At 35.9% G+C, this 205,854-nt stretch overlaps 11 protein-coding genes across 49 annotated transcripts; 5 read left to right on the top strand and 6 right to left on the bottom strand.

Moving 5' to 3' along the window:
* The first annotated feature begins 3,972 nt into the window (after positions 1-3,972).
* Positions 3,973-13,809, top strand: LOC106172786 (ras-related and estrogen-regulated growth inhibitor). Of its 3 annotated transcripts, none has more exons than XM_087000130.1 (5): positions 3,973-3,993; positions 4,431-4,928; positions 9,767-9,823; positions 10,467-10,540; positions 11,043-13,809. In XM_087000130.1, exons 2-5 carry the CDS (start codon positions 4,817-4,819, stop codon positions 11,448-11,450), a joined length of 651 nt encoding a protein of 216 aa, XP_086856256.1. In that variant the 5' UTR covers positions 3,973-3,993; positions 4,431-4,816; the 3' UTR covers positions 11,451-13,809. The 3 variants fall into 3 exon arrangements, with proteins under 3 accessions (XP_086856256.1, XP_013409141.1, XP_086856255.1); XM_013553687.3 differs by lacking the exon at positions 3,973-3,993 and adding an exon at positions 3,995-4,059; XM_087000129.1 differs by lacking the exon at positions 3,973-3,993 and adding an exon at positions 4,052-4,177.
* Positions 13,810-14,109: 300 nt separating this feature from the next.
* On the bottom strand, positions 14,110-17,716 carry LOC106172785 (snaclec agglucetin subunit alpha-1). The gene is made up of 5 exons (XM_013553686.2): positions 17,047-17,716; positions 16,686-16,848; positions 16,063-16,205; positions 15,022-15,114; positions 14,110-14,492 (listed from the first exon to the last, which is right to left on the bottom strand). Exons 1-5 carry the CDS (start codon positions 17,123-17,125, stop codon positions 14,239-14,241), a joined length of 732 nt encoding a protein of 243 aa, XP_013409140.2. The 5' UTR covers positions 17,126-17,716; the 3' UTR covers positions 14,110-14,238.
* Positions 17,717-18,771: 1,055 nt separating this feature from the next.
* Positions 18,772-21,987, bottom strand: LOC106172750 (uncharacterized). The gene is made up of 4 exons (XM_087000128.1): positions 21,306-21,987; positions 20,475-20,713; positions 20,027-20,206; positions 18,772-19,366 (listed from the first exon to the last, which is right to left on the bottom strand). The coding sequence occupies exons 1-4, from the start codon at positions 21,358-21,360 to the stop codon at positions 18,893-18,895; spliced, it is 948 nt and encodes a 315-aa protein (XP_086856254.1). The 5' UTR covers positions 21,361-21,987; the 3' UTR covers positions 18,772-18,892.
* Positions 21,988-25,544: 3,557 nt separating this feature from the next.
* On the top strand, positions 25,545-44,716 carry LOC106172772 (hillarin). Of its 4 annotated transcripts, XM_013553653.2 has the most exons (10): positions 25,545-26,423; positions 34,598-34,828; positions 35,100-35,171; positions 35,379-35,462; positions 36,339-36,563; positions 37,377-37,574; positions 37,900-37,982; positions 38,269-38,412; positions 39,405-39,560; positions 41,126-44,716. In XM_013553653.2, exons 1-10 carry the CDS (start codon positions 25,815-25,817, stop codon positions 42,534-42,536), a joined length of 3,213 nt encoding a protein of 1,070 aa, XP_013409107.1. In that variant the 5' UTR covers positions 25,545-25,814; the 3' UTR covers positions 42,537-44,716. The 4 variants fall into 4 exon arrangements, with proteins under 4 accessions (XP_013409107.1, XP_013409108.1, XP_086873472.1 ...); XM_013553654.2 differs by lacking the exon at positions 35,100-35,171; XM_087017346.1 differs by lacking the exon at positions 35,379-35,462.
* A 4,010-nt stretch (positions 44,717-48,726) lies between these two features.
* On the bottom strand, positions 48,727-63,871 carry LOC106172784 (MOB kinase activator 2). 3 transcript variants are annotated; one of them, XM_013553684.2, is made up of 5 exons: positions 63,715-63,871; positions 54,144-54,310; positions 52,608-52,704; positions 50,960-51,084; positions 48,727-50,566 (listed from the first exon to the last, which is right to left on the bottom strand). In XM_013553684.2, exons 1-5 carry the CDS (start codon positions 63,729-63,731, stop codon positions 50,256-50,258), a joined length of 717 nt encoding a protein of 238 aa, XP_013409138.1. In that variant the 5' UTR covers positions 63,732-63,871; the 3' UTR covers positions 48,727-50,255. The 3 variants fall into 3 exon arrangements, with proteins under 3 accessions (XP_013409138.1, XP_013409137.1, XP_013409136.1); XM_013553683.2 differs by lacking the exon at positions 63,715-63,871 and adding an exon at positions 60,331-60,419; XM_013553682.2 differs by lacking the exon at positions 63,715-63,871 and adding an exon at positions 55,655-56,188.
* Positions 63,872-65,232: 1,361 nt separating this feature from the next.
* Positions 65,233-66,843, bottom strand: LOC106172751 (uncharacterized). The gene is made up of 3 exons (XM_013553588.3): positions 66,686-66,843; positions 66,023-66,211; positions 65,233-65,710 (listed from the first exon to the last, which is right to left on the bottom strand). Exons 2-3 carry the CDS (start codon positions 66,202-66,204, stop codon positions 65,506-65,508), a joined length of 387 nt encoding a protein of 128 aa, XP_013409042.2. The 5' UTR covers positions 66,205-66,211; positions 66,686-66,843; the 3' UTR covers positions 65,233-65,505.
* A 1,853-nt stretch (positions 66,844-68,696) lies between these two features.
* LOC106172743 (DNA-directed RNA polymerase I subunit RPA1) lies at positions 68,697-84,678 on the top strand. 2 transcript variants are annotated; one of them, XM_087001994.1, is made up of 35 exons: positions 68,697-68,821; positions 69,015-69,198; positions 69,467-69,594; positions 69,872-70,106; positions 70,444-70,672; positions 70,888-70,970; positions 71,154-71,362; positions 71,581-71,733; positions 72,120-72,260; positions 72,642-72,862; positions 73,286-73,418; positions 73,646-73,729; positions 73,868-74,006; positions 74,171-74,285; positions 74,633-74,741; positions 74,916-74,999; positions 75,308-75,478; positions 75,710-75,826; positions 76,001-76,212; positions 76,342-76,426; positions 76,825-77,025; positions 77,469-77,597; positions 78,123-78,287; positions 78,662-78,985; positions 79,352-79,486; positions 79,647-79,871; positions 80,052-80,101; positions 80,324-80,491; positions 80,861-81,081; positions 81,368-81,540; positions 82,052-82,132; positions 82,610-82,774; positions 83,013-83,123; positions 83,328-83,520; positions 83,806-84,678. In XM_087001994.1, exons 2-35 carry the CDS (start codon positions 69,036-69,038, stop codon positions 83,910-83,912), a joined length of 5,259 nt encoding a protein of 1,752 aa, XP_086858120.1. In that variant the 5' UTR covers positions 68,697-68,821; positions 69,015-69,035; the 3' UTR covers positions 83,913-84,678. The 2 variants fall into 2 exon arrangements, with proteins under 2 accessions (XP_086858120.1, XP_086858121.1); XM_087001995.1 differs by lacking the exons at positions 82,052-82,132; positions 82,610-82,774; positions 83,013-83,123; positions 83,328-83,520; positions 83,806-84,678 and adding an exon at positions 81,690-81,749.
* Positions 84,679-84,680: 2 nt separating this feature from the next.
* LOC106172759 (cytosolic carboxypeptidase 6) lies at positions 84,681-102,464 on the bottom strand. Of its 3 annotated transcripts, none has more exons than XM_013553605.2 (12): positions 102,351-102,464; positions 101,344-101,469; positions 100,831-100,955; positions 100,364-100,458; positions 99,941-100,157; positions 99,587-99,716; positions 99,074-99,188; positions 98,707-98,818; positions 95,389-95,591; positions 88,232-88,341; positions 86,671-86,868; positions 84,681-86,344 (listed from the first exon to the last, which is right to left on the bottom strand). In XM_013553605.2, the coding sequence occupies exons 1-11, from the start codon at positions 102,373-102,375 to the stop codon at positions 86,687-86,689; spliced, it is 1,440 nt and encodes a 479-aa protein (XP_013409059.1). In that variant the 5' UTR covers positions 102,376-102,464; the 3' UTR covers positions 84,681-86,344; positions 86,671-86,686. The 3 variants fall into 3 exon arrangements, with proteins under 3 accessions (XP_013409059.1, XP_013409060.1, XP_013409058.1); XM_013553606.2 differs by having other exon boundaries at positions 86,675-86,868; XM_013553604.2 differs by having other exon boundaries at positions 86,691-86,868.
* LOC106172760 (ELAV-like protein 3) lies at positions 90,413-135,040 on the top strand. Of its 14 annotated transcripts, XM_013553609.3 has the most exons (10): positions 90,413-90,576; positions 91,062-91,133; positions 91,733-91,792; positions 92,224-92,250; positions 95,838-95,873; positions 119,866-120,106; positions 126,680-126,783; positions 129,385-129,538; positions 132,193-132,430; positions 133,956-135,040. In XM_013553609.3, exons 2-10 carry the CDS (start codon positions 91,077-91,079, stop codon positions 134,317-134,319), a joined length of 1,281 nt encoding a protein of 426 aa, XP_013409063.1. In that variant the 5' UTR covers positions 90,413-90,576; positions 91,062-91,076; the 3' UTR covers positions 134,320-135,040. The 14 variants fall into 14 exon arrangements, with proteins under 14 accessions (XP_013409063.1, XP_086858123.1, XP_086858125.1 ...); XM_087001997.1 differs by lacking the exon at positions 95,838-95,873 and having other exon boundaries at positions 90,418-90,576; XM_013553615.2 differs by lacking the exons at positions 90,413-90,576; positions 91,062-91,133 and adding an exon at positions 91,306-91,428.
* Positions 135,041-155,034: 19,994 nt separating this feature from the next.
* Positions 155,035-189,312, bottom strand: LOC147764892 (uncharacterized). Of its 5 annotated transcripts, none has more exons than XM_087000832.1 (9): positions 189,194-189,312; positions 169,900-169,999; positions 169,354-169,509; positions 167,581-167,751; positions 162,250-162,334; positions 161,792-161,866; positions 161,019-161,097; positions 159,372-159,456; positions 155,035-156,236 (listed from the first exon to the last, which is right to left on the bottom strand). In XM_087000832.1, the coding sequence occupies exons 3-9, from the start codon at positions 169,486-169,488 to the stop codon at positions 155,811-155,813; spliced, it is 1,056 nt and encodes a 351-aa protein (XP_086856958.1). In that variant the 5' UTR covers positions 169,489-169,509; positions 169,900-169,999; positions 189,194-189,312; the 3' UTR covers positions 155,035-155,810. The 5 variants fall into 5 exon arrangements, with proteins under 5 accessions (XP_086856958.1, XP_086856964.1, XP_086856960.1 ...); XM_087000838.1 differs by having other exon boundaries at positions 169,900-169,996; positions 189,194-189,256; XM_087000834.1 differs by lacking the exon at positions 189,194-189,312 and adding an exon at positions 170,579-170,656.
* On the top strand, positions 171,028-199,830 carry LOC106172777 (uncharacterized). 12 transcript variants are annotated; one of them, XR_015331907.1, is made up of 6 exons: positions 171,028-171,104; positions 171,304-171,374; positions 171,716-171,776; positions 176,343-176,787; positions 181,091-181,148; positions 182,484-183,721. XR_015331907.1 is itself a non-coding variant. In XM_013553664.2 (4 exons), the coding sequence occupies exon 4, from the start codon at positions 192,147-192,149 to the stop codon at positions 196,281-196,283; it is 4,137 nt and encodes a 1,378-aa protein (XP_013409118.2). In that variant the 5' UTR covers positions 171,304-171,374; positions 171,716-171,776; positions 176,343-176,787; positions 192,053-192,146; the 3' UTR covers positions 196,284-199,830. The 12 variants fall into 12 exon arrangements, 10 of the variants coding, with proteins under 10 accessions (XP_013409118.2, XP_086856927.1, XP_013409120.2 ...); XR_015331906.1 differs by lacking the exon at positions 181,091-181,148; XM_013553664.2 differs by lacking the exons at positions 171,028-171,104; positions 181,091-181,148; positions 182,484-183,721 and adding an exon at positions 192,053-199,830.
* Positions 199,831-205,854: the final 6,024 nt, after the last annotated feature.

Genomic DNA, 205,854 nt, shown 5'->3' with positions numbered 1-205,854 from the left:
CGTCTTCTCTTTGGAATGAGTGCTGTTATTGCAATACAAATGTATAAAATATAGGATTCAGATCACGTAATGAAAAAAAATTCTGAATCCCCCCGTCCAATTAAACAAAAACTAAACCTTTTATTGATAATTTCCGATGTTGGCGGGTACGCTTAATTTTACCAAAACACAAAGTTTAATAAGGAATTGCGGGTACCAAGGATTTCATGTAAAATTGTCATTTTTAACACTTTTAACACGACTTTTTTTCATTTGTCCTCAAAACATTGCGCTTAGCATGCACTCTGCGCAAAGTATAGTTTCTGGTAAGCACGCAGATAACCTCTTAATTCGCAGGTCTACTAAGTTTGGTTACCACGTCTGATTCTTTCTGAAGTGTAAACTTTTCCTGGAATGTGTCCTAAATGCCTGTCATTTATTGCGTCAGAGTATTCCACTGTTTGAATAAAAATTACACCGTTATATTCAGCAATGAATAAAATTCTTTGATCACTCTAATGTATCTGTTCGTGTGAGTTTTACCATGCGAGTTTTGATGAGAAGTTAATACCTCATGGGGTCTGGTGGGGTCTCTTTAAGTTCTGAGAGGGCGCGACCTCAGTGGAAATTGCAGACATATGGTTTTATCGTTTTTGGTTACCTGGTCGCAAGGGGCACGGGGTTCCCGTAGAGTACACAAGTGAATTTTGAGAAATTCCTATACCGAGCGTTGTGGTATCAATTCAAGTAAAAATATAACATATGATAAGTAAGCATTCTTTTCGGTTGGAGTCAGACGAGGGGCATTAAGTTGCTATGAGACCCGAAAAAGCAAAGTAAAGCAATTAAAATGAACAGTATTGTTTTTAATTATACTATGGCAATCCCGTGCCTTATTCAAATACATGCATGAAATGATCCGCGCTAATTAAGATTACCTTAACTTTTATAAACGATTTTGAATGCAACATATTTCTCCCTTCTCTGGTGTTCTTTTCTGAGAAGGCTTTAAGCCATGTGATTTAACCACATTGTCCAATTAAGCAGAAATATTTAAGGACTGCACTTCTCGGTTCTTCTTTAATGATAAACAAAATAAGGAAATAATGTTCTTGTTATTTTATGCAAGCGTAGTTATTTTAGAACCGAGAAGGACCGGGATATATACCGCCCATCCAGACGAAGCACTAAAACAAACACTTCAAATTTGATTCTTCGTAAACGTGGAAAATCATAAGAATGGTTTTCGATTCGAAACGTAAATATTAAACTTCAAAATGCCAAGTGCAAATTATTCAAAAGGAAAGTTCACTAATTAAATGTATTGACACGTGCATCAAGGTATATCTTTGTGGTGCCAGTGCACTGGTATCTATACCGCGCACCTAAACACACACACTGTCCTCTCCAAGTTCATGCAAAATATTACAAGATCAATATGGTCGCAGTCTGTGGACTGATTTAGGGAGGATTCACTTCCTTGAAGTTAAAGGCTAAGCTTCCTTTCTTCTTTTTTCCAAAGGGAAACCGGACGCTTAAATCTTTTATAAAATGTGCGAGCCTCAAGCAGACCTAGCCACATTGCCCGTAGATCATCTCGTTATAGTTTATTTTCTATTCCCTCCTTATTCATGTTCTTAACAGGGATACTTAATGTCAATTCCATTGACTGCGTGAGACTAGGCAACGTATGTCTCCCTGACTTATTTCTCATCTTAAATCAACTGAGGTTCAAGTGAACATTCGTAACAGAATAACACGCCCGTGTGAGGATGCTCTCATGCTTTTGGTTATCTCTTATTCCTAAAATATTGGAGTATTCTGGTTTGTAGATTGCGGGCACATTGCGTGTACTCTGATTACCAATCATCGCCAATGTGTGTTTAGCATCATATGTCTTAAAACTACTGGAATGAAGCATCCGCCCTGCATTTTTCAACACCGTGTACCAGGTCTTCACTAATTGCATTAACATAAGCAGACATCGAAAGTAAATAAAATCCTATCTATTTTCTCTCTATGAGAAGAGCAGGCATTCTACAAAGATCGCCTTTTTGAGTACTTATAATTTCGTCAGTATTTTTGACCAAATTTCTTTCTTACAACTCATTGGTTACGATTACGTTCAGTCCTAATAGTCATAGATATACTTCACCAAGAAGTTACGCAACTTCTCCAATTTTTCTTCGCAATAAAAAGGTGACCGAATGGCCTATCAAAAATGTAATCTTGGAAAACTGAGGGCACCGTAGCTGCCATCGGTCCTTTAGAATAGATTTATGTGACATAAATGGTAGATAACTGATGTCATTATGACGTAAAGAAAACATCGACAACTTGATAACGAGGAAATGTGCAAATATCTAGTTTTATGCGTCTGTCACACACAACGAAAGTATTATTTGCATAACATCGCAACTCAGTCGTTCCTCAACAGATTTGGTAAGTTGTCCCTCAGTAGATCTACTGATATTGTCAAGTCCTCCCATACTGACAGTACATATATAATCCCTGTATTTGCTGTAGTAGAAATAGTCATGTTAGTTCACGTAGACGTCATATCATAGGTCGTTGCATTTTATGTGTGCGGAGACGAGGGCGGGCGGGGGGCACCCATTCAATATTTGTCAAATGGCCCATTTCAGACTGATGGATTTTTGTCTCCGCAGACTAAGATTTATATCTCAAACACAGAAGACTCCAACACTGAAAGAAACTGGAGTCGTTTGACGGAAGAAACGTCTGTCCTTGCGCTATTAGTTCGGAGAAAACATTACAGGTCTTGTTTTATATCATCCAAAAAATGTCAGTGGCTCGAATTTCTGCGATTAGATAGAGTGCCCGAACTCAAAAGTAATACCAAACATATGATATCTGTTTTACCTTTAACTCGTTGGATTTAACTTTCAAAACCTTTAGAGGACATTATTGGATATCAAGTTTGAAAGTGAATGCTATCTATTTCTTTTATTCGGGGGTGGGGGGGGGGGGGTGGGGGGGTGGATAACGGGAATCATGGTAAAACCCGCACCTTAAAAGAACTTACGAAAAATTTCTGTTTATTCCTGAAATGAAGATGCTAACTTGAAACAATGAGCTTGTCAGATATTTGAAGCCATTTTTGTGGCCATGCCCCCGATCGCACCCTAGCAAACTTACTAATGTGTTGATCTTTAATATCATCTTACGTAGCAAGTGCCATCACAAAAAAAAAAAGAAATCCCATTAAACGTGATACCGCACTAACCACATACCAAGGCATACAAGAAAGACTAAATACCCATGTGAAGGCCCCCTTTGAACGCCTCAATTTAGACAGTGCAATGTGTTGACTTTGAAACAGAGAGCGTTGCAGGATAACGAAGATTTGAAGGCTTGTAAATAAACCATAATAACTTCACCCCAAATCCATCATCCAAATCTTCTGTTAATTGAAGCATCACTGACAAACTAGTACAAAACACTCTAAAATAATCTTAGTGCATATAAACGACAAAGTTTTTTTTTACTTGATTTTTATAGGAATTTAACTGAACTTTTGGTAAGAGCATTAAATAAATACGATATATGTTTGCCAGTTATGATAGTGCCTTCTTGTTTCCTGTTTGCAAGGTAAAGTTCGGGCTGTTATCAGGTCATGTAATTAAGAATTCATCAAAAAAAAAAAAAAAGAGCTAATGATAAAGAATGATGGCAATGGAATCAGACCCCTCCAGGTTTGATACCAGGAGAGTGAAAATTACAGTGTATGTAGATGAACCTCATTAAATCATTCGATAATTATTGGACGTAAATTTTAGCGACTTAGGTTGTTCAGAGGGAGGTTATATTATTTCACTCAGTGACACTGAATATTTATAAGTCAGGCAGTAATGAGGTAACATATCTTACAAACGTATTCGTAACTCACCACAGCCGGTAAGCGGTTTATTATCAAGTCTGATTCTGTTAACTTGGCGAGCCCCCTGTTTCTGTCATTCACAAGCTGACAGCACTCAAATGAATTGAGCGAAGGTAAACATGCTGTTTTATGCCCACTTCCTACCTGATAAAGGATAGCGTTAATTCGAGCTAGCAGTGGTAGGTGTGCACGATATTAAAGTGAAGTAACAGAGAGCCGAGGAGGTAGTTCGCTAAACACTGGGAAAGAATAAGGTGTTTAGCAGATTACTCTGATGTATGACTCGCTATTAAAAAGGCAAGTGCACTGAAAAAAACAAGAGAAAGAAATATTCAGTATACATCTGTAAAATACGCCAACTTGAACTGAAAAGTGAACTTTTACGGAGGTGGCTGAACAATATACGGGACCACGCATCTGAACTTGCCCTTCTTTTTTGAGTCAACGTAGGCTAGTTCACTTGTTGTGTACAGGAATAGCAAAAAAGAGTGTTTTCACTTTACCAGTCGAGTCTGTACTATTAAATCACTGTTTGCTTCTTTCATTTTAGGCACATGTAGCAGTTCGAGCTCTGACAGCTACCCGGATGAACACTGGTTTGCATATTCTGTGTAAAAGTTAAAATTGTGGAAAAGAATAACAGGAGGCTGTTGTATACATAAAGCACTTATCGATGCACCTGACACGACAGTTGGATCAAAACTGAGACAAAACAAGAGGGATAAGACCTACGTTTAAATAAACCAGAGGAAGTCGATCTAGCAAACGTTTAACACGGAGGTGCAACATTCCACAAGGAAAGCCACAACAAGTGCTTGCGAAGCACTGAAGTTTTCGATCTCCACTGTAACGTCAAGGGACCCCGCTGACGCAGAGCATACTCCTCTCTCCCACAGGGTGGCTGGCAGTGACTCCAGCGGTGCCCAGCCCGCACCCATGCCTGTGCACTTGGCACCCCCGCTACCGGCGTACATGATGACGACCAAGAACGGCAAGACCGCGGAGGCCAAGCTGGTGGTGGTCGGGGCCCCTGGAGTCGGGAAATCTGGTAGGGTAATAATCAGTGTAACTTAAATGTGTAGTCATGTTTAGTTAGGCCTACGCTGTTTTTAATGTTGTCAGGATAAGATTCATACTTTAATAGGGAATTAACAGTAAAAATTTATTAGAAAACTGGCAAATAAGTGGCAGTACTGGATTTAATTGGCATTTTATCAACAAGCAAGGCCCATGCTGAAAACTAAGTTCATTATGACAAATCAAAACAAAACTTAGAGAGTGAAGGAAAGTTAGGAACTGAAATGTGCAAATATGGGATTGGGGTTGTTTTCACTATATAGGAGCTCTTTTTGCACCTTTTTGTAAAACAGGTGCGGGCTCGTTCCCAGTATAGGCCTACACATGCGATAGTTCCTATATACTACAGATCTATGATATTGTATACATGTGGTCAGCACCCTTCTTCATGCTGATCCCAGAGTATCTCAATGATCTCGAGCTGTTCATCATGATATATTTATACTGCATCGTTTACGTGGATGTTTATTTGTTTCTCTGGTTGTTACTCTATCGGTTAGTGCGGTAAGTTCTGCTGTATATTGAACATGACTGGCTAACATCGTAGGCCACAGGTTAATTTGTTTTAAAGATCTGTCGATTCATCTTCCTGGCCTGCACTGTATACAGTTCTGAGTGCCGTGCATGCAGCCCATCCATCACCTATATCTTTCTTTTCCCCCAAACAGCTGCTCATTGAGTTCTCAAAACGTTCGATTCAATTAGTCAACGATCTCAGCCACGGCACGGGCGATAAGAACCAACAAAACAAGCTATCTATAGCGCCGCAGTTCAACCTTTCTGGACCTTTTTTTCTGAGAAAATTCTCCTGGAAGATATAACGAAGACATGGAAAAGAGATTTGTGTGATGTGCGGAAGTCGTATTTCTTTCTCAACTATCTTTACACGGCCTGTTTTCAGATGCTTGCCTCGGAGGTGTCGAGTCATGAGTCCGGAAGAGCGTGTGTATTTTTAACCAAGAAAGATTTTTGTGTCCGAATGTTAGTAATTATAATATATTTGGATCTATCGTCCGATTTTTTCCTGTTACATTTTTCAGCATTGTGGGGACATGTTTTTAATGAATACCTCAATGTTTATAGAAATTAAAAAGGCTTAAAAAGGCATGGAAAATTCACAGTGCAAATGTATAGGTTTTCACGGTGCACTATGAAGTAGCAATTGTAAATGAATGACTATACAAGAACGAAAAAAGTTAAAATGCTTTAAATATATTAATATGAGTAGAGTACGTCTTTGGCCGCTGGTCAAATGGAAGAAATCTCCTGGATTTATACGTAGTTGTGAAATCTACATAAGCAGAGCCCAGTACCCCTTTCACACAAGATAAATGATAAAATAGATAATTGAATAATGGTCTTGAAATTATAAAGTAGGCCTAAAATTGTTGAAAGGTCAAATCGCTTGACTATCGCTCATATATAACGATTAAGCAACCGATTTTTCATACTCAGTATTAAGTGGCACGTCACTTTAGCATTATTAGGGCGAACCTTTCACCGCATAAAAACTTCTTTGTTCCAACCTCTTTGTCGAGGTATTCCACCTCAATTATTTTCCTCAGGTTTCAATTTGCTTCCAAATCGCTATAAATTCTGATGACATAAACATAAAAAGTGGGCCTGCCTGTGACCGTTGAAATATCTTAAGCTATCGTTCCCTCTTTTTTCTGTCTGCTTAAAGACTCGACGACGCCGTTAAGGTTAACTACAATGCCAGTGTCCAGTTCATAGCTCAGATGCTTTTTTGTGCTGTGATTGGAATCTCTGTAATTGACAATCAAGAATCAAGGAAGGGCAGCTCCCACTGGCTTGAGTGGTGGTGGTGGTGAGAGGGGGGGGGGGTAATCAGAAATGTGAGCAAAATTAAAGCCCAGAGTTCTTTAAAATATTGCAACCTTTCAAAAAATTTCTGTATACCCAAAACACAACCATGAACTCCAGTGCCACGAATATGGACAATGTGTCTGGTGAAAGAAATTACGTCAAGCTTAAACAACGGGAAATAAATATCTACAGTCATGCAGTGCTTTTTTTTCAGTCTTACCACTACATATAAATAGATCTCTGTGCACAAATAGCTCGACATCAAAAGTATCCTTATTCATTTATTTATTTATTTATTTATTTATTTTTGTGACCCTTTACTCTGACATGGACGTCTGCAAAATAAATAGATAGTTCCTCATGTTCAATCGTCCGTCTTGCCAAGCTCATACTATCTGTACGTATCTGGCACACTTCCAGCAGTTAATCATGGGCCAACAAGTAAATCTACCACTACCAGGACTCTTACACAGCCAATTCATACACGAATTCTAACTAAAAATTGCTTGGTTTCAAAAAAAGATACTCAACCCGCGACCTACGTGACTTTGGACCTGCATTTGGATACCCCAGGGTGAATGGGGACGCTAATTAGATATATTTAAGCATGGAACTACCGTATCACATTTAGCACCCTCGACTGTGCGTTTTTACCTAACAGCGCATAAGTATTAAAGAGTTCGATATAGACGTAAACTCTCCCAGGGCCCAGTGACAGCGCTCTGATTTAGGTCGAAAATAACACGATCCTACTGCGCCAGTAGCAATAGGAAAAAACTGCTCATAGAACAAGCTTTCATAACTAAGGTCTCAGCTGATAGTTGAACGTTCAAGGTTGTGCTGCGGAATGTCTTTATTTTACGGGATGTAAAACCAAGGAGATACAACAGATCTGTTTTAACTCCTTGGTAAAACCGAACGATAAAGAAAGTTCGAACTTCATCTCTCCTTGTTATAGGAATACAGGCGCGCAGACCAGGGTTTTCCCGTTTCATTGAAGTCGTCCGATGAGATAAATATATTTGGATATGTCTTATGACATTTTGTTAGGGGATACCGAAATATAGGTTAACAGTGGCATGTAAGACATTGATAACAGCTTAAGCTTAGTCACTGTGCCACTCTCGTAGGATATCCAGGAATCCGGAAAGAAGCAGGCATCGATATACTGTAAATTATTGGTCCTTTTTCTCACCGCCTTTGTTTTCGATGGTAATTTCATTCCGGGTTTTATTTGTTGAACCTATTTTGTTTGTCCTGCGGCAATGCCATATTTACACCATGTACCATTGTGGTGGTAGCACGTTTCACACTTTTTTCTTTTCTTTCTTTTTTTTTTATTCAAACATTGATACCGTTTTCTGTCAATGGTTTAGTACGGTGACTGCGGAAATGAAAGAGTGATTGGGGTGTAGTCTGGTTTGCGTACTGAGAACAACTACCATTGCTTGCTGCCAAATCTTAAGTTTTTTACCGATACATCTCTCATTACATAAGTTATGAAACGTAAATATTTGAAGAAGTGTCGTGCGCATAGTGTCGTAGCAGTGGTGTGTGGGGGTGGGGACACAGTCAAGTGTAAACTCTTTGTGAACGTGAGGGTACAGAATAGGTCACATTATCCAGCTGATACATGTAGCTTGCTTTTCTTTCAAAACTCTTGTACAGGTTTGAAGCCACTCTGGTTTGTGTTTTAAATCAAAATACAAGAATTTATTGTGTCAACTTCAAAAGAGAGATAGCATTTTGTACGAATGAACAGGATCTAAGTATTGAAATCCACGAGAAGAAAGATGTGGCTGACACACTTTGATAATAGGCAGCTTTCATACAGGTTCATATCTGCGAGTTTTCTTCCTAGTCGCGTGAGCTAGGGTGCACTTTCCAAGCAAAAAAAAGGCTAAAGCAATAAACTCACTTATTTCAGCGTGTGATTTCTAAAAAGATAACTCACAGTTGTAATTACTTGATTTTTTGCCAGTATTACGTTCAATACTGCTCCTAAACTGTACTTCCCAAAATTTTTTCAAGAAGGAATAAAAAGGATTCTTAGATATTGTATAACCTTTTTGGCACCACTATTTTTAAACGGAAAGATGAACTGCCAATGATCACAGCAGAGACTAGCAAAAATGCATATCCCTAAAAATCAGCCGAGGTTGTTAGAGCCTATTACAAGGAAGCATGCGTCTTCGGCATTTCACGGTAGCGTGTCAGTTCCATCTGACAGTCTTCAAGTAGAAAGTAAGCGATGATTACGCTTATAAAAAGTTAGATGAAGTGCTATAAGTGGATAATTAGATTATTCTAAGTGTAAGATAATGGGAAGCTGCAGCGCTTATAAAACGCACATATTATATATAAATAACTTGACCATTTAACCACATGTCCCCGCTCTTCGTCGTTAACACCTTTTGACAAACCACGTTACTATACACGGGCTTAAAAGCCGTGGGCCAAAAACTGCCATCACCGACTTTATTTGCCTCAGCCTTCCGTCAGTACACCTTCATATGTTCCTTTTCAGCCACGAGATGCTCCATATGTTTTATTTTTTTCCTCTTTACCGGACGTTTAACTTTCTCATGAGCCTTGCCAATTTCTGTTGTTATACGCATGACAGAAGTCAAGACGCCTAAATATTACTGCCGAAATGTATGTGGTTATTCTCAATTTGTTGTAAGCTGTTTCCGCAGAGGTTCATTATTGCTGTATAATCATGACTGGTGCTGCTGTCTGCGTATTTTATAACATCCGTAAATGCGAGTTTTCAGCGAAATATTTGGACATTTATATAATAGTTCTGGATTCGATAGTGACTTCAGTTTGTTTAGCATTACCAATAAAGTGACGAAAGTAAAAAATCCGTTTATGTTATTTTTATCTTAAGAAGTTGGTTCTAAATCAAGTCGAAGAGGCAATCACTAAATTATTTTGCTATTTATGTTCCCTAAGTAACAAAGACATTGTTATCTTTTGCAGCACTTATCGTCCGGTTTCTGACCAAGCGCTTCATCTGGGATTATGACCCAACACTGGGTGAGTAAATCTAGCGATTATATGTAGTAATGATGATACCTGGGTGTGACAGTGTGTTAGTTGTGACATAACTGGGTTAAGATGGGTGTTGTAATTCGTTTGTTGTTGCGATGTGCGGAGTCTTGCTGGGTGTTGAATATGAGGGCATAGCGTGTCAAATGATGACGATTATATCATATCGGAATAATGTATTGGTTTGAGAGCGGATTGTTTAAGTGAAATTTGAAGTAAGAGAGTTCCACTGTGATCCCAGAGGTGTGCCTACAATACAGTTGCGGTTTTTATTCACGTCCATGCAGCAAATTGATTGCATTTTAAACTTCACTAACGTGGCAGGTTATTTAAAACAACTTGATTTCGTTTTTTATGTATAAAAGGTTTCCAGGCGCTTTATTCGAATTTCTAGGAATCCTTTCATGTAATCCTTTCAAATAGTCACGTAATAAAGTTTTAATGAGTACAAAGATAACGATAAAAACAATATACATCCACTGTACTTGGGTCGACTTAGATATTCTTAATTCATGACTCTTCCAGAATGTCAACCTATATTGCAAAATTTTAAACATAAGCAGTTGTTTAGTGAACTGTGCAGTTTCTTTTGGAAAATGCCCGTGGTGACAGATATTTTTATCACTTGCAGAGTGCACGTATAAACACCAAACAACAATAGATGATGAAAACGTGGCTTTGGAGATATTGGACACCGCTGGATTGGTAAGTGTTCACTTTTCATCATTGTTATCGAAGCATTTACTAAAGTTAACTATTGTCACCTCCGCCAAGCAAGGAGGTTGAGTTTTCATATCCGTTTTTTTAATGCTCGTTCTTCACTTGCCTAACTCAAAAAGTTACGGGTAGAATTTGATCAAATTTTCAGGATAAGTTAGAATGGGTGATTAGGTTTTGGTGGTGATCTGTGACTCGGATCATCTTCTGGATCCAAAATTTTAAAAAGGATTCTTTAGCATTACGAGATATGACCAATGACCTTGACATGTCGCACAATAAATGTGGTCACACCAAACACAATTTATCAATGTCAAGTCCTTGGCGGAGGTTCTAGTCTTATCTGTGTTAGTTACTTAAAAATCTGCCTGTCCTGACAAGCATTTGTAACAAGTTAATTGTGTTTCCCCTGGTGGGTGAAAATTGTTTGAATATTATCTTTTTGAAATTTTTAAATTTTTTTTTTTAATTTAAACATTTCACGTTTCAGGACGACCCCATAAACAAGGAAGGACACATCCGGTGGGGAGATGGTTTCATCGTAGTGTATAGTGTAACAGACAGGTCGAGCTTCGACGAAGTCAGCTCATTAAAACAATACTTTGACGAAGTGAAAAAGGCTAGAAACGTTAGCTGTGTAATTATTGGTAACAAAATTGATTTGGAACGCCAGAGACAGGTGACAACTGAGGAAGGCGAAAGACTTGCGTCAGAACTCGCTTGTGCATTTTTTGAAACCTCTGCGTGTGAGGGGGGTGAGGACATACTGGAAGCTTTCCATGAGGTCTATAGAGAGGTTAAAAGGAGAAAATCGATAGAAAACAGACGTCGAAGAAGTTCTGCACAACAAGTTAGGCAAGTGTTTAACAAAATGCTGAACAGGTTCATGGACAGCTGATGCACAGCGGATGTTTTGTTTCCACAAATGTTTCTCAAATTTCTTGGCCTGGCTACCATGGACATCGATATGAAACGCAGAGCCGACATCGACATTCCTGCATTGCGCGTGTGCACGTGAATGTCCCCGTGTGTGATCAAGCGCTAGATCTCAACTTTCGTCTCGGTTTTTGCGAAATGTCATGCGAATGCATCGTTTGTTTAAGCATTACAGCTGAGTTTAGATAAGCAGACCTAATATAATTTGATCTGGACTAGATCTGATTAAGATGTTCTCAGTTGGCAATGATCAGAACACAGTGCCTCGAGATAAAATCATAATGGTAGGCCTACCTGTATTTATGTTTAAATATTCAAATTGATTCGAGTGGAAATAATTGGCAGTGTCAAATCATGTATGATTAAGCTAGAATACAGATTATACACCTTTTTCAAAATACAGCGCATAAGAGAGGTTAGCTTTCCGTGCCAACATGGTTCATTGTAATACTATCAAAATTCCAATGGTCATTGGCTTTGTCTTACTTCGTGTAATTGCTTATCAATATTTAATTTTGACTGTTCGTTATGTTTAACCTCACTTACTTTGACTAAGGTTTTTGGATGAACACTAGAAGGATCTATGGACAGTATTCAACTTACTGAACTTAGGTGCACTTCTTTCGAACACGTGTGCACACCGTTAACAAGTGGTATAGATTTCTAAACGGTGTAAGAATACCAATAGTTCTTGTCGCTAGAAGGTAGCCGCGAGCTATTTCTATTTCTATATCTATTGAAAGAGTCGGAAACATCATTACAGACAGACATAACGTGTAAAATAAAGATTGGCTATTACCATTTCTTAAGATAGCGCATTAAGATGACTTGTTTAAACTACGGAAACTGCAATCTAATTTTGTAACGACGGCGACGCTTTGAAATGACACCGGAGTGAACTTAGGACATTGACTTAAGGTCTTTGACCTTGAACATGTTTTCAATTCAGTTGTACTTCTTTAATTTGGGAACGAAATGTGTTTCTGACATGTGCCGAAGTAGTGCTGTGCAACTGTAGACGTGTTGGTACTGATGTTCTTAAGCACACAGAGACTGTTGACCGACGCGTGCACCGTGTTTGAATTAGACTGTATGTCTTAAAGTGAACGTTTGATGGCGTGGTTTCTCTCAGAGGCGGTCATTTACTTCGCACACAAACAAAGTGCAGAACACCTTTTACGTAGCTGTAGAAAATGGGGGAAGTATTTTATTACAATTTTTACTTGTGATTTGAAGTGCGCAGGTACTTTTAGGTATTATATTTCTGAAAGTTAGTCGGCTAGAAAGGGGAGATTCCATTTCATATACAATATCCCACCCTGTCCTTAATACTCCTTAATGCTTTTCCCAAGAAACAACCGTCCTTTTGATTAGTATTTGGAAGTTTGTCGCCACAATTTTGAACAAAATAATTCCCGTTCACTAAGCACACCATGTGATCACGTGGCTACCACGTGGCTACATCAGCAGCGATCTAAAAGCCACGTGGTTTCAACCTGGTGGGTTTATGGCTCCAACCTTGGAGCAAATGCCCTCTCACTTATTCTTCAAAAAACTTTCTGAAATCTGAAAACATAGCATCAGGTAATTGACCGCAGGGCACGAACTTTGATAAACATCTTACTCAAGTGGTGCACTGCTGCGTGCACACTTTTCTCAATATGCTAGGAAAAACCTGATTTGCCAATGTAGTTCTTATTTGTTTATTTTGTCACTTTCAAAGGTATATCTTCGGTGCACAGACAGATAAATGTTTGACATGGGAACTACGCATGCATACGTGAACTTAATTCCAATGTCGTCATTTCGAGGCCAATTAAATGATTGCTCGGTCCGCAAGGGTGAAATAATAGCTTGAAAAAACATTTCTCTTTTTCTTTAGGTGATGCACCCAGACGTTCGCATTTCATACGCTGTATTCGTTATTTGCCAAATTGAGCGTTGAATGATACATTATGGATAAGGTTCTACTTTCAGTTGATAAAAATAGCCTACTTTTATAGTCTGGACGAAAAAAAAAATAAAACAACTTTTGAATTTACCCCTATTTGACACTCTGTGAACCCCTGAAAGAATGCCCGTTGGCGTGGTGTTTCATGTGCTACTATGTTTAGAAATGTGTTGTTTCGGCGCCAGGTTTAAGATAGAATACACTGGCAGATATTGCAACTCACCTGCTGAACATGCAAAATCTGTGGTTTTAGTCTGTTAGCATGCAACTCCACCTTATTTGACATCCCTCCAAACAACATAGATTTTTTCTAGTTAAATGACAATAAATTTTAACCAGATTGTAAATAAAGGCGATTTAACTTATTAAATGCTTGTCCAATTATCTGCCTTCTCGATTACCGCAGACTAAAATGCAGTAAAACTTTATATATCAGATGTATTCCTGCACGTGTTACTCAAGTGCTTATTTCAATGTGCGTTTTCTCTTTCTAACTGCACTGATTGTAAAGAAAAGGCATACCAAAAAACAATATCCATATGTTGGTTTGTGATACAAGTAAATGCCAGAAAATTAATTGCAGTGCTGACGGCAGGGATTATTATGGAACATTTCTGTTCATATTTGGTGCATGCTATGTAGTTTTTATCACTGAGGTGACAAAAAGATGCAAAAAATTCAGACAGTTTTATTAAAAATTGAAGCTTACTGTATCTATGCGTACTCTTATTGTGTTTGAAAACAAGGTATACCAATAAAGTTTTAAAGTATGAAAAATAAAAATAAATGTTCAATAAAATTATTGAACAAACTCATAGAAATTCCAGTCATCGTTATCAGTGTACAGGTTATCGTCTTTGCCATAATTATCAAACATAACACATTCGTGTCTCCCCAGTACACTTGGCCCAATGTTGAAGGCAATGCAAGAAGGTTCGCCCAGGCACTTTATGGCGCACTCGGTCAGGGTACTTGCATACTCCGTTTTGGTAGAAAGGTTCGAGTCGGCCTGTTTGGATGTTCTTGTTTTTCGCCACAATCCATCATTATTACCTGAAGAAATAAAATGTTAACATTCGTGTATGTGGACCCAAGTAAGCTATATCTCAGCACTTCTAGATATCTTCAGTAATATGTTGTAATGCTAGGTGTGCATCAGCAGAATTAATATCGCATCGACAGAAATGCTTACATGTTGCTCTCGTTTTAAACTGCGGTAGTTGAGAGACATACATCAAATAAACTAAAAATGAAATCAGTATCAGGGAATTACAATGAATGCAACACATGGTCCAAAATAAAAATCCAACTTTGCTGGATTGCAATTAACACATTATCTTTATAGATTTTTGACAACGGACGAACCAATAATATGGGGCGGTGCAATTACCCTTGATGTCGGGTTTTATCTCAGGTTTTTACATTTTTATGTCGCACGCGCAATAATGCAGTTTTGCGTGTATTTTCAGTGAGTAACTATTGGCAGACATTTTTTGCTTTAAATGTAGTTTCAATGTATATACCCATTTCATCTTTTTTTTGTTTTGAAATGACAATCTGTACATATGAGTAAATATCTTACCTAGCGGCTTTTGACACATGTATGCAAACTGTGATGTGCATGAATTTCTAACCCAGTCGTTCCCTTGCGTTCCATCTTGACTTATACATGGGCCTAAAAGTACAGTAAAAAAGAACAACGCCCTTTAAAAATTCTAACCAAAAGTTTCAGTGCAGTGTCAAATACATAGTGTTAATATTCAACATGGGATATTACATTTAAAGCGACTGTAGATATTCAATGAATTAATTAATTTCGATGCTGTCAATACTCGGCTTATCATGTTTGCTTCTTACAGTCTCATTTTCATACCAAGTGCATTGCTTCAATCCTTGGAACATTGTAAAATTTGAGGGATTCCGGATTTTTGGAATGTTCTAAATTGTGAAAAATTGTTTGTCAAGTGTAGCTGGGAAATTTTATCAACACTCATGTTTAACGTTGCACAGAGCTTCCAGGGGTAATTGTTGACCTCACGCAGCTGATGAAGGATATGTTACAAAAGTAATAAACCAAGAAAAAAAATCTTAAAATGAATTATCCTGCTGTTGCGAATAGTTTCAATAAATGTCAGAAACAGTGATGGTATTAAAGGTCAATGCCACCAGTGCCACCCAAGGAAAGTTCAAACTGACAATTTTTCGCTTTTTCGTCATCATGATTACAGTAGCATATCATGCTAAAACCTTGATATAGACACATCAGTAGCACAGTTCAGACAGCAGTCGAAGAACAAATGTTTACAAGTGGTAAGAAAGCTGCTTTTATTTCTTTAAAAAAATCAATTAACTGGAATGATGTGAAAAAAGAACACTTTAATTCTTTCGTAGTAAATCTAAGCCGTGTATCAATTATTGACTTCAAAACATTTAAAAGTTATTGGGATAAGAGGGATTCATGTCGTGCGCTAGCTTTTACACTCTTAGAGAAGAGCCGCACTGTTCATTGAAGAGAATGCCCTGAACATCAGTTCAAATGCCATATACAAGTTTGTGTTCTTTTTCTAAAAAGCCTTGCATCTTACAGAGAAAAATAACGGGTAATAGTTATATTTGTACTCACCGCCTAACTGGGATGCCGCCCAAGTCTGCCAATTTAATGGTCCACGTGAACCGTCTGCCCACTGCCAGTCTCCGGCCGGGCCCATCGTCATTGCATTCCCTGTTAAATCCTTCAGCCCTATCCACATGTCCCCTCCTGAGGGTCTGCAATACCCAACAACACGGCTTGGATAACAATGGTCACTAATATGTTGTACCATTATAAAAATGAAATCTATGAAATCAATGCAATATTGGAGTAGATGAATGTTGGACGCCCCAAAATTAGAAAATTAATTTTTATTAAAATACGCACACAGAAACCATAAATTTTTTAAACATGACTTCTGCTCATGCATTTTCCACAATTATATAAAAGACGTTTTGTTTCTCCGTCTGACCGGCAAAACAGAGCCGCGTTTTGATACGAAGCACTTGGCATCAATTTACATATCTGAGTTGTTTTCAGTTTGTTGACGATCCAAAAGGTGCCGATGGTAATCTACACAGAGTAAAACTTTTTATTCATAAATTTTAATATTTAGTCATAATTTTCATCAGGTCAATATAATGAAAATCCGTTTTTAGGATTAAAATTTCCGTCAGTATTTTTAGCACTTCATTTTGAACTAGGATATGTATTACCTTAGTGCCATTACAAAATTGTGAACATCCCCTGTCTTTGTTGTCACCAAGTGGCCGCCCTCAGCCGCGCAGTTAGCATTGGCGTCATCATAGTTCGCAACTGATGCATAATATCTGTAACAATTTCGTCCATATCGCTCCCATGGCACGTCACAAGTTCCAACTAAAAAAATTGTGAAAATTCAATCGACTTTCATTTTTTTCTGTTGTCTTAAGCTAACTTTTAATATCAAAACCATGCCTACGAGCCAATACTAATACGTACTAAAGATATCATAAACAAACACTAGTCCTTTTATATTCCAAAAGCAATGAAACTTTAAAGAAAAAAGTCTAAGCTTTTTTAATTCGATAAACTTACCTTCCTGGCAAAATAATCCGAGGAGCCACACCAGAAAGCAAAACGATTTTGCTGTTAAAGTTGACGAAGTATTATTCATACTGTAGTTCCGCAATCTTTCAATCAGACTCCAATGTCTGACTTCGTGCTTTATTGCAATTTACGACAGATGTCGAAACTTTGAAATAAAAAGAGTCCGTGTGGGCGACAAACCAAGAAATGCTAGCTTGTGCAGGATGATGGATGCGGTTATTCCTTGTTCAAATGCAATATGATGTCATCGACTGTATCGATCCCCTCCCGGTTTAAGAGCAGTCCTCAGATCATTACCTCAAATTCTGTCAAGCACCTTCGATTATCCCCAGAAGAAGTACTTCAAGTGCAGTATAATGCAATATATTGTAAGGTAGTATCTATCTATTCTGGAAATGTTTTAGTGAAAACGTTTTTTCCAAGCCGGTGGCAGCAATCTCTTATGTTATTTCTGCTAAAACAATTCCTATCCATTGCACATGAGCACAAAGACATTAGGACGCCGATCTTAAATCTCTGAATCAAATGTATTTGTCAAGGGACGACATAAGCAACGGAGCCGTAAGAAAAAGACTATATGGGGGAAGTGTGTCGGAAACTATCATTTCTCATAAGTACAAGCGACTAGGCATCAAAAGGAAAAGGTTGACTTATTTGATTGATATCTTGCTGTGTCAGCACTCCCAGCTATTGTATGGACTTATATCCGCGATGCCAGGATAATGCAAAAAGGGAAATCGACTCAATGAACAAAGGGCATTGTTTGATCGATGATGATTGCAGTAAATAGCGCAAGAAGGCGTGATTTTTGTGTGGTTATCTCATTTTCCAATAACAGTTATGTTATAGAGACCGACTGGTTTCAATAAGAAAGAGGAATAACTGGGTTTGCTAAAATATCAACATGGAATATCAGCATTTTGCCGGTGTCAAAGAGGACTTTTTTAAGAAAGGGAAATACTATTTTCTTTACCTTCAATATTTATTCATTTTAATCACATGTTGGACACAACATAACAGAAAATACTGTAAATGACTTAAAAATTATGAAATGCTATCGGCAACTTCAACAGCACAGGCTATTGGAGCACCACTTAGACACCAGGAGACGGCTCTGGCCTCCTGCTGTATTGACACCATACCAATACCACACACTCAGTGGTTCGATCAACGGATTTTATAATTATCGATAACCTTCCCGTTTCAAGTGTAGAATTTGCTGGTCAATGGATACTGTGACTGATGCCAGTTTGTAATTAAATTTCACTCTCCAGAATAAACTTTTTTATTGGCATTTTTAGTGCCCATTAATTTTTTCTTTAGAAATAATTTAATGCGTTTAATGCTTTCTTCACTTTAGTCGGTCACACTTACCATCTTCAAAAAATAAACGGAAAAAAATTGGAACATTTATAAAAACAGACAATATCTGCATGCTTTTCACATTAAAAATTTAGTTATACCCCCTTTACACTGGACGGCGTCCTTTCTGCCTCCTTTCTGCGACCATGAAATTGGCATCGCCGTGGTCGTAAAAAGGAGGCACGAGCATTGACTTTGTAGCAGAATGAATGCTCAATGATCGGCCAGTTGTTGGCACGTAAAGTATTATTATTTTTTCACTCTCAAACGGGGCCGTACTGCTGGACGCAGAAAGGACGCCGTCCAGTGTAAAGGGGGCTTTAGTCTATTAAATCAATATACCAAAAACCATTTTTATTTTAATACTGTTTTACTCAGATTGTTCCTTCTCATCAAAGATACTAATATGTAGTGTGGTGAAAGTAGCTAAAACTTGTTTGTGCCTTAAGTTGTAGAGAGGAACTGTCCATGACTAATATGGGATGTATTTCAATTTCCTTTCAAGGACGTTTGTTGGTTGAACTGCCAACGTCGCACCGTACATAAATGAGCCCACATATGTGTGCACGCTGTCATCATACTCCCCTCCCCAGCCAACTACGGTCACATACAGAGTGGTCAAATCCCCAGTGGTAGTGGACACTGAGACACTGTTCAGGGGCAGCTGGTATGGATTGCTGGCAATAACATCCTGATGGTCATCACACGGGATCATTTTGCACACGTACTGGGCGAAGGAGTCGTCGCTGCCCATCCCAAACACCGTACTGTCTATATGGTATTTATTGGTGGTCTGGGTATTGGGGCAGAAGGTGACTTCGAGGGTGAGAGACTGGCCGTAGATCACTTTGAAAGGGACCGCCAGGTGAACCACTTGGTCAAGGTACACGGGTCCTGCTGCCAGGTGCTCCTTAAGGTTGACAGTCTTCGGAGTGTAAGTGAACACCTGAAAGAATGTAAAAGAATGAATGCTTTCACACGAAAGTATGGTGTAGCACATTACCGCTACATTGAAAAGGGTGAATCTCATCAACAAATTTCAATTATGTCGCATCTCTCCAGACAAGTTAAGCATTCAGTTTGCTGGACAATTCTAAACACAACTCAGACCTGACGTTCTTTTGGAAATGTGCAGGAAGACACGGTGTTCATTTAGAACTAAGCCATTGAATAACAAATTGAATAGATCACCGAATCCAAGACCCCATTCCCATAAATTTTAGATTGATCTATCCCTGGGGGAATCTCACTAGATTACTGTCAGCTTAGCCGGCTTAAGCGTCTGTCCCGCCTATTAAAAGCTGTAAGGAGGTAATTAACTATGGCGCGCGCTCGGCTGACTGCAATTTAGCGTGAACCCCCATGGAGTTAGGTCGATCTAAATCTAAATCTCTGGATCGATCTTAATCTCTGGGAATGCACCCCAAGTGCAGGGACGGGCCGAGTAATGATTCGTGAGCAGAAAATTTTCCCTTTTAGCAAAGAAAATTCATTTTTCCGGGTAAAAACCGTTTAGAGTACCTTTAATAAAGGGAAATCTTAGCAATGTATTCAAACCATAATGTCATCATAAACAATCAAGAATGGGGGGGGGGGGATAACCAACCTTAGCAGACTCTTCGGGCGTGGCAAAGTCGACAATAGCGGAGAATGAAACATCCCCGACATTTGACGCAATAGTGTTCAGATAGAGGTCGCTTGAGGCGTTCCAGCCTTTGACAGTGCAGTTAGGAGAAGGGTTGGGTTGGTCAGCCGGCCAGTTCTGGCATAATACCGTCGCTTCCAGCTAGAAGAAACGTTGGGAATTACGCGTTTAATAATTTTTTTTGCATTGGACAAATTGAAAGAAATATATTGCAAAAACGTTAAAAATAACAGTAATAAAATTAGGAAAAACATCAGTAATGCTGTTCAGTTACGTATATGCAATTGCAATCTAAACATTTCTACCAATACAAATTACAAAAAGTCAGCTAAATATATTTTAATTTGAAATGTCTGATAAAAATATTTGACTTTGAAGAGAAAATGAAAATTTGGGGGAAAAAACCCACAGAGCCTGACACTGGAGCAGCCGTCACAGTAAAGTTGACCACACCGAGGGCCACAGTCCACCACGGGTTTCTCTCCAACACTATGCTGACCACGACATCTTTCCCGGCAAATGAATTACACAGACTAGCGATGTAGGACCCCTTCCCGCCCGGCACAGGTGCCTGGAGCTCGCGGGTAACATACCGGGTCCCGGCCTCAATAGGGGTGACCCGCCCTGTGTAGCGGGGTGCCGAGAAAACTATAACGAATATAAGGCTTTTTTTTACTTGTTTCTTAAACATTTTTATTTCTCCAGAGTTCGGAGTTGAGGAGTTCATTTCCTTTCAAAATAATGTCTTTTTGTCACTTTTATAAAAGTAAAACGAGACTAAAAGCTTTTGATTTCAACACACTTTAACATCATTTTGAAATATAAAAGCAATGACTCTTATAACCTGGACTTTTTTGTCTGAAATACACGATGATAAATAATGATTTTGTCAGTTTAACAAAAAAATTCATAACGATAGAACTTAATGGGCGTTATAAGAAAGATCACATGGACTTCACCAGAAATCCCAAGAGGCTGTTGTCTATAGAGCTCTTAAATGGGCATCCTTTCAGGACACAAATTTTATCAAAGTTTCACTAATATTCTGAACATCCGTTTAAACTTGCTGCTGAACACACCAGTAACACCTAGCTGTAAAAGTATCAATGACTTGCGGAAGTGACTCTTCCTCAAATGTTTTTTACCAATACCATTGATCCCGTCTACTTCGAATACAACACATTACATATCCCAGTTGTCTGTGTATTGAGTTTTAACTCAATTAAAATCTCAGCCTTACCTCCTGCTACAAGACAAGCCAAGAGAAGGAGGCAGATTTGGAAATGTCTTGCCATAATAAAGATACGCTTTTCTGCGCCAAGTTATATCAATCTTATTCTAAGCACGTGGCGATGAATGGACGTCTGAATGCCTTATACCTGTTACACAGCTTGTGGACTGTGATATGACTATCAGCGTCTGACACTAAAAGCAAACATTTATTGATAACAAAGTGTAACAACAATTATATGACCCATATCAAGAATGCACGTGTATAAAGTTTAAACTCTAGAACTTGCATTGTAAAATTTATCGACAAGCTACATTGCCGTCTCGTCCTGAGACTTTTCACTGGGTAATAACCAGGACGGGTCACAGCGGTTTTTTTTTTTTTTTTTGTCGTATGTCTAGGAATTTTACCACGTAAATTACACGTGTTTATTCTTGATTGTAATGCAACTGGGTGACTAGGTACGTTTACTCACCAGTAATGTACATGTACCTTACATGACCACGCTTGGTGGATGTAGAAGAGGGACACTTGTCATTTTAATGATGAGGCTGACCCAGCAGAGTGGCCAAGATTGCTCCCAGTACCCTCTACCAGTGTCACAGATTGATTTTTCCACTCTCTATTCACTGATGTGTCTCTGGCTAATTCATGACATATATCTGCTGCGTGTGTGGCGCTACGGAAATTTCATGGAAATTTTATTTTATTAATCTGTAACCCTGGTAGAGGGTACACCCACTGCAGCTGTGGTTTGCTTCGTCACTTCCCAACCTCTGGGTGCGAGACTGCCGTGAAGGATTGTGCCGTTAACATGGGGCACGATACCTTGGCTGTGTTAGATGAGATTACTTGGATAAGAAGTGTGTTCGTCCAAACACATCTAAACCAATCGGAGCAAATCTGAGTAGGATGTGCCAACAAAACTGACGTAAATGGTACTTATTACCATTGAGCGATGATGTGCTTTTAAATCAAAACGAAAAAATAAGCTGATGAAATTTGACATGTCAGAAGGAAAATATTCTGAAAATATTCTTGAAACCGCAAGATTTAATTTGATTTTAAGAAAGTTTCCGTTAAAAGCGAACCACAATTATGTCGAAATACCTAGCTGTCACATCAAGCTCTAATGTCACATTCATAAAGTTTCACCTGTACAAAGATGGTAATCATAATATATGCATCCGGGAAAGTGTGAAATGTTTAACACAACGTGATAAGGCAACTTATGAATACCACATTAATATGGTTGAAGGTAAAATTTCAGTTCTCTAGGCTCCTATTGCCTTTGGCAAACATTGTTTTATCCTTGAGCAAAAAACATGGTTCGGTGCTTTATTAGAAGGGCATGTTCCCTACACAAAAATGTTAATTTATATGACGAAGTGAGTTACATGGCTGCACTGAAGGATTTTTCCAATTATCTATTTGCCGACTTGACCCTCTACCTCGAGTGAACTGCCTCTCTGGAGAAAAGGTCACAAAAACCCTGCCCCTGTTTGACATTGTGTTCAACACATGAGGCGTGGATGACTTCTGGGCTGAAAATACTCCCTAAATAAATCACCACATATCTGACTTATAATCGCCCTGACTTAAAGAAATATCGACCAACGGCATTATATATTTATCCCATCGTCTTTATAAATATACTGAAAAGCCGCTAAGATAACTCAAAGTCCACCTTGAAAGCTCTTTGGATATTTTGTCTGAAAAAAAAAAATAACAACTAAAATATATTGTAAAGAACTTGAGTATGCTCAATATGGCTGTTATATATGTTTATCGGAAATAAAGAGTGTAATTCAGGCTTCAGGCAACGATAAAAGCAAAGCAAGCGATTTTTGTGGTCAATATGTGTTTTATCTTCATGTATGCCCGAGGCAATCTGACTAAAGGCAGAGCGTTCGTATTAAAAATGTAATTGTTTTAAAATACAACTAACACCACTTACACATTCGCTAAAATTCACATGCACTTTATTTTGCGAAGCTGAAAATTAGCATAAAGTTTGTACAAAGACAAAATATCGTTTGGGTTACACAGAAGAACAATGGGTATGCTGTTCCGGCGTGGGTGAGGGTCGGAGTGATGCACGCTCAACACGTGTTGCTTAGAAGAACGCCTTGGTCCCACGAAGAGTTTTATTCAAATGATTCGTCCAAGACTCCAAAATTTTCTGCGTGCGAGTGTATGAGCTGACAAAAACGGAGACATATTTTACAGCGGAAGATAAAAATCTGATAAAGACAACATGGGGATTCTTTGAAGAAAGTTTTTGTCTCACGGAGCGTTCCGTTAACATGATTCGTCCAAAACTCCTATATTTTCTGTGTATGAGTATATGAACTGACAAAATTGGGACATATTTTATAGCCGAAGATAAAAATCTGATAAAGACATTCCGGGAATTCTTCAAAGGACGCTTTGATGGCGCGGAGGGTTTTGTTTAGCCTATATGATTCGTCAAAAACTCCTACATTTTCTGCGTGCAAGTAAATGAACTGACAAAAAATGGAGAAAAGTTTTATAACCTAATTTATCTCTTTATTTTCAGTGCATTTTGATAAAAAATAACAGGAGTAGTAAAGTCTTGCCGACCTGCTCAGCAGTTGTAATGACGACAAAGTACTTCGAAACTTGTTTGGGGCATTTTATGTTTGAAGCAATATATAAATAAATGAATGAATGAATGAATGAATGAATACAAAACCGAGTTCAAAACAACGAGTCAGGGAAAGCTATAAGGTCTGTTTGTTTGTCTTTCGTTAATCTCAAATTAATTTCTATGCATTTTCATTTTGTTGTGGCTGAGTCCTTTAGATAAATGAAATTGCAGAATTATCGTTAAATTAATTATGAGATGTGCACTGTGTTCAAGATGCATCCATCTTATTACACATGTTACTAAATTAGAAAGGCGCTCATGCACCATTAAGTTAATACTGGCGGAATGTAATGGTGAGACCACATTCAGCCAAAACAGGGTGGGCGCTTCCCTTTCTAAATTACTTTTTCGACTTTTCCGTCTATGTATCCAATGTGACTTCGTTCTTAATAGCAACCTGAGCGCGTATGAAAAAAACATCTTTTTTATTTGCTTCCTGAATGAATACACCACTTGTTATATACCAGTACGTGATCGTGTGAAGAGTGACACCGTACACGTTATGCTGGTAGCCGGGTTCACCGCATATGTTAAATATACGCGTGAGAAACACCTTGAACTAAATCTCACAGCGATTTGGAGAGGTTCCCATATTTGTTGACTTTGTTTAGAAACTTTAGAATCATTGTGACAAGACAGCCTACACTCTGAAGACTAAAATAGGGTTTTTGTTTGCGGATTGTCAAGGCAGAATTTGAAAAATGCTAATGAACTGAGATAGCTTTGGATGTACATCATACCCGAAATAGACTTTTTCAGTCGAATGACAGCGTCACATTTGTCTCGCACCAATAAGAATAAATAAGTATTACAAAAGTGGGGAACTTAGAGAATAGACGACAAACATAATGAATGATAAAACGAAACTTGAAAATAGACCTGTAAATCGAAATCACTCACAGTTGACACAGTAAAAAATCATCAAGGTAACCACCAAAGAATATAAAGTTAGCAAAATCTAGTGGTTATATGATTATAGGTCCGTAATATAAGTGTTTTGTAATGAAGCTTATTCTATCCTCTACAGTAATCTGAATAGATATCAAACCCAAAGCCGCCACACCCTAAAAACCTCGATCCTATCGCTGTGCCAGAGCAGGGTCACACTCTGTCCACGTGTGGATTGGTCCCACACCCCGAGAGGCCGATCGATCCTATATGATCAGCCAATCAATGGGATATTACCCCCCGATAAACTTCCTTAATACAGCGCACGTCCCTAGTCCGGCGCACGCCCGGCCCGAACATTTCCACATTCTTATCGTCAGCTCAGAATTTGGTTGGATATAATGTAAATACGGTGGGGGACTCATCGTTTTTGTGTGTTCGGTAAACAGAAGGGCGGGTCAAAGAGGGCCCGTGATCAGCTCCCCGATCTGGGTGTGGTTAAGTACGTCGACTTCATTAACCTGCGTGCTACAGGTGTTTTCTTCGAATGTTTTTAGTTTTACTTCTCGTTTACCGATGATAATTAATTTATGCACCTTTTCATGACCTGCAGGCGCGCATCACTGTCCAAGAAGGAAAGACACACCTGAGCATACCTTCCACCCCCGTTTAGCATAATAAACTCATCCAGGTGTGTTCATTGCTTATTCAACACACAAATGACTCTACCTTGTGCAGTGAGTGAAAGTCGTTTGAAGTGTGTCATCTTAACGCTAAAGTGCACAGCCATATGAGATTGAATCTGTGAAAAAAGTATCCTTCTTGAGGTTGAAATAAGACGAAGAGACAGTGAGAGGTTAACCAAAAGTGAATGAATCACGAGCGGGGTGTATGGAGTAGACCCACTGAGGCGTGGACACGTCCGACCACTTGAGGGGTTATTGTAGCAAATATGCAACATGGCGACCACAGAAGGCAGCAGTAATGGACAACATTCTCTCTCTCCTTCTGAACAGAGAGGAAAGTCGCGTCTGGCGTCCTTGTTTGAGTCGCCGTCAAATTTACAGAAATGTCACAGGTGTGAAGCGACCGTATACCAAGCCGAGAAAATCGGCCCAGTGAAAGGAGTGGTGTTTCACAAACAATGCTTTCGCTGTAATCAGTGTGGCCAGCATCTTACACTGAAGAACTACACCACCAACCAAGTGGATGTCAGCGACAAGAATGTCTACTGTCAGGTCCACGCCCCGAAAACCGTGGCCAAGGGGTTGGGAAATGAAGCCATTGGGATCAGAGGCGCTCTGGCCCAACAGAAAATGCAAAGTGATTTGGGCAAAAAGGGGAACATCGGACAGGCCCCCCTGATCGATGCCCAGTCTTTGGCAATCAAGGGGGCTCTACACGCTCCAAAGGCTGGAGGAAGAGTGAACGAACAGATTCACCAAGGCGCTACGGCGGGACATATAGATGCCAATGCGCTACATATCCGAGGGGCGCTTAATACCCAGGCCCAGTACCAAAAGGGAGGCAAGATGCCACACGGGGCACATCAGTACCCAGCCTACGTGGTAACGTTGCTCCTTTATTTGTCTGTATTATCTTATCAGATCTACTAATTGCTGTCCAGTATCGCCCTCTCCCCATTTTCTTATATCTGAAATCACGACAGGGTCGGTATTTTATCTTAATAAGTGTGAAATGCTTTGATAGAAAGATCTTTTGGCGTAAAAGTTGTTGACTAAATAATCCTTTGTCAAATATCTTTGACACAGAATCTAAATTAAAAAAAAATCATAATGTTTTTAGGAATTAAAAATTCAAGAGAATAAATATGGGTCATTAGGTTAAAATGGGGGCCCGACTGAATGGAAAGAAGCGCGCTGAGTTTGAAGTTGAAGAAACCTCGTTCTGGTTAAGACTGAATAACAATGGTAATGTTTATCTTTTGTATTGGTCTTGTTTATTGTGCGCATAACTCTATCGATTTGGTGAAAGGTGCATAACGGCATCCCCTTTAGGTGAACTAATACCGGTAGCACTTCGCAATGGGACCGACCATTCTCCCTTGGTTCTTTAGAAGTATGATCACTCCAAATTATATGCCAGCCTACATTCCAATAATGACAGCCATGCTGCTGTAGGGTTTCTCACACAAAAAGTTGACACCTTGTGGTTGTGTGTTAAAAACGATAACGCACTAATCTGGTGATATGCTCCAGCACAGTAGCAGACTTGATTCCCACATTGTTCCACAAGTGTTGTGCCCAGCCTTCCATTTCCACCTTGATGACAAGATATGTAGAACACAGGGCGGTTATCTGGAGGTAGCATCTACAGGGGATGGGTAACATGCGTCTCCTATTTATCACGTGTTTGTTATAGCTCTTCCCAACCACGCTATCCATCACAGCTCTAATGTGCCCTACCAGTACAGGAAAACAGCCCTCAAATATGCATATTATTAGCACGGCTTATGGCTATGCAGCACAGCCCTTTAGATGTCATTTCTTTTACACGAGCGATGCGCCTTCTGGACATGGGTAATAACCTGAAATGCATGCTGTGTTACCCATCAGCCACAGATATATATAATATACTCTTGGCTATGACAGATTTTTATCTCACTTGTGATGGGGCTTCATTTCGTTTTTCTAAATCTCGAATGGACAACCTGTTCAAAATTTCTTTTGGGATTTGTCGTTTCAGTGGTTCTCGTCTGTAATAAATACCCCATTGCTAAATCTGGGAAAGAAAACTGACCCGTATTTTGGTATGAAATAAAAGCAAAGTCCAGATATAGTAATAACCATTAATCATTCAAGTAACGATCATTAAAAGTCACCAGGCGCTCTAGCTATCTCTTGCTTCAGATTTCATGCTATGCGTCATGCTGCACAACCTTTTTTTATACATAACTAGACCATCATGTGTGCTTTATTAGTCGCATTTTAGAAGCCGTTATTACTTCTGGAAAGGTTGATGACTGTTCATTTGTTTGGAATTATAAAAAAACCTAACCAATCCCTCCAGTTGTAACTGAAAAAAAATACTGCTTTGTAATCTCCAAATGTCGTGCATAATTCATAAAGTAATCAAGGCCTACTATGCATATTGAAAAGGATCAAATCTAAATGTTTTCATGCCCGCATCTTCCTTGTGCAATATTGGGCCACAGTATAAATGATGTGGTCTACACTTATAAATCAATACGATAGGGCCTGTACAAAATAGTATTATTGATTGGGTTTTGGTTAATTCACGATCAAATATAACATGGTGAAATTCTTGCGTAGGTGTGGTATGGGATATTTAAACTTTTCAATTAAACTCTACATCAAACGAGGACGTGAGGAGGGCACGTGAGATGTGAGATTTGAAAACTAAATGTTTTCTTAAGACGAATATCACGTATGCGATACGATTTAGAAATAGAGAGGTAAAGGTTTTTCATAATCAATATTACGCCACGCCTCGTGAGTGCTTTGTCTTGGCAATGTCACTGTGTTGAATGTGGGAGCTGACCTATTATTGTACATGGCATGCCTACATTTTTCCATGATGAATCAGCTGTTGCTGTGCATTTGTTAGCGCTCATAATTCCTCTGTGTGTGTGTGTGTGTGTGTGCGTGTGTGTGTGTGTGCGTGCGTGTGTGTCGGTGTGTTCGTGTATGTTACAATCCAACGCACGACGAGACAAACTCATTTGAGAGCCTTTTTTAATATGGTGTAAGCACCAACAGTGTATTTCGTGTCAATGACAGGAAGCATATCTAACATCATAATTTCAAAATGTCATTTTTGTTTTAGTTAGGCCAGACGACCAGCGACTTAATCGCTGATTACCTTGACCTTGTTTCCCCTTTTAATTATTGTTTGTAGCTTGGGAAACATACTCTTGCTCGTTATTTCGTTAATTGCATATAAAGTAACAGTCGACAGATGTTATATGAAATGAGGTATGTTAGAGAAGTAGGCCACGACATTCAATGGGCCAGAGACCATGGTTATTTAATTACAGATCTAATGGACAGATATACTCAATCTTAAGTTGGCGTTGTTTTAGATCCTGGTACCAAATAAGGTATTTAAATGGGGAAAGACTGAGAACGTTTTACAAACAGTCTTCCGATGGATAAATTGGCCATTGTAATAAAGCTTTTACCCGTTTTGGGCCCAGCTATTTCACGAGTTCAACCACATCCTTTGTAATTCTGTATTCCATAAAGGGTATTGGTGCCGGTAGGACTTTCTATGTTTAGAGATGGCAAACGGTAACAGTATTCCCTTGGGCGACCAAAATTACAAGTAGCTGCCAATTCTCATGAGACAAATGCAGACAAATTGACCAACTATTAAACTTGTCACGAGAAGCAGGTACTCGGTGGCTGGCAGTGGACACTCACCTTTTGACCCCTCCTCTTTGGGCCTCTCCTCTCTCTTTTCTCCTCTTGAGAACCGACTTATAACTAACTTATTTAAATTTCAAAGTACTTCAATTGACATTCCTTACAGGTGCTTACATCGATATACCTTTAATTATTACATGATTTCAAATAGACTAGACGGTTGTTAATTCATTACATGTAATGAAAAAGGCTTAAAAAGCAGTCTGCGACCAACTGCCAGCATCCGATTGCCTAAATCTCCAACTATTGTCGAACCCTCAAGCTCCCATATCACGTATTTGGTGTTTGAGTTACGGTGGGCTCTATCATAATTAATGCATGCATGACAGCACTGTGGAAAACTTAATGTGTCACCAAGGGTCACTATGACGGTGCATCATCTGCTTTTAGAAAATACCAACTGAGGTGATGTGGCTGACATCCAAATTGGCACATTGCACAGTAGTAAAGTTGCCAAAACGGGGTATGTAATGTGTATGTTAAACAGATCGTGCTTCCCTCGCAATACGTACGTATTGGTAAATCGTCTATACTTGGAACCAGATGGAAATTCCTCTTGTCTCCTTAAAATAATACAGATGGTATAACTAGCCTCAAAGAATGTTTCGTAACTTATTCAGGTTTTTGAAATGCATTGGCATCCAAATTTGGAACTATTTCAAAAACCAGAACTGTGTTTGTCATCCAGGGTGTCCCGCCACTTTCTCTCTTTAAGTCTGAGGACAGGTATTGTTCGAATCGCCCTTATTCACTCTTTGATTGAAAAGAAAGGGGGTAAATAATAAAGTGTCCCGAGATGACCTAAAAAGAGAAAAAGTATGGAAATTCTAGCTTCTTTGAAAACAACACTGAATACGTCATTGAAAACACATCGATCTGCTTTGTATTAAACTTATCAAATGTGATTTCGCTATAAAAAGCTAAGACCTACTGTGTATCTTGATATTTGACCGAATGCCGGTTTTAAGATGGGGAGATCAAGCTTTTCAACGGATCCTGTCGTGTGCCATTTAGATTTGGTAGGTCTCTGAGGCAACAGTTTTATGGTTGTGGTGTCTTTGTTATTGCTACAGGTATGTGAGGAGCAAACGACATATGGATGTCATGTTTAACAAAGAACGCGTCGTTTCCAAGTGATATCACGTCATTGCCAAACAGTAAAATGTGCTTTACAACTAAAATTACTGTTAAATAATTTAAAAGTGATTTTTCTCTGGTAATTTTCGTATCCTGTCTTTATGGGTAACAAAACAACTCCATTTTAGTGCAGCACTGCACAAAAGAAAAATGTCATTTAGCTGCCTGCGTGACGGAAAGAAATGAAGCCTCTATATGTATTGTAATAAACTGAGGCTGATTCATTCTTCCAACAGATGGGTTAACAATGAATATAGTTAAGTTTGAACAGATGAGCTTTGAAACAATTTTTGCAAGTTATAATTTTATAACAAACTAGTCTTACACCTGGTTCCAAACATCGCGTGTGAATAATACCCCGAAACCAATGCTGCAGTTGGAATTGCCAAAATTAAATGGACGCCTTTTACATAGACGGTGACTGCATTTGCACTCTGTCCACATAAGTGATTTTCATCATAACCAGTCCAGTATGCAATATAAGATCGTCAATTATACTCTTTCACTATCTATATAATGGTGCCAATACACCTCCGCACTTCAACAAGACATTCGTTTCACCTTTCAATCACTTTGACGTCGGGTCAGCGCCTTACTTATGTTAACTTAAATGGGGATGTGCGGCGAGACGTGTTGTTTTGGAAGGCGCTTCTTTGTGTAGCAGATGTCGGTGAGGTTGATTCGAACATTATTCTACGTGCTGGGAAAATGATGGGTTAGGTGTTCTAATGCCCTAGGTGACCTGATTCATCATTTTACAGGAGACATAATGAACACTTGCAAGCGAAACAGCTCTGAGCCGTAGGATGGAATGCACCCCTGTCTCCTGGCCGATTGTATCCCGCAATTATGATGAGATTAATAAAAAGCCAGAAAGAAATTAATCTACTTAAAACTTCTTATCTCTAATATGGCAAAATTAAACTGAGGTGCTGAGTTATTTAAGAGGTGATGGGCGCCAATAGTCTAGAAAATGCCCTCTATCAGTGCTCTAATTACCAATGGGTATAGGTTTAAATAACTGGTCGTGGAGAAAACCACTAGCTGAGGTGCTCCTCAAATGAGCATCTCGGCGTTGACAATTTCGTTTTGCATTTATAATATGGTTGTTATTACTTTCATAGTCGGTCGGTCAAGGCTCTGTCAACGAAAAAGCTTGTAAACGGATTACTTTGCATTTTCAACTTAAGTTCCATTTTTCAATATATTAGACAAGGTAATCTAACCAGAAACAGAATCTTGGTGCAAAAAAACACATATGACAAAATTTCCTGGCGCACCTTATGAAATTTAAGCATCAACCGATCATCACTTTATTTCCAAACCCACGTTTTTTTTTCGCATGACTTCAGCCGCGTGAACGACTACAAGCATTCCTCACAATACCACTTCGAGAAAAAATCCAATCCTTTCTTTGGGATAGTAAAGTGATCACTCAAACGGTGTTCAAGGTGTCTTTAATGCCGGTAGCTAAAGGGAAATGGGAGCATTACATATTAGGTTATCTTATATACCCTTTTTCTTTTATTCTTAGAATCTTTTTTATGCATTTATATTATAAACTTTGTGCTAAAAATTAAAAAGTAGCATTTAGGTAGATATTGCTCTGTGTTTGCATATGTGTTTCATATTTGCCTGATAGTAGTGACCCTCTATAGATAAACAGATTGGCATTGGCACATGTGACTTAACTAATCCACACCGTTATTTTTGATTCTTGTGTAATATTAGTCTTGTCAGCTCATATACTTATGTATATCTACCTTAAATAGCAGAAAAAGGGTTTGTGGGTTATTTGTCAACTTCCGGCATCAGGATAGTTTAAAAGGTAGTTTACAGTGTTCGCCAAGTGACGCAGTGACTTGGTTGACTCATTTCTGTATAAAGCCGCTTCACACGTATTCATTTTGCAATATGAATGTTCTGTTTCTGTGAGAGCCAACGGACTCGGTACCTTACCAAAACAACATACTTAAGTGACTTTACAATTTAAGTACTGCATATCAGCAAGATAAGTACGACAGTATTTCGGCAACGTTCAGAAGACACAAAATTGTTTCATAATAAGATCTACTGACTTGCATCAAATGCTTAGACTTGAACCTTTAACCTGCGTTTTTGAACAAGTCATGAAGATTTTGGGCCATTTTATAATAGTGCGCTTGCCTGTTCGGAGGCCTACTCATCTGCAATTTGCATGTGGCAGCCATTCAATGTATAGGGTTGGTCATATAAAATGCAATGTGAATAGGCATGATATGAGTGGTGCATGTTGTAAAATACTGTAGGCATGCCGTCTGGCGCTCATGGCATATTGGTGGATGGATAGTATTAGAGTGCACACATGTAATTAGGTTAATTAAATCTGATCATATCTCCTACGACAGCATAGATACTTTTTGTTGTGGAACGTACCCCTATTGAACGTACTTTTTTCACAGAAACAAGACAAAGAAGCAACAGTCTGTGATCATAGGCTTTAGCCTAGGAATGTTGATACAAAGTATTGGGTGTTTGGCACCGTAGTTTACAACAAACTTTAAACAAAGATTTTACAATTTAGACAAACATCGGATTTATTTTCAATTTTATTTTGCTTCTAGCAGGCAATGGGTAAGAAAGCTGTCTGAACAGCCACGTTTTTTAAAAAAGTACATTCGATCGATTGAGCGCACATATGAAAGGTCGTTTAGTGTATCTTTAATGCAACTGTCACAAAAACGGGAAGTTATAGATCTAGAGACTAGGCACAGTTTTAACCAATTTCTCGTTTTAAATAATTCAAGCGACATATGGAGGCCTCCTTTGAAACCCACCGAAAGCAAGGTGTGTGAATATCACAGAAAAGCTCTGATATCACTTCTCCATCTCTGTCGTATGCAGTGAAGTCGCCTTTACTTTCCACCTCTGTAGGGGGCTCTCGTGACTACCTGATGTCTTCTGTCGTGCAAGATGTATGGCTCCTTTCATGTCCTGGCCTGCTTGATTTACTTTCACTCGTCATCACGTTAAAGTTTGGGTATTTATCACAAGGAAGTGTCATTTAAGTTATACGAGAGGGGTTTTATTCCACATCTGAAAGATCTATCTAATGATTTGCCTTGAATTCGTGCCTTACGATCATATTTTGCTTTTCCTCCCCAATTACCCCACTCTCACATTTTCGAGTCTGACAGTCTTGGAGCTGGTAGCCCTAGTAACGGAGCGTTTTTGTAATATTCAAAAGTTGCAAACACAACCATTAAGTTCTGTAACTTGTAATGCCTCTAACTACATTATGCTGCAAGAGAAACGTCGGCTCTGATGCCTATTATAATTACATGTCCCATCTTTTTCTACGAATCATTAATGTCACCGTGGCGTTTTAAAGTATAGTAAAAACGTCTTTGCGGTCAACGACACAACATTGTCACTCGTATTCGCTTCTACCTCTTCCTTTTTTGTATGAAGGACAGAAACTGCACTATTTTTGTTCAAACTTGTTTTAATACGCACAATAAACATTAAAAAAACGCATGCAATAACCTGAAGAAATAATGTGTTTCGATTTTGAAAGGTCTGTAGTCGTTATTGTGCTTATTACGTTGGGGGGAGGGAGGCATATAGTTTTCGGTATTGCATCAGTAGTTTTCTCGTTCCCACTAGTATTTACCTATACGACACATGTCACACGGACATTAAAATCCATCCATATGGTGGATGAGGTCTAATATGGCTAGCGTTATACAGGGAATCGGAAAAATGATATTAGAAATAATAATGTTTTAGTGGAAATAAAGGTGTACCCTTGTTAAATTTGTTTGATTGTATCAAATAATATATATATCAGATTATCATATCCTTGTTTCACGTATGACTTTTTACGTAGCCAACGTAAAGAATACTCGCTGGTAAACCCCCAAGAGACCTTCATTGAAATTAATCATAATGCAGAAGTATGGCTTTCGGACATTTTCTCGACAGTGACAAAACGAGGTCAATAAAATGTGCTGAGATTAATTTGTATCACAACTAACTAATCAGTCTTTGCGCTGTAATCAAGATCATGGTTACATTCCGTTACTGAACTGAAAAATCTCACCCTGTAAGATTGCAAATTTGCCGAAAATTGTTGTTTGTAAATGCAACTTAATTTGCCAATTTTTGAATTCAAAGAACGTCATTTTGCCATATTTCATCGTTCTTAATATTTCTTATAGATTGAGAAGAAAGGCAAGATTATTGAAGCCCAAAAAGTACTTGAAGAGCGTCAGCGTCTGGAGGAAGATGCCTTGTACAAAACGTTCCGCGCAGAGAGAGAGGACGAAAAGAGAAAGTTATCACAGGAGCTTGACCAAGAGTGGGAAATTAAACTCAAAGATCTCACAGAGAAGTTTGAGAAAGAGTTTGGTAAAAAGGCTCCGAAGAAAGGGAAAGAGGGCGATTTCAAGGTAAGAGCGTAGGAGTGTCGTGTTTCTGGTAAAAATATCTTATTTGTGCTGCACACCACTTTTTCTTGAACCATTTTTATTTATAGCAGACATTCTTAAGATTATTTTTTCTTGTATATGCATTTCTCCTTACGTTTGTCTAATATTTTGTTTTTTATCCTTACAATATGTGCACGCTTTTCTTTTACTTCAACACCCTTTCCTACAGTGTTTAAGCTTGCTTTCACTTCACTTTGCTTCGCTTGCTTTCATAAATATAAATGGTGTTTAGGAAAACAAGCCCGGGGTATTCTCGGAGCATCTTGAAAGGACCATGTCTCCGGATGAGCTCGCTCGAATAAGCGTGAGTCCTGGTTGCTTAGCAACCTTTTTATGTACGCTATCTTCCTTAAATCTCTCTATCATTTTCAGAATAAATTTGACCCCTGTGTTACGTGAAATCTTGTACATTTCTGTTACCTGAACTATTCTGTTACTCTGTTTCTGTTTTTTTATCTTGCTTTTACCTTGCTTTGCTTGCTTTCAATATGTGAATGGTGTGTATATGTAGGTCAACAAATCAGCCGACAAATCTGTGGCTTTCACTGATGATCTTGAGAAGACTTTGTCTCCAGATGAGCTTGCACGTGTCAGCGTAAGTCCTGGTTGCTTAGCAACCCCTGGTTAAAGTCACTTACATTATGGGTCTTAGAATTGGATTCTACAAGCTCAGAGTTGGTGAAGGGTGAAGTGGCGGTGTAGACTTGAGTATTCCTGTGTATTATACAGGAAATGCATGAGCGGGCACCTGCATGCCTCGGAGTGGCGGTGACGGCAGGGAATGTAGATATTTTATATGTATTCCAATGTTATTTTTATTACATTATATGCATTCTAGTGTTATTTTGTTATCTTGATATTTGTCTGCCAAAGCGGGCGAAGAATTGTTCCGAACCCTACCAGAGTGTACGACTTGAAACTAGAAGTTTATATAGCATGCAGTTGGTAATGGGGAATAAAGCTACTGTACGCTCGTACACGTCGTTTGAAATTTTTACTATAATTTTCCCTTTTTAGAAATATGGTAGCAAACTCGCAATAAGACTTTATTATATTATGACAAATAAAAAATAACTTTTGGGAAACACTGCTTAATTGTGGCAAATATTCTACAACATAACCTAAGTATTCAACAACTCGTGAAATCTAATCCAAATCAGTTAGTTTTAAGGAACGTTTGAAACCATGCCTTTTTCGACTTTGCTATCGTAATGAAGGTTTGGAAATGTACTTATCAATTTTACATAGATATTAATGAATTGATTTTCTAAATATCAAAACTGTCTCATTTGTAATCTTTTTAAGCAAATCCCAATGACATTTTTTTGTTAGTTTATTGATATTCCCTTGCATATCTGGACATTGTTAGGCTTACTATGAATACTACGAAAGCATTAGTAATATCGAGTCAAAGAAAATACGTAACATCATCACTGGTGATACTTTGAAAAATGTACTACCTTTTCTTCAGCATCTAACGATGCAGTTCGAGCAACAGAAGAAAGAGCTTGAGAACAGCATGACTGCCAAAAGAGATAACAAGAAGAAGTACATGACACTGAAACTGGTGCAGAAGGAGCAGCAGTTGGCGGGCGATTTAGTGGCAAAACACAGTCAAGAAATGTTGGAACTGATTGCCATTAAACAAAAAGAAATCAAGCAGGAACTTCAGCAAGAGATAGAAATGGCAAAGCAGGTACAATTTCAAAATTTATTGATCATAAAATGACTTTACGACTCTAAGTACATCGCTGGATGGCTGGTTACATTTTGACATTTCCAACGGCCTTGGCGGGCTAAAGTTCGAATAAATGTATATATTTTGGACCATGCATTATAAAAATCCATTCTTTAACACCCAATTTGCATGGCGAAGTTACGTACCATATTGCCAAAGGTGTCTTTGTTGTTAGCATAAATAGCCCTGCAATGATTCAATAGTCATATAAACTTAACGAATTAGCATTTTCTTTCCAAATAGAACATAAACAGCAAAACTGCTCTTAAATAACAGTTTGATTAGCATAAATGCGTTCTGAAATGTGAAAAAATCTCTGCTTTACGAGTACAATTTGTCAGCAGATAGACTCAAATCGCGTGCCTCAATATAAATCCTGTCTATGTATGACTGTTTGGTGTAAAAGACCCATGTAAGTTATATAAATACTTAAGGCTGCTCTTCTTGAAAAAGATCAAGTGTAAATAGAAATGCACTGCGAACATTGCATCGGATGTCGGACTCTATTAAAGAAACGTACTTAAGTCTAACAAAGACGGGAGGGTTGACATCTTTTACAGCCATTAGTTGTCTGAAAAAGCAGTGGATGTTTCTGACATAACGAAGAAAATTCACTCAAGTTTCTGATTGATCCCGCAATTTTTTTATTCAAAAGGAAATGATATTCAATTATCCAAAAAAAAAAAAAAAAAAAAATCAGTGCAACCGTGGTTACTTGGTTTTGAAACGTCTTTTTTTCTCGCTATTCATATTTCTACATCTCCTTTCTAGGAAAGCGTGACTTTGGAGAATGGTCAGGTCAATGGCGGGGAGGTGGCCATGGACGACCTCATCATGCAGGCCGAGGAAGCCCTTAAAGCAATGTCCACAATGGACGAGTTGCCCCCTCCCAGACCAGCAGCTTGTAAGAAACGTGAACTCTATGAGGACCCCAGCGTATTCACCGACTTGGACGAATACGTGTTTAAGGTAAATGTATCAAAATACGGTGTGTGTGTGTGTGCGTGTGTGTGTGTGTGTGTGTGTGTGAAGGTTTTATTGCATGGTAACAAAGTTTGAAAATATCTAAAGATTTTATATGTCGTTTTATATAGTGTAACTCAGATTTAGCTAATTTTATTCACATCACAACGGTCTTTTTGCAAACCGTTGTAGAAAACACTTCTTGTCGCCTTTGTGATTCAAAAATTAAACTGTGAACTGCAACATTTGTGTAAAAATGGAGTAAAATACATTTTCTAAGTACTTTCTGAATAAATACAGAAAAGAGAGTGATTTTATACTTCCGTTATAGATTGCCGATAGTGAACACTCTACATGGACTGATTTGGTCCAGCAACTGACAGCACCTTGTCTCAGCGACCTGGAGAAAGTCAGGTATGTAGAAGCTGGTATCAATTATGTATGTCTACTGGGACAAGAAGTCATGGACCACGTATGCACTTAATGTAATTGCAGAGAAAAACTGATTTCTAGCACATATCTGAAAATCCTTTTCACAAATTGAATATCTGCAAAATACCATTTAATTTTTGATGTCATTAAGAAAGGTCAAAGTAAGATCGTTTTTAACATTAAGAATGGCAAACATGAATGTTTCGTTAATTTTTGAAATTTGTCACATTTTGCAAAGCTTTTAACTCTTGGTGTCTGATTATTTTAGGGCAATATTTCGCTGGATCACGGTGAAGGACTTGAATGTGATCGAGTTTGATGAGACGGTGGTGGAGGACACCCCACTGGGTCTGCTCCGCGGAATAAAGTACGGTACAGAAACCTACCACGTGTTGTTCATGAGACTTTGCAGGTAAGACCCGACACCCAACAGTTACTCATGAGTGTCCCCAGATTCAGAGGCAACTTTTGATAATCTTGGTATTTTACCCAAGGATGACGCCTATATTTTGGTTTACTCTAGTGCACTTTTTTCCGTTAATCCCAAAACGTGAAAGTCTTAGAAGAAAGCTGCTTATTTTGACTCCAGTTTTGAATCCAGTTTTGGCCTCTATTATTACAAAAAAACTCCTTGCAGATACTTCAACTCAACTCGCGAAAAAAAAAAAGAGAAATCTTTCTGCGATATAGCAAATTATATGTTGGAGATGAGAAATGTGGGTGAAATGGATTCATTAATGCGTCAGTTGGAACAAAAAAATGATGACTATTCTTTGTTGTGCAGCCACGGAGTCATTTAATCACGGATGATGCATATGTAATTGTTGTTGTTGTTGTTTTATTGTGGTTGTTATCTAGGTGGTATTGGTTAAATAAATACTGCCCCACCCTTAATCTTTGCATGTATCTATTGTCACAAAAAATGAAATGAGTATAATTTGTTGTCAAGGAGAGACCAAACAAATTTGCAATGGCAACTTAATTTGTATATCAACTCAAGACCATGTTTTAGGGCGGTCCTCGTAGATTTGTTCCCAACAAATAGCTGTCACTTAGTTGTCATTAATAACAAAGACATGGCTTTTTATAAAGAACAGTGTATAGGTTTGTTCAGTAGCAGTTTTCATAGGTTAAACGGTTTATGATTTCCCTGGTACATGTATTCTAGCATGAAAATTTATTAATGTGTTTTATACATCACTTAATTTTTAGGGATGATGGATTTGGACTGTATGTACATTTGTTTTATTTATATGTTTTACCACACAGAGTGGAATGTCTGCACTATGAAAACCAAGTGTTCTGTCAATCTAAATAATTCATTCACCAAAGCACAAACACTGATAGATATTTCATAAAAATCAATAGCCAATCAAATAATTTTATTCAACTTATTAATTTCAGTTACGCAGGTCTGCATTGTGTTGAAATTAAAGGCAAATCCAAGAGCGTTGGCTACGAACCAGGCATGAAGTTCCGTGACGATATGTTTAACAATACTTGGAATGCAGTCCTCGTGGACAGGCAGTGGAGGCTGGTGCAGTGCAACTGGGGAGCAAGGTAAAAAAAATGCTCTGACTAATGCTCTGATTGCCCTATTAGGTGGAATTTCTACTGAGTGTTGAGAAGTGAAAATGATGCTATGTACTTTTTAATAAAAATCACATAAAGTAATTTATAACAATTTTATTTTAATTTAATTCTGTGAATATTTTATTACATGGCAATAAAGCTCGGATAGCCTACACGTAGATAGAAGGTCATAAGTTCATAACTCTAAAATATAAAATCTGGGCATATAGCAGACCACCTGATCGTTAATTTGGATCTCTCCCTTTGTATTCAACACCCACTGAATTCATTAAGCAAATTTATTTTATGTTCCCCTTCTGTGTATCCACATACGTTTTATTGCATCCTTCTGTAGAACACGGCATGGTCGTCTTTGGGAGAAGTTTTGGATTCAATGGTCATTAAAGAAATGGCTTCAGTCACGCACGGCTGTATTTAATCTGTAGTTTGGGTTGATCGACACTTGCAAATATGGCGGCTCCCATTTCTGTCCCAACTTATGCATAAAAAAAAAGACATGTAGTTTATTCTTTCTGTCGTGAGATCAAATGCAAATGATAGGACAAATATCTTCAATCGGGACAATAACTATCGTCTTAGTGTTATAATTTGTGTAGAAAATGACAGAGCATTAAATATCTAATGACAGTTAAAATGCTTGTATTTAGAACTGTATTTACTTTCATTTTCTCATATTATAAGGGCGAGGAGCAAGAGTGCGATGCATGGCCATATGTTATCTCTTGTCACTTTGCCTCTCCAAGTCTGTACCAGTTTCCCCAAACAGCTTGTTTTCCGGTCCTGTTATTTCATAAAACATAAATAAAGATTCAGATCGGTGTAGGCCCTGAACAGAATACAAATCAGATACTATTTGCGTAAAATAATTCATAAATTAGGCAAAGGAAGTCGCTTTCCTTAGGTCAAGAATGATTAGATGAAGATTATTTTGAATTCATCTCATGAACGCCACGGTGTAATTTACCCAGGTCACGTGATTGACTTACCACAGGACAACATGGTTATATGGCAGTAAACTATCGAAGGTCAATGAAATATATGTTTACTCCTTCACGTCAAGACGCTTTAATAGATTAACATTCCACTGTGTGCAGGCATGCGTGTCACCTGAATTTAGATGTAGCAAGTTAAGATGGACTTTTGACAGGCCTTATGAAAGCTGGTATTCTGAATCATAAAAAAGATGGCTACAGCATTTGGTATTTACAGATAATCTAACATTAAAGAGGAAACTGTATACAAAGTCAATCCATAAACATGTAATTCATGGATGTAATTTTCGACATAAAGTGACATAATGCAAAATAAATATTGTATCATCCAAGAATAATAAGTTTATTACTTTAATTGAGCAAATCTTCATATCATCCCTGTATTCTTTTATCAAGAATTGTGTTCCAAAACAAAGACGCCTGAGAACCTACCCTTTTCCAATTTAACAACCGTCGTAGATTATATCAACTGAAATAGTATCTGACAATTAATTATCTGAAGTATGCCATTACGTTAATCATAGGTATTATTTTTTTCAGACATCTTGTGTTAAACAAGGATAACGAAGCCGCGCCGGCTGTGGAAAAGTCTGAAAAGAGAAGAGACAAAATTCGCTACCAGTATGATGAGCATTACTTCCTGACAGACCCAGAGGAGTTCATCATGGAGTTTATGGCAGACGACCCTGATTGGCAACTCTTGCCCACACCAATCACTATCAAAGAATTTGAGGAACTTCCCTTCGTTCGGTCGGTCTTTTTCCACTTTGGGATGAACTTTTTGGATAATCCAAAATCTGTCATCTATACTAATACTCGCGGCGGTGCCGAGGTGAAAATACGGGTTTCCGCCGACATCGTGCGCGACGTCGTCTTCCATTATCAACTCAGATTCGCGCAGAAGGAAAAGAAGCACGAAACTGATTATAAAGGAGCAAAATTGGACCGCTTTGTCTTCCAGTCCATGATGAACGACCACGTGATCTACAGCGTTCACGTGCCCACTACCGGAGATTATTTCCTTGAGATTTTTGCAAACAAAATCGACGATTCTCACAAAATTGGCGAGGACCCTAACGCCCCGATGATGCCTTTTCGACTCAAATGTGCTTGCAAATTCCGCGTTGTCTGTGAAACATTGACTAACAAAATGCACCCACTTCCAAATTGCGCCGCTGGGGAATGGGGCCCTGAGAAGAGCGTCCGCCACTTTAACCTCATCCCGCTCACACACAAGTCTGGCGTTGTTACCACGTCTGACAGCATGGAGATGCAGTTCCGTATGCCGCGAAAATTGCATTTTGTGACCAAATTGCGCATGAACGGCATCGACGATCATTTTTTGGATCGCTTTGTGAAGCAGAGCATTTCTGGTGATGTTGTAACCCTGTCCGTACAATTCCCGCAGACTGGACAATTTGGACTGGATATTTACGCTCGCCCAGTGGAAGCCTCTGATAACCATACTCTTGCACACGCCTGCAAATATCTCATCAACGTGGACAAGGTTAGCAACCCTGTAGAGCTGGAGCTCACGCGCCCCGAGAATGCCTCAACTCACATGAGCAAGGAAAAGTGGGGACCCACCTCGCTGTTTGATAAATTTGGCATGAAATGTATCAATTATCGAGATCCTAAAATCAAGCTCAACTCTACCAACCAAATCGTCGTAGAATTTAGCGTCCCTGAAACTTTACAAGTGTCTTACCATTTCCTTCGCGAGCCAGATGAGGACCACAGAGACAATGTCACCATTGTGAGGGAAGACAGCAACAAAATCGCTAAATTTTTCATCAACATGATTCGTCCTGGGAACTATTTGCTGGCAGTCTATGCAAAGTTTGAAAGCGATCCCGGCAAAAAGATGGCCAATGTATATAATTACATGATCAAATATGCCCCGGACGATGGAAGTTTGGGCAAAAAGAAGTCGGGTTTATTCAGAAAATGATGCCATTGACAACGATAAACCTGTTTTTGCCTTTCAGGGCCGAAAGTGATAAGAAGGAAGGAAGCCATAAAGACGGACTGTAGTTATTAAGTCCTTTAAGTCCATTCCTACGAAGACGTTTCTCTTTCGAGGGGCGTTGTTAGATTCGGTGCTACCGGGTTCAAGTCTACCACACCTGGGTGTGGGTGTATCGACTTTAATTGGAAAAGTATTGAAAGATCGTGTTAGGCATCCATTTGATGCTGTTTGAAGCACGCCGCAACACAAATCTCGTAGTAAATATGCTAAAGGCATTCCCACGGGAAAGTGTCTTATCCTGATTAAAAGAATATGTAAATCAATTATTTAAGGTGTACATATTTACCTATATTTAGTCACAAGTTTGTTATGCTAATTAAAGGGGAAATTATATCTTACACTTCTGGAGTGGTAACTGCATATTAATTAAAAATCCAATGATTCTAGTAATTGGTATATTACGAATGGGGCTTAGCCAGAAAAGTATGTCCTTTATATGATGTAGGTGATAAGTTGAGCTAATTCTTAATACTTTCAAATTTAGTCCCAGCCATTAAGAATTCTTGGTTCCAATTTAATAGTAAAATAACTATTTGGTTAAAGAACCAGTGGCAAGGTAATTCTCTAGATGGCCTTTTCTTTACCAATACACAATAAACCCTTCCACACAAATGAAATAGATTTAAGGGAGCCAAATTGCAACAATATTAATCTATTTATTATTAATAGTTTTAAAAGACTAAATTTTAAACTTGTGGCCTTGGCCTGGGACAGCATAACCTTGACCTTGTACACCTCGGCCTTGACCTGGGTAACTGATCACTATGAATTGATTCAGACAACATGGCATGTTATATTATGTTCATATAAGGTAGTCGGAACAACGGCAACGTATTATATTCTTGTTTAACGTACCTTGTTATTTTTTAATTACGTTACATTGGAATATCAGAGTCATGAATTCATGTTACCTTTGTTACATTGAACCTTATTTATGTTTTTTATCTAAAATTCATCATAAGCAATTTTCACCAGGCTTCGGCAGAATCTAACATAGCTTCATATACGAAGACGGGGACAAAACAATAAGTGTATGGTTCTTGAGACGAAAGTCCGCACTAAGTTTATGATAATGATGACAACAGCAATAATTATAGTAATTAATAGTTTATTATGATTAATTTTCCGTTAATAGGAGTATACATGTATATTAGTTCTGTGAGTTTGGTTATGAGTTTTCAAGTAAATCCTATCCTAACCGACGGATAATAGATTACAGATGATGCTATTCTGCTTTTTACTAACCGACGGATAAAAACTAAATGTCGTTATATTTTGTTCATAATTTTTACAGGCATGGTCACCCCTAGAACTGTACAAATTGTAAGTAGCACTCATACAACATGATCAGGGACACACACTGTGGGGACTGCTGCTGATATTGTGTTACACTGTGATTCCTTATTGTATTAATCTGTTAATGTTATTCCATTCTTACATAGCTATGCAAAAACTGGAATCGGCACCATTTTTTAGACTGTTTCTCTACCCTCGTAGCCTTTGAATATTTCGAACATTTTCAACTGAAACATGTTTAACTCACCACACGCATTTCTAAAATGGTCTTGCCTCTTTCCGTGATTGAAATAAAAATAATAGCCTTTAGTTATGCAATATTTTCATTTTTAAATGAGGGTAGTAGACGTAAAAAAACGGGAAAAGTGGGCGGTCAATAGGAATAGTCCAACCATGGCGTATATAACAACAGGATATGATCCACAACGCCAAATGCACGTGTATCATTATTACACGACGAGTTCAAGCAAATCCTAACAATAGTGCTTATCATTTCTTTTTGCATAATTTCTACATTACATGACCAACTATAGCCATCACGTTGTGTTTAGAGCAGCAACGCTCATATGATGCTGTCTTGTAATGTGTGTGTACCCGACCACGGATGAGCAAGGGCGTGCGGACCAGAACGGTTCGCAGGGAGATTGTCGAGATATTGACACACCTTTCTCATTTTCTTGAGAAGATGTCGAGCGTGGACGATTTCGGTGTCATATTAAGGTCATGTGGTGTTTCTCAGTAAACCTGTACAGGATGTACCCTTCATATGTACAATGCTATATTTCTCAATAAAAAATTGGCTTTCATATTCGTGTTCTTTTCAATACATACGTTGGCTTCAATTGTTTTAAATGTATTTTTGCTTACAGTGATCATAAAACGCGAAAAAAAAACAAAAACAAAAAAAAAAAAACGCGACTGATTTTGGCGAAATTGATCAAACGATATCACAACGTCATATATGATATATAGTATAATACGGCAATGTATAGATCTTTATCCCAACTCGTTGAAAAGACTGTTCAACCCTTCTAATGGACAACCGGGGTATGGGGACTTGAGTAAACGGTCTCCAGTTTGCTATCTGGCACCTTAAAAACCCTTTTCCAAAAACTAAGGAGCGCTGGTGTTGGAATGTAGCTGTCATCTCTTTTCTTTCCTTTTGAGGACATATTTTGAAATAAAAGCAAACGTCTAGAGTAACCCAGTGTGAACTGCAAGTAAAACCTCTTTCACCAGGTGCATCCCTTGACGAATGGAATTGTGTCACCTGTGGACTAAATTGGCCTTTGCAACCCACAGATCAACAGCCGGGTCCATCGCTGTACTCGTGCTGGCACACGCTAAGGTTACGTAATAGCAAGGAACTGGGTATCTTTTCTAATTCCTTGACACCAGTAAGTGTATAATCTAGAGAGACTTGTTTATTTAAAGTAATAAAAGTAATAAAAATAAAAGTTATAAACACTTCAATATTTTCTACTTCAAATTTTGTTCACAATCCTAACCTTTGATCTAAACAGCGTCATTTGACAAATGTTAAACTCTTGCTCCCACTGGGCAACGCTTTACAAGTGTGTACTTTTATAGCATTCACATGGAAATTAATTTCCCATTACGATTTGTTTTCTACTGTCAGAGTTGCTCCCTGGTACAGACAGCGGTTCGATGTCAACTGTGGCAGTGATAAGTGGTGTTCTCGTGAAAGTGACACCGTGTCCCCAACGCACCATTGGGCTTGAGGTCAACATTTGGTGGTTATGGGGACGGTTTTACAACAGCCTCCAAACTGGTCTACTTCAGCTCAAGATAAATCCATAGTAGTCCACTAAAAATCAAGCTAGAACTGGTCTGAAACACGATCCGTGCCTCTCTTATTGTAAAACGGGTGTAGCATTTCATTCGATTGGACTGATATATCGATTTGTCTTGGGTCAAAGTTGACAAAAGTTTTGGTCTAAAAGTTTTGACCAGATTTCAGGCTACAGCTCCTATGAAACCAGCTCAGTGTGCCGCGTGCCTTACAGTGCGACCCGATGTGTCAGGTGAGACGGATTGCGTATCAGTTGATACTGTGATGATTTATCATTATCACCGTGTTGATTTGGTTTAAGAAACAAATAAATTAAACTAAAAACGCGTCTATAAAAATCGAGGTCCTCGAAGAAGACGTGTCGAAAGCTGGGGTGTTTTATACCAAGTTTAAGTTTATCTCTACAGGTGCGTCTTTACCTTAGGTGATACTGTGATACGATCTGTCGTTCAGTTATACGTACCCAGATAAAACAAATTATCCAAATTTTCAAAATTATCCAAATTTTCAAATAAGTGCTCAAAACATTCTTAAATATTAAGCCAATTTGCGATGCAAGAATTGTGCAAAGGTCATGTACTATTGCCAATAATTTCCAAACTTTACCTTTGGACCAAACCGGGTCCGAGCTTTACCCTTTCATGCACACCTTACCAGTTTTATTTGAATAGTTGAACGTGAAAAAAATTATATAATCTTTTGACATGTACTGGAAAGTTATCAGAATATAAACATTAACTTATGAAAAAGAATGAATCATCCGATGGAACTTGCACAATATAAAAGACTAAAGGAGATATTGGATATAACGTGCATGTTACCAAATGAAGTAAATGATCAGTACGTGATAAAAATTCTAGACACATCTGCGCACTGCAATGAATAGCAAACTAGACTTTCTTTGCAAAGCTTTTCCTTACTAAATAACGACCCTTGGCCCACGGCGCCCCTCCTTTTTTCACTGCAAGTAACTTAATATGGAATACAACAAAGTGCTTTGGGTTCTATTTTTCTATTTAACCATTACTATTTTTTAATTCTTTTGAATAACATGACGTACTCCTAATCTTCGAATGCGTCATAAATGCTTGTATATCAAGGATTTATATTATAGATTTATAGTCATTTAAAGTCAAACGCCACGTGTCTACTTTTATGCTTTTTCTATTCATTCATTCGAAACATTGTATATATATCCCAATGCATTTTTCGATTAAAAAACCCTCAGCGCTAGCGTGACTTCAAATTTTAATTTTTTATGAAGATTAAATATTGCAAAATTAGCATGTTTACATCATATAATGGACATCAATCACAAAAATCGGTTTATTATGATACAAAATTCGACCCCATGCCTTAAAAGTCGTTTACCCTTTTAACGGTTGTAACAAGATATGGGTGTCGCAATTTTAAAGAACTCCAAGTCAAAAACCAATGGAAAATGCCTACGCGAGGTAAAGAGCTGGGTGTGGAACTATTACGCTATAAATAACCACATTATCAACAAGGCTGTACCTTCAAAATTGGAAAAAACCGCCGGTTCTTATACAGTTTGAACGAATGACATTCACTTCATTCCCTACCATTCAAATATTATTTACTAACCTAGCATCATACCTTCATATTTGGTCACTTACATTAAACACAAGTTTTGCAACAGGTAAGCAAAGTTCACGTCTATTTTTCTCTCGTTTCATTCAAATCGTCTACTCTGGGCTATGCACATTCAACGTAAAAGACTGAGGCATGTGCAAATTCTGTCAACGAGACCAATTTCAAACAACCTTTGGGAAGAACAAAAACGTCCGAGTCTTTCACGCGTGCAATGTACCTACGGCATGTAAATAAAATCCCGCCTTCGTTTAGAAAAAACAGAACTCGAAAAATGTGCCAGTTATAGTGCCAAGTGGCAATTCTTGACATGCTAGGTACAAAAAGAAGTTCGACTCATTGTGTCCAGAAATGTGAAATAAAGCTTTCCACACAAGATTTACTTATTATCAAAATGTGAGTGTCAATTGGACTATGCACTAAAAGTGCATCTCGCCTCTGCTACTGACATTTAAATGCAAAATTCAAATAATAACATAAGCAACTTTCACCGTTTAATCTCTTTATTATCCTGCATCGCCGCAACACAACACGACTTTAACATATGGCATGGTCTCTGAACATATACCACACGTGAATGGAAAACGAAAGTTTCAACTTTTTGTGAAGCCACCTTGCCCTCATCCATGTATAAACCCTAGATATAACTTCTTTGGAGAACTTCCATCATCCCAACAAAGGCTAAAAATCTGTGCTACTGCAAAATTTGCCATTAAAACGTTGCAATAGACTTATTAACACCATTTGGCTATGTATGTTAAGTTTACCAATTTCAAAGGCAGATCTGTTTTTATTCTTAATAATCTTGCATGAATTGATTTGAAAATACTACTCAAAGGAGAATATTGGTGATTTACATTAAACAACTTTCGCAGCAGATAAGCAAAATCCACGTCTCTTCTCTCATTTCATTCATATCGTCTATCCAAAGCGCTCTCTAAAGAATATTTTTCATGAACAAAATATTCATGTTAACAGAACAATTTCAGTATGACCTTTTGGTCATGCCTCAATAGAAATTTAATTTATTCAATTGGGAAGGCAGTTTTATTTTGCTATGGAGTAAAAGAGATTGTTACAATTGATTTAAGTGAGTGATGAATACTGGATACATGTGATGGTTGCCAATGGATATGTGGGGGAAATGGATACTGGATACACGTGGTTGTTGTCAATGGATATAAAGGGTATACAGGCATGTAGCAGCGTTTTCAGAGGGGGCCATTTTTCTCAAAAAGTGGACATCTTTACTCCCTTAGTTGACTTGAGGAAGTACATAGATCCTAGATCAAATTTCAATTCATAGGGCTTTTTTTCCAACCAAAATGATGGTTCTTTTAAGCCCCCTCCCTGAAATAAGACATGCTTTATAAGAAACAGTGACTAACAAAATGGCTGTATGCTGTAATTTATTATAGTCTTCTATTAAGAGAAAAAACAACTTATGGCACAATTCTGATTAGTATACATCATACACTGTAAACATTAACTGACAAATAAATTAAACATAATATAAGTTGTGCACTCTTTAAATAAAGCATGTGCAACCAGTAATCAGAGCAGTGTATGTCAATAACAATATGACATGTACTGAAGTGGTTTCAGTTGATAACACTGAAACCAATGCACAAAGCCTATATCTTTTAAAGAATATATTAGCTCCAATATCATTACAAATAGTTGAACAAAATTCACCCCCCCCCCCCTTTTCCCGGATAGTACATAATACCCTAGTATATATGAAAACCATCACAACCTAAACCTGGGTTTGTATGCAGAAAATTTGGATACTATGACTTCACCTGTCTACTGTTTGTACAAATACACCATTAAATTGGCACAACATAGCCAATAAAATACTAGCAAGTTCGTGACTCCTTATCTTTGGCCTCTCATTTTGGATTTATTTTAGTGCATTTGGTTTCTGTTGCACAAATAAAAGCAGCACTTTCAAAGCTTTGGTTTGTAGCTTAGTGAACAAACAACAGCATGAACCAATGTTTCACAACTTATACAAGAAAGCCAGTTGCTAGAATTAAAGCCAATGGGAACTAGTATAACTGGGTTTTAATTAGTATGCCATTTTAAGATCAACAAGGAATAGAAGTAGCTTGGAGGCAGTATTTTAAGGGCCGTGATATTTCGGAAAAAAAATAATCAGACATTTATGAGAGCTTTGGCAAACCTTCACCAGAAACATACTACAGTAATCATAATCTTAATTTAAAAGTGCAGATAACAATCAAGCAAAAGAGTCTGATCTACTTCCCAACAACAAAATGAAATGCTGCATTTAATAACAAGATTTCCCTAACTAGAGTGTTAAGTGTTTTCGGCAAAGCACAATAAATATGGATATCTCTTTTGGATTGTATACATACAAACCCTTTAATATAGATGCATACTGAAGACATGACTATGCCACTGCATGTTGATGTTATCTGGATATATCAACAATACAACATTTATATGTCAGATAGAACTTTCCGAGGCAGTTCCCTATAAACATTTACATAAGTGCAATAACATTATTTGGGCGATTTGCTCACAATACAGCTATCAAGAGCTATCATCATTCAATATGTATCATATAACAAGATAACACAAAACAATAAAAGACCGGTTTCAATGCAGCACCTTATGCAGCCATGATAACAAATGCAGTTATTACCACAGTATGTATGCTACAGCAGCTATTCCAGCCATTGTGACACAGCATTCTGATCACAACAAAATAGATGCAGTTTTACTACATTTAGTCTTCTCAAAGCAAAATCAATGCTTTTGCCAAGCCTGGTCAGACCAAAAACATAAGCTGCTGCTCTGTGTTCCTGCAATGACATAACTGCAGTGGCTGCTGCATTAGGACACATCCTGAAGATACAGATAGATACATGGCAACTTCACGACATGTGCGATTACTAAGATACAGCAGTTGCGGCAGTAGCACCTTGGATATTTTCCTTGTCTTCTGTCTGGTCTCTGTCAGCTAATTTCTCTGTTACTTCCAGTGATCGACACAAACTGTCTAAAATATCGGTCTCTTTCTCATCAATAAGTTTGAATTCTTTATTCATAGTCATGAAGTGTTTGAACACTGTATTCAGATGTCCATGTATTCCAAACGTCACCATTTCTTTATAATGTGCATGATATATATGCGCCAAGACATGGAACAAGTATCTGTGTATCTTCTTCACCAGTACTTCAAATGATGAGGGAAACGGATTGCCTGAAAGAGAAAATAGGTCTTCATCAAGAAATTATTTTAAAATGACACCCCTCTTGAGTGTAATACTTCTCAGGGCATAAAATATTCCAATGAGTACTGAGAAACTATCATTAATTAATTATATAAATGAGAAGCAAATGAGTATGCAATTCTCTGTAACGTCTCACAAAATTGTTCTGGACTTTCTGAGAGCAATTATGAACAAAAAATTCATATTCAGTACATCAAACCATCACAAATACACAATCATAAAAAAAAAACGATGACTCAAATTGAATATGTAACCAGTGACCTTTACATAAGATATGACAGTCATAAAAAGAGCTATTGAACTGGATAGTGCCATACTATTGGGAATAACAGTGTGTATAGCTACATGAACAAGGTACTTACCATATTTTGTGGGGAAGACCGATTCTTCACTGATTGTTTTCTGTATAAATGTCATCACAAAGTCCACATACTGTGGAGCAGCACATTTGCACTTCTTCCCTTTCTCATCAAACCACAAATATTGCCTAAAATCACAAAGAGCACTTTAATGTCCCACAAATATCACCTTTGGTGATTCACAGTTTTTTTTGTGCTTAAAATAGTGTCCTTTAAATGAAAAAGAATGAAAAAGAAACTAGACTAACATAACCATCTAGTTATGTTTCTTCCAAACATTTTATTTACATTTTATAGGGTACATCAAATTAACATGGGTGAAAGTTGTAAATACTGAAAATTCTGAAAATGTAGCTTGCAATTTCTTATTGCATTTAGAGCATGTTAAAAAAAAAAAAAAAGATCAATATGAAGACTACAAATCCTGAAATCAGGCACAATCCTGAAAACTTTCACTCTGCACTGAAAACTTTCATCCACGCATTAAAAATAAGAAATTCTTCAGACATAAAGGACCACTATCTGTCATTAGCAAACTTTCCACATGTTTAATCTTCAACTGATCAAGCTGCTTCTTTCATCCACAATTATATCTCAAAACTTTCCACCATATATGTTTGTTCTAAAATATTTCTAGTATTCAAATACAGAGTAAAACCAAATTATTTAATTTGTTGAATACTTTTAACTGTAAATCAAGTAAACATTCAGTTATTTTATGGATGACACAGGTATGTTTGATTTATTGGTTAATATTATGATCCAAATTTACCGAAAACAAAAATTCTAAAAGTCAGTTGCAAAAATGCATATCAGTGTTAAATACACCAAGTTACTGAATTTCTTCATTTTATTTTTTAAATCAGAGCAAGGTTTCCCTGATTTCACCCCCAGGCAGGTATCAGGTACACAAGAAGATACATTTAAACTGTATAGCACTGAACAGGTAAGTTAAAACCCTGGGTGAGGTGCAATCTCCATCTCATTTGATGCTGAATCCAATAATCTATGTTCAAATTATCTTCAGTCTGAGTCAGGCCAGATGACATTTCATAGGACCAACTGAAACATGCTGCAAAACAACCACTATAGTGTTTCAAAATAAATAGGTTATCATTCCCTGTTTGCATTGTGGCTGCTGGTGTTGGTTGGGTTTGATAAGCAATATGCTGAAAATGGTATATGGCTGGTCCTTTAGTGACAGGTTATCAGGTTTGCTACATGGATCTTTCACACATGATGGAGTGTTTCAAAGACAGCGTCCCAAATTGACAGAAGACAGTCACACATGTATTCACCATTACATGTACGCTGGCAGATCCAGGGTATCAAGAAGGAAAGGGGCATTTTCCTTTGACCCTCCACCTCAACAGTCTTCTACTGACATCAGACCAGTCTTTCCTCACCTTTTGGTAAGAAATGAGATCTAAATCTCTGCCATTTTAGAAAGGGGTCCCCTCATTCCCTCCCCCCCCCCCTTCTGCAGCATACAACAAAGCCTTTACATGCCTCACTACTATAACACACATACAGACACATTTTTACCACCACAAAGACAGTGGACACTAACTGTCATGGCAGCTGACTAATTCTCACATTCAAGTGCGCACTATCATGAACCAATTATTGTACAAATCCATGCTGTACTTACGTGCCACCAGGACCTGTCATGGAGTTGCACCCAGCCGGTGTACAGTACTCAGATATTGTACCATACATGAGATTGATATGTTCAAAGAATGATATTGCTGTAAAAGAAAGAAAAAGGACCATAAATACAATATGGAATGATTGCATGTAAAGAAAAGCTATATTATTATTATTATTATAGAAACTAACTTTATTTATCCTTAATAAATATCTGAAAACCATTCCAGTCATTGTGAAACTGTCAGTCCTACCAAACCATGATCTATAACATTTTCAAGGGTCAGTAGAAAAATGAAATCAATCAGTGAGAGGGACCAGCAACAAATTTAAGAACATCCATTTTTTAAAAAGTTTTCATTATATCTGCCATACTGCAGATGGATGCCATATTGGTTATTTACAATACGCAATGGGCACAGAAAAAGTTATCTTTCACTTAAAAGTTTATCAACAAAAAACTCAAACAACCAGAAATCCACAATTAAATCTACCAGCCACACCCGATTGCTTCACTGTGAAATATTGCCTAATCTGAAGTACTAAAAGGCAGTCAGTGGATAATTCAACATTGTAAGAAAACTGGTTCTTTTCACTTGACTTCACAGCTTGAACACCCTTGCTGCCATCTAAGAAGAGGCCAGTGTCACAAGGATTGCATGGTGTCTGCACTCTGTCCAGGTACACGCAAAAACAACACCTGAAAACTGTCTACTCAGCTGATCATATGATGTATAGCATACACCACAGGGCCACAGTGTTAAAGAGGTGCTGCAACTGGACACCTGTGGCATAAAAGTCCCCCAAGGGTAGGAATTGTTGTTACACTGTTTATTGACCATAACAATAATCAGTGTTACAATGTATCATGTTGCATTATTGCATTACCTGGCACAGTTTGCTCAAGCCTCATTTACGTAAGGTAGAAAATTCAAAGCTGATGCAAGAATAAAGCAGTACCTCCTATTCAAATATACTTAAATTGTACTGCATGCTGACTTCTTGTGATCCAAGAGTATTAAACCTACACTGAACTATGGTTGCTAATGATAGAAGCTTCCTGCTAATGCACACGTACACACACTGGAAAAAGCTCTGTCAATATTAGCATATGTATCTGACTATGATGCTTGGTATTATTTGACTGAAAAAAAAAAGTCCCCCACCCCAAAGATTACACAGCCTCCCCTCTACCATTTGTCCATCTTCTCAGCTGGTAGTTATCTGGGGCAATTCCACATAGATGATTTATCTAAAGAGGATGTTGTACTCACGTAGTATTATCCCACAGCTTTCCATTCTAAGAAAATTATCTGAATATAGCAGGTCATTACTGTTGTTATGCCTCTTAGAAGCTGATTATCATATGCAGCAGCTGGTTTCAAAACCACCCAGTTTATTCTGCTGTATAAGCTGCACTTCCAATATAAGAAATGAATAATTGATTGAAGAGCACATTCATTCTTAACACACACACACACACACACACACACACACACACACACACACACACACACACACATCTTCAATAAAAACTTACTGTTTGTAGCCAGCCATTCATTTCGGTCTATATTTACAGGGATTCGGACCAATTTTTCAAAGTCTACTTTGGCAGCAATGGACTCCGCTACTAGTGTGTCTTCTAGATATTGCCTTGGCTCCTCCTGGACTGGTGTAGGGGAGTCTTTGTCCTTCCTACGACTTTTCCTAAAATATCAATAAAAAGGAGATTGACGAACAAGTTTAAACATATGGCAAAAAAATTACACCACCACTAACTTCACCAAGAACACAATAAAAATTTCCTCTTTTTCAATTATAGATCATATATTTGTTTTGACAATCAGTGTCTCCAGGTAAAACACACTGGTATAAAATAACAATAAATGCAAATATCCCGATATAAGTCAAAAGTTCCACACACTATTTTGATAATGCACACTTAACCCAATATGCTTTCAATAATAAAATCCCAACTGAAAAATCTGAATTTTTTATATATGATAAATAATACATTTATAATATAATAAATATCTCAGATACCCTGCTTCAACTTTGTAGTACCTTAGACAAATTTATAAAGTTCATATTTATAACAGAGTAACTTAAATTTTCACCAAAAACAAAGTTATATCAGTAAAAATGCTATACTTTCATGAATACTGTACAATGTGGGTGTGGTGGCACAATTTCTTGCTCAACTGTTTAAAAACCCAACACATCTATAAATATGATGAAATACAACAGTATAGCATGCACATTCACCTACCAACGAACACACGGACACAACACAGTTGCTGGAATGATGACAATTTCTGCTAAGGTTCCAGCATGAAGATTTGGTTTTTTACACTCCTACCCTACAGCACTGGACTACTTAGCCTGATCATCTAGCCATGACATATTATCTCTGACGGCACAATATGAGAAAATATTACTATCTGTGCACTCAGGATAAAATCAATACAAAGAAATTATGGCTAAGTCAATAGCGCATTAGTCCTTGTACTCTGCCTTTTGCCAAGCTGTTGTCTAGCATCATTTACATCAATAAACAACTGTGATGATTATTACTGTTCAAAGCCTGACGTGTGGTAGGATATGGTTAGATCGGCAAGGTGCTGTTCCCTGATACTGGTTCCGCTCCCTTGTTTGCATGGTGTGCACAGTAAGACCAAGATAACACAAACTGTGTACATACTCCAATAAAAGAGTTTGCAGAGAAATCCTGCTAAGTTAAGAAGTCAGTGTGCAAACCTGGAGCCACATCTCTTTCTAGACAATAGTGCACAAGTATATACCGTATATATTAATCCTCCTTTCACAGCTGAATAATACAGGTCTTATATTACTGTATACAAAGTCACAGTTACCAATCTACCTGCATGATCCAGGTATCTTTATACTGGTGAATATAGAGGTTAACTCTATTATCACATATCACAATTGCCAAGCTGTGTAATGGGCAATATCTACACCAAACATTACTGACAAAAAAATAAAAAACAAGAAACAAAAAACAAAAAACATTCCCGTACACTACATTCTTACCATAAACTCAGCATAAACATCTTAAAGTTCCACTCTCCATCCTGTGTGTATTGGCCCATTCACTGCCTGCCTACCATACATTCACCTTCAACTGTGCCCTTATCAATAGGTTGCCAATATCAGCAGCTGACTGGGCTGAGCACCAGTGACATCATTGCTAACTTTAACTCTACAACTAAGTCAATCAGGAGCAGTGTGTGATGTGTGTGGAGGAAGTGAGGAAATGAAGAGATCACCTGCAGTGCCAGCCACAGAGAGCTGCCAGTTCACTGTCCACATCAGGTGATCTCAGCTGGCCAATGCCTGGAGAACTGCCATCTTTTGTGAGACGTTTATTCAAATTTACAAAGTGAAACTGGTTGGGGCTTTTTCTGTAAACAGAGTAATCTAACCGATGACATGACTAAATCTGTGTATGTAAATACAGGATTTCCTTTCTTGGAAGTAGAATATCTAAAATGGGAGTGAATAAGGCTTCATTTGGAGTGAGATGAGATGTTACCTGACACCAACACTGTCAAGTGTCACATAAAGAGCATCCATGTTAACCAAAGAAATGACACCAGCCCCACAATTCAATAGGGTCAAGCACAAGTGCATTAAGCTTGTGTATGATGCCCAGCCCAATATTTTACAGCTACCATAAAATGCTGTAAATTTGTAATAAACCAGAACATCTCCCAAGGCATCATTTTATTTCATTTACGTTTACCCCCCACTTCACATTGAACTTTTTCAAAAGCCCAATCCCTATGTAAGGATTATGTTATCCACATTTCAAATCCACAAAAATAAATGCATAAAAAAATTAAAATCAGTCAATAAAATTATATAAAGAATAAAATAAACTGCCTCAGAAATTTGGTAATTGACTAGAAATTATCTGGCTAGTGATCACAGAGGCCTTCATAGACAGGTCTAAGCAAGTTACAGTTGGAATGAATGGTGTAGTCAGTTTAGCTTGTGCCACTGTCAGTGCAACTGTCAGACAAGTTACACAACCTATGAAACCTGATCAGCAGAAACTGTCACCTACTATCTGACCCATGCAGGGCACATGTACATCCCATTACATGTGACAGAGGCAGGACACCCGAGATAACTACCTTTATACACTATTTTTGCAATGGTGTTAAGTGATTTATGATGGGCAGAATTTAACTTTGGAGACAACATATATTTTCCAACTGTTTTTTAGACATGCTCTAGTTGGTGTGAACAAGTTTTCTTACCCTAAACAGGTAAAGTTGGAAGATATGACCTCAGCTGGCCCATTTTAAAGCAATCTTTTAACCCTAAATAATATACTGAAAGAGTCAATTTAATTATATGCTGGTAGAGAGGATAAAGTGCATGTGAAGTAACAGTTTAAGACACCTTGATGATTTTTGACCTGAAGCACAACACATTTCTCCAAAAATAACACAATTTCAATGTAGCTCCTTTCTAGTTTTCACCACCATTATTGTGACATACAAACAGGAGAACAAAACCTTTCGACATTTTGACGCCATGCCTCAATAGAATATATACAGCGCACAAACTGTACTTTCATACAAAGTAAAATTTTGTACCTCAAAACATGTTTAATTCTTTTATAATATATTCCTCTCATGTATATGATGTCTCGTAATTTAATACCGGAACAGAAACAGCCTTACTTATAACCACCTGAAGTTCAAAACAGTATTAAGGTGTTTAGCTATGCATGGAAGGAACTAATCAAATATATATCAGCAGCATCAAGTAAGCCTCTCCCCATTTATCTTCCCAATGTTCCACTACTGCTACAACAGCAACCCAAATATATTTTTATCATACATACGGAAACCACTGCAGGGATGTAGTTTTTGTGTTTCATTACAACTGTCAGCACAACAGATAAGTTCTTTAAATGTATTACCTTACATCATTCTAGGCACCCTAATCACATTACAGTGACAGTTGTGTCACAATTATGACGCAAGCAGCTTAAAGCTGGAACGTAAAGCATTGATGCCTGGGATAAGATAGATCAATACTATAGAGGTTGATTCAATGGTTTATATACACCATCACTCAGGTAACACAAACCCAATGTAAATATAATCTTAAGAGTCAAAATGGGTGCATAATAACGTTAATGAAGGTGTAACATTTTGTAAGGGGGGGGGGAGACAGAATTTCATTGCCGTTCTTTCAGTAGCAATATGATTGAATGTAAGCAGTGGTGAACAGTAAAAAAAGATAAATATCTGTGTTGCCATTCACCCCCATAGGAATGTAAATATGCATTTAAAAAAATAATAAGAATAATCACTTAATTCATCTCATCAAAACATGAATTTAAATTGCTAAAATTCTGTTAAAAGTCATTGTAACATGTTTATTCAAGTGGTTCTTCAGTAAGTGTAAATGTCATGACAGGGCAAACTGAGTTCAAGATGTCCATATGACATCTGTTGTTCCACATACTTACCGGACCCCAAACACACACATGCACACACTACAGTAATACAAATTTGTCAATTTTTAAAATTTTTGTTTTAATGGTAGAACACAGACTCAAATAGTATCCCCATCCTTTAAAAAGATGGTTTATCCTGATACATTCCCATCATACTTAGGCCAACAATCTATTACAAGCACAGCTTGCCATAATAGTGATCAAATGTCCTGAAATTGTAAGTACACGCAAAGTTTCCATAATTCAAGACATTATTGGAAAAAACGCCTGCTGATTCCAAGTGTTTAAAACATTTCAGACTTTCACAGAGAAACCATTATCAAACCAATAATCAATGACAGTTTCCCTTGCTAGCAAATATTATACATATGGCAATTCTGAAATATAGTTTTAAAGGCATGTAATTTTTCATGTTATACCCTATTTTGGGGAACTTCTTGGTTTTGGAGGATTTTCAAAAGTAGCCCAGAATAGTATGGATAAGAATGGATGTCTGGAATCTGCCCAGGACTAGATCATTATCTTCCCTATGCAAATAAAATGGAGGCAACCAGACATAAACAATTGCACTTGTATGAAGACCACAGTGTAAATGAGGAAATGCAACAAAAATCTTCAATTACCATATTTTCCTAGAATCATCAAGTGTCAACAGTTCACAGTGATCAACAGTATTTTCTACATTTATTTTAAGAAAACAAGGCAGCAAAGCTGTGAAATAAACAGACATTAATTGAAGAAAAACCTGTTTGTGAACTCGGGATGTAATTAAGGTCCTTGAATCATTCTTGTAAACGTGAGAATTTTAAGTAACATGATTTTTCTTTATGGGGTTTACGGGTTTCTAGGAAATTGCAGGACAATGGTGGTGATAGCGACAATGGGATGTAGGTGATGGCTATATGTCAAGGCACAGTGTCTGTCCATAAAATTCTTCATTCTTCCTTAAAATATAGTCTACAAATGTCTATTCATGGGGGAAAATGACCAGCACTGTTCAACCCTGATAGACCTGGATAGTGATCTACTAATAGACTGTCAAATACCAGGTGTCTTTTGCCATGGAGACAACATCACTCCAGGCCTGTACTCCTGTGTGGTTCATGACACCATTCTTCCATCCTAGGCCTGCCTATTAGGCTTGTTTAGCTGAATGGACATACACCCCCAAATATCCCCAATAATGGTACACAGAGTTTTGTTTTGATAAGGTGTGTGCTGCATTTGTAGGCCATTACTTAAGAAAAGTATTACAAGATGTGGCATTATCAGCTACCTGACTAGCTGTGAAAGTAGATGCATTACTGAGATAGTGAAATAATGGAATACAAAATTTGCGAAAGCTGTAGAAGAAATAGGATTTTTAGAAAGAGAAAAAAAATCTTGCTTTATAATACTTAGCCTGTGTTTTAGAAATTTCGGAGACTATGGTAATATGGAAGTAATTAGTTGATATAAGTGAATCATTTCACTAATGCAGTGCGGAATTTTTTAAGGAATACAATAATGATGACATACTCTGAGAGTAAATTGGAAATAAATTGGCAAGATTTAGAAAATCCTGAAGACGCCCTTGTTATCGCTAGGTGGAACTGCTATTTAAACGTATATCCACATCACCAGAATTGGATTACTCTTCTCCACAAGAAAACATCTGCAGCTAATTTGAGAAAACAACTTAACGCCCAGCTGTTGGATGCAATGTTGCAGCAACAAAGTAGCATATATATAAGTTAATGTTAAAAAAACAACATCCATAGGGACATGTTTATGTATTCATTCAAATGGCCCTTTCCTTCAGAATAACAATCAGGGGTGTTAGGGGAGGGACCCGAGTTTGAGGGATGGAGGGGGGAGGGGCTGGGGACAGAGGACATATGTACACATATACATGTATAATGAATTCATATTATGAAAATACTAATAATAACACTTAAGCATTTTAAAATCATATCAAATCTTCTTTAGCCATCCAGACAAAATTGAGATTTAATGTGCATTTACTTGCCAAACTAGCTATTGGGGGCAAAGAGTACCATCTTAATGATTTCATGGGCTTCTAAATATCTTTTTTTTTTTAATTCTGATTACGTAACTGTACTGTTATTGGATGGATAGTCAGCAAATTATTTTCTCACAATCACAACAACCTTCATTTCAAATCCCCTGAATCAGAGAACCCACTCAACATCTCAATTAATATTGACCACAAATCATAAGATGTACATACCCTTTCCAGAGAATATTCAAGCTGTTAAGCATGATGGCTTCCTCCACTGTGAACTAACTAGCTAGAGGCTACCCTTGCCTTGAGGATAACTGGAATAAGTACCAGGTAGTTTATTTCTGACTGATGGATGACATATGTAGGCAACTACCCATGTAGCAGGTGTTATAGATCAAGCTGGCCTCCATGTTGGATCATAGATTGAGCTCGACTCTTATTGGAGCTTGCTCAAATGTGTCTCACATTAAGTAGTGCAGGCAGCACTTAACTGGTCCTCAGGTAAGGCAAGACCCCCCCCCTTCCTCCCCTAGTGCCCAGTTTCTGGTGGAACTCTATTTGTAGACCATATATATTAGGCTCGCCTATTAAAGGACAATGGTTTTATGAATGGCTGTTCTATTTGCTACCTTGGAAATCACATCTTTTCTCAGGCATTCAACATACACATCATCTCACTCAATATCTTTTCCCCCAAACACGGAAAGCAAATTTACAATATAGGTATTTACAAACAACCGAGCTATGAAAATTTGTGCCTCAATCATTAAATCATGCTGTCTTACAACTCAATATGGCCCTTTTCACTCCTTGCTTGCCCCTCAGCCTCAAATGTTTACATGTGCGCAATCAGTCATTCCTCATTAAAAAAGTTTTGACAACATCATACAAACTATTTAGAAGTATGATGTGGGCTGAGATGTTATATGGCTGTTACCATGACAAACTAACCAACACTGAAGGCATGCTGACCCCAGTTCACCAAATGGTTGCAAAAATGGGATATATAAATAATAAATTCAAGGAATTGGATGCTTGTTACACTTCAAATATGAGTTCTTGTCTCCTTATCCCTAAGAATATGCTGGCAATTTCAAACACCCCAGTGATTCTCCCAACAGCAAACCTTGCCCAAATATGAAAACAAAATCTGTTACATATTTAGATACTGTCCCACTGCTTTAAAACAAGTCACTAAATCTAAACTTCAAGCATACCTTTAAGTTTATTTCACATACAGATATGCCATTTTTATTTAGCATATATGCTGAACAAAATTTTAACAAATAATGATCTTCTGAATTATATATATATATATATATATATATATATATATATATATATATATATATATATATATATATATCTTAAATTTTTGGACTTAAAAGTAGCTGAAACAATAAACAGAGCATACTGATATATGTAAGTGAATCATATGTAGCTTGGTTGAATCCCCAAGAATATCAATAAATCTATTTCATGTCCAAGACTAGAGTTGAAATCAATGCTTCAAGTCTCTGCTGAATGAAGTACACTCAAACTGGATTAGACCACTGGTACACACATTCATCAATAGCCAGCAAACATATTTATAGGACTAAAGTAAACCTTTCCTTGGCTAAAGATATGGATGGTAATGGAGTGCCCTAATTGAATCTAAATTACGTACCAATTATTTTCCTATAACAGAAACTGCAAAGAAATTGCTTTTGAAAAACGTTATAAGGTGCTTTTTTTAACTTCACCTTTTTCTTAGAGGCATTAAATTACGATGTAATCAAGCCTGCTTCAACTGCATTCTTTCAGATTGAAATATCATTCAGGTCAGCTTACAATGATTTACATTAACATTTCTCATTTAACAATATATTTCAAGTGAATAAGATCAATAACTGTACCTGATTTCATTAACTGTTCAATAGAACACTTGAAAACCAGGCAATGTACATGTAGTGCTGCTTTACTGAATTCTGAGATTCAGTGATATCTGTGTTTATTGAATAAACTTCATTTTTGTAATGCCAGAAGGTACATAATGAGTATAATCTTGATTCATTTCAATGTGCAATGTGGGATAGATCTAAGTATACTTTAAACTTGAATTCCATAACACAAAGACCTAAATAAGAATATAGTTGTTATTATAGAATAGTAATTGTATATTACATTTTATTTCAAACAATTTAAAAGAGGGAGGGAGTGGCCATTATCCTTTAACACCTTTAACCTTTATCCTTTAACAGCCATAACCATTTGGGTATTTCAAGAGTAATAAATGGAGTTTTAACTACAAGACTGGGTTCAAATTTTGTTTCTATCCCCCCCCCCAAGAATATAAAAGATAGACCTCTGTACATATGTACATATACAGAGAGAGAGAGAGATTTAGCAGTGCATGTAATGGGCTGGACAGAGGTAAGGGCTCACATGGTAAAGACCTGTCACATTGCACTATGAACAAGATCAGGTATTTTTTTCTACTAATGAGCACCTTAAGACTTCAGACTCTAGCACAGCGTTGGACATACCCTAGTAAACATATATACATTCAGAAAAAAGGAGCACAAGAGACTGATTACTCAGACTAGCATAGCATGTAAATATTTTGGGCACGCCACAAGATGTGTATGGCTGCCAAAATTTGGCAAATGAGTTCCTCAGCAATACATGAGCATGAACTAGTTGGCAAGTACTTTTAAAATATCTGTCTTAGTACAGAATTTTGCACCAGAGTAAAAGATGAAGGCAAAATGCTTTTGGCAAAAAAATAATAATAATAAAATAAATAAATAAATAAAAATAAATAAATAAAATAAACAAAAAATAAATAAAATAAAAAAGGTAAGTGGAAGTCTTTATAAAAAGTTGAGTTTGCAATAAAGTATATGCTGGAAGCAAGCAAAAGGGTCGATGGAATATTTTTACTATGTAAAATTAATGTCAAAATATTGTCAAACATATTGCAATCACCATTCTATACTACACTAGTTCAGTAAAGGAGGGGGGGGGGTACAAATATTCCCATTAGAGATGTATTTCATCATGATTGTCTGCATTTCTCTCTTGGCTTTGCTTGGTTTCCCATTTATGATAGCAATCCACAGATAATGCTGACAAAGAAGAATAATACTTTGATATATGTTAAAAACTATCCAGGCAGTGAAATGACTCAGCAGTCTTATATAGCAACAGTATGCATGGTCACTTTCTCAACATGCATCACAAATATAACACTCAAACAGTTTATAGTGTCAGTAATCATTATATTAGATTATATTCTAGCGCGTACATACATACTGGCAATATAACAGACGAGACTAGGGGCCAGGATGTATGCCTTGGCTGCACTTACAATGTACCAATCAAACCCTAAATATTCTGAGACAGTGACACAACTAGAAACTGATTATTGAGAGTTTGAGCATGGATCATATAGGCAAGATTTTACTGATCAGATTTGTACAGATTGTGGAGTAAGATACATCGGGTGTCTCGCGTGATTTTAACTGTCATGGGATGATGGGTCCTGAAGAAAACCATGCGTCTGCTTGTGTCTGTCAACTCGCAGGTAAACAATGCACGTTTTAAGGCACCCTTGGAGAATCTTACCCCATAAACCAGTCCATAGTGTCCCGAAAATATTCCGGTAACCTATCCAGATTGGCAATCTTCTTTTTTCTGTAAAGGTATGCAACTTCACGTTAACAATTGAAAACTCTGAGAGTCCTAGGCAATCTCCAATGACAATATGGCCGTCTGCGCAACAAGGATGCGCACAAAGTTTCTTATTTCCCAGGATGCAGCTGTTTATTGGGTTGCGCGTACAGTTAGGTTTTTTTTCTTTCAATGATTTCCTTTGTTGATACAAAAGAAGCAAAATGAATTGATGACTGTATAGAAGGGACCTTTCACTTAATTATTTCTATCAAATCAACGTAATTTGAATGAAATTAGTCGATTAAATGCTAGGAGAGGTACAGTGTGTCGAGGACTCAGAGGACTCGCGACAAGGTGTTGAGTCATATTTATCACGATAAATACATTATGAATAAGTATTGATGTAAAATTATAAGGAAATGACCTTAAAGTCACGTTTATTACCAAAAACAAGAAATATAATTAAAGCTTTGTTTAATTTTCTATTCTTAATGAAGACCAATAACTGAGTTGAGCACAAATAAAATTTCTCTTATTCTGAATTTTAGAATTACAGTCCCTTTAAACAACCTGTGCATGTCTAGTGATTTCAGCCCTTGTAGAATACCGTAGAGCAAACAACCTGTCTGATATTGAATTTATGTAAACAAGGGGTATACCATTGAATATTTCCTTGGCTTTCGTGTTTCCTAGCGCAACATACATGTAAGTGTTTCTGTGCTCGGTAGCACATTGGAGGAGACGGCTGTATTGGAAAGTCCTGAACATTCAGCAGAAAGACTTCAATTGAGCGAGTCCACTGATAAAACTTTTGGTCATTTTTTTTGTAGAAAAATAAATTATTTTTTCTTTTTTCATTTCATTATTTTATTTCATTTTACTTTTTTACGGAAAAGGTGTTGTTAAGGAGAAAGGGAGAGAGGGATAGACACCCCCACCATTGAATCAACAAGCTAGGAGTGCAGCATGAAGCAGCGTGTAACAAGGACAAACAAATAAGAAAAACTGCTCGTCTGTTCAGGTAAACTTACCGATATTGATACATCGGTACGGGTGGTGTGACAACGAATAAACCTTAAACACAACCAGTTAAATAACTTGTAAAATTATTTAAGATGCGCTGTTCAATAAAGCCCAAAATAAGAATTTGGCGAGGTACTGAAATGTCAAAGAATCAAGAACTCTCGTTCAGTGTGAATGGTACGTCTTTAAAAATTATTTTTTATTCTTAAAAGAGCTGTCATAGTTACTTAAAATAACTTATCAATCCACGCCTGCAATTACCCATAATCCACGCAATCCTGATTCTGTAGTCATGCAGCGTTGAATGTAATTGGAATAACTAATGTTGCGTTAGTTGAGAAACGACACTCCGGTAGTCACTTTGCCCAGGCAGGCTCATTAAAGATTGTATGCGTAGAAATATATTTTTTCGATCGTACGATTTATACAATAAAAAAAAACAGTCAATGGATTAAGTTATCATTTATTCACTTCCTACGCTCTGTAGTACATGTTCAAGTAACAAAATGCTATAACTTACAAATGAGATTTAAATACTATAGTATGGTTAATACGTTATTAATTATCATATGTAGAACCATATAGCGCTAAAAATGATTCATGAAAGTAACATCACTATGAAAACGAACAGCACTGCTCTTAATAAACCTGTTGTGTAAACACTTTTGAGATTGCTTCTTATTGTCATTGTTCAAATCACACTACACGTTTTTGTGTCTTCTAGAAGTGTTGATTACAGTAGTCGTACACCAACACGATGGCAAACACAATGACAAACTTGTGGAAGACATGGAAGGTGAAGTTCCTCAGAGAATGCCCATTGTGAACGACGTGGGGCGCTTCTAAACAAGCGTACAGAGCGGCGGTGAGTCCCGCGAGCCAGGCAGCGGACTCCCAATCACGATAGGACACACTGTAATACTTCCTAGAGTGAAAATAAGTTATTTGAAATGTAGACCTATTAAAATTCAAAAGTTTAAAATAACTTTACTGTAAATTGGTAGGATCATATATAGTTATTTTGTTTTCAAAAGAATTAGTGAAACCTAAGCATGTGTAATCTATGATACGTATTTATCAGCCAGCATAATGAAAAGGTAAAAATCCATTCTCAACTCACTCTTCCCATCAATATTGGGAATAAAAAAGGTCTTGGTTCATTAATTTTCACAGTGTATGTTTTATTTCACTTCACGCGAATCACACGTTTCTACTCGACGTGTTTTGGAATACTTACTTGGTCAAGAAAGACATGATTAAAACCAGACCTACGTCTGATATCAGGGCAGCCGCGAAGAACCTCGCTCCGTGCCAACTGTGCCATGGGGTACGGTCATTGTACCAAAGTGTACTAATCAACTCGGCGACAATGACACACACAACCACGCCGATACTAACGCTCACATTGATATCTGCCATTATGTACCTGCAACATCAGAGAATAATCAGAATAATCATCAGCCATTATAATATAACGATCCACATATATATATATATATATATATATATATATATATATATATATATATATATATATGTGTGTGTGTGTGTGTGTGTGTGTATATATGTAATATATCGTGCGGTATTATCCATCACATGTTCACTATTATAGACCTGACAGACATGAAACCACAAATTTGACAAGCATCGCTGATAGTCTTTATCGCTGATTGGTTCGGGTTGGAGTTTGATCTTTACGAATTATACATGAAGCGTGTAGTTCTGGCGTTTTTGAGGCTACTTAAAAGAGGTCAATAATAGTAGAAAAACCCATGTCTTGTGCATCCGTAAATATCCTCCGAGATGCTTTGATATCACATAGTAATAGTGGTTCTAAATCATCATAATTGTCACTATGAAAAAACTTCAGGGTGGAAAATACATATGCGCAAAAACTCACCAGTTGTCTATACACAAGTTCAGCGCCTTACGGTGGAGGTACAAGAGAGTTCGCTCAGTTAACTTGCAAGCTTGCTAGGGGACGCGGCTTTGACCTACAAAACCTGAGGGTTTGAAGAGCGTCTATCCACTACAGCGTGTATATTATGTTTATATTGTTTGTTGACATGACATACCTGGAGTAGGAATTTGATATCTGGGTGACCTAACAATGTTCTAAAGTAAGCGGCTTAGATATAATTTGATAGCATATTTACTTTATAACTTAAGACAGGCGATAATAATTAGCGTTTCGATTACGTGGAAATGGCATCAGCGGGCTGCAACCATTATAACTAAGAGATGGGCTTCAGAGTTTTAATTCAAAATGTGCTGGGCGTATACATGTCAGGTCAAGAGGTGTGGCCATTAACCAACACAGAATTTAAAAAAATATGAGTATAATATGAGTATAAATAGACAGAAATAGGTTAATTGAAATTACAAATAAATACAAGAATGAGAGTAAAAGAGTGAATCTACATTATAAAGATAAAAAAAGCTAAACGAAATAATCTTAAAATATCATTAAATCGCCTGCTCATTGCTAATAAACAGCTACCGGAGGCACACTACCTGACAGAGTGTGCCTTCGCTTGTTTGTTTGTTTGTTTTTGTTTTATGTCACGTAACTAACACACCCGTCTCCAATATCGACCCGATACAGATCCCAATGGATGGACATTATGTGTTGATTGTAGCCTGTCTTCAAGGTGAAAAGTTCAAATCATAATTTGTCCAAAAAGTCGATTCACAGGCAACATTCATTTATTTATTTATGTGTTTATTTAATTCCGTTGCATACATGTCTTTTTATTGCTGACATTGTTTTGTGGTCACGCAGGTTGTAAATATATCATAAAGTCGGTGCATGCAGTGCAATCAGGGGTTAGTGGGTTATTTCATTTTTACGACCTTGAATTTTGCATCTTTGAATGAGGCAAGGGGGTGAGGTCGCTATTATGAATTGATGGCATGTATCAAACTGTCTTAGTAAATTGTTTTTAAACTGATAGCCTATGGGGAAAGAGATAGAGATATGGAAAAAGACCAGCACAGTTTATTGTACACTATTCCAAATACCAGATTTGCGTTCAGTTGAACATGCAGGGTTACCATTGCATCTTTCGCAATCATTTTCTCTGTACTTGTGTGGCCATCGTATTTCATTCAGCATCCTATGTGCATTTCGCATACAACGTAGACTTACTGTATTTCAGACTTCCCGACGTCTTTCTACAGAATCCCCTCCCCACCCTACCCCTGTCTGACAGTAAAATAAGTGTCCTGAATTGTCAAGAGGGATTCATGGTTTTTAAGGTCTAAAGCGGAAAGGATAAGTAGCTTTGCAGGTTATTAAGGTACAAATACATGTATTATGACTTTTTTACCGTAAAGAAGTCAGTTTTGCATGGGTTACATTGTACATACAGTAGTTTCTTTCTTGAAGAAATTTCTTGGCGTCCTTAGCAATGTCATTGACTTTAATACTGCCGTTTTGAAAATCTGTGGAAATTTTCTGGGGAAAGTAATATTTCTGGACTGCATTATCTTATTAGAGATTATAAATATAAAAGCCAATATTTATCCCACATTTAATTACAATAACGGAAAACGCTTCACCGTGATTCCAAACCTTTAAAAATTGTGTACTGTTATATCATAAATATCGTAACTTTGTGCATCTTTGCATATGCCACAGTGTACATGATTGCGCCTTGCATGTAAAGGTCTGAAAATTCAATTAATATGTAAAATTCTAAAACCGCTACAAAACCAGCTCTTTCCTTTGCCTAGATCAATCCAAAACGAAGTATTTTTTTCTTTGCAGGCATAAGCACATGCCATTCACAAAGGATATAAAAAAATAAGTCACCCTAAGATCTAAGAAACGGTATATTAGATCTTAGAGTCACCAAAAAGTCCTTGCGTGATCTTTGGAACGTTAAGATAACTAGGACTGTCTTGAATGTTTAACTCTTCAATGGGAGAAGATCCATTACAATGTTGGTGCTGCACGTGTGGAAGGGAGAATGTTTGTGAGAACTAAGTCTGGTGTTATATGGTAAACACAGTGCAATATTTGAAAATATAAGAGGTAGGACGGCCTTTAGAGTGTACATTATTATTTTAGTTATATACATATACATTTGATATAAATATTGACGTACCTCGATCTTCAACAAGCAGGGTTTTGCAGTGTTAGTACTGTAAATGGTGGAAGTTCGTGTGTATTTGGGTAAATAAGTTGTCGATATTTAATGTATGTTTATACATGCTGTACTTTGCAGTTTTGCTAAAAAGCATACCTAATGGAACCAAAAGACTTCTCTCCCTTCCTACCACATGGTATCACGTTTGGCACCTACACTGATGACGAGATTTTAGGTCTGAGTGTGAAGGAGTTGACCAACCCCCAGTCATTTGATTCCCTGCAACACCCTACCAGTGGCGGACTGTACGATCCAGCTCTCGGTATGTATGTATATGCAGTCAGGGTTTAAAAAAAGAGTGCACTTTAGCATTGTACACTTCTGATGTGTTATTTAAGAATTGTTACTTGTCTTACAACTTTATTTTTACATTAAAATTCCAGATGTGTAATATGCACACATTTTGCAATTATCACATGTACAGGCAAAGCCAAAAGAATCCTTTGGGACTAAAGATGTCAGTTGTAATGTGAATTTTTGCACCATTGTTACAACATCCTTTGGGTAAAACAAGATGTTTTCACTCTCAGGTCCACAAGACAGAGATGACCAGTGTGAGACCTGTGGTCAGATGAGCCAGTGGTGTCCAGGCCACATGGGACATATATCCTTGCCATTACCTGTGTATAACCCTGTGTTCTTTAAGAACCTATTCCAGGTAGGCAAATGAGTAAATATAATCTGATAGTTTCATTAGATGTGGTTTAGTTATGTTAGTGAAAATTGAATTAAACTTGAACTTAAGAAGTGTGGAAAATATTCAGTACCTTATAGTCCATATATATTTGTTTTAGTTATTTTGTTAGGTCAAACAGCATCAAAGGCTGACCGAAATTAGTGTGTCTGTCTGCTTTTTGTTTTGTAAAGAGGAAGCATGGCATTTTTAAGTATATGCTTGGCTTGTATGTTTTTCTGTCCAATTCTTTTTCTTTCAGATTCTGAAAGGCACATGCTTTTCTTGTAACAGATTGCTTGCCAGGGGTGCCCAATGTTCTCTTATCACCCACCAGCTGACTGCTTTAGATCATGGGTTACTACACATTGTAGGGGAGATGCAGGACTTGTATTCTAATGTACTGAATGAACAGGGAACAGATATAGGCATGGAGGATACAATACAGAGACAGCTGGAAGAGTGCCTCCAGTCAGCACTCGGAGTGAACATAGAAAGTAAGCACATCAAATAATGCACTTTGAATTAGTACAGAGAGATGATAATCACTGGTAAAAGTATACTTTCAACGAACTCCAGGAGTGATGCATTTTGAACTTTTGTGTAATTTATTTATGGAGCCTAAGTCATTCCTGACTTAAAGATTACATACTTTGTAATTCTCAGACTTAACTGTTTTTGTGAAAATGATTTTGAAAACAGACTAATAAAAAGCTACAATTTTTAATAAAATTGACCAATTGATATATTTTCTGCAAATGTTGTAAAACATCAAGAAATTACAATAGGGATAGTGCACTGTACTTATTTTTATTTTATTTTTGTTTTTTCAAGATGGTAACTCCTATCAAGTGAAACACATCACTGAAATGAAGCAGCAACTAATCAAACAATTTCTCAAGGACCACCTTATACCAAAAGGCAAAATATGTGGACACTGCAAGATGCCAGTGAAGCCTATGCGATCAGAACACAACACAAAAATCTTTTTCCAGAAAGGACTAGATAGAAAAAGTGCCAGGGAAATGATTGAGAAGAAAAACAGACAGAAACAGCAAAGAAAGCAAGTGTTATTAATGTTGTTTTGAAATATGATAAACTGTGTATACTCTACATTTACCTGACTAAATGATAGGGAACACATTCTGAATGATTTATATGCTTTTTGAATTTCAAAATTAAAATTATTCATTTTTGTGTAAAAGTGAAGATGTTGGTAATATATTCCAGAAAATGAGTTCTGATCTGTAAGTATGAATATTTTTTTTTGTTTTCTAGGCAAGCCCTGCAGGAGGGTAATTCTGAATACTTGGAAGATGAAGTAGTTGAAATGGAAGATGAAAAGAATGAGCCTTCAGAAGGTAAAAATAGATATGGAGAAGAACAAAGATTTCTTAAAACTAAATTTAAACATCTCCATAGCAAGCAGGCATAAAATAGAGCCAGTGCTGAGAGTAAAATCAATGATTTAGAAAATGCTTCATCTAAACTTTTATATACAGATTATTGACATGTTGAGTAAGGAGAGGTCATCTTATTTCCAGATTTAAATGAAAAGGAAGTGTCTGCAATCAGCGAACAGCTGTACTTGACACCTATGGAGGCACGCAGTCACATACGAAAAGTGTGGAGTAATGATAAGGCAGTTTTCATGAAACTGTTTGGGGCTTTAATTATGAAAAACTCACACAAATACCCAACAGATATCTTCTTCTTGGATGTTGTGTCTGTAGCACCAAACAGATTTAGACCGGTAAAAATGTTGTCTTAGAATACTAATATAACTGTTTCAGTTGAAATACACATTATGCTATAATGTAAGTACCATAAAAGAGAAAATTGTGACATTTTTTTTTTGAAATCCAAGCATTACAGTAGCTTTTTTAAGAGAAAAAAGTTCCAAATATTGTTTGATTCATTTGGAGAAGATTATATGTGTGATTGAACAGACATTTATCTTTCGTAATGTAGATGGCTGTGATGAAAGAGAGAAAATATGAACATCCCCAGTCAGGGAATCTTAGTAAAGTTCTCCTAGATGCCATTACTATACGTCAAATATTGGCAGATATTCAGAGATCAGAGAAAGAAGGTGCTGATATAACACGCTCTGAAGAAGAAACGGTGAGTGGGCTGTAGTTTTATTAATTGTGTTTAGTTGTACAAGTTACAAATAAATGCCCACGTTTTAACAAATTTTGAATATCATCATAGCGAGAAATAAAGAAAAGGCTGGACTAAGTGATATTGGTGCATAGTAGATGAGGAAACAAACAGAAACCTGTTAAATGATGGTCAAATAATTAGTAACCAGAAGGATAATTGTAAACAAGATATATATATATATATATATATATATATATATATATATATATATATATATATATATATATATATATATATATATATATAAACAAATCACATTGGGTTTATGTAAAAAACAATTGTTCAGCCAAATTATTTAGTCTACATGGATTATTTAAAGTATATTGTATATTTATCTCTTTCAGACTCTTCTTGAAAGTGTTCCTGGGAAAAGTCTGACAGAAAAGCTACAGAATGTCTGGGTCAGGATGCAAACCCAAGTGAACTGTGTAGTGGACAGTGAATTAGATAAAATGTCCACTGATAAACACCCAGGAATAAAACAGGTTAGAGTCAGGAAAAACCAACGGAGGATTATCTAGTTTAATTGTTTTTGGATAAAATTCTTATTTACAGGAGGTGCACTATTTTCCCAAAACAAAATGCATATTCAGTCCATTTTTCTAAAAAAAATGGTGAGGTAAAAATTTGAAATCATTTCCCTTATAATTGTTCTATGGCCCATTGAAAAAAAAAATTAAATGCCTTGGACTTGATATTTAGATTTGCTAAGATTATTGTCACGATGTTGTTTTTTAGAGTGAACTAAATGTTTAGATTGATTATCAGACTTTGGTTGTATGAAGCACAGATCCCCTTGTTATTTGACAGATCTTCATCTAGATGTTAAGCTGCCAGCTTATATGAATCATAAACGATATTTCTAGTTACTTGAGAAGAAGGAGGGTCTGTTTAGGAAGCACATGATGGGGAAGAGGGTGAACTATGCTGCTAGATCCGTCATCTCACCAGACCCTTATATTAACACTGATGAGATAGGGATACCGATGGTGTTTGCTCTTAAACTGACCTATCCTCAGCCGGTCACTCCTTGGAATGTCCAAGAGCTGAGGCAAGCTGTCATCAATGGACCAAGGCAACATCCTGGGTAAGGAACTGCAGTTGAATGGAGCTGCAGATGATGCTGAATTCCATACAGTTATGAAGTGAAATACTTCTGAATTGTGATTTCAACCAATGGGCCATTTTTTTTTTCACTTAAAATTTCATTTCAAATTGTTTTAAACTGTTATAATTGTTAGGCCTATGAAAGGAAATATATGGATGAATATATATTAAAAAACGTGATGGAATGCATTCAAAGTTGCTTTATTACATATCATATATTATCTATCAGCTGATATGATCTGGTGTTGTAGTGCTGTATTTGCTGAAAATGAAACTTATAATTGTTAGGCCTATTAAAGGAAATGTATTGATTGAAAATATTTAAAAAACATGACAGAATGGATTTAAAATCATTACATTTCATAATCATTTATCTATAAGCTCATATGATCTGGTGTTGTAGTGCTGTATTTGTTGAGAATGAAGATGGTACCAGGATCATGTTGAACCCCACAGATGTCAGACAGAGGGAAGCCATAGCCAAGGAATTGCTGACACCAAGCACATTTTATCATGGACCCCCAGAGAGCAAGAAGGTAAACTGGGCAACAGCCACAAGTCTTGTGTCAGTATTGTATTTGGATCAATTACTGAAATAATTCTCATGCCAGGAAATGATAACACATTTTGTTTGGGGGGCTGGCAATTAATAGTTCTGTAATTTAGGACAGGCGTGTCAGCAGCAAACTGATTTGTTGAAAATGATGCTTTGGAAATTAATTTTAATATATTTAATGTATCAAATGAAAATTTATTATTACAGGTGCTACGACATTTAAAGAATGGAGATGTTCTGTTGTTAAACAGGCAGCCAACTCTTCATAGACCAAGTATACAGGCACACAAGGTATGTAAGTCAAAACAGATAATCAGGAGTGTTATTTTTTTAAATAATAGTTATGTTATGTTAGGTTTGGTAACTCAGAAAAATATACAATCACTTTTACATAAAGATCTTGGTGTCATACATGCATGTTATTTCCAGGCCCGTGTGTTGCCAGCGGAGAAAACATTACGTCTTCATTATGCCAACTGTAAGGCCTACAATGCTGACTTTGATGGAGATGAAATGAATGCTCACTTTGTCCAAGATGAGATAGCCAGGGCTGAGGCTTACACAATAGGTAATCTCACACACATCCTCTTGTTTGTATTTTTGTATTTTTTGTGTCATCATAACATATAACACATTTTTATTACACTTTGATTATGGCTATCTGTAAACATTATTTAGAATATTTGATATGTTTCCGAAAGTTTTTCCATACATAGTTTCCTTGTATTTTAGCCAGCACCAACTTCCAGTACTTGGTCCCCAAAGACGGGACACCACTTGCTGGCTTGATTCAAGACCACATGGTCTCTGGTGTGATGCTTACTATGAGAGGGCGGTTCTTTAACAGGTGAGTGACGGGTCACATAGTCTTTGGAATGATGCTTACAATGAGAGGGAAGTTCTTTAGCAGGTGAGTGACAGGTCAGGTACAAGATCATATGGTCTTTGGCATGATGCTCACTGTTAGAGAGTGGTTCTTTAGTAGGTGAACAGCAGGTCAGGTACAAGATCACTTTGTCTTAGATGAGGCACTGGATCATTCCCATCCATAGTGACCAATTTTTATTTAATATAAAGAAATCATTTATTCATAACTGTCAACCTGATACGGAGGATTGTAAATTTTGTACAGCTTTTGTTTAAAGCACATGAAATAATCAGTTTACCAGACTTATTATGATATCTTTATTTCAGAGGAGACTACCAGCAGCTTGTATATGCAGCACTTACAGATAAATATGGACCAGTGAAAATGCTGAGACCAGGCATGATTAAGCCAGTGAAATTATGGTCAGGAAAACAAGTAAGTCATCACCATCTCTCACCATGATAGATATTTCAAATACTTAAATATGTAACATATAATCTGGGATTAACTATAGATTAAAAAATTGCCTTTATTAAAAAACTTAAATGGTTTTCTGCTGGAAGAAGTAGTTTTTAATGTAGCTTATTCAAAGAATTATTTATTTCCCAGGTCCTTTCTACTGTGCTGCTGAACCTGATTCCTGAAGGCAAACCAGCTTTGAACCTGCATGGCAAAGCAAAGATAGCTGCCAAGGTGAGAATTTCCCCTATTTGCATTTCCTTTTTCTCTTGAAAGCAGTTACCTCTGTTAACCATACCATGCATTACTTGTAATTCATTTAAGAGGGGAAGCATACAAAATCTAATATTTTAGCATTAAAATGCAGTCAACTGTGCCATTTGTTTTACGACAACTTACCTGTAAAAGGTGTGTGACCATTATGAAAAACAGTCCTGCTTTTCAACTCATTATTTTTTTATTTGATTAACAAAATAACTTAATTTGTAATATAAGTACCTACTAGTCATTTCATGTAATATGAACCAAACTGATTTCTGCAGAACTGGTTAGCTGGTCAGCCGAGGGCATGGTTGGCCGGAGGACAAGCCCTGAAGGATGAGTCCATGAGTGAATCTGAGGTGGTCATCCGGTCAGGAGAACTGCTGTGTGGGGTACTGGACAAGGGGCACTATGGACCCACGCCGTATGGTTTAGTGCACTGTTGCTATGAGGCAAGTATGGATGGGACTGCATAATAGCATTGCGGGATTAATGTCATCAAATAGTTGTCCATTTTGTGCATGTTGGAATGTTTTGTTACTTGAATAATGTAACTTTCTCATCTTAGTACAGTCTTCTTGCTACAAACATGTAACATGATAATGCACAGGGACGTTCTTGTAATGTCTTCCCGCAGATAAGTACAATACTAATATAGAATGACATGTCTTTTCTTTTTGTAGCTATATGGAGGAGTAGTGGCCTGCAAACTGTTGACAAGTTTAGCCAAACTCTTTACAACCTTTCTTCAGCAACATGGGTTCACTTTAGGCCCTGAGGATATTTTGGTGACCCCACAGGTAAACAAGTTGAATCAAGGTGTTGTGTCTAAGAAGATATTAATGTTGCTCTATCCTTATTCTTTTTACTTTAAGTGCTGTCAACTGATTACTGCTGTGAATATATTTGAAGATAAAGTATTGTATTTAAAAAAAGATAAATATTCAAGACTTTTCTCTTCTCCTCTCCCGTAGGCTGACGTGAAGAGAAAGAAGAATGTGGATGCCTCTCGGCTGTGTGGGGATGAGGCGGCAGCCAAAGCCATGGGTGTAAATTCCCCAGATGACACTAAAACCCTGCTGCAGAAGTTAGAGAAAGCACATTATAACAAAGATGGACGCCATATGATGGAGCTAGACCTGGCCATGAAGCAGAAAACAGATGAATATCAGAATAACATAGCAAAGTAAGATTGTGTTATAGTGACTCTTTGCATAAATTTGTAATATTATATTTTATAAAGTAAATATGATAGACAGTATATTTTGTTATTTTTTTCACATAACTTTGACTTGCTTATTTCTTGTTGTTCTAGAGTTTGTATGCCACATGGGCTACAGAAAATATTTCCAAATAATAATTTACAGTTAATGGTCCAGTCTGGTGCTAAAGGGTCATCAGTAAGTACATGTTTCATAACACTTTTATCACATAGGAATTCTGTTTAACACGTGATATAAACTCATGTATCTCGAAAAAAATGTTTAGTCGGAGCATAGATGGAGCAGTTGCCTTCAGCTTAGTGCTATTATGTACCCACTTGCCAACCAGAGTCTGTTCTTTATTGTGGCATTAATCAAGGACTTCTTTTCTGATCCCTATGCCTGTTGGAAAAAATATGGCTTTGAATCCCTGATTATGAGTGTTTGTATGTGTTTCAAAGACAAATACATTTTTTCATTTTCATAATGTTCTCTTTAACGAAGCATTAGCTTTTTAGTGTGGCAATTCTCTACATTATTCAGTATAATACACATTTGATCTTACGCTTGGATTATATGTATATTTTTACTCCTAGGTGAACTGTATGCAGATCTCATGCCTTCTAGGTCAGATAGAGTTAGAAGGTCGTCGACCCCCTCTCATGCTCAGTGGGAGATCATTGCCCTCTTTTCTCCCCTATGACACATCCCCCAGGGCGGGAGGGTTTGTGGACGGCAGGTTTCTTACTGGGATTAGACCTCAGGAATATTTCTATCATTGTATGGCAGGCAGAGAGGTATGACTAGCCATTGTGACACATATTTCTGCTGTTTATAATTAATAATAACTTATTCAGTTATATATGTATGTAAACTTTACACCAGAAATTCTGATCTCTTCACATGGATAACAAAGTGAAACAATAATAATGATAATAATGATTAAAAAAATCATCAGTTTTCGTCCATTTAGATGTGAAAATAAAATGAGATCTGGAGATAGATGCATAAATATGAAAAGATTGAAACTTAAAGTGATTAGTTATTAGAAATAGATGCAAATTTCGAATGTAACATTTATTTTCACCAATGTCCAGACTCGGCATAAATTTGCCTTGCTGTACATGTAGGCACTGTCTTATATTTAACCATTTGTTGAATTAGTTTGTAACCTTTTTGCACAGTGTGAAGTCTGTTTGGCAGAAGCAAAGATCCCTCATTAGAGACTTCATAATTGCAGGGTTTGATAGACACAGCTGTGAAGACCAGTAGAAGTGGCTACTTACAGAGATGTATCATCAAACATCTGGAGGGTATTATGGTCAACTATGACATGTCAGTGAGGGACAGTGACGGTAGCGTGGTCCAGGTAATGGGGGAAATGATGTGTTGCCATGAAAAGTATTACAATTGTATAGTTAATGTAATGTGAATCATTTGAATCAGGGGTAGATTTAGGGTGTCTTCTGGTCTTCCGGAAGACGGTCAGACTTTCAAGTTTACATTGGCCGGTATCTAATTTTTTCTGTCGGAAGACAGTCAGAAATGGAGGATGGATCAACAGGGATAAATTGGAAGACTGTCAGAAAAAAACTCTGGATCCGCCCCTGTGAATGTTAGCTTATGTAAACTTTTATTAAATGAAGTATTATACTAAATATTACCCAATTTTAATATTTTTTTCTATATGTGTGGTTGTTTTAGAGATACAAAGGCCAAAATCAAAAACAAAAGCAAAAATTAAGTATTGCTTTTATTTACCCGATTTAGCAGTCTCAGAAAGCTGATGGGATAGTCATTAGCACTGCTTGCAGTAAAAGAATAAAGAAAAATGAAATGCTTCTCTCCAGGTTGTTAAATTATAGATTAAGTCTAATTTGATTTTCTTTTTCAGTTTCAATATGGTGAAGACAGCTTGGACATTCTGAAAACACCATTCTTAAACAAGAAACAGTTTCCCTTCCTAATAAGCAACCAGAATGTTGTCCTTAATGAGACAGAGTTGAAGAGAACAGAAAGCATTGTGGACACTACCACAGCTGGAACACTGCACAAAAAGGTGAAATAGATTTTCAGGAAGAAAAGGGCGGGTGTTTGGTTAACCACATAATTTTTATACATGTATACATAATTTAAAGCAGAAAATATGTATCACATTGTTTTACAATAATTGTAGAAAAGGATATATATTCCATTATTTCGTAAAATTTTTTTAGAATTTGACATCTTGCTTACTAAGTGCAATTTCTGACAAACTCAGGATTTGATTTTGTAAGAATTTTTTTTGAATTGTATCACATTGAGATTTTTTTATGCTGTATTTTCAGAAATGAAAATGTGTTTATGTCTCTAAGCATAAGTGCATGCTATATGTCTTTTTCAAAGTTTTAAACAACACAGTTGTTAAATTGATATTCATTTTGCCTTTGTTAGCTCAAAAAGTGGCACAAAAAGAACCCCAGTTCATCCAAGACAAGGACATCTGGATTCCTCAGCTACAGTCAGAAGGTGTGGGGTTCTATCACTGAGCAGCACCCAGACACTGAGCTGGGAAGTCATGGGAGAAGTAAAGCCACTGAGGCTGTATGTGCAGCATGGAGGCAGCTTGAGGAGAAAAAGAAAAGAAAGTTAGAGAAACGCCACTCTCGCTGCCCAGACCCTGTGGCAGCTGACCTTAGCCCTGCACGATATTTTGGATCTCTTTCTGAAAGCATGCTTGAAATGATGGATGAATATATCAAGAAAAATCCTGATAATGTATGTATCATTGTTTATGTTGGTCAAATTAAGTTAGAAATAGAGCGACTTTCACAAATAATTTAAGAAGTCTAATAGCACAAATTCTATTTCTTTTTTTTTTGTTTTTATTATTGGATGCCTTTACTTTCTGCACATGTTGATAATATTCACAACAGTACAGCCTTTATGTTAGTTAGAGTATTGTAAAAGGATTAGAAATAAGCAACTGCATGATGTTAGTTAGAGTATTGTAAAAAGATTAGAAATAAGCAACTGCATGACTTCTTAATTGTGGTTGTTACTTGCTTCATGGCTGCATATTTTAATGAGTTCAGTTCCGCTTGTGGGTAGCATTTTCATAGAAGTAAATATATTCTATTTCAGTTGTTGGTAGATGACACTGAGACTCCGGTCACTCCTGGGCACATCTCTACTGACCGGTTCAAGACAATGCTCTTCTCAAGAACTATGAACTGTCTAGCTGAGCCGGGGGAAGCTGTAGGGTTACTTGCTGCTCAGGTAAGTTCATTCTTATCTTACATTTCTCAAATTTTTTGAAATTAATGTTTGGGCAAGTATACATGACTTTGCATCATTTTAAAAATCTATTTTGTTTTTATCAAAAAATAATGTATTTATATTTATTTATATATTTATATGTATGGCATAAATATTTCAGTCTATTGGAGAACCCTCCACACAGATGACACTGAATACTTTTCACTTTGCTGGGCGTGGTGAAATGAACGTAACTCTGGGTATTCCTCGACTGCGTGAAATCCTCATGGTCGCTAGTGCCAATATAAAGACCCCAAACATGGACATCCCCATTCTCAACACTGAGTATGCTAAAAAGAAAGCCAAACCACTGCAGCTCAAGTTGAACAAGGTTGTTTTGGCCCAGGTGAGTTTGTTTTGTTTGGTTGAGTGACACATGAGTGTGATAGTTGAGATTAAGTGGAAGGCCAGGTTATTGTGTTAGTTGGATCAACAATTCATGAAGATATTTTAACAAACTAGTATCTGTAAACTTTCACCATGTGTTGTTATTTCAAAATTGTTAACTATTCTGCTGTATTTTCAGGTGCTTGAAGATGTAAAAGTGTGTGAATATTTGGCTGTGAAAAATAAGGTGTAAGTTTTTTTATGACATTTCACTTCACTGCTGATCCTTCAGATATTTGGAATCATAATCATTGGATGTGGAAAAACTGGAAGTATTTAAGATTGCGTTTGCTCAGAGTAAATGGTTGATTAATGAATGCTTGGTAATTGATACGTGCACAAACAAAAAACTTCTTCAGAATTAAAATTCATCTCAATTTTAATTTATAGCATAGATATTTTTTCTTTCAGAGATAAAAGCAGGATGTACAGACTGACTTTTAAGTTTCTACCATATGAAACCTACAAGAAGGACTTCTGTGTCACCCCGAGCAAGGTGCTGTCTTACATGGAAAAGAAATTCATCAGACATCTGTGTGATGCTGTGAAAAAGAGAATCTTGGAACTGTCGAAGGCAAAGTAAGTAGCTACTGTAGGGTCATATGTAAGTTTTGATTTTAATGATATATTTTCTATGGTATGTGATATGTATATGTTGCAGCTGAATATTCACTGTGTTGCTTATGATGGGTACAGCTCAGTAGATCTAATACTTCCAGACATCTGCATTCCTAATTGAGATTTTAAACTTGTCATTCCCCACTTAATGACTTGACAGTATTACTTAAATCAATATTAAAATTAATAACTCAAGATTGAGTCAAGAATTACGATCAAGTCTGATCATTATTCTTGTCACTATGCATATCTTCATGTGCTTATTTCATAAGTACAGGGCTGAGACATTTTTGACTTATTCTCTATCAATTTCTCACCTGCACTTTTCAGAATGGTAAGCACTGCCACAGTAGTAGAGAGAAAAAGACCTCAGACAGAAAATGAGCCTGCTAACAATACTGCCAATGAGGAGGATGACCTGGCATCTGATGATGACTTGAATGATGGGGATGCTGCTGCAGTGAAGGAAAGGGAGAGACAGATGCAGGAGAGAGATTATCAGGGAGAAGAGGAGGAGAAGGAAGAGGTTGGGGAAGAGGAGGAAGAATCAGGTTTTGTATTCATTGTGGTACAGCATATAATAGAGAGAGTTACCATGAAAAGAGGATGATAACATTTTTTATTATGACGTAGGAGAGGGATGTATGTGATAGACAAGCATATTTTCAGAGCAAATTAAATGTAAATTCTTTGACTTTTAGTTGCACAGTGTGAAGGTTTTAAAGTGAAAAGTATAAAGTACAAAATTTTTTTCATTTTGTTTTGGAGTGGTAAGATATTGTATTGATGATTTATCTATATCTTTGTTTCTTTGATTTAATATATATCATATTGCAGATGATGACCTTGAAGAGGAGGACTGGTCTATAGATGGCAGTAGTATCGGTCAGTCAGAGTCAGACATGTCCAGGCCGGTGACTCCAGAACCTGGACTTGCCTCTTCCAAAGTATCAAAGAAAAAGAGTAAAAAGAAGAAAAGGAAAGTGGAAATGGATGAAATTAGAGTGAATGTAAGTTCTTGTTGACATCAAATTGTCATATTGCTTGATTGTAAACTTTGTTTCTTTTAAAAAAGCTGAATTATATATTGCACTGTTCCAGGCTGTGCCTTATAGTCCCCAGTGGGTACACTGTTATACGATATAATATGCTGTTCCAGGCTGTGTTATGCAGTCACCAGTGGGTACACAGTTATACTATATAATATACTGTTTCAGGCCATGTTATGCAGTCACCAGTGGGTACACAGTTATATTTTATAATACTAGTATACTGTTTCAGGCTATGTTATGCAGTCACCAGTGGGTACACAGTTATACTATATAATATACTGTTTCAGGCTATGTTATGCAGTCACCAGTGGATACATATAGCTATACTATATAATATACTGTTTCAGGCTGTGTTATGCAGTCACCAGTGGGTACACAGTTATACTATATAATATACTGTTTCAGGCTATGTTATGCAGTCATCAGTGAGTACACAGTTATATTTTATAATACTAGTATGCTGTTTCAGGCTGTGTTATGCAGTCACCAGTGGGTACACAGTTATACCTATGATGCAGACAGTGAAGAGAAGTGTCAGGTCACACTCAAGGTAAGAAGACAAAAACCAGATTATTCTTTCACAACTAAGGTTTTTGTGCTTCACTTCTCTCTAGTATTAAAGATGATTTAAAACAAAAATATCTTCACATTCGAAAAGCAACTTGTGATAATACTAAAATATAGTTTGCATAATAGACTAAATTTTAATTCTAGGAATAGATTTTTAAAATTCCCTTATACGTCTGTCTGTTCATGTTGCCAGAGTTGAAGTCAAAATGAGAGCTGTGCACATTTCTCCTTATTTTTTTTTACATTCTGATTTTATATGTAAAAAATTCTGGCCATTTTAAATGATTATATCCAAATCAATGCAGTCTTGATACAGGCACTGTGTGGCACATTAGTTTCATGTACATGTAAATCTCTCTTGTTTGTTAAATTTTATTTAAGATTAGATAAAAAATATCTATACAGTTCTTGTTTGTCCATGAGTAACTTCAGAAAGACATATATTCTCTTGTTCCAGCTTGCCCTCTCAGACACCAGGTTTGACATGGCCTCTCTGATAGAGAGTGAGGCCAGGCGAGCAGTGGTTCACCAGGTTCAGGGGATCACCAGGGCAATCCTGGGGGAGGTGAAAACACCAGGGCAAGAAGGAACACACCTCAGGACAGAGGGGGTTAATATTGTGGTAAGATCATGTTTGATAAGTGCCCAGTGCAGTGGACACAATGTGCTATTGAGTTCGTTTTTCTCAAGCTAGAGTGGGTGGGGAGGTACTTGAAATTTTTACACATGTACATCTTTTTTATCACAAGTCCAGAACTAGATTATTTTCATACTTGTAAGTGAGCAAAAGACTGGTTCGACTAAGTTTATCAAATTGATTGATGTTACTAAAAATCATCATTGTTGGTCTTTGATTTTAGGAAATGTACCAGTATGACCGTGTCCTTGACCTTGACAGACTGTACACCAATGATATCCATGCTATAGCAGAGACGTATGGTATAGAAGCTGCAGCCAGGGCTATTTTAAAGGTGATACTGATATTCAATTCATTGGCTCTTTAAAAAGTTGGCAAATAAAAAGTAAGTAACTTAACATAAGGAACTTACATTAACATCCTCCTCTCAAAATCTGGGTTTTTGGTGAGCTGAAAAATATATAGAGTAGGCCATTGTGAAAAACTATTTAACTCCAGTTACATGTATAGTAAGCAAAATTTTAAAAATGCTTTCCAGGAATGCAGAGATGTGTTTGCTGCCTATGGCATTCAGGTTGACTATCGACACCTCTCCCTTATAGCAGACTATATGACCTTTGAAGGAAGTTATAAGCCTTTCAATAGAATGGGAATTGAATCCAACTCCTCGCCATTGCAGAAAATGAGCTTCGAAACCACCATGCATTTTCTCAAACAAACCACCATCTCAGGTAAGGTTTTGTGGGAGTCTTGAAGGGGGCCTGATATATTTCTGCTGTGGGCTTATGGGTGCAGTGGTCTTAACGTGAAATAGATATTTCAAGATTCTTTTTAGCAGAACGTGCTTTATCACAAATTTTGATTGTCAGATTATTGCACTAACAAACTTTCTTTCTAACTTTCTCACTTTCATTTTGAAGTATAAATGCAAGCATTGGTATAAAGTCCAATATTTGTTTTGTTATTTGTCTTTTAGAATGGTATTTCAAATTTAATTGCTTTACTTGTGTTTACAGGTTCCAAGGATGATTTGAAGTCTCCGTCTGCCCGTCTGGTAGTAGGCAGAGTGGTGGATGTGGGTACAGGAAGCTTTGGACTGAGACAACCACTCATAGTATCATAACATGCATGATGAACATGATTGGTACTAATGTATAAAATAGGCATTTGTTTCATTTCATTAAAGATATTTAAGAACAGTCTTTGAAAGGGCAATGGATGACGAATGTGAAACTTGTGACTTTGAATATGTTAACTGAGTGATCACTGGTTGTGGTGAAGACAACCTTGGACAATATTTCTCAGCATAACAGTCCACCAGGTATTGGCTCAACAGTATGGAATGAGACTAAAACAAGTCAGAATCAAGAACAATTAGTCATTGAAATTTTCCCATCTCCATTGAATGCCTACTAGTAGGGAGAAACAGACCCTGAGGTTAATCTTTGGAGGACATATTTATGTAAATGTTTAAGCACAGGAAGGATGGGACATGGCATTAGGTGCTGGTTCATTACCTAAGGGGATGTGCAGAGTGGAGTGGTTTTGGCTGGAGTTAAAAAGTGAACTTGTACAACAGGTGAACTGCTATGGAATCCATCCAAAAACAACATCTTCATGCTGTGACTTAGTGGTTGCATTAGACCTGTTTGAAGTACAAAGAGAATATCACATTTACAGGAATTCAGAATGGGTAGTGCTTGGTGTACATCATGTACTTTATTGTGATAATTGAAGACAAATGTAATGGACACTTATTTTTGTTAAGATAAAAAGGTGCAAGTGCAAATTATTTTACTGAGTAACTGTTTTTCATTAAAATGAGATGTATAACTTTCGTAAAATGTCTTTTGTTATTTAAACAAAATAGAATAAAAAAATGAACATGCCATTTTTTTTCAGTAGTTTTATTTGTTATATTTATTTACATGAGAGAAAGGTACATCTATCAACAACATTGATACAAAGTGATTGTACAGTGCAATTTATTTTCCTGAGAAATTTGACATCTATTTAGACAGTTTTGATTTTCAAGCTATTTATGAATCTGTATGAAATGAGAAAACTTTGCCAGTGATCACATAGAAACGTCTAGTTACCTGCTTGCTTAATGTATTTACCAATTTATTTTGGAATGTTTTTTTTTTTTTTTTGTTTCTGCTAAAATGCAACTCTTCATTTACATTTACCAGTGTGACATGGCTCTCCTGCACATGTGACACTTGATCTTGGACATTTGTGTCACCATTACCAAATTTCTCATCAAACTGAATGTAACGCTACCCAAGTTAAACCACAGGGCGCATGTCAAACTTTCTTCATGCTATATGACCAATCTTTAACACACAAACACCTCCTTCAACCTCACTCTGCTTTAGTATCGGCAAGGAGACGGCTTCATATAGCTAAGGTCCTGTGAATCCACCTTTTGCATTTGTTTTCTCACTATGGCAAATTGAACTGGAATGTTCGCAGCTGTGACAGCTCAATCCTGGGTAATGTGCAGTAACAATGTAACAGCTAGCCCAGACAGGAATGTTTTAATTTTAACTCTTAATGCTGCCTATTTTAGAAGACTGCACAAGATTTTTTTTCCGCGGAAAATGGAACTTCTATCAAACTTAAAGCTAATTTAATGTTGCATGCCTTAATAAGTCCCTTTTACCCATGGGTCATTTCCCCCAGTACCAGATAAGGTGTCTGCATACAGTTGGTTTATCACGCAATACATGTATATCATCTTAGCATACAAGACGTGGCTGAGTGCCAAGTTACAAATTACTGATATCCGTAATATACCCATTACACATTATCAGATTGCAAAAATGGGGCAATGGCCGTTACAGAGACAAAGATGAACTTGGTGTCTCTTAACATTGTAAGGCATCAATTTACGCAAAAAAAAAAATTTAATTACTGCTGTTTACAATATGGTTTATTATTATGTTGCCAGTGACAGGTGCCAAAAGAGTCATATAGGTATATGACACTGCACCTGCCATTTCAAAGGTGGACGACTTTCTCTTCATCCTGCACCTTGATGCTGTTGTTAAGAGTCAACATCTTTTTGATGAAATTTTTGTTTTAGTTTGGTACTTTAAAAGGTGAAGGTTATACACAGAATACTATGTTTCAGTTATCTATTTTGTCTTCTTTGCTGAGAATAGCAACTTCTTGATGAAAATTTGATAAATGGCTCATTATTTAAGGGGAAAAAAAATCCACAGCAGAGGTACCTGACCCTGAGATAATAGCTCTTAAGTTAATTATAGCTGACTGTCTGATCTTTTGTTTCAGCCAATGAAAAGGGATCTTTTTCCAATTGGTGAACACTCAGTTTGCATTAGGTCCATGACCTCACTGTATTGCAGACAGATTCCAAGAAAGAGGGAATGTTCCTTCCAGGCAGAGGCAGCAATGTCTTTAAATATACCAGCTTGCATTAACTTGTACCGTCAGTTGTGTCTACTGTGGCGTTGTGAAGCTGGGGATTCGTACTCATTGCTGGTCCCTTTACTGGCTGTGTAATAAGCACCCCTCTCCTGTTGCTCATAACTAAAAGTAGGAATGACAGACAGATAGATGATTTAGTTCAGACCTCGAAACAAGATGTTATCTTCTAAGGAAATGTCTGAAGACAAATCTAGCAATAAATCTTCAGTTTCATTATTTTTGAATGGAAGATTACCATCAAGTTTTTTAAAAATAATGCTTGAGTAGGTTTGTCAAATGATTGAATTTTGCCAAGAGGATGTAAATATATCTTTTAACAAATGAGCATTGCATTCAGAGCACTATTAAGTCAAAATACAGGTTTTTTATCAAGTCGCATATGACCTGCTATTCACATAAAATTTTAATCTTTGGAAGATTATATGTACCTGCCTGAGAAAATATCTACCTTTCTTCTTGTGAGTACCTCAAGGGTTCTGAGGCTGCTCTCTCTGCCTTGTTTCTGTCCTTGGCACTATGGCGGCCAGGTTTGGGCACTATACTACTGCTGGGCTTGGCACTGATAAAACCAGTCAGTTTATAGTAATCTAGGAATGTCCGGGCAAGATTACGCCCAAGTTTCATATCTTGAATGGGGTTAAGGGGAAACAATCACTTCACTATGATGGTGTTGTGTTGGATTGTTTATAAATGTTCTAAAGAAAACAGCAACTCATTATGGGAGTTCATGTAGAAATTCACCTCTACACATTTTTTGGGGTCATGGTCAATATAATTTGCAGAAAAAATAATCATTCTATTTTTATCTTAGTACAGCTAAGGCTGGTGATAGTAGGTGCTGTAACTTGCTACTAGGTGAAGGAAAACCAAATCAAATCCTAGCAATGAAAAAAAATTAATTTTGCTCATTCTACAAAAATTTACAGACCTCAAACAATTATTGCTGTTTGCTATGACCTGCCTCAGATTTGAGAGCACGAATGCCCAAATTAACAACTCTAACCAAGATTTCAGTGCACAAACATGTAATTACTAGCCAGCCCAGGACTATTTTTAATATGGAGAAACATACAAGAAAAAGCACCTTAAAGCTTTCAGAGATTCCTTGTCAAAAAACAGTGGCATCTTCTCCTCTTTCTTCTTCTTTGACGAAAGACAAAGAATAAACAAAAAGTCTCAACACATATCAAACCAACATACTTAAATAATCTACTATCCAAATTAATATGGCATAAATGCACTCTCGACAATCTCCAGCACGTAGATGTACCGAACAGGTAAGTGGACCTGCCGTTCGTGTTTTGTAGCGCAGTGTTTGTGGCTGCAAATTTTACATTTGTGCTACGAAATCCTTTGTGCAATGGAGATGTTAATTTGGGCATTCATAATCACAAATCTGGGGCAAAAGTTTCCAAATGCTAGGACCTGAATTAATTCCACAACATCCAACTTTTAGTTCTCAGGAGACCCCCATAAACCGTTTCCTTCCCATCTTTCCCTTGAGCAATATATGTCATAACGGTAGGTTTTATGGTTATGGGAAATACATGGGAAAATAAAATACATATTTTATGATTGTCTGACAATATTTGGAATGCCTTTGTTTCAGCTACAAAGGGTTTATTTGAGCATATTCCAAATGGTGTAGAACATACTGCTTGCTCTGAATAAACACTTAAAAATGCTTGTTAATTCAAAATGGAGTTAATAGTGTAACTGTGTAAAAAAAAAATCCAAAACTATTTCAACAAGAACTGATCATAGTCATGTCACTTTTTTTTTTAGCTTTCTGAATATGTAGAAAGGTGCAATTTATATTGGAAACTGGTTGATATTTTAATTTTAGAACATGAGATACTGATGGGATGGATGATAGTCCATGTTCTTGAATTCACACACACACACACATTTGCACAGATGTGTGCACATCCACACACTAAACAATACACTATATACAAATACTCTGGCAATGAGACAGTAGAAGGATACAAGCCTCCTCAGTGTAAGGCAATGCTGTACTGGCCCCATTAGTCAGGTAGCTGAAGAAGGACACTTCCAATGTGTAGCAATGGGACTCATCTAGACAGCCACCCAGGGTCCTGGAACATATGACTTTATATTAAGACTCCATGATACTAGTAACTAATCATACTTAAAAATACAGACTCACTTTAGAAATGAATGTTAAAATAAAATTTTCAATACCTGTACAACTGGAGACATATACTTAGTTTTATTCATTTATTTTTTTACCTTTAGATTAATGATACAAATATACTCAGAATCACAATGGCAATGGATGATGGTATGTTTGTTATGTGGACTGATTAAAATATTGATTGTTTGTACAATATACTGTTGAGGAGATGCATTTTCCATTTCTTGTGGTATTATGTCAATAATAGTCAATCCTGTGGAAAAATGGCAGCATTGGAATAGGCAGTGTGGAGGAGAAATCCTATTATATTTCTGACAAAATTTTGAAATATAAATATAAATGAAATAGAAATATAAATGTATCTGTCAGAAAATCAATTTATCAATGATCAGAAAAGAGTTATGGGAAATAAGACAACAGACTTAACATGAAAAAGCATGATTATAATATGACAACTCATAATGCATTTAATTGATAAATCCTTCCAAAGTACAGTTGTTGTCTGGTTGAAATGAAAGCTATATATATATGCATGCTGGTGAAATAATGGCAGGGAATGGCTAACAGGTTGTTTTATAACTTTGCACAACTTAAAAGCCAGCAGTTTATACTCAGAGCATGAGAGAAAACACCACCCACAGAACATTACACCATTTAGTTTACATGCTACCACAAGCATTCTCAACAGTTCCTCCGCCCACTCGTATGGCCAGCTACTTGAGTACTTGATTCTGTCAAGTTAAAAAGGCCAAGACTGCTATACTAAGGTTTGTGGAAGTAAAATGAGACAAGCAATATAAGAACAAAGACAAATGGTAAGACTTTTTGCTCTAAGAAATTTCATGTGTATCTTTTTGTTATGTTTTCACATCTATATTTGTACTCATTGCAGTGGTTAACTAACAGATGTTAGATGTTAGACTGGGAATTGGTAGAGGAAGGAAAGTGAAGTCAGGATTGTATTATTAAAAATCCTTTTATTTTATAATTGGTTTTGACAAGAACTAAGGCAAAGACCTGAGTCAGTGATAAAAACAAACACTTGCCATTGATTTGGTTTACACTAATATTTAGTATTGGGAGGGTAATGAAGAAGATGGGTTGACCAGCAATAAGCACAGTTGTATCACTGTGTTCTAGGCTTTTTTTCTTAACTCCATACCTGACAGAGAACAGTTATCCCTGCACTTTTGTGACAAACGTCAGGAATAATTTCTATTGTTGCTAGTTATTAAAAAAAGAATAGAAAAGAAAAACAGCATTTTCCCCTAGTGACAGCCAACACAAGCAGACAACTGCTCCATTGACTAAGACATTGGACACTGCACCTCTCCTGCACTTTGACTTCCAGGCTAAAACAACAAGACAATCAGCCAGTGAGGAAATGAAAGCCACTTGATTGAAGGTGGGATACAAACCTCAACCACAGCCATACAAATGTCTCATAAAATTACCGTCTGATGAAATCACTGAAATGTGACATGAGCTGTATTACACACAACACTAGACTTGCATTACATTCATTCATTTATTCATTTATAAAAAAAAATGAGCCCTGACATTTATCTGATATATAGAATCTGATATTAATCATTTAAATCCTACCAAGTGGTCTCATAAAAGGTTAAAACAATACAAAACTATCTGCCCTAATATCAGAAAAAATATAGCATGTTGGTTCATACATAAAACATTTGGTTTCAATATAGGATAATATCAATTTCTTTTTTTTATTTTCATTTTTCTTATACAATCCCTGATAGCTTGACCTAAAATACTGTGTAAACAATTTTTTCATCTAAAGAAGATAGTTACTACAGATTAATCACTTAAAAAAGCAAGTTGGGTAAAGTTTTTTTTTTAAAGATGCTTGAAAAATCTGTCCCTCTTTTCAGCAAACAGTTTCTCATACCATAGTAACAGCTTGAAACATCAGAGCTCTGTTGTGTATATACAGAGATACACATATAAATCACTTATGACTAACATGATACCAGTGGCCTAAACATTCACACACTGGGACTGATAGACTAAGAGAAAGGGGAAGAGGAAGACATTTAGATATAAAAAAAACACTACTGGTGTCCTTACCTGATTGAGAAAGCAGTTTTTACACAGGCAGATAAGCACGGGTAATATACATACATATCTTGCCTTTTACAAGATGACACTTAAGGTAAGATTATTTATGTTTTATTGTATAAGGCGTAGGGTTTTGGGGCTTGGGCTTAAAGCAGATAACTCCAACATCAAAAAATAGATGTGGTAATGATAAAGAGAGAGTGACTTTTAAACTATCTCTTAACATGACAGTTATCAACTAGAAGTTAATGCATTCAGAAGCCAGGTGTCTTATTAATAATGTATGCATCATTCTGTGGTTTCAACTGTAAAGACTGAGTAATATGTACTGGGGATATCATGACATACCTAGCATTTAACCATAATATTATGAACACAAAAGGTCTGTATTTTGAAATGGAAACAGAAGTTTCACCTTGGTTCATAGTAAAAGTGATACAGAAAGGTCTGGTATGATGATGTGAGTATTTAAGTACTTAATCGGTGAACTCTTTATTTTCCTCTGTAGAATTTTCTTCTGTTATCATACAATATTTATGTTTTTAAGATAAACCTCAATATCAGAACTTCTACTTACAGCTATTGTGGACCTGAATGCTTTCATTCTGCCGCCTGCCCATACCTGAATGTGCTGACACTCAATTTAGACAGGTAATTATACACAGTACTTAAACAGCAGTACATCCTCATTTCTCTGTGTAGGTTTAAATAAGCATCATATGCCTTCATTACAGGAAAAATGAATCATGACTAATAGAATTCAGAGTGTGCAGCATTGTGTGTAAGAACATCAAAGATTCACCACAGCCCTGGCCATTGAAACCAAAACATACTTTCCCCCTACTCATTTGGTAATTACCCACAAAGAAGCTGACATGCTTGTGAATTGAGGCATAAGATATGAAAACAGGAGAAGGAAAACCCAAGAACAACATTCTAGTCTCAGGTAAAGAGCTTAAATCCCCTTTGAGAGATCATAAAAAGTAACAGTGCCGTTGTTTAGAAGTTGCTTTAGCTGGTTGACCCAGTGTAAACACATGAATGGCCGGAGGTCACGGAGACTGGATCAGCCAATAGGAAAGCAGTACGGTCAGGTTTGACAGTCTCACACACAGGTAGTGCCACTTGTAGAGTGAAAGCCTGGAGCAAGACAGTGAACGTTTTATGAGAACATTTGCATGGGTTGGCAGACTAGTTAGTTGTGTGGTGTATTGTTTTTTTTACAGCTGCTTTTTTCTGTTCCGTTTTAGTTTTGTTTTCTCCACTTCTCGTCTCCCACCATGCCCAAAGTGAAAAGCTTCTTCATTAAGGTAATCTTTGGTTGTTTATTTTTGGTTTTATGTATGTAGTCATGCTTTAGTTTCAGTTTTTAAATCACAGTTCTCACTTATTTACTTAGATGTATGTTACTGGCATTTTTGTAATGCGTACTTACCACTAAGTTAGCTGATAATCTAGTCTCAGTTAGACACGTGAATGCTGTAGACAGTGAATGTTAGGTATTAGTTGTATCCATGTGCAGAAAGTGCTCAGTTGATCACTGTGTAAATGAGTTATTATTTTTGTTAATACATTTATATACATTTTAAGTTCGCTTTTGTTTTCCTTTTTGTCCTTTCTTTGTCCACTCCAAACATCACTGCTGGCCTTGCTACCTGTCTGTGTGCAATGACTTCTCCACTGTGTGGCTCTCCACACCACAACATGTGGATTACCTACTACGGGAAACTTCTTGCTCCAGGATCAACTCAAGTACCAAACATTAAAGGTAAGCTTTTGATATACGCTCTATTTCTGTCTATAATGTGATTATTAAAGAAAAACAGTACAGGTATGTCAGACACACTACAGCCCCCAAAAATATTAGAAATTCAAGTGACTCAAGATGTGAAGATAAACACATCAGTGGTAACTTCTGCCCTCCCTACAATAAATCACATCCTGCAAGTGTTTTTTCAAGTGTCAAACTGTGTCAGCCTCACTCAGTTAAACTGCATGCTGTTGAGGCAAATGTAAGGCAAAGATTTTCCCTCCCTGGCAATTAAAGCTACAATTTAATCAAAATGAAATGTTTCGAGCCACTCAGTTTGATAGAACTTTGTTCTGACTCAGCTGTTAGTAAGGTAGTATGCAGGGGGAAAGGCTGTTGTTGTTGTTAAGATAATATTTAACTGTGTATTGTCATCGTTTTAAGTCAATACTCTGCTTAAAGAAGTCAGAAAATTGTTCCATGCACTGATGAGCAAGCAGAGCTAGCTTTTACACTCTACATAAAAACCATGCACTGTAATTACTACACGCAACCTTTATCATATCCTCCTCAAGGGGCACAATATATACATATGACCATGGGGGCCAGAGGGCTTGGTCAGCTGAGTATTGTCCAGGCATGGTCATTAATATGGGGTTGAGGGGCAGGGTGATTTAGTGGGCTTCAAGGTGTTGTTATCAGATCCTAATTGACACCTTTATTCAAGACACAGTTACTGTATCTTTATCATACACACAGGAGCTTCCAAGACCCAATTAAACTGGTGCCTGCCATACGTCTATGTGCAAGATTTATTTTCTATATCACACAAGAAAAGCGCATGTTCCTGAGCTAAATGTCAGTGATGAAAAATCTAAAAAAAAGGAACTTGAGCTTCTAGATCTTCTATAGACTGCAAGCAAAATGCTTGGAGGGAAAAGAACTGAAGGCTATATATTATCACCTTTCCTTTATGGGTCAGAGAATCGAAATAAAAGGTGTGCAATTTGCCTGACAGTCTATACCCACCCCTCCGGCTAAGTTGCAGTCTTATTTAATGACAGTACTTTCCCTTCTTCCCTTTCCAAAAATACATAGACTGCCGTACATGGAGCGGCAGTATAAAATAACATTGAAAAAAAGTGTCTATGCGCAAGATGCATAAACTTGGCAGCGGAATGAAACATTCTTCACTCGTTTCTTTAACTCTTTTAATCAAAGTCATGCAATATTACTCCCATAAGTTTAATGTTTAGAAATTGGAAACACTGTGTTTCAACAGTGGTTGAGGTTAATCAGCGCTAAAATTTGACTTCCTCATAACAAACAAGCCAAAGGGGAGATATCCGGAATGTGTAGAGTGGTATAGGGTTGTTTCTATCCTATAGTTTATCCCTAACGAAACCTGTTGCTTTGCTCCTTACATCTATATCTTTGTGCCAACTAAGAAAAATAAACCTGAAGAAAATTCAACTGAGCTGTTGTAATGTTGACATTAGCAAGTTGGAATTCTATGCTACCTACCAACATCTAAGACATGTTTAGTTAAGGTGAAATGGGCATAATTTGCTTCTTGAGTGCATAAAAATATTTAATCTTCGAACTTCAACTGAAAGGGATATCTGCGCTAATAAGCCGACCTGGTAAAGGGGTTACATTAACTTTTCAGGAGTATCATTATACGACTGTTTGTAGGAATAATATCACAAGTAGCAGCAGATCCAGACTTTTGTACCCCATGGTTCAGATGTTTACTTTCAAAACTCCTCCCCAATATTCCATGAATATAATTCATTTATCCACATCTATTATCTTTACCTAGATCAACATATTCAAAGGAAAATATAACTTTTCTCACACATTAAAGGACTATTATAAATTGAGAAACTGAACCAGACTGAATTCTAAAGAATTTAATAGTTTTGCTCTTTAGGGTCTCATTTAGGCTTTATTTCTACATACTTATTGAAGCACATTACACACGGTCGGTGAACAGCTGCATGCCACCATGACTGCCTGCCTGAGTTGCTGTATTATTCATTTCTATATCAAACTTGCAATGAAATATTGATCTGATAAGATCTGTAACATAGGATATGAGGATAGAAACCAGATATTTTAACCATTATTTTTTTAACCCCTTGGGATTATTTATGATGCTGAACAAACTGGGTAAATCTTAACTGGCAGTGTGCATTAATGCACTAGCTGTTTTATAAACTGATCATTATGATAGTCTAACATCACTGAATGTCCTGACATCTAGAAAAAACTGCTCTCAAATTTAACTATGTCAACCGCATGAGACTGCACTGTCGTTTTTTTTTTTCTTTTTTTTTCATTGCCTGCAAGTGTGTGCATATGTTTGTGTATGTGCATGCTATAAATAGGGTGGGTGTACAGCTATGTACAGTGTACCATTTCCCTTGAGTGCTATGAGAAATAAATCTTAGGAGGAAACAGTTTTTTTCTTTATTTCCTCTTTTCTTGATAAAACCTTCATTGTCATTTCTCACAACATATTTAGCTTTCTACTTCTATACAAGGGCATTTTAAAATAAGTGAGAGATGAAAAGAACAATACTTCAACAAAGAAAAACCTGTCATTATTTACCTAAAAAGTAATTGTCAGAAACAATTCTGCTTAATTTTTTTTTCTTTTAGTTTAAGCTTTAAATATCCACATGAAAAGTAAAGAGGTGTGACTCTAGGATAAAATCTTTTCGGTAGCAATACCTTTTTAGGAATAATCAAATTATTCAACAAGGGGGGGGGGGCAATCAAAATTTCACTGGGGGAGGGGCAAAAAGATTATCAAATTATCCACAGAGGGAGGGGCAAAGGGATTATCAAATTATCCACTGGGGGGTGGAAGCAATTTTCAAATAATCCACTGGGAGGGACAAAAGGGATTATCAAACAAGTAATTTACTAGATTAACTTAATGACACACTATGTAATTAACAGTTTTTGAGTGTTGTCACTCAAAATTCCAGTATTTCTTAACTGCACAAATACCTTTAATAATCCATGTGTGTGTGTGTGTGTGTGCGTGAGAGAGAGAGAGAGAGAGAGAGAAAGAAAGAGAGAAAGAGAGAGAGGGCCCGGGGGGGGGGGGGGGAGGGGGGGGGGAGGGAGAGAGAGTTTTGTCCTCACCTTCGACCTGTCCCTGCTTTGACACTGTCTCTATTGAAATTAGTGTTGTTCAATGAGAAATCTTCGGCATTTTGGTCTAGCAATTTTGGGAATATTGCATGTTTTTCAAATTTTCCCGAATCATCATACACGTTGCCATACATGAACCCATTCATCAAAGTGGAATGTGCATGGATATCAATGTAGAAATCAACCTCCACATTCTGAAATCAAGCAATAAAGACCCATTTCATTGTGCAAGTTAATTTTCAAGATACAATATATTGTGTAATTGATGAACAAACTGCAATAAAACATAAATCATTCACATAAGACCAACTAGTCTTTTTGATCAAACATTTATATTCTTCAATAAACCAAACAAATAAAAATATCCATTTAACCAAATATCAACAAAATTAACTTTCATATCAATTTTGTCATTCTTTTGTATTTTAAATTTTATCCAGGAACAGTGGAGCCTGATAAACTGCCATGTGGAACAAGTAAGTAAAAGTGTGTGAGTGCACTAACCTGGTATTAGTAAAATGGTATAAATTACTAATTTTCTATTTCCCCCTCATTTCCATGTATGGCACCTTAGTACATAAATAATTCTTTGAGGACTATGGAGAAAGTGGCAAGACCCTCAAAATACTTCAGAAACAATTGAAAGGGAAGAATTTTGTGCCAAAAACCAACTCTTACTTCATAAGTAGGTGTTATACACTTATTTCTCTCCTACTTTTGTGTATGGTACTTGTTTGTTAAGAACCTTTTAGAACATGTTCATTGTTTTGACATTGGTGGGAACCTTTTTATTTTCACAGCGTTTCTACAACAGTTTTTTTAAGCAAATGAATAATGTGATCTAAGTAGAAAGGCAAGCAACTGTGAATTCATCAGAACTCCAGCATCCAGTAAAAAACCCAATAAGGCAACATCAATAAGGGCTCATTCCCCATGAAACTATTGTACTAGGTAAAATAATCAAACTCCTTGGGGACTCTTGCTGAATGCAATCAGTTTAACAGATTAACATGCCTCCTCTTGTTTCCAATGTAGGTATATATCAAGGGCAGATCCAGAGAAACTGTCTGACAGTCTTCCAAATTATCTTTGTTAATCCATCCACCGTTTTTGACTGTCTTCTGACAGAAAAAATAGATACCCGTCAATGTAAACTTGAAAATCTGACCATCTTCCGGAAGACCCAGAAGATGGCCTAAATCCGCCCCTGTATTATCACTAGTCCCCCCAGAGTTGGGTTGACCCACACGGTACGTAGAACAATAGTTTCACTAGGAATAAGCTCCAAGTTTGCAGACAATCAGATAAAACACTGCAAGGGCAATCAAACTTGGCTTAACATAATAAATCACCAGAAGATAGGTGTATAGTTTTATCTGATAGAGTCCCATAGGGAGGCTCAACAGAAAGAGCCAAAAGATGGGTGACACTGATGACCTTAGGAAATAACTGAATGGACATGATTTATTTCAGACCATACTTCCATCCTTGTTGCACTGATTTACATCAAAGCAGGCCCAGAACTTATATTAGATGCTGAAAAACACAAACCTCTCTCTCTCTCTCATGTGCTTACACACATCCAACAATACATGCACACACATGCCTGCGCACTTAAAACCCGATGGAACTTAAGTATGTGAGTGCTTAAGGGTAACAAAGGAAAGTTTTATTGGTTTTGGAGTGATCAAGTATAATAATTTGGCATATAAAATGAACGTGGGAAGTCACAAGTGGGAATATCATGGATATGAGTCAAAATAATAGGACCGTTTCATGCTGCTGTTAGTTGCCTGCAGGGGCAACATCTGTTTGTCATATTCATAATACTTCGAGCCACTACAGCTGCAACTAAAAACTGTCATATTTTTAAGTCAAACATAATATATCCTATTAGAGCCACACATACAATTTTTAGGGTTCACACAACTGAATGATTTCATAAAAAGAGGTTAATTTACATACTGCGTGTATCCTCTAAGAACCAACTGATCTGGGACTTACCTTTAAGGCTAGGATATGACATTTTACTAGAGGCAATGTGTTTGACTATTCCAATGTAGGACGCAATATTAACCAGTATTACATGCTCTCAAACTTTGGATGACTTTAGTGATTTAAATTTTTAGGTGAGTGTTGTATTGTGTATTATCTGAAAGCAGGGCCATCAATGAGACATATGCATTGTGTATTACCTGTGAGAAGGGCCATCAGTGAGTTGCATGCATCTTATGATAGTCTTAAAAGACCAGCCTTTAGAAAGACAACTATACTCATTCTATAAAGTGTTCACTGGGAGCCTTCTCCTAGACCACCAGCTCTTATTCTATTTTGAGTTTAATTTTGATGTCAGCAGAAAAATGGAATGTGAAATGTGGACTATAATGTTTAAGCAAAACTATCAAATTCACAAACCATTATTTATACATCTATTTGTAGTAATTATTTTTTGCATGTTTTAAGACATCAAAGTATTATCTTTTAACTGTATATAGTTTTTGTGTTTGTGAGGACATAAACCTTCATGCATATGAATTATGTAAAAAGATAACAAACAAACTGAATAGTACCTAAAGTCTATGCATATAATTGCTCACAGGGATCAACAGTATATCCTTAGACTACAGTTAGTAAAACATTTGGCCAATTCAATTTCTCCATAACATCAGGACAGATTGTTGTTATTCAGTGTCTTGCCATTTCAAGGTTTTTTGATGGCTTGTAGTTTTAAAATGAACAGTTCTGAATAATGTTCCTTCTACATGACTCTGTCTTGTAACTGATATATACTAAAGACCATACTTGCATCTTTGTTGCACTGATTTACATTAAAGCAGTCCCATAACTTATATTAGATTCATGTAACATGTGAAGAAAATTTCATGTTGCCATAAGTAAGAAACTTGGCTGCCACTGACATCCTTGTCAGTATATATTAAAAAAAACCCTGAAAATACAAATACTTGTAGCTGCACTCTTTGAAATTAAATCTTTATCTCCCAGCACCTAAATTCTGATAAAATATTCAGGTTCCAGTTGAATGATTAAGTTGAGGTGATACCAGATGTGTGTTTTGTAGAACATCTACTGCAATAATTCAATTTGCCTTTTTCTGGGAATTATCTAACCAGAAAAGGCATATGATGGATTTTTATTGCCTTTATTCAGTAAAAGCTTCCCAGGCTTTGTTCAGTCTGGATCATACAAAAATCAGTGTCAAAACTGCCTTTCAAAATATATGTGTAAGGGGAGGAAAAAATTTTGTCAAATTTTTTTAAAACTAGCAAACTAGGTTTTTGACTAATTCACCTCATTCCTGTCCATCTCTAACAGCAGGTTCTTGGTGGCATACAGTGTGGGGTGTGCCCAGGGGGATGGCTCCATCCAGTGCCTGTTTAGATCAAACCCCATCAGAGAACACCTGATGTGAAGAATACATTATGTATACTATTGCTTTAATCATGTTATATATAACTGCTTAATCTCCATGAATTGAACAACTTAAGAGCCTTTTTATTTTTTTACAACATAAAAAAATATATAAGTTCACAAAAACTTTATTCTTTTTATGCTAGTTGTGCAACAAGCATCCTTTCTTGCACCACTTGTAGGACTTAACTACTATATTTTATTACCCAGATGTATTCCAAATCAGTAACTGATATGTTGTGCTCACCTGTAATTTCCAAGATAAACCCCATCAGGATTTAACATGGGTACAATTTTGAAGACCAGATGATCTCTAAGAATCTTTGCTATAGGATGTGAGCTTATTAAAAAATCAATGATGCCTGAAATGAATAAAAAAATGTTTGAGAACAATCTGAGTAAACAATAGAAAATGAGAGCATTCCTGCAATGCTGAATTTTTTACATATATCTGTACAATTATCTATAGGCATAGATCATAGAATAAATAATGTTAATTTTGACACTATGACATTCTTTTTGTACTCCAAAATTCAGTAAATGGAAATAAGATTCAAATATGACTTCTGATAATAAAATAATACAACAGAATAAATAAGGTGTAGCAATGTATCACCAAGTATTCAGCAAAGATACATATTACTCCTTTTAGTAAGGTTTATTTGGTTATTTTGGAAAACAAATTTGAAATTGCACTTATTTTTTCTTCAGTCATGGCATACTTTATTTTATAGTCAGAAACAGGGATAAGTCTACCCACCTTGACATACATAAGATGCGGGAGTCTCTCCAGGGTGAACTCTTGCTGTCAGGAACACAACCTTCTGTTTCTCCTCTGGCTCCAAATTTTCTGGGTTTGTGATCACCAATAGATCAAGTCTTCTTTGTTGCTTGGAAAATAATTTCAGGAAAAAGATAAGCATAATATACAAAATCTTACTTGTACTTTTAATCATCTACTTGCTTAGAGCAGCATTTGTTAACAAGTTAAATATAATAGGAAATTACTTTACTTCAATGAAACACCATACTTCAAATGTTAATTCATAAGCACATATCAAATTACTATTTTAAACAGCACAAAATAAAGCTTCAAATTAGGAATTTAACTCACCACACTTAAAGCCACTAGTTCCCTCTGAACAAAATCTAAGTTTCTTTTTTCAATATTGTCTAAATAATTTTGTAGTCTTGTGTAAGAATATGGATAACAGTAAGAAAACTGGTAAACATCAGTCTCTTTGTCAAAGCAGAAAGCAAAGGACATGACATAGTTTTTCCTGTGGTCTGGACAGCGGTAGTAGTACACATGCTTTGTTGGTATCCGCACCCTGAATAAAGTTTAAAAAAGCTCAGGTGAATAATATTTTATTTCATCTGCATTCCACATCTCAAAAAGGGAAACCTTAATTTCTGAAACTATAAAATTATTATTATTTATTATTATAATTTTTACATTAACAAGTATGAATATTAAATTGTTTACAAAAAAAAAAAAAAAAAAAAAATTAGTCAAACCATATAGAATTAAGCTTACCACTTTGGCCTACTTGTAGATTTAACCAGTGGAGTCATACCTTCCCTGTACAGTGACTTAGTCTTACTAAAGTTGACTATGTTGAAAATAACTCTCTGGAATATTTAGAAAAAAGTCACACAGGACGTAAATGATAAATAAATAAATGATATTCATCAATTTCATGATAGGTATGCATATAAAATAATGGATATACGTAAGTGTTAACTTGGAGTTTATTTAGCTGTGTAAAAATTAAAAATGATGGTTTTTTATGGCCCCTAGCAAGCAGTACAGTTTTCAGTATTGACCAGTTGGAGAAATTGAAAACTTAGTAACCTGGAAGTGTCACCTTATGATACCCCCAACCAGTCCAAATACAGAAAACTTTACAGCTCTATGTGAAGAAGGCCAAAGATACACACATTACTAGTGTGTGATTCATTTTTTGTACAGTTGCCAATATCATTCTAGCTGCACAATCTGACCTGGTCTGCCTTCACATTTTCAACTGTGAAATTAAACCAGACCCTGAACCTGGGGTTACAGGTATCTGGCCTGATGAACAGATCATATTCATAATCTGTGATGAAGTCCACTCTTCCAAGGTTGCCTAATAGTAAACAAAGATAAAACACACACATTTTAAAGCTATAACATAAATAATTTTGGTCTAAATAAATCATTATTTTTATATGAGATCAATGATGAAATCACCTTATCTTTAATCAAAATGATCCAATCAAAGTATTATGGCACAAACTTTAAATGGTAGACAAGGTACCAACATTTGCTTAACTTGGTAATGAAGCTACGTGTATGCAAAAATGTATGTTTCAGGTTGCAGTTTCAAGTTACTTCCCTGTGTTTACCATGTAGGGGTAGGATCCAGTAACAGTAAAGCCTGTTTTTTCATATAAGTTCCAATATTATCTAAGCAACAATTCTAAATTTAGACATTAGTGCATATTCTATACCAAGGGGTAAACACAATTTCTTACCACTTTCAAAACATGCATCAAAAATGAGGTGTCCCTTTTTAGGTCTTCCTGAGTAACCTGGTGGTACAACTGCAAACTTGTTCACATTGCCGACCACTGGTTCATCTGCACTTTCAGAATCACTTCCTAAATATATATTAATGGCAGGTTTATAATAACAAATAGGCTCCATGCTTGAAAGAGCAATGTTTTGTTAAAGGGCCAGTCCATCACCAGTTATTTATCTGCAGGTGAATTTTAAAAAGTCATTTAAGTGATACCCGGTATGTACATATGAACTTCCAAAATATGCATGTTGCCTAAATAGTCTCATATGAATTTTACTGATAATTGCCAAATATAATTAAATTTAGTTAAAAATCATTTTCAAAAAGGACACCAAAATAATTATTGGAAGCTCAAAATACAATTCTGAAATATGTGATGACCAAAAAGGTATAATTTTTAGGACATTATTCCATTGTTGTACTGGTTATATGAAGGACCCAATTTTCAATCGGTAATTATCGTATATTAAAAAAAAAACATTCATAGATCACTTAAATTCGGCATTTTGTGTTCATTGATTGCTCGTATATCGTGGGCTCACTTCTATAAAAACAGTCGATTGGATTGTGACACAAGTTCACGTTTTACTGTATCATAATGCTGTAGTGTTAGTTGTAAACTCCCTCTCTCATTTGGGAGTAAAGGGCAATTGACAAGGCTTCAAAATCCATATAAAAGATAGAAAACATTTCGATTCGAACTCTTATAGTCACAGCAGAACTGACATCATCTAGCACAGACAGATGCTTGTGAGCTTACTTGTAAGTTGTATTACGTTACTTCTAATTTGCCAAGTTAAGTAGAGTCCTTTCCCGTCTTTTCAAGCGTGTGCATATTATGCATAGCAGAATTGCAAATAAATCCCTTTAACATAACATTTCACATCAATATATATTGTCCATTTGAACTGTATAGTGAGAAAACTGACAGGAAATTCCACTTAACAACCATAAACAAACCTGAGTCGGGTTTCTTGTCCGCCATCTTGGTTCTAAGTTGGATTAACAATAAAATAAGGATTGGTACAAATGCGGAACGAGATATATACGAAGACTTCGCTGGCGTTGTAAGGGTGGTTGGGGAGGTAAAAGTAAATATAAAGTTAAAAGAGTAATGTTTAACTCGATAAAAATAATCTTTTCGTGTCGTGTCATTTCTTTTTTCAATTATTTGAATTCCATGTTTGCTTGATAATTGAATTATAAATAAATCCACTTTTCCGCACTTGCTTGTCGCTGTTGAAAAAATTAAAACACAACAAAAAATCCTTAATGGTATCTGTGAATGTTAATTTCGAAGCCTTTGTCTTTGGTTGAATTCTGACGTTTTGGTCAAATGCCACCTCCGCCGTCATTGTGTCTGGTTGTTATTTATAAATGTCACTAGCTTTAAGTCGCAGCTGACACAATCAATAGTTCTCTATCATGAAACCTCTTCTGCAATTCGTCGTCGAAACTAATTTTGCTATCAAGGTACAGAAAATGTCAAAAATGTAGAAACAGCAACATTGGTGAAAAGACAGTATTTAAATTTCAGTGAATTTTTTTTTATTTTCATTCACTTCCAATCCTATATTTTAAACATCCAACATTTTGTTCCCAACGAACTTACTCGAGAATATTTCACAAAGTCTGACTATGGAACATTCAGTTCTGTTTTATAGCTGTTTTGCACATTTTATACTGTAGTCAATATTAAAGTTAGCATTTTTGGTAATGTCTATGAAGTGTGTCACTATAGGCGGTAATAAATAATTTTTAATCATTTTCTGAGAAAAAACTACAATACTAAGGAGGATTGGGACCTACCCATCTTGTGCGATCTATGACAAGTGTTAAAATCTCTTCTACCTGCCATTGCTTTTGTTTTAATTTCATTTGTGTGCATTAATTTCTCAATGCCATACAAAGCCCCTTGCAATTTAAAAATCGACTGCTGAAAAAATGCGTACCAGTATTTTTACACTAACTGAAAGTACACAGAATGTACGTAAAAATCCATCCTGGCAAAACCAAATGAAAACGTTCATTTTAAAAACTAATTTTGAGTTTCAGACTTGAAAATAATAGTTAGAAAATGGTGTAATAAAAATGTTGAGGACGACATATATTTCCGTTTTTTCATAGAATCTCACGAAATAATTTGACAAACTGTTACCTAAAATTTTATCAAAATATGAAATATTATTGTCCCCTTTCATGGTTATAGGGGTCAGGGCTGGTGCACTGAATTAGTCTTCCACCCCCTTTTCCCACCACGTCAGTCATCTATATATAATGCTGGAAGCAAGAGTGGGTGGCTATAAGAGGACCCTCTCCCCAACGTCTCCGCGTCGCAAGGTCTATTTTCTTTTTTTGAATGGTTACCCCCCCCCCTCCCACCGTCCTCCGACACCCATAAACGATTTAATTTTTCTCCTTAGGTTACATGTCTTTTCACCGTGGGGTTTGTTACCTTGCTCTCCCATTTTCCCCCAAAACAGTTACCTAGATCTAGGGGAAACAAGCTGACGCCCAACACACTATTAGAAAAATTTTCTCATGTTGAATAAGCCAGTGCCCGCTTTACCTCCCCAAATATGTCAAGTGTTTTGGTCCTTTGTCTTTACAGCCAGTCAGAAAGGGTCCTATGTCACATTGTATTACGTAACGTTTCACGGGAATGTCACATGTGTCGTAGAATGACTAGTAGTCAGTGTTGGGCGACCAGCCCGAGATAAATGCTAACTACACTAGTAGTAGTGGTGATGACCCAGCGATCGTGACAGCCCTTGCGCCATGCACAAAATAAAAAGTGGAGAAAAAGGCTACGATCTTGCAAATCCGTTGGGACAACAAGAATAATCGGGGTGCTTTTATCATGACATGCAAGAAACCTATCGCACGGATGCCCCTCAATATATAAGAAATCTTCCCGCCGATGTGTCAAATTCACCGCATGTCGCAGTTTCATTTGTTACGCCTTCGCGGCCGAGTGCCTTATGAAGGTACAAATAACAATGTACTTACTGGTGTCTCAGAGTATAAGCACAGAGAGAGTCTCAAAGATCCGCAAAGAAGGACCAAAAGAACCAAGAGAGCTGCAAAGTCAGCCGCAAAGAAGCCAAAGAGATCGATTTATTTCACGTTACACCTTATATACAAGTTCAGATAGTACACGTTTACCAATCAGAACCAACTATACAGTGAACAGTTTTACCTTTAGGTTACCAATCACGGGAGAGATTCAAACTTGCACACCGGACAACACTTTACTTACAGAGACATCTACCGGTAGCAATATAAAATAATCTCATCTAACACACTACATCGTCACACTCTCCCCCCTTTTGACGAACAAAACTCCCCCCTATTATTACAATATAAACCATTACTTTAAATTGTTAAACTAACAATTACTACAATTCAACAAATATAACAACTGAAATCTTACTTTATATTTAAAATAAGCAAATAATGCAAATAAGTTCATTCTTGTTATGCCAAGATTCAACATTTAACTTTTAACACAAGCAAAGTCAATCAAGTCCATCTCTCAGCATAAATGTTCATCCTTAGGAATGCAAAACAAAGTTTTAAATCCATTATCACTTTAAATCAACTTTAAAAGCATACAAAGTGATTTTAACTCAAAGTTGCTCAAAACAACATTATTAATGATAACAATGTCAATGTGAAATGTCAAAATCATTATATAGTTCATTTTTCATCCATGTAGCAAAGTAAATTCCATCCGCCGATACCAATGACTACAGAGTTCACGATCCTCTGATGAAAGTTTTTGTAACAGATGATACAAAGTTCTCCAGTGAGACAAAGTCAACCAAGAATTTAGAATCTCAGTCTTAGGCTCCATTCCATTTCCATGAATGTATATTTTTACAAAGTCAATGTCCTCCTTGGAACAGTTATCTGGCAACATTACTAGTCCTTCACTTTTCACATAGTCCATCAGCTCCCATATATTTCTCATATTTAATGTTAATATCAGGAAATGTATAAATCCATTCACCAACTGGATCCACAGTTTTTTTCTCGAATTCACCAGTTCCACACGAATGAACATCACCATGACGTTTACGCAAAAGCGAATTGTCCTTTTCCATCGATCTGCAATACCAGCACACCAATCCTGGAGTCATATACCATGGCAAATGAACAGATTTCACATGACGTCCAAGATGTCTACTTAGGTCAGCACTGGACACCAGACACAAACCACACTGAACTTCTTTCCTCCGTTTCTCCCCTCTGCACTTTGAGTGGGTAACTTCCTCCCCCTCTTCACCAATTAAGACAGTAGGATCTTCCACCAAATCAGTGTCATCATAATCCGGGACAAAACATGCTTCATCTAACATGTCTAGATCATCCATATCTGAAATAAACTTATACAATGGTTTATTTTCTTGAATGAATATACATGATAATGAGCTTTTCTTTCAAATGAATATTAACATATTACATTACGAACATAATTTTACATTATTAACATAGTATTACAGCCTTGCCGCATTCACTATGTACACATATTATTCAAATAAGACGCAAATTCAAATAAAAAAAAAAAAAAAACTTCATTGACCAAATCTTATGGTACAATTAAACACAAATGTCTATCTTATTTCTTTTCCCATTTGTAATATAACACATCATTTAAAAGAATCAATTGCTCTTTGCAATTCCATAATCCTTTCACTGCCATACTACACAAATACAACTCTGATTCTTTAGGTTCACCATTTTCTAACCAACTTATGATTATTTTCAAATCTGCATCTTTTCTCTGCAATTTTTTCAAATCATATCCTTTCAACCAATTGCATAATTCATCTCTTTCATTCTTGTCAGTTTTATCATTTGTATCAGCCCTCTGACACATCAAAACTGAACTCAATTTCTCACAATTTGTTTCATTCTTCATATCACCAACTGCATTCGATTCAACTACATTATCATTCGATTTCTTATTTCCCAGAGGAATTACATCATTCACATCAGTCTCAAACCTTGACCAATTTTTATGTACTTTCTGACAATAATGACATCCTCCACAGGGTAAGTCACTCAATTTCACTCCTACCTTATAGCAATCACATTCTTTTATAGCTAAAGGTATTCTTGATAATGCATCTGCATTTCCATGCTTCTTTCCTGGTCTATGTTCAATGGTAAAATTATACTGAGATAATTCTTCTAACCATCTTGCTAACTGACCATCTGGGTTTTTAAATCCTAACAACCACACTAAACTATGATGATCTGTTCGGATTCTGAACTTTCTTCCCAACAAATAATGTCTATATTGTCTACAGAAGTTTACAACAGCCAAGAGCTCTTTTCTAGTTGTACAATAACGCCGCTGTATAGGTGACATAATTTTACTTCCATAAGCAATAACCTTCTCTTCACCATGTTGTATCTGTGAAAGTTCTGCTCCTATACATGAATATGATGCATCTGTATCAAGTATAAATTCACCTTCAGACAAAGGAAAGGCTAAACAAGGGGCAGTTGTTAACTCTTGTTTTAAACTTTCAAATGCTATTTGATGTTCATCTGACCAAATGAAAACACTTTTATTCCCTGTCAACTCATACAAACAAGCAGTTTTCTCAGCAAATTGAGGAATATGATCTCTATGATAATTGATGAAACCAAGAAACGTTTCAACTTCCTTTTTGTTTGTAGGTACTGGCCACTTTCTAACACACTCAATCTTACTCTCAGTTATACCAACACCTTCTCTACTGATTGACTTTCCTAAGAATTCACACTTTGTTTGGAAAAGAAAACATTTCTTAGGCTTTAACTTCAAGTTGTAAGAACGCAATCTCTCCAAAACCTCTTTCAAATTCTTAAGATGATCTTCAAAATTCTTTCCCAACACTGTAATATCATCCAGATACACTAACACTTTCTCCCAAGTCAAACCTCTCAATACTAACTGCATTGCTCTAGAAAAACTTGCAGGAGAATTGGTAAGTCCCATAGCCATTCTCTTATGCTCATACAGACCATATCTGGTGATAAAAGCAGTTTTATTTCTATCTTTCTCATCAATCTCAATTTGAAAATATCCTTGAGCCATATCAATCAAACTCAAAAATTGATTTCCAGCCAAACAATCTAAACAATCACCAATGTTTGGAATAGGATAAGAATCTTTGATAGTTTTCCTATTTAATTCCCTATAATCCACACACCATCTAACACTTCCATCTTTCTTTCTTATCAATACTGGTGGAGAAGCCCATTCAGAATTTGATGGCTGAATAACATCAGAAGCTAACAACTTTTCAAGCATCTTTCTCTCTTCTCCTTCCATTCCCAATGGAGTTCTACGCAATTTCTGTTTCACAGGAGCTGCAATACCAGTGTTAATAGTATGTTTAACACCTTTCATGCACCCTAAATCAAGATCATGCTTTGCAAATACATCTTCATAATCTCTCAAAGTTTCACACAATGCAACCATTTCATTTGAATCAAGCTCCTCACTTGATCTTTCAAATAAATCTTGCAAATGTTCAGGCAAATCTCTTTTCAAACTTCTCATCACTTCTTTATCCATATTTTCATCTATTTTCAACTTCATTTCAGCTTTATTCACAACAGACACCCTAGCTTTTCCATCTACATCTTCACATCTCACTTCAGAATCAACTGTCTCAACTTCCTTAATAACACCTAACACACTACCTGCTTTCAAAACAGCATTTCTTTCTCCATCATTCACTATCTCTATAGGAACAACATCATCACCTTTAACTAATGCACAAGATACCAACACTTGTCTATCAACACAAGGTTCTATCACGTACTCTTTCTTTTTCTCTAACTCATAATCTGCACAAACAGAAATTCTCATCACCGTCAATGGAGGAACTACTATTCTCTTTTTCGTTCTCACCATATTTTCACAAATTTCAACTTCTTTCTCCATTTCATCAACACATTTCTCATCACTTTTAGCTTCTGTCTCATCATTCACTTTACTCAAATCAGAGTCACCTTCAACTTCTATGCTTCCTTGCACACATTTTTCTCCAATGATCAATGTTTGATCAACTAAATTCACCACACAATTTCTCTCCTTCAAAAACTTCAATCCCAACAACATATCAATTCCTTCTTGCAAATCTGCAACATACACATTTTCTTTATATTCTATCCCATCTATCTCAATACTCAAATTTTCTACTCTATGACCCATCATAAATGCATTTTTTCCAGCAAGCATTAATTTCAGAGTCTCACAAAACTCAGGCACACCCTGCAATTTACTATAAAATCTTTTATTTACGATAGTAAATTGAGCTGCCGTATCCACAACTGCTAATGTTTTCACACCACCTACACTAACAGGAATCACAAAATTTTCTCCCACTAAATCTCCAACATTCATCATTTTCACATTTCCACTATCCATAATCCGACCTTCAACATGAAGTAAGGGATCCGAAATCCGGTCGGTCAATTCGTCCCGTTCTAGTTTACCGAATTTCTTGCACCAGGAGGAGGATTCTTTGGTATTTCTCTATTTTGAGGGCAATTTGTTTGAATGTGACCTCTCTGTCCACATTTATGACAAATCAAAATAGAACTTGGGCTGGCATTTTTATTAACATTGGGATTAGGTGGATGTTCTACAATTTCATTCTTACAATCCCTCTGAACATGACCTCTTTCTCCACATTTAAAACATTGTGGTGGACCCCCTCTACTTTGATTTATGTTTCCATTCTGGGGCGACTTTACCATTCTACCAGAATTTCTCTGAGAATTTGACGGTGACACCCATGCGTCATTCATTCTTTTCATCTGATCACACATTGCAGACATGGTTTTTTGCATGTTGTAGAGTAATTGATTTCCACTTCCATTCTCCACACTCTGATCAGACATTCCAACTTGTCTAATATGCACATTTCTCCCACCTGTACCATACACAGCTTTGAAGTTATTGTTTGCAACTTTCACAAACTCTAAAGCTTCAAATAAATCTTTAGGCTCTTTATCCATAGCCAATTTTGCAGATTCTTTGTCACGACACCCTCTCAAAAATGAATCCACAGCTATTCCTTCACCACCTTCTGCATATCCCTCTCTAGATGCCATGAACACACGATGAGAAAAATCTTGCAAAGATTCACTTTCACCCTGCCTCATTGATTGAAGTGCTCTGCGTGCAGATGAAGCAGACTCTTTCATACTAAAACGTTTTGACATCACTTCTTTCAAACGTTTATATTTGCAGTTTCCAAACTCTACCGCATACTCAAGAGCTCTGTCTTCCAAACATTCAATCATTCTGCTAGTTTTTCTTTTATCATTCCAACCATATCTTTCTGCCATTCCTTCAAACTTAAATACAAAAGCTTCCCAATTTTCTCTTCCATTCCCACTAAAACTAGGCATTTTATGAACAGGTCCTTTTTCTCTTTCAACTAAAGGAACTCTTTTCTGTTCAAATTCAGATTCACTTTCACTTTCGCTTTCACTATCACTTTCACTCTCTGCTAGTTTCAGTATTGGTTTTTTCACAGGGGTTTCCAAACTTTTCTTTTTACTACTTCTAGGTGCAGGTGTGGATATACTAGTTTTAATATTTCTAGGAGTTGGCCTTGGAATTTTTTCTAAATCCTGTTGTAAATGCATTCTTTCATACTGAGTTTGCAAATGATCATGACGTGCTGTCATTTCATCCAATTGCAATTTCAAATCCATTTTCTCAATTTCACACTTCTGCAAACTTTCTACACGTTTTCTCAACAATTCGTTTTGTGTTTCAACCTGAGCATGTAACATCATTTCTTTTGTGGAATACTCTCTACACTCTTCTTCCATTTCCATTTCTTTTTTCATCAACACTTGTTTAGTTTTTCCTAACTCACTCTGAATTTTCACATTTCTTTCTTTCAACATATCATTTTCATTTTTCAAATCACACTTCTCATTTTCCAAACTATACTTTTCATTTTCCAAAGCATATTTCTCTTTTTCCCATTCACTCTTTTCATTTTCCAACTTTTTCACTTTAGCATCATTTATCTCCAATTCACTTGATAAAAATTCCATCTTTTCTCCCGCTTCTTCAACCTCATCTCGAAGATTTATTATCATTTCATTTTGTACCTTCAATCGTTCCATCAACTTTCTATACTTTTCTTCCCAATTCACACTCTCTTCCTTTTTCTCATCTCCAACTTTTGAACCTTCATCTTTTTCTTCCATTACACCCAGAATCACATTACCCTTCTTTTCCCATTTCTGCCATTCTGCTACACTAATACCAGTAATTTCTTCCAAATCACTCAACAGCAATTTTCCTTTTTGATTTCTCAAAGACACCAATCTATGAGCTTTCACTGGACCAATTCCTTTCAAATTTTTCAATTCTGTCTCAGACGCTGTCTGCACATTCAACACAACACTGCTTTCTACATTACCCGACGCCATTTTCACTTCTAGTTTCCCACAACCTATTACACAATTTTATTGATAATAGCAATGCAGCTGTGCCACAAAAACTACACAATAAAATACTTTCACCACTACCACACTTTACTGTTTGAAGAAAGTTTCAGCAAAAAGCCACTACTAAACTTCACAGTAAATACAAACAAATTTCTCACACTATTCAACCTACTCACATGTACACCTATGATGAAACACTTTCAACACAGACGAACAAGGTAGAATAGTACTCTATCAATATATGCTATTGCAATATTGATAAAAATATACAATAAACAATTCACACTCACTCCCTCATTCGGCAAGTCAGTGAAAAACACAAATTTGAAACCTTTATTGTAAATAAATGCTTTTCTTTGTAAATAAACTCACTAAATAATGTTCTGTATTCTAATTACAACATAAGGCTCTACACGCACGGGCCTGTAAATACACGTGGTCTTTCCGACTACTACTCACTACACGTGGTTTTTCCGACTACTACTCAGTACAAGTGGTCCGCAGTGTCTCTGCAGTTGTAGTATCACAACAGAAAATTAATACAAAATATCTCTAAACTACTAAAATGTATACTACTTTGACAATATTTACTGAATTGCCGCGAGTATCAAACAACACTGTAATTGAAATATCACTGCAATATGTTCCGACTAGTTCGCGTCTTGCAACAAGTCCCGACTAACACGTGTCACTACCTTTCCAACTCTCACTCAGTCATACACAAAGCTTTTCAAAAATTCCAATATCACTAATAACTACCAATTCTATCCTCTAACTACACAAGCTACACAAATTCTATCCCGTAAATTGACAACGTTAGCTACACAAATTGAATCCTGTCAATTTAACAACATATGCTACACAAATTTTATCCTCTAATAACGTTAGCTTCACAAAATTCTATCCTGTCAATTAATAAGCAACACAAACTCTATCCTGTCGACTGCGCCAATTGTTACGCCTTCGCGGCCGAGTGCCTTATGAAGGTACAAATAACAATGTACTTACTGGTGTCTCAGAGTATAAGCACAGAGAGAGTCTCAAAGATCCGCAAAGAAGGACCAAAAGAACCAAGAGAGCTGCAAAGTCAGCCGCAAAGAAGCCAAAGAGATCGATTTATTTCACGTTACACCTTATATACAAGTTCAGATAGTACACGTTTACCAATCAGAACCAACTATACAGTGAACAGTTTTACCTTTAGGTTACCAATCACGGGAGAGATTCAAACTTGCACACCGGACAACACTTTACTTACAGAGACATCTACCGGTAGCAATATAAAATAATCTCATCTAACACACTACATCGTCACACATTCCACCCAGAGAGGTAGTGCCAGAGTTAGTGCTCTGTCTTTTGCAATGAGATTAACGCAACATTGTCTTTTTTGATTTTTAATTGTTTATCAATTTGCTAATAAAATATGCTGTATTGCATCGAATTGAACGTATTTTGTGTTGTTCAAGATGGAAGCCCAACATTCGTTGTGCGGAGTGATTCATAGTAAATGAACTTCGGTCAGCAGGTGCTTGTGCTATTTGGTTCCATGCACGAGGAGCGAGAACATTGATTTCTGGTTGTAGGACTTCGAAGTAATTTATTTGTCGCAGTTTTCTTCTTTTTCTTATTTTTGGCGTTAATGTTTAAAGTTTTCTTGTGAGTATTTGCCTAACCCGGGTTTTAGTTAGTCTGTTAACGTAGACTTTTTCTGAGTATATCCTGGGACGTCCGGAATCCTCGCGTCCAGCATTCGAGACACGCAGTCTGGAAAAGTCACCTTGCGGTAGCAACGAAATTAGAGAAAATTGAACATAAAAGACTCAGTTTGACGTCGCAGTTAATTGGCCTGTGTTCCGTTTTTACTGCATCTAGATTAAGGGAATAATTTGCTCATTTTTCTAACAGGTAAGTTGACACGTGTTTTCAGAAATTATAGTATACGTTACATTATATAAAATTCGATTTTTTGCTGTCACATTGAGTTACAAGTGGGCAGATGTGTGTCGCTTAGATTGAACCTATATTTGTGAAGTTTTAAACCACGCAGCATTTGAAAAGATTAGTGCTTTCATTCACGTGGTCAAAAATTGGTACTCGGGTCTGTTAGACGGAGGGACCGCCTTTGTACGGCTTTTGTTAACAGTACGCTGTTTTGACAGCTCGCTCGTGCCGTGGTAAACGGATACACACCCCCTTCAACATGTGCGTTATACCTGACGGACAAATGGAAGTATATTATACCTGTAATATCTCATCCATTCATGAATTATAATATTTGAAATGAAATAGGAGTGCGCCTTGAATGTTGTTTATTACTAATTTACTGAAAAACTGATACAAATTATAATTTTGTAAAATAGTATCGACTGACATTTTAAAGCAGTGCATTTAGCATTTCCAAAGGCTTGAAATTTCTCCAATGAATGTTTAATTTTTAACTCCAAATTGTAGTTTTTGCCATTTATGTTTATGTTGTGGGGATTGGTAAATTACAATTTTGAAAGTAGGTGCTACAAATCCTTCATTAATATGATTAACAGTATTGCCACTACAATTTTTTGCACTGGTTGACATGTGGACAATCAGCCAAGGCCTACAGCTTGGGCAGCATAGTGTCTAAATATGAAAATTGACAAATGAAATTGTTCTCCTAGAATATATTTTTATTTTTATTACATAGTGGAAAGTCAGTACATCCACAGACATATCAACAATTTACATTATTGTTAACACGGGTCTGTCTTGTCCTGACAGCATTAATATCTCATCTTAGGTTAGTGCACTGACACAGTAGTTTTCCACATTTAATCTGAGTGCTCTATACAATTAATTGTCAGGTGCAAGGTTGGAAAAAAGAAAAGAATCGTATAGAGGGAGTTTGGGAGTTACATTGAAAAACCAAATATCTGTTTTGAGAAAGGAAATCCAAATATTGAGGATATTTTTACATTTGTAATTAATAATTAAATTAATTTTAATATTTGTTGAAGGGACGGTATAATTTGAAGTTACATTGTTTCCTCAAGAACAATACATTTTTCTACCTAAATGATAGGGTAAACTGGATTTAAGATGGTTTATTTAAAAATGTCTGTTTTGCATACTGAGATTGAGTTTAATGAATAGTTTTAAATACTTAAATATAAATATATGATGTCAAATTCATACACTATAAACAAGAAATTGAAAAACTTTTGCAGCGAGAACTCTGAGCAAGAGCAACCTAGTACTTTAATAACAGACCACGCTACACAGCCTATGGAGCTCACCGACATAAGACTGTTGGTAATGAAGATTCCATATCAGATGCTCTTGGGAGAAGTTTGGACATGCAGAAAATTTCAGATAATGTTGAGAGAATGAAAACACAATATCTTGTAGTTGATGTAAGCCATCAGCCAGAAATTACAGTTTGTTGTTTCAAAAAGTAGGCCTGACTCTCCTGGAAATTGTTTTCCCATTTGGTCTGGCAGTTGGCGTGGTTTTGACATTTCATTGACTGTTCTCAAGGGCATTGAATGGCCCTTTTGGGATTTAAAGAAAAGAAATTGATGACTTCTCCTCTGGTCTGCCTGCAACCCGCAGATAAATTTGCAATTTTCTGTATTCATTACCAAAATCCCAGAAATAGTGTTTTTGCTGAAGGAGAGCTTTATAATCAATAATGATCAATAGTTCTGCTGCAGAGGAATAAAACCTCTTTGGTGCTGTATGCAAGGGAACTTGGTGTGAGAGTTGCCCATAAGTCCTAGTTGTCATTCTACTGTCTAAACATTATTCCGTGTGAAAGAAAGAGAGGAAAATTGACTAACTCTGGTCAAAGTTGCCCCATGATCGATCAGAAGGCAGGCTCATTATGGAGTTTACATTTGTGGGCTTATTGATCTGTTTTGTCATCAAACTACATCTATTCTCAAAACAAATGAAGCAGCGTGGTCAATTGAACTGATAGAAAATTTGCCGCATTTCAAAGTTTTGTTCTTCACTCACAATGCCATGGTTAAGCTGAATGCTTTAAAATTGCTGACAGTCTGTCTCCCCCTTTTGTTCTGACATGATGGCTCATTTCTAAACCTCCTGAGATTGTTGTCAAAGGGGCGGGTATGAAAAGATGGCTGCTGATTGGTTAATTCAAGGTTTCCACTTCTCAAACAAAGAAGCAGGCAAGGTTATTTGAGCTCCCTTGGCTTGTATTTATGTGTCATTCTGACAGACTCCTCACATCTGTGCACACGAACTGCACGTGGCTACATATACACCATTGTGTACTGCTTTCTTTGCCAGCCAGGCTTATTTTTTGACGTGCTTTTTAAGTTTCCATGATGCAGGTATTGTAGTTCTTTTGTTTTTATGTTATTTGTGAATATGTTATCTTAATATTTATTTTCATTTAATTTCTTATGTTTAGTACGGCTTATCCCTGTTGCCTATTCAATGGCTTATTTCCTGCTCTGGCCCGTGGAAGGTGTAAACGTGTTAATTGATTGATTTCAGTTGTACAGAATTCTGATCGTGGGCTGTCTGGACTACTGTGCATGCCATTTAGTACAGTGATAGTAGGCAGTGTTTAATATTGTTGCTTAAAATATTCATTTTGATGATGCAGTTGGTCCCACCTTTAAGCTGTCCTTAATGCATATATCACATAATTTGTTTGAAAATTGGTCTTAACACAGTTAAAGGTGTAGTGTTAAATGCTTATCTATGAAAATACCAAGGTTTGTCGTCAGTTTGACAGCTTCGTGTAACCAGTGTCTAAAATTAACCAAACCAGGCTTGCTTGAACAATTTGGTGGCTCGGATATCCCAACGGTAGCACAAAGGCCATTGTGCAGTATACTTCAGTGAGCTGTCTTGTATTCTTTGTAAATTGGCGGTAAGCGCTTTATAGTCCAAGAAATAACAAATTCAATAACAGGCCTCCATGTCAATATAGGCCTGCAAATATCAAATATTCAGAAGATCATCAATTATTTAGAGCCAAGACAATTAACATACAGTGAAATATTGGAGAGCTCATAGCATAGCTGGCTTCAGTTGGCCTCCGACATATGTAACCTTGCTTTGGTAGGTAGTATTATGTTGTATTATTCTTCAGGGCCAAATTATTGTGATCCAAGTAAGTCAATTAAGCTAAGTGTTTGGCTAGGCTGATGACAATAGCATTTTATTGTTCCTGATTATCTAGGTTGCATTTATTAGGCTTGGTGGATTTCCACCCACTTAAGCTGTCAAGTAAAACTTGAATGTTAATATGTTTAAGGTTAAGGCTGGTAATGTACAGTGGATATGAATATGATACTGTGGTTTATAGAGGTAGATTATTATTATTTTTTTTTTTTGTAAATCATATTTATGATAAAGCTCTTAAATTGCTTAAGTGTTCTTGTATTGCCTAAATGTTCCATGCTGGCTTGGAAATAGAATAACAGTAGATATACTGATATATTAATGATTATGTATTTCATTGCAGTATTTTTGCAATTTCAAAGTGAAAAAGTACTGAAAAATAACATTTAAGGAACTTATTTTATGTACTTGGATGAAATTTCAAACGTAATATATCCTTTTTAGGAAGTATAGGTCTATTTGAAGTTGTTAATCTAAGCTGTCATTCTGTTGTGATGCCCCTCTCACACCTTGTGACCTGAAACATATGGTTTTGTCATTTGGGAGGTCTGCTTAGCAGGAAATTGGAATAGCTGTAAATTTAAACCATTTGTAAAAAATTATGCATATTTACATATATACAAATATATAAGGCAGCATTTTAGATATCCGAAAATATTTTTAAGGTTAATAAGAAAAGGATCTGCCTGGAGCATGATTCGGTGCCAGTGCATTTTTCCTTTTGAAGGTCTGTAGTGGTATAGGTATGTATATGACAGAGGCAGTTCTGGGAAAAAAAACCTTTTTGTTGGGCACTGTATTGTGGTGTTTATAAAATGAAAATAGTAGGCATCTTGTGTTGAAGAAAGTGCCATAGAAAGTGACTGCTGCATGATGTCATACTTAATTCGTGGTATTCATCTTCCTAGAAATAGATGGGCATGTCTATGTGATGTGAAAGGTTTATGCATCCAGCACCTAAATGTTTCTAATCCCAGGTACATAAACAAATGGGCTGAAGCACCAAAACTGTTGTTTGATGGCCAACCTATCTCTGATTCTAAAGGTCCTGCTTCAAGGTAAATGTAATCTAGACAGAGCATTTGTTTAGATTAGCAAATAGTAAAGTTTGGTAATGGGTGTTAAGGAGTGTCCCATGATCATGTATTACACGTGTTAAATAATGACAAAAGGTGGAAGAGAAAGATAAATTGCCATTAAGCATGGCTTGGTGTATGGTATATCAGGTACCATAGTCAATACATGTTCATAACTTAAATTATAATTAACTGGCTTTTCTATTGCTTGGGGAACTGTAAAGAAGTTGATCCTTTTTGCAGAGTATTGATTATCTTGCAGATGATTCTCTTTTTCTATGACTATGAATGACTTTGAAGTAAGAAAAATGAAGGTGTCTGATTCAGGCAGATGTTCTGTGCATGTGACCCACAGATGGCTGCTACAGTGGAATTGAGCTTATAATTTGATTATCCACATTAACAGTTTATAGCTGTGCTGTTCAGATTATTTATAGTAGATGGAATTTAATTAAGGATAACACTGAATTAGTCTCCCTAAGATTAGTTGGAGGAATAAAAGCAGGGAATGGTCTTAGCATTTTTGTAGGTTTGTTGGCGGTTTTCTTCCCTTTTAATGCATACAGATCAATACTGCATAACCGTCGGTTTTAGTATTGATTGCGTATGTGGACCATTAGACAAATAGACGAAGAAATTCTCTACATACAAGCAGATTGCTGAATTGTGCAATTAGAAATGCAGATTGTTATAATAATACCATCATGGCTTTGTACTGCATCTGAAACTCATTTTACATGAGGGTCTAAGATGTTACTTGACAGCTTGCTGCGGCTCCTATTTATTATTTATCAAGAAGTAAAGACTGTTTGCTGTAATGAGATCTGCATCATCTACTAAGGTAATTGTCTTTCCACTGGTATGTCAATCCACATATTTAGTCATCTTCAGACTTCTGTTTCATTTTGTGTTTTTTCTCATAAATCTTTTGATGAAAAATTGGTATACTCAACTGGTATACTGTATATAATTCTTAAGTCGCCATTCAGAGCTATCAGCATAAGACATCATATTCAGCAGGAAATCATTTTATTGATGAACTAACTCTGCCCATTGTGAATATTTTAGCATATGTAGCACCTCTTATGACAGTTTAATAGTGAAGAGATGTTCAACCGATGATGTCAATAGGACCACTCTCCATGTTGAAGTGGAAGAATTGTGCTTGCACAGATGTGAGGGCAATTACTAAAATTGCCTAACACTGTAACTGCATTTCTGGCAGTTTCACATTTGCCTGATTAAGTTTGATTAAGAAGTAGAATAAGCAGATGACGTCAAAGGAATGGGTGGAGAAATTCAATAACAGCACACACTGATGTTGTTTTGTGAACACTATTGATTTGGTGGCTTTAAAATGAAGTTTTAGATCAATTGATTGATCAATACTGCATGGCTCTTTTGCTTCTTATTCTTCAAAAATTCCAAATTGCCCACAGATTCAGATTATATCAAATAGAAAGTCATTCGAGAGAATATTTAGTGGGCAGTGGAGTGAAATCCCAGCTATTGGGAGAGTTTGATTTGAAGAGACGTGAGGGTGTGATTTCCAAAAGACTTAACATTCTCTTAGCTGGAAGTCTGTTTTGATGGGCCATGTAAAGTTACAAATTGACTGAATCCTTGTGAATCACATCAATGTCCTTGCTTCTCTCTAACATTTCTCTTCATATTAGGCAGCCAATATTTCAACTCCATGGGGTGATATCAAATGTTGTATTTTAAGGTCTTTTTATTATTTTTTAGTAAAAACCTTTACAATTGAAAAAAAAAAAAAAATGAAATAACATCGTAGAAACCCAAGAGAGTATTCTGGAAATATTTCAGTTTGAACTGTAGGTGCAGGTTTGATGGGTTTTTTTTTTTCTTATTTGGCAATATGTGACTAGGGAAATATAAAGAAGAAGGTACAGCTGGTTTTTCCTAATGAAGATTGTTATAATTACCATATTAGGTCCCAAGTCTTATGTCCAAAGTAAATGGAATTTCTTATCTTCTTTGCTACAGAACTCTGATCAGTTAATTGAACATCAGTGTATTTCTGCACCAGTAATAATTGGAGTGTGAGAAAAGAGCAGGCCTCCTTGGTAGCAGTCTTATAGGTCTAGTCTCTAAGAAATCCCTTATCCAATATTTCTTGCTGTGTTTGATAGTGAGAGATCAATGTCCATAGCCCCAGGAGCTTCCCTGCTGCTCATCACAATGCACTGATGCAAGGAACTCCAGTTCCAGAAATATGCCAATCAATATCTTTGGATTGTTTAAGAATGGTTGCAATGGGTGGTAGACAGAGTTTTAACCCTACTGTGGCTGTTGGGAACAGATGGTGAACCTTCCTTTCTGGTAGGCTACATTAAATTCTGGTTGCCAGCACCTCATTGGCAGATCCTCTAATGTGGTAAATTGGTTTACAACTAGCAGATGGTCACATTGCATTAAAATGCAGAGCGGTGTAGATGTGGGGCTAGCAGGGGCGAGTGTGGGTCCTACAACTCAGTTAAACTGGCCCAGAGATTCCATGAGTGTAGTTTACCTTCTCAAAACGGATTACCAAACCATGCCAGCAGCTATGACTCAAACCACGCAAACGGCCGGGATCCCTGTGCATGTTTGTACACTCTTAACTGTTCTCTACTGGAGTCGTGGATATTTCTTCTCTTACCCAACTTCTGGCTTATCACGTTTAACCTGAAAATATGGGACGTGAGGTAAACATTAAAAAAATGTTAAGACTGTTTACGTTAATTTAATTTAGCTTTACCCAAACAATTCTTTCCCCATTTCAGATTACTGGATCACAGCAAGAAGGACCAATGGAGAACGGTGGTCAGAATATGGTACAGGTTCAACAGAACGGCAACCTCAGCGGCAGTCATTCCCCCATCATGACAGGCTCCATAGATGACAGTCGAACCAATCTGATTGTCAACTATTTACCACAGACAATGACACAAGAAGAGATCAGATCCTTGTTTTCAAGCATTGGAGAAGTCGAGAGTTGTAAACTTATCAGAGACAAAACGACAGGTAAGTCGGAGTTCAGTAGGGGTTGTTCCATGTGTATTAACTTTGGGTAAATTTGGCACTGGAAAGCTGTAAAGGCTTCTTTATTTTTTCCCCTAGGGTACACCATTTTTTCTTTCTTTTCTGAGCGTCAAAATACATTACAGATGTTTATATAACTGAGTGCACTTTGCCAATTTTAGATGTATGAAGTGGAAATTCAAGGCATTGAAAGGGGGTGAAAAGTGAGATTCTAGCCATCAGATTACATTGGCCACAACTTGTGTTCACAAAATTTGAATTTTATATTGAACTTTGGCTGTTTGGTTTGTCAGCTCCTACAGTGTCCTTGAAAATCAGATCTTGATGCTCTTATCACTCAACCTGATTCATTTATTATTATCTCTGTGAAATTTCTTGGAAAATTGCAAGAAGTTTGGGCTCAGAAGTTTGTCTTAAAGCTGGCATCTTCAGTCCAGCTCAAGTGAGAGAGACATATATTATCATTAAAGTAGGATGTGAGCAAAGTCTCTAAACAGAAACCTCCAGGTAAAAGCATTTATCACCAGCAGCTAGTATGTGCACTATGTCTGTGTTTATCCATGCTGCAGATACACTGGCTGAGGGAACTGCTTTCCGTTCTTAACATCTGTTTAGAATTAATCTTTAACAACGTTTGCGGCATACCTAGCTTGAACAACCTTTCACAAAATGATGTAAGATGATTTATGGAAAATCTCATAATCCTCAGAGAAAGTTTTTACAGACTTAGCTATAAATTATAAGTATGTCTTAATCAGTGGCTATCAACTAGGTGCGATTTAATGAGTAGCTATCTATAGCTGTTTCAAGTACAGGTAATTGTGTCTGGCATATATCACATTTGCAAGGCAGGCCCATAGGATTGGAGGGGAGGGGGTGGTCAGAAAGAAACACTCTTTTGGTCTGAATAAAAATTTGGTTTTAGGCTTTGTGCCATTTCTCCAGTTGGGTCAGCTAAGAGGGTAGAAAGCCCACTGTAAATTTAATGAAGTTAAAAACAAGAGTGCTCTACTCAAGGGCTTGTTACATTAAAAGTAATTTTAAGCTTAGCTTAACCTCCTGAAATTGGAGAACTAACATGTTTTAAGTCCATTTTGATATTTATGTAAGATCTAGTTATTAAAAAAAACATTGTGAAAATTTGCTCATTTTGGCTAAAATAAACGGCAGTTTAAAAAAATATTTAAAGGGATAATAACTCTTCGTATGAAATCTATATTTCACAATAAAACATTGTGAATAGCTCATAGAAATATAATATATTTTGTTTTACCACAAAAATGGCAGTTATAGCTATTATTCTGATATCTGAGCTTGTCTTTAGACCACGTGACCTCCATTGATGGCTATACTCTGTTAAAATCTCTTAAGAGATTTTAACAAAAAACCAAACTTTTTAGAAAAAAACCAGGGACTAACTTTGAATGTAACAATGGATTCATTAACCATTGGTAAGTATGGGAAAATTGTTGTTTACTCCAGGAAAATTCATTTTTTGGCCGAAACGAAGAGTTATTATCCCTTTAATATTGGACTAGTCATTTGTTGAAGCTGGTCACTGTAAAGTCAGTTTAGACTGTGACTTATTGGGCTTAAGTTGTGATTAGGTGCTAATAGGACCCATTTAAAAGGGACACTGGGGATTAGGGATGTGCTCTATTAGTAATCAATTTGATAACTATCTTCAAGTAACTGTAGAACACCAACCTCTGCAGGGCAGTGTACATCCTCCATCCCCTCCCCCCACCTTATCCAGCAAGGCAGAATGATCATACCAATTATCATCTCCGTCCCTGCCAGATAGAACACAGATACTGGGAATAAAGAAATGCTGTGATGGTTGCAGATTTATTCAGTACAGATTTTTCTCTATATCTTTATTTAGCCAGTCTGAATTTTTAGAGTGATTGATGGTCTTTATAGTTGTCAGATCATGACTATCTATGCTGGAAGGCCAAAAACCTTGGACAGAATACCTTACCTGTGTTTAGATTCAGGGTTAGTAAAATACATTCATAAACAGCATTTGGTTTTCCAAATCCTTGTCATCACAGAAGGCTTCTTTTGTATTTTATTTGCATAGGTTCATTAAATTTGAAAGTGTTTACTGAAATGTGTGTGGGTAATAATCTGATTAGTATCTCCTGAAATGATTTTACATACTTCAATCTTAGTTCCATGATAGTTAAGTCCCAGAGGGGTATGTCTGAGAAATAACTAGAACCTGATCAAATATCTTATGAATTTCTTCAGTGCTGGAAGATGGGGAAATCTCACTGTTTGAATGAAAAAATGTGTATTTTCTTCTAGCTCAAGGTAATCACCATGGTTTCTTAAATATCAAAGACCTGCAGCTTGCCTGACCTTCAGATGTATATTGGCAGGACCAAATACAGCTGGTTTTTTATGAAGGTTGTTCATATCCAGCTGTCCTTATTGTAGGGAATTTATTCCAGCACCTATCTAGGCCTTCTTGGAAAAGATTGCTATGTGTCATGACTATCTTTCACACAATGAAGGTTCCCGCTGTTTGTCTGATTTATTGCTGTAGATGACTTTTTCGCTAAAACCATAAATTTGATAAGCAGTCCTCTCTAGACCAGAATAAACGTAATTTTAGAAACATCTATCTTTCAGAAGTACTATGGAGACTTCCTCTGCCAAATGCCGGGATATTGTTTTCATTAAAGTTAATCTTAATCAAATTTCTTGCCATCAGAGCAGGCAAGAGAGGAAATCTTTGGGATGAACCACTTAGTCAATTTCTTTGTTATGACTTTATCCTCTGCCTTGGTAAAGTACTTAACCACTGTATTTCTTGAACAGTAATATTTTTAAACATACTAATTGTTGCTGTGAATTAAAAGGGGATGTGTGTGTTGATGACAAAATTTTATGGTGTTTAGATGGGCTATCAGAAACTAATGGCTCAACTTGTTTAACCTCTTGGTAATTCTTCTGCACTTTATCAAAATCGCAAGTCAATTTTTCAGTTTGAACACCGGGTCATTGAAAGCATGTTGAAGCACTTGAAACCTTCCGCATAGGTGATAGCAGATAAGGCACAGATACCTTGGTATACCTGCCCGTTTGTGGACCACCCATTCAATGTACCTAAGTATAGAATTAGTCTGGAGGAAGGCTGGTGTTTTGTTGTTAGAGATGGGAGGTGGCAGGGGTTGGGGTTTTGCTCTCTAAAACCTTCATTCTTGTAGTTATTTTCCCAAGCTGTAAGAATGTCAACACTTCATTTTTTTAGACTTAATCTTGTTGTTTAAAGCCATGGTGTACCTTCCCTAACCCTTTTTGTGTGTGCTTTATTTAAAAATGTTGAATTTGTGGAAAGTTTAGCCAAACATTGTAGGACAAGTATAAGGCAGACCCTGGTAACAGATCAATGTATCCAGTCACAATTAATGGGGTCCTTACAGGTTTGAGCAAACAACATTCCTGTACAACTGTTCTAGTCTTGCAAATGGCTTGCAACTGCACAATGATAAGGTATGATGAGATCAGAGAGTTTTATCTGATAAGCACAGATTTAGAGAGTTTCTGTGGTCATAACACTGGACAAGAGGGGAGGGGGCGTGCAAGCAGAAATGATAGATATCGAGCTGCTGGGCCACAGCTGTTGATTCTGCCGTCTCGGAGAGATTAGCAAAATCGAAGTATATTGAATTGATTATTCTTATAGGAATAAGCATGGGGATTTTGAATAGTGGATTGGAAAGAAAAAAGTTTTCTGTTATCTCCCTTGCCTCATTTTCTGAATGTTTTTACATATCCTGTGGGATTCTTTCCCAGTTAATTTTCACACATTTGCCCATCCGTGAAATGTGCCTTGTCCACTTCTGGCAGGCTTCTCCTGACCTGAAACTACATAAGAAAGTTGAAGCAGCAGCATCCGTGATCCCAGTGGAATTAAGTACTAGGAAAACTAATTGCAGATGATTGTCACGAGAATTGGGTTCTTTCTCCCAAATGCAATTTAACCGTCATTGTCACATTTTTTAGTTCCTTTCGCTGCACTTAAACTAAGTACTGCCTGGCTGTGTGTATAATTTCACACTATACTTATTTAACTACGCCATCCGGCTTGCTGTATAGCAAAAGTGTTGAGAAAGGGGCATAGGGATTACATCCAAAAGAACTTCCTAACCACATGAGGGCTTAGGTAGGTTTACAGGGAGAAAATTAGCAGCTTATAGAAACCTTAGTCAGATTTCCTCAGGGAACGAGAAAATTGGAAATTGGTTGAGTTGAATAACTCGTAACACGCCAATAATTATATATAAGATACATTTCATTGCTTCCTGTACCTAAGGTAATTTTGAAAAACTTAAAATACCAGAGATTCAGTGGAAAGAACAAATTACAGTATTTTTAGCTTCACTACCTGTAATCACTCAGTAAAAGTCCAAGAGAGCATTGTAAATCAACTCCCATGATGCCAACCGTATTAAGAATACCGTGTCATTTAATACAGCCATCATATCTGGTCAATTGAGCGTTATTATGTCGCATTTCAGTGTTTCACAATGGCCTTGTAATACGATCTGAACGGCACGTGTCAGGCTTGCCATGGGGACACCTCTTGTCTGTCCGTCTCTCCACACTTTATTGGGTTTGTGGATAAGCAAACCAAGGCATGCTTGGATTGTAAACAGTAGCTTTGTGTCAAGTCCAATAGACACATGCTGGATAACAGGGATCCCAGTGACCAGATGTCACGGTCGCTGAGCTTTTTACTTTTGTTACAGTGAGAAAGAAAGTGATCCCGTAGTCTTTGTGTTTGATGTCTTAACTTGTAGTAAGAATGGAGCAGGTGATCCTGCATCCATGTGAGTCAGTGTGTGTGTTTTAATCTTTGGGCATGAACTGTGGAGTTCTGGTGCACTGATTGTAGGCCTCCCAACTGTGCCATGATGATAGATACCATCATCACCCAATATACAAAAAATATAACTGTTCCTGTTTTTCTGTCTGCAGTGCTGTATTAACTGCAGAGAAGAGTGATACTAAAGGTATCCACTTACAGTGTGTATTTTCTTAATGATAAAGACAGTGTGTTAATCTACAGCCACTTGATAGAATTACCTCAATGAGTTTGGCCAGCCACACTGATCACAGCTGGAGATCTGCTCCTTGCCAGGCATGTAGTTGGTCCAGCCTGGTACTTGGCTACAGGGTAATCAAAACTCTTTCTGATTACACCAGAGAACAAAGCCAATTATAACAGATGGTGGACTACAGAAAATTAAGTAAGATGTGTCAGCAACCAACTGGATCTAGAGGTGACCGTTCTTAATGAGCTGAAACTTTGTATTTGATTATTAATCTCTATTGGTGTTGGGGCCCCTAATTACAGGAATAATGGTGATTAGGAACCAAAAGAAGGGAGGGGCACTTGATTGCCAGTAAGCCCTTCATTAAAAGGGGGGTGGTCCAAACCTTGCTAGGAGCCACAGATGCCAGTTTTCCCCGATAATCACTTTAAAATTGTTTGTCCATTGTAACACCCCATTAGCACTACAGAACAATTAGCTGTCTCACTTAAGTGAACACACACACACTGAGCAGAATAATAATCTCCTGCCTCTCCTGGATTCTCCCAAGTCTCTGAAACAAGAATATTCATAAAGCAACATTACTTGGATGACTGGTAGATGTTTTTTACTGTTTGAGTCGGGCAATATATTTGCAATTAGGCAATGGTTGATGGATCAGTTGGTTTATGGATCCTCTAATTTGTTATCAATCTTCTTTTTCTTATTTATTTTTTAAAGAAATAAATCTATAAAGGAAAGAGTGCACAACTATTATCCAGTTCTGATGGACACTTCTTTTCTATTTAGTGACACCGTCAAGTTTATGAAACATGCTTAGAGAAGAAATTTTCAGCAATTTTTTAAAAATAAAGCATTTATTTCAGTGGTCTTTTTTTCCATCCTGGAAGTTGAATGTTATAATAATTAAAACTAGATCTGATTAGTATGGGCCTTTAGGAATAAGCTGGGATTTCTTTTAACCTTCTTATGAATGCCTCTCTGTAAATTGTTCTTGAAGTGTACAAGTGATTGCTAATTCCTGAAAAATGTTTTGGAGAATTCGTAAGCAAATCATCCTATAAAGCAGCTAGTATTAATCTCCTGTGTTCATTTAATGGCCAAGGAGGTGGGTTTGTGCTTGGTTTGACCGGCCAAGTGATTGTGTTGTTGTGACTGATGACTTCTGTGGTATGTGGGAACTGATAGAGTTAACTTTGACTGGGTTATACATTTACCTGTAGTATACAACCTTTTTTCCTATTCGAATGCCCTTTCAAGGCCTAGAGATTCCGAGGATTGATAGCATACCAAAGTCTTGTTTTGTTTTATCTCATAAAGTTCAATAAAAATTGAATTTTAACTTAGAAATAAAAACATTTATAAAAGAATAGTTAAGATTTCATCATTTATGACATAGAATTTATTTATATTGGTTTAATTTATATAGATTTATAATAATTTTAAACCAAACAACATAGTAATTATTTTCTTTCTTAAACATTTTTAGGCCAAAGTCTAGGTTATGGTTTTGTGAATTACAAGAGTCCGGATGATGCTGACAAAGCCATCAGCACGCTAAATGGTTTACGGCTACAAAACAAAACAATAAAGGTAAGTTCTGTTTCCTTCTCTTAGCTTGCTTTAGGAGAGAGGGTTGGAATTATTTGGCATGACAGAAAGCTGAATGATACAGACAGCAGACTTGCTGTTACTATTTATGGGGATTGCTGTTCTTTTCTCGTGATAAGTTCAGTGTGATATTGTTTGAGAATGTGGCATACACTGAGAGGCATATATTCATGGATTTTGAAAAAAATGAAAGACAAATTTTCTTTGGTTTCAGTCAAGTACTGCTGTCTGTGTCAAACAGTTTTTGTCATGATCTTGTTATCTTCAAAGAAGATGAGGCTGATAAGGATGTGGACCAGAAAAAGATTTTAATTCAACATAACTATTACACATACATCTACACACTGCACTGCACCATCCCCCCTCCTCACCTCCCCCTTAAAAATAAAAAAAAAAAACATCCCACTGTTCTTTCAGTTTGTCTTCTCCTCTCATTACAATTTCCCCTTGTTCCAAATTTCCTCTACCCTTATGTACCCCATTTCTTTAACCTCACCCCAACCCTCGAAGAAATGTCCCTCCCCCTTGTTAACATACAGCTGCCCTAGTGTTGTCAGATCACTGTGTGCTGATATAACGTATATGCTAACATTAAAAGTATTACCCAAGGTTATGGAAAAAAAGTGTTGTGATCTAATGGCTTGGGCCTGTGATCAGGACAGTCACACAGTGCTTGCCATGTATCAGGTTCCACAGTGACACAGCCGGGCTGAGTCATTTCTAGGTATGATGGATGCTGCCATTGCTTCTGTTATCTAGGGAATTTGACTTGTATTAATTGAGCTGCATGAGACAAATATTAAGCATTGGTTTTAATGTCAGGAGAGATGGCAATTACGTTGTTTTTACCTTAATCAATTTTTTCATAACTTGTATGCTTGATGAAATCTCCATTGGTTTCATCCATCTTTGAAGTGACTAGGTAATCATTATGTTTAATGACTAATATTTTTGTTCTCCAACGTTCAAAATAAGCTTGTGAATTATGTAGATACTAACAACTAATTCATTTTGTTTTATGTATTTATTTTATTTTTTAATTTCTTTTCTTTATTATCAAAATGATAAGTGAAATCCATGGTCTTGATGTCTGGCAGATCAAGGCCCAGTCTGCTTCCACCTGCCGTGGGAAGCACCATATATTGACTAGAACACTCTCGCTGATAAAACAAATGGCACAATAGAACAAAGCCCAGCAAAATCAATTGATATGAGATCAATGTTTTGATGTAGGAAAGCAATGGTAATGTACACAGTAATATGCATGAAGTTTGCAATGAAAGGATTAATCACAATAATGAGTCTTTGGCTCCACTAGACATAGGATTCATTTCCAGTCCATTACTGTAGGAAAAGCTTCAGTCGTCCATTCCGTCTGAATATCTGAGTGTTACGACTGGAGCTGGAAAGGTTAGGCCCCCCATTGATTAAACGTGAACATGCTATTAGAATTATGTAGCTTGCAGTTTATGTGACGGGAAGGCTTTCACCGAAGGTTTGAAAAAGGGCAAGACAGGGCAGGGTGGCTTGAAACAGAGCTGCACTTCACCAAGCAGACAGGATCTCTCTATACATTATGAAAGACGAGAAATCCAGGAAATAACCAAGAAAATATGTGGCCCTGAGGTCCCATTTGTGTATAGACAAACTTGTTTATCATAGCTAGCAAAATAAATTGCTTTTTGCTCACAGATGTAATATGTCTATCCATGTATGGTTTTCATTATGGTTGACTTACCTTTGGATGTTATAAATCCTATAAAAATAATGTACAGATATCAAATATAGGTCAACATCGTTAAGGAAAGTATTGATAATTTATTTTTGATAAACAATTTGTCTTAATTATTTATTAGAAAAAGCTTTGTTATAAGTATTATTTAGACTCTGCTAAGTTTGACTTATTTTACCTTTAATATCTTTTGACAGGTGAAGTCTAATTCTGCTTTCAACACTTGTTTGTCTTCTGAAAACCTTAAATTGCAAGAACAAAAGAACCAGAGAGGTGCTTCTCACATTTTAAAGAAAAATTGAATACAATTTTTTGTCCTAGTGTTTTTTATTTTCTTATCTAAAATGTGTTTGAATATATTGTTTAGGTTATCTTCTCTGCACCCGTCCTATTCCCATCCTACCCTTTCTCCTGCATTGAAGTACCATTGCATCTTTTTTAAGTTTTGCATCCTACTTCCACACAACCACACTTATTACTTGCAAACACATTTATGTCATTCATATCAGAAAGTGACATTTTCCCACTCCAATAAAAAAATAATAAATGGCAATAGATTATCAAGATTGTTGTCATACTAGAAAATGTACTTATTATTTATTTTATTCTGTCTGGAATATGTGCTGTATTTATTAAGTCTGCTATAGTTTTATTTGATGATTGTCCATCTTTCTCTTTTAGGTGTGCTCACTTCCGCTGGTTGTCGTATCATCCCTGCACACCACACCACATATTTACAGCTGTTTCAGTTGCTTAAATTGTACTTACTGATTTGTTATACAGTCATATGTTTAAAGTATTGATTTTGATTCCATTTTATTTTAATCCTGTGCTGTTTTACATGTCTGTAGGTGTCAGTAGCTCGGCCAAGCTGTGAAAGTATTAAAGGGGCTAACTTGTACATAAGTGGTCTACCAAAGACTATGACGCAGTTGGAACTTGAAAATTTGTTTTCTCGGTGTGGTTCCATAATAACCTCAAGAATCCTCTCAGACCCTGTGACAGGTATATACAATTAAAGTGCTCTGCTTTAAGAGTGAAAGTGAAAGTGGGCTGTTCCAAGCTCATTTGACACATTCTTGGCCATTTTCTTTGATTTCGGTTGGGTTAAGGCTTACTAGATGTTTTTGAGTTATTTTTGCTCTAGGCATACAGAAGACTTTCATTTTTGATTATCCCTACTGAGTAATCAAAGTTGGTTTTTCAGAATTTATTTTATTTGATGTTTGCTTAAAGTTTCACCTTTCAAGATTAAATGTCAAATCATTTTATTATGTGGCCATTGGCTCTTCTTTATGCTTTAGTTCTCAAAATTGTACACTGTGAATTTTTATACTTTGTGAAATATCAAATTAATTTCTCCTGACAAATTTAGTTGTGCTTTATCCAAAAATGTAATAAATTGCTTGAAGTCTAGATCTGTTTTAGCCTAACCTTTATTTCAAGAAAATTGCCAAGATTTTCTCTGAGTAAGTCACCGTCGTCTGCAGCTAATTTTGGAACTGTAAGCATGCCCGGGTGCATACCTACACTACATTAACCTCCTAGAAATTTCAGTGAAACTAGCGTTATCAGCACAGATCTCCAGAATCTCACCTTTCTATCAAATGCCAGCATTAGACCCAATCACTTCTGGCAGCTAAATAGGAAAATGGGGAGTCATGTTCTCTTAAGTTGCTTTTTAACTTGCATTAATTTACTCAAGTTTTCTTTAGCAGCATTTGTCTTCAGAGAGTGTAGATGTCTTCTGTTTCAACAACAAGGGTATTTCTCTCTCTGAGGGCAGGCTTGACAGTTCCAAATGTAGCCTTACTTCGGGGGAACTTTTTTTTAATTTCATGTACAGTTTTGTATGGATGGACTAGATTCTAATCTGCCTTATAGAGATGCTTCTACTCTTTCACTGCTGGACCCTAAAATATCTTTTAAAGAAACTGCATAACTTAGATATATATGTGTGGTTTACCCTTCTATTTTGAAAAAAATTCCAAATTATTTTTAAACAGCATATCAGATGTGGTTGTTTATCACAGAACATGTGATTATAAAAAGTTGATGTTCATTATTTATATATTTGTTTTTTTTTCAATGGCCACAATATATTCATTTTCTAAGTCGAGTAAATACTAAGATGGTAAACCTTACATATTTCTTTTAATGAGTTTATCTTTTTTTGTTTGTTTGTTTGTTTGTTTCAAATACAAATTTATCATTTAATTGCATTTTTCTCAGATGTAATGAGCCTTATGCTTTGTATTTCTTCTTTTTTTTATTTGTTCACTTACCATTCTTGTGTTACCTTAATTTTAAACTTGGGTTTGTTTGTTATTTATTTATATATTTTATTTTTAATGCTATTTAAGAAGTATATAGGAAGGTGATTGTGCCAGGTCTGTTGTGTGCCATCCTCAGTGCCACAGTGCAGACCTCATTTTCACCCTCGCTGTATTTGTAATTCAGATGTAATCAAGGAAGAGCAATAACATTGTTTCTCAAGTCCCACGCTGAATCCCAAGCCTCCCTTGAGAACATTAGATCACATAATATATTGTAAATTTGAAGTCTACCATTAATGCATTTATTGTCCTTTCATATGTGGTAGATATAAAGTCCTTTTGTAAAGTGTTATCAAAATGTTTGGAAATGAATATTAAGCACTAGAATTTTGAAAAAGATTTCCATCCGTGTTTATCATTTCATAATGACTGTGAATTAAATACATTCTGCTTATATATTAAAAAGCTTTCCCAGTAAAAATAATGTGGCATTTGTATCAGAGCAATGTGCTTACTATGCCCCACGGGATCTGACCCCATAAGCTAACCATGTAAGCTACTGATGAAGTTATTGGCATGTTTTTAAACTTGGCTTCATATTGGCCTTAGTTCAAGTTCAATATCTTTTCAGTAAAGTATTCCTTAATACTTGCTGCTTTTTTATTATTTGTTATTTATATTAGTATCTTTTTTAATTTGCTGCATTTTTTTTTACTGTTTTCTAACTTATATCTAGTAAAAACATTTTTATTTTCAATATCTGATATTATAAATATGATATATTGAATGTGACTAATGCTTCAGACATCCTCTGTATTGCTGCAGTTTGCATTATTAGAATGATGAGATAGATATTTACATAAAATAGCAAATATAACCCTTTGTGTTTCCTTTACACAGAGAGAAGGCTACCACTCGTTTTCATATATGTTTGATATATATATATTTCCTTAAATCTATGTGTAGCCAGCCTTCAGTGCTTATTTCAAGCTTGTCTCATACAATTAGTGGACTGACCAATTCACTTACACTAAGCATAGGGGCAAGGATGTTGTTTACAGTGTTTTGGTGTCATTTCCCAATTTAACCTAAGGGGATGATTGTCAAGTATTGATTTCTACCCAAGTCTGTAATGGGTCTGCTTGGGCTGCTCAAATATTACTGTAGCTATGTTTTATGCTGGAACTGATTCTGTGACTACTTTGTCTACTAGTCTTTTTTGTACATCTTTTTTTTTTTTTTTTTTTTTCACTAGATCTTAATACTTGATTAGTTCATAAATTAATTTATTATATAGTTCATTTTGTTTATAGTTTTCTTTATAGCTCATTGTCCGGCTTAACTTTTCTTATGTTTTCATCAAGGTATATATATATTTTTTAGGCTTATCAAAAGGGGTTGGTTTTATCCGGTTTGATCAACGACATGAGGCTGAACGTGCAATCAAGGACCTAAACGGCAAGATTCCAGAGGGTTCCACAGAGGCCATCACGGTCAAATTTGCCAATTCCCCGAGCAGCACAACCAAGAGCACAATTCCGCTCACAATGGCATCTTACCTAACAGCATCCCCCACGAGACGATTCTTGGGTCCAATACACCACCCAGCTGGACGCTACAGGTAAATTTTGAGCTTTTTATTGTGTCTTGATGCTGGTCCAGAGTACAGTTTGCTAGTTTTAAACCAGTCACATCAGTATTAAGGGATCTTTGACTCCAGTGTCATCTAATTAAACTTTTAAGTCCTGGATATAAGCCTAAAGCACGCAAGTGCAAGACGCTAAATCAAATGATTTGATTAAATTGTGACAGTGAATTATGGGAAGTTCAAAGGATATGAACTTAAAAAAAAAAAAAAAAAAAAAAAACGTTGAAATTATCTGAGTGACTTGGCTAAAACAAGAAATCTGGACCAGGACTGACAGTGATGTGATGAAGAAATAGATGCACAAACAAATTCTCAGTCATATATGCATTAGAATTATTCAAAATAACTAAATTGCAATTTGTCTCACTTACTGATTGTCTTTAAAAAAAAAAAAGGATAAATTATATTTTTGGGGAAATGAAACTAAAAGTACTAGGGCACTTAAGGTATTGTCTTTTTGATTTGACCCTTACTGTGCACAGACTCTAATGTTAAAGAGCAAAGAAATTAAGTGATCCCCCATGATTTGATTAATTTGTCTGTTGCTTTACAAACATTTGTGGCGTCCGTACTTAATGAGACAAGATCAGAGGTTTGTAGGATTAAGACATCAGTAGAATTCCCTGTAACATTATACCCTATTTGTATTAAGCTGATAGTAGTCTGAAGCTGGGCTGTAATCATTGGGTAGCCATGCCAGGCATTGGCCAACCCTCGCCAGGTGCTGATCCAGAGCCCAGCTTTCTCTTCTCATATTCAAAATATTGTCTTCCACTCCATTAGTCGCTATACACTGTGTGAAACACAATGCATCTGTGCTGTAAACAGACTTCATTGTGTGGAGCTTCAGATGAATCGTTGACTAAAAGCACTTAACAGAGACGGAATTGAATTTGGAACATTTTGATATGTGTAGTTCTATTCTTCTAGTTCTGTGTCTTCGCTGCTATCAGCTTTATTCCAGGAAAATGTTGAGCATAATCTGTCATCTCCCCGAGATCAGCCATTAGTAGGATGCTTTATTGCCTTAGTGTAAGGGAAGGGTCACCGACATCTCTTAAAAACCGTGCATGGTAGGGTTGGTAATCTAAATGATGGTTTTAATGAGAGCAAAGAGTTGGAGAGGTTTTTGAAAAATATGTATTGCCAACTTGGGTAATATTACGTTTGAATCATGAAAAGAGGATTAACCTGGAGCATAATTGCTCAAAGTCTTTATTTTTATAAAAATGTCTATATGATGTTCATAATGGGCAGTATGAAGATGTCTGATCTTGGGACAGGAAATATTTCTGTTTTGCTTTGGAAGATCAACTGATGATTTCATGTCAACAAATAATATCCACTGTTCAGTTTTTCATGTAGGGATCCAGCTGTAGAAGACAATGAAAATACAACATTCAGGAACTTCGATATATATGGTAGAAATTTTTAGTTCCACTCTTTCTTTATTTTTCCACTTGAGTGACCTGATTGTAAAAAATATGTATATTCACAGTCTTAACCCAATTAGGTACTCCCCACTGGAAAGCACTGCCGCCGCCACTGGTTTGATTACCACGCCCACCAGTGCTCTCATCTCTGGGAACCCACTCCAACCCACTGGCTGGTGCATCTTTGTCTACAACTTGGCTCCAGAGACGGAGGAGAACACCTTGTGGCAGTTGTTTGGGCCATTTGGGGCAGTGCAGAGCGTCAAAGTGATACGGGACTTTCAGTCACAGAAGTGCAAAGGATTTGGATTTGTTACCATGACAAACTACGAGGATTCCTTGATGGCCATTCAAAGTTTGAACGGATTTGCACTGGGCAATCGCATCTTGCAGGTGTCCTTCAAAACTAACAAAACCAAAATGATGTAAGTGGACAGAACTTTATATACATATGTTATATATAAATGTATATTTCATTTCTTATGCTGAGAACAATCAAAGACAGAGCTTTAGCTGATGAGAGAGAAGAATCTCATTTTGAACATGTTGATGACTAGTCATGTTGTTGACTATTGACATTCCCCTTGGGGGGGAGGATTATGCCAAAAAGCACTCAAAACTGTTGATGGAGATCAGAATACTGTGCACTGTATTGAGGAGGACACTGTGGCACTTCATTTATCTGCTGAAGGATTTTAATCCACACATGAAAATTTAATATCAACGAGCATTTTACTTATGTGTGTAAAAGATCTTATTTGTGTTGCAGAAATTTTAAACGTTCAACATGAACTCAGTTCTATATAAGTGAAGACAGAGTAATTTAAACTGTAATTTATTTGTTCATGTAATGTGGACTAATTTAACTAGAATCCAATCTGTGGATTTTGTATATGTTGTACACTTTATCAAGCAGCATTAACCCGCTTTCCTTCTTAGACGTGTCTGACTTTTAGACAGTGTTTTACTTGTTGTTCATGTTGACAGCTGTCTAGAGGCATTCTACATTAGTAGATTAGAAAATTTCGTCTGTTCCCAGTATTATATACTTAAGTTATTTCCGACAAGTCGGAAAAAAATTGTGGATCGTGGCAATCTTTTGTTTTCACACCCTACTTATCAAAGGCAATTAAAGTTTTATTTGTCTGTACACTTTTGTTGCTGTGTTTGTTTACTTATTATTTTATACTTATTTGCATATTGTTTCATTATTTATTCTATTCATTATAACATCATCATTTATTACTGCCTGATTTTCTTGTTATATTTTCTTTTCCTATTTATTGATCCCACATTGAGTTGAACCACCACACCAGTATTGACATACTAACTGCCACCACACTTCTTTGGTTTGCTGCTTCTACCCAGTAATTGCAGAATAGTTGACAATTTTTTTTTCCTTTTGCTTCCTTTATTCTCTCTTGAACATTCGCGTGAGACCAAGTTTATGTTTGGGTCCAGGACATGGAAAAGAGCAGAAGAATGCCTCTGAGTGACAGCAGCATAATAACATTAAGTAGTATTCAGTATTTTCAGTTCCAGTGTAGGGAAGTTTTAAATTTGCATGTGATGGATGGACACATTTGGGGTTACCATGGTAATGAAGTGTTATTAAAAGAAGCTCTGGGAACCATCGTTCTCATTGCCATGGTAACCCTGTATTAAAACTCTTGGTAATTTTTGAGGGATAGTTTGTTGTACGATCACCTATCTCCAAGAAGTGAACCAAGTTTGCCAAACAAACCTTTGGCAAAGTGGACGACTACTTAATTTTGTAACCATAGCAACCAATGATATGGCTGCTGATGTGCTGAATTGCAGTATAAGGCAAGAAGGTTTCAAGCAACGAATAATTTGTTCTGCAGCAGTAGCAGCGTTTCCTAGTTCTTCCATTGACATGCATATTATGGAACAAATATGTACGTTGGTAAGGTACATATTTCGCACAAGTTGTTGGAACTGTTGAGACTTGTATATATATTATAGACATTAAAAAAACCCAAGAATGCCAAATATGAACTGATGTGATGCAAAGCCACTTTTGATACCAACATATGCTGCCCTATATACAGTGTTACATTGTAAAGATGTTGATGAGAGATGTTTATTTGTTGTTGAACGAATGTCTGTACGGACTACATTGGTTGGTCTCCCGTCGTTTTGTGAACTATGTACCAAAAAATTAACATTCCTATTGTCATTTACACCCATTTTAGACAGATTTAAGTGAATTGTCAGCTAGTGCATGCATTTAGATACAGTATTTATACCTTGCACTCTAAACCAGGAAATATGGACAAAGATAGTAGTGAAGAATAGTAGAACATAGATAAAATTTCTTGAGCTGTCCATTACTGCAGAAAGTGGGCAATTCTTTCCACATGTGTGATAGGCAGTTTTGTTCAAGAATACTCGACTTCAAGTTGAACTGTCTCACCTAGTGATGCAGTTTCCATGTTAGTCACCAAGTACACCTGGAATTGCCAGTATTTGACATTTTCTACTGATATTGCAGATTTTAATACCCAGTGGTTTTACTGGAATTTTTTGAGATGCAAGAGAAAAGAATCTATGAATTACACATGAATGTTTCTTACACCTGTTGTTAAAACTAAACTGGGTACTAGAAGAGGGCCCAACATGTTATTCTATGAACTATTTGTGTCTGTTATATAATGGTATTTTCAGCTTTTAAAGGCTGTACCATGATATTGATATAGGTATACCCACTGTAGTTTAGTCTTCTCATATACAAGGCAAAATCATGTAAATGTATAAAAAGCATAATCAAAATATTTGAGAGTAAAGAGTTATTGTATTGTGTGAAGCTGAAAGGATATTCTCACATTATCAGGATCTCAGTAAGTAGAAGGGGCAGTGAGCTTTCTCTGCAGGCTAAACAAATGTTTCATCTAGTATAATCTCATTTAACTTCAATTTCAATTTTTTTCCTTTGGCCAGCTTGGATGGTAAATACTCGAATTGGATGAAAGGGGACAAGAAAAATTGATTTTGGTGGGGTAAAACTGTGGGGCACATTTTTGTGTAATTATTGTATGGCGTCATTTTAGGGAGTTCATCCTAGTTTTAAACAACATTGCTTTATCTTGGCCAGTTGAGTATCTACCATTTACACTTTGTAGAACAGTTGAGAATTAGAATCTATGATGTTTGAAGGCCAAATTTGTTGAGTTGAATTTGTTTTCTTTGTTCAGCATTGTATTTTAGTGTTATTATATTTGTAGAGTATTGTAGTTATTGATATTATTCATGCTCTTAGCAGTTTTCTTCTCTTTGTTGCATGAGTGAGTTGTTTTACTCTGAATTGTTCACACTTTCTTAGCATTCCAGTTCAATTCATTGACAATTCCTGTTTATTGTAAGGCTATGTTTGTTCTTGATTAGATGTTAATTGAAAATTTTAGCTATATCTTGGTTGTAATTTACATAGGCAGAGCTACATGAAATCTAGGAAAGGTCAGGCAAGGCTAGACAAAGTGATGGTATAAGCCATATCTTGCCAGCGTTAACTGGCTTCAGGCTGACAAAGCACAGTCCTTTGTGATCATTATCTCTCAGATATCATCCCTTGATGTTATTCAGGTATGCATATAGGGTGATGCCATAATATGACGTTATTGTAACGAGAAACCCCAAAGTCTTAATTAATCATATACACAATAACATAATCAGCTGTTTGTTGATTGTCCTTTCCTATGTAGTTTGGTTGTATCGCAATATTTGTACTTTTACATGTCAGACCTATCATAGAATAAATCTTCTGAAGATATGAACAGGACTCTGTTGGGCTTAATTGTTGCCGTGTTATCGATATGTGAATTATCATGAAAATTGAGCTACATAGAATCCTGCTCATTTCAATGTAAATGAAGTATACAATGAAAGTCCTGAACAGCTGTCACAGTGAACAGATTGGGATGTGACTTATTATGCACATTTGTATTCATTTCTGCTTCGTTAACTAATATGGTATAAAACAAAACTGCATTATTTATGGACATGCTTAATAAAATATGTTTGACGTATTTGAAATGTAGGATGTGTAAATTAAACAATTCATTCCCTGATTTGTTCACTCTTCCTAAACATAGATATAATTTGAAAAGAAATTTATTAAATCCAAAAGGTCCACTAGCTGCTTTCACAAAAAGTTAGGATTTTCACCAGATCTTTTCAAACATATTAATGCCACAATGGAAATGTTGATTGCATCATGTCAAGCAAAATTAAGAACATCGGAGTTGAACAAGATCTTCCTCATAGCTATAACATGTACATCCTCAACTGAGTGATCACAGAAATAATCTTGCATAAGAACCATGGCTGAAAGTACATCATTATTGTCCTAATGGAAATCGTCAGATTTGATTATTTCAGTCGCATAGGGCTGGTTCTTTTGCAAGAGCTTTAAAATTCTTAGATATTTCAGATCATTTCTTCAGTTATTTGATATAAAGACTAATGTTCCAGGTTTAAGTTGAACCTGATGTAAGGAGTCCTTGAGAAGCGTGTGTATTCTGCCCAGTAGCAAATTAAGGTTGGACAAGCACTAAATGGACATCTAAGCATTTTCTGGTGTGGTGGTTATTCATAACAACTAAATAAAAAAATTCATCAATATACTTCTATGTTACAAGGTCAACAATGTCTTTGTAATCTATCCCACTTCTCAAAAGGACGGTTCTCCTTCACTGACAGCATGCAGCAGTGTTCCCCGGACGTAGACGACCTTGTACCCAGTCACCTGTGGCAAATGACAGTTTTACCTGCTGCAGTAATTATTTCTCATAAGAAGATTAAGCTGACCTCCAACATGCAATGTTGCATGCAGATGGCAAGTTTATTGGGGGATAAGCCGTAGTAATTGAGAAGTTGACAATTGAAGTAATTGTTTGATTTAGGGAGTTTGATTTCATTTGGGATTTTTGTTTGACGTTGCGTTAATTTAGAATATTTGTACTATCATAGTAAATTTTAGAGGTGGGCTGTGGAAGTGCTTTGTGTGGTAAAGAAATCCAAATCCAGTTGCAGACATGAGACCCAATTTATTCTTAAGTGTGTAATCCACACGGCTATGAGATTTACCAATTAAAAAAAAGTGCTACACTAAGAATGTATTTTGCCTGTGAAGTGTTGAAGTGGCCAATTTACTATGATCTTAATTAAAAAAAGACTTGACCATTATGATTCTGATTATGTTCCAGAATTGCTCATATGTACTGTTGTTTAGAGAATATTGGACAGACATCACGAGTTTTAAAATTTAAAATGGAACTCTTCAAATTTGATTAAACTTCCCTTAACAAAAACCAATGCTTATTAATTGGGAAAAATGACTTCTATTATTGGATGTTTTTTTGAAACAGTCAGTTCCTAACTCTGAATGTATGGCAAGTTCAAAAAGAAATCAATTGCTGAAAGCTTAAGGACATTGAAAAGCTTCTTTCTGTATCTTCAAAGAGAAAAAGATGCCTCAACTTACATGATGACGTCCAACAAGAAGTCTGCAAAGAGGAAGTGCCTTGAAAAGTGCAACTGATTCCATGATATTTCAACTTTTCAGTGACTTTGGGGTTTATCTGAATAGACAGCACTTGCAAGTAGTAGGGTCTACTGCAAATTTTACTTGTTTTAGTAAAAAAAATATTGACAAACAATATTGTACGTCACAAGAAAATACGCAAGAAAAGATTCAATGTTCCTGAACAACCATATTTAGGTCAATGTGAACCATTTTTTCTTTGTCCTTAAAACATGGGAGTTAACCAAACTATATATCTCATTAATGAATATAGCTGCAGGATTTTGCCGGAACAAATTGAAAAAAAAAGGCACACATTTTTGTCCTTTGGCAAATGAATTAAAGACTGAAAAAATTGATCATTCATGACAAGAAATTAGATTTGAAGCCTATGAAATTAAGCTAAGGGAACAGTGTGTCTAATCAGAGCTTTGGCTGTAGGGAATTTGAAAACTTGTACATCTGTTCTTGGATATACAAATCAATAATTCAATACTTTCATTGCTAATGGCAAACTCAAACTTAATGAAGGCAGTCAATACATTGAATTTCTTCCCATGGATAATTCCATTTAATCAAAATGGCCCCCTGCTTTTTCTAGATCTCTGGCTCAAGGGTTCAGATATAGACCAAACTGGTAAATTTAACAAAAGTACAAATCCATTCTTCCGAAATATCAATACTAATGTATTTTGACACTAACAAAAATTGGGTGAGGAATGGATTTTAATTTCTACTGTGTGTCTTCTTGCACGTGGGACTGTGCATTCTGGAAGAAAAATATTAAAATCTGTTTAAATTTCGCTAAACCCCCAAACAGCATTAAAAATATCAGAGGATTAAAGTCCTTCACCATGGGCAAACTTTAAAGAAATAATAGGTTTGAATTATCCTGTTTGCTAATAAAACTTTAGACTGACCTCTTTCATTGGTCAGTGTGGATACTCACTTTACTCAGATACTCGGCATTAACCACCTCCAGCAGATAAAGCATGCTAACATTAAAAAAAATGGATATCATTCACAACAATTTGCAATGTTAATCCATTTTATACAAGTGTTGGAACTATCATCACATTACTTCGCAACAGGCTAGCTTGTCCAACGTGGATTTTTAACAACCATACTGGTTGACATTCTAAAGCAAGGGCATTCATTTTGATTACAACTTATTCTAAATATGGTCCACTGTGTTTAATCCTTCTCACAGATAAGTCCATTAAACAAATATTCAGTAGAAATTCAGTTTTTGTGACTTAAATGCAAAATATCCCTAACTGCTGCACAAAGAATGTGCAGTAAATTGTATGTTGTTGACATCAGAGTTTTAAAAACATCAGATTTTAAAAAAATAATTTCCCAATTACCATTTTGCCAATAAAAATGTTAACAAAAAACTTTTTTTTTTTTTTTTTGAAAATCTGCTTAATTATTAGGTATTTTTGCACAAGTTGAATATTTCCATGCACCTATAGTGGTGAATTACTGCACTCCTTTGAGAAAAACTGAAGTCAACTGCAGATTCAACTAGCTAATATAACTTATTTGGCAGAGCCTGTTTCATTAGGCAAGCACAGTCTGATGGACATTATCGACTTTTCCTGTTGATCTAATTCTGCCTGATTTCATTCTTGTTTCCTGAATTTTCCTGAACTAAATGTGGATTATTCTCAGAAAGTTCTTGTAATTTCCTTGCCCAATCAAGTCAGCATTGACAAAAAAGGACCCACTGCTTGGGAGATGGAAATTTCCAGCCAAATGAAAGAATTTCCCAACTCAGTTGACCTGGAAAAAATGCAGCCATGATTTTAGTTCTTTGTGCAGGTATAAAATGACTGTCTACCAGCAGAAATAGTTCTACCAGTCAGCCGTGTTGCTCTGGTTTGAATTATGTGTTACTATTCATCACAGATTTGCTCTGTCACCATTGGTCATTCACTGAAGTGGAAAAATGACACAACAAATTGACAAAGAGAGCTTGATGGATAAATAAATGATAAGATTAACAGGATGATAGCATTTAACGATGTATGACAAATTAATGTTATTCAACTTTAGTCCAAACTTGTAATGATCATCTCTTGAGCTGCATGTGACAAAATTAACAAACTGATTGTTACCAATCTACACAAAAACTGGGATAATTTACATTGCTGTCAATGGCAATCATGCAAAATCAAAATCATGAAAACTGATGTGAACTCAAAATCAACCATTTGTTTTTCTTTTATAATTGTTACAAATAAAATGCAAAACAGCTCAAACAGATGTTTACTATAATTAAAACTTCATCATCACCCACAGCCCTTTCAGTTTATTTGAATTTCAAAAATTATCCCAATTACCAGCCTTATGACAGGTTTGCAACAATTTCTGAATGATGAAATCTCATAAGAAGGCCAAAAATCATCAAAAATTATTACAAAATGAAAATCAGAAGTTGATCAATTGTAAAATCCAATAACTTTTTAATGTGAATGGGCAAAAAATGTTTGAGATTCATTGGTATACCTTATTTACTAGGAAGCTGTGGTAACTCTCAGAATCTTTGCACATTGCTTAAAATCCCATCACTTAAGAAAACATACAAGGCAATGACAAGAAAAAAAATTACAGTCTAAAAACAGATCATTTTGAGTACTTGTCGTGAATTTGAAAAGGATCCAGCAGTTGTTCAATGAACATTGATTTTTAAGCTGCTGATGGAATTAGTAATGTAGTGGATAATTTGTAAGCTAAATTGCAGTATTGAAGAAGACACGGTGAGCCCTGTGACCTTCTAGTTAGATCATTTCATGTGCAGTGAGGCAGAGCATCATCTAATGTAGCACCCGCATTGCAAGGTATTATGATAAGATTGTGCCCAGTTGTGTGTTAACATTAATGTCTGATGAATTCCCATGCCTGCATGATACGAGTTTAAGTGTAAACAGACAATGAAAATTGCTTGAAGGGTGTCTTCCCATCTGTGACTGCTAAGGAGAAAACAATAAGGCTGAAATTACACCCACACGTCAATAATATATGTCTCAATACTGACATACTGGTATCATATAGTTATTCCTATCATATTTTAAAATACTTTTTAAAATCCCCATCTTTTAATGCATGTATACAACATTCTTGCATCCTCTTACTCAGTGTTTGCCATTTAGAGAGGAACTTGCTGGACTGGAACCATTATCCCCAAAGTCAGGCTAAGGGGGGGGGGGGAGGGGGGGGGGAGTGGGAAGAGGTGGAAGGAAAATTAAGCATAAATGAAATTTGAGAAAGAAGTGACACCCTTTTTTTGCAAAGTTATTCAAAATTATGTAAAATTATTCAAGTGCCTTTTACATTAAGAAAATAATTGATTATCAATCCATTTGGCTTTTACAAGTTAAAAGTGTTGGAGCAGCGGTTGCCAAATCTGTGAAAATACAGTAGGTGACCTCAAGCCACTGTGTGGATGCAAGCTCTGTACTTTGTGATGGGTAGCAGTATTAGCTTGCAGTGGGGACAGCAGTATGGGCAGGGGAGTAGTCCACAGATATAGTCACAGAATAAGCAAACAAAGAAAACCTGACATTGTCATTTTATGACATTTTACATCATTGTGATGCTGAATTCATGGATAAGAAAAGATGGCGGTTGTAAAGCACTGGAAACTGCTTTAATTTCCTGAATCTGATGGTTGAATGTTCACTTATAACGTAATTTAGCCAATCATCCACTAAACAAACATACATAAATGAAAACCTTATGAATATTTTGTTGACTAATGGCTCTCAATGTCACTTCTTATGAAGAGATAACCTTCATCATGCTGCAGCATACTCATGCTGTACTTAAAAAAAAAAACTTATGAGAAGCTTTGTGATAGTCTCATTAAGTCAGGGCATTAAAAAATGGCCATAAAAATAGTGCTCAGTGTTTTTGATGTTGTTATTAATGTAAAAAAGTACATATTCAAAACAAAAGTGAAATCACCCATCCACATCAGTAGCTACAATAATATGAACAATAACATACAGCTGGGATTTAAAATGCCCAACTAGAAAACTTCAGTTGTAATCAGTTAGAAGTAAGACATAGCAGGAATATGTGAGTCGACTGTAGGATAAAGTAAACTGAACGTATTACTTAGTTTAGAAATTGCTTCTGTGTGGAAGTTCAAAGCTTCCATGCATTACTAGCATAATTGTTTAAAAAATTCTGTCAAAAGGGAATAGTTGCATAGAATTATTAAGATTATCAGATTATGGAAAACAACACTTATGAGCAAGTTTTTCTATGGAATTCTCTGCAGGCCAAAACCACTGCCTCAGTTTTCCCAAAGTACTTCAAGTTGAACATAAACAGCAGTCGATAAAATTAATCAATAATAAAACAATTTCCCTGTTGATCAAGATAAAACCAGGGCATCTGTACAGTTGTGTCTGTCCAATTGTCTGTAATATTATTTGACAATCATATCTTCTGTTTCTATGCAATATTCTATAGGACTACAAGTTTCAGATGTCTCCAAGAATGCTGTTTTTTTAAATTTCACAATACCATCAATACAATATGACAGCATCCAGTGCATCTGCTGAGTATTGATAAGCATGTCTCTCTTCCTATGAAATCCTTGGAGAATTGTAATCACTTAGTGCTGGACTATTCTTTTTTCACCCAGTAAAATAAATGGTATCACCTGGTTACACATTGTATTGGTTGCTGGCATGCAGCCTCTTTTGCGACTAAAGATAATTACTTTGAAAAACTTTCAAATTCAATTATCCAAAGTAAAAATGTGTAGGCTAGCACATACACAAATCCTTCTATATTATTTGCCTAAGGTGCATTCCTTGTTTTTCATCATATTAACTTCTTTACAATATTATTCTAAATAGAGAAAAAGTGAATAAAACTAGACAGCAAACCTCGCAAATATACAGACACTTATGGAAAAAAGCCATCCCCATTGTTTCATTTTACATATACATGCACAACAAGAACTTTTATAAAAACTAAAAAAGCAGACCTCCGCCAAGGCAGCAGTTTTCGATTATTATTGATTATTGATTGATTATTTTTCCAGATCACCACCAAAAACTAATCACTTCTAAGTTAACCCATTTCTGACCCACCCTGAAAATTTCATCAAAATCAGTCCATAACTTTTTGAGTTATGTTGATGATTGATTTTTGATTATTATTGATTGATCATTGATCCAGATCACCAACAAAAACTAATCATCTCTTCCTTGGCCCACTTCTGACAGTTCCTGAAAATTTCATCAAAATCGGTCCATAACTTTTTGAGTTGATGACAGACAAACAAACAGACAAACAGGGGTGAAAACATAACCTCCTTGGCAGAGGTAAAAATCCAATCCTGCTTATTTATAAAAGGAGCATGCTTTTTTTTTTTAACCAAAGAAAGATACTAAGATATGGTTTGGAACCTAATGGGCAAACTGTAAGTGCTTCAAAATAGGGCAATATTACAAGTTTTCAGCGTTTTACTTGGATATAAGAGAGAAAAATTTAAGGAGTAAACAAATATAAAAATTTGAAAGTTTGTTGCTTTAAAAAAGAGTCATGCCTGATGATGTGCACCAGTTAACTACAAAATAAGGACGATTTATGTGGGGCCATATATGATGGCCATTATAATATATCTCTTGCTATTACTTGTGAAATGAAATACCATTGAATTGTCTAATAGATATTGATGGACTTCGGCTCCAAAACCTTTAATGTTATTTTATATTCGTACCACATAGACTAATCTGTGAAAATACACTAGACACTTTCTGTTCAATTTCGATAGCATCTTCCTATTCTACTTTGGTGATAGTCAACTTACAAGTGCGAAATCTGGCTTTTCCAAAGTAAACACATGGGTATAGGGATCCTGAGTGCCAGTTTTGAGTTCTCAAACGAAACTCTATATGACCTTTCACTGCCCAAATTTACATAAAAAATGGTCTTAAAAGATGCTAAGAACAACATCTTGGGGTTCCTTAGTCATTGTCATGAAGGCTAACAAACATTCAAAACTTGTATAAGGCCGCAGGAATATTGGTTCCAAATGATTCATTTTGTCACAAATACCACAGGAAGCCCATTAAATTGGATAAAATATACCCCAATAATATAAAACAAAAATAGAACAATGAACAATACACCAACAAAGTAATTATCTGGGATAATGAATTTTCTATAACAGTAAAAACTATAAAGGTAAAATGTGCTTATCTGATATTGAAAGTGTTATAGTGAAATTACTTGCAGCAGATTATATTACATCCATACAAGTGAACAGCAACTGGAGTGGGGCAAAGAGAATACAGTTGTTGTCATGTCTTCTGACGTATGAAAGTTTTTCATCACCTTCAGCATCTATTTCAGTTAGTAGATTTTTTACATTGATCTAGCTGAAAGAGAAAAAGAGAGACTCGCACACCTGATCTGTCAAACTCAGCCATAACATCTATAAATCTCACAGTTCTCATTTAAAAATAGCACAAAGGTATTAAAATGTAGGCTTTCCGAGGTGACATGCCTGGCACCAGCAGAAAGCAATCTCATTTCCCTTAAATGTCTTTCACTGAAACTAATTACGGAGTTAATGGCCCATATCTACCATATGAGCTCTTTCACCACCATGCAGTTTCTTTTTTTTCTCCCTCCATGAGACATCCATGATGCCTACACCATTGGCACCTTAGGACAATATCAGCAAACAGACGTGTACAATAGCATAGAGTTATTATGCAAAATGATACAAATAATGAATTTTCCTGGTGCCATGGACAATTTTCTGGTATTTAACCATCACTCTATCCAGTTTCAAATACACAAAAATCCTAAAGATACACTTTTCCTCACTTGTAATATTCCTTGTGAACGGTTGTATGCATTCAATCTGTCTGTATTATGAGAACCATTTTTGGGGGGTTCTAGCATATAAAAAGACAAAATGAACATTACATTGAAAAAAGAAAATTATTTCGAAACCAATCAGTTCAGATGATTATCGTGTTAAGAAAAAAAAAAAACAATTAAATAAGCCTGATGTCCCTCACTCTGTAAAAGGAATGTTGCTGTTTTAGCATTACTATTGTGCACAGAACAGACCAACTTGTCCGTGTACAACAGGGGGGAGGGTCAATTTTGTCACAGTTACAAGGACGTTTTGATAAGGCAGCACAAAATATTCCCCAAATAAATAAAAACTGTACAAACTATTGTAAACATAAAAATAAAAAAAAATGTCATTGAACCTCTAATCATAAGTAAATGAAAAAAAAAACAACTAAGAGCAGCACAGACAAAAAAGAAATGCATTTTAGTTTTCAAATTCATCATTGTACCTTAATATTTGACATGTAAAAACTACATTAACCATTTTCTGATAAAAATAACTTGCTCTAATATACAAGGAATCAACAGCTGGTTTGATATTCACATCTTACTCTCACCAGACTATGTGACAATTATCCAACCTACACATTGTTATATGATGGTGTACATGTATGAGATCCATACTGTATATCCACTAACCATTTGGTTGATAATATTCTGATGTCATGGTCTCAGTATGTTCAATTTATATGAACAAAATTTCAACTATGGGAATATAAACCCCAAATTTAGAGTATATGCAGTATTACATTCAAACCAGAATGCATTTCGTGAGCAAAAACAATTAAGCATTCAGATCACAATTACGGCAGCCATGCTGGGACTCGGTTCATAACACAGGCCATTTTTACTTCCAATTCCCGCTTAATGTTGCCCAAGGGGTTACAGCATCTGACAATAATGAGATTGCTTATACACTACTGTGTTGTGATAATTAAATGTGAAATTTTGGAGTCGATCCAGGTTTTCTAATCAACAAAAAACAACAGAAGAAAAAAATGTAGATTAAAAAAAAACTGTTTATTTATTTCTTTTAAGAATTAGAATTCTAAATGCATTCTAAATACATAGACCAAATATAAAACATACATCCTGCCAAAGTAATGCCATTTTTTTTTTCTACAAAATCATTGATTCCTCCTCGTTTATCTTTACTGAGAGAAACTCTTAGTACCATTCATAATACATATACAAAGATACATAATTAGAAATAAAAACAGGACTTATTAATGTTTCAAAAACTCAGTATTGATGTATCATGTAATTGTAACCCCTCCAGACAGTCCAGAGCCCTCTCTGCAAGGCAGGCCTCGTCCCAAGTGATTCCTAGAGACTTGTTAAGGTATTGCACGCCAGTCCTGAATCAATGAATTCCAGCTCACTTCCACTGCAGTGGAGGTTGCAGCATGGAGACCCCTGATTGATCAGTTTTACATATTCTATTACAGAGACACTTGAGTGAGGAAAGTGGTAGGAACTAAGTGCACTGCTGAGAGAGGATGAACTAAAGGACCCATTTTTCGATCTTGACTACAGGAGAAGTGTAATACCAAGCCTGTTGCTAGGGGCTGAAAAATGAAGAGACAAATTGTCCCCTGCCTAGAGGGTCCAGGCAACTTCCTTAGGACAAACCTTTTAAGTTAGATAAATCTGAACCAATTCCAGACAAAGCAACTGTCTTGTCTGTTGTAGCCTTGCTATGGGGTTGAAATGAGGTATAGAAAAACAGAACACATTTAATGTCGTCAACTGTATGTTATGATGTGCCTACCACAAATGCATACATTTGGTCATGTTGAGGTTTCTGAGGGTCCATTCTGTTTTCAAAATATTTATACTAGGTTATTTTAAAGGTGTACTGGGTAGCAAACAGGTGTGTATTAATGATAACATGAAGCTGTGCACTGTTTCATAGTTGCATCATCATCATCATCATCATCATCGAGATTATTAAAGATATTCACTGGTGAACATAGCCATTATAAAGTGAACAATAACTTGAGATCATCTTGGAACAGCCCTTCAGACCCTCATGTACAGCTCTGCAGCTTGGAAATTCAAAAGATATTTGGCCAAGAAGACACAGGGGGTTTATCCAAAAATTAGGCATTTCTGAGTATGGAACTCGCCATATTTGTTTCCATTTTTCAATCCATCTTTCACCACAGCTCTGAATTACAAAGAAAAAATCTTTAAAAAGAAAAAAAAAAAAATCAAAGAAATATGGGCACCTTAAAAGTGCTACTGAGCTACAACAAACAAAGAAGAGAAACACTGTAAAAGTGGTATACATATATGTATGTTCAGAAAAAGAGAGGAACCAGAGTGCCAAGAAATGTGGAACATGTGGATGGGACTAGTGCAGTAAGGGTTGGGTGGGTGCACCATTTGGGTCTGCAGGCCAATAGCTATTAATTTTAAAGGGGGTGGGGGTAACCCCCGTAGTTGACCCAACTTTAAAATGGCATTGAACATACTTCAAACTTTGAATCAGAGTGGAGATCTCCTGGCCAAAAAAGGCAGTTTATATTCACACCCTCCCCCTCCCCAACACTGCCCATAACCAGCTGGCCCCCCCCTGTTTACAACCCTAGTCTCCCTTCCTGCCTCCCCTCCCCTTGAACCCAGGGTGCCCAACGAATTTTTTAACTTGGTGAAAATAAAAATTGTTGTTATTGACAGATAGTCAATATTTGTCATAGGCATGAAATTCCATCCCAACTGGCCTTGTATTTTGCAGAAACATGTAGATATCCTATAACTACAGCAATGAGAGTGTTTGCAAATTAATTAGTGAATAAGCTATGGATTGGAAATATTGAACAGCATACACTTCAGACTGGCACTTCAATTTTGATCAATAGAGATTAAAAGGCAACATCCAAAACAAAGAACAAAAGCACCTTGCCCCCTGCTTGGATTGTCTTTTCACCTAACAATAACTGATATCTATATCACCAATACATAATTAAGGGACACAAATCAGTTATACTAACCATCCTCCCTGCTAGTCACATTTAAAAGTGATGTACTGCTTCATTTTAAGATGAAAATTCATCATGGAGAATCTTGATGTAGTCTTCTGCATCATGGTAAGAGCTGCTAAACTTATAAAAAAAAATACAGTCTAGTGAGAGTGTTTATAAACTTTAAATCAACCCTCCAAATGATACTGAAAATTAAAAGACAAAATATTTACACAGACTTACAAGGTTTTAAGATATTATTTAAATATTATTAAAATATATGATAATAATGATATATAATATAATGATTTGAATAAATATTTTGAATAAAAATTTATTTTTATGCTACAAGACATAGTCATAGCAACACAGCACTATATTATTGCTAACAGAGTTTTAACTTAAATGATGCCTCTACAAGTCATATCTGACTGAAATGACTTTTTAAAAAATAAATCTATCCACTGGTAAACTTGAGCCTGAACATGCATTTACTTGTGAACACAGAATTCCAGCAAGACTTTTTGGCATTTATATGATGTAACATTTTACTGCAAATTGGTACAAGCAAACAAAATACCACCACTTTTTACAGAAACCTCATCAGAACATCCACTATCAGTAATCTGTTGCCTTGTGTAACATGTCAGTTAGATTACGTATGAACACAACCATTGCTATGTTATTATCATTTTATAAACTCATCAATCACACAGTGATAGAAGTCTGTCGTGGAGAAGCTGGGAAACTAACAGTTAAGCAAGCAAAATTCCAATTATTATTTCATGAAGACAGAAATAACAGGATTTTCACTGCACAGCTGATGTCTCCAGTTCTTTCAGTTATCTGAGAATATATATATCAGGTATTAAGGACATGTTACATTAGGAAATAAGAGTCAAATAAAACAAAAACAGAAAGAAAGAAAACCTTGCTTAGAGAATTACTAAACATTTTAGTCAGTTACAACTATTCTAGATATGTTGCAAACACAAAGAAATATAGTAAAAAGTACCAACTTCTATTTCAACCACAACTGCACTGAAAACTTACCAAAACTTACATATTCCATAAAAAGAAGCCAATTTATGCTTTTCACTCTTGGTGTTCAGATACAAAACAAATATCAGAACTTTCTTCATCTTATTTGACATTTACTTAAGCATCAGTGTTAAATTAAACATACATTTTCTATCCCCCTTGAGTAATTGCCAGATGTACATCAAGCATAATTTCTTGCTATCTGATACAAGACAAGCAATGTTTGAAGATGAATATACCCAACATCAGTGTAGGATTTAGGTTGGTAAATCAATGGATATCTTATGCCTCAGTATCCATATGTGATTAAGTTTCCTTCTGGCAATAACTTTGTTCCTTTTTCCCCAAAATAGATTTCTTTAAACAAATGACCTATGACCACTTTGCTTTAAAAGTAAAAATACAAATAATAATAAAAAAAATATATATAATGTATTAAACACATAAACTAATCACTTTGTGGCCCTTCTACTTCATTATTTGAATTAATACTTAAAAGAAAGGTCCAATGCCCCTATTGTCTGTGTGGTAGTTTCAGAAATACTTGCTGTCCCCAGTAGACACACTGCAGTAAGGTACCACTCTCACACTAGATGGCCTCAGAGTTCATGGCTGCATGCCCCACTGACCATACAATTCAATGATAGATTCATGGATCCATGCTTCTGAAGACAGACCTATTAGATATAAATCTGAATTTTCATTGCCTAATTATTGTTTGTTTGATGACCCAACATTCTGGCAAAAAATAACAGCATATCCTGAAACAACACACCAAAATCAGAAGGAAATAATTCCAAGTATGAAGTAATAGCACAGCCTACTTATTCAGCTGAATTAATTTTGTTTTCAAATCTTGAACGAAATACATTTTGTTCTAAGTGCCCAGAAATAGCTCTCCTGGAACAAACACCTATAGGGGCTCCAAATCTAATAGTCAACGCACTTACAGTTTTTATGTAAGAGGATGATTTTCTGAAGTAAAGGAACATGTAACTAAAAAATTACATAGTTCACAATGTGGTAATGTGCAAACACCCACCCCCACCACACACACACAAACACACAAAATAAATAAAATGAAAAGTTAAAAAATAATAAATAAAAAACCAGAGAGAGAGAGAGAGAGAATCAGGATCTGAAGACCATCATACAAAACAGTCTTCCCTGCACATGGACATGCAAAGTTCGTAGTTTATAATACATTCACAATGAAAATTAACCTTCTGGGTAAATTTACAAGAGATCGAACCATATTTGAATAATTCTTTCAGATCATTACATGGAGGAGACTTGGTTATGATGGTCACAAGTCAGGAAATCAAGATGCTTGGGGAGAGAAAGCCAATGGACAAACTCCACACTTCTGTTCTCTTGAGAATTTAGAAATCAATACAGATCACCCGTTTTCCCTAATTAACACACCAGGCACAAACTCTGACCATATGTTATTGCATGTTGGACTAAGTTTGGAGTCAATCATTAATGTTTTATCTGGGCAGCATTCAGTGACATCTAGTGGCTTGTTTTGATATTAGCTTTTCATCTCTGCTGACCTGAACTGAAATTAGGAAAACTATAATCACTCTTGGGCTTGATAATGGTAAATAACAATTTATTAAATTATTAATTACCATCAATCAGATTAACACCCAGTGCCAAAATATCCAAGACATGGCTGGATGAAAGAACAAAAAATCCTGTGACATTTCATCTTGTCAAAGGCAACTTGTTTTACTTTGCTCTTATATTAATGTCTTTCAAAGCAAGATCAGCACAGAAAAAAAAACAATCTAAGCACAGTTATCAATTTCAAAATATGAATTCAATTTTATGATGAATAAATGAATGATACTTCAAGGTACCATGTCTTTGAGATATTCATGGTTTTAACTTAAAAGCACTCAGACAACTATAACAAGGCTAAATAACCAATCCACCATAATAATTTAATTAATCCTCTGGTAGCCTTTGATGTGACTGCCAAAAACTCTCTGAGGAGGCATGCTACAAACTAGAATGATATATAAGGTGGATGTAAGAAAATGCACCAAACCATAAATTTTGATATCTCAGATACAGTCCTATATAATAAGATAAAAATTTCACTTCATGATATTCCCATGGTAAATGCAAGTTTTGACTCAATAGCTTTTTTAATGGCCATTTGGCCTTCAATACAAAGGTTAAAAATGACATGCTGGTTAAAAATGACATGCTGGAATTATGTATTTCATGGATAAATTGATTGCTTTCACTGTATATTTTAACTCCATGAAAATAAAATATCTCCAAAATCACATAGGTTTCAACCTTCAGATTAATAAATATTTATCATTTAGTAGTCATAAAACATTTTACTACCTTAACCAATATTTCAAATGCCTCATTACACATTCCATAAAAGAAATAATATGTCTGACTTGGTCATAGTACAATGCATACACTATAAGAATGCTTACAGAATTCTTTATCCAGAAAGATGTGCATTTAAAAAGCAAGTTAAAGATCTCCGACTCTTTGCCAAAGCAACTGCTTTGTGGAGTGCTTTGAATTCTAATAAATTATGAAAAAAAATATTTTTTTCAGAAAGTTTAATTTATCTTCCTCCATTCCTGGTTAACATTACACTACTATGCTAGTTTATCCTTCCACTGTAGCTTTGGTTAAGGTGTTTCATACTATTGCATTTTGAAGGGTGACTTCATTCTGTCTTAGTATTCATAAGTATGTTGGTAAATTTTGGTCTTAATTGCCCAAATCAACTTTCAAACAAATGAACCCACACAAAGATGATACTGTGTATGAAATATATTTTATGTTATTTGTACTTTAAAAATTAAGCCACCTTTACTTAGGCTATAACCCATATCATTTTTGTGGTGATTTATTGTAAGAAATGTCTTGGCAGCAATGGGGAGATGAAATTACACTGACAAATACACTGTTACCACTTTCTCATTGCTGAAAATCCAAGTGGCCATTAATTTCAGGAAAGTGTACTTTTAAGTAGTACAACAGGCCTGAACCTTGTGAATCAAACAGTATAAGCTAGCAGTTGAAAAAGCTGCAGGTAGCTAGCTAAATAATAGTGACAGTGTTCATATGACATATACTGATATACATATATACACGTGAATTCAAGCTTTAGGAGGCATGTACCAACTCTAGTACAGACAAGACATTAAGAGAGATTGCCTTTAATAATTTACATCGATGCTATAAAACAATACATTTACATCAAGTCTTATCTAAAATTACTTTTGAAACAGTCATATAACCTAAGAAATCAAGATCTCTTGCAAATTTGTATGTCATGCCATTTTAGGCAATGAGAATGTGGAAAGGCATCAATTTGAAAAATGGATGAGAAATAACCATGGAAGCAAGGTCATCAAGGAAATGGCATTATCTGCTTGGTGAATGTTTTACACAAGTTTTATTTCAAGCTGCACAATCAGAATTGTATTGGCCTAGATTAGATATAAATCAGTAATCAAACTGTAGAAGGAAATCACCTCAGGTTTTGTCTGGGAATGCAGAGGTAAAATTAGGGCCCATCATCAATCTCTATTAATACATCCATTTGTTATTATAGCCAGGATATTATAATGGACTAAAAAGTTATTTTCATTCCATTTCTTTCTTTATCCCAAGAGTTTTGTTGTGTCAGCAGTCCCTGTGCTTAAATTCCACTATATCACTATATATCTACTTATGTAAGCAATGTTATTGAACTGGGGGAAAACAGTACCATACACCCTGGAGAGTTCATGGAAAAAATCTATTCTTATCATATAAATAAATTTACCCCCTATATTTTGGTATGCAATTTTCAAATAATAATTAATGTAAATTAATTAATCAATCAATGAATCAACCAATCAATAAAACAAGATACATTCATTGGATGTTTTTCTGGTAAAGCCACTTTTGAAAGTATCAAAATCCCCCAAAACATTTTTTCTGACTTGTATCAAAAGTGACAGCAGTTTCTTAGAGCACAGTAATTACTGACTCCAAGGGGATCTTGCAGTTTTCCCATAACATATTACAAAAGACATGGCATATTATGACAGTGTTATTCTGAACTCCTGTATCATCTTGGAAATAGATAATCCAATCTACTCCTGAAACTGACAGAATTGGTCTGATTTCATGTGACAGTTTTTAATAACGTGTCTATCAGCTTTCTAATGCCTAGAGAAAAATAATTTCTGAAATGACATCCAAAGCAGATCCCACTTATTTATCATTTTATGTAGCGCTAAAGTTGACAATCTAATCACGCTGCTCATTTATATAGTTGTGATGTATTCTTTGATAGTATTGTTCATATTTTATCTTTTAGAACACAGTCTCCCCCATGTGATGACCCACTAATATCATAATGAAGGAAGAGGATAAGTTAGTCGAACCTCATCCAATCATGTTAAAGAAAACTGACAGACGAAAAGCCCACACAAACCAATCTATAATGACTACAGTACCCCCCCCCCCCCCCCCCCCCAGGTATGGACAATGATATAGTTTTATAATAAAACATTTTCTTTATGCGAGGATATATTAAGTGGTAAATGTACTGTTCAAATACTGTAAGATAAAAAAGCAGGTAAAAATTGCTCTGGTGATGGTCATCCATAAGGCAGGATTCAGATGATACGAATATTTCTGCAGGTGATTAAAAACAGAAGTCAAATAAATAATCTACAACTGTTGACAAAAGTAAATTTACTGTAAGACGATTTTCTTAATTTCTTTAAAAATGCTTGCTTTATTACAAAAATAAAGGACATGTAACAATGTGCAATGAGTTTATAGAATTAAACAAAACCAAATATAACCAAGTGTACACAGAGACCATGTTGCTATGTCTAGAAACATCTTAAAGTGTCAACTACAACCTGGATGACGATCTTCATCACCAAAATAGGCTCTGAAAAGCAACTAAAGGATGACTGCTTACTGTTAGCGACCAGAAAAAAAAAAAAAAAAAAAAAAACGTTCACAGGTAACATTTTCACATATTTGGTTTATCCTGGAGAGACAATGTACACCATTCCATAATATGTGCCTTGCTTTTTTTTTTTCAGCACAAACACTGACAGGGTGCCAAAATCCATGGAACACTAGAGTGGCTATCTCAAATACACAGTTTTCTGCCAACTATATGCATGTGATAGCATTACAGGTCGCATGGGTCTAATCTACTAACTGAGATTTTAAAATGTTATTGATCTCAAAATTCAGTCTTCCCACAGAGACTAGCTGAGCATTACATATATTTGGCCGATAATTCCACTCTTTTCAGTCTAGAACTGAAACAAAAACACTGGTTACATATCTCTAGCAGAAATTGCTGTACATATTAGCATATTTTGGGAATCTCAAGGTATTGCTTTGAATTTCCCTTCAAACATGCATGTCACATGTACTGGTAGCTGCACTAAATAATGCATATGCCAGAGCTGTGTAAATCATTCAACCTTTTTCTTTTGTTTTTTTCGTTGTTCTTTTATTTCCTGAGCTCGTAACATTGCTTTGATGGCCCTTGCCCTCATCTCCAGTTCAAGAATCTCCATCTGAGTGTGAGATAAAGAAACATCTCCATCTGGCTTTTCCTGTGTAAATTCAGAAATGTCTAGATCCTCCTCCCCTTCGTCTGAATCTTCTTCTTTGTCCTCCTCTTCCTCCTCTTCACCCTCCTTGTCATCTTTTAACTGCTGACCTACAATGTTTTCACCACCATCAACTTCATCATCAACATTATCCTCGTTACTCACAGTGACATCAACAACATCAGTACTGTCCTCCTCCTCCTCCTCATCTGCAGCAAACTCCTCTTCCTCTGTCTGGTTACTATGGTTACTTGAAACATCTAGAGCATGCTGGGAATCTTCATCCTGTGGAAATAATAATGTTTACCATAGTGAACTACAATGATATTAATAATGATAATAAAGATTTAAAAAAATAAAGTATAATAACAATGATAGCATATATTTATTATTTGGCAGGTTTTCTATCTAATCTAACAATTATGTTTTTAAAATAGCTTTATCCACATCTGATAAATGAAAGGGATGCTTGGTCATGAAAGAAATGAGGAGTGATAAAATTTCAATAACCCAATAACCCAATTTCACAAGATTTCATCTAAGGTACATTTTTACTAGTACAGAATAGATGTAAAACAATGTTGTCTATGACCAGAAGAAACCTGCACATCCAGCCTTGCATTAGTTGTGAACATTTCTCTCTCATGATTGTGTTATGTACTGAATGAGTTTTCACTTCAAAACACACACACATAAATAAATAAATAAATAATTGAAAAATAATAATAATAACAGAAGTAGGGGCAACCATGTATTTTGAGATACTCATTTGGATAGATATTTAAATGTAACATTTACCACAAGGACCTTGTCTATCAACAAATATTATACCAAATAAGCAAGCCCAAAAGTAAGAATTAGAAAATACAAACAATATCTACTCTCATTCTTTGTTAAGTTTCTTTATACCATAATATTTGATTTGCATTTTACAAGACTACCAATATTATATCATAAACAAAAATAAATTTTACTCCAAAAAAAATTTACAAGAGATTTTGGGAGTGTCCTCAACCCCAGCCCTAATGCATCTAAATTTGTCTCAACTAGCACATCTTCCATGGTTATTCACGGCACTCCCGCTGATGAAGGTTTTTAGTGTGAGCTGTAATCTCCAGCTGTCATAATACATCACATACACACAATTCTGTACTTACACCATTATCATATTGCAGGCTCATGATCACCAGCAGTTTTGCTTATTAAATATATCCATTATCCATGAGGACAAGATTAATATTAAAATTTCGGATGTGAGGCAGAAAGGAAACCATGAAAAAAAAACACAACGGATGTCATTTTGATACAATGAAAGTATGACAACGATGATATCATCATCATTTTCAACATATCATCAGGTTAAAAAGTGAGGCATAATGCCATCGATTCTTTTACAGCCATATGAAACTGCACACCTGAGAAAACAATATTTTTACTGCCAATGCACCACACAAATTACAAAAGAAAAATGATTGATAGTGTCAGCAAAAAACATTACAAATTTCAAAATGTAATTATGTCGTCTTCCTAATCATCGATATTTAATGAATGCACTTCCCGGGATAATATCAGGCATTAGGATAGCAATTGACACTGTGTCTTACTTCCTAATCTATTTTCTTTCTTTTAATTTCTGCTTTTCCATCCATATTTAATGATTACACACCCTAGCAATTTATTCAGCCTGTAAATTTTTCATATTTTTCTAGAGTGCCACCTTCCCAAACACGCCCCATGGGGGGATGAGGGCTGTCACCATGACCATCACCATCACAGTGGAGACAGCCACTTGACAGGGGCACATTAACTTATTGGAAATAACACTGTGGTAGATTTTCAAATTGAAAGTGTGTGTCACAGTAGGCGTCCGTCCCTCTCAGGAAAACAGAAAGCAGGTCAAGGGGCTGGGCTTCTACTGGTGTCATAATATTTCATTTAGAATTGTATTTCATTTGCTTTTAACTCTTTGCTTCAAAAGGATAACAAAAAGCACCTACATTTCTTCAAATGAAAAATATCCCAAGTGAAATAAAACTGCTGGCTGAAAACATTGCCATAAACATGTATAGTATTGATGTGATGAATTTCATGATGAAGTGTACAATTTAATCTGACATAAATGTAATATGCCATATTCCTTACCATAAAGAAAAAAAGAATGACTGAAAGTACTTGGGCTTTGTCAAAACATCGCTGTATTTAAATTGGGGTGAGCAGATATCTGAATAAATATTATGTTTAAAGTCAAAAAATCCTTAGGGCTTGTTTTTGTCTTAGACGATTATCTTCCAAATATTTGATTTCAGCAAGGATTAACAGACATGCTATCAACATCATTATATTCATGGGAAAAAAGCAATTTATTCATGTATATTGAAAAAGACAAATGGATATTTGCTTGTAATGAATTACTAATTTCAACAACTATTTCTAGCAGAAAAGGTGCCAGCCCAAGTCCAAGCCTCCCAATGTGGTTTTAGTGCCAATTTAATAGCAACATTTCAAATAAAAAGTGCATCAAGAGTACCAGGATGGCAGTGAAATTGTCACCTAAAGGACCTTAGGTGCCACGCATCTCCTGGATCAGAACATTAGACACTTAAATGTACATTAGAAAAGGTTTTCCTGTTTCAAAGGCTCCAAGGTCCCCAATATATTGATTTGAGTGCTTCTCTGTTTGATTTATAATTTTCATTTTGATGATTTTAATGGTCTAGATGATTGCCATTAGACAAAAAGCAATTTCATAATGGATCTAGGAGATTAAAATTTAGTTTCAGCACCAATAATGGGGCCATGTTTTATTTAGTAGACTCCATTAACTTGCTGGTGATAGCCGAAGCAAAGTTCAGAGAAAAACAAGAAATGAAAGCCCACATTGATTGCAACTAATCCGCTAAAGGACTGCGCCAAGATTACAAACACAAGCTAAGACAAGTTCACTGTTGTAAATACAAATCCTACCTCCATTCTAATATTTTGCTTTTTGCAGATTTTTGGCCATCTAGCACTGTTTTCATTTGTGTTATGTCATTATCAGAAAACCTATCTAATGATGTGGCAATAATGAAAAATTTAATGACTCAGTTCTAAGAACCAAGGAAAACTCATCAATTAAAATGATTACAATTTTGCATGGATTGCTGCCTTTCCATTGTTCAATGTAGCAGCTGGTGCAGCCTTCAGTTTTTTTTTAATGTCTGAGCTTGTTTTCATTTATTTGCTATTTATTTGCTTTTGATTTGTTTTCTTGTCTATGTTTTGTTTCTTGGACCTAAATCATGACATTGTTTTCACAATACCACATGAATATGTTTTAACATTTGTGCAAATGCTGTTTACAAATAAACTATTTCCACATGCTTTAAAAAGTCTCTCACTATCTGTGCACATGTGATTAGAAGTGACCTCTCACTTTACCTCTGTGTTCGGCCCATCACCTTCTTCATCTACTTTCTCAACTTCTACATCAGCAACTACTTCAGCTTCAACTTCCTCGCTACCCCTATAATGAAAAATTATGAAAATTTTAGGATATAGAGGCATGTTAATGTTAAATGTTAAAACCAAGGATGCATTAATAAAGGTTTTAAAATGTGAAGTGTCGATCAAATAAAGTGGTTCTAAATCTCAAATAAACATGTTCACAATTTAGTATCATAAACAGATATACATATTGAAGGATCCTTTGGGACAGAACTCTTTATGAGTTATAAAAGATTATATATATATATATTTTTTTTTTTTTTTTTTGAAAAATGTAGATGTTGATATAAAACTGCTAGTATAAAACAAATATATTATATTTGATCTATTTTCATCATATCCTATCCCGTCCTACCCCAAAGCACTCAAGTATGTAAACTTTATTATTTGTATATAGTGATGGATGAGAAAGTGGTCTGTCAGTTACCGCAACTGAAATTGTGTTAAGCAGTAATGCTGCCCCAAAACTGGTAGGAGGGATGTATTAAGCAATTTTTTCTTTGAATCTACGGTCCCAGTAAGTGTTGGATATAATTGTTGTTAATTATAATTATAATAATAAAGTTTACTCAACTAGTATTATATATGTAAAACTGAAACTGTTTTATCATCATGGCTTTAAAAAAGACTAAGTTAAACAATACTGGCAAAAATCAAAAGGGAAGTTAAAAGTTACTGGTAAATTATCGTTTTACTATTAATTAAAAAACATGAATATATACTTTTAAAATACCGTTTGCTTACTCTAACAGTTAAAAGTCTGCATCTGCTTGGCAAAAATATTCAAAGTTCATTAGGAAGAGTAGTATCATTCATTATCTTTAAGGTTTTGGAATCCATCCTTTCTACATAAATGCTTCCTAGAGAGGAGAGATGCAACCCAACCAAAATTTTGCATGTCCTGGTAAATACATCTCATTTACTTATATCCTCCTCTGTGGCATGCCCATAACATACTGTTACAGCAAAGGTTAAAATAGTTTTGATGATACATATATAAAAATTAGATAAAATTAATTGATTCCCTATAAAAGTTTTCAATCTCCTTAAAAAGAAAACTCTTCGTCTCGTTTTCTTCATCTGTTTGTGTATGTTGCTGTGCCATGTTAAGTTATTAAGATCAACCCAAGCAATGTAAAATTGTCCACTTGCTTTACTACAGTGTTGCCAATGTTAACAGCCTTCTTATCATTCTTGTTCTTTCTAAAATCTACTATCATTTCTTTTTTGCTTCCCAACATTCAGTACAAAGTCATCATCCCTATATCACTTGACCACTGTGAATGGTCTTATTTCATACAAAAGAATGAAAGCCAAAGTTTGACATTTAAAACTTTATTAGGCATTTCTTTAAAACCTGTAAAACAATTGAAAAATGTAGAAAAGATAAATGAAAATCAAGAAAGCACTTGTGAGTTTAAACAGCTATAAATACAGGTCACCATATGTGTAAAGTTCCAGAGACAACCCGATTCCAGACTTCACCATTAAAAAATCTTATTAAAATCTCTCCCTGACTTGTCAAGTAGTTATTATGTAATCAATAAACCAGTTGGTCACACAATATCTATTATCACTTACTTTTCAGCATTAAGTGTTTTGTTGACTTCAGCCGAGGATTGTGAAGTGGAATCTGCCACTTGACCCTCTGATCCCCATGCTGCAAATAACAATAGCAAGACAGGAATTAAATGGCTGCAGAAATAGCACTATTTCCCCCCAAGTATACTGTCAACGCATAAGCCATTGCATGATAGCATGAAGTTTAACTGTAAAATAAAGTTGTGTAAGTGAAAGAGTACATTATCTGCATGATGCAGTGCACACAAATCCCATGTATGATTGTGCATGAACAGTTCTGGTTAGGGAGGGGGCAGTGCACTCCAAGCTCAAAACATCATGTTTCATTTGCTACAAAATATCTTAAAAGTGAATTAATTTTTCAAAAACTTTCCCTGTAGAGGTTGTGGAACAGGGGTATCCCCCTTTATGATATCTTGGTCATAACAGTGGTTTGTAATATTCAATACAAATTCGTAATCTAGTGAACTTTTGCTCAAATATGTCCCTTCTACCAAAGTACTATGCATGCCCTACTATGATATATATGCACTGCCCTTTTCATCATAAAAGATAACTTTATATCACATTACAGCTGCTTGTTCATCATGACCTGGGGTTAAAATAACACTAACCTGATAACTGGAGGCTATCAGAGGCACGCCCCACTGCTAGAAGAGATTTAAAACACATGACATGATGGTAAAAAAGGTTCAAAATGAACTTAGACCCAGAAATGCACCAAGGCATTCACATAAAAAAATAATGTGCCCAGCTTTCATGCTGTTCCGTACCTTTTTTCTCTTCTTCATCCTCATCGGTGCTCTCCTCTTCAGTACCAGATGAGGAGATAATGCCAGGATCAGCACCTGAATAAAACAAAATACAGTCATGTTTTGTTAACACACCTGAGAACAATTGTGTTAGTTTTACAGAACTTTTTTTTTCAATGCAGTTGGGGACAGAAGCATTACACTGATGATAAATGATGTAATTTTTCAGGAAGTAGAAAAGTTACCATGCTAACTATAAGATGGTGGAGTTCATGTTTTGAGGTAGGTCTGCTTATCTGTTATCAATGCCTCACCTAACACACTGTCACATCCACAACAATCACAACTACCACACTCACACCTAGAGCAGACAGGTGGCCCAAGCTTCAGATCATTTGTTTTCATTTTTAGGTAAATCACCCAAGCAGAGTGTTATTTCTATGATATCTGTTAAATTTTATAAAACAAATGTAGCTTACCATCAAGGATCCTTCTAATTCTCTTCTTGGACATCACTTCTAAATGTCCTAGGCACAACTTCTTCAGTTCATCAAGTGGCAGTGACTGGAATTCAAAAATGCACCTTATTTGTACATAAATATTCTTGTTTAGATTCATACAAATACTAATACTAGTAGTAACAGATGCTGGAGTTTGGATCAGCTTTTTTCCCCCAATTAAAGACAATGTGAAGTATTCTCTAAAATTGCTTCATTTTACATGTTCCTCCAGTTCTTAGGTTTTACATATTTACTTTAATTGAAACAGGCTTATGGTTTACAAAAGAAGCAACAATCCATAATAACAAATGTTGATTAGATATCAAATAATTCTCACTTTTGTATCTATTTCAAAAGTCATATGATATATCTTTACAAGCTAATTCTAAAATAAAGCTAACCCTAACAGCAATTGTTATATTTCCTTAAATCAATGCTAAATTAAACTCGGCACCAACATCAATCGTTAGAAGATCAAGTGGTTAAATGGATCAATCCATATTTCTACTTCAGTGATATTGTTCTTTCCAAATATTTTGTCAGTGTAAAGAAAGATAAGAGACAATATTAAACTTGGGTCAGAAAAGGCTACGACTGCTTTACCACAAAGCAGATTAACAAATATACATACACACATACATATACAGACACATATACTGACAATTCTAGCTGAAGTGCAATGCCGATCATAAAATATACTTATTAGTTGAAACTTATTTATCCATAAATCAAGCAAATGTATGTATGTTTAAATAAGATTGTGGAAATGGAGCTAATGACCATGAAAAGGACAGCTTGCTACTGGTAAAGATTTCCGATGCCCTAAAGAATGCCAATCAAATATCTAAAATTAGAAGCACTTTTCATTTTGTTATGTAAAATGAATCTTTTGCATCAAATTAATCAAATATAGCAAACATTTGGAAAAAAAAAATAAATCAGAGGTGGATGAAAGATCTCTTTGAATGTTTTAATCCACAGCCATTTCTTCATCACGACCTTCATACCACAATGCCATGTGCATTCAAAAAAGTAAATCCGTCCTTGTCAAGTGCTATTAACACACCCAGAAATTATGGTTGAATATACTTATCTTTAGTTTAGGGCTAATGAATAAATGCAACAATATAGAAGCATTATCTACGCTTTAGTTAAAAATGGTGTATATTCCAGTTCTATGAACTCTTGCAGTTTGCCATCTGCCATATCACTGTTAATTTTCGACAGAAGACTCAGATAAGGCAGGTTTTAATTCAAAAGTGGTTTTCTTCTTTCATATTGAAATTGAAGACAGAAAAATTGCTCAAACACAAGTCCAAGTATTGATTTTCTAAAGTCGCATTTGTAAAGCTATTGATCAAGCACATAAGCAAATTTTCAAAGCTCATACAGTTTCAACAAAATTGATTGCAAAATTTGCATGTCTTTTATGACATGGAAATTGATGGCAAAGCTAAATTGATCAAGTTTTTCGATTTTCCTGCTTAATTCATAATGTTGAACATCCCCTGTTCAAACAGCAGCTGCTTCAATAACAGGATATTTAAAGCATCAATCTGAACATAATGAAACCTGTAAATCAAGAGTAAATTTTAACCAAGGAAAACAACATGAAACGGTCCAACTGAAATTCTCATTTGGAAAGGATTCAAATTGCCTTTGAAATCAGAGTTTTTTATGCATCAGATCATTTATTCTCATGATCTAATGTTTCCTGCTAAAATTGATGATTTATCAAACATGTTTTTTCATAAAATGAACTAGAAGGAAATTCTGTGGTTTGACAATATGTAATATGTGTGTGTAGATTCAAATAGCAGGGCCAAATGAAAAGGATTATAAAATCATCTTGATACAAAGGGTTTTATATATCATTATTTAAAGTGATGTGGCACAAAAGAAATATAAATCAATCTAGTATTTCCCTGCTGAAATTTTCAATTTTAAACCAAATAACACCCACACTGCTTCAATTTACAAACTGTATAACCAATACAATTCTGATAATATTGGTCGGTTTGTGGACATTTCTAATCATTTTCACTAATGAATTTCTATTCTAATAAGCCAATTGCTGCACTTCTCATTTAATGAAATAACAAATGACTGGTCAGATTAGATGGGCAAAATTTTCAGACTAATAAATTTACAGCTGGCTTAAACCAATGGCAATTAATCAAAGTAAACAGTTGGCAAGCCCACAAATTCTATTAGAGACATGGAATATAGACAAGTGAATTGCTGACTTAAATTAAAGAACATCATACTTTTAGGAAATAGGCACATAAACTCACATCATAGAGGAAATCCTGCATTTATGACTGGGAAAGCAAGTTCAAAGAAGAGTTTTAAATTTGCCTTTTAAACAAGACCCTTGAATATTACATTTAAAAACACTACCAATAAAAAATGCTTAGATTGGATTTTTTTTTTACATAATTCACTTAATGTTTTATACTTATACAACAAGAAACTTTCTCAAGACAAGAAATGTAATCTTTAAACAATATTACCAAACATCAGTCATAGTCCATGGTCATCCTCAGACTGATGACCAACTGCCTGACACCTGGGAAACGTCTGCTTCAACTCAACATTATGGCGACCACAACCTAACCTTATATGAAAACATCATTGCTCCCGAGCCCATTACTTTACAGTCTTGAAGATGTTGATACTGTTGAAAATTATGTTAACTATCATCATTTCAAAATGTCAGTTATGATAATAAAATAAAAGGCATGGAGGAAAACAGTGAGAGTTAAATTTTTAGGTATGATATCACAGTGCATCCAAACAGTTAAAACAAACGCATATTTCCAAGCCCTATACCTGTAGGCTGTACAACCACCTGGAGCAAGTACAACCGAAGTTTTGCACAATATTTTGAGGCAGATCACGGATCCCGCAGCACATCAACAGGCCTACCTTCAGGCAAATCCAAACCCTTAGGGCAGAACAAAACCATGTGCGATGTAAAACTTTTAATCTTTTTTTAATGTTCCAATTATTTACTGAAGTGATGTGCCATAAAAATACACACCCTCCTCTTCCCATTTCAATACACCTTGACTCACGTATGCTGTGTCCTCACGATGAATAAGGCAATGTCTAGATTTGAGAACAAAAATGAAGTGTTCATTTTAGAATTACAATTCAAAGACCCCTTTGACCTTGGCTCCCAACCACAAAACAATTCACATCCTTCACATACATAACAAAAGATCTTATCCAACAATTAATTCAAACCAGAATTCCCACCCCTGTGATTTCAGAGACATTTCAATATCTAAATTACAAAGTTCCATTCAAACAATATGCTGCCAAAATAATCCAAATCACATGTAAGCCTGACCAAGATATCAATCACTGTGCCATTTAGTAAAATGCAGAACTTAATGTTTAATATACAAAGACATATATGACTGTCTAATAACCATGTGCATTGTGTTGTCAGGGATAATAGGTCAAAAAGAAAATATTTGGTTATTGTGCCCTTTACTTGGCATATATAATGATACGTTAGTTAAAGACGGAGCACCCAAAAATTTGCCATTTTTGATGACCAATCTTTGATCATATGTTGGATATTCAATTGGTTAATTTTTTATAACCACTCTAAAATATTTTTTACACTTATTACATGATTCATGGCTTAATCAGATAATTTTGCTGAAATCAGCATGACATTATCCAAATATCATTGTTTTAACTATTAGCATACACAACAAAATCTACTTGTATGTATAGAAATAGACTACAAACAGCATCTCTTTTCAATATAGGCTTTTTCAAAAAATTCTCAACATTCCAATTTTGCTCTTCAAATTAATTTTAATAAGTAATGAAATGAAAAGTATAGAGCATAATTTGGTACAGTTGAAAAACTGTATTAACACCTGGACCGTTTCAACCCAATCAAAACAAGAAGAACCACAGTCACAACTTGCTGTGAAACTCAGCAAATGTTCCGATACTCATTTTGACCTTCAAACACACATTTATCTTCTATTTTCATATAATTTGCTGTATGCATTTTGAAAGTGACCTGGCAAAACAATGCGACTTTCACAAATGGAAGTAGAAATTGTATTAGAGATAATAATTGCAGTGGTGAATGAATTTTTGGAGGCACTAATCCCCAATTTAATGAAATCAGCTGTGTCAGGGAAAATCTAAAGGCACTAAAAATTGATTTTTCCATAATGTGAATTTGTAATGGTTATAGCTCTGATGTATCGTGTCTGAAACTAATATATATTAGAATGCCACATAGAAAAACGCCTCTTTAGTGAATACTTCAGGTTGAGACAGCACTCATTAGCTTCACACCGTGTTCTGAAACAGGTCAATGTGAGTATAACACTTGTCTGCCTGTCTGTCTGTCTGTCTGTCTATTAAATGTATTAAGCATGTTTTTTTTATGCATAATTAAACAAAATGCTTACATAGGCAAGGGATAAAAATCTTTCAGATACAATGCATTTATACATTTAAACTGCTAAGAAATGTTTTAAATATTTGGAAAAAAGGTAATTTAAGATTTCACATTCAATATATGACGATTTTATAGTTCATTAATTCATTAACAAGGTATAATTATGATATGATATATCTGTCAGATTACCTGAGATAATTTAGACAGGAAACCTGACAATATCTCACTGTGAGTGGTATTTGTGATCTCTCATTAGCCAACATATAATTACATTTGTTATATAATACTTTCCCCTCCATCATAACACTTGAGACTTTGTCTGGTTTTAAGTTTAAAGGATAATCATTTCTTTACTCGAAGACACTCATCAAGAAATGGATTTTTTTTTGCAACGAATTTGAACCAGGCAAATTCATTGGCAAAAGGACATTAAATGAACATCAAACCACCTGGCACACTCAATTTACAGGGGATCTTTTAATACTTATCTCATTCTATTAGTGCCGCTGAAGGTGGAGGGGGGGGGGGGTGCAGAGCACGGTTGCATCAGGTGTGGAGAAGCTCATACAAGAAATACCATACATAACCACTGACAAATTCTGGTCATGTTACAGGTATTGACTGAGTGTGCATGCGTGTGTGTGTGTGTGTGTGTGTGTGTGTGCATGTGTTTGAGAGAGAGAGAGAGAAAGAGAAAGAAATACCATACATAACCACTGAGATTCTGGTTACAGGTAATGAATGACTAGTGTGTGTGTGTGTGTGTGTGTGTGTGTGTGTGTGTGTGATTGAAAGAGAGAGGAGATTTTATACATGAGGCATTTGCACATAAAACCCTGCAATTATGATTCCACCTTAAGATATCATTATACCTTTAAGATATCTGGTATCATACTTCTCAACTTTTCTCCTTGAACAGATCTGAACATCTGGTTCACCATTTCTTCTCTGTCCTTGATATAGAAGCCAATGGGTTGGACAACTTTATCAAGGTCAAGGTCCGAATCTGGGTCACTTTCGGTCCCTTTTGTCTTCTTCTTTTCCTTTCAAAAACAGATATGCCTTATTTGAAGGACATTTCTCACATACAAATGTTTTATAAAGTAGTATCTTGAATATATGTTCTCTGTGCCCATATATACATTAAATAAAAAACAGAAAAATGAGGTATGTTTTGCCACATTTTAACTACATTAATTGGTAATTTCATATTTTAACAGTAATCATATTAAATAAATCATGAATATATATAAAAAAAAAGAAATGCTGAGTTGTAAATATCCATCCTATGCAAAACTGATAATAAAATCTGACTATCAAAGAAGTCGAAAGGTCAACAAAGGTTCATTCTATAAAAACTTTGTATGACCAGTTCAATAATAATTAGGCCTTACAGTGTTTCTAATGCAGGTCTTGTTCTTTTGAAAGGCAAAATGTTCCAGATCAATTATCAACCTTTCTAAGTTTTTTTTTTAAATCAAATGTTAATAGGGTTGATACCTTAGTGTTTATCTTTTTCTTGAAAAGTATTAGGCATAAGGTTACATAGAAACGGATGCTAAACTCTCCATGTCAACCTTTTAACCACTGTCATATATTTCACATGAAAAAGGAGATCTTAGTTAAAGGAAATATTTTACATCCTTTAGCATGCTATTAGTTGGCCAAATCCATTTAGTTGTCTACATCTTACATGAAATCATATTTTTAAACAATGGTGAAATTTGAAAAAAGATATAACTTATATTATCTTCAGAGCAAAAAAACGACAAAAAAAATGATAAATTCATAGAAATTTCAAATGCTTGCATTGAATATCAAAACTGACCTTGCGTGCAATGGTTGTACCTCATGCACTTCACAAGAAGGTCAAAGTGTGTTCAAATGTTCTAAAGTTATCTCTAAAAGATAGGAATATTTTCCAGGACTTGCTGTGCATAATCGTAAACTATGATATTGACAAAGTAACAGATATTTAGGGCTGGAACAAATGCTATTTTAAACATGCTTCCAACAACAGTGCTCTGTCTGAGTGATTTCATCTCTAATATAGCCATGGCAACAACAAAGAAACTGGTTCTGAAAAAAGACAGCAACTGTACTATCACTTTTCACCTCACTTTCCACCCGAAAATTATTCAAGTTGTCGAAATGTTGCATAAAAATTTCTTATTCCAGATTTCTAATAAAATTGATGGACCATTTTTAAAAATCTATATCAATCTCCAAGGAACCCCAACAAGAAATTGTGGAAATCCTACAACTAAATGGCCGTATGGTTAAATTTCATTGATTTTTGATGGAATGGAGTGGACATTTTGTGTTAAGTGCTAATTCAGCGTGTGTTAAAGATGAACTCAAATTAGAAAACTGTCAAGTGTGCTTTTAGTGCATGACACAAAGAAGACACCCAAAGACCTGTGACCAACAGTTGAACTTGCTGGCTCTTTTACTTTAAAAAGACAAAACATTTCATACTGGATTAGGTATGTAAAAACATATTTTTCATAGGAAAGATATCAGTAAAACGAGTTCAGCTCCTATGCAACACATCAGCCTTATATTTATTCACAATTTATAAATTTATTTATATAAATAATTTTGACAGAAATTAGGGAAAGTATTCCATAACATCATTAGCTAACCTTCTTTTTGCCAGAGGTTTTCTTCAGTTTCTTTTTTTCCTTTTTGCCACCAGGTGTCGCTTTTCTCCTCTTCTTGCTCTTGTCTGCTGCCAATTCTGACTGAGTGGAGTCAGCAAGCATCTTTGTGCTGCTCATGCTTCACCTTAGAACCTAATCCTGTTAAAAAAAAAAAAAAAACACCCAAGTTTGATATGGATCCATCGCAACTCTACTTCATTTCACTAAATTAGTAAAATTTAAAATATTTAAAGCACTATCATAACAAATGACAAATTTTAAAAGAATTGCACAATTCTAACTTAACTTTGACAATCTTAGGAATTTAAACTAAACTTTTACCAAGTGTAAACTCTGAAAATTATGTTATCTTGTGGGATTGACTCAAACAATTGCTGTAGGGTGCTTCAAACAAAACAACATCCGCATCTTTATCTTTCAGTCATCAAAGCAAAACCAGTCACCACAACTTCAGCTTGTTTAGGATATTCTTTTTTATTCTTAATTATTATCATAATTTATCCTATACTTTATCCTTCCCTTTCTTACCTCAAAGAAATATTTTGTATCAGTGGAATTTGATTCTCTTGCTATACAGGTGACCACTGGGCATACAGCTGACCATTGGCCTTATGGGACACTGGACCTGCTAATAGGTGTATTAAACAGAAATTACATTCATTACTAACAGAATGTAAATAATAGGCAATGAATGCAGAATATATGTTTTATGGGAATCCAATTTTATTCCTTCGATTCTGAAAAAAAAAAAAAAAACACCCTCCATCATCATCGTGAAACATGCTTGCCAGCTCTGGGCAATTCTATTCAATAAAGAATAAACATGTAAGAAAATGTGTTGCACATTTCTGTTAATTACTCTGAGAACTTTAAATAAAAAGGTTAAAAATATGAGGCCCACCACATACTCTAAGCAATAAGTGACATGTGCCCCTACTTAACATGGACTGTTTCTAGAATATAGCAACTTAATAAACAGGGTTAAGAAGTTGAGATACATATAACAGCAGTTGTGATAGTCCATTGCAAAAACATCCCATTTGGTATTATAAACTCTAAACTTGACCAAAATACCCTGTGTCCACTTGGGAAAAAAAGTTGACCAAGCAGAAGCCCTTGGTGCAAAAACACTCATCATCTAGTTATAATTAGTGATTTAATTTGTTCTGATTACCACTTGTTTACCAGCTGGCTGGGAATCTTTTACCTGGCTGTCTGCCTTCAATCTTACACATAAATTACAGGTAAATTTTGAGACTACTGGGTGGGTAGAAAACTCGTGCAAAGTTGAGGTCTACCTATCAAAAATGAATGTATTTCAATATTTTGCACAAAAAAAAAAAAAAAAAAATGCACAGTTTTTTAATTTATCATTTTATGCTAAAAATGAAATATCACATTCATTTATTGAATACTTTTTCACAAAAAATACAGGTTAATACTGAATATTCATTATAATTTTCTTTTTACATTTTTAACTTAAAATCAACTTTAAACATATTGAATATAAAAAAAAAAGGGTTAGTTTACCATAACAATTCTTTATATTTATATCTTTTGGATTTATGACAATGTGAAAGAATTTTAGCATTCAAAAACATTTTGCAGACCTCTGTAAACAACTACCTAGTCCATCAATATTAAATACTGCTAACAGGTTCTTCTAAAATTCAACCTTGCGAAGTATCGAGTGGATCATTTACACTGCTGCCAAACATGAATTTCGTAAATAGGTAAAATCATCTTGCTCTTTCAAGAATGCTAAATTCAGGTGGCATTTTTTGCAAATTCCTGGCCAGAAATTTCCCCAGCTTAACCTTTCACTAGTCTAAGACACCACTAAATGCTAAATGAGAAAATTAAATTTCAACCTTTTCAAAGACTACCAACTCTTATGTGTTATAAACTTAAGTGCGAAAACCACCTTTGCAGAATCTACCAGGGTGTCGGCTGCAGGGAAGCTACTCGGGGAGAAAGAAGATTTCCACAGTCCCTCTGCCAAGGTAAGATTATGTGGTAATTACAGAAGGTGGGGATGAATACCCAGCAGATTGTTACCTATAATTATCAATTGCACAGTTAATCTACATTTTCCTAGAGTTAATCTATAGAGACACTTACAGAAAATAATCATTCTAAAAATTAAACTGTTTACGTATCTTATTACATAAGACACCAACTGAAACTGTTTCTGGAGGGGCTTTACTTATAACTTACTCATCTAAAGTTTTGCAAGATATCATCTTAGCAACAAGTGCAACAGTTGGATGTCAATATTTCCTGCTGTTACGCAGTGTATCTTTCAGACATTCCAGCATTATCTTTCTTCTAAATTTATATTCAGAATTTCTCCCTGTGGTATTCAGGCACTAAAAGCTGTTACTACCTGGGCTGAGTTTTTACAGGTGAGATAATCTACCGGTTTCATACCCCCTTTCTACCTGAATCTGTTGACTTTAAATATTTTTCACAGGTGCTTTGGCGGATGGTCATATTAAACTTAAATATGCCAGATTCGTTGCAACATCTTTACACTTTTTTCATGTGGAAGTTACTTAGAAGAAAATATTATTGCCGTTTTATGCTTAGCTGCTACCCGTGGCAAATACTTTTAATTAGACCTGTTACCTGTGAAACAGATTTTTCACTAAACACACATCTTATAACCATTTTTGGGTGATTTTCAAACTGAAACAACTGGTCTTTTCTTCATTATAAATAAATGCAAGGGAATTTTTAATGATCCTTAAATAATTAATCCAGTCAGATAATAGCATTATATGTCATATGTATCTTATCACAAAGCAAACAAATGAAAATAGGACAAACACACAGTTAAGTCCAAGAATTTATACCAAACTATAAATTGTTTAACAAAAACGGCTTCATTCCAATATTAGAATTAACAGGAAAGCCACATAAACCAAGAGTGTAAAAGAGATTTAGAAGCCTTGAGGTGACTGCAGAGAATATGTATACCTTTAATAAGACAATCATTTGTCAGTGAAACCAAGAGTGCATTCTTTGAAGCAGAATCATTAAAAAATGAAATGTCAGGGCTCATAGCTCCTAGGAGGATATAAATTACAATTCAGTAGTGTTAAGGGTTGTTCTAGGAAAACAGAATGGCTTGATCTAGCCAGTAGTTAACAAAAGGGATAGGCCATTTTGCCACTTGGAATGCCGCTTACAACTTGCCCAAGGGGACTATCCAACTCACAGCAACTTGGCTGAATACAGGGAGCAAATTAAGCTACTTTAGCATCAAAGTCTGGTGCTAAACAAAATTTGCTATATAATTACTAGTTCTAACCAAATGAGTCATTTCCATATTTTTCCAACATACTGAAGCTGCTATAGGGACGATAGATCATAAAGGCTTTATTTCTCATTATGGATAATGAATTAAATGTCAATAATCAAACTAAGCTGTAATAGGTATGATATACAGAAACTGGATTCAGGGAGGGGGAGGGAGCAAACTTAACATTTGTGCTGATTTCAATGCACATCCTTTACATTATATTAAAAGGAAAAAAACCCAAACTGATTAAGATTTATGGACAGTGACCTAAGTACTTCATCATTAACTTGTTTTATTCACAGAACCAGGATGCTTAAAACTTTCTCCTTCCCACCATATATAACAGCGTATCAGCAAGCGAAAAACATGACTGAAAAAACTGCTGTCTTGTTCACAACTAGTCTAACTTAAACCAGAGGTGGTCTGGTGCCACTTGCCTACAAAGATTGCTTGAAACAAGTTCTACCACACCATGATCTCTTTGTAATATGGCCACCTGATGATGTCACTGAGACTGTTCCCAGTGTTAAGCAGCCTCGCTGAGAACAGGTTCTGACAAGCAAGGTGAGAAACAGCCACAGCAGGAAAAAAGTCTTATCAACATTCAGACTCCATCCTAGTTTAATTCAATACTTTGCACCTTGCCTGTGTCCTCAATTTAAGTTAAAACCCACACCTTTTCTATTCTTCTGCGTCAGTCTGCATTGCCAGTAGTCTGGAAATACATGTACGCTGTGGGCTCATGTGTGATTAGGGGACAGAAAGCCTCATCACTGGGTGGAAACACAGCCCAGGGGGTTTATCCAAGTAATCTGCTCAACTCCACTACAAACTAGTGGTCTGCCATATTTACCAAGATAGAACAGATATTACATAACTCAGGTAGGAAAGCTATCTAAACCAACTGTTGTATTAGACTCTTCCCTTTAAGAACACAGACCTTGTTTGTATGCTTCTCCCTTTACCCAGGCTGGTTGCAAATAAAATATTCAGGAGTCCAGGGATTTTAACTTTAGTTTCTGGTATTAGGTTAAAAGAGACGTCCATCTCACCTGATTTTTTGCTATCAATAAAAGAAAGAAAACTGTCCAATGACTAAAAAAGAGGCTGTACATCAGTTACAACAGTTTTAGCAAACAAACTTAACTTGTTGAGTTCTACTGTTCACAAGTTTATGATTACACATAAAATAGATAATGTGCATAATGAAAAAATATATTGGGGATTGCAAGCGCCGAGAAATGGAAGATGGGGGGGGGGGGGGGGCACAACCAACTTTCTTGGTTCCAACTACTGCTTTGTGTTAAACAATCAATTCAGATGGGTTTTAGTTTTAATAATGTTACTGAACAAACATACACATTTTAGAACAAGATGATAATTAATAACAAATTGGTTTTTTTTCATTATCAGAGAGCAGGCATCAGGAAAGCCTCCCCATCAAGATGACATTTATTCCACATTTTTCAAAGGCAGATGCATGCAGTTTCCAGCACAAACCAAAAGAGCATTTTGATACTTCCTGGTATTCTGTATATCATATTAATTTTCATGATCGGCTAAATCAAGACAGATTTGAGCAGTCAATCTGTGAGGAGTTATCAATTACACTTTATACATCTCCACATGTTTAACACTTAAAATCAAATATGTTTTTCAACAGAATTGAAATGTGTCTTCTTTATTTCAATAAAAACATTATGACGAACAAGTTCTGATGAGCAAGCAAACGCCTCCTGTAATTACAGCAATGTGCTGAACTCTTCTGACCTATGAACAAGAAATAGATTAAAACCGTTACAGGAAAGAGAAATACAGATATTTTATTGATGAGACATAAATGATCTGGCTTTCCTATCCTCTTCCGATTTCACAGATAATCATTTGGTTGGTGAAGTTCATTTTTATTTATGTGGTGACTTGTGTTAATTCCTGTGTGAAAGTCTGGGATTAAAACAGAAGCAGATCATTAGTCAGTATAATGGACAAGTAAGACAAAACTAAGTATTCTTTCATTAGTTTAGGAAAAAGTCAGAATACTTAGATAGGATGAGGTGGTATCAAGAAGAAAAAAACACAACTCTCTCTTTTTATAGCTCCCATTAAGTATAAAGAGCTCTCACACAAAATGAAGAAAAACATTTACATGTTTTCATCACTGAAATTATTTGTCAGTGATACATTTACAACCAATTTTGTAAGTATTGTTTCTTAAATTACACTAAAAGAAAAGAAAAATAAGGTACATATCTCTGGGATGTTAGGTGGTATCTAGCATCAGTTTAGTTGTACTCAGGAAATACCCTTATTTAAATAACTATATGAAAATTGAATAGATATCAATGTCAAAATGGACACTTGACATTTTAATAAATAAAAATCCCATCAAACTTGTCAACAAGCAAACAAGGTGACAACAGGTGCACATCTTTCTGCCAGTGAAGTCATACGTGAAAACCACGCAGTAAGAAATATTACAATAATTGCATTGAAAAAAAAAATAAAAGTTTTGCATTGATTGTCAATTCACAGCAGAAGATGTTGCTTAGATCAGCAGTTTATATGTGCCATTGCTGCCTAAAATGAAGCTAATTTGTCAAAAGGATGCAGCAAGACATCATCATTAGTAACTTGATGTGCAACGCTTTTTGATTTTCATTTCATGTTCAGCTAACTTGGTGGTTTTGACAGAGAAATTATCGCTTAAAGCCAGCAGAGAAAAGATCTCTAAAAACATATTCCAGTGTGACTTAGGAACTAATATAAAATGCACTTAGCAGGCTATAAACAACTCCATCCCAATTTGGCCAGTAATTTTGGCAAGTCTTGTTCAGCTCTTGATAAAATAATAAAATCTGTGAAGTGCTACAAATCCAAGTTATAAACTATTAGAAATACAGAGTCCAGGTGGCAGTAGACTACAAACCATGCCCTGAACTGCTGTGCTGATAGCTTGCTTTTTGCTAACCAACTGTTCTTACTCCAGCTGAATTTTAATGCCGTCCCTCCACATACCCGCCAGGTGGAACATCAAATTTGCAGTCTCATTTTACCCTAAGGAGAAATGGTCATTGTCAAATAATTAACCTGGCCCGCAGTGAACAACCTTGATTAGTTTGCAATTAAATGTTGTTCTCTTCTCTTCCTGAGTTGGGCAATCGAGGGTAGCCTGCAAATCTTGCACCTACTGTTTAACCTTGGCATTTGGAGAAACACATCTGTACAATTGCAGCATTTTAAACATTTCATTGTTTTGAAAATATATATGTCTAAAACTTTTGATGAAATATAAATTTTTCACAGATGCGTATACTGATTTTGTCGCTAGTTATTGATGGTGTATTACCACAGTAATAAAGATGTTGCACAGTTTGGATTTTCCGGTTTTGTAATATTATGTCAGACCACTGACATTCTTTATGAGATACTTTTCTTTTTGGTGTATATGTTATTTCAATATATTGTCATTATTTTACATATATACATTTTTTTTTCATTGCATAGTTGAGAAAAGGACATTTTTGACTTAATGGGTACTGCAAACTTATTTCTTAGTCAAATTCAAATTTTGGTATCCAGATTTAAAAAAAAAAGAAGCTTCTAATATTCTATTTTTTATTTTTTGATTAAACACAGCTGAAAAAGATCAACATTGTTCTTTTTATAGAAAATGGTCAAATCAACAGCACTCCATCCATGCTGAGCCAACACACCTGCTTAAAACTCCAACCTCATCTGTATGGAGAACAGAAGGGTCTGGCTGTTTGATAAATCATTAAAATTCACCCCAAACGACCACCACACAAAGCTGACGGAGTAGCCAGGGGGACTACAAATTAAATTAATGCCATTTAATCATTATCGAGTTTACCAAATTCTACTACATGGAGCAGAGGTCAGGGTGTGACTGATACAATTAGCAGAGTACACTTGTCAGGGTGATCTGCTGCACAACAGACTGGCCTTGGTGTGTGAGTGAGTGTGTTTGTGTGCCAGACAAGCTGGGGAGGAGGGACACAGTGACTATATCCCCTCTGTCATACTGACAGCAGCCTACACCTGATGGTTCCTGGGATATTGCTATTACTTGGCCTATCAATCACCTAGATAATGTAAGTACAACACTAATCCTTAATGGATGATTATAATCTGTCAAAGAATTTTGCTGTGATATAGATGCAAGCATTACAGTTCAAAGTTGTGCATCAAAAACAGCAATTAAAAAAATCATTTGAGATGAACAGGATTTCTACCTTGATTAAAACGCATAAAAAACAGGCAAGAAACTGTTAACATTTCGTAGAAGTACATAAAATCATACATGCAAATCTTGCCTATTCCTTTTATCTGTCACCTTGCTTTGCACTTCTGGACATCTCTTGAGGGTTGAAAACCGTTGACATTGCTAGGTCAGTGACAGTTCATAGCTGGGCTACATGACAGAAGTCCTCATGGCTCAAGCCCCAAGAAAAGACCACATAAACTTTAAAAAAATTACTAAGCCGATGTGAAATGTATCTCTCTCCAGGTTATGACATTGCTAAAATTAAGCCTTATCTGCAAATGAAATTATTATATGTACATACTTTCATATGGATAAATTTTTGTAAGTAAATTATATAAAACTACAATTTCAGAAGTGGAAAGTAAAATATCATGACAAGGGCTTTCGTACAAATTTCTTTATGTGAGACAATTACAACAATAAATGGTGGTATCCTGTCTACTAATGTATGCATATTATGTTAAATACGGTTATTATGTATATATGTACAAAAAGAAAAGGGCACCCACCCTTATGAGAATTTCAAACATAATTAAGAAAGTGTTTTTGGCCTGGTTAACATTAATTTTTCATAAACAGTTACAAATGAGGTAATACCAGATAGCTTCAAACATCATCAAAATTTTATAACATATGTTCGAAGATGCCACAGACCAACTTGTTAAAAATATTGATATGGTATCGAACTATCACCAGAAATAATGGAGCAACCTTTGATAAGCTATAATGTAAGTAAAATCATCTTTCTGAAACCTTTTAATAATCTGTAAACTGACTGTCCTGAGGGTATATTTTGGGAAATGACCCTGTGACTTCAGTTTAAGTAAACTGTATGTAAGGTGAGAGGGAGACAGCAAGTCGCCCATTGGTGTTGGCCCGAGTCAACTAAAAAGCAGAATGCACTCTCAGTTTTTTAAACAAACTAAGTTTTGACTGAGTCAAGGAAGAGGAAGTGGCCTGGGGGGTGGTCTAGACTTGTGACCCATTCTGAAGCCATTAGACTGGAGGATAGTCGACCATCACATGAACTTTATGCCATTACATTCATAAAGGATTTGTATTATATCAATGAAAAGTTTATTCATGAGGCCAGCCACTCATCATAAAGTGACTGCAAAAAAGTTATTTCTCCTCAAATTCTGTTTTATAAATGTTAATTCATTTCTTCTATAATGAGAGCAGGTTCTATGAACACTTTCTTTTCAATAATCGAAATGATGTAAGAATTTTGTTTATCTCCAACTCTCTTAGAAGTTTTTTACAATTTGATCAATATGCTGAAATGTGTTTTGAGAACATTCCTTCCCAGTGGAGAGGTTAATGAAATAACTTTGAAACTGCCCCTGACATTTGTCAACATATGCCTAATGAAGATGACCATGGCCAATAATTGTTTTATTGCACAATCAATACTGGACATTTATTTGATGATTACTTAATAATGGGGCTCATTTGCTGGCCACTAGCTATCTACATTGTTATTCTATTGGCACTGAAATTAATTGGAACACTGGCACACATATTGATATTGCTAAATATTGGTACAAGTACTTGATATATTAGGCCACCACTATTAGACTTCAAATTCCATATATATATATGCAAATCTATTTGTTGATTTCATCACATATAGATAGTTAGTAAAGTATCCGCTTATACATCTGGTGAACAAAAAGTTTTGACTATTGACAGAGAAAGGAATCAAGATAAGTAAGAGATTTTAAAATCACTAAATGATACATAATTTAAAACCAAGTTGTTGTTCTTAATGAAATTTTGCTCTTGAGAGTAAATTTATTTTTCTGTCACTCCAACTGTTCACATGGAGACTTTTTTTAAATAGATAAGTAAGAGATTTTAAAATCACTATATGATACATTTAAAACCAAGTTGTTGTTCTTAATGAAATTTTACTCTTGAGAGTAAATTTATTTTTCTGTCACTCCAACTGTTCACATGGAGACTTTTTTGTGTTAATTTGTAAATCATGCATTCCTAAACATCTCTGACATAAAAAGTGACGTTTTTATTTCAATCCCAACACACACCTGCATCATACCCCTTATTAACACCATAGTGCAGACAAGTGTTAATTAGATCAAGAGCTCCCTGGCTGCAATGAGCCCTTATTACTTCTTATCACAGAGCTCCTGTTGCTTTCTCTTACATAAAAAGTGACAGGATTTCCTGGAAATTCTATTGTCCTGCTGATAATGTAGCTGTCACAGGGGCAGGGTCATGCATAGTCCAACTCTTTTTTTGTTATTTCAGGTGTTTTTGAAGAAATCAACCTGAGAATTTAATCCCTGTGTATCAAATAACCATTTACAATGAAAAGCTTCTTGAATAGGAGATCAAGTCCTATTGATATTTCATATCTGCCATGTGGTGCTGACAAGATTGAAACAAGAGGGTGTCAATCTCTGCGGTCATCGAAGAATAAAACTCATGTACATTAACTATTGGAGATCATCCAATCAATTATCCATACCTTTTCTTTTCTCAGTCTTCCAGCCCAATTTTATTGAATAGCATTTCACTTTAGTCATAATACTTTACTTCGACTTAATATCTCACTCCAGGGGATATTAAAAATTGATTGATGAAAAAAGAAACACAACTGCACTTAATCTATCTGCAATTCAACTTGATTGAAAAAAATATATAAAACCATAAATGCTCCGGTTTCTGTCTTTCAATTTCATTACATTTGTTTCATAGGCTTGCTTCAACCAACAGCATAATTTTCCTCTAAATATGTTATGCCCTCATTTCAAATTTTAAAATTCAGTTAATTTATGATATCCCACAGTGACAAGATCATGAAAATACCATCATTATTTTTTCAATCATATTCCACATGCTGGCACACTAATGTATATAACACATTTTATATAGAGCAACCCAGTTATAATTGGTTTTATCATTAACATCTAGAATTTGACAAAATTCACACGTATATTTTTAGTGTTTTTACCATATGCCCTTTAAAACAATGGCCAGTCTTCATATAAACGCCTGATGATGAAAAGATCAAAATAATGAAAAGCAAAAGCCACTAGAGGAATCAATTAGTCTATCAAAAACACCATTAAAAGACTAGAATTTGTGCACATAATTATGAATAAATATCCTATTCCTTTGATGGCTTCCTTTCTTGTAAATTTTCTGACCGTCCAATTGTAAAGTAAAAATTCATCAAGACAACTTCGTCTTACTTTGATCTCCATCCACACAGAGTAGCCAATTAATCTTTGTAGTCAATGTTTTAATGCTTCTGGGCTTAAGGCTTTCTTTCAAAACCTGTAAAATTATTGATCCATCCTTGACACGAAACATACACACAAACATTTAAGCTTTATGAAGTACATGCAATCAACGGTTTGAAAATATTAATATAGAAAAATGGCAGCCAGAAGTTGGGCTGTTCTTAGCACATACCTCAGAATTAGTTTGGGGAAGTTTATGCATGCAAAATTGTATCAAAACTCCATAAAGTCTATTTTATATGCAGATCCCATCACATCTGCATGCCATTACTTCAATTTCTGGGTCATTCCAAATAATCAAAAGAAAAATTATGGTTTGTTGACAACACCGGAAATCTCAGTCATTATTCCATTGTAATGTCAGAAGATGAATCATTGGCAATATATTGAACTGAACATTAAAATGCACCAACCTAGGGCAGTAAAAAAAAGAATCAGTATTTTTATTTGTTCACTTTGAGTTCACAAGCATTTAGCACTGTTAACAGTTAAAAAAGATTATCATTCCAGAATAACAATTCCTTCTGACAGCCTCAGGCTTATTTGTTACATGCAAAATTATTTCAAACATATTTACCAGATCCTAAAAAGTCTCCTTTTAAAAAGAATTAAAACAATTGTTGCATAAACCATAATGATTACAAAAAGAAAAAATCTAAAAATCAGACAATGATCCAAAATAATCATTAAAGATGCATGTGGAGGCAATTTTTTTGCCACAAAAGCCGACCGAATGCCACCATGTACTTTTAAATAGTATAACTCAGAGAAATGACAAATCACATCATTCATATTCCTTGAAAAAAGATATTTGAACTAATTTTTCTGCTTGCTTTTTCATGCTGTGTGTAAATGGGGCAGATAAGTAGATCAGAAATTTGAAGAAGGTGCAGTTTAAAGCTCTTTTCTGGATGATCAGGTGATAAATTCCATTTATCCCTTAGCATGTCAATGTTATTTGAGTTGTATAAGAAATTAATAAAAGCGGTTGATATGTGTTACTGGGAATCCACACTCCACTGACACTTGGTTCAATCTATTGCACCTTTAAAAAGTCCAAGAGCAAGGTGCTCCAGTGGGGTACTGTTTTCAGAAGGTAGGCTTCACATCCCCTAAAGGATAAACATTATCATTTAAAGGCTACTAGAGTTTCGAATTAGAAATGTTTTTTGTCCCTCTTCTTTCACACAAATTTTGAAGGGTGTTTTGTATAGAAAGCCACTTGACAAGCAGTATTTTAGGTTAAAATCAAAAATGAAAAAAATGTGCAAATGTTGTGATTGTGGTTTCCACACAAAAATGGATCAAATAAACCTGATGATCAGAAGTCACATAAATCCATTATGAACAGTGGTCAAATATACAGTGATGAGCAGAAGTCACATTTAAGTAATGAGCAGAGGTCACATATTAGTGATTAACAGAGGTCACATTTAAGTAATGAACAGAGGTCACATATTGGTGATTAACAGAGGTCACATATAAGTGATAAGCAGAGGTTACCTCTAACAGAGGTCACATATACCAAAGGTCACATATAACAGTTATGAGTAGATGCATATCACAACAGCAGGAATAGTTGTAAATAACAGTAATTAGTATATGGAAGTTGTCAATTTTATCAATTTAGTCCATTAAGAGAATCAGCATGTTATAAACACCACTGATGATGTAATTCTAAAGGTAACGCTGTATTAGTCACAAAGCTTTTATCTTTATCTGCATTTTACAAACCTTTGTAGCATTTATTGTTGCATTTCAATGAATACAATTCTGCAACTAAATCCCTAGACGTTTAGTTTCCACTTAATTGAAAGGTTAAATTCATAATTGGAGACAGACTTTCAGAAGTCAGGTATAATATTGACATTTGGATCAAATGTCAATAATAAAATGCAAACACCAAAGACTGGTCAATTCTATTTTATAAAACAGGTTTAGTGTGAGCTGGACTAAAATTAAATTATTTTTTCCATTATACTAAGTATGAGGTAGATCAATTATAAAAATATTGACCACAAAGATAGTTCAAGAACAGGGGCAGAAGGTATTTTTAAAGTTATCATTATTTCAAGCCAACTATGTTTTGTTGTGCAATCCTTATGGCTAAGATTATTTAGTGATTTAAAAACATTTCATTCATGATTTAAATTGGCGAACAATATATATCAATATATATAAAATTCATGTTTCATTCCAAACAAATAGGCATTTTTATTCTAATTTAATTTTCTGTTTATTGTTTTGTCAACAGTCTATATTGGTAAGTGCCGTTTCCTTAAAGATGAAGTCCAGGAAGCACATGTTAATAAGAACCTCTGACACATTTTATGAAGAAACTGGATGCTACTGTGAGAGTGCAAGGGGGGATATTGCTGACTGCCACCCAGCTTCTGTGAAATTGTTTTTGTGCTCCATTTCAATATAGTTGTAATGTTAATCCACTTATCCTTGATGAAATAAAAAAACGGGTCTATATTGACATAATATTCTCAACGGAAATTGCAAATTTCAATTATGCTGGTAGATACATGAATATTTTAGTCTTTGAAACTCTGGCATGTTTGCTGAAAGAAAGTTGCCAATACTTTCAATTTGTTTGTGTCTGTGTGTGCGTGTGCGTGTGCATGTGTGCCATATGTAGGTGAGCATACAGGCTGGTGCATTGTGTTGTTTGTATAAGTGTTGTGCAAGAGCATAAAAACGGGTGCAAATGAATGTTTTCATATCATAAAGTGACAATGCCATTTTTCCTGTTCTCATGATTTTAATGTTGACCCTTTCGCAATGTTACTTTTATATTCACTTCTCAATAGAAATTGTGAATTTCAATTCTACTGGTAGACCTATAAATATTTTACATTCTTACTAGTTTTATCACGCTTTCTATTTCTGAAGCTGAATAGCAAACAGGATGCTTACAGAAAGCAGGTACACATCTACAGGTGTTTTAATATATGCTTAAACATTTGAATTCAATCTTTCTGATGATTTCACTTCATTTCGTTGTTTCAACAGTGCTTAAGCTTTTTTCTGTTGTTGTTCTTTCGCCTTGATTCAGTGTCCAATATAGTCATAAACGTGTACAGTATTAAAAGCACCATATGTTACATTACTAATCAAACTAAGTTCTTTTCTCTCTCAATTTAAAAGGATAGTAACAATGTTTACCTGTCCCATTTATCTAAGATAACAATGATTTTTTTTTACTAAAAAATTGGTTGTCCTTGTACATTTCTGTGCAAATATTACCTGAATATATATCATATATTCTAAACCATTATGAGCTTCGACTGTGATAGGAAAATATTTAAAGCCACCTCCAAAATGTTCAAATACATTGCCACACCCTGAGGATTTTGACTAGCACATTCAAATTTCAATCCATAACAGATTTTACACCTCTCAGAAGGTGAGAGTGACACATATTATCAGAAATTCTGATAAGTGTTGACAGCATAATGCACAGATACAACAGTATCTGTGAATAAAAATGACAAATAAAATTAAACTTGTATGTTAACAGCTAAGTTGGGTTGCTGAAAGCTAATTCAACTACCAATAGTGAAATCAACTAATCCACTATAATTGTCTTTGTTTCGTTCTCCTTTCAACGAATCTTTATCTGCTTCAATAAGTTCTTTCTCCTAGGAAACGGGAGTCAATAAATTTAGACTACAATTTTTCTTAAATTCAATTAAAATATCCAATTTAGCTATGAGAACACCTGCCATCTGCTGCAGAACACCAGAAATTAAATTTGTGAAAATGTGAAACAAAGGCAGGGAGGAATATAAATATCTTGAGAACAAAGGGTGCTTGAAATATAATTCAAAGTTAAGTATTGAACACACATCAGTGTAATTAGTGCACACTTTGGTACAGCTCTTTTAATATTATTAAATTGCCTGGCTTTGCCTTCCTGGAGCCCAGTTTTACAGTCTATATAAGGTTTTAAAGAGTACCATAACTGAACAAAAAAGAGAATAACATCTTAACAGTACTATTCTCCTTGCCAACATGAATCTAGTCAATCCCCAACCACAAGAAACAATGTATTCTACCATCTCCATAATTTCAAAGCATATTTAGGGTGAATACTTGTCATTTACAATTTACAAACTGATATCACTTAGCAATTCATGGGAAGCATTAAATATGGCATTTGGCCCAATCGTTGAGTATCTGAAATGATTTATATTAATAACACAGACTAATTATCAGTGTCGATTAATAAGCCCAGTCCAGATTGATGTTGTTTAAAAGATATCTACTTTCCATTTAGGAATTCCTGTCAGGTGGCAGTGATAGCCTTACTTAAGTGACACAATGAGTTGAAAACAATAATTTACATAATTTACAAGAAATAGTGCCATTTTTCCCCATATTGAGGCCTGCTATGACAGTCATGGCCCAGAGCAACCTCTTTTCTACAGCTTTGTTCACACTTGTGTTCAACAAGACAAGGTGCATCCCGACTGTTGCGACCATCTGGTGGAAAGATCAACAGACTTTTTTACACAGGTATGTTTGTTCACTATGTTGTGGTCTAATGTATTGCATGGTGCAAATAGCGCAGCTGTCAAACTTGGTTACTTTATTTTAAAAGTGTGCAACATAGTGATAATATCCTGTTGTCTATATGACCAACTGTCTTGTTACATGCAAGATGTCACTATATATCTGTAAATCCTGGTATTATCATTATATTTTTTTTTTTTCCTTTTTAAAAAACAAACCTAAACTGTACAGAAGCAATTTTAAAGGGAGGTTTCCAAAAGAAAAAACTCTTTCCTTTTCCAATAATGAATCTGCACACAAACTAGATCACTGTGAACCTTTAAAAATACTTAAAAACTGTAGGTGTCAAATAATGGTCAAAAATTAACCACAGAATGAATTTTAATTACACTTCCTTTACTTTTACCAAATGTTCAACATCAACTACATCAAATTTTATTTTTCACTGAACAAATGTTTTTCAGATGTCTTCTTTTTGACTTCTATCATGGTGACACATTCAATAGCACTTCTCTTCATAATCAGCCACTGTGCATGATGTTCAATTTTAATTTTTAATGTTTTTAACAACAGAGGAAGTTTCAATATCTTTATCCAATAACAAAACCCACTTTGTCATAATACAAAAAATTTGCTCCCAGGCCCCTATGTCTTTTAAATGATTAATAATGGAGTCATACACTTGGCTTCAAGACCAAAGCTTGTTTCATATTTTTATATTTAATATCTAAAATAGAAAAGCACAGAATTAGATTTCCTGCATATATATTAATATTTCAGAGCAAAATTTTTCTGTCATAATTGTATAGTGTTAGTTTAATTCAATATGCTATTTTTTACAAAATACCAATCTTTTCAAAAGTTTATTCTATTTCCAAAGTTTTATTGTAAATTCTGGCTATTTTTCTATGAAATTATTTGAGTGTAACATGAATAACTTGCAAGACAAGATAACTTGACAACTAAAAATGTTTATATTTAAAGAAAGCAGTTTTTAATATGTTTTGATTTTGTCTGAAGCAATTAAGAACAGAAAACATTTCAGTGTCTGTTTTCAATTCCAAATCTACTTTGCATGTAGTGCTGGAGGGGCCGTTTTTTAACATATATTCATTGCTTCCTGCACATTAATACCATGTTAGTGAACTGCAACACCTGCACTGGGCATTAATGGGATTTCATATCAAAGAAACAGATAGATTAGCAAACACCCAATGCAATTGCTATTGCTCAAATTTTGTTAACAACTTTACAAATGTGCCTCTATGTCACTTTCACATGTTAGCACTACTGTTAATTTATCTTACGTCTGCATATATCAATTTAAAACATGGTCCTAGAGAATTTTTTCTTATTTTAATGTACATACTTGCCTTTGGTAATAAACTTCTTTTTGCATGTTTTTGGTACCAACATGAAAGAATTTTTTCTTTATTCTGTGTCTTACTTTAATATATTTGTGAGGAAGATGAACAAGTGAAATAACAAAGGGAGTAATCAAAATAAAATAAAAAGTAAAATCAACAAAAAACACTTTCATTCGAAGTTCCCAAAAGACCCTCTTTGTCTGCTCCATCTTGTTATTTGATGCAATATTGACATTCTATGGGGCTATTGATACAATTTTGTTGTGAAATGGAATATTTTATGACAAGGCTGTATTTGTAGCATGTTTTCATTTGAAATGTCATTGGGAAGATGGAGGTTGAATAGCAAATATTTGCTCAATTTCAATGCAATACCAAGGACACCTGGTACAACCAAATACAAAGTTTTTTGAAAGCTCAGTGGAGTATCAAAACCTGAGGTCACATATGTATGTATCAAATCAACTTAGTAAAATTGAACTATGTACGGAATGTAGGATGGCCACTGACAAAGCCCTTTTAGTAGGCGTGGTTTAAAGAAAATCAAAATTTCAATTGTATACAGGCCTCAACTGCAAAGAAAAATATGGATATTGGACATAATTGAGTTCAGGGTGTCAGAGTCCAAACCCAATAATCCGGCCTTAAAATATTGAGACTGAAGACAAAGGAAAGCAAACTTGCTGTGGTGTTCATTTACATTACTAGAACTTAAGCTCCAAATAGGTCCAGAAGAATAATGACTTAGTCAAGCAGGACAAGCAAAAGTGACAGCATCTCATTGACAAAATCAACTACATTGAACCTTTGTTCACCATCAGAATGTAATAGACTCTTCTACACATATAAAATCAAAGTGTTATAGTGCAGTGCAGCAGGTGCAGCACAGGACAGGTAGGGCAATTATTGGCAAATATTTTTCATTTTATTCACTGTGTGGTTTGATGCTATATTGATGAAAAATCTTATGGGCTGTTTTGGGGTGTCACTTTTATTTTTTCAGACAAATGTACTTATTGGTTCAGGAATCTATATGGATTTTAAATTGATTATCTTTTATAAACTGCAACAAAGTTGATTTTAGGTTTCATTCACCTGTTAAATTATATTCATTAAAATTTTAAATTTTAATTACCTTATTTTTTATTCAAGCCACTTTATATTGTTTTTAAAATAAGGGAACAAAGAGGAAGTGTAAAATAAAAATCTAGCAAAATTACTATGATAAGTAATAATTATATTATTTACTGACTATCAAATATCATACTTTATATATATATATATATATCATGGGCCATTTCAGTTCTGAGAACAGGTGTCTTCCTTGCATGCTTGACCATAAATCAGATTAGACCAGCTTTGCAGTTTAACCTCAGATTAAGGTCAAAACTCTTCAAGTCTGGCATGTAGTTTCATGTGGTCTACATTTGCAAACATAACATCCAGCTAGGTGTAAAGTTAAAAGTGTACATATATAGGCATTACTTTGAGTACAGTCAATGAATGGCGTGTGCCTGGTTAGTATAACTGAAGCTCACCAGAAAAGGTGGTTCAGCGTACAATTTGCAAGAAGGACCAACTCTATGGCTTACAGATTGTAGGAATGCATTTATGGGATAGATCTTTATAACATCATGCTAGTAAGTTAATACTTTGGAAAATTGCTTTTTTATGTAATGTTTTGTTATTAACATTTTTATGCTGGTAGTATTTTTACAACTTAGGTAGCTATCTAGGTGGTACACTGTAGGCCTCAATTGATGACATTCAGTCTGAAGAAACATGCATAAAAATTGTTCTACTAAATCATTACAGTTTATGGTTTTTCCTACTGCCTCATTTACCTAAAAGTGCCCATCAAATATCTTTTAAAATTTGAACCACTAACTAGATTTCAACAATTTCGTTAAGAAAAGCAAATAATTATACTGTAAAAAGTTAGATAAAGGGTAAAATTTCTTTTAAATGCCAGATTCAAAAGAACAAAAGTCCTGGACAGGTGCTGATAAAATGGATGTGAAAAACATTGTTTTCCAATTAAGTATATATGTAACTGCTTTCTATAATGGAAATGAACGTATATGAAATGTAACCATGCTAACCATTTTTTCCCATACATGTACTATACTGACTGCATAAATACCTTTAAAACGTATAGGCTTAATTGCCTCTGTTAGTATTTATGTTCTGCCAGATTTACTAGGATATATCACTTTCTTAATCTTACTGCTTTATTTCCTATTGAATGATTGTGATGCAAATGCCAAGGCAACCTTATTTTCTAATTTAGAACAAACAAAAACTAGTAAGATTTCAAGTTGGTTATCAACATCAAACAGGCAGATGTGTCACAAGTACTGAACTAGCTACATGTACTGTAGTATATCATTTAGGTATATGTGAAGTTATATTATGGTATCAGGATACTCATCTTCCACCTAGCTTCTATCATGAGTAAAAATTAATTGCAAGATTATTCTAAAAAGTCTACATTCAAATGGACTCCGATTTCTTGGTCATTAATAATAAAACCCTGTGCTTTGCATGTTACAAATCGGAGAGAGAGAGAGAGAGTGAGAGCAAAAATGTCTAATTAAAAAAATGAAAAGAGATTGGTCAAAGTTACCACATAACTGAATTTTGAAAAACAATGCAAATAAAATACTTATGTTTGAGGGGGGGGGGTTACCGCAAAAAAAAACAACTTTAAAGTCTGCTTAAGCGAAGGTGTAATATTACAGTACATTAATTTCTTGCGAACTTTGCGTTCGCACATTCTACATGGAATTTCCAAAAAGTCACGAATTAATCACGGTTACTGTTCATCACTGTTAATTGTTAAATTATATTTATGTATTTCTGTGCATGACAGTGGTGATTTTACCGTGTAATGATATTTTTATCTCAACAAGTTTTGTGGATTCGGTACTGCGCTTGCCACAAATGGCAAGATGTTGTACCCGGCCCTTATGATATTAGAGGTGCTATATAATAGATAAATAACGCTCGCTTACAATCCCTTTTAGTAACTGACGTATACATCTTATTAAAACGTGGAATGAAAATAGGTACAAACCTCTAAACATCTGCTAATTACAATAAACATTCGGTAACTTTTCGCCTACTGGGCGCAGCCATTTTGCTATTGCATTTTGGGTATATAGCAAGATGGCTGAGGAGAGTCAGGCAGATCGGTGGTGAGCGATAATTTTGCAATTTTCTTTCGTAAAGTTCATTTTTCGTCGTACATTAATCAAGAAATATGTGGGTCAATTGTATATGAACATATAACTGTGGTTGGTAGAAAAAGAAACCTCATTTCTTCACAGTTAGCAGTGTTTCTTTGTAGTGTTATTGTCCGAAGCTCGACGTGAAGGGGGCTGAACTTTAAATTTTTATTTAGCATCTTCAATGAGCTGATTGCTTATCAATGTAGTTTCAGTGGCAAAGATACGTGCGTATCGATTTTATGCTAATGTCATGCATTTTCAATATTTCTCGCAGTAAAATCCAGCTGAACTAGCTGAAACCATTTTGTATTTTATGGATTTTTATTTCTGCTTTATGACTAAAGGAAAGGCGGCATTTTAATTTGGAGAATGCAATTTTAAAATGTTTGCTTATGTGCAATAATGCAAATAAGTGTGGATTAACACACTTGTCCAGGGCATTTACACAAGGCCTTAGGCATTTATGATAGAGAATAAAAATAAACATGACTTATTGAAGAGGTATTTTTCAAGTAAACACACAGGCATCCAATTATTTCAATAGATATTGCACCAATTCACCTGGGCAGGAATTGATAAAAATTTTACTATTGTCTGTGGGGAAGTAGGCTATGTGAATTTTCTATCTAATTACTTAAACTCTGTGTCATTAGGGTGAGATTTATTTGCACGATGCAAGCCTTAATTTTCAAGCCTAATTACTTGGTTAGCAAGAAGAAAAGGAAATTAAATTGATTGAAAAGCCTGGCAGGGTCCCATTATTGGTCCCAAGCTTTTGAAATAAATAAACTACTAATTGTATTCAGATGACCACTATTGATGAATAGGTGGTCATTAAAATTTAATGGGCTCTATTGCCCAAATTGCAAATTGCTTTTCAAATGGGTTGGCTTTCAACTAAATTTGTAAGAAGCTTATCGACTTGGCAGTGGTGGCAGGCAGTGTTTTTTAAAAGTATTACATAAGTTGACTGCAAAGTTACCAACCTTAGAACAATAGGCTTTGTTTGAGGGTGGAATAAGTTCATTGGTAAAGTTTTTGTACATGATCACAACACAGATGTATGTATTGGTACAGAAATGAATTAAATTGAGAAAATTGGAAACCTTTTGATGGTTGTTTTAACAGCTTGCTTACATTGCTCATGAATAGCTTTATTGCATGGAAATTTTAATTCAGTGACATAGCCTATATAATGTTTCATCACTCAGTGGGATATGAAATGCAAACTCGTGCCATGAAAGACTTTCATGACACTGAGAACTTCAGTTTGTGTATATTTCTGTTTGATTTGTTTTGCTAACAGCTTAACTATGAGATCTTAGAATAAATTAGAATTTGTGTAACACTGTGGAGAGCGAGGTGGACATTATAACTGGGGGTCTTATTGTGTTGGCTAGCCGTGGAAATTAATAAGGGCTGTAATCAGTTCGTGGCAAGAAGAGTAATAAGGTAGGAGGTGTTAATGAGCCAGATAGTTGTAAGGTGAAAATTGTCCACCTCTATTGTAAAATAACTTGGGTATTGATTTTGAAGAGGAACAGGAGACAATAATCCTGGCTGACATTTTAATAAAAATCTGAAATAGGAACTGCAATTTTCACTTCATTACAACAGTTATGCTATTGAATTGCTTCATCTGGCAGATTATGAGAATATTGCAATCATTGTTAAGCTGGAAAGTGGACTGGCAGAGAATGGGAGCTCAGACCTCAACAGTCTTTTTCATTGCTGAAGATTTTTAAGGCATTAGGTTGATTTATTTTAGTGTTTCTCAAGATCATTTGCAGGATAATCTTCAGGTAGTGGAACCCAGCACTCCCCTCCCCTACAGCCTCAGCCAAATACCTGAGCCGTGAACATGTTCTATATACATACTATTATATAGAAAGATGTCAGTTTGAGGGGAACAGATGTGCAGGGGATTTATGTGCACTTTAGACATCTGCTCAATTTTTATATTTTGCCAAATTTGAGGTATTTGGAGAACACAGATGCGCTGCATAGCACGCTGGCATATCTCCCAGATTACAGGGCTAGATAAACATATGCAAAAGTAAATAGTAATTTTTAGTAGTCTGGGACAGGTATCAGATATACACAGTCATATTGCAAAGAAATGAGGCAGAGCCTTATTAGGAAATGGTTTGTGGTACTCGGGTTTTCTTTAATCCTTTATTTCAATGGATTAGACTGACAATGGAATTGATAATCCAACTTAGCAGAAATGCATATTAGAATTGATTTATTATACTTTTAGTTGCAGCATATGTGGGATTAAAACTGACTGATGATTGTATTGATGAGATAGAGATCCTGCCTTAAAAATAGACAAAGCCAGGTTTCATCAGTAGGCCATTTTATATCAGCTAGAATAACAATTGAAAATGTGGTCTGTAATTTGATGGATACAAATGGCCCATAAATTGCAAAAATTCTATGAAGAAAGGCAATTTTCATATTAAAAATCAGCAGAACCTTTAGATTAGAATATAAATCACATTAGTGTAGTATTCAAAAGCAGAAATTTGCCAACAGATAGAAACCAGGTATCATTTGTTTAGACGTCTGTATGGCCTGGATTGCCATAACAATTCAAAATTCTTACAATTATACAACAATCCTCAGTGGAGATAATTACAGGTGACTTCTTATTGAATTGACAGTTGTGAATTAACATAATTGAAATATTTCTGTCATTTCAGATATATTAAACCCACAGCCATTGAGTAAAGAAGGAGGGAAGAACCCGGCGTGTGAAGCTGTGTCAGGCTTTGAGAAAGTTGAATCCATCAGATAATGCCTAGACATCCTAATATCTTCCATCAGAGAGATGAATACTCTTTTGAGGAGAGAACTTTAGTAGAAAAACTGCAGAACTTGAAGGACTCTTCAGCTTATGAAGAAACTACTTTTTTATCAAAGCTGAAAGACTTGAACCCCAGCAGTTTGTGCAATTTCAACAAATTGACCTCAGTGAATCTATTAATTGATGAAAACTGTCAAACACACAACACTGAGATGACAACTGACAATAAAATGAAGTCCAGTCGGCGCAAACAGTCAAAACCCATTCGTGTCTCTCAAATAGAAATTGAGGGCACTGAGCAAGAAGCTACTGCTGTATTACCTCAGTCATGTGACCTTCCCAAGGATGATGGGAAGGATGACACAGCAATGGAAGTTGAACTTCTGGGCTGTGATCACTGCTCAGAGACATTTACTACTGAAGACGACCTAGAATCTCATGTTCATGCTGCCCACCAAAGTACTGAAAATTTCCCAACTGCATACCATCGTCTTGGAAATGAGTTACAACAGGGCATGGGAATGGCCACTCCCAGTGAAGCAGAGCCAGCAGAACAGGGTGTTGAACCAGATAGCCAAGTAATAGAAGCCAGCTCGCAGGTGAATGGCCAAGATGATGCCCAACCTTTAGACATGTCCACATCTTCTCAACCAGAGGAAGGAGAGGTTGCCAGAAGTGGAAACCGTATCTTCCACCCAGAAGCTTACTGTGGTCTGTGTGACCGAGAGTTTTGTAACAAATATTTCCTGAAAACCCACAAAGCTAACAAGCATGGTATATTTGAGGGCAGTCCTCCTGGGTATCCCCCTACCGGCCAGAGTTTCCCAGTGTTTCCTGGAACAATGCCACCTGCCACCATGCTAGAGCAAACCAATGTTGTATCCTCTGCAGCAACCTCAACCATGGAGGAACAGGAGACCAAATCTCCACAACCAAATCAGAATCAACCAACAGCCCAAGAAAGCAGCTCCAATGCAACACCACAAAGACCTACCAAAGTGCAAGTAGACTTAGAAGATTATTGTGAAATTTGTCAGAAGCATTTCTGCAACAAATACTACCTCAAGAAACATAAACTGGATGTCCATGGAATAAAGCCAGAAAACCAAAAGACTGTCAGCATCAACAATCTGATTAACCTTCCTAATGAGAGCAACCCAGCAACCAGCGGTATAGGTCAGCTGGGACCTATGATGATGCCACCAACCAGCATGGGAAATGTGATGTTCATCAGTCCATTTCTTCCTCCTATGGGTCTTATACCTACCCAGCCTCTCCTGCAACCCATCTCTCAGCCTACATCTCTAGCAGTATTGAACCCTCCTACCAGTCAGCAGCAGTCAGCATTGGCACCCAACACCCAGCAGCAGCAACAGCAGCAGCAGCAGCAGCAACCAAATACAACCACAACTATGGCAACTTCCTCTTCACTACCAGCCCCAGTCCCCAATGATGCATTGAGAAGCATGGGGGTCCTCAATGCTGATGCTTATTGTGAAATCTGCAGAAAGGAATTCTGTAACAAATACTTTTTGAAGATTCACAAGGCAAACAAACATGGTATCCAGGATGATGTGAGACGGTCCTCAGGAGGCCCAGGCTTGCCATTCCCTTTGCCACCTATGCCCATGACACCCTTGCCACCAGGATTCCAATTCATGCCCATTAAACAGGAAATGGATGGCATCCCACCACCTCAGGTCATCATGACTCCAGAAGGAGTTCCTTTGCTGATCCCCCACTCTCAACCATTGCCCATGCAGTTCAGGAATGAAGAGCTAGCTTTCCACCAGACTGCAGCCCAGAATTCAGGGAAGAACACACCAGTTCCTGCTGATTCCACGAGTGGGAAGTCAACCCCTAAGAGTGAATCCAACCAGTCAGGCCCCGGAATGAATACTATGTTCAGTAACATGGTCATGTCCAAGATGGCAGATAGAGTCATGTGTGAGTTGTGCAACAAAGAGGTATGTAATAAATATTTTTTGAAATTACACCGCATGAAAATCCATGGCATTGAACCTCCAGAACAGAGCAAGACAGACAGCAATGACAGTTTCTCCTCTGATGGTAAACAGGCGTCCCTAGTACAGAAAGTTGAACAGAAACCACCTCAGCTTTTGCCATCTGCTTTGCCATCTCCTTCTCAACAGAATAACTTGCAAGCCTCGCAGCAGGCACAGCAGATACACCAGGCAAGACAGCTACAAGAGGCACGCCATGTTCAAGAAGCACAGCAGCTTCAGAAGGCAAAGCAGATTGAGCAGGCACACCAGATACAACTTGCACAGCAGAAACAAATACAAGAAGTCCAACAGCAATTGCAAGAAGCACAACAGAAGCAGGAAGAGCAGCAGCAGGGGCCTAGTCACACAACAGAAGAGCTTATCAAAATGGGAATTGACCCAGAAGCCTATTGTGAAATCTGCAAGAAGGAATTCTGCAGCAAGTATTTTCTACGCACTCATAAGTTAAACATCCATGGGATCCGAGTCCAGAAGCCACCAGAAACCACAAAGAAGTCTCCAATAAGCTCATTGGCTTTGAAACCAGTTCATGTTTCCCCTTTTAAAATTAAGTCTGAGGGCAATGAAATACCAGAGCAGATCTCTTGGCGGTGGAAGGAATCTCCCTCCAGTGTCAATCCAAGGGTGATGTGTGACCTATGTAACAAGGAATTGTGCAACAAGTATTTCTTGCGAACACACAAGCTGAACAAACATGGCATCTATGAAGATTCTCCATCAAGTGCAAGTTCAACACCAAAGTCCACTTCTGAATCATTTGGTGTAGATTTTAGTACTCCTAAGTCAGAGGTTACAATGCCAACCTTCAGCAACCAGTTAAACCTCAGCAACCGTGGGTCTGGGTCCCCAGTGTCTAATTCAGGGGCTCTAAGGCAGCCAACCTCCAATTTGCCCTTGTCTGTACCCACACCACATCAGCAACCACAAGGGACTCCAAAGGCAGATGATAGCTACTTCAGCCATTTCAAAGAGGTCTGTCGCCTGTGTGATCGTAGATTCAAGAGTGCAAAATGGCTTACAAGTCACTTGGTTAGTGACCATGGCATGCAAGCAAGTCAGGTGGAATCTCAGTTCATAAATGGTCAAAGTGCAGCTCAGGGACGCCAGTTCTGCCATTTATGCGGTGAAGTGTGTGCTGACAAGGCCAGTCTGGAATTGCATATGACCAGAGAGCATGAAAATTCTCTCAGCTCACAAGCTTCGGACACCCCAATGAAAGCCACAGACCAACCAGCTGCTGAGCCAGTTAATCTAACCAAGCAGTTCAGACCGACAGTGAGCAGCAATCTTGCATCAGCCATTGGTCTTAGCCTTAAAAGAAAGTACAGCAAGAACATGAAGCATAAACTGTACAGCTGCTCGCATTGTGAATACAAGACCCGTTGGTTGTCCAATATTTACTCCCATGAGGAAAGAAAACACAAGAGCAGCAAGGATATGAAGAAGTACAACTGCAATGAGTGCCTGAGAAGTTTTCGCTATGAGCACTCCTTGATTCGGCACCTTGAGCAGTACCACCAGAATGGTGTTGCAGACCCAGATAAAGCTCACAGCAATGCCAGCAGCCCTACAGTAAACCATGTTGGTGGCAAAGCTAAGAAGTTCCGTTGTGCCCATTGCAAGGATTGCTTTCCCAGCAAGCTGATGTGCTTTGCCCACATTCGCTCTGCCCATGGGCGTCAAAGTCACAATGGTGGCAGTGCTTTGGAGAGACCTCTGCCTAAGATGAAGATCTTCTCCTGCAGCCTTTGTGAATATAAAACCAAGTTTCAGAGCAATCTCTTTGCCCACAGATTGATGAAACACAAACTCCCTGGCAGCTCCAAGCTACAGATCCTGAACAAAGAAAACCATATCTCTGGAGATGATGAAGGGAAGTCAGAAGAAAAGATGGAGGTTGACTTCCCAAACGATGAGCCTATAGCATTTGGTGCTCCATGCGACCTTGCCGCTAACCTTGTAATGCAATCCTTTACGATGACCCAGGTGGATGAGAATGATCTCAAGCAGTTTGTCCCCTCAACAGTATACCTGCCTGTCAATAGCAGAATCACAGAACCACTGACTGTAACCTTTAACTTAAAACCAACTGAACAGTAGATGGCATCCATGATGACTACCTTCACCTTGAAAACGAACCAACAGGTAGATGTCGCCATTGGATGATGAGGTTATTCTTGGTGGAGTTATGTAAGAAGTTGTTGTAAGTTTGATTAACAAATAAGTAGCTTTACATTTGAAGTGGAAATACTGTAGCTTGCTGCTGATTAAGGGTTTTTGCAGTTGGATTATTTGTTTGTAGCTAAATCTTTACTATGTGAAAGATTGCAGAGCAAGTTTGCATGTTCTTGAAAATTGTTGTGTGTTATTTACCTGCTACAAAAACTTAAAGATTGAAAATGTATAATTTTATATCTGATATTTCATACATATTCAACTCATTGTAGTGAACCAGGAATGATAAGTCATTTGTGTGGATTGTTTCTATTTTTGCCAGTAGGTGTAAGGCTTTTTCCCCATAAGATAGCATGTAGTTCATATGTAGCAGGTTAGATGAGTTGTAATTGTCAACAGCTATGTTGGAAAGTCCCAGCTCTGAATGTTTTACATGTTGATTATACACTATTGTGCAATATTTATGAGTATGTTTTTTTGTTCAGATACAGTAGGAAATGAATGTGGAACATAGTCCAGACAGATAAGGCACAGGTCCTATGTGTAATAAATCTCTTGATAGTATGTACAATCAAATTTTATGGAATCTCAAGTTTATATCTGATGTAATGGGCACAATAACCAAAATAACCCAACCCAGGTGTACACAATCCTGTTTCTTTATTTATTAAATTTAGACACTACTTGTTCACATTGGCAATCATTAACATATATATATAAACATTGCATAACAGGGGTGATTCTACCCAACCTTTTTGTATCTCTACCTTATTGTGATATTTGTGCCGTTGATGGAGAAGGTATTTGCTATCTCAAGGCTGTGACCAGAATTTTCTGCTTCATGAACTGTAGAATTTATCATATTTATTCTCTTTAATTTAACTGAAAAGTCTCTTGAGGCAGAAAACGTCTGATTCAGCTGAAAGGGTCACAAGTTTAGATAGGTAATGATAGACTGAAAATTGAGTTGAAACTTTCAGATTGTAAAATTACAGATTATATTTGTGAATTGTTGTGACGTGTTTTTTGGTTAGATGGTATTGTACAGTAAAAGTAAGCTATTTATTTGTAACATTGTTTGCTGTTGCAGAGCTTTCTGCAAGATATTCTTTTTCTCTGTTAGGATTTTTTTTAAAACCAAGTCCAATGTGATGACTAAGTAACAAAGTTACATAGGATCTGATTTATAGATATTCCTAAGCCCCATATCAGTATTCACCACTTACAGTCTAAAACACATTTTTCTTCTTTCATAGAAAGGCTGAAATTATGTGTAATCTAAATTTGAACATATTTCACTAGACCAGAGACTTGCTTTTTTTGGGGAAAAACCCCTTTAGAAAAAAATTCCAGCTAAGTTGCTCAAGTCAGTTAAAGATTGTCTTCTTGATGGTTATGAAAATATGATTATATGTGTCTTGTACTAATATATATATATTGGGATTGCTCACAACATTTCTATCTCTGATACCTCTAGGGGCAGATATGTGATTCCATGCATACGCAGTTCATTGCCCCAAGTTCAAACAGACTGACCCAAAATCTGACCAAATTTGGAGAAAATTGACCATTTAAGCTCAACTGTCTGTGAGCAGTAGAGCTCAAATTCTGGTTTAAAAATACTTCAATTCCATGGCCATTCCGGAAACTGTTCTCTCCTTTTAATTATTCAGTTGCCTGGCCCATTGAGAGATATCATGGCCCATTCCTTCTGCTGATGGTTTCACACCTGAGATTGCCTGTGGTAGGTGTATATGACATAGGCCACAGGGGTCAGAGGGGTTACATTTCAAAGCTCTTCAATACCCTGAAGTGCAACTAAAGTATCAGTAAAGATGTTCTCAAGCAGAACAGATCTCAATTCTTCATGCAAATAGCAAGTAATTCCAATCCTAGAGGGGTTGTTGTATTAAATTTATCGAGTACAGGTGTGGACAGGTAAAAATATGAACCAGATGGATTGATCTAAGGTACATATAACTATGTAGTGATCCAATCTGAGACTTTTTATACTTTCGTCAAGTGTATAACGTGCTGATCAAGGAAGGCAGTGGGCCATGTACACATCTTATTAGAAAATGAACGTCTTTAAATGGGCTTCTTTTATCAAATTTTTGAGGCTGGGAAGTTTTGTAACAGATGTTTAGTTCGTGAAGTAATAGTTCATGTCTGTATTAATCCCTCCTGACCTTTTTCCTTAAGTACACTTACACCTGTAAAAAGGTGATCATTTTTGTATGTGTAAAAAGAGAACAGCAGAGCGGCATTTGCAGCTGGATTGTAATTGGAGATGCCTGCTCAAATTTGGGTGTGTTTTTTTCATCCAATTTAAAGTTTTTCTTTTTTACGTCATGTAAGAAATAAGGGGACATTGTTGTACTAATCCCAAAATTCACCCCCTAGATAATAGTATAATTTATAAACTAGATCTATTTTGCAGAAGTTTAGAAAAATTATTTGCTCAGTTTGATGATAATTTGATATTTGACAAAAGCATGAGTTTACTCATGCAAAATTATGATGATATTATTTTGTAATAAGACACTAAGTGCAATGAGAAAACTCTTGATTGATTTGTCAATACTGAGATATTTAAAAATTAAAGGTGGAAAGAAAGAAAGAAACCACGGAGCCTTACCCCTTGCATTCCTACTGCATTACTTTAGTACCAACCCCACCATTATTTCAAAAGGACCCAAAGAATTCAATCTATTACTGGTACTTGAGTAACTGTTGGAATTGTGTAGCTTTAAATTACAGGTATATCTTTTTTAATATTGGACTGACTAAAGTATTATCTGACAGAAATCCATTATTTTTAGTATGTATCTGACAGAGCGGCTTATCATAAGGTATTTGTAATGATTATTATTATTATGTTCATGATAAATATTATTTACCAGACTTTGTCCTAGACTAGTATTTATTTGTAACAGGCAATCTGTGAGGGTATCAGGCAATTACATTTCCAGTAGAATCCCTTTTATATGTATTGAAAGAACATATTGTTTTTTATTTCAATTATACTGTATTTTACATCAGTTCTGGTCTGATGATACTTCAGGTAATTTTCTGGTCCAGTGACCATTCTTGCCATCTAGTTGATCCCATGGACCTTTGTAAAATATAATGTGCAATGCTAAATGAAAAAGGCAGCAAGCCTTGAAACAATCACTTGATCTGGAGCTAGACAATCGGTGGTCCTGGTACGGATTATTATTATGATTATTGCAATCGCATTGTGCACAGAAACTCCAACCAAAGGGTGTTTTGTTAAGATATTATTGTTGTTGTTGTTCAGTGTCAACATTTTAGTTAACAAATAACAAATTATGTCTACCTTCCTTATGTATTATTTATTAATTTTTTGTGAAGTACTAAAGCAGTACATACTTCGTTTAGTTCATATGGTGTAAATGAGACAGCGCTGTTAGTGTAATACCAGTCGTTTGAAATACAGTACTGAACAATTCATTTGTTTTTGATTTAATTTTTTTTAGAGAAGTATGTTACACAAAGTTTGCTTAGATGCTTGGTTTAAAAGAGGTTGCGCTTACTAAAAATCACCCGCAGCACACTTCCCAGCAAATACAAAGTTGCTTTCTTTCTTGTTCTTAATTACACGTTTTGTTTGCACAGGTGAGCCTGTATTTCTTAGTAGAAAGGCAAAAAAGAACCAGTGATGAATTTGTCCATATTTTGAATAACGCAAAGTTTATTTCTGAGGTATGTATTTCTGAACTTTACACCATGTCCAAATTGGGCGATGGTGTGAGTGATAAATGGCTCCAACTGAAAACACCCCGTCCAAACTACCCAGGTAGTTGAATTATTTACACTTAAATTTAGAAGCCTCAGGTATATATCTTAAGCCAAGGATTTACAAGGGCACTGGGGCTTTGAGTGCAACTGAAAGGAAAGCCTGGATTACCTGTGGATGTGCTTAGAGATAATTAACCTTTGTCTTGACGAACAGGAAACTTGGTATTATTAACCGAGCTTTAATTAAACCCATATATGGTAAGAGAACTGGCTGTGGCCATTCTCTGGGTTTGATTGGCTTTAATATGTGTGAGGCATATCATGCTGAAAGTGCATCTATATTCACAGCAATTAATTTTCTTCTCAGACAGAGGAGTGTGAAATAACAGTTTTCATTCACCAACGAGCTGGGTCAACATTGGTACGGTTTACTAATTGCCCTAGTACTGTCCTTCTCTCCCAGGAGAAAGCTGCTTTCTTTTATTTTCTAAAATGACTCAATTGACCAAACTATTATTGCAGAACTTAAATTGTATTATTATTAAAAACAAGGCTGTGTTTTTCTTCTAAAAACAACACTCACAGGAAAAATTTGACGGCTTATGTGAAATTAACCAAATGTTTTGCTAAGGATAAGGTCTTCTATTAAATCAAAATGAAAACACCCAGCTCCCTTGTTCACAGACCCGGCTGAACTGACACACCAAGCAGATATGCTATTTTCAAACTCTTTCATATCAGAAGCTTTTCATTTCAAAGCAAATTTCAGAATTTATTACAAATAATGGAATATGATATGATAAGGAATTGATACCATGCCTGAGATGTAAAGGGCTTTCAGGGCTTTGTATCCCTAACTATGGATCACACTTCAAGAATCTTTCTCACACTACAATAAAAATAATCCAAAATTGAAATGTCAAGCGATAAACTGTTTTAAACCTCAGCTGGTGGGTTTAATAGCATCTTTATGTCTGGTATGTGGCTTGAAAAACATGAGAAGACTACTTCTCGGTGCGTAACATGAACCGAATTTGAAAAGCACATATCCCTAGAGATGGGTTTAAATTCATTGTTGGTATAATAATATTGAACTTTCAGTTTCTTTTGTACGGGACTTCCTCTGGAATGCTAGTGTTAATCATGTCACTGCTATTGACAGAGCAGGCCAACAAACATGCGATTTTATGCTCAGATGAGCCAGAATTTCAAACTGATCAATGTTTCAACAAAGGATGAAACGTGCTCTTCAAAAATGAATTTTTCATCGAAGCAGCACTCGACGCCATTAATTGATAACAACAGAATTTATGAATTTGTAATTCATATAGAATGCTGTACTGCAATATGTTTACTGGATGTAATACTCGTGCCAGTTGTTGAACAACTGTATATTCAGCGTCAAAAGCTTTGGTTTTCAAAGGGCATTTATCAGTTTCTTTTGATTAAACCGGGAGAAAGTAACAGCGTTTTGTACGCTATGTATGTTTAACTACTAATACAAGAATCTCTGAAAAAAGAGGCTTGCATGCAACCGTAGTTTTCCATTTGCCACAACGTATTGTTATTCCCACATGTTGTGTAACTATGGACTTTATTATTTATTTTCTTCTTATAGTGGAAATCCAATGGCAGCATTTATTGCTTTTTTCACACCTACAGTAAATTGGACTAAAATTATGAACTTTTGGCGCATTTATAGAATTGAAAGGAGCAGGTGTGAACGATTATGAGTAATGGCTATGATGGTTCAGACACTTCTTTCACGATATGAAAAGAAGAAAATTTGGGGAAATTTATTAGTCTGATTTTGATATTAGGATGTTCTTTATTCACACTTTGACACCAGACTGAGTTGGTAAAATTTTTAAGAGATAAATTATAGTTATAATACACTGATTATCAGTTAAACAGATTTACAAATTATCCCACTTTCTAGTGCTTTGAAATTAACCTAAGTAGCAAGAGTAATAATTTGTAAACGAAAATCTGAGGAAGATGCAGCACAGTTACTTTTTTGAAAAGGGATTTCTGGTATTTGGCCATTTTTCTATTATCACTGCCTCACTCCAGTTGTTCATTATGAATGTAAATTTGTCGCTGTTGTTTAGAAAGAAGCCTTGTTTTAAAAACGCTTTATTCCACTAACGTTACGTTTGAAATCTATAATATCTTAGCCGCTATCATTAATCCTTAGTTAAGTCGGCAAGAGGTATCGCTGGTCTTATCATTTCCCAACGCGAGAGATAAATTTCTGAGTGTAATGCGATAATTTTGTTCATCGTCTTCTCGGAGCTACCGCCCAGCTTATTAGTAACATTAATCAGACATGAAATTTACATGATTGGAGTTTAATGGCATCTTCGTGTAAGAAGCGGTATACGTATAGATCTTGTTGGGGGAAATAATTGAAATATAAATCATAACTTTGATAGTATAATCTTTCATATTGGAGGATTTGTCATACTCTTAGCCGTCATTTGCATAAACAGATTTGCCATTTTCAGTACACTTTTTGGAGACTTCCTTTTTATTATATGCCATGTTGTTACAAATAAATCACGTTGAGAAGCAGTACGCCGTCTTCTACATCGCGTGTACGTGAAGAGCCAAGCCTAGTACTAAATGTCACGTCATTCATAACTTGTAAATGACCTGTAAATTTGAGATTCGAGCTAAAATGTTTACACTTTTCACGTGTTAGATCAGATAATTATATAATCGACTGTTTGGAATTTGTTAGATGAAACTCTAGTATGATTTCAAAACTGGCTTAAATTTTGACCCGTCCTATTTGTTATATGCAGTGTTTCACTGTTGTTTAGTTAGACTGAAATTGAAAAGCAGTGGCTCTATAGACATCAAGAATAGACAATCACATGAAAGTCTCCGGGAGATAATTAATTTCCAGTATGCGTGTGAAAAAAATCAGTCGTGTTCAAATATCGATTTTTAATATTTGAACATACCTGAAATTTCTTGCTGTGAGTAACGTTATCATGACGATCAAAGTACAGTCAAATATTTATGACAAAAATTGATAATTCAGCTCCATCTTGACTGTACGGGTTTAGTATGCGTTGTGCGCGGATTCTCTTAAAATGGTCATTTCCAACAACATCAGAGTAGAGATTGGTCATTAAAGAAATTATAGTCTCATTGTCTCATAAGTAACACGAGAAAGCCGAAGAGTAATGACAATGCGTCTTTATTCCTTAACGGAAATCACACATTTGAAAAACGTTTAGACGAAAGTTTGTTCACGTGTTTGTGTTGGAAAGAAAATACATGCGAACTTCAGTTACTTGTTCTATCGTGACTTAACACCCGTAGGAAGATATTCTACGCGTTCATCCTGTCTCAAGTCCGAGTCATTTCAGACCTCGAGTGCTCATCTTTACATGAGTCGGCTAAGATGTACTTCATAAATTTAAATTGCATTTTGTTCAGCTGCGTCCACCATATGCTACCACAGTATCGAATATTCTAGGCCAAAATTAAAGCGTATACATAAATTATATATATCGTACAACCTCCGAAGAATTATGTAACTCCACATTGCAGCTTTCGTTTAATTGCAAATTTGGAATTCAACGATCGAATATTCGATTCAAAGGTTACATCTTTAAGTAAACCACTCGCAAATATGAATGTTTTTGCAGCGCATTACTATCGACTTCTTCGAGCTTGTTTTCACGAATTGAAAAACCTGCATATGTACTGCGGGCTACGCGAGTTTGAAATTTCACGAACTCTCGATCGATTTTACCCATCGATTTTTATGATGTATATTTTTAAATTAGTCCCCACATAACAATTTGACTGCATCTACTTTGTGGTATGAGGTCGCATTTATTGATTTTCTGCGCTAGCTTTAAATTTTAATCAAGAGTAGGGAGATTTAATTTCGACATAAAACCCAAAGCCCTAGTTCCGTAGGCCATATAGATAAAATAATGATGAATTTTATCGTCATGATTGCTATGGTTATAATGGGGAGCGTGTGTATTCTGAGTACAGACGCTGGTCTTTGTTGCCGGTTCAAGTGGAAATAGGAAATGAAATTTTCAAAGATGGCTGACATTGAATCTAGAAAGATTAAGTTAGCTTTGTTGGGAAAGAAATGTGTCAAACAAAAATATTCGCTCTAAGAAAAAATCATATTCACAGGAGCATAAAAAATGTCTAGACGCTTTTCTGAAGTAATATTTGATCCCAGTGTCTTGGAACACTTTCAATAAGATGAGTTTTGTTATTTTTACACATTTATTAAGTTCTCAATCCACTGTACTGCATCATGTAATCAATTCCTATTTCCTCTTTTTATTTGCTTATTAATCTCACACTTGTCTTATTTTCAAATTGATAATACTTGTTCCTTTGAGCTTCTTAAATCCCCCAAGGAAAATTCTTACACCAATGAAAAGAAGTGTTGTAATTTTTTCCTTCGGACATCAATTTGTAAAATAAAAAAATGTAACAAAGCGTATCATTTCAGGCATACTAATTTTCAGAATTTCCAAACTTGAATCTTTATCTTACTTTCGGTCCTATTCTTTAAGCCCAGAAGAAGTCAGTATTTCTATTGAGTGGTATGTAAGCCACTAACACACGTTAACCTGGGCTGCGGCAGCTTCTGGTTTACTGTGAGGGCGTCAGTGATGGATGGCCATCCGTTATAAAGCAACAGCACGGTGAAACCCTCCGCGCTCAACTCATTAGTTGAAAGATAAATATCTAAATAACCAAAATTCACGCCCTCGGCCTTAAAGCTGTTTGACAGTTTGAAAGTAAAAACATCGGAAGAAAAATATATTATTCACCTATCGAGAATCAAGTTATATTTATGTCGTCTGACTTTCTATAAAGTCGGATTAACAACAGACAGCTTTTGCTCTTTGTCTTCAATCGTAAACTCACTAATTGGCAATGAACGTCAACATGTGTGAAAATCAATAGTAATTGGCATAACGCTGTGCTAGATGTGCTAACTGGGTTGTGATGAAAGCAATTGCGTTTACCACTGCATTGCGGTTTTTCGAGAGAAAGAGAGTGGGGGGGGGGGGGGGGGGGGGGAGAGCAAATTATCATACATTTCATACGATGCTCACAATTTCCCAGCTGCTAAAAAGTCGCAGTTATCTAGATATTAATTAAAAAAAACTGTCCAGACTATCATACAAATTAACTTCAAATATGTAAGACCATCTTTTATGATGTTAAAGATCTTAAAAGACGAACGCCCTTTTAACATTACTTTTAGAAAAACTCGATATATGATTGATAGGTGTTCAATAGACGGTTTTATCAAAACTTTGGGAAAATTAGGAAGGCCATGATCAAGATTTAATTGATTCTATCTAGATGCAGGTCGCGAATGATGTGGAAATTAACTCTTTCTGCATTTTTCATCACAAAAAGTTCAAACGTATTTTTTTTTGCCTTTAAGCAACCAAGGAAATTTACCAAAACTTGCAAGAAATATCTGCTTTTACTTCCTCAAAAGTTCTTGGGATTTGACAGCCGCACTCTCATGCAGACTTCTGCAATCGAAGAAGCAAATATCTACTTTTTGCAAAGGCATAATGCTTCTTCACTCCATCAAATGATTTCATTAAGTTTTTTCGCCATTATATCTTTATTACTATGATCATCCTGGAGTCGTTCTTATACCGAGGAACGAACACGGCCTGTATTTCATCAATTAAGGCGAGCACAATCAAGCTTTTGATAA

This window comes from Lingula anatina, chromosome 1 (assembly GCF_051362555.1).
Source record: "Lingula anatina isolate TDL-2025a chromosome 1, LinAna3.0, whole genome shotgun sequence".
Taxonomy (NCBI): Eukaryota; Metazoa; Brachiopoda; class Lingulata; order Lingulida; family Lingulidae; genus Lingula; species Lingula anatina.
Note: the sequence above shows the minus strand (reverse complement) of the source record. Positions and strands in the feature narration are given on the sequence as shown.

Excerpts from the sequence above, each read along its gene's own strand:
- LOC106172786 (XM_087000130.1), top strand. The coding sequence starts at position 4,817 with ATGCCTGTGCACTTGGCACCCCCGCTACCGGCGTACATGATGACGACC. Across the intron at positions 9,824-10,466 it reads GGATTATGACCCAACACTGG|AGTGCACGTATAAACACCAA; the intron begins GTGAGTAAATCT and ends TATCACTTGCAG. Across the intron at positions 10,541-11,042 it reads TATTGGACACCGCTGGATTG|GACGACCCCATAAACAAGGA; the intron begins GTAAGTGTTCAC and ends TTCACGTTTCAG.
- LOC106172743 (XM_087001994.1), top strand. The coding sequence starts at position 69,036 with ATGGAACCAAAAGACTTCTCTCCCTTCCTACCACATGGTATCACGTTT. Across the intron at positions 73,730-73,867 it reads CAAGTATACAGGCACACAAG|GCCCGTGTGTTGCCAGCGGA; the intron begins GTATGTAAGTCA and ends TGTTATTTCCAG. Across the intron at positions 76,427-76,824 it reads CTGGTGCTAAAGGGTCATCA|GTGAACTGTATGCAGATCTC; the intron begins GTAAGTACATGT and ends TTTTACTCCTAG.
- LOC106172784 (XM_013553682.2), bottom strand. The coding sequence starts at position 55,713 with ATGGGCCAATACACACAGGATGGAGAGTGGAACTTTAAGATGTTTATG. Across the intron at positions 52,705-54,143 it reads TGAATGGCTGGCTACAAACA|CAATATCATTCTTTGAACAT; the intron begins GTAAGTTTTTAT and ends TTTCTTTTACAG. Across the intron at positions 51,085-52,607 it reads ATGACAGGTCCTGGTGGCAC|GCAATATTTGTGGTTTGATG; the intron begins GTAAGTACAGCA and ends TTGTGATTTTAG.
- LOC106172751 (XM_013553588.3), bottom strand. The coding sequence starts at position 66,204 with ATGGCAGATATCAATGTGAGCGTTAGTATCGGCGTGGTTGTGTGTGTC. Across the intron at positions 65,711-66,022 it reads ATCATGTCTTTCTTGACCAA|GAAGTATTACAGTGTGTCCT; the intron begins GTAAGTATTCCA and ends TTTTCACTCTAG.
- LOC106172759 (XM_013553604.2), bottom strand. The coding sequence starts at position 102,375 with ATGGCGGACAAGAAACCCGACTCAG. Across the intron at positions 101,470-102,350 it reads GGACAAGAAACCCGACTCAG|GAAGTGATTCTGAAAGTGCA; the intron begins GTTTGTTTATGG and ends ATATATATTTAG. Across the intron at positions 100,956-101,343 it reads TGATGCATGTTTTGAAAGTG|GCAACCTTGGAAGAGTGGAC; the intron begins GTAAGAAATTGT and ends GTTTACTATTAG.
- LOC106172750 (XM_087000128.1), bottom strand. The coding sequence starts at position 21,360 with ATGGCAAGACATTTCCAAATCTGCCTCCTTCTCTTGGCTTGTCTTGTA. Across the intron at positions 20,714-21,305 it reads GGCTTGTCTTGTAGCAGGAG|TTTTCTCGGCACCCCGCTAC; the intron begins GTAAGGCTGAGA and ends TATTCGTTATAG. Across the intron at positions 19,367-20,026 it reads CGCCCGAAGAGTCTGCTAAG|GTGTTCACTTACACTCCGAA; the intron begins GTTGGTTATCCC and ends ACATTCTTTCAG.
- LOC106172772 (XM_013553653.2), top strand. The coding sequence starts at position 25,815 with ATGGCGACCACAGAAGGCAGCAGTAATGGACAACATTCTCTCTCTCCT. Across the intron at positions 37,575-37,899 it reads TGGACGAATACGTGTTTAAG|ATTGCCGATAGTGAACACTC; the intron begins GTAAATGTATCA and ends CTTCCGTTATAG. Across the intron at positions 37,983-38,268 it reads AGCGACCTGGAGAAAGTCAG|GGCAATATTTCGCTGGATCA; the intron begins GTATGTAGAAGC and ends TGATTATTTTAG.
- LOC147764892 (XM_087000832.1), bottom strand. The coding sequence starts at position 169,488 with ATGAGCAGCACAAAGATGCTTGCTGACTCCACTCAGTCAGAATTGGCA. Across the intron at positions 167,752-169,353 it reads AAACCTCTGGCAAAAAGAAG|GAAAAGAAGAAGACAAAAGG; the intron begins GTTAGCTAATGA and ends TGTTTTTGAAAG. Across the intron at positions 161,867-162,249 it reads AATTAGAAGGATCCTTGATG|GTGCTGATCCTGGCATTATC; the intron begins GTAAGCTACATT and ends TGTTTTATTCAG.
- LOC106172785 (XM_013553686.2), bottom strand. The coding sequence starts at position 17,125 with ATGAATAATACTTCGTCAACTTTAACAGCAAAATCGTTTTGCTTTCTG. Across the intron at positions 16,206-16,685 it reads AATTTTGTAATGGCACTAAG|ACCCTCAGGAGGGGACATGT; the intron begins GTAATACATATC and ends TGGGTATTGCAG. Across the intron at positions 14,493-15,021 it reads CATGTGTCAAAAGCCGCTAG|GTAATAATGATGGATTGTGG; the intron begins GTAAGATATTTA and ends TTATTTCTTCAG.
- LOC106172777 (XM_087000801.1), top strand. The coding sequence starts at position 192,147 with ATGCCTAGACATCCTAATATCTTCCATCAGAGAGATGAATACTCTTTT.
- LOC106172760 (XM_013553609.3), top strand. The coding sequence starts at position 91,077 with ATGCTTTCATTCTGCCGCCTGCCCATACCTGAATGTGCTGACACTCAA. Across the intron at positions 120,107-126,679 it reads TATCAGAGACAAAACGACAG|GCCAAAGTCTAGGTTATGGT; the intron begins GTAAGTCGGAGT and ends AAACATTTTTAG. Across the intron at positions 129,539-132,192 it reads CCTCTCAGACCCTGTGACAG|GCTTATCAAAAGGGGTTGGT; the intron begins GTATATACAATT and ends TATATTTTTTAG.